The 280,913-nt window shown below is 41.0% G+C and overlaps 21 protein-coding genes across 50 annotated transcripts; 10 read left to right on the forward strand and 11 right to left on the reverse strand.

Moving 5' to 3' along the window:
- Positions 1–16,570: 16,570 nt before the first annotated feature.
- On the reverse strand, positions 16,571–21,564 carry LOC113122742 (protein FAM8A1-like). Its single transcript, XM_026294275.1, is given in 6 exon segments — positions 16,571–18,896; positions 19,007–19,146; positions 19,248–19,371; positions 19,461–19,581; positions 21,076–21,546; positions 21,549–21,564. Coding segments are annotated over 6 exon segments (1,017 nt in total). The 3' UTR covers positions 16,571–18,751.
- Positions 21,565–29,407: 7,843 nt separating this feature from the next.
- LOC113122474 (hairy/enhancer-of-split related with YRPW motif protein 1-like) lies at positions 29,408–31,721 on the forward strand. Its single transcript, XM_026293860.1, has 5 exons — positions 29,408–29,805; positions 29,972–30,044; positions 30,142–30,225; positions 30,311–30,392; positions 30,519–31,721. Exons 1-5 carry the CDS (start codon positions 29,621–29,623, stop codon positions 31,133–31,135), a joined length of 1,041 nt encoding a protein of 346 aa, XP_026149645.1. The 5' UTR covers positions 29,408–29,620; the 3' UTR covers positions 31,136–31,721.
- A 1,194-nt stretch (positions 31,722–32,915) lies between these two features.
- On the reverse strand, positions 32,916–37,455 carry stmn2a (stathmin 2a). 2 transcript variants are annotated; one of them, XM_026293691.1, is made up of 6 exons: positions 37,347–37,455; positions 37,154–37,239; positions 34,877–34,975; positions 34,547–34,719; positions 34,261–34,452; positions 32,916–34,160 (listed from the first exon to the last, which is right to left on the reverse strand). In XM_026293691.1, the coding sequence occupies exons 3-6, from the start codon at positions 34,959–34,961 to the stop codon at positions 34,101–34,103; spliced, it is 510 nt and encodes a 169-aa protein (XP_026149476.1). In that variant the 5' UTR covers positions 34,962–34,975; positions 37,154–37,239; positions 37,347–37,455; the 3' UTR covers positions 32,916–34,100. The 2 variants fall into 2 exon arrangements, with proteins under 2 accessions (XP_026149476.1, XP_026149475.1); XM_026293690.2 differs by lacking the exons at positions 37,154–37,239; positions 37,347–37,455 and adding an exon at positions 36,611–37,067.
- A 106-nt stretch (positions 37,456–37,561) lies between these two features.
- On the reverse strand, positions 37,562–40,899 carry upp1 (uridine phosphorylase 1). Of its 4 annotated transcripts, none has more exons than XM_026293686.1 (8): positions 40,763–40,899; positions 40,421–40,472; positions 39,942–40,053; positions 39,685–39,843; positions 39,421–39,535; positions 38,782–38,991; positions 38,522–38,668; positions 37,562–38,415 (listed from the first exon to the last, which is right to left on the reverse strand). In XM_026293686.1, the coding sequence occupies exons 2-8, from the start codon at positions 40,456–40,458 to the stop codon at positions 38,258–38,260; spliced, it is 939 nt and encodes a 312-aa protein (XP_026149471.1). In that variant the 5' UTR covers positions 40,459–40,472; positions 40,763–40,899; the 3' UTR covers positions 37,562–38,257. The 4 variants fall into 4 exon arrangements, with proteins under 4 accessions (XP_026149471.1, XP_026149470.1, XP_026149472.1 ...); XM_026293685.1 differs by lacking the exon at positions 40,763–40,899 and adding an exon at positions 40,562–40,755; XM_026293687.1 differs by lacking the exons at positions 39,421–39,535; positions 40,763–40,899 and adding an exon at positions 40,562–40,756 and having other exon boundaries at positions 39,777–39,843.
- A 1,545-nt stretch (positions 40,900–42,444) lies between these two features.
- On the reverse strand, positions 42,445–50,991 carry gra (granulito). 3 transcript variants are annotated; one of them, XM_026293942.1, is made up of 7 exons: positions 50,878–50,991; positions 43,971–44,053; positions 43,814–43,866; positions 43,350–43,407; positions 43,041–43,147; positions 42,893–42,951; positions 42,445–42,735 (listed from the first exon to the last, which is right to left on the reverse strand). In XM_026293942.1, exons 2-7 carry the CDS (start codon positions 44,050–44,052, stop codon positions 42,705–42,707), a joined length of 390 nt encoding a protein of 129 aa, XP_026149727.1. In that variant the 5' UTR covers position 44,053; positions 50,878–50,991; the 3' UTR covers positions 42,445–42,704. The 3 variants fall into 3 exon arrangements, with proteins under 3 accessions (XP_026149727.1, XP_026149725.1, XP_026149726.1); XM_026293940.1 differs by lacking the exon at positions 50,878–50,991 and adding an exon at positions 45,072–45,139; XM_026293941.1 differs by lacking the exon at positions 50,878–50,991 and having other exon boundaries at positions 43,971–45,056.
- Positions 45,535–50,985, reverse strand: rbm12bb (RNA binding motif protein 12Bb). Its single transcript, XM_026293939.1, has 2 exons — positions 47,945–50,985; positions 45,535–47,852 (listed from the first exon to the last, which is right to left on the reverse strand). Exons 1-2 carry the CDS (start codon positions 47,974–47,976, stop codon positions 45,941–45,943), a joined length of 1,944 nt encoding a protein of 647 aa, XP_026149724.1. The 5' UTR covers positions 47,977–50,985; the 3' UTR covers positions 45,535–45,940.
- Positions 50,992–52,154: 1,163 nt separating the features above from the next.
- setd2 (SET domain containing 2, histone lysine methyltransferase) lies at positions 52,155–70,660 on the forward strand. 3 transcript variants are annotated; one of them, XM_026293055.1, is made up of 23 exons: positions 52,155–52,555; positions 53,941–54,062; positions 55,534–55,555; positions 55,641–59,620; positions 59,745–59,876; positions 60,377–60,505; positions 60,865–60,988; positions 61,095–61,172; positions 61,265–61,362; positions 61,532–61,664; positions 61,997–62,131; positions 62,232–62,360; positions 62,496–63,380; positions 63,447–63,563; positions 63,695–63,743; positions 63,825–64,077; positions 64,212–64,920; positions 65,054–65,179; positions 65,849–65,985; positions 66,069–66,180; positions 68,007–68,081; positions 68,251–68,352; positions 68,947–70,660. In XM_026293055.1, the coding sequence occupies exons 2-23, from the start codon at positions 54,022–54,024 to the stop codon at positions 69,106–69,108; spliced, it is 7,728 nt and encodes a 2,575-aa protein (XP_026148840.1). In that variant the 5' UTR covers positions 52,155–52,555; positions 53,941–54,021; the 3' UTR covers positions 69,109–70,660. The 3 variants fall into 3 exon arrangements, with proteins under 3 accessions (XP_026148840.1, XP_026148838.1, XP_026148839.1); XM_026293054.1 differs by having other exon boundaries at positions 52,175–52,206; positions 52,274–52,555; positions 62,496–63,563; XM_026293053.1 differs by having other exon boundaries at positions 62,496–63,563.
- Positions 70,661–72,616: 1,956 nt separating this feature from the next.
- Positions 72,617–81,783, reverse strand: nradd (neurotrophin receptor associated death domain). The gene is made up of 6 exons (XM_026294065.1): positions 81,351–81,783; positions 76,906–77,038; positions 76,377–76,730; positions 75,023–75,245; positions 74,733–74,875; positions 72,617–74,007 (listed from the first exon to the last, which is right to left on the reverse strand). Exons 1-6 carry the CDS (start codon positions 81,384–81,386, stop codon positions 73,694–73,696), a joined length of 1,203 nt encoding a protein of 400 aa, XP_026149850.1. The 5' UTR covers positions 81,387–81,783; the 3' UTR covers positions 72,617–73,693.
- Positions 81,784–84,444: 2,661 nt separating this feature from the next.
- nbeal2 (neurobeachin-like 2) lies at positions 84,445–116,968 on the reverse strand. 6 transcript variants are annotated; one of them, XM_026293059.2, is made up of 55 exons: positions 116,443–116,968; positions 109,861–109,949; positions 109,483–109,647; positions 109,240–109,321; positions 108,754–108,866; positions 108,417–108,499; positions 107,644–107,729; positions 107,230–107,533; positions 106,981–107,087; positions 106,533–106,619; positions 105,518–105,601; positions 105,182–105,280; positions 104,338–104,993; positions 104,108–104,240; positions 103,663–103,782; positions 103,222–103,552; positions 102,924–103,006; positions 102,719–102,811; positions 102,280–102,451; positions 100,342–100,475; positions 99,161–99,320; positions 98,726–98,828; positions 98,447–98,597; positions 98,031–98,186; positions 97,732–97,891; positions 97,079–97,167; positions 96,240–96,956; positions 95,934–96,115; positions 95,664–95,820; positions 95,069–95,200; positions 94,387–94,710; positions 93,533–93,682; positions 93,289–93,446; positions 92,941–93,065; positions 92,728–92,845; positions 92,347–92,504; positions 92,128–92,261; positions 91,904–92,011; positions 91,712–91,807; positions 91,456–91,580; positions 91,108–91,248; positions 90,891–91,021; positions 90,654–90,763; positions 90,424–90,541; positions 90,207–90,304; positions 90,013–90,126; positions 89,807–89,893; positions 89,577–89,686; positions 88,977–89,149; positions 88,796–88,890; positions 88,555–88,671; positions 87,010–87,171; positions 86,747–86,895; positions 86,480–86,615; positions 84,445–86,275 (listed from the first exon to the last, which is right to left on the reverse strand). In XM_026293059.2, the coding sequence occupies exons 1-55, from the start codon at positions 116,515–116,517 to the stop codon at positions 86,132–86,134; spliced, it is 8,484 nt and encodes a 2,827-aa protein (XP_026148844.1). In that variant the 5' UTR covers positions 116,518–116,968; the 3' UTR covers positions 84,445–86,131. The 6 variants fall into 6 exon arrangements, with proteins under 6 accessions (XP_026148844.1, XP_026148842.1, XP_026148843.1 ...); XM_026293057.2 differs by having other exon boundaries at positions 95,934–96,118; XM_026293058.2 differs by having other exon boundaries at positions 108,754–108,869.
- Positions 116,969–117,874: 906 nt separating this feature from the next.
- ccdc12 (coiled-coil domain containing 12) lies at positions 117,875–124,984 on the forward strand. The gene is made up of 7 exons (XM_026293416.2): positions 117,875–118,028; positions 120,537–120,610; positions 123,398–123,477; positions 123,700–123,761; positions 123,833–123,867; positions 123,954–124,030; positions 124,449–124,984. The coding sequence occupies exons 1-7, from the start codon at positions 117,945–117,947 to the stop codon at positions 124,526–124,528; spliced, it is 492 nt and encodes a 163-aa protein (XP_026149201.1). The 5' UTR covers positions 117,875–117,944; the 3' UTR covers positions 124,529–124,984.
- A 731-nt stretch (positions 124,985–125,715) lies between these two features.
- On the reverse strand, positions 125,716–136,755 carry si:ch211-257p13.3 (kinesin-like protein KIFC3). 6 transcript variants are annotated; one of them, XM_026293410.2, is made up of 20 exons: positions 136,421–136,755; positions 135,723–136,100; positions 133,547–133,643; positions 133,252–133,406; positions 132,871–133,123; positions 130,834–131,006; positions 130,381–130,446; positions 130,070–130,207; positions 129,747–129,944; positions 129,421–129,594; positions 128,814–128,961; positions 128,556–128,686; positions 128,349–128,460; positions 128,092–128,273; positions 127,912–128,016; positions 127,693–127,823; positions 127,473–127,593; positions 127,248–127,377; positions 126,833–127,062; positions 125,716–126,749 (listed from the first exon to the last, which is right to left on the reverse strand). In XM_026293410.2, exons 1-20 carry the CDS (start codon positions 136,496–136,498, stop codon positions 126,624–126,626), a joined length of 3,126 nt encoding a protein of 1,041 aa, XP_026149195.1. In that variant the 5' UTR covers positions 136,499–136,755; the 3' UTR covers positions 125,716–126,623. The 6 variants fall into 6 exon arrangements, with proteins under 6 accessions (XP_026149195.1, XP_026149196.1, XP_026149194.1 ...); XM_026293411.2 differs by having other exon boundaries at positions 130,834–131,001; positions 132,866–133,123; XM_026293409.2 differs by having other exon boundaries at positions 132,808–133,123.
- A 2,961-nt stretch (positions 136,756–139,716) lies between these two features.
- cep72 (centrosomal protein 72) lies at positions 139,717–144,685 on the forward strand. Of its 3 annotated transcripts, none has more exons than XM_026293585.1 (14): positions 139,717–139,817; positions 140,028–140,155; positions 140,383–140,575; positions 140,697–140,805; positions 141,064–141,212; positions 141,326–141,384; positions 141,474–141,516; positions 141,917–142,114; positions 142,220–142,398; positions 142,525–142,618; positions 142,701–142,879; positions 142,992–143,118; positions 143,212–143,323; positions 143,415–144,685. In XM_026293585.1, exons 1-14 carry the CDS (start codon positions 139,742–139,744, stop codon positions 143,440–143,442), a joined length of 1,674 nt encoding a protein of 557 aa, XP_026149370.1. In that variant the 5' UTR covers positions 139,717–139,741; the 3' UTR covers positions 143,443–144,685. The 3 variants fall into 3 exon arrangements, with proteins under 3 accessions (XP_026149370.1, XP_026149371.1, XP_026149372.1); XM_026293586.1 differs by having other exon boundaries at positions 142,701–142,834; XM_026293587.1 differs by having other exon boundaries at positions 142,022–142,114.
- tppp (tubulin polymerization promoting protein) lies at positions 144,198–156,562 on the reverse strand. Of its 3 annotated transcripts, none has more exons than XM_026293589.2 (6): positions 156,095–156,562; positions 153,811–153,984; positions 151,117–151,197; positions 150,150–150,485; positions 146,443–146,596; positions 144,198–146,348 (listed from the first exon to the last, which is right to left on the reverse strand). In XM_026293589.2, exons 3-6 carry the CDS (start codon positions 151,128–151,130, stop codon positions 146,139–146,141), a joined length of 714 nt encoding a protein of 237 aa, XP_026149374.1. In that variant the 5' UTR covers positions 151,131–151,197; positions 153,811–153,984; positions 156,095–156,562; the 3' UTR covers positions 144,198–146,138. The 3 variants fall into 3 exon arrangements, with proteins under 3 accessions (XP_026149374.1, XP_026149373.1, XP_026149375.1); XM_026293588.2 differs by having other exon boundaries at positions 153,811–153,987; XM_026293590.2 differs by lacking the exon at positions 153,811–153,984.
- Positions 156,563–157,179: 617 nt separating this feature from the next.
- On the reverse strand, positions 157,180–162,295 carry zdhhc11 (zDHHC palmitoyltransferase 11). Of its 3 annotated transcripts, none has more exons than XM_026293809.1 (11): positions 162,159–162,295; positions 160,867–160,989; positions 160,146–160,264; positions 159,947–160,048; positions 159,718–159,842; positions 159,443–159,598; positions 159,250–159,368; positions 159,113–159,162; positions 158,959–159,022; positions 158,796–158,874; positions 157,180–158,519 (listed from the first exon to the last, which is right to left on the reverse strand). In XM_026293809.1, exons 2-11 carry the CDS (start codon positions 160,987–160,989, stop codon positions 158,401–158,403), a joined length of 1,056 nt encoding a protein of 351 aa, XP_026149594.1. In that variant the 5' UTR covers positions 162,159–162,295; the 3' UTR covers positions 157,180–158,400. The 3 variants fall into 3 exon arrangements, with proteins under 3 accessions (XP_026149594.1, XP_026149593.1, XP_026149595.1); XM_026293808.1 differs by having other exon boundaries at positions 160,144–160,322; positions 160,771–160,989; XM_026293810.1 differs by lacking the exon at positions 162,159–162,295 and having other exon boundaries at positions 160,144–160,322; positions 160,815–160,901.
- A 460-nt stretch (positions 162,296–162,755) lies between these two features.
- Positions 162,756–168,730, reverse strand: brd9 (bromodomain containing 9). Its single transcript, XM_026294079.2, has 17 exons — positions 168,564–168,730; positions 167,728–167,948; positions 167,512–167,637; positions 167,289–167,418; positions 167,111–167,168; positions 166,455–166,599; positions 166,183–166,293; positions 165,482–165,657; positions 165,211–165,343; positions 164,953–165,028; positions 164,745–164,840; positions 164,485–164,617; positions 164,261–164,372; positions 164,085–164,138; positions 163,900–164,005; positions 163,245–163,415; positions 162,756–163,020 (listed from the first exon to the last, which is right to left on the reverse strand). The coding sequence occupies exons 1-17, from the start codon at positions 168,610–168,612 to the stop codon at positions 162,920–162,922; spliced, it is 1,998 nt and encodes a 665-aa protein (XP_026149864.1). The 5' UTR covers positions 168,613–168,730; the 3' UTR covers positions 162,756–162,919.
- Positions 168,731–168,761: 31 nt separating this feature from the next.
- trip13 (thyroid hormone receptor interactor 13) lies at positions 168,762–173,866 on the forward strand. 2 transcript variants are annotated; one of them, XM_026294081.1, is made up of 14 exons: positions 168,762–168,857; positions 169,077–169,162; positions 169,901–170,060; positions 170,149–170,275; positions 170,592–170,647; positions 170,726–170,816; positions 170,911–170,983; positions 171,069–171,132; positions 171,229–171,315; positions 171,505–171,611; positions 171,785–171,938; positions 172,515–172,627; positions 172,736–172,805; positions 172,894–173,866. In XM_026294081.1, the coding sequence occupies exons 2-14, from the start codon at positions 169,089–169,091 to the stop codon at positions 172,987–172,989; spliced, it is 1,272 nt and encodes a 423-aa protein (XP_026149866.1). In that variant the 5' UTR covers positions 168,762–168,857; positions 169,077–169,088; the 3' UTR covers positions 172,990–173,866. The 2 variants fall into 2 exon arrangements, with proteins under 2 accessions (XP_026149866.1, XP_026149865.1); XM_026294080.1 differs by having other exon boundaries at positions 168,772–168,945.
- A 3,157-nt stretch (positions 173,867–177,023) lies between these two features.
- On the forward strand, positions 177,024–198,921 carry nkd2b (NKD inhibitor of WNT signaling pathway 2b). Its single transcript, XM_026292947.1, has 10 exons — positions 177,024–177,284; positions 177,378–177,404; positions 177,500–177,585; positions 194,350–194,410; positions 194,692–194,819; positions 196,805–196,900; positions 197,021–197,168; positions 197,270–197,327; positions 197,473–197,597; positions 197,764–198,921. The coding sequence occupies exons 1-10, from the start codon at positions 177,260–177,262 to the stop codon at positions 198,378–198,380; spliced, it is 1,371 nt and encodes a 456-aa protein (XP_026148732.1). The 5' UTR covers positions 177,024–177,259; the 3' UTR covers positions 198,381–198,921.
- A 12,484-nt stretch (positions 198,922–211,405) lies between these two features.
- plekhg4b (pleckstrin homology domain containing, family G (with RhoGef domain) member 4B) lies at positions 211,406–231,946 on the forward strand. The gene is made up of 24 exons (XM_033325580.1): positions 211,406–211,637; positions 215,475–215,672; positions 216,662–217,901; positions 220,461–220,661; positions 220,871–220,994; positions 221,367–221,460; positions 221,957–222,043; positions 222,192–222,308; positions 222,566–222,664; positions 222,933–223,075; positions 223,193–223,331; positions 223,425–223,547; positions 223,651–223,815; positions 223,992–224,857; positions 225,472–225,721; positions 225,988–226,077; positions 226,250–226,474; positions 226,675–226,845; positions 226,935–227,112; positions 227,250–227,366; positions 227,683–227,961; positions 228,672–228,901; positions 230,646–230,715; positions 231,610–231,946. Exons 1-23 carry the CDS (start codon positions 211,569–211,571, stop codon positions 230,688–230,690), a joined length of 5,250 nt encoding a protein of 1,749 aa, XP_033181471.1. The 5' UTR covers positions 211,406–211,568; the 3' UTR covers positions 230,691–230,715; positions 231,610–231,946.
- Positions 231,947–239,065: 7,119 nt separating this feature from the next.
- Positions 239,066–247,321, forward strand: ptdss1a (phosphatidylserine synthase 1a). The gene is made up of 13 exons (XM_026293063.2): positions 239,066–239,449; positions 239,830–239,921; positions 240,540–240,584; positions 240,677–240,801; positions 240,915–241,073; positions 241,333–241,484; positions 242,082–242,223; positions 243,246–243,358; positions 243,454–243,519; positions 243,878–243,977; positions 244,139–244,207; positions 245,005–245,071; positions 245,241–247,321. The coding sequence occupies exons 1-13, from the start codon at positions 239,268–239,270 to the stop codon at positions 245,333–245,335; spliced, it is 1,407 nt and encodes a 468-aa protein (XP_026148848.1). The 5' UTR covers positions 239,066–239,267; the 3' UTR covers positions 245,336–247,321.
- A 669-nt stretch (positions 247,322–247,990) lies between these two features.
- Positions 247,991–249,486, forward strand: LOC113122562 (E3 ubiquitin-protein ligase NHLRC1-like). Its single transcript, XM_026293988.1, has one exon. It carries the CDS (start codon positions 248,161–248,163, stop codon positions 249,379–249,381), a length of 1,221 nt encoding a protein of 406 aa, XP_026149773.1. The 5' UTR covers positions 247,991–248,160; the 3' UTR covers positions 249,382–249,486.
- A 542-nt stretch (positions 249,487–250,028) lies between these two features.
- kif13a (kinesin family member 13A) lies at positions 250,029–279,973 on the forward strand. Of its 5 annotated transcripts, none has more exons than XM_026293500.1 (40): positions 250,029–250,325; positions 250,536–250,626; positions 260,190–260,202; positions 261,899–261,959; positions 262,807–262,899; positions 263,351–263,531; positions 264,605–264,692; positions 265,240–265,374; positions 265,490–265,602; positions 265,710–265,821; positions 266,016–266,228; positions 266,350–266,460; positions 266,554–266,688; positions 267,342–267,472; positions 267,735–267,821; positions 267,900–268,075; positions 268,445–268,664; positions 268,783–268,945; positions 269,029–269,172; positions 269,247–269,396; positions 269,714–269,878; positions 269,992–270,165; positions 270,287–270,438; positions 270,524–270,656; positions 270,829–270,975; positions 271,438–271,470; positions 272,342–272,441; positions 272,540–272,666; positions 272,756–272,811; positions 272,897–273,021; positions 273,686–273,862; positions 273,950–274,042; positions 274,171–274,320; positions 274,423–274,500; positions 274,601–274,654; positions 274,812–274,890; positions 274,983–275,134; positions 276,027–276,209; positions 276,821–278,042; positions 278,364–279,973. In XM_026293500.1, exons 1-40 carry the CDS (start codon positions 250,271–250,273, stop codon positions 278,495–278,497), a joined length of 6,006 nt encoding a protein of 2,001 aa, XP_026149285.1. In that variant the 5' UTR covers positions 250,029–250,270; the 3' UTR covers positions 278,498–279,973. The 5 variants fall into 5 exon arrangements, with proteins under 5 accessions (XP_026149285.1, XP_026149287.1, XP_026149288.1 ...); XM_026293502.1 differs by having other exon boundaries at positions 276,824–278,042; XM_026293503.1 differs by lacking the exon at positions 276,027–276,209 and having other exon boundaries at positions 276,824–278,042.
- Positions 279,974–280,913: the final 940 nt, after the last annotated feature.

Raw genomic sequence — 280,913 nt, forward strand, 5'->3', positions numbered from 1 at the left:
ATACTCCATCTGCCTGGCCTCTGAGCTCCCTGTCTGCTGATTTTCAAACTTCCTTCTGACCAATCACAGCCATTATGCAAATGAGAGTCAATGCGACTTTCTCCCTCTATACCTAACCCTAACCCTAACACATACATTAACCCTCACTTGACAGGGAAGCTATTGAGCAAAAGCTCACATGACCTGGAGGCTATTGAGCCAAAATCAAAGCCTCAAAATTAAACAAAATAAATTAATAAAAAATCAAATAAGTGACATATTTAAAATATTTGAGGTGTGTCTGGTGGGGAAAGACGAGGCCTATAAGATGGGCATAGTTTGGAGTCATCAGGTCACATGACCGGGAAGCTATTGAGCAAATGCTCACATGACCTGGAGGCTATTGAGCCAAAATCAAAGCCTCAAAATTAAACAAAATAAATTAATAAAAAATCAAATAAGTGACATACTTAATATTTTTGAGGTGTGTCTGGTGGGGACAGACAAGGCCTACAAGATGGGCATAGTTTGGAGTCATCAGGTCACATGACCGGGAAGCTATTGAGCAAAATCTCGCATGACCTGGAGGCCATTGAGCCAAAATCAAAGCATCAATATTAAACAAAAATATTCATAAAAAATCAAATAAGTGACATATTTAAAATATTTGAGGTGTGTCTGGTGGGGACAGACGAGGCCTATAAGATGGGCATAGTTTGGAGTCATCAGGTCACATGACCGGGAAGCTATTGAGCAAAAGCTCACATGACCTGGAGGCTTTTGAGCAAAAATCAAAGCCTCAATATTAAACAAAAAAATTCATAAAAAATCAAATAAGTGACATACTAAAAATATTTGAGGTGTGTCTGGTGGGGAAAGACGAGGCCTATAAGATGGGCATAGTTTGGAGTCATCAGGTCACATGACCGGGAAGCTATTGAGCAAAAGCTCACATGACCTGGAGGCTTTTGAGCCAAAATCAAAGCCTCAATATTAAAAAAAAACATTCATAAAAAATCAAATAAGTGACATATTTAAAATATTAGAGGTGTGTCTGGTGGGGACAGACGAGGCCTTTAAGATGGGCATAGTTTGGAGTCATCAGGTTACATAACCTGGAAGCTATTGAGCAAATTCTCACATGACCTGGAGGCTTTCTAGTGAAAATCAAAGCCCCAAAATTAAACAAAAAAATTCATAAAAAAATCAAATAAGTGACATATTTAAAATATTCAAGGTGTGTCTGGTGGGGACAGACGAGGCCTATAAGATGGGCATAGTTTGGAGTCATCAGGTTACATAACCTGGAAGCTATTGAGCAAATTCTCACATGACCTGGAGGCTATTGAGCCAAAATCAAAGCCTCAATATTATATATAAAAAAAAAAATCCTAAAACATCAAAGAAGTGACATATTTAAAAACTACTAGAGGTGTGCCTAGTGGGGACAGGCGAAACCTATAAGCTGGGCATCGTTTGGAGTCATCAGGTCACATGACCTGGAAGCTTTTTCTAAACAAGTAAAACCATTAAAATTAGATATCATTCAATCATTAACAACCTCTACTATCCACTGGCATCATAAAAAAAAATTTTTAAAAATCTGCACCATGACTGACATTTCTCTTCCCCCAGAGGTGTATAAATACCATATAGCAACTAAAACTTCTTGTAATACTCTCTATACATGTATACGAGACAATAAGTCTTGCTTTCACTTCCTTTCCAGAGGATTATTAAATGATCAGCTTAATATGCTCAGCAATAGGCTGATCCAAATGTTAAAAATGGCTATCAGCCAACTGATTAATCAGTTGACATCTGCTTGTGAACATGCTCAAATACCTAAAAGTTCATAAAGATACTGAATGTTATTACAGTTTGAGTACAACAATAATTCAGTTTGTCTTGTCAGTGTACATCGTATGTACGACTACTTTTTAAAGTACCTGTTCATCAAGTCACTCAAGGTAAAACGTCCTGTGCTCCCCAACAATGCCTCCATTTAAATGATGCTGCTTGAACTCAACTATAGTAATACATTTTATTTATGTAACATTATTACTATTTAATCACAATTAATTTAACAATTATAGCTGCGTGTCTTACCTTACTACAGCTGGAAACAGGCGCCATCAGTGCTTTGAAGTGTCGCTTCTGACTTATTGATGCTAACCCGGCCACATTAGCCTGTCCCACTTCAGACACGATACTAATACTTGTAAAAATGTCCAACAACACGGAAACTTCAACAAACACGACACTAACCTTCTTACAAATGTCCACATCTTCTCGGCAAACAGCAAACTTCTCTTCAGAATGTCAGCATCTCTGCCACAGCGTGGAGTGTTTACAAAAACAAAACAGTCGACTTTAATTTATGAAAAACCATAGATCAATACATACTCATTTTTACTGGTACAGTTTTTTTGATAACTGCCTTTTTCAGGTGAGTTTGTTCATAATAACAAGGAATATTAAGTTATCCTTTAATGAAGAAACCGCTTCATTTATGTTTGGCTACAAATTGATGTTTGGAAGTAGCAGCTGGTGTCAGGCAGCTCTGTCGTAATGCTAGCAGCTAGCTAACAGTCTGTGTGCAAGTCAGTCCCTGGAACATGACTGCAATAACTGGAAAGGTCAGGGACGTCCGGCCAAAGTCATCAGCTCGTGACTACTGTCGCTCACTATTGACTGTCAATAGACACTCACCGCTCCCAATCTATTGCAATCAGCAATGCAAACAAAACATTTCTGAACAAGTTTTTGCTTAACTAAAGACTGAGGCTCTCAAATAAAAATTCTTTGCACCCAGAACAAGGTTGCACATGGTTGCAATGGTGTACCTTTTTTGTTTCATTTCGGTGCATTAGCACAAAATTAAAGTGCACCAAAAACATTAATACATTATATATGGTATTTCTCATGCACATTGATAGTTCTGTAAATTGCAAAAAGCAATAAAAAGTGCAGCCCACGGACGTTAATCATCTCTGACTCAGTGGCGGCTCCTGACAAATCTCTCAGGTTGCCATGATGGCTAGGGTGACCCATAGTGATGGGCAAATGATACCGAGGCTTCGGAGCTTGTATCACTCTTCCTGAAGCGGAGTGATTCGAAACGCTGTGTCGGAGCTTGTATCACAACACCAGTGTCACGTGACTGATGACCACTGTTTAGCTTCGCGCTTCATTGTTTCAAAATGTTTCAAAGCTTTTCATTGGCTCATAGTCTTTCAGTGTGTGTCACTGGCTCATGGCGTTTCAATGCATTCTGAGGCAATGACAGCTTGAGAGGTTTGACAGATGTGAGTGGTTTGGTGCCATACCAGCTATATAAGATGCATCATTCTGCTTCAGGATTTGGAGAGTGAGAGTGAGAGTATTTTGGCAAGTTTCACGGCGAGTCTCACCAATAAGCGATGTTCTAAAGTTTGGGATCATTTTGATCTCAAGAGGTCTGAACTTTTATTGCTGTCATGGGATTGAAACAGTGCCAGTGCTTCATTTGTGCTCTTTAGAGGTTGCTATTGCTTCAGTTGTCCACCAGATGTCACCGTCACTGAACTTTGAATCTTTTTTGGCACAATTGTCAGGAAAGCCTCAATGCTTCATGAGGCTTCACTTGCCCATCACTAGTGACCCATTAAATGAGTAAATGAACAGCTAGCAAACTACACATTGTCACACTGCACTGAACAATTATTTTTTTCTGATCCCTGCATATATGAATACAACCAGAGTAACCGCTAGATGGAATCAACCCAAAATTTTCTCCATCAGCTACATAATCTACAGTATTTTGTGGACAGCTACATCCTGGAGTTCATTGTCAATGTCATCAATAATAATTCAGCTCTACAATGAATGAACATACCAGTGATCATCAGCAGTGGGTTGCTATTTATTAGTTCACCCTCAGAGACATGTTTGGATGTAAAAGGAACACACACCTGTCGTTGTCCATGTGGTGTCCGTGCCGGTGCCTCCATCAGGATGAAACAGAATGCAGGGGTAGCAAAACAAAGCGTTAGCTACTTCACAGCCCGCTAGCCATGTTTTCCGCTCATACCAGCTCTGCGAAAAACCCGATTATACAGTTCCCCCCTTTATAGATAACTACTTGTTTGGGGTTTAACTTTGGTTGTGGTGGTCCTGATTCTTTAGTTACCAATTTATCCTGATTACTACAACGACTGAATGGTATTTCTCTTAACGATTTGATCGTGTTGCTCTGAGATGAGGTAATGTTAGCTATGTTGACCGTGAATCCCGCTAGCTTGCTACTCCCGCGAATTGTAACACCGGCTTACGTATGACGAAAGCACGTTAGTGCAAGCCCTTCCGGAATCCATACAAAATACATTGCAGCGTCTAAAGTTTGAAAAAATATATATATATATGATAGTCTATGAGAACTACCTGGGCGATTTTCACCCAGATAATCGGCCCAAATGGGGCGGGAGCAGCATCCACGGAACAAGCCTTGACGCTGATTGGACCATATTCAGAGACAGGCAGGATTAACTGTCTACAACAGTGACAGATAATGTTAATGTGATTAAAAATCTTAATGTATTTTTTTTTAAATCCTCTCTTTAACCCTTTGGTGGTGTGTCGCCCAATCACTCTTAGGAACAAACCGCCCATGCTCTGACTCCTCATTGCTTCAGTCAGCAGCTGTCTGACATTGACATGCTGCTGACCAACAACAAATGCACTGTGAACGGCCATTCTTTGACCACACCTTTTGATTGGTTGTGACGAGCGTGAGATGGGGGAAAATGACATGCACAGAGACAAAAAAAAATTGGTGCACCAGTGGGACCAAGGAAAAAACTTAGTCACAGTTTAATTTTTAGTCACACTCTGGAGCTCTGTATTAACAGCATTAATAGTGTGATATTACAAGTCTGTGACAATTATCCACCACTTTGTATGAAAATAATGTAAAAACCCTGCATCATGTTACATTAATATTTGGTGAGAATGCTCTTTTGGATCTGCTGCATCCCCCTAATGATGAAAGCATCGCTAACACGGTATGAAAAATAAAACAAAAATGGCTCTTACACTCCTGTTTGCACTAGTTCACTGATTACATTACATATACTAAAATATTCGTCAAGAATATTGTACATATCAAGCCTATTTTTTCATACCTTTTATTTTTAAAATTGTACTTTTATGTTAAGATTTGTACATAGAGAGCTTTGAATCAAATTCCTTATTTGTGTGCACAAACTTGGCCATAAATTTGATTCTGATCCATAGGATTCACTATCAAAGACCAACAAGATGAGATAAGGGTTTAAGAATTTCTGAAAGTACACAAAAATACTGTTTTGGGTGGGGCTTGGCCTTTTAGGTACAGGATTTGGGATGGAGATGGGTATTTCATTTGGGCTACACAGAAGGTTCCTAGGAATATTGTGCAAGTGAACACTACATAAATGAAAACTAGAGCCTTTATAACATGCTGCCAAAAAAGTATGGTCCAATAACAGGGGGTACATATATAATTAATATCATACTGTACTTAAATTGTCTGCAAAGAACATGTCCACCAACAAATCAAAATCCAAATCAATCCAATCACAAGTTTATTACTACTTGTTTTGGTGTTATTTCAATAAGGCACATTGAGAAAATCTTAAAACATCCAAATGTCAAAAAATGGTGACAGATGAATAAAATGACTTCTAAGCGGTGTTGATATCTTTTCTGCTCATGTCAGACACTCAAAGACCCTGCTTCACTGCCAATTGCTGAATACATCTGTGTATAACCAGCCAAAGACAGCAGACTCATTGGACAAGAGTACTGAAAATAAGCATTCAGTTAATGGTGAAAAATATGGCAGAAACACAACAAAAGGTCAACATCATCAAGGTCAGCTGAAACTCAAGCAGTAAGCTTTCTCAAACAAACATATTTTATGATAAATAAACCATGTGAAGTGGGCAGTAAATTTAAAAAAATGTGAATGCTTTCACTTCCTTTCCAGAGGATTATCAAATGATAATCGTGGCTATATCCCTATAACCTAATCCAATCTTACTTGTCTTTTAACAAAAAAACAAAAAAATGTCTTTGTTTTAAATAAAAGTAGTTTTTAATCATCTGTGGAGGGTCCCCCCTTTTCATGGCGCCTTAGAAAAGATTAGAATGAAAACTGGACTAACACCATTTGGGAGTTTCTTGCCACTATCTTGCCACTATCTCCTTCAGGAACTCTGGGACTATCACCAGCTGGACAACACTAAAAAGGAACAACTACAACAAGCTGGAAAGAAGCCAGAAGCTGGATACCTCAACTCCTCTGCCTCAAAGAGAGAAAAGAGCCCTCCTGGACCCTTCTCAACATAACATCATTGAACAATTCAAAATTATTTCAAACCAACAACCATTACTTACAGACCACACTAGAACCAGGACACCTACAGCGGATCACATTACAGAGTCTGTTTTATCTCCACACCAGGATCAGGACAAAACTAACAATACATCAGCAATCGCCCAGACTGACATTCCCCCACCTGCAAATTCAGGGAGGGATATAGAAGTGGGAGCAGAAATTCATCCACCACCCAAGGCACATCATACACTGGAACTAGTCACAGTAACACTGAGTGCCTCAGACAATAAATCAAATGTATCTGTTGTAACTCAGGACATAATTTCTATCTTTCCTTCAACCCCCATAGGTACGGTGGACAGCTCCGGTCGGATGGGGAAACCTGACCAAAGTAACCATATAGTGGCGGAGCCAGACAAACAGGGAGTGGAGAAAAAAATGAACGGGCCTCATAAGGTCCAATTGACCACTAAGACCCAATCTGAACCCTCCACTTCACTCTTTGAGAATAATGTAGGCCCGAGGCCTATCCGACTGGAACAATCCCCCACCCCACAAAATTCACACCAACCAGTCCTCCACCAACATTTCACCCAGCTATGTTCCACTCCGATTCCCAAAATCCCATTTAAACCCACATACCACTTGGCTAGACCACACAGGAAGTTACAAGATTGGAGAATTAAACCAAATAAACCAGTGTTAATTATTGGGGACTCAAACATCAATCGCATCCCTTTCCACTACAACCCCAATATTCAACTAGTTATCCTGGCGCCTGCTTGTACCATTTACTAAAAATATGTGAAAAAACACCACCAGCTCCATCTACAAAGGTGGTTGTTCTATCGGTGGGAATAAATAACAAGGATCAGGATGCTAAACAAACATCAATAAAACAGTTAAAGGCACTCTACACACAGGCCAGCATCACATTTCCAAACGCAGACATCTATTACCCCATAATCAATTTTTCACCACAGCTAACTGCAATACAGTTAGCCCTTCAGACCCCTTTAAATGTTTCACTCTTTGTGTCATTGCAGCCATTTGCCAAAATCAAAAAAGTTCATTTTATTTCTCATTAATGTACACTCAGCACCCCATCTTGACAGAAATAAACTGAAACGTAGAAATTTTTGCAAATTTATTAAAAAAAAAAAACTGAAATATCACATGGTCATAAGTATTCAGACCCTGTGCTCAGTATTGAGTAGAAGCACCCTTTTGAGCTAGTACAGCAATGAGTCTTCTTGGGAATGATGCAACAAGTTTTTCACACCTGGATTTGGGGATCCTCTGCCATTCTTCCTTGCAGATCCTCTCCAGTTCTGTCAGGTTGGATGGTGAACGTTGGTGGACAGCCATTTTCAGGTCTCTCCAGAGATGCTCAATTGGGTTTAGGTCAGGGCTCTGGCTGGGCCAGTCAAGAAAGGTCACAGAGTTGTTCCGAAGCCACTCCTTTGTTATTTTAGCTGTGTGCCTAGGGTCATTGTCCTGTTGAAAGGTGAACCTTCGGCCCAGTCTGAGGTCCTGAGCACTCTGGAAGAGGTTTTCTTCCAGGATATCTCTGTACTTGGCCACATTCATCTTTCCTTCAGTTGCAACCAGTTGTCCTGTCCCTGCACCTGAAAAACACCCCCACAACATGATGCTCCCACCACCATGTTTCACTGTAGGGATTGTATTGGACAGGTGACGAGCAGTGCCTGGTTTTCTCCACACATACCGCTTACAATTAACGCCAAAAAGTTCAATCTTGGTCTCATCAGACCAGAGAATCTTAATTCTCATAGTCTGGGAGTCCTTCATGTGTTTTTTGGCAAATTTTATGCGGGCTTTCATGTGTCTTGCACTGAGGAGAGGCTTCCGTCGGGCCACTCTGCCATAAAGCCCCGACTGGTGGAGGGCTGCAGTGATAGTTGACTTTGTGGAACTTTCTCCCATCTCCCTACTGCATCTCTGGAGCTCAGCCACAGTGATCTTTGGGTTCTTCTTTACCTCTCTCACCAAGGCTCTTCTCCCTCGATTGCTCAGTTTGGCTGGACGGCCAGGTCTAGGAAGAGTTCTGGTCGTCCCAAACTTTTTCCATTTGAGGATTATGGAGGCCACTGTGCTCTTAGGAACCTTGAGTGCTGCAGAAATACCTTTTGTAACCTTGGCCAGATCTGTGCCTTGCCACAATTCTGTCTCTGAGCTCCTTGGGCGATTTTCCTTCGACCTCATGATTCTCATTTGCTCTGGCACTGTGAGCTGTAAGGTCTTATATAGACAGGTGTGTGCCTTTCCTAATCAAGTCCAATCAGTTTAATTAAACACAGCTGCACTCCAATGAAGGAGCAGAACCATCTCAAAAAGGATCAGAAGAAATGGACAGCATGTGAGTTAAATATGAGTGTAACTGCAAAGGGTCTGAATACTTATGACCATGTGATAATTCAGTTTTTCTTTTTTAATAAATTTGCAAAAATTTCTACATTTATGTTTTTTTCTGTCAAGATGGGGTGCTGAGTGTACATTAATGAGAAATAATTTTTTTTTTTTTAAATAAACTTTTTTGATTTTGGCAAATGGCTGCAATGACATTAAGAGTGAAAAATTTAAAGGGGTCTGAATACTTTCCGTACCCACTGTACAACTGAATAATTTAATACTGATAAATAACACCATTGTCACCCATTTTCCTTTTCTAGTAGAAATTCCACATGATGAATTCATAACAGAAATAGATAATATCCATTGGACAGCGGATACAGCCCAGCAAATTTTCACCAGCTGGTGTAGGCAACTAAATTTATAATTTCAATTAATCCTAATCCGGTTCATTGCACTGCTATCCAAGCACATATGCACTCTGCTTCCGCCACTCACCAGAGCCACTCATCCAGGTCCACTACACTGCAGTCTCATCCCGAACAATCCAGCATTTACAACTTGTCCAAACTCCTCACACTGTCCCCAGCTCAAATACAATTACTGGAGAAAGGACTTTCATTCATTCCATGGCCTACTACGTATGACTGGGAGGAACTTCAGAGGGACTTACACAGATACCACCGACGCATTAAACTCATAGACTACTTTCAGCTACAGCAAAAACAACAGCAGCAGCCATTTACATATGCCTCCAACGGGGAACCTCTACCGGCCAAGCTGGGGGCCCAAATACACAGACATATTATTATTATTATTATTATCATTATTATTATGGACAGACAGACCACTCCTCTTATTGAACAGAAAAATAGAACTGTCAAATGTGGACTATTAAATATTAGGTCCCTTTCATCTAAATCTTTGTTAGTAAATGATTTGATAACTGATCACCAAATTGACCTACTTTATCTTACTGAAACCTGGTTACAGCAGGATGAATATTTCAGTCTGAATGAATCAACCCCCCTCAGTCATAAAAATTATCATGTTCCTCGAAGCACAGGTCAAGGTGGAGGAGTAGCTACAATCTTCCACTCAAACTTATTATTAAACTTTCATCCTCAGAACAATTTTAACTCATTTGAGAGCCTCAATCTTAGTCTCTCACATCCAAACTGGAAAACACAAAAACCAGTTCTACTTGTCATTGTGTACCGTCCACCTGTCACTTACTCAGAGTTTTTAACTGAATTCCCTGACTTTCTGTCTGATTTAGTGCTTAGATCAGATAAAGTTATTATAGTGGGAGATTTTAACATTCATGTAGATGTTGAAAATAACGGCCTCAGCATTGCATTTAATTCTATATTAGATTCAAATGGTTTCATTCAAAATGTTAATAAACCCACCCACTGTTTCAATCACACCCTTGATCTTGTTCTGACCTATGGCATCGAAATTGAACATCTAATAGTTTTTCCCCAAAATCCTGTTTTGTCAGATCATTCTTTAATAACTTTTGAATTTAAAATGATGGATCATGCAGCGTTTGGAAGAAAATTCCACTACAGCAGATGTTTATCCGACAACGCTGTTAATAAATTTAAGAAAATGATTCCATCTTTATTTACATCTATGCCAAGTATAAACATAGTGGAGGGCAGCTGCTTCAATCCCACTCCCTACCAAATTGATCATATTGTTGACAGCGCTGTAACCTCACTGCGTGAAATGCTTGATTCTGTAGCCCCTCTGAAAAAGAAGTTAGTGAATCAGAGAACCATGGTATAATTTACATATTCATACCTTAAAGCAGGCATCACGAAGGCTGGAAAGGAAGTGGCGTTCCACAAACTTAGAGGAAATTTTTCTAGCCTGGAAAAACAGTCTACTAACATATAAAAAAGCTCTCTGTAAAGCCAGAACTGCATACTATTCATCACTAATAGAGGAAAATAAGAACAGTCCCAGGTTTCTTTTCAGCACTGTAGCCAGGCTGACAAAAAGTCACAGCTCTGTTGAGCCCAGTGTTCCCTTAGCTCTCAGCAGTGATGAATTTATGAGTTTCTTTACAAATAAAATCACAACTATTAGAGATAAAATTCAGCAGATGCTTCCTATACCTGCAATAAATGAATCTTCTACTACAGTAGCTCTTGAATCATCTGTAGGACCTCAGTTATGTTTAGACTGCTTCTCTCCCATAGATCTCTCTGAATTTACATCAGTAGTTGCTTCATCGAAATCATCAACGTGTCTCTTAGACCCCATCCCGACTAGACTGCTTAAAGGCACCCTGCCATTAATGAATGAAATCTTTATTGGACTTGGTAAATTTATCTCTAGTATCAGGCTACGTACCACAGGCCTTTAAGACTGCAGTAATCAAACCTTTACTCAAAAAGCCTAGTCTTGATCCAGGAGTCTTGGCTAATTATAGACCAATATCCAACCTGCCATTTATTTCTAAAATCCTAGAAAAAGCTGTTGCTAAGCAGCTATCAGACCACTTACACAGGAATGAACTATTTGAAGATTTTCAATCAGGATTTAGAGCACATCATAGTACAGAAACAGCACTGTTGAAAGTTACCAACGATCTTTTCTTAGCCTCAGATAATGGACTTGTTTCAATACTTGTCCTCCTAGATCTTAGCGCAGCATTCGACACCATTGACCACAACATCTTATTACAGAGACTGGAGCATGTGATTGGTATCAGAGGAACAGCATTAAAGTGGTTCCAATCCTATTTATCGGACAGATTCCAGTTTGTTCATGTCCATGATGACTCTTCCACACGAACAAAAGTTAGTTATGGAGTTCCACAAGGCTCCGTGCTAGGACCGATTCTGTTCACCCTGTACATGCTTCCTTTAGGATATGTCATTAGGAAGCACTCTATTAATTACCACTGCTATGCAGATGACACTCAGTTATATCTATCTATTAAACCTGTTAATACAAACCAGTTAACCAGACTTCAAGCCTGTCTAACTGACATAAAAAATCTCAGAAATAACTTTTCTCAAATTATAGCTACTCTAGATGGCATAACCCTGGCCTCTAGCACTCTAGCACTACTGTAAAAAACCTTGGAGTTATTTTTGACCAGGACATGTCCTTTAACTCACACATAAAACAAATCTCTAGAACTGTATTCTTTCACCTGCGCAACATTTCCAAAATTAGGAACATCCTGTCTCAAAATGATGCAGAAAAACTAGTCCATGCGTTTGTTACCTCAAGGCTAGATTACTGTAACTCATTACTATCTGGATGTCCCAATATCTCCATAAAAAGCCTCCAATTAATCCAGAATGCCACAGCCAGAGTCCTGACAGGAACTAGCAAGAGAGATCATATTTCTCCTATATTGGTTTCTCTTCATTGGCTCCCTGTAAAATATAGAATAGAATTTAAAATCTTCTTCTCACATACAAATCCATTCATAATCAAGCTCCTTCATACCTTAAAGACCTCATAGTACCATATTATCCCAATAGACCACTTCGCTCTCAGAGTGCAGGTCTACTTGTGGTTCCCAGAGTTTCCAAAAGCAGAATGGGAGGCAGAGCCTTTAGTTATCAAGCTCCTCTCCTATGGAACCAGCTCCCAGCCTGGGTTCAGGAGGCAGACACTCTCTATACTTTTAAGGCTAGACTTAAAACCTTCCTCTTTGACAAAGCATATAGTTAGGGTTGGCTTCAGGCAACCCTGAACCATCCCTTAGTTATGCTGCTATAGGCCTAGACTGCCCGAGGACCATCGATGCACTGAGCTCCCCTACCCTAACCCCCCCCCCCCCCCCCCTTTCCCTTCCCCTCCCCTCTCTTCTCTCCTCCCACCTCATGTATATTTCACCATTGAATGTTACTAACCTTGTGCTCTCTCCCTCTCTCTCTGTTCTCTCTGTACCTTCTGCAGGTGTCCCTGGTCCTGGAGCTGTATATCGCTGATGTGCGGTTACTGGTCCCACCAACCTGCAGTGTCTATTTGTTGTTTATTGTTGCTGTTCTTTTCTCTCTGCTCTATCCACTCACCCCAACCGGTCGAGGCAGATGGCCGCCCAAACTGAGCCCGGTTCTGCTGGAGGTTTTTTCTTCCGTTAAAGGGAGTTTTTCCTCTCCACTGTCGCCAAGTGCTTGCTCATAAGGGAATTGTTGGGTTTTTAGTTTTAGTTTTTGTAAAGTGCCTTGAGATGATTTGTATTGTGATTTGGCGCTATACAAATAAAACTGAATTGAATTGAATTGAACAGGTTCTACGTAGGTTCCGCCCCCCAGCTGACATCCCGGATAATTTACAGAGGGCCGAGCGCAGGGCCCTTTATCAATTTACTCATAATCTGAACATTATAATAAAACCAGTGGATAAAGGCTCAACGATAGTGATAATGTATAAAGTACTTACTAGAGGCAAATAAACAACTGACCAATACGAAGCATTACAAACCCATCCTGGCCACTATTCAACCCAACACTCAAATCCAGTTAAGGCAGATCACTTCCTCCAGCTCTTCTGGAGGGACACCGAGGCGGACACCACATTATGGACACCACATTACTGCTGCCGATGCCCCGATCCGTCTGTCAATCTCGCGTTCTGTCCTTCCCTCACTCGTGAACAAGACCCCAAGATACTTAAAGTCCTCCACTTGAGGCAGGATCTCTCCCCTGGCCTGGAGATGGCAAGCCACCTTTTTCCGGTTGAGTACCATGGCCTCGGACTTGGAGGTGCTGATTCTCATCCCAGCCGCTTCACACTCGGTTGCAAACCGCCCCAGCGCACGCTGGAGATCCTGGCTCGATGGAGCCAACAGGACAACATCATCTGCAAAAAGCAGAGATGAAATCCTGTGGTCCCCGAACTGGACTCCCTCCGGCCCCTGGCTGCGCCTAGAAATTCTGTCCATAAAAGTAATGAACAGAACCGGTGACAAAGGGCAGCCCTGCTGGAGTCCAACGTGCACTGGGAACAGGTCTGACTTACTACCGGCAATGCAAACCAAGCTCCTGCTCCGTTTGTACAGAGACCGGATAGCCCTCAGCAAAGGGCCCCGGACCCCATACTCCTGGAGCACCTCCCACAGGATGTCACGAGGGACACGGTCAAATGCCTTCTCCAAGTCCACAAAACACATGTGGACTGGTTGAGCAAACTCCCATGAACCCTCGAGCACCCTTGAGAGTGTGTAGAGCTGGTCCAGTGTTCCACACCCAGGACGGAAACCGCATTGTTCCTCCTGGATCCGAGGTTCGACCACCGGCCGGATCCTCCTCTCCAGCACCCTGGCATAGACCTTCCCAGGGAGGCTGAGGAGTGTGATCCCTCTGTAGTTGGAACACACCCTCCGGTCCCCCTTCTTTAAAAGAGGAACCACCACCCCGGTTTGCCAATCCAGGGGTACTGTCCCCGAACGCCACGCGATGTTGCACAGGCGTGTCAGCCATGACAGCCCAACAACATCCAGACACTTAAGGTACTCGGGGCGGATCTCATCCACCCCCGGTGCTTTGCCACTGAGGAGCTGCCGAACTACCTCAGTGACTTCGGCTTGGGTGACGGATGGATCAGCCTCCGAATCCCTGGCCCCTGCTTCCCTTATGGAAGACGTGTTGACGGGACTGAGGAGATCCTCAAAGTATTCCTTCCACCGTCCAACAATATCCCCAGTCGAGGTCAGCAGCTCCCCACTTCCACTGTAAACAGTGTTGGTAGAGCACTGCTTCCCCCTCTTGAGGCGCCGGACGGTTTGCCAGAATTTCTTCGGGGCCGACAGATAGTCCTTCTCCATGGCCTCACCGAACTCCCCCAATACCCGAGTTTTTGCCACCGTCACCGCCTGGGCTGCAGCACGCTTGGCCCTGCGGTACCTGTCAGATGCTTTGGGAGTCCCACAAGCCAACCAAGCTCGGTAGGACTCCTTATTCAGCTTGACGGCATCCCTTACCTCCGGTGTCCACCACCGGGTTCAGGGATTGCCGCCAAGACAGGCACCCGAAACCTTACGGCAACAGCTCGTAGCCGCCGCGTCGACAATGGAGGTGGAAAACATGGTCCATTCGGACTCAATGTCCCCAGCCTCCCCCAGGATCTGGTAGAAGCTCTCTCAGAGGTGTGAGTTAAAGACCTCTCTGACAGTGGGCTCGGCCAAACATTCCCAACAGACCCTCACAGTACGTTTGGGCCTGCCAAGTCTGTCCCGCTTCCTCCTCCGCCAGCGGATCCAACTCACCAAAAGGTGGTGATCAGTTGACAGCTCTACCCCTCTCTTCACCTGAGTGTCCAAGACATACGGCCGAAGGTTAGATGACACAGATGAGCTAGATACAATTTATAAACAAAAATCCATCACAGCAAAACAAAGAGACTTTTTATATGGACCAAATGACCCACGCCCTAGACAGTTCTATCTCTTACCAAAAATTCATAAAGATCCACTTACCTGGACTCTTCCCTCTGAGGTTCCTCCTGGCAAACCCATTGTCTCAGACTGCAGTAGCACATCATATAATATCTCACAATATATAGATCATTATTTGAACCCACTTTCCACAAAACACCCCAGCTACATAAAGGACACTTACCACTTTCTGGATATCATCAGGCCCATGGCTGTTCCTAATCAAGCCTATCTGTTCACAATTGACATTGACAGTTTATACACAAATATAAACACAGAACTTGGTATTCAAGCAGTCCAATCTATTTTCCAGAAATATCCAGACCCCAACAGATCAGACCAAATGGTCATTCAACTCCTGTCTATATGCCTAAAAAACATTGATTTTTGTTTTAATGATAAATATTATCTCCAGATTCATGGAACAGCCATGGGCCAGAGATACGCACCCTCCTATGCTAACATTTATATGAATGAGTGGGAGCGAGAAGCACTGGCTAAGTGTAGATACAAGCCACTATTCTTTCTTCATTTTTTAGATAATATTTTTGGTGCCTGGACTCACAACATTGACCTCTTTCCAGAATTTATAAACACTTTGAATAATCATCATCCGGAAATTAAAGTTAAATACACCCTACATCCACACCAAGTTAACTTTTTAGACACTACAGTATTCTTTGCACCCATAGACTGTACTCTTAAAAAAAATGCAGACCAAAGTTTTTGTTTTTTTTAAAGAGACAGATACACACGCATTATTACACAAGCATAGTTACCATCCCAAGCATACTTTCAAAGGTACCATCAAACATCCAATTTCATCGCATCTCATCCATAAAATCAGATTTTCATCAGGCAACACAAATCCTCTTCCACCGTCTCAGGAAGAGACATTCTTCCAAACGTTTTCTCCGTTACGTCAAAAATACCACCTTGGCCTCCCTCGCTCCCACTCGCTCACTTGTTCCACCATCTTCACAACAGAAAGCAGCTACTCCACCAGATCCCACTTATCCAACACATACATCCATAGACCAAATACTACCTTTTATATCCACTTTTTCTCACACCATCACGAAACTACATGGCCACATTAAACATAACTTTACACGCATATAGATCCACCATCCTGCCATACAGAATCACAAGGTAATCCGTCTACAGAAAAAAATCCCAATTTACCATTCCTACTGGTCCGTTCAAAATATACCAGCCACAAACATCCAGTACAGAACCCATTTCAACACCATTATACTAACTGGAAAATCATTCACAACACCTACAACAATACAACATTTCCAGTCCTGGGATCATTTACACTTCAGAGCCAAAATATCATATATATTATTACATGCACACTTTGTAAGAAGCACTATGTGGGGCAAACAAAACACACAATTCACACTCGTCTCAAACAGCACTTATATAATATTAATGCCGGCACAATACAAAATTAATATTTAATTTTAGTTTGATATTACATTGAAATAAAATTTATCAATCAGGGAGAAGTATCACTGTGGCTGAAACATGACACTTGACAAAACGTGGAGCATTTAGTTCCGTGCAAGTATGTGACATGCTGGAAAACTCCATGAACAGGAGAATGTTCTTGAAAGTAAGCTGATTTGAGTTGCTCTTAAATTTTGTAAAAATTCACATGTAACAGATGAAGTGATTGAGTTTGTGATGATCTCACACACAGAGGCAGAGTTTAGTTTAAAATACAGCATGTAAATAATACATTGGGCTTATTCTACTCACTGCATTAACATGACATGCCACAAAAATCTCATGACCACCCAGTATAGACAAGATGGAGCCAAGCTACTGTCTTGTAATCTACCATTTTTGCTTTTTAGATTCTCACATCAGAGCAAATAATGACATCTGAGCATTGTTACAATGCTCAGTTACAAAGGTAATTTACAAAAACACACTTTCTCAAATAATTTTAATATTCACGTTATAAATAATTTTCAGTAGGTTCACAGTTTTCCAGCCACTTCTCTTTTGGCACCCTTTGTGTTGTACTGTTCATTTAAGATACCAATTTATTAATACTACAAACACAAAGTGAAACATGAGGTTAATAAAAACTAAAATCTCTTCTTTACAAAAGTATCCATACTTTTAGGTCAGAACTACATTGAGTTCCCTTTGTCAGCAAGAACAGCTTTGTGTCTTGTTCATCTATATAAGCTTTGCACACCTGAATTTAGGCAGTTTATACAGTACTTTCTAGCAGATCTTCAGTTTGAATAGGAAGCATCTCTCACAGATGTTCTCTGGGGTGTAAGCCTAGGCTCTGGATGGGACACTGAAGCCACTGCAGCATTGTCATGTTTGTATAATTCAGGTATTTATTGTGCTGAAAGGTGAACCACTGCTCCAGTGTCACTTCATATGCAATTTGGACCAGGTCTGAACTAAATATGTCCAATCAGTTCCCTTTTTATGTCAAATAATGTGCAAGACATCAGGATGAAGGGTCTGAATACTTCTGAAATTAAGAAATTTGGGTTTTTGATAAAATCATGTTTTCCATTTGCAAGTATGGGTTAAAGAGTGGAGAATGATTAATGAAATAATGCAACTTCATGCATTTAAAATGAAATCTAAGCATAGGAATACTGTAGCTGAAACAAGCTAAATTCCCTGCAAAAATGCTGTATCTTAAAAAAATCATCCTATTTGGAACAGTAAATATTTGAGACCATAAAACTGTGGATATTCTACATCAATAATTATTCATGGTATAATAAAATATAACAAATTAGTAACGTGATTTGGACAGTCCTAAAACTATCGTTATATGTGACCACAAGGCGCGTGTTAATGGGCCACGCTTAGAAGAAAATATAGAAATGAGTGGCAATGTAAAAGAAAATCCACCATAGTTTCTTTACTGCTTGGAGCTACCAGAAGAAGAGCCTCAATGCACATTTGCATGGATTCTATTAGAACACTGGTTCAAAAACAGTAAAGAAAAAACAGCTTTGTTCAGTTTTACATTTTCCTTCAAATACATTTAAAGTGGCCCTGAACCAAAATGTTCTACTGATTAGAATTATAATATGCCACCATAATCTCCTCATGACCAAGCAATATACACGAGATAGAGCCACAATGTTTCAGCAGCAATATACAACTCTTAGGACAATGTTATAATACTAAGTGATACTGAAGGTATAATCTCATGTATGCATGAATAGCAATGTAAATACATAGTGATACGAAACATTCAACTTAGAGTGGAAGAGTATTTAAAAAGAGCCAACTGTGTTAATGAAACCATCATTTTTCCTGTCTTAAATTTTCTACACAGGAACAGATTCTGAAAGCAGTATGTAGACATACACTACCAGTCATAAGTTTGGACACTTTCTTATTCAATGGTAAAGTGTGTCCAAACTTTAGACTGGTAATGTACATGCAAAAACACAATATGCACCAGAGACAAACCCAACATAAAGAGCTCACTGATAAAGATTCGTATCAAACATCTTGATGCTCCTGTGTGTTCAGATGAAAGGTTAAAAGTGGGGTGGTGTCTGAATTCTGTAGGCTTTAAAAAAAAAAAAGCCCACACAGTGTCTGCTTATTATTATTGTAGGAGCTCTTCAGCATCATCTAGCCCTGGAGCGCTTGACAACAATTGTCCCAGCTACCATATCATAAACAGTCCTATTATGCTGGAAGAACAGAAGTGTGATGAAAGCCGGGAAAAAGAAGGCAATTGAAAAGTTCTTGTTCAAGGCTCGGACAGTTGATCTGCATAGTTAAACAGAGACAGTGGTTACAACACAATATGTAAAGGGTGATTAGTTGCACTTATGAAACTGCTAAAGGCAGAAGAACAACCTTTAAAACAATCGACTTACGCAGACAGAGAGACGTTTGTTGCTGGCACAACAAGGACTCTATTGGGCTGAACCAGAACTGATGAGTCACATGTTACAACTCTGAGTCCAATAAGAAACTTCCCAGGTGTGGCTCCTCCTGCTCCCCAGATGCACACGATCTGAAGAGAGTAAAGCACAGAAGCTTAACTACTTGCCTGCTTATCAACAATTTACAGCTGACAGGGTTGAACCCATAGGTTCATCTTACCAAAGTGCTTACCTCATAAAAACACACTAATATGCGGTACACAAGTGCAACAAGCATCATTTTCTGAAGCTCCTCCATCGACGTGTCCTCATCTATTTCTTCAACAATGAAATGCATGGCAAACTTTGAAACATCCCTAAAAAGAAGTGGAAAAATATTTTTCTAACTTAAACTGTGTTTTTTTTTTTCATTTTACCACCACTAACATAAATTCAACAAACTCACTTAATTCCACTGAGGTGCATAACACTGATGATTATAGTTGCTTTGATGAAAAACAATATGAAGAAATCCACCATCTCAGCCAGTAATCTCTGAAGAGGTGAAGGAATGCTGAACTCTCGACCTGATTAAAAGTAAAGTAGAGGTTTAGGGACCTGGTGAGTGTTAAGAAAGTATTCAGAAACCCTTCTCTTTTAATTCAGTTTTGTTATGTTGCAGCCTGATACAATTAATTTGAACACACCCAGGACCATATAATGACAAATTGAAATTTAGAAAATGTCTTAATTCATTAAAAATAAAAAACTGAAATATCACATTTACAGTATTCAGACCCTTTACTCAGTACTTAGTTGAAGCACCTTTGGCAGTAATTACAGCCTCAAGTCTTTTGGGGTATGATACAACATACACACCTGGACTTGGAGATTTTCTGCCATTCTTATCTCTGGCTCAGTCAGAGTCACCATCAGGTTCTTGGTCACCTCTCTTACTAAGGCCCTTCTCCCACGATTGCTCAGTTTGGCTGGGCGATCAGCTCTTGGAATAGTCCTGGTTGTCCCAAACTTCTTCCATTTGAGTCTTATGGAGGCCACTGTGCTCCTGGGAACCTTCAGTGCAGCAGACATATTTTGTAGCCTTCTTCAGCTCTCAACAATCCTGTCTCTGAGCTCTGCAGGCAGTTCCTTTCCTTTGATCTCATGGTTTGATCTATGCTCTGATAGGCACTGCCAGCTGTGAGGCCTTCCATAGAGAGGTGTGTGTCTTTCCAAATCATGTCCAATCAATTTAATTTACTACAAGTGGACTCCAATCAAGGTGCAGAAACATCTCAGCAATGATCAAGAGAAATGGGAGACACCTCAGCCAATTTCTACATGTTGTTGTAAAGGGTCTGGAATGTTAATGTAAATGTGATGTTTCATTTTTTTCCTTTTCAATGGATTTACAACATTCCTAAAATTCTTCTTTCACTTTGTCGTTATGAGTCTAGATTGAGAAAAAATTATAGTATCAAGCTGCAACATAGCTGAAAACGTGAAGGGGTTCGGAATACTTTACTTAGGCACTGTACAACGGTGGATATTGTTTGATTATGTTTGATTTGTAAGTAGTAAAGCAGTATTAGTAATGTTTAAAACAATCAAATGTTTACTTTTGAATACTTGATAGGCAACAAACAAATTCCCCACCAGAACACCATTCCTATCAATGTGCTAAAGGCTTTGATACATACCTCAATGTTGGAAAATAAAACATACAGAAAGGGGACCTGGTTAGTTGCATTATTTATAATCCTGCAGTGGAATCTGTGTCTAGTTGCTGCACAGCAAAGAGGGAAAAATCTTGTCCCTAAGACTCTCTTCATGCATGGGAGAATTGTCATGGTGAAACATTAAAGGGTTTTCTCAAACAGGTGCCACAAAGCTGAAAGCGCACAATTATGCAGAATATAATTTTTACTGTAGCGATGACACCTCCCTTAGTTGTGCAAAGCGGTCTAATGGCACAAAGTATGACCAGTCAGCCCAACGGTACACCATCGTACGTGGACTAGGTTTTTCTATTGTAGCACTGTACATGAATACGTGGTGGATGTGACGGGTTCACGTTTTACCTGCTCTCTGTGCATTCCCATTCTCCTGCTGCTGCGCCTGGGTGGGCACTGCAGCCCCCCCAGCGGCTTCACCTGCCCGGCTGCTGGCGGAGGTTACGGAAGGTGAATAAGGCGACAACGGAACACTAAACGGACTGTTATACAAGTTCGGTGAGGTGAAATCAGGAAACGTCGTCGATGCACCACCGGCTGACTGTAAATAAGGGTAGGACATGGCTGACGCTGTCAGCCAGCTCTGCCAGCTCACATACCCAGAGTAGTACTGCCATATCCAAGCCTTAAGCTCCTCGCAGTACTCCGTAGTGGCTCGACTGTCACCGACGTCTTTCTCGTCTTCGACACTGTTGTGATTGCCGATTCGTTGGGCAACCTCATCAACTAGTGACTTAACTTTTCTAGCAAATGGTTTATTTTCCTTATCGCCTTCCATGTTTGCGTTTCCTTCGTCAGCCATATTTGATGATGGCGTAGCGTCACGTACAACGTCATTCCGTATCGTTTCATGTCGACGAAAACAAGGAAACTCCAAATGTAAAAAACATTCTGATCTAAAACGCATTATTGAGAATATTGATTAAATAAATGGTTTGTCTCCAAAAGCAACTTAATTTAACGAGAAAATGACTTTTCCCCCAGACACAGTGGCACTGCCCAATTGTTGCCATTACAAAAATCAGCCACGAGGTGGTGTGGTTTCTGCGATATAGAAACCGCAGTAAGCTTATTTATGTACGAATAAAAAATAATTCATAACTGATAAACTCATAGTACCTTTATATATTTTAATATATTTAAATGAAAAGACTTTCTCCAAAGTAGCTGTAAGGGCTCATGAGTGGTGATGATTGTCTCAAAGTGGAAAAATGTAGACAGAAATGACTGAAGATCCTCAGAGCAAATCAGATTCATATCAGATCTGTACCTGTGCAATGCCTCCTTAGTAGATTAAAATGGATTGAGTTCTTAAATCAACCCCCCAAATGCCTCCCACCATGCAGTTTTACACATTTGACCAAGTCTTTCAAACATTATTTGACTGCAAAGTTGTGCTTTGTTTGTATTTTTTTTAATTACTAAAGTATTCAAATTAAAGTAAGTAATTAGGCTTGATGGTCAAATGATGTAAATATCTGCAACAAGAAACATATTTCAAATGATGAATTAGGTTGTTACTGCTTTTAATCTACATTCTGTGCCTTAGTGCAGCAGATAATGTAGGTCTGTATAAAGAAACTCAATTATGAAATTCTGTTTTGTTATTGACACCAGGAATAAAAAGTCATTTGGGTTTGAGATGATGACATTTGTCACATTGTAAGGAGCCAAAAATAGTTTAAGAAGAAGTAGCAAAACCCTTTCTGCTCTATAAGTAAGCAATTTATAGAGCTGTTGTCAAGAAATATGGGTACAATTCTATCCTGTTTGCTCCACAATGAAATCACACATTTTGTATGTGAAGGAAATCAAGAACAAGTTTTTCTGAGTAATCACAATTTAGCCTGAATGTTTACAGTTGTTAAAGAAATATACCCATTTTTAAGTAAACTGCCTAAGAACATAGGTATAACATACAGGATGACCCTTTGGAAGAGGGGTTTATTGCAGCAAATCCGTACTTGCAAAAAGAAATGTCAGTATGAAACTGGAGAAACTGAAATCAATGTATGCTGGCTGGAAAGACTTTAATGACACTGTAATGGCTACAATATTTAACCTTGTGGTCCAAATGCATTAATTATTCATGATATTCACTGACAGACAGTAATGAGGCAGGGCTGTGTTACATAGAATGATTTTCCCCAATCCAAGATAAGCCGATTACTTGTTGTCCAGCAGGCTCAGAGCTCATCTGATGAACATGAACTCTCACTGGCAGTCGTAGAGAAGTCCTTTCCTCCCGGTTTTCATCAACACTTCAGCCTCCATTGATGGGATAACCGTGGCCATAGACAAAAGCTGTATATACTGTACAAACACAGCTCTGAGCGGCAGCACACTGACTCATTCTTCAGTGCGTGTGAGAACAGAGGGGGACCCCTTTCAGGTCCTTTGTGTTGGTGTCTGTCAACAGTGTAGTTGGAGGCAGAGCCCATTGTGGCAGCCAGTGTTTTGTGTTGACACAGGGCCTCACTCAGCTTGTTCCCAGGGTCCAACCTGAGGACTCATGAATAATGGAGAGAGGAGCCTTAGGGCCAAAGGGGAGCTCACAAATCTGATTGGGCTTGTTATAAACCTGAACTTCAGCTTTATATGTCAGCATGTAAAACCGGGGTTACAGCTGATCACATTGATGGTGCAGCAATCCTCTTGCAACCAATCATCTGGCAATTTAAATCAGCCAGGGTGGTGCTTCACCAAAAACAACATATAAAAAGGGCATAAAACACACCTGTTATCAGGTCTTTTTCTGTACCTGTAGTTCATTTAATTGCGTATCCTTCCTCTAAATTGAAACTGTATTTTTTTCTGGATAAGCTTTTGCCTGAGGTATGGGATCTGTTTTCTCTATGCAGCGACCTAATAAAGGGTGTATTTTTTTAAATAAACCCTAAGAATGAGTTAATCGTTTTCCGAAAATCACATGGTTTGTCTGTTTAAACTGGTGCGGCTAAAATTTGTAACATTTGTCATTTGAAATGTTTTTTATGTCATGAATTCCATAACATAAATACAAATCCTAAAATGAAGAAATTTATTTTAAAAGCTTGTTGCAGTTCTTAAAAAACATAAAGATATCACTTCAGATCTGGTTCCCAGCAGGTCCCAGCCATATGCTGAGAGGCTTATGTGACCTAAAAGATAGGCCTTGTTCTATTTGCCTTTTTACACAGCTTTTGCATGACGGGGAATCAGAAGCCAGGGTGAGTGCTGACTGTTTTGCATAGCCAGAATGAAGAGTGTGTGTATGTGTGTGGCAGAGGTCAGAGAGGTGCCTCTTGCTTGTGTGCTTTGAGCTTTTTCATGCTTCCTGCTTTGATCTTCTTTCTCATCTCTTCAACCCACACGCTCCCTGCGCCTAGAGGCTTCTGGTTTGCAGCACACTAACAGTGGGCTGGAGTGCAATGAGGGGAAGGAGGGGGGGACTGCCTCTCACAGAGACACTGCTTGTTCAGTCAATACAGGGAGAGATGCAGGGAGAAAAGCCAATGGGCACAGCCACCGGGTGCAGTGGGTGGAGGGCAAAGGGTTCATCAGGAGCTAAAGTGGTAGATACTGTACAATTGTATGACCTTGTTATATGCACTCTTAGATCCCCTAACAGTGGGCTGGAATTCTTGCGTGAAAAACAACTGCCACAATCCTTAGAGAATGACCTCCTGACCTCTTACAGCATGAGAAAGTGCAGTCCTCAGCTGGTAGGTATATAAAGCCTTCAAGCGGCATGAGAATCCCAGATAATTAGTCAGTTTGTGTCTCTCATGGAGCAATTATTTTGTGTGGGTTCCTTAATGATTCACTTTCCGCTAGAGCTTTATATGGACTGTATTCAGACTGTTGCCATGTAATCAATGTGACATGTAGTGATAGTTGCAGAACAGCATGACAGTCATCGTGTGAATGTGTCACAAAACACCCTTTTATCCCTGTCCTGTGTCCTTCCATAGTCATATTCCTATGACACACACACACACATCAATCCCAATTGCTGAGGCAAGACTGGGAAACACAGATGCAATGGCACAGAGCACAACCCCTAATTGAAGATTAATCGGAAGGAGGTGGGGAGCACTTATGTTTATTTAGCCATGTGGTAAGTCTTAGGCTATGAGAAGCAATTTACCCCTGGCAGATGACCACTCTTAATATATCATGACAAATCCAGGGAGTTCTGACATGCAGCTCTGGAGCCAAATAACCAACCTGTTGCTTGAATTTAACATATGTTAGCAAGGAAATAATCAGAGAACATACTTTTACTGTTTCAATGTTGAAAACATTTCATGAAATTATCTTGACATGATATCCTGATGTAAACATTTGACAAATTGAAGCATGTGAAATATTAGTAATTGGTTATTGGCAAAAAATAAATTTAAAAATAAAGATGGAACTAAGATGAGGATTCACTTGCATTCTAATGCATGTTTCTATGACTGGGAGGACTGAGAGAGAACAAGTAAAGGGGGCTATGCTAACAGGCTTTCTGCAGATCACTGGCAGTTTGTTTGCAGTGGAGAGTAATGGGGCTGGCAGGGCGGAATCAATTACTGGCCACAACAGATTTTCCCACAGGTTGGAGCTTGGGAAAGGAGTACTTTACTGCCGCGCAGACAGCTGGCACAGTAGATCCACTGGGAAAGGCGCTGGCTCACAAAAAGACAAACTTGTGACACACCATAACTTTATTCTTTTTTTGTTTCTCTGTTCTTTCAAAAATATTATTTGATATATAATCACTAATCATGTTTTACTTCAATTTGCCCAAGGCAGATAAAAAAAAACACACAAATGCAAGCTTAGGTGTTAAGTTAGAAACCTTCAAGGACATATCTGTTCATGATATTTCTCCTGGCAGTGACCTGTCATGTCTTGTACAGCAGTGCAGATAGACACCCATACTGCAGAAAGTCTACACTTTGACTTGGCTAATTGTTGTTCATACAACCAGCACCTGTGAGGTTTCTGATGCATGATGTAAACAGAGATACATTTCATTTAGACCCCCAAAACCTCTCCACCTTACCTCATACACACAAAAACACAACCCATTGATATGCAAACAATGTTTTTCCTGTGGCAACACAATGTGTGGCCTTAAAAGTAGCTTGCGCCGTGGTCTTCCTTTCTCTGTTGACATCGCATGCTGTCTCCTGTTGTGCTTAATTTGGAACCACTCTTGTGATCTGTCTTCCCTCTATTGTGGACTTGCCGAAGTTATCTGGTAATGTGTAGCGCAATGGTAAACCTTTTGGACAATATAATTGTTACAGGCCATTGTGCAGGAGTGTGCCCCATTGTAAAAAAAAAAGGATGAAAATTATTTATTCAGGAATAACTCAGGGTATTTACATCTTTTTTTCAAATCTAGGCCAGAGTTTTCCATGCTGGAGTTTGAAAGTATGGTTTGAATGTTTTCCAAGCACTGTAAATGCCCTATAATTGATACTAAGCCATGCAGTGGCACCGAGTGCTGAGATCCAAGTGTCAATATTATAATTTGATTACTTGTCATCAGAAATAAAATAATGAAAGTGTTCCTACTAAACAAAGAAATGAGGAAGTCAATTTATCCTCCTGGCTTTACCTATCCAAAATGCACATGGAGAAGTGATGCCAACAAAGGCAGGAAAGTAAAGAATGAGAAGGCGGGATTGTTACGGTCAAACAGTGGGAATGGGTCTCAGGTCTGGTCTGGTCCCTGCCCAATATAGCGCCTGGGTGCTGCCTGGAACCAGGGGGGACAGACAGGAAGCTGTGGCCCATAGGATAACATTGTTATATGGAAGCTGAGTGGGAGACATTTCCCTCAGTCAGACAAGCTATGCGGAACCACCATGGGTGGCATTTTCTCTAATTTACATATAGCTCATGTGCAGCAACATATTTTTACATGCATTTCTACTTAAATAAAACATGAACAAGGCATGATCTAACCACTCACAAAGCCCTCCTTCCTCCCCCCAACTCTTCATCCCTACACACACTACTACTTAACTTCAGCAGTTGCTGAATGACAGGTCTAAAATGTCAGAATGGTGTGCACACAGGATGCAGGCACGGCTGCAAGCATCACTGCTGCCGACAGTCCCAATGGTTGAAAGAGTAAATCAATCCTGATGGGAAGGTGGGTAGAACGGAGGCAGGGGTCAGGAGAGGGGAGGGGGGCTCCAATGGGAGTGAGCCAGCCTCTGTCAGACACACTCAGCCACTCAGCCAGCTAGCAAGAGAGAGACTGTCGACGGGTGGGAGAACACTCGCCGGGAAGCGCTCACACGGAGATTGAGTTACCACGGAATTAGATCAGGGCTGTGGGAAACAGCACCTTCTGAACACACTCTCAATCACACACATAAACACATACAGACACACCAACACATACTCCGACTGCACTCTTGCACACAAAGAGTCACCAAGGGAAACCTCAGAGAAGATTGAGGAAGGCAGCTGGGCACACGCCAGTTTCAAACAAATGCTTGCTTATACCTCTTAGCTTACTGGCACTGGTTGGAGAGTAGTTTCTTCATATAGGTGCCACATTAGGACCACGGTCAACAGCAGTTTGGCGTGCTGCTCAAGTTATTAGGTGTAAAGACAATATTGAGAAACATGGCAATCACAGACAAATGAGCTCAAACCAAACACAACAAAATAGAACAGGACATTATGCAGAGTTTGCTACTAAATTTCGCTGGAATGGAGCCTGAAAAAGTCTTGGGATGCCACAGGTGAAATGTCAAGGTTTGGGGAAGAAAAGTCATAATTATGTTTAATGGACCACTGGAATGTCAACTTTAATGTGAAGGACCTTGGCACTCAAGTGTGAGGAGAGTGTCTGCATAATGGAGATAACGTGAACCTACCTGTCTTGTACCATAATAGTTTCATAACCAATACTAGTGATTCCAAATATACTCAAGTTGAGCAGTGAAAGGCCAAGTTAAGATCAAGGCATTGTCCAGAGAAGCAGTATGCATGCCTTGGGTGTTTTCAGCACTGGATTATGCAAATGTTAAGGTCCATAAATCAACAGAGTGGGGGTACTAGGTTGTAGAGATGCATGAAATGGGTAGAGGTATAGGCATGTTTTTAGTGAAAGTGTGTTCTGACAAGGGGAGCGAGAAGAGCTGGGGGCCTGTATGTGTGTGTGCATGTGTGTCAGGGATGGTGGCTCATCCACACTCACTGCATCAACAGAATAACTGAAGCTTGCACATTGTATCTGTCACCACCAAAACCCCTCTGACATTCTGGAAAGAGCATGTTGGCCTGCAGTTGCTCTTTGGAATCAAGTGCTCATCCGCACTTGTCTAGCTCCCAGTGCACTGAGTTAACAACTGACCTGATGGACAGAGCAGAGAAACAGCTGCTCCTCCACAAGGTATTGGAATGGAAGACGCCAGGGGGGGTCACGCTCCCACTGATGGCCCTAGCAGACAACACACTCAACACAGGAATTATCCCAGCCTCGACTGCCGTTGTTTCTCGAGCCTTGCACCCCTGATAAAGAGAAAAGACATCTGTCTGACCACAGTGTTTATATTGATAGTGATACTGTCTTTTCATGTCTTATATAATGACAGTGGTGAAAGAAATGTTACAAGTATAAATCTTGCATTCAAAATTATTATTAAAGAAACAAACAGGTCTACTAAATAATAAACTTAGTGCCATAAAGTAGCCTGGTGCATGCAACTTAAAATTATACTCTAGTACTTGAGGAATGAGGATTTCATTAGAATATGCATTTTTTTGTTGAAATGACAACAACTTAAAACTAATTTAATTTATTAAAGCATAATACATTCAAAAAACAAAGCTTTTGTGCCTTGTATATAGATATATACACATATATAGGCAAACATTTCTGTATTTTGTGCTTTTTTTCCTAACACATGCTAGAAATACAAACAAAAGGGATCAGTTACACAGTGAAATATAAACACTGAAAGCTCTAACCCAGGGGTCTCTCACTCCAGTACTCAAGGGCCGCTGTCCTGCTTGTTTTCCAACTGTCCTTCTCCTACCCACTGCTGATCACCTGGATCAGGTGGGTTCAGCCAATCAGAAGCTGAAAGGGATAGTTGGAAAAGAAGCGGGGTAATGGCCCTCGGGGACTGGAGTCAGAGAGAAAGCAGCTCTAATCTGTGGATATTAGTGGTATGGGGTCAAGATTATCCTAACTTTTTTATTTATGTAGCCGATAAGGAACTTTCCATTTATGGTTGCATTTAGCTTGAGCTTCTAATAACTTTTCTCTTTCCCATTATGCAGAAGACTAAGGAGTGAGAATGAATGAGTCCCAGGCAGTTGACCTGTTTGCAGTGATTGTAGAGGAGCTGGAAAGGGGAGGAGTGGAGAGGTTTCCTAGGAGAGTCTGGCAACAGTGACTGACTAATGTTGGGCCTCACGGCTGATCAGTGCTGTTGCTGAACCACACAGCTGACAGCAGACAATGAACAACACACTCTGCTAATAGGCCGTGTGTCCTCCACAACACCGAAGAAGAAGAGGGCTCTTCTGCTACAATGGAGCCTGTTGCTTGAGAACTGGGGTCTCAGCAGGGAAAACTGGGGACCTGAGGCCAGGAGTCTACTACCCAGGAAAGGATAACACAGGAAAAAGAACCGGGCCATATAACCAGCCTTTTAATACATTATTTTAAAAATATGTATTTTAGATTAATTAAAATAATTTGAAGCATCAGTGTCAACACAAAGTCTTTAGAGCTTGTCTCTTTGATCTACCTCTGTTAATTTATTAAAGCATATGTCATTGAAATACCAGCTCGATTTTAACTGGCTCAGGCCTCGCTAAGCACCGCCCACCTCAACCCGGAGACCCCGCCCCCATCTCCGCGGTGTGAAATGATCACAGTGATGATCTGATGTTTAAAGTGTGGCACACACACTGTGCAGTCAGTACGCCCCCGAAGCTTTCTCTGGAAGGAGCCTTGAAGCCTTTTGACCACAACACACTTGGAAGCAAAATGAAGCGCAGCCACAATTACAGTTCGTCTGACAGCGACCTGGATGACAGCGTCGAGGTGAAAGACAGTGGAGACGAAAATGGGTATGTCCGCTTTTATTGTTAACTGAACTTTTTATAATCAAACGTGTGTGCTGACTGCAGCAATTTAACTTAACGTAGTGCATATTTTATTTTCTGCCTTGACATTGCTTTTAAACGCCGTGTTGTGCTTCAGTATAAACTTATTTATTGCTGTTGTAAATTTCAGGCAGCTTGATTCTCATGGCTCCATGTCACCCACCACAAGCACCCAAGTTCAAGCCAGAAAAAGGCGCAGAGGGGTAAGCAAATTTCTGCCTGCTGTCAACTTGTACACTAGAATAGACCCCACTGATTTTTTACCTACCTAACTTGCATTGTTTGTTTTTTTAAAAACAGATTATTGAGAAACGGAGGCGCGACAGAATCAATAATAGTTTGTCAGAACTGAGAAGATTGGTGCCAAGTGCCTTTGAGAAACAGGTAAACTGTTATACTTCAGTTCTTACCTTGTTGGGACACATTTGCCCATCAAAAGTGACAGTTCTGTCCTTTCTCTTTATTACAGGGATCAGCTAAATTGGAAAAAGCAGAAATATTGCAAATGACTGTGGATCATCTGAAGATGCTTCATGCCTCTGGTGGCAAAGGTAACTGAAAATTATGTTGGCTTTAGATAATCAATAGATTATATACTGATGTTGTGTTCCTCTATTTTATATATACAAAAAGGCTATGAATCATATTTTAACTTCCTGGCTCTGCTTCCCTGACAGGTTATTTTGAGGCTCATACTCTTGCGAAGGATTACCGCAGCCTGGGATTTAGGGAGTGCCTGTCAGAGACAGCTCGCTACCTAAGTATCATCGAGGGTCGGGATAGTACAGACCCCCTCCGGATACGCTTGGTGTCCCACCTCAGCAACTACGCCTCTCAGAGAGAGGTGCACACTGGACTGGAACACTTAGCCTGGGGATCTGCATACGGGACTGCCCCTGCCCATCTCCCCCACCCGCTCCTGCTACAACGCCCACAGGCCAGGACACCTGCATCCAGAAGCAACAGCAGCCCTCCCTCCTCCTCCTCCCCTTCATCTTCATCTACGTCTTCCTCCTCCTCCTCTACTGATGCATCTGGGCCATCCCGACTCAGTGCCATGCCCCTCGCAGAGTCCCTCAGAGTGCCTGCCAACAGCTCGCTGCCCCTCAGTGCGGCAGTTCCAACATCTAAGCTTTCACCACCACTGCTCTCATCCCTCTCCTCACTTTCAGCTTTCCCTCTCTCCTTCGGTGCTTTCCCTCTTGTCTCCCCAACAGCCCTCAGTGCTGTGAGCCCCTCTTCCACTCTGTCAAAGCCTTACAGGCCTTGGGGCACGGAGATTGGGGCTTTCTGAATCTGAACAAGTGGACTGAAGGCAACAGCTGAGCTGTGCCCACCACCACAGACTAGGCAGGACAATCTGCCTAGTCTGTTTATATAGCATTATAGCACAGAGGAACAAGCAAACTGATTTCATTTTAAGTATAAAGAAAAAGTGGGAAATTTTGCAAAAGAATGTCATTTTCTCACAGTATATGATTACTCTTATAAAGGCACAAAATATTTTTTATTATTGGTTGAAACTGATAACAAACTGGACACCTAACTGTCTCCAGGTAGGGGAGTGATGATGATATGGGCAAGAAACAGATTTACTGAAAGCCCAAAGAGGCAATGGTTTGTAGACCAGACACTGAAACTTTGTCAAGCACATGGATATCTGTATTTAATATGATGTAGGGTTACCTAATTTGATTTATTTCTTTTTAGTGGTATCAGAACTACATGGAAATGAATATGCACATATACAATATGTTATATGTGCTATTCTTGGAAAACTAACTACTTGAGAATTGGAAACTTACATCCTTGTACCTATTTGTAATATTTTTGTACCAATAAATTGACTTTAAAATGATTAAATGTGGATTTAAATCAAATCATTTGTTGCTGTGGCATTTGCTTCTTTAACTTTCTACTGTATTTTGTTTTCAAATAATGTATAATAGCTCTACATTAAGTCCTACATAGAAGGAGTGTAACTGGCCTCCAAATGATTAAGATCCTAACATCCTAAATGACATATAACCTGCAGGTGCATTTTTGTTACAATCCTGCAGAAGTTAATCATAAGATAATAAGGTTGTGGTTACTGACTGAAAGGCAATTCCTTTACTCTGTGGCAGGTGAGCAGCCAAATCCGAGAGCATTGTTGCCTTTATGAATACCCAGGAAATCATTAAGAGCCAAAGGAAATCCTTTACAATGTTGGCCTGACCTCACTAGTTTGGGTTGGTCTGAAACGGAGACAATAGTGTGAACAGGATGGGAACATTGGGGGAAAGCGGTTAAAAAGTAATAACAATAAACAGATAACCAATAAATCACTGCTCAACTCTGAGTTGTGCTTTCTGGTCTGGTCAATCTTAGTGAAACTTTTTTTTTTTTTTACATGTTTACAGGTTTTAATGATTTTGTTATACCTATCCATGCATGACCCTGGGCTTCTGTGAGGGGTAGCTTCTGATTTTGATTTGTTTCTTTCAGGGTTTAAGCCACAAGCTATTAATGTTAATATTGTTTTACTCTGAGAAAGAAAATTAAAGTACATTTAAAACTCAAAATACATATGTGCATCTTATCACATTTAATGTTAAGTAAATGCTAATGAATGACACATACCCCATTCCCTCTAAAGTGGGCTGTAATTAAAATTTTAAATCCCCCTCTCATGAAAGAGACAAAACGAAAATGATTCAATTTCAGATCCAAAGTGAGTGTTTTTTGCAATTAAGTTTTTTTCTGCATTTGGCATATTGCAAACTTCTGCCGTTCTTTTGGAAGGGATAAAGCACCAGCTTGATTATTTGGCCTGAAAAAAAAATCTGTCACTGCCACCTAGTGGAGCAATGTCACACTCATTGTCTCATGAGTACTACCCTGAATGAGTATGCCTGAGTAGATTTTGAACCAGATACAATTCAAAACGAATTAACATTGGACTGGAACATGAATGAAGAATCAACTAGTGGAAGACAGTGAATGTCAGGATGTGAAGATAACTGGTTCTTTTATTTGGCAGTTTACATTTTCCTTCCTCATTTTTTGCACAGGAAATTATTAGATAGTGCATGCCATGTTCACAGAATCCCAAATCTTTATTCAGCAAAGCTTTCACAGAGAAATATATGAAGAGGGAAACACAAGCAGCAGAGGATGCAAGCAAGATATCAGTGATATTGTGTATTAAAAAGAGACTAGTTCAGTGTGCTGAATATAAAGCATCCTGCATCCATTCTCTATCTAATCCCCTAAAGAGAGCAGACACTAATGATGCTTCATGGTAAATTCACAGTCACACACACTCACACAGACATACATTATGTTCTTGCTATCAATATCAAGGTGGGAGCAACAGCACATTCCACTGTCAAAGACACTATGCATGGTACCAGTATGGTGTCATAACATTCAAGAAATTAAACCCCAACTACTGTAGAGCTAACAGAGCTGATTTGGCTAAAGATGGATTCATTGAGAAATGGCTTTAGGGTAAGTGGGAATCATATTACCAATCTGCCATATTTTGTCAGATTGGGCAAAGACATTTTTAATAACAGTAAAGCACCTATCAAGTTCATTTTCAAGCTCATTTCAGAAGAAATTTATATTTTAAATTATATTGTTAAATTACAAGATCCAGTGAGAAGGTGTGTGTGAGGAAGATACAGATGTGATACGTTGATATCTTGAGGAGCCTGTAGTCTAAGTACACCAACCTTCATTCTTCACAAAGACACAGAAACATCATTGTGACGTAATCAGGAAATACAGAGGGGTTTCACAAGAAAACAGCTCAAATTTCAATGACTGAAACAATCAATGAAAAAGTGTTTGAAACTGTACACTGCAGTACAGTACAACCTTTGTATGATAGACAGACAGACAGACAGACAGACAGACAGACAGACAGACAGACAGACAGACATAGACTGACAGACAGACAGACAGGCAGATAGAAAAAACGAGGGGAAAGGATATTTACAAAATAATAGCCATATACTCATATTTTCTTTAAAATCATCAAATCCATTCAATTCTCAAGATTAGTGTTATTTATATTTGTATCCACTGATAATACTGATAGTAGTGAGTACTGGTGGTATGGTGTGTAGTCATGTAGTGCTGAGGTCCTTGAACCTCTTGGCCTTCAGGGGTTTGGTGTCTGTTCTGATGAGGGTGAGGGCAGGGAAGAGAAAAGGAGCAGGACTGGATGGAGGGACATAGACGAACCATGGAAGTCTAGACTTGTGTGGGGCTCATGCTGTCAGCTCTTCCCTCAGCTCTTTGTTCCTGCGCACCACAGCTGCATGTCTCTCCTGAAAACGCCAGAATGGCACATGAAGAGTGATTAGTCACTCAAATTAATGATGGACTTTTGTGCTTTCATTTTTGTAGGACACGACTGAAATTTCTCACCTTCTCCTGTAGACGCTCAATCAGGGCTGCCAGATGGGCTTCACGGTTCTCCTTGATCAGCTCCATCTTCATCTGGAGCTTCTCCTCAGCCATCTTGCTGAAGTTGCTGTTCTCTTCCATGGCCTTTAGCAACACATCCCTCTCATGCTCTCGCTTTTCTGCCAATGCCCTCAGCACCTGGGCCTCCTGGTGCTAAATATGCACAGCAAATATAATACACTGATATAGTGATGTTTTTTAATCAATTTTAAACACCCCAAGCCTTTTAAATAACTAAGGCACTCACCTTCCTCCGTTCTTCTGCAGCCTCCAGTTTCTTCTCAATGTCCTCCAAAGATATATCCCTCTTGGGGGGTGAAGGGAGGTTGTGAGCTACATCTGACACTGGAGATAGAGGCTTGAGAATCACCTCAAAGGCCTGGCCAGAGGCACGCTTGTTTATAGGTTTTACTTCCATGTCTGTAAATCAAAATATTACCATGATAATACCATAATGATATCCAACATTAAACACATCAATCAAATAATAATTGCTTATGCATGTATTTACGTGACAGAAAAAAACATGATGGTCAATTTATTTGAACCAAAGTGAAATGTTGGCGCTGAGCCATACCTTCAAACTCGCACATCAGCTTATTGTTGCGTGACTCTGGGTAGAAGCATGAGCAGATGAGGGAGAGGACAGACAACTCCTTCATCTTTTCTTTGTATGCTGTGGGTACATAAAAACATAGCATAGCCATATATTACTCATGAAATTAGTGAAATTAAGTTCCAGCTATAACTCCTATAACCCACTGCCAAATAACACAAACATTACACCTAAATAATAAATACTGCATACAACTGAGCTATTTCTAAATTCATACAAATTATGAAAGGAAAATAGTTTAATAGCCCAATTAGACAATCACTGTATTAATGATCTACTAAGATTTTAAAAGATACATAAATTGCCTAATAATTTGTTAGTTGAATGAATTCTTTAGGTCTCATCCAACTAAAATCAAACAAGCTTTGCCTTTACTTTATTAGCTGCTATAAGAAATTTGTGACTCATTTCATTCAAGAAATTGGAGAGCTGAACAATTATGTGTTTTACCATTTCGTTAGACAATTTATTTTTAATCTTATTTGCTAATTCTGTCAGTTGTTCCATGCTTTCTTGTAGCTGACAAAGTGCCCACCTGGCTATTCACAGAGGACTAGAGATTGTGAGTGTTGCTCATCCTTCTGCTGCAAAGGCCAGCCTGTAAAGCGGACCCTTGCTGCAGGGCTGGCCTGCCTCCCACCCTGCCATGCACCTGTCTACCCCGCTACAACTCTGCCACCAACACACACAATGATGCAGCCAGTCTGTACATCATATTATACTTTAAATTATCGAATTGTCCACTAAAGTAAAAATACCATGAATGTTGTGTGTATGTACATAGAGGCTGAAGAAATCAATGAAAAAATATCTGCTGAATGTCTGGCCTACAATAATAACTGTCTACTAGGAGGGATGACTAATTCAGTATGCATTATCTGTTAGAATAAGGTTCAGTGTGCTTATTCTTAGACCGAATTGTCAGTAATTAGTATATTTGCACAGATTCCCATATTTATTTTTAAAAAATACATCACGATAAATCTGTGAGAGATGCTGATACATCCTTGGCAAGGAAGAAATAAATAAAGATATTGAAATTAATAAAAGGAGCCATCTCAGTTAGATCAATGGATTAAAAAAAATCAAGTCCAGGTCACAGAAAGGGTTTTTAAATAACATCTTGGAGCTGTTGAGGTTTAATTGTAGCCAGGTAATATGACTGTCAGCTTCGCTGTCGGCTAAATGGTCGGCAGCCCAACATCTTGGGTGGGGTCCGTCTGCATTATGCTGCATGTTGGGGCCGCTGTAGCATGAACCGCAGGTGCAGCGTTGTAAATAAACCTGTCTAAGGCCAATCCATGTTGCCTACTGACATAATTTAAGATCAATGCAAAAAAGGAGGAAGGGAAGACATTGATATATATGATGAAAATAGTGGAGACATTTCGGTAACTTAATGACGGAGGATGCTTTGCTTGTAAGCCCTTTTTGTCATTACCACACTCCTGTGCCGAGACAATAGACCCATGGTCTTTAGAGAAATATCAAGGGCAGTGAACCAATATCAATCAAAGGTTCAGAGGATAACATTTCTATTTGGAGCCCTTATAGAAGCGCGACCACCAGCCGGTAGACTATACTGGGCCGACACAAGCTCCACACAAAAAAGGACGTATCTGTCACAAGCTCATCAATCCATGCATCCGTTGCCCCATGCATCAGTTTGAACATGACCAGTATGAACATGCTTACCGGTTGCCGTTTTAGCCATGGCCGATGTATCTCTTTGCAGAGGATGCCGTAGCTCTGTTCAGGTGAACGGTGATGCTCCTTAAGGCACTGAGTCAGCGAATAGACAGGACAGGATCGGATGGCAGACGGGAAGTGGGCGCACACGGGAGCGCGCAACAAGACCCTCCTCTACCCACGACGCGCAGAGCAGCTGGGAACCAGCGGTAACCATACAGCCTTTATCTTTAAGCTATGTTTAAGGCACCTAAAGCTGATAAATGTGCTCTACAGATCAGACCTGCGGCATGTGGTTCAGTGGATTCAAGTTTATTTTAAAAACAAAGCTCTTTGATAATCCAGTCGAACAATGCAGGCGCTACTAACAGTGGCGCCCCCAGAAAATGCTCATAGGGGTGGCCGGATGGAGCCAGTGAAAATCTTAGGGGGGCACACCAAATCGGTTGGCCTTCATATTCATTCATATTCAGTTCAGCCGGTGGCTGTGCATTGCTTGCCCCTTGACTCTTTTTCATTAAAAAGACAATATGCATCCAACGCATTTACCTCAATTTTGAGAACCCATTAGCTGTCTGAACTGTCAGCTCCAACAGTGTAGCCAGCTGCCTGTCGTGTCCATGGCAGAGACAATTCTGGCAATGGAGAAGCCAAAGGGGAAATTGCAGTTAAAATGTGTGAAGCGACTGAGTGATAACATAATGATTAAAGTTTATAAAGTGTGACTACTTTTCAAACTTACAGCTGCAGTGCTGCACTGTGAACCTATGGTTGTGTAATGAGCCAGAACATATAACAAACTGCAGACTGCATGACACTTTATTTGGAGTAAGACACTGAGAACCTTTTTTGCTGCTCCACTGAAAGAAAAACTTACAGAAGCTTAATTAAAAAAAAAACAAAAAACATGTAACATACAGTACATTCAACATAATAGTAAAATATCATTCCCTCCACAAATACACCAGTTTATTAATGTCATTTTCTTTGCACTAACAATAAAACAAAGAACATTTCAATAGATATTTTTCACAGAAGCAATATTTACTTGTTTTAGTTGGAAAAGCACAGTTGCATCAAGTGTCACAATAAGCCATGTTAGTGAGCTAGTATTCAAAACATCAATCACTGGAAGTAAGCATCGTAAATGGAATGCCATCAGTTTTTATGTTCTCAGGTACGCCTGTGCTTTCTCTGCTATTCCAAGCCAAAACATTTGCTGTTAAAAAGGCTTATAATGACAGTTAACGTGATATGGAGAAAGCTGTTGTCTTACCAGTCATCAAGTTTTATGGCTAGGGAACTTTGCATGTTATATAAAGAAAAAGGAAGCCCTAATTAAGTCACATTTGATGACCAGTGGCTGCTGCATTACATTTAAAGCTCAGTTATGTTGTGTTTAAGTTACAGTACATGAAGAAACAAACAGTACATTACAACTAATCAGTGCCAAAGCAAAAAAAAAGAAGTGTAAAATGTCAAAACTCTGGTTTTTGTGGACATATTAAACGTATGGCTCCTGATTAGCATTAAAGACTGCATAAAAAAAAATTTAAAACTCCATTATTGCATTGCACCATGTTTTCAGTGTCTCATTGGTTTCAAGAGAAGATACCTGGAATTAAAGGTGGACTTGCATACCAGTGCAATGAATTACACTTGGCTAACACCTGCTTTAGTCTTGAGTTGCCTCTTAATATAGTAGCCAACAAGTATCTGAGGACGTTGTTGGTAATTTTGAAGAACCTCATGACAGCTGCTTAGCTGATCCCCCTTCAGCCGATCCAGCAACGTCACACAAACCACAGCAGCTTTACACAGGAAATGGACATTAACTCAATGAAGTGTGAAGACAACATTTTGAGATGCTGAGAAATTCACCAGCTCTAGTATAATGCTGATATTGTGTTCTCTTACCTCGCAGACCACTCAGCTTGCACATAGCAGCAAAAACTGATGACTCCATTTCAATATTGCAGACTCCTGCTTCGCTGGCCTTCCTGAGGTAGTCCTGTTTATCCTTCTCAGTGTAGGAGCAGAAAGCACCATCCAAACGGGCTTGTCCTGGGTGACAAATAGATAAGAAAGCACAAGCATGAACAGTACAAAAGATGAGCATTAAACTTTACATGCCTGCGATTAATGCAATTAACATATCAATGCATCAAAGCTCATACCTTCATAGAAATCTAGCGTACACATGGTGTTACCAACCACAGTTTGAAACTGGTTCAGCTCTTTGCTGCATTGCAAAAGCTCTTCAGCCAGGCTTTGGTCCAGATCAGTACTTCGCACCACTGTCTTCCCCAGGATTACCTGCTCAAACTTTGGCTGGAAGGTGGCATCCACAGACTGTTTTGTTACAACAACAGTCCCTGGCTCAAGCTCTGAAAATCAAAAATGGCAAGCAGAATAAAGGATATTTTCTACTCTGACAGTACAGAAAGCTTCATTTGGTCTACATGTTAAAATAACATACTGATTCAATCGAAACTACAATATATTAAGTAAAGCAGACATCCTGATCATTTTCTACTTAGGAACATTGTGCTCCCTCTTGTGGTAAAATTGAGAAAATGCGACTTAATGGAAAATATGTACTGGCGACAGTTATGGTCATACTAATCCATTTCATAGCAAAGAAATGTAACAACATCAAGAGTAGATCAAGTTAAGCACATTTCTTTTATTTAAAGTTAATTTACTCTGGGTTGTGAGCATTATTAATGGTATGATGATAAGACAGATGTAATCATATTTAATGATCAATTTTCAGACATTTAGGTAACAAAAAAACGTTCAAACAAAATGCTTACCTATTCCACCTGATGTGCCAATACGTATTACTGTAACATCTGTGCAATTTGCATGATAGAGGAGCTTTATTAGCTCATGCAACATTATGGCAATAGATGGGATGCCCATCCCATGCTGGAAAAAAGTACATAAATGGTTGAATTTTTAGGAAGACGACAGAATTATATCTTCTTATGCCTACTTGCCTGTATTTGTACTATACCATTTGTTGACAAAAAATAAAAATAAATAAAAAAGATCATCAAATTTTGGTTCCTACGTACACTGACAGACAATACAGGGCCAACTTTGTACATGGCATAGCGGTCAGTTCCAGCACAAATATTTGGGTACTCTGATTTGGGGTCCTCCATACCAAGCTCGGCAGCAATGTACTCAATGAATGACTTCATTCTCCAGGGACTTCCCCCGACACACACAAACTGGAAGACAAAACACACAAAAACACAAATCCTTTCTAAATAATGAAGATGATGCAGGTGATATTATTTCCACAAATAAATATTATAAAGATCATTACTTTAACATCACCGAAAATAGCTCGCAGATCATGTGTTCCGGTTCCTAGACTGAAATGGTACAGGATGTCATCTTTTAGTGCATCCAGATGTGGGTTGTGCACAATAGCAGAGCTTAAAAGGTAAAAAACAAAAAAAAACAAACAAACAAACAGATATTAAATAGTCTGTTCTAACCTGAAAATCAGACTAAATGGCTATTTGTCTTATTATTTGACAAGCTGTTGATTCCAGGTGTAGGTTGGTTTTCTGTGGGTTTGTTAACTAAGGGACAGTTGTATCCTGAATGTTTAATCATTTACGTAAAAATGTGATTACAGCTCACACCAAGATTCGTCTATATTTTCAGGAAAGGAACAAAGACTTTGTAAACTGCCACACCCAGCAGTTTCCTCATTTCAAATTACACAAAGTGGTAAGATTACTTATTGCCATTAATACTTGTAAGCAAACAGGCTGTTCATATGTTAATTCTTCATACCTGCCACACGACGCGTTTCTCTTGTCCTTTGAATCCATCTTCCTGAAAAGAACTGTATCCGAACAAAATTATTCATTAGAACAGATTTCATGAATGTTACAGGTAGCCCTCTCATCGGAACCTTTTGTCTGGCAAACTGACCCACGCTAATAAACTCCAAGTCATTTTTCCACATGATCACCTCAGCAAAGTCACCGAGCATTGCACCACGCACAGGTTACGGTACTTTATCGCTCAACGGCAGAGAAATAAAGACTTTCAGCCTCATCTTTACCTTCTAAATAAGCAAACAGGACAGTCTACAACCAGAACGCCACTATACAAATAACTAATAAGTATTACCTTTGTAATGTAGTCGCTACAATACTGTTTCTCTGCTTCCTATAAATAATTTCGCTCTGCGGTCGACACGGTAACGCTAGGATCCAGCCCAGGATGACGCCACACACGTCACAAGCGTCATAGCTCACAGGAGCCTGCTGTACACCGCCTCGATCACGTACTAAGTGGCTATGCAATTACCAAATTCACTAATTTCAGAAAAGGAAAGAACAGTGTGTCATGAAAATTCCCATATTGCCAAACGCATTAAGGCAGATTCATAATACTGGCTTGATTGTAGGCCATGTAAGTTTGTTCAGTGTTCATCAAATTAACTGTACAGGTTTTTAAAGACCTTCTTAACACAGCACGGGATAGCCCACAAGATAGCAATTAATATTGTACAGCTCTTCAAAAGTAAACATAAAACCGCCACAAAGATAAATGATTGGTATAAATGACACATCCTTCAATCTAGGGGGTCCAATAGAGGAGTTGTGGGCTGGGCCCAATAATCTGTACATGCCAGATAAACAGCAGAAAAGGTCATGGATGGAGCTATAGTCTCCTGAAAGCCAAAGGCTGTAATTAATGCTATTGTCTACAATTGGCAGGAAAAGGGATAGGGGAAGAGAAAGAGAGTCAACAGAAAAGAGAAAAAAGACCATACAAAACAACTGCAGTGATGCATATACAATATAAACAATAACAATGCTTATAATATTCCTTCATGATCAAGCTCCTTCATACCTCAAAGACCTCATAGTACCATATTATCCCAATAGACCACATTGCTCTCAGAGTGCAGGTCTACTTGTGGTTCCCAGAGTTTCCAAAAGTAGAATGGGAAGCAGACCTTTAGCTATCAAGCTCCTCTCCTGTGGAACCAGCTCCCAGTCTGGGTTCAGGAGGCAGACACTCTCTGCACTTTTAAGGCTAGACTTAAAACCTTCCTCTTCATCCCTTACTTATTCTGCTATAGTCCTAGACTGCCCGAGGACCATCGGTGCACTGAGCTCCCCTCCCCTAACCCTCCCCTCCTCCCCCCTGTATATTCCTCCATTGAATGTCATTAACTTTGTGCTCTCTCCCTCTCTCTCTGTTCTCTCAGTACCTTCTGCAGGTGTCCCTGGTCCTGGAGCTGTATATTGCTGATGTGCAGTTACTGACCCCACCAACCTGCAGTGTCTATTTGTTGTTTATTGTTGCTGTTCTTTTCTCTCTCCTCTATTCACTCACCCCAACCGGTAGAGGCAGATGGCCGCCCAAACTGAGCCCAGTTCTGCTGGAGGTTTTCCTCTCCACTCGCGCCAAGTGCTGCTCGTGAGAGATTTGTAGGGTTTCTGTGTAAAGTGCCTTGAGATGATTTTATTGTGATTTGGCGCTGTACAAATACACTGAATTGAATTGAATAAATGCTCATTATTGCAGCTACACGCTTTAATCACTTGTCAGAAATAAAATAGCAACTCACAACAATGCTGAACCAAAGTCGTTTATGACAGAAGAAATTAACATGTTTAGCAAGCCATGTTAAATCACAATGCTGACATGAGCTCAGCTAACACAGGTGTTGACAATTTTATCACTGTCAACACAGATAGGGCTTCTTTAATGACCCTAAGATGATGAGTGACAATATGCATAAAATTGCAACTTTGCCCCTCAGTTTCTTGAAAAAAAAACAAACTTTACCACCACCATTAATTGGTTCTTCAGCTTTAATCATTCCCACACAATAAATATTTCACCCTAGTTAAAATATTACACAGCAGAAAAAGACCACGCTGATAATAAAGTGGCATTTAAGTGTTATGACTTCACTTCAGATGGTTATCAGTCTCGTGCAAAATATTAAACATGCAAAATGAAAATGTCACAAGTTAAATTCTACCAAAAACTCCACAAGAAAACAAACAACAGAAACACTCTGGGGTGAATGTTGAACACCTGTGTACATTACTTAATAAGGTGAGTGAAGCCTTTCTTCCACCCTAAAAACAAAAATATGACAATGATAAGACAATTAGTAATACAGACTGTGTGAAAACTATACTTTTACACCAATGTGAAATATTAATTCGCTTTTAAAATCCCTAGTTAAAGTTAGCACTATCAACCAAAGTCAATTTAGATTATAATTAAACTCACATTTCTTCTTTTCCAGGATTCCACCACTTTTCATTAAGCCTTAGATGTCCAGGATCTCTCTGTTAACATAATTTTATCCAAACAGTTGTGAATATTGAGAGTTCAGTGACATTACCACAAGAAAACTTAATACAAATACCAAACCTACCGCCTTGGTTAAAACTATGGGGTGTTCTGGCAAGAATTCCGGTTTCTTCATGGCCTCAGGACAATTTGCCAGCTCAATTAAAAAATCCCTTGTGTAAGATATTCTGCCTACAAAAAAATACATATATTAAAATGAACATTAGAAATCAAGGTTGTTAGTCTGGCGCCACCTGCCACACCACTACTGTATGTAACAGTTTGGGAAAAAGTAAAAACACTAGCTTTACAATAAAAGTCTTCAGCTTGCAAATAAGCAGAGTTGCACATATTTCAATAGTTGTAATGTGTCATTTAAAACCTGCAGTCTTACCTTTTTTTGGTTTGTGGAGGTTGACAACTTTGTAGAACTGCTCAATGCCAACACTTCTCTATTGATTACAAAATTATAAAGCTGTTTTAGAAACATGTGACAGCGTGTAAATCAAGTGCTTAGTACCCAAATTGGTTATTTGAGGTAATTGTAATTAAAAACAAAGCTGTGAGTGTGTAAACAGCATTGAAAAACTATACTGATTGGTTGGTTTCAAGTTATGAAATATGGTGATTTAATGCTTTTCAGTTCTGCATTAATGCAAACTGAATATATTTGGGTTTCGGACTGTTATTTGGACTAAATAATCAATTCAAAGACCTCACTTGGAGAAATTGTGATCTGACAAGCACTTCTACCATTTTTGACATTTTATAGATAATTAATTGAAAATCGTGGATGAGACAATGGATGTATGAAAAAATATCACTGGCTGCAACTCTAAAATTCAAATTATTTCTTACCTCTTGTTCCACTTCCTTCATCAGTGCATATGTAGCAGTATTGAACTGGGGCTCTAAATGAAGACAGAAAACTCATATTGACACTCCAATAAATATGAACACAAAAAAATTGAAGGTAACATCTTCGATCATATACCAACTGGAATAGACTGCTTACCAATGTTAACATGCAGGCAGCGACGCAGGGGTCTCGCAGGCTCCAGGTGTTTTTGGAGGATTCTTCTCCTTGATACCTCCATGCTGGTGTCAATAAGGTTTAAATGTGTTTTAGGCCTACTATAGTCTACAAGTCCTGCTCTTCATATTTATTCTGAGCAGTGCTGTGTTAATACAGGCAGACATTACAAATGTTTTGACATGATTTTTCTGTGCTTTCAAAAGTGGGTTTTGGGACCTTTAGGGGCCCTCTTGTGGACCAAGGCTGTTGGCTGCATGTCAAAAATACTTGTTTTGTTTAAAAGCCTGAGAAGTGAATACGGATTATGATTTAGATGTGGGTTTCAATTTATCTGCCCTAATTCATCAATTTACCTGAATTTCCCTTTGGGGATGAATAAAGCTCATCTTATCTTCATAGCTGTAATGCAAAAGCATTTAGACTACAAACTGGCTCGATAATAGGTTTCTTACATAATTTTATAGTAGAGTAGTCAACTTTCTCAAACTGATTTCTTTAAAAAAAATCTAAAATGCTAGAAAAAGAAACATGGACTGCACGGACTGTTTTGAGATGCCCCAGACTGGGTGTAGCTTAACAGCTAACATGTTATAAGTTACAGAAACAACTGCTTTTAACCCTATTATCTTGAGTTTAGTAGCTTAGCTGCAAGGTAACTTTGCATAAATTAATCATCTGGTAGTAGAACACGTTTCCAAACTTTTTTTCGATTCAATTGTAGAAGCAACTTTGAAATCAGGCGTTAGATTTGTGTTGTAGTTAATGTGTTTCATGGCAAATCTGCACGATAACGACGAGCGGCTATTGCTAGCTTTAGTGTTTACATTACTAACCATGATAATAACTACGTTAAAAGACCGTCTAGAAATCCCACAGCATTTCCCATTGTAACATTAACTTGACGTTAAGGCAATGAGACGATAAAGCAGAAAACAGTAATTGACACAAATACAACTTGACAACGATGCAAAAGTTTGAACTCGGTAACAGCATATCTCTAGCTTACACTGTCCTAAGGAATAACAAGGACGTTCTCATCGCTGCATTGTTTTTAGAAATTAGACATGTTTCATTTATCACCTGTAGTTCTACACAACTCCCTCAGTGTGGTTTTCTGCCTGTTCGCCTCACTGATGTGGAGCACCGATGCTAGTTAAAGTAAAACCATAACTTCCGGTTCACAACTTTCAAAATAAAATATTTAGCATATACACAGCTTAGGCAACTTGAAAAATTGAATTTAGAGCTTGCTGCATTTTAATCTAACAACTGATCTACTAATCTATAAAGGCCTGCAAACATGTTGAAACTAACTTCCGAAGTGCACGACTGGGGAACTTCCTGCACCTTACTCAGGTGTGTCCTGGCATCAGTGCTGCTCTTGGTGTCAAACTCCATCTCATCAGTGGGCCAAGAGGATGTTACACTCAAAATTCTACTCATAGACCAAATGATTAAAAAAATACTGTATACCCTAAATTAACATTTTGTCATGAGAAAAAAAAAAAACAGAAAAGGTTCATCATTAATATTAAAGCCTTGATTTATATGGTGATTAAATGGCACTTTATTTACAGAAGGTCAAAAAGCAAAATGTTTGCACTCCAAGTGACAGATCTGTGAAAAAAAAAAGTATTTTTTATAAATAAATGTAGTTTACAATCTGTACAATAATACAAACATGCAACTAGATTTATATCCAATTTTTCAGTGCTGCAAAATGAATAAAAATATTTTGAGAAAACCAAGCCTCAAAAAGACATTGTACTGCCTAATCACAATAAACAAAACTGAGTTACAAAAAAAATATAGGCAAATGCACTGTATTCTACATATTCCACATTAATCAAAAAGAGACAGAAAAGGCAATTGCTTCCCTAAATCAACTTTGTTTGAATCAGCATTGTATCCAAGCCACATCCTCGGTAACATAAAAAGTAATGTCAATTTCACACAAGTAGTAGCTGTATTTTTCTAGGACCTATTGGTCTTCCGCTCAGTTCTGCAACTGCTGTTAATGCCTCCTGACGAGACTCAAACACTACAGTCGCAGATCCTTTAGGTTTACCACTCTGGTCATACTGCAGTGAGACAGATCCAGGGATAATGCGATACCCATAGCAAAAGTCATAGATTTCTTCACTTCTGATTTGGAATGGTAAGTTGACCAATTTTACACAGGTGGAACCATCAAAATGCTGCACTGAGGAACCAAAACGGCCACTAACACCATTACCTCTTCCATGTGAAGCACAAGTGCTTACTGCAAATGGTTTGTAACAGCCTCCATGAGAATGTTCATTAGTCACTGGTATATTACTATCATGAGAAATCATAAATTCAGGGTAGTCCATGTCTGGGTGATAGGATGACCCGCTGCTCCGGCTTGAGTACCTGTCATCTCTTGGATCTTGCTCACCTGGCTCTTGCCTCATTGGTGGTTCAGTACCCAACTGCTGCATCTGAGAATGTGAAATGCATTTCAATATGACTTCAGATCCAAGAAAGCGTCGTCCATTTAGAGAGAGTGCCTCCATAGCCTCTGCCTCAGACCGGAAAAGAACCAAAGCCTTTCCAACCCCAGCACCTTTATGGTCATGCAGTAAAAACACCTTGTCCTCTGTGATATCAAACCCAAGGAAGAAGTCCATAACCTCAACTTTCCGCACATCAAACGGCAGGTTCCGTACAAACAGACAAACCTTCTCAGAGTCATAACCATCACTGGATGGCAGTTGCTCCTGAAACCGTTCAGAATCTCCAGAAGCTTGAACATCCATGCTCTGAGACTCCAGAAGGGCGATCATGTTCTCTCTTGAGATTGGGCGGACATAAACCCAGCGATTAAAAAAGGGTCTTTTTTCATTAGCTATAGCGTCACAGTAGTCACGGAGACTCTTGAACAGCACGAACGCAGATCTAGTTCTTCTCCCATCACTTCCAATTAAGTGCAAAATCTGGTCATCCTGAAGCTTTGCATACTGAAAAAGCTTTTTGATATCTTGCTTTTCCACAGCATAGGAAAGATTGTCCAACAATACACAGTACTCTTCATCAGAAAGAGCCATGGACCTCTGGGCCAAAGGTGACTGTGACCTGTGAGATTGTGGATTCCTCTGATTGCGAACAGGTGACCTCTCCCTTTCAAAGTTGTCCTCCCTGCTGACAACCGGCACTCTACGCGTAGCCCGACGCCAATCATCTACTGTTGTCGTCGAAACCTCAACATACCTTGACCCGATATACCTCCTATCTCTCTTCAGACCTTCACTTGCATCCTCTCTCGTTGCAAATTTGACAAGACCTTTCCCGTTGTTTACACCATATCTATTTTTCAATAAGATAACTTCATCAACAAGCAAACCACTGAAAAACTCACGTACTTCCTTTTCAGTCACAGAGAAAGGCAATCCTTTTAGAAACACACACAAGAAGTCATCATTATTGTTTGAAGCCCTATGGTGAGGGGGAGGGCCCGACATGCTTCCTGATCTCCTGCCTGTTTCAGGGCCCAAAGATCTTCGAGCACGTCTTGCATCTTCTTCAAATCGCCTTTTTTGATCCAAGTTGACATTTTTTGTACTTCTTTCAAGCATACTCTGCATCTCTGCTTTACTACTTAGTAGCAATGTAACAGGTGAATCCTTAATGCAACCTCCTGACCGTGTCATGGCTCTTCTTGCATCTTCATCTGAAGCAAAGATAATGAAAGCCTCCTCTCGCTCCCCACCAATTATATGCACCCCTCCATCTGGAATTTTGAGGCCAGTGAAGAACTTGCGAATATCCTCAGAACCTGCTGTGACTCTCAGTCCCTGTAAACGGATGACGACTGCCATGCTGAACCACAAACAACAGGACCTGTAGACAGAAGGGTATAAAAAGCATTATTGCCAACAGAGCTTCTCTAGCTCAGCGTCGGTTTCCTGGTATTCCAATATAGCACCACTGAACCTGAATAACAATGTGAGATAAAGGTCATCATTGACTAGGGACACCATTACCATCAATGCCCACAGCAGCCAGCTTGAAGCATTTACCCTGTGTTGAAAAACCAACTAGATAAAAGAAGTACAGTATGAACTACAGATACCAACAAAATTTCATTAAACATACTAATCAAGTTCCACAAGACTCTACACTTTACCACAACTTCTTCATTATGACATATTTTTAGAAACCACTATTGGCATAGCACTTATCACTACATCCAAAAATACAGCCCAACACTAGCTTAAAATGACAATATAGTAGAAAATCAAAATACTACTACAATCTAACAATTTGTCTGCCACAATCATTTAACTTTTTTTAACCCAGATCAATCTTTCCTGACATTTTTAAATTAACTGCACAACTGGAAAACAATTCAAAATGAACAAAATTCATAATATCATACTACACCACCTCATGACCCTGCATGACTGAGAATCTTAGTATACGACACCACATACCTAAATTACCACAGAAATTTGACAACCACTACTGCAATAATTGATTCATAAATCGGTAAATAGGCATCTTGCAAGTGAAACGTTTCAAATGCCACCAATTTATTAAAACACAGCTTATCAAAGACTGAAGACTAACAGATTGAACATGCATCACCTCTCATAATGCAACAATCCAGGCGAATCAACATTGCCATCATATTATGCTCATGACCCTTCCCTTAAAACCAACATTTACAATGCATCAAGGCATTGCACACAAGGACAAAGTAGACAATTTTATCACCTAATATTTCCACTTCACCTAACATTTCCACTTATTCAAAGAAGTAATCAATAACACCGAGGTTGAAATAAGTATTTCTCCAATTCATTTCCTGGGGTCTTTGGAATAGGGCAGCCTTGTCGATCCGTCATAAATTCATTCTTGAAATGGCGACTTGAAGGAAGGAAGTGCTTGAACAGGTACACAGCAACTATGCATCATGGACAATATTACCATTATCAAAACATAGCATCAAAAACCAATTTGTACACTGACAAGAACAAAATAAGTGAACACTTTAGGTTTGGGCATTTACTGCATTAAATTGTCATAAAATGTGATTTTTTCGTCTAAGTCAGAACTGTAGAAAACTGCAATGAACAATATACAAATAATTAGTCTTTTTTGTCTGCTGAACACATCTATTACATATTCACAACATGGTTCTTGTGTAAAGCTCAAAAAGTTTGAATGTTATATATGAATGAAAGTAGTTGAAATCCACACTGACTTCAGTGGACTTCAGGTGAGCTAACTTATAACTCAGGTTATCTGTTGATGTTATTAACCTAGGGGTTCACAGACATTTTTCAACTGTGAAGAACTTAATAAAATCAATATGAAAATAATGATACATGATGTACAATCACAGCATTTATCACTAAACAACACTGTCTTAGCAAATGCCAAAAGAATCAAAACTTTGTGTGGCTGATGTCCATCTATTTATTTTAAACGCATGTGCATCATATTTTAGTTATGGACCATACGAGTGATTCGACATACTTAGGTTAAACAACTACTATCTCCTTACACCATCTATTAGTACCAATTATCTCCCAAGGTATCTAGCCATATTTTAGCTTGGTAATATTTTGCAAAAATGTTTACACTTTCTAAACAAAACAGGTCAATCTACCACAAACAATAACGCACCACTCTGTCAAACAATAAGTCATCCACAACAAAATGATTGCAAAATGTTTCATGTATAGTATTAATAAAAAAAAAAAAAAAAAAACAGTTGTGGATTGGATATTTTTACATTTATCTTACTATCCAATACCACCAGTGTATTAACTTTTTACATTTTCCAGGTCTCTTTGCTCTGTGCCTCAGCACCATGTCCTCTTCAGGACACTTTAGTACAAATGGATTTACCTCTTTTGTCTTTTCATCAGAGTTCCTCATCATATCAAATATTTTTTACTGTTTTTAACTAGTATACAGGTGTTCCAGGACCAACAATTCAGTGGTATGAAACACTTAATTTAGCATAGATGAATGGTGCATTTATCTGCTATCGTGTCTTCCACTCTCAAGTCAGCAAAACGTTAAAACTGTCAAAAAGTTCACCAACAACAATCATGTTATTGGATTATCCTAGTGATTTCCTGAACACCAATGCTCAAATGGAATTCAGCTGAATGCTGAAGTTAATGCTGTCAACAAAGTTAACTTAAAAAACAGTACAGTCTCATGTTTCATTAAATTTGCTATGTAAATCGATGCAATATGACATTGTATAATGAAAACAGCCAGGAAGGCAGAGAAGACGTCATTTAAAATTGCAACAGCACCTGCATGAATTGTGAAATGGTTAACAGCAATGTAATTTGTACGTATTAATGAGATATTGGTCTAATTTCACAAAGCCACTGTATTCTTTAGGGTTTCTTTAATCTTTTATGAAGACAAGGCTCACTGTGTGCTTCTAGGCCTCTGAACCAAAGTCCACAAATTATGAAGCTAAAATGAAATACCAATATAGCATGATTACTGATCCATCCACGCAAATGAAGCCATTGGGCAAAGGCTAACATTTTTTAAAAGAAAACACCACAGAACAAACACATAGCTATTAATATTGTCGCCTTTGCAGACACTGGCATTGCATAGCGAACTGTAACGATAAACACAATCAGAAAACACAGTGACGATGTGATCAGTTTTTACTTTGCTAACACAGTCCGTCAGTCGAAACAAAGCTTGGCTAAACACCAAGCTAACGTTGACTAAACACCAAGCTAACGTTAGCTAACCAGCCCACTAGGCCTCTGTGAGCTAATCGTTAGCTCATTCAATGGCCCACATTAACCTGCGGCGATGAGCGTTTCCTGCTGGATAAATAACACCAAAATGCAGCTGCCTAGCCCAGGACAAAACTTACACAAGAGACAATCACTGGTTCTCGTGACAAACCAAGAATAGCGGATTAATTCAGATCAATTCGGCCTAAACTCATACGTCGCTCCGCTGTCTTCTCACAGCGCATGCCCGCCCCCTCCAAAAGAAGAAAAAAAAAAAAACAACTCTTCTTCTTTACTTCCATTGGCGAGCTGCAAACTGACATGAACGGTGCATAGCGCCACCTACTGCACTGAAGCGTGTACATTAGGTGGCAATTTCTGCAAATCTAATATGCTAATCCATTCATCCATGATCACTAGGCCTATGTCTACAGAAGGTCGTTGAGAGTCTACATTACCTGGTTAATGTAAACATTTAAAGAAAGCCATTCCTACCTGTAATTGTTTGTCCCCTATTATGAACAGTCTTCACTTCCCTATTTCTGATATTCTGCCCTAGAGTATGTCTTTTCCTATGTTGGTTAGTAAAAACTAATAAATATTCCAGAGTGTGCATCTTGGTTTTAACCTACAAAAGATAAGACTTTATTTCTTACAGATAACTTACTTCTCATCCTGACAAACTTCTGACCAATAGAGTCCATCCACCCATCCACCCGTCCATCCACCATCCATCATCTACCCATCCATCCATCCATCCATCCATCCATCCATCCATCCATCCACCATCCATCCATCCATCCATACGTCCATCCACCATCCATACATCCATGCATACACTACACTCACTTATCCTTGAGGATTCTGAGGATGTTGGAGCCCTTTCAAAATGATAGGGTCACAGATGTGGTAGGGAATGGGCCTACTGGGTACAGATCTAGAGGCCCCTGGGAGCTTTTATTAAGTGGCTGTTAACTTTCCCCTTTGGAAAATCAATCAAATGACTACAAGAGCCACAAAACAGCTTTAGTTTTTTGCATATCAATAAGAAAGACAAGCAACTGGTGCAGTTTAAAGGCAAAGGGTGAAGGTGGTCACAGCAAATAGCCTATTGATTTGATTTAGGTCTAGTTTTTGTTGACTGTTTTGATAGATAAAAACAAAACTATTCATAGTATTTGTGTATTATAACATTCACTTATAGTGCCTGAAGGGTATTATATTTTATTAACAATGATAAAACACAGAACAATGTACGTTTTAGGTTCGTCGTTTATTTTTTTAAGCAGGTGGTGAAGCTTTTAGTTTTACCTGTAAATGTTTTATTGAGTAATTCCCGGGTCGTTGTGGGTTCGGACCCGTAGTGCGCTCCGTGGTTCGCGCCAGCTGTGTTCCCACGTCATGTGATGTTGTTGAACACAGCGGCCACAGTCAGAGCGGCACTGAGGATCAGTGTGTGGCTTAAAAAGGTATTCAGTAGAAATGTTTATGCACCTTCAAGCGGATTCGGTCGTGAGGTCTTGTTGTTACTTACAGGTTGCCCAAACTGAAACACTTTCTGGGGCTTGGTTTTGGTGATCACTGGTGTTTTCGACCTCCTCCAACTCCTGGCTAACTATGTGAGCTCACGCTAGCTCGACATTACCGACGTTCAGCCAGGCTGTAGCTGCAGCGGCGGAGCCACTGAGCCGACGATCATTTCCGACAACCCCGTATGGATTTAACGTCGCTATACATCGTTGCTTGATGTTTTACAAAGGGGCGATTAGCGGGCATTTCGAAGATGTGGGATCCTTGTGACCTTAAGCACTTCCTAAAGTGAGTATTGTCTGGACCAGTGATTTTATTTGTGCTTTTTAACGTTACGTTCGTTCTGGTAAAACCACACAAGACAAAACATCATTAGCTAGCATGCTAATAAAGCCGGGTGCATAGACTCGAGTATGTGTACCCATTTATCCTAAAACGAAAACTCGTCTTGCTTACTCATAACATGATAAAATGTAACGAACGTCCCAATAATCGAGAAAACTTTAACTACTATGACTTTATACACACGGTACAGACCAAAGACCGTTGAGTAAAATGTGAGTTAGGAGACTTAGCTAACTAGCTAACTTAGCTAGTGTTAGCTGCTGATGCTAGCAGAGTTCCTCGTCTAGTCGTCATCTTTTATAGAAACAAATATGATTGTTTTCTTGTGCTGTGCAGCCAAGAATGCGTTAAACCTCATACATATCTCAATTCCAGGCACAAAAGTGTTGGCTAATCAACATTAACAACACGAATAACACAAAGCCCAACACGAGCTAGTGCTCTCTTTAAAGATGGCCCACTCTGTGTTGGTGTTAGCTTAGCTGGGTCTGATATTTTTATAAACCGGGGTCACATTCAGCATAGTTCATCCTGTCTGACCTGCCTTCTTAGTGCCTGTATGTCAGAAATGATGTGACTAGTTAGCAAATGTTGGAGAAAAGAATCAATTGATGGACTTGCTCAGCATCTCTCCACTAATTTTCTAAGTGGGTAAATGAACCTTTTAAAGGCCATGTTTTGGCTGTATCCACTCTTCCCGCACAGGCCATGCCCTAGTTACAGTGCATATTTGCTTCAAACCAGTCGCCGTGTGTTTTCACAAGATTGTCGATGTGTTCTTCACGTCACTCGTCATTCTACATCATTCCACATCGTTTATGTTCTGTTGACCATTTGCCTGCGCTTTACGTGTTTAGTGACGAAATCATGGATATATGCTTCCATATAGCCGACCACGATCGAGTTATGTACAAACCATAGTAGCATGTAAGCGTTTACTTTAGTTGGTGCACAGCAACGGCCCACTAAGCTGAGAAATTACGAGATACTGGGTATTAAGATGTGCAATGGGTTTCTCTGTTACACTGCAACCAAAGATAACAATTTCAGGAAGGGATGCCTGCAGGAGTCGTTAATATACAACGGATGGCAACATGTGACAATACTTTCTGACATAGAATACATATACACATTGCTTTGCACAAACCGGCCACATAATTAGACAGACACTGTATTTAGTATGTGATATGAAAAGTTGAATTTCTGCGTTTTTACAAGTTTAGGTGCTGATGATCTTAAAATTATAAAGGTTTCTGATAGAGTAGCTGCAAGCTGTTTTGGACCAACCAATCTCAGTTAATTGCAACCCCTTTTTTTCTTTTTGTCAGGTGTGGTGTCACTTTGGAGGGCTCATTTCTGTGATTTGGATTATTCTTGGCCAGCAGCTTCTTCAGGCCTACTAATCCTAGATGAGTTTCTCAATGGACACTCGGCTCAAGTCAGAGATCAGGTACTAGGCAGCATCAAATGCAACTCACTATATGACTTGTTTAGAGTAGTTTTATAGGAATTTGGAAATACTTATATTATGGTGGTCAAGTTGTATTTTGTTTAGCATACAGCCTGTGCAGATCCTTTTGGCTCTAATTTCCTGTAAAAATATTTTGATATGAAGGTTATCTCAAGGCCCTGTCATTATTTATATATTGAGTTATTTGACAATTAAAAATAAAGGACTCTGCTTGTCAAAAAGTCTTGGGCTTAATTGTATAATTTAAATGCAGATGATTTATTGCATTCATCAGCATTTAGTCATTTTTGAATAGTCAGTGTTTAGACAGGTTGTGTTTGTGCAGCAAAAGATATAGTGCCTGCAAAAATGTCTCATTTTGAAGGTCACAGAGAAAAAGGAAAAAAAATGAAATCCTAAAGGATTAAATGACCCAATTCTTCCATAGCACCCACATTGAGCCTACCCAAAGGAAAACACACACACACTTTAGTGGAATGAAAAGAGGAACAAAACCCCAATCATTCAGTTTTTACATGCTCTGCTGTTTTTAAATTGGCATCACCAGTTGCTAGTCTCACCAGTGAAACCAAGCTATCAGGCTATGTAATGTGAGTTGAAGATGATTTCCAATCTTGTTTAGGGGACCATTATAGATAATTTAAATATACTCTAATACTATACTTTCTTAGTTAGTTGTTTGTCTGCCTAAGGACTGCTTACTTGAGTTTAGTGTTAATAATACCTAACAATAAAATAATAGTATTTTCACAAAATTACATATAGTTAAATTCATGTTCGCCCCATCATTATCCAATCACGGTGGAATATTTCAGGGTTTTGATGAAAAACAAAATCTTTACTAAAAAACTTAAATGGACCTAACAACACTAAGAGTCAAGTCTTTTCAATCTAATGTAGCCACCTGTTCATTCCTTTTAGCTGCAATAGTTCACTTTCTGTGTAAAATATGGGAAAAAGTACACATTTAATAGTCACTGAGTTTTATACTACAGGAGTACCTTTTATTATTTGCAAAATTTAAATCCATTCTTTTCAGTCACTGTCTGTCTGTCACTGTGCCAGGTTGTGCATGTAGTCTAGACACATACTATGACACAACTGCTATATCCTGGAGCCCATCCTAAAATGGCATGTCAATCCTTTCCACATTTTCTGCAACACAGTTAAGATGATATTTAAAATGTTTTTGATATCCTGTATAATTTCTTGCATTTGGAGACAAATGCTTATGCATATATGCTTATACTTAGTATAAAATGTTTTTGTACTTCAAGAACTGATAAAACAGTTTAAAAAAAGGATATTTTTATATCCTGCAGGGTTGCCCTGGGAATTTTTTTTAATATTCCTGATCACCTTAAATTAGTATGTAGTTATACATAAACTGCACCAGTTGATTTCTGCCTTTCCTCTTTTTTTATGGTCCTGCTATTCTTATGTACCTCAGAGAGGAGGGGAGTGGTGCTTCGGTAAGTCTTTTTGTTAATGTTTAATTTTACATTTTCAAAAAACTGAAGTCACAAATTTATTTGTCTTTTTTCTTTTTTATTATAGGTGAAGGTGGAGGGTCTGTCCAAAGCAGCTCTAATCAAGAGTCTGTCTCCTAGAGTGATTCTATCTAACCATCTCTTGCCTAAAGGGAGCAAGATGAAAGTAAACCTAGAGGATCAGGGTCGTCAGAAAGTGTCCTTCAGTTTCTCACAGACCAAGAAACCACTGCAGAGCCTGTTCTTCGTCCCTACCAGCCCTGACAAGTCTGCAACTGAACCTCAGACAGTCGTGTCACAGTCAACACCAGACAAAGGCAGCCAGAGTACAGGTAAAACTGAGCAAAAGCAGACTCTCACGGTGCCAGCGTCAACAGCGGAGACACCTTCTCAAACGCCAGTCACCTCAGCTAATAAATTGAACCTGGACTTAGCAAAGATGCACTTCAAGAAGCAAATTCTCAGTGTCTCAGTGAATGAAGAGAAACCAATATCAATTATGCCAGAGGAGCAGCACTCCTCTGAATTGCAGAATTTACAGAAGTCTACAAGTAAGAGTGCAGTTGAATTCCCAACACACCAGCCTCAGAATGTTGCCAACTTCTGCTCGTCTGAGAATTCTCACGTTGTATCCTCTGAGACAAAGGTAACCCAGAACCCCAAGAAGCCAGGGGCTTCCTCAGGAAAAGATGGAGACACTTCCAGCAGTACTGAGCAGGACAATAAAATATACAAAAAGAAAGACAAGTCCCAGCATGATAGTGTTCCCCCTGGTTCAGAATCTGATGGAGATTCAGTCCAGATGTCTTCCACTTATAAGTTTGCTGATTCCAAAAGCAAAACAAACTCTGATAACAGAAGCAAAGAGGTTAAAAAGTCTTCTAGTTCTCATGTGGAGGAAAAGGAAAAAAGCTCCTCTAAAAGGTCACAGAATCATGAAAGGTCCTCTAGTTACTCCAAATCTGACCGTGAATCGAGACGCACTTCATCACGCTGCTCTCGATCAGAAAAAGATCGCAGAAGGTCCAGGTCTAGATCACGTTCAAGATCAAGAGGGTCTCGAACAAGTTCATCTCACTCAAAGTCAGAGAGATCAAGAGGTGACAGAGGATCCCGCTCTGAAAGGTCATACTATCATGATTCTGACCGACGGTCACACAGGTGTTCTCCACGTAGAGAGAGAAGACGTTCTCGTTCCCGCGTTGACAGAACTCGGGACAGTTCTGATTCTGAGGATGACCATAGGAAGACAAGGACAAGGACAAGTGACTGCACTAGATTGTCCACCCATTCAAGTGCACATAAAGAGACAAAACCATTGTCTTACTCAAAATCTGGGAAAGTTCCTAAATCTGCAAGTTCTCCTCACTTCTCTGAGTTTGATAAAAGAACACAAACGTCAAAGTCTGAAAGGACATCAAAGAGAGTATCAGACTCTGATTCACAACGCAAGTGCTCACCTGATTTGGACTCCATTTATCGTAAATCTAACACCCATCACAAGTCAGAGACCAACAGCAAATCCTCTTCTTCCAGTATGCATACACGCTCTCAAACCTATGAAAAACACCAAAAAAGCAGCTCCAGTGACTCTGAGGCAGATCACAAGGGAAAATCACAGGCCTCTGATAAAATCTCTGGTCCAGAGGAGAAGAGTCAAAACTCTTTAAAGAAATCCATTAGAGTGGACTTGATACCATTGACTCCTTCTAGAACTTCTGTGAAAACCAGTGGGCATGATAGACAATCAGAAGACATAGTTCATAGCTCCAGCAAAGCACCGTCCTTTGTAGTCACCACAGAAGTTTGCTTGCAAAGTGAAATAGAAAAATCAGATACCCATCAAGATGTTAATGAATATAGTAGTCAGGATAGTAAGGTGATTGTCTCATTTATGGAAAGGGATTTGCAAGAATCATCCAAAAGAGCAAAAGAAAGTAAATCAGGTCTTGAAGATGAGATTAAGTTTACCTCAGCTATAACCTCAAGTGAAAGCCTCAAGCATATAAAAGATAGCTCGGAAAACCTGTCCAATGTGAAAGATAGCCTTTCTTCTAATAATCAATCGCATGTGAACTTAAATGCAGCTGACTTAAATTCATGCAGTAGTGATGATAGTATAATGGGCAGCCAGGACAAGAAAGTTGCTGACTCTTCACTAGGGCCAAAATCCTTAACTGACACAGTAGACAAAACTGTCACACATGATGTCCATGAGAACACTAAAGCAGAAACTGATGAGCTGAATAAACTTTTGACAGCTGACAAGGAGCCTGGAACAAGTGTGCCGCTCAAATTGGATTCATCATGTCTTGAATCTGAAAATCAGCTCACATGTGGGAAGCAAAGTATGGATACTGTTAAAAAAAGCAGCACTACCATCAAAAGGTCTCGATGGGATATTGTTGGGCAGGACACTTTAGAGAGTGATAATCCACTGAGGACATTTAGTGTAGAGAGTAAGCCTACTGTTAAAAAAGTGATCTCAGTCAAAAAAATAGAGTTTTCTAAAGACATTAGCCAGCAAAGCTCAGAAATTAAACAAAATATTCAAGAAATTGAAACACATTCCATATCAGTGAAACAGGACGTTAACTCAGCCAGCACTTCTATGACTGATAAATGCAAAGACCAAAGTGGGCTGTCACAAGCAAGCACCAGCATTGACCACTGTGACCTAAAATTAACCGTTTCTCAAACAACAAACGCAGCCTCTGAAGATCAGATTCTACACACAAACGATACATCACAGGGTGACACTTCTGTAAAAGCGCAAAGTTGGAATGGGAATGATCATGAAGAAAAGTTAAAGGACAGTGTTCATATGAGCAAACTAAGTAAGACAGCGTCACTTAATCAGGATGCATTAGGAGAGCAGAGTGAGGCCAGTGATAGTGACAATTCAGAGTATGACTCTGATTGTGGTGAGGCTATAAAACGATTGCACTCTGTGGTGGTGGTGCCAAAGAATTCTTCCCTAACACAGGACACGGTAGCTTCCTGCAGCCCTGTTAATAATTTAGAACTGCGCAATGCTTATGTGTCACCTAATATAAATATCCATGAAATCCCAGATCAAGTTAGTTCTAATAGCAGTATGTTTTCTCAATCCCAGAGCAATATGATTGATAGCACAAGTCACTCCGAGGGTTCCAGCAGCATCAGTGCCCTGCCTTATGTGAACAGTCATATTAGTACCCATGAAAGTGCTACAGATCCTGCTCACAGCCTTGATAATTCCAGACATTGTGAGCAAGAGCACAAACAGCATGTTGTAAGCAGCAGGTGTGAACAGATGTATTCCCATTACCACCATGATGATTTCTCCAGTTCTGACAGTATCATTGGCAAGAATGAAATCAGCTTGGGTTGGGATTTTTCACAGCCAGAGCAGCCCAGTAGTACATATCAGCAGCCTGATAGTAGCCATGGGCCACAATTACCAAACACTAAAGTGACAGAAACCTCTCTCAAGGGACAGGAGCACAGGCTGAATAATGCTTCCTGGAGCCACCAGTCTCCAAACATGCAGACTAGCAGAAAACTCCACATCCAATCAGATGAAAATCAGGATCCTGCAGGTGAAATCCATCCCGACTCTCTCACTAATGACCATGACGACTACAGTGGGCATAAACTACCAAATCTTATTAAAACAGCGGTTGAATACAGTGGATCTAGCACTCCAGGGTCATCAAGCTTTGTACAAGGTCATGAAATAAGTAGTAACAGCAGGGTCTCTGCCATGCCTGAACCCCCCAGAGACGATCATTTTAGGCCCCACAGAAGCAGGGGCCCACCTAAGAAAAGGCGCCCAGAAATTGAATCAGATTCAGACAATGAAGCAGAAGCTGGGCCTGCAGGCAAAAGAGAGCGTCAAGGAGATACTGACATTTGTAAGGAACCTCTTGTCAAAGCTGCGGAGCACTGCCCATCACTTACTCTGCAGGACTTTCAGGATGCTAATAAATGGAAAGAGTTGGCCAAGGCTAAAAAGATGCCCCCTTATTTTGACCTTATTGAGGAGAACCTGTACTTGACTGAGAGGTAATGTGTTGTCTAGCCCAAATGATCAAATATCCAAATGTCTTTTTACCTTGAATAACTAAGTAATACAACATTTAAGTACTTTCAGACTTGAGCTTTAAAGGTTTTAAAATGTTATTTCCAGAAAAAAGAGCAAATCACATCGTGATATCAAGAGAATGCAATGTGAGTGTCCAGTGCTTCCTAGAGAGGAGCGTTCAAGAGGAGCATTGGCATGTGGGGAAGACTGTTTAAACCGGCTGCTGATGATCGAGTGGTAAATAGATTATTACAAAAAATATTGTACCACAATTTGAGATTCCATACCTGCTTTCTTTTAGACTGATGAAGCTACTTGGATTAGTAGTGAAACGTTTTGACCTAAGAATTAGGTCCATTTGCCATGATTCAAACTATAGGTTGTACCACAGCATTTTCCAGGGTTTCTAGGTAATGAAAACCAAGAAAAACATGAATTCCTAGAATTGAAATGCTTGAGAAATTAGTGGAAAAAAGTATAAATACCGTTAAATCTCATTTTCAACCTGATAATTTATATGTTTTGCTTTGACAACTGTAAAAAAACAAAATCAAGTTAAATAATAGTCCTGGTAAGAGCTGGGCAAGAGTGGGTACAAGTCATGTTGTTTATCATCAAAATTATGTTAATAGTTAAGTTAGTCTGTAAAAAATATTTTTTCAAATAAAAAATGTGTTGCAGCTTATCCTCACCATAAACTTGTTTTTACTTTTTTGTCTTGTACATTGTTTTTCCAGCTCATCAAGGTGCCTAAATGGACCCTACTGCTCTAACCGACGCTTCCAGATGAAACAACATGCAGACTTTGAGGTTATCCTCACACAAGACAAGGGCTGGGGACTACGGGCAGCTAAAGACTTGGCTCCGTAAGCCTTTTAAAAGTTTTTAGTACAACATTTTTAAATGTTTTTAGCATTTTACACTGAAGCAAGTATGATTTCTGAGTTCCATCCCGCTCTTTTGGATTATATTATGCCACATAATGAAAATGTTCACATTGTTTCTACTATTAAATCCTCTGTAATGTCTTGCACATACAGCAGAATTGACAAAGTTGACTATTGACTAAACAAAGTAACTGCATACCAAAATAATCAGCCAGCAAAATAGTCAGTCAACACTAGAAAAAGGACTCAAACATGTGTATTGCAGTTAATCATGGTGTCCAGTGTTACGGCAGAAAGGATAGTAGACAGTATGATTGTTTGTTTTGTTGTGCTCTCAGGAACACCTTTGTATTGGAATACTGTGGGGAGGTCTTGGACCACAAGGAGTTCAAAACAAGGGTGAAAGAATATGCTCGCAATAAAAACATCCATTACTACTTCATGTCTTTAAAAAATAACGAGGTATGTGATGCTGTTGCACATTTCAGATAATGTTAATATTTTCTGGCTTGATCCAAGTGTAATGCCTGGCAGAAATATTTGATTGTGCTGCATTGTGTCTCTCCAGATCATTGATGCAACACTCAAGGGTAATTGTTCTCGCTTTATGAACCATAGCTGCGAGCCAAACTGTGAGACCCAAAAGGTACAGTGACAAAAAGAGCACTTCATAAACACTCTTTCAGGTTGGTAGTCTCAAAACTGACATACTGATGATGATTTGTTATCCCTTTTCAGTGGACAGTCAATGGCCAACTTAGAGTTGGGTTCTTCACCACCAAAGCTGTCACTGCAGCAACTGAACTGACATTTGATTACCAGTTCCAGAGATATGGGTATACCTTGCATTTGTTTCCTCCACATTTTTATTTTATATTGTATATGTAAAAACATTTAATATATAGATATGTGTTCACATAGTTTTGGTCATAAAGACTGGTTATTTAATCTCTAATGGTTGGTTTTATGTTTGGGATTTCACCTTTGTTTTATTTTACCTTCCAGCAAAGAAGCACAAAAATGCTTCTGTGGAGCTCCCAGCTGCAGAGGCTTTCTGGGTGGGGAGAACAGAGTTAGTGTTCGGGCAGCTGGAGGGAAGATGAAGAAAGACCGCAGTCGAAAGAGTGCTCTGACCACCGTCAGTTCTTTCACCTTTGAAAGTCTTTCTAACCTCTTACACTTATACACATTATAAGATTAAAAAAATATAATAACTGTCAATTTCAGCCTGGTAATGTTTAATCAGAATGTTAATAAATATTAACGTTCTGATTTAGACAATGACATTAGATGTTAGCAATTACCAGTAACAGTAATGTTGTTACTCTTGGCTCATCTAAGTAATAGTAATTAAATCAACTTGTCTTACCATGCTGCTAGAATTATTTTATGCCATAATGATGTTAGTTGTATGTTTCTAAGGCAAATGTGTCAACTGTATTGATGATAAAACACCTTGGTCTTCCGCAGGTGGATGAAGAACTTGAGGCATTACTGGAGAATGGAGAAGGCCTGTATGATGAGAAACAGGTGGTGTCTCTCTGCAGACTAATGGTCCGAGTGGAAACCATGGAGCAGAAGCTCACCTGTCTAAAGCTCATACAAGTATGATTAGATTGAATGTTTACTATATGTACAAAATAGTTTGTCTGCATTTGTTAGTATCATTTGCAGTAGCCAATGTTTGTTGCATGTTGTTGCACAGGATACTCAAAATCCATCATGCTTGAAGCAGTTCCTGGACCATCATGGATTGTCTTTGCTCTGGATCTTCATGGTAGAGCTTTCTGAAGCTAAAGGCAACAGTGCCAACAACATCAAACAGCAGGCAGAGGTGAGGGTTTTCAGGTTAAAGTTATAAAACATCTCTAATGTGGTCTAACCCCAACAAAGTGGATTTTTTTCAAACCACAGAGTCTGCATGGTCATACACACAGTTATTTGATTATTGATAATGCTCTATTAACAGATCATGAAGACCCTGGCTGTGCTGCCTATCTCTACTAAGAACATGTTGGAGGAAAGCAGAGTCCTCACTTTCATCCAGCGATGGGCGCAGACAAAATCACTGCCTCAGCCTTCTGAGATGGATGGCTACTCCAGTGAGAACACCTCCCGTGCTCAAACACCTCTCAACACTCCTGATGGTTCTTCCACCAAATTGGGACCAGAAATAGATGGTGACACATCCAAACCTGCTGTGTACCGCCGCCTTAAGATCATCAGTGAAAACAGTCTGGACAGCGCACTCTCTGACGCTAGCAAAGCATCTGATGGAAAAGAGGAAGAGGAGGAGGATGACGATGAGGAAGAAGATGAATCGTCACGTGTGGGCCTTCCTGATGGGAAACAGTTGAAGGGAGACCAAGCTAGTGAAGCTGCAGATCCAACAAAAGAAACAAAGGAAGAATCAGTGAAAGAGGACAAGGAGCAAAAACAGGAAGAGGACGGAATGAGTTTAAGTAGTCAGCATGAACCTCAAATTGAGGACATGACAGACCGAACAGATCTGGAGAAGGAGGATGATGAGATGAAGGAGGACACAAGTAAGTGTCTGAAGGAAGAACCTGAGGAGTCAAAGGAGGCCAGTGAAGAACAGGAGAGTGGGGAGGAGCAGAATAGCCAGGCAGTGACAGAAAGTGCTGAATTGGAAGGTGATCAGCCCACTGTTGAGGTTCTTGAACCAGAGAGTCAGTCTAACCAAACAGATGCCACTGCTCCTCCACCTGAGCTGCCTTCAGAGCAGGGTGAAACCCCAGTGGAGACACAAGAGGCAGAGAAATCTTTTCCTGATGGTGAAGCACAACCTGGTGAATGTACCACTGATACACCACCAAGTTCTGATGTCCCAGAGGTCAGTATGCCCTCTGAAGTGACAGCAGTTCCTGTGGAGCCATCATTGATTGGAACTCCTTCTCAGGATGAAGAGGAAGGTGTCTCCGATGTGGAGAGCGAGAGGAGTCAGGAGCCCCAACTCGGTGCTTTGGACATAAGTGGTATGGCTGCCAGGCTTCTGGAAAGTTGGAAGGATCTGAAGGTGAGTCCAAGTAGTCAGTTTTAAAGTCAGACTAATTTCAACCATACATGAAAATGTAATGATTTATGATTGTTTGCTATTGAATAATGAAATTTTAAATAAAAGCTGTCTTATTTGTCTTTGTCTTTTAGGAAGTGTACAGAATACCAAAGAAGAGCCAAGTGGAAAAGGAAGCAAATGGTACTGTTAAGTTCACTGCTGACTTTTGGCTCAGCTTTTTTTTTTTTCTATCTGATTTTGACTAATTAGACTTTCTTTCAGATCGTAGTCGAGATCGAGAAAATGCTTTGACGCCTCGCACCACTTCCGCTAGCCGAGAACGTGACAGGGAGCGAGACAAGGAGAGAGAACGGGACAGAGATTATGACAGAGACTGGGACAGAGAAAGAGATCGTGATAGGGACCGTGATCGAGTTGCTGACAAAACTCTCCGCAGCACTGAGAGACGGAGGAGACGCTCCGTGTCTCCACCAGCCTTATGCTATGAGAGGAGCACCAGACGCACTGAGGAACGGTAAGATTTCTTACCTTGTCACTGGAGGAAGACCGGAGAGTGTCTTCCAAGCACACTGAATATCTTTATATAGCTGCATACCATTAGTAAAATTTTGGAATGTAATATTGATCATTTTCTATGAATTTTTTAAGGTTTGACCCATCAAACACCAGCAAAACACCAAGGGGAGTTGCTGGTAAGGAGCGCAACAAGCTGTCCACAGAGGAACGCAGAAAGCTGTTTGAGCAAGAGGTTGCTCAGCGAGAAGCCCAAAAACAGCAGCAGCTTCAACAGCAGCAACTTCAAACTATGGCTTATGACCCTGCTCTGGGTTATGCCTCCAGTCCTGGCTTCATCACCTACCCTCCTGGATATCCCATACAGACTTTTGTTGATCCCTCCAACCCTAATGCAGGCAAAGTACTGCTCCCTACCCCTTCAGTTGAGCCCACCCTGAGCTATGAACAAACTCCTACCCCGCGTCTTATCTCAGACCTGGGACTACCATCTCCATCTTCCACTTCCCAAGCCACTCCAGTGTCTAATCTCTCTCAGCACATCACCACCACCAACCCCCAGGCATATGCCCAGCCAACTGTAGCAACCCAAGATGCAGGTGTAGCTGTCCTCTCTGTACCAGCCCAGTCTGCCCCCCAGGTACAGGGCCAGCAGAGTTACACCACTCTCTGGGACCCCACCACTCAGCAGGCAGTGACTGTGCAGACCCAGCCAGCACAGCAGTATGCCACAGCTCCAGCACAGGCCCAGACACAGACGGCCATCTATTACCAGGGCCAGCCGTGCCAAACCATCTACAGTATCCCAACCGCCTACCCTCAGACCAGTGCTCCAGTCATACAAGTAAAGGACCTTGCCATCAGAATATTTAGCATTAAACAGAACTTATAGAGTTACAGCACTCCATTGCTTTTGTATTACTGCTAATATGGAATGGAGAACCTGTCTGATATGATTGTACTTTGTGTTTCTTAAGGCATACACTGAGCCTACAGCCAGCTACCTGCATGGCCAACCAGTGTATTCTGGCCATCAGCAGGGAGTAGTGGTGCAACAGGGAGGAACAGTCACCACCATTGTCACATCCCAAACAGTCCAACAGGTAACACATACACTTCCTTCTCCAGCTTCTAAAAAATATGGAGTAAAGAGATATCTGCTCTTTTAATCTATGACATAAAAATTTTAAATATCAGTTGTAAGTTTTTATTAATGTAATGCATTGCCCGTTTATTAGGGTAATGGGAAACAAACAGTGATTGGCAGTTGTTCTTGATAGGATATTTGATGAGGAAAGTTAGTTAGTTCTGATTCGATTGAAGATGCAATCAGGTTGATTTAAAGACGTTATTTAAAGTGAGACAGTTTTTCTATAAAGCTGAATTTGAAGTTTTAAAAGTTCTTTTTTCAGATATTTTTTACAAATCCCATCTTTTGCTGCTATATGAGGTTTAAAGGCTGCCCTGTTTCAGGTTTGCCATAAGGGGGTAGTATACATCTACTCATCTACTAGCCATGTTAATGCAAGTCCTGCCCATAAAATAGCAAAGTGCCTTCCAAGATGTGACTAAAGTTAAAATAAATAAAGGCTGCATTTGTATATTACAATGGAAACAACCCTTGTAAGATTTCAGACTACAGCTATCACATATGCAGCCTAAGTGAATCAGACTCTCTCCCTTTAAACTAAACCTCCCAAAATTATTGGTTGTTAAAAGTGAAGCTCCATGGATTAGATTATGTTTTTATAATTTATTTTGCTCCTCCCCAGGAAATGATTGTACCCAACAATGTGATAGACCTGCCTCCTCCCTCTCCCCCCAAACCCAAAACTATCGTCCTACCTCCCAATTGGAAAGTGGCTCGGGACCCTGAAGGCAAAATCTACTACTATCATATTGTCACAAGGTTGGTATAGCAGTGTCTGTGTGTATGTTGCCAGAAAACCCCTGAACGATTTCTGTGTCACATAATTTTTCACTACACATTAGGCAAACACAGTGGGACCCTCCAACCTGGGAAGGAAGTAGCGACAGCACTAGTGTGGACCATGAATCTGAGATGGACCTGGGAACACCAACCTATGATGAGAATCCCTCCAAGGTGAACTTTTAACAGTAATTGTTTTTTAGACAGCTTGTGAAACGGGTAGAATGTGTAATAGTTCAATAGTGCACAAAAGTATGCTGTTACCTAAGATAAGATATGAAAACCTTTATTTGTCCCACAATGGGGAAATTGCAGTTTTTACATCAACATCAAAACTAGGGGGCGCAAAAACACAGGATCAAAACCTACATTCTACACCTACACCCCTACACTCATTTGGCCTTGTCTGCCATCTTGGACTTCTGGAGAATTTGTCAATAAATCATTCAATGTCCAGTCAGTCACAAAAGCAACCAACATCGTTTACTGACAGAAACGTTCATGAGCCCGCCCCCAAACTGTCAAAACCACCACTCATGTTTTGTCACGCACAAAAATGTCAATGGAGCAAAGAGAGCAGTCGAGGGAAATCCTGTGCTGAGCAAGGAAAACTATTAAATGGAGTGTCAGAGAAATACATTTGAGGAGGGAAAAAAACAGTTTGAATGTGACATTACGATAAACATATGTGCAGCTCTCACATTTGCGCTCACGAGTGGAGATATTTGTTCTTGTGAACTGTTAAAAGGTGCAGGTATGTAGTTTTCACCCTGTTTTTGCACCCCCTAGTTTTGATGTTAATGTAACGCCATAGAAAAGAAGCAACAACTATGTTCCTTCATTTAATAGTGTGGAAGAATCAGCTTCACTTTTTTGTTTGGTTCCCAGAAGGTTTGTGCTTGGATGCAAAACATGATTATAGTGTTTGTTTCTTGAGGTAATTGAAGATGTTGCACTAGTGATTATTTTCAGCTGTGTCTCAAGGGGAGACAAAAAAAACCCTCAGCACAACATCACACTGAGCAAGTGTTACAAGCTCCCAGATCACTCCTTGCTTCAGCAGAAGCTACATGGGGACAAAGATTTGAAAAGAATCCACTCCCTCAACCCCCCACGCCCAGCTGTCTGTCCCTTAGCTTCAAGGCCTTATGGGGAAGGATGGCTGAGCTCATCTCCTCTTCCTTAGCCTCGTTTGTTTTCTCTCTTTTTTATTTTTTTTTAGGGTAATGGAAAGCATCTGGAGGAGTAAGCATTCATTTAATTGTGGTTTCTTGTATTATATTCTAACAATCTAAGAGTCCCTTTTGTCGCTTTTAAAAACTTGTAACAGTTTTTAAACAATAGCATCAAACCTGAGGGGTATAGCCATGTTTTTCATATGGTGGTTCCTGCCAAAAACAGCTCTAAAGTCATGGACCAATTCCCAGCATGTGTTTAGTCAGTGATAGTGTGTGTGTGTGTGTGTGTGTGTGTGTGTGTGAGGGTGTGTGTGTGTGTGTGTGTGTGTGTGTGTGTGTGTGTGTGTGTGTGTGTAAATGTTTGCTCTAGATCCTCACTACTTTGTTGTGTGTGTAGCTAGTCAGTTGTCGCATACTCGCCTTTGTTGGTGAAGGCTGAGGCCAAAGAGGCAGCATCCTGGCAGGATATCCCTACTTCGTGTCAAGTAGCTGGTGAACAGGTGCTGTTTGATGCCTCACTGACCTTGATAGCTACTGCTCTGCAGCCAGCTGCAGTGTTTGACTGAGCTAGTGCAAAGATCATTGTAATTGCAGAAAATGACTTTAGCTGGATGGCTGGATTATGCCTTTATAACATTGTAATTCTGGTTTCTATTATAGCTAAGAAAGAGTCTTGCCAAAGTGAAAGCTGAATTGGACCAAATTAGATTTTGTGAGAAGCTACCCCTGCAAAGCCATGGGTTTATTGTGAAACTAATTTTTTTTTGTTGTTGTTTTTCGTAGTATTTAATCATATCATTCATCTCTTCCATTATTTTGCAGTTCTCCACAAAGACAGCTGAGGCAGACACTTCCAGTGAACTGGCTAAAAAGAGCAAAGAGACATTTCGTAAAGAGGTGAGCCAGATTCTCTGCAAATCATATTATTAAACTCTGAATGTTTATATTTTTTAAACATTTTCACCATTACTCACATTATAACTCGCCTACTGAATATCTTCTGTCCATCCATGGAACTTTAATTTTTACAAATTCTTCTCTTTACATGTCTTTTTGTGTGTTTCAGATGTCCCAGTTCATCGTGCAATGTTTAAATCCCTATCGGAAGCCAGACTGCAAATTTGGACGCATCAGCAACACAGAAGACTTCAAACACCTGGCTAGAAAAGTAAGATTAAATTATTGTGTTTCCATTAATTTCCACAGAAACTTTCAACCTTTCCTTGGCCTTGACATGGGCAGACCACAGTAAAACTACTGGTGGGCTTTTAACTTAAAAGGAAATTTTGCAGTTTCCCTCAAACCAGAACTAAATAGTTGAGCTCCTATGATTTTTTTTTTTTCTCTCCCTCTGTTATTGTATTCTGTCTCTGGAAAAGACTAAGAACACATGGTACATGTAAACTTTTATCTCACTCGCTTTTGTTTGATTCAGTCCTTTCTAAAAGCTCATCTCAGCCAGAATTTCTTTAAAGTGTTTTTTTTTCTGCGGTTCCTGGTGGGTTCATGGATTGTGTATTTGGGGAGCGGTCTGTACATAGTGCCACTCAGACATACCAGGACTATGAGACATGAAGACAATAAACAGCGCTTCACTCATTTAGAGATTGCATTTTCTTGTCTCAAATAATGAAAGACAAAGGCACCAAAAGAGAATTAAGCATCCAACCACTTGACCACAACATTGTAATTATATCATTTACTGTCATCTAGTGACAAGAAATATGTGTAACACTTTCCTCATCTCCCCTCAATCTTCTAGCTAACTCATGGAGTTATGAATAAGGAGTTGAAAGCTTGCAAGAATCCTGAGGACCTTGAGTGCAATGAGAATGTGAAACACAAGACCAAGGAGTACATCAAGAAGTACATGCAGAGATTTGGCTCTGTGTACAGGCCCAAGGAGGACACAGAGGTGTACTAGCCTCAGAGGCCATCTATGTTACACTTGCTCTGCGCTAACACAGGAGAAGCACAGATTTTGCCTTTCCATCTATTCCTCGTGTATGAATTGGCCTGAACCTTGAAGTAGCTTCTTACCTGTATTTATGACAAAGAATTGCACTGCTGTCGAAGAAGCTCTTCAGACCCCGAGGATCACAGAGGAGCTCTAGTCTAGAGACTGTCGGAGACTCGAGTGCCGCTGAACAACCTGAGACTCCAAATGCAGTGTTCTCAAAGCATAACACTGAGGGGTGCTACATAGACTGATGTTCTCACTAACTGTTTGATTTTTAGTATTTTTTTTTCGTTTGTGGCTCTTAAATGTTCCTGAGAATATCACCTCAATTCCACTTTTTAAACTCTTCTAGCCCTGAATGAGGATTACTCGTCAGAATCAACTTTGATATTTATCAAATTTAGTTTGTTACCTTCCACTGTTTAAAATGGATCAATGACAGAACAGTCCTTTTTTTGTCCTTCCAGTTTACTTTTTTCTTGTGCACGCTTCAACCCCCTGCCGATGACTCTGTATCTGGTGCTGCTTTTAACTGGGCTGTGGAGGTCCAAACTTCCACTCAAACCCTGCCTTCTTAACCACAAGACTTTGGAGCCTCCATTGTTTTATGAATGCATGGTGTTGGCTGAGATCAGAGTGGTATGGAATTCATGGAAATTCCTACATTTTTAAAGCCCTCGCCAGGATGAGCTTTTACTTTCAATACTCTTAGGGATCAGCTAGTAACTAGCAGGTTGGCAGAGGGGTAAGACATTTCCCACATCTTTTATAAATTTATGTATAATAACGGGTTCAGGGTTTGAATGCTATGGTTTGATGTGCTGTTTAGCTGTGTGTCAAATTTTCCCTGTTTCCTGTCCAACTTACCCACCAACTAGTTCTGCCCTGTTTCCTCTTGTCACAGGAATGATGGTGAAATGGAAGGTTGTAGCATTGAGGTTTTAACATTTTCTGAACATCTCTTGTGTTTTCGTTTTTAGGTTGTCCTTGCTCCACAAAATAACACATTAATTTCCCAAGGTTGTCAAATCAGTTTAATTAGCATTAGGTCACAGATTTGTTGCAGCCTATTAAGTTGCATTAAACAATGTTTCAACATATGTACATTGCTTTATATGTGAATATACTGAATAATAGTTTGGGGAAGGTTTAAATAAGCAGACACTTTGTAAAAGGACTATCATTTCCTAATTGAAAGTGTAAATAAGGTGTAAAATTACCAAAGCTGTATGCAGGAGACTAGCTGTCAGGGAGCAAACAGTGAGCCCACCCATCCCGCCCATCCTCACCAGTTCAGTCCTCCTGATGCAGTTACCACATCAGTCTGTCAAACTTAGTACCCCACTGACTCACAGTGGGAGAGATTATCACGTTCTTTTGCTTTTTCTTTTTTAATTATTATTTTTCTATGTACAAAGTAAGTTTCACCCCCCTCTACTGTAAGTATTGTGTAAGCACATTGTCATACCGAGTGTACAAACATTTTAAAAGATAATAAAATTTTTTTGTAAAATTATATGTTTCCTTGCCATGAGGTTGAGCTGGGTCCATGTGGGTGTCGGTTAAATTGACTCAAACAGATCTAAGCAAATGTGACTGCCCTCTGTTACATGATTAACTGCTGAGTGCACACCCAATCCCATTTTAGATTAGCTAATTCCTCTAATAAGTGGTGCATGAATGCAACTGGAGCACATGCATGTAGTGTTGAGCCAGATGTTTGGCCCCTATATAGGGAATTCAAGTCATCAACTGCCTTCATTAGAGACGTTCAGTGCTCTCTAAATATGGAGATCTATGATGAGCAGAGCGAGGCTCTGCCTCTGCTTCCCCTTTTTCCTCTGTCCCTACCCCCTTTCTAGTATATGCACATTCCGCAGCCCAGTGCCTGTGTGCTCCAGACCGCAGTTAAGCAGTCCCGTCTGGAGTGTGTGACGGCATGCAACACTGCCCTAGGCCATGCAAGATGCCTGCTACCACTTAAAACTGAAGGCAAAGAGATCATTAACAGATTTGAGCTCAGAGCAGAGTGGGAGAAGGAATCAGATTGTAGCTCAGAAGCCGAGGAACCTTTCTTCTGGAATATTTTGGTTTAAGCTATTATTTTCATTTCACCCTCAAATTATTAAAAACCTATTAACTTACCTCCCTCTGGGTTTGAGATAGGAAATGTTCTTATACACCAAATCTCTTGATAAGGTAAAATATAGTCCAAATATCTGCCAACATGCACAATTTCCACACCGCAATCCAAGGAGTGGTTTTTATACTGGGCTGAAATGACAGAAATGTCAATACAATTTGTACTCTGTTTCAGCAATAGCTAACTAATTTTCATGACTCCCCAATAAAAAGTTACTTTTCATTTAGTGAAAACAACAGTTTATTGTTGTATTACCTACACCCAAATTAAATAAACAATGCCCTATTTTTGTAGTAAGCTGGTAATTTTAGGGTCTATGAGAGGGCAGGATCCTGAAATAGAAGTGTTTATTAAACTGTGGAGGCCTGTTTTTGAGTCTTTTGTGTGAATTGTACAATGTCAGATTAATTTAAAGTGCCAGTTTATGCCATTAATTTCAATTGTTTATCCATTAATTTTACTTAAAGGTATTTAAATTGTGAAATCAATTAATTTTATTATGTTTAGCCTTTTCAGTTGTTTATTCATTACCTTTAGGTATTTTAATCCATTTACATATATGCCTTTTACTGATTGCAAACTTTATTTCTTTTTAATCATTTATCCATTATTTTTTAGCTACCTAGTTCACCATCCATAAAGCATTACTTTTAGCTTTTTTTAGATGCTAGCTGGTTTAGCTAGTTCACATTTATTAGTTCACGCTAAACATTTCAACAATTTATTACATTTTATTATAATTTATCCATTATTCTTTTCTTATTATTTTAGCTATTATATCTATATATATTGCTTTCCATTTCAAGCATTCAGCAATACCTTTAGCTGTTTCAAGTTTCAAACTAGACTTCACCGTGAATATTTCTAATGAATGATGCTATACTTATTGTGCAGCCCTGGATTCCTTCTGATATAATGAAAGATGAAAAGTTTATCAAAGTTATTTATTAAATGAACAAAACTTACAAAAACACATTGAGGCATAGGTAATATATATACACACACAACCATACATGGCTAGTATTTAAACAATGGTGACAATGATTGTGAAATAAATACAAAAGCAAGTTAGACATGCACTGATGTTACCAGTGTTTTTTTTTCTCATGTGAAAAATCAGATTGATAAATATGCAGCTGTGTTTTTTTTCCAGCTGCAAAGAGAATTGATTATTTCTATTTTTCAGTTTTCTTCATAACTGACCTTGCTTTAAGCCATGACATATCAAAACAAATCAATATTTTAGATATTTAAAATCATAGGTGATTATTAGAAAGAGCTCAGAAATATGTTTTTATATTCCACAGAATGCTTCATTTTCACATTTTCTGTTGTGATTTGAAACTTTACTGGTGAATAATATATCCTCAGTGTAAATAAATACCAAAGCTACTTAGTGGCTGCAGCAGAAAAAATTGAAAAAACAAAACAAACAACAAAAAAACAAAGCAAGACAAAACCTGTAAAAATAGCCTAGAGAGTATTTCCTATCTACACTTTAGTATTAAGTGTTATTATAAACCAAACAGCAACTGCAAAAATATGAGTGGGTAAAAAGATGTTACCCTTTATTTCCATTTTGTCGTGTTAAGCTTTGATTGGTTTTCTTGGAGTTTTCTTCTTTCTTTAAATGTGCACAGAAATGATCCCAAACAGGGAAAGTCACATATTACTGGAACTCAGTGTTGCTGAAAAAAAAAAACACCTTCCTTTGACAAAAATCAACTGTAATACCAAAGTGATTGCCAAATTACACCAAAACAAGACTAGACTATAATAATCTAAGCCATCAGTATTTGTTTACAATACTACACGGAGGATATATTTTTTAGGATGGGGCAAAGTATAAATTGGTCAAAGTAATATGTAAACAATGGTTTTAAAATAATCACACTCATGTAGCACATGTAAACATGTTATTCTCTTTCCTGCCACTAACCCAAGTTTGGTGCATGCTAATGCCTTTAATGTGATCTGTGTTGCTGTCTGTGTAGGTCTAGATGAAACATCTGACCATGCTTCTGCAGCATCCGTTGAGCAGGCCAATAAGGATTAACGAAAACTGAAATTTGTCATTCCCTCAGTGGTGACACTGAGAGGTTGTGACACGCTGTATATTCAGTCTGTACATTTTCCTGGCAACTGCTGCTTTGCTTTGTAGCAATAACAGACACATCACATTCATGTAGTTGCATCCATGTAAAACCAAATAATGACATAAACTGGGGTAACATGTCATAAGAAAATTTTCAGTCGTCTTAGTAAAAATATGAATTATAAGTGTCCCACAAAGCGATAAGAACCGTGGCAGCAGTGACAGGTGTTGTGATCATAATGCTCCTTTGTTATGTCGATCAAAGTTTTTCACTTGAGTCTGTGCGTGTCATATGTGAGGCCCCGAAATTGTCAGACCACAGAAACACCCTGTGTGGGACAGTTAAGGACTGTTACCACGTCAGGCCTCTCGATGCGGGCCAGTGCAGAACACAACAGTCCCAGAGTGGAGCCTTCTTTCTGGCCCCAGTTAGAGAGAAGTGTGTGAGCAGGGGCCTCTCCGTGCCCAAACAGGTCCAGCTGTTCAGGCTCATAGCCCAGTGCTGCACCAAGCTGCCTCCACCCCCGACACCCTCCCTCTTGCAGGAGTTGCTCTACCTCTTCCTGCCTGTGGGGAGGTAGGTTGATGTACAGACGATTGTCTTGCTTACTGTCCCTCTTAGTACCTGGAAACATGAGCAAAATTAGCTAATTGATTATCACCCAAAGTCTGACTTGACAAGAGCTTAATCATAGTCATCAATAATAATAATAATAATAATAACTTTCTTAGTTAGCTCATCACATTTAATGAAATACCAAATTCAGCATTTTCTTCTTATTCTCCTTTGGGCTGCTCCCTTCAGGGGTCACCACAGCCAATCATCTGCCTCCATTTAACCCTATCCTCTGTATCCTCCTCACCCACACCAACTATCCTCATGTCCTCCTTCACTACATCCAAGAACATCCTCTTTGGTCTTCCTCTAGGCCTCCTTCCTGGCAGCTCTAACCTCAGCATCCTTTTACCAACGTATTCACTGTCCCTCCTCTGAACATGTCCAAACCATCTCAATCTGGCTTCTTCTCCAAAACATCTAACATGAGCTGTCCCTCTGATGTCCTCATTCCTGATCCTAGCCATACCAAATTCAGCATTCTATGGAGGTAAAATATGAAAGCTTAGCTTCCATGTTTGTTAGCAAGATGTCTTTTTTTCTACTGCTTTAAGAAAAAGTGGAGGACAATGTATCATAATATTCAATTTCTTTTTTCTAGTTAAATCTAATCAACCCTAAAAAACAAATGTGTTTGCATTTCAGCACACTAAGTTAATAGAGGTCTAGAGATTTTAAGTAATGTTGTTAAAAGTATCTTTCGAAGCCTCAGAAAGCCTGTATTTAGTACACACCTTTGCTGGGTTGGTTGTCCTGTAGGCTGTGGGAATCTAGAAAAACACCACTGTCACTTTGGAGCTTTTCTCCCTCTGGAGATGTTCCCAACTCAGCGGCACGAGCCTTAGAAAGAGCCTTTTTCTGTTTACATGATCTCCAACTGAGAAGAACACAGGAAAACAATGTAAGTTAAACTAGCCCCAGGGAGGTATTTTTGTCTCCCAGAAATAATAATAATAATAATAATAATAATAATAATTACAACATTCATTTAAGGACTACAACCCATCCCCCATGGACAACTCACCATTTATAAGCCACATAAAGAAGCAGACCCAGCACCACAGCAGCCAGGACGGACACATAGGCCAGAATGTTGTTACTACCATCCTCATCCTGTGGGGTAAATTTGGGTGTTCCAGGGACAGGGCTGACCTCCCTTTCATCTATCACCTCCATGCCTGGAAAGCGAGGAGCATCTCGTGCTCCGTCGGTCTCCGCAGGACGAGACAGAATGTGCAGCGTCTTATCTATTTAGATTACGAAAGGGAGTTGTGTCAGGGACAGTATCGTTGAGCCTGCACATCAGAAACACATTTGGCCTGCATAAATTGGGTCCAGAAATAATTCCACAGAAGTCGGTATGCCTGATGTAATGATAGCCTCAGTCATCCTGGGCCCCTGGAGTTTTGAAACCTTTCATTGCCCCTGTCTCCAGCCTTGTCTTCCCTCCTGCGGTCTGCCAATTTTGGGATCAAACACGACAAGGTACTGTGCTGACCTCTTTGAGGTCAAAGAGTCATGACATATGGACTCAGAATGCGTACAGATGTCCTCACTCCCGGAGAGCGAGTGTAGCCATTTGGGAGCAAGGAGACTAGTTGTCAGGGTCAGCAACCTCCTTTGGCCTTCAAGTCCTTGGGGGCAGTTAACCTAAAGACCTGTCAAGCTCATATCAATTGGACTACAGCACTTAAGTTGGCTCTTTTTTCACCACTCATGTTTCTAGGCTTGGAGTGTTACAGTCTTCAAATGAGGTGTGGATGCAGATGTTGACCACATGTCCTTGTAATCTGACAGACCTTCCCACTCTCAGCCCCCCACCCCTAATCCTCTTCACCTCATTTTCATTATCTTTTTATCTTTTACTATTACTACTTTCCCTGTGTTAGATCTTCAAAGGTTACGGCTGCCACTAGTCTATATTTTCTATTGTCAGTAATTCTATTGTTAGCAAATCCTATTAAAAGATCACGATTAAAAATGTGTTAGTCTGTCCTTCAATACTTTCTGGCTTTCCTAAACACTGAACGGAATTCTAAATCTTTAAAAGGTCTTCACACATATATAACTTCTTTTTCTGAAAAGAACTTTCATAAAACTGAAAGTAAAACACTAGTTTTAAAGTGGAATCTATTTGTTGGTGACAGCTGCTGGACAACGTATGTAGGATTAATTAAAAATTGCCTACAGTGGCAATGGTCATCAAAATTAAGAAGGATGTCACCCAGAACAAATTTTTATGTTTTTGACTGAAAATCAGGGACAAAGCCATATCTAAGTCTCTGGCAGTACACAGAATGTCCATTAGTATTTATTGGTTTTCATTGGATTTGTGGACAATATCACCAAGACTGTCCCCAGACTTATTCACAACTCACCCATGCAGAGTGTGTCAGAGTTGGGCATACAGGCTCGGATCTCCACTCCACTGTCAGAGCACTGGGTGCAGGTCTGGCAGGGTTTGGTACTACCGTTCTCCTCAGAAAAAGTTCCCGGGCCACAGGGCTGACACATCGTGTCTTGCTGAGGGCCACACTCCTGGACAGCACCCTCACCACGGGAGCATTTGGAACATGGTGCACACAGACCATAGGAGCTCAAAAGGAAGAAGCCGTTGTCACATTCACATTGTGTGTCTTGCTTTGCAGAGCAAGAAGCCACCTTGGGGACACTTAAAGGGCATTTGGAGCAGGGAAGGCAAGGGCCAAGGCCTTCAGATGGAGAAAATGTTTCTAGGAAACAGATCACAAAATCAATGTTATTCTAAATAAACTATATATTTTTTAAAAAAATCATCTGCAATGATGAGATGTTGATGTTGTCTCTTGGATAGATGACACAGATAATATTGAGGCAGGTAAAACATGGTCCATATTGGTGCAGTAACATTAGACTATAATTGCTTACCCTGTGGGCATGGTGTGCACTTGGTATCCTCTTTCCCACACTTTACCTCCACTCCAAAACCAGCAGGACAGAGACTGCAACACTGCCCTGATTCAGTAAATTGGTTACTGGCACAGGAATCTCCAAGAGCAACCTACAGTAAATAAATGACAGGATTGTTTTACATTGTTGGTTTTTTTGGAAAGAACAAAAACACCATTTTATGTTTTGGTGCCATTTCTGATCTACCCTGTTTACACAGCAGCTGATTCATATTTCACTTTTTGTTACCAAAAAAGTCAGGAAGAGAAGTTTTTCTTTGTCCAGAGTTTTCTGCCTTATGTCTCACATGGGAAGGAAATAGCACACATCCCACTGGTGTGCAAATAAATGAAAATGTGAACTGAAAATGTCCTTTTTTTAATCTTTCAGTCTGCCTAAGTTTTCAGCCTTTAAGTGCTCAGTGTCCTTATCTGCAAGTGGGTAATGGCGAGCCCAGCTTGAGTTATGACATGAAGGATAGATCAGACATTCCTAACGGTTTGTGCAGCAGGGTTGGTGCCTGACAGACGTGGCTGGCTTTAATCAAATGGCTTTAGACCAGTACAAGAACAAGGCACTATGGGGAGAATGAAAACACTAACAAAAGGTGTAAGAAATAAGTGAAAAAAGAGCTTCCACCCTCCCACTCACACCAAATCAGTATGAATGACAATGTGTATCTGTGAGTGTGGATACAGACTATTCATGTTTATTTCTTGACATCAGAAAAGGAGGGGGGAGGGATATAAAGGAGACAGTTCCCGCCCCAGGCGAGGGTGTCAGTTAACCAAGGCTGCACAGCATGCGTGTATGTGTTTGGGTGAAAGGGGGCCTTTGAAGTCACCAAGCCCCACAGGTGTGTCTATGAAGGTCAGTATTTCACTAACTCCCCTTCTCTAGGCTCTGAACAATGGCATCTTAAACATGCACACATTAAGGCAGATTGGCCTGCTCTGCCTGGGGCCTGACAAGAGCAAACAGATGTCTAACAACTAACCTCCTGCAAAACGGGAAAAGTAACAGCTAAACAACCCAATGATGTCTCTCTTTGTCTCTGAAATCTGCCAAGAAACACAGGCGACATGTGTAAACCTGCAGAGTCTCCAACAAAAAAGCACCCCAGAAACACATGCAAACACACACACACACACATACACATACACACACACACACACACAGTGCGCACCAACAGTGCCATGCTCCCAGCGCAAAACACTGTAATGGTCCATGTTGATAAAGGGCTCGCCTCCTTCCAAACACAACACCCATTTTTACTGCAGCATCCAAAGGGGGGCCTGATGATATCTGAACACCAGTTACAGAATCCAGATCAGAGATATTAGTGTGTCGGGGTGGTAGGATCCAGCAGGCAGGAACCACCAGGATGTTTGAAGCTGGCAGACTCTGAGCAGACCTGGACCATAATATCTTAAAGCAGAAGGTCGTCTCGTGACAGCTGGAGCTCCTCTGCTAACACCAGCTAACTTTTTACCTCATACCATGCTTTGATAAATATTTGGTGACAGCAGGTCTGTTTTATTTTTTTCCCTCCAGGTTGTATTTCTACAGGAGTGAGTCAGGGCTGGTGAGGCTCTGTAAGCCTGCCTGGAGGGATAACTCAGCTCAGAGCAGGAACTGCCAAAAAGCTTGGCACTTCACCCACTGGTGCCCAGCGTACAATGAAATATTTAGTCCAAACCCCACCGGAGACGACAGGGAACAGTGATCTACTCAGTAGAGGAATGACTAAGTCATTATCTACTGTATACATTGAAACAGTACTATATATGGTAGCCACTTCATGTTTATTCGTGTGATAGATAATTTAATATCCAGCTACTACACAATACAATTAATACTGTGAATTAAATAAGAAGCTTCTACAATTTGACAAGTTCAAGCTAAATCATTAGAAACAGTGAGACATAACCCTTTGTTTTTAGGAACCTGTCAAAAACGTGTTTAAAACTAAAAATATTCAAGCATCATTTATTATCTTCAGATTTTTTTTCTGCCTTTCTTGTAAAATAGCAAATTCGACAATAATTATATTTTAGTATTAGAAACACTACTGTGACTAAAGAGCTTACTTGTTCGATTAACCATTACAGAAACATTACATAAAAACATTTTGGTACTCACCAGTACTGTTGGTGTAGAGCACAAACCTTACTTTGAGTGGTGGTCTAATAACTTTGTTAAGGACTCTTATTGCAATTTTAAGACGTGTTCAAAAATATATTTATGTGTCCACAGATTTGAAAGAGCAGTGGGTGTAAAAGAAAGAGCTGACTTAGCTTTAGTGTTTCAATTTTGGGATACCAGAGGTCAAATTTAATATTCTTGATTTTGATTTCATTTCATTTTAGGGGCAACTAAATGAATATATTTTACCACTTTATGTAATTCTGATTTTATCTAAGTAGTAAATAGATTTACTTACATTTGCTATAATATAATTTTTCTTTGTATTTTTCTTTAACAAATTCGTCCTGGGGGCAGAAGGTCTGGAGGAAAGGGTGGTGGGGGGCTACAGTTGTTTTTTCCATTTAGGTAAGAAGCAGCAATCTGAAAGGATTCCCCAGTGAGAACAGACGGACCACCGAGGAGCAATGGTTTCAGTGGGGCTCTCAACTCCACGGCTGCCAGGGTCACTCAGTCATCACAGATCACACACAAATGTTCACACACACTTCATTTCAGCCTTCTTAGTGCCTGACGCCCTTTCTGTGCCAATTTGAAGTGATACCACCAGCGTCTGGACTGGAGCTTCTTCACTTAATCTAATCTGTGAAAATAAACACACAAATAAATGCTTTCTCCCTGTTGAAGGGACACTGGCTCATACGCCGTCACAGTGTGGCAACAGACATAAGTCTTTCATCACAGACAGCCAGTATTACAGAAAGTTGCTTAACTGCACATCCCATCTTCACTGATTACTGTTACTGGTATTCAGGGAGCACAAGGGACAAATTAAAGGACATGTTCTTCTGTTTTGCAGACATAAAGCTCACCCAACACTGCAATCCTAAGCCACATAAGACAGCACCAAGTAACTCCTTGAACTCTTAAGCTACTGTATTTTAAATCTCACCAAAGAGTTGAGGGGTGGTTCAAATTTCTAAATGTCTTTAAAATCTGCCCCCAAATAAATCTGCTTAACTACTCTATGGAAATTCACGTCTGTGGTAACAATCTAAACTACCTCCCTCCCCACACGCACACACATATGCCACAAACTGGGAGAAAATTATGATAATTGCTTTGCTCCGGATATCCAGACCCCCACAATACTGAAACCTAGGCCACATTTTCACCTGGGACAGCCATAAGCAACAAGGCATCATATACTGTATAGTAATTTCAGCCTTAAAAGCTGAGCTACCTTTAGAAAATCATAAAAAGTGGCCTCACATACTATACAAAATACTGCACAAAACAACTCACTACGTAATGAGATTATTATTTGACAGCACAAACTCGGCTTCTCAGTAAGCTAAATACTTATCTGATTGTTGTTCGCATAACAGTCCTGGTTATATTATACCATTATAACAGGAGAGATAGGCATCTTGTTAATAGCTGGAGTTTAACTTTGATCTAACCAAACTGCTTTCACTCTGAAGAGCATGCCCAGACAGGAAAACAAGCCCCATGGGTTTTTGATGTAGATGAGTGTCAAATTATTTTCTGCAACTGTGGAGGCAGGGCCTTTCTCTTCACACTGATCCTGGTTTAATAATACTTAATCAAATACCACTGAAACTATAATTTGTCTGTAAAATACATAATTTATTGCAATGTCTGTCAATAATCTTGTTAAAATGTGCACTCCTGTGTTTTAATGTCTGTTTCTCCAGGGTGTATGGCTCATTCTAACTGATGCTGCACATGGGAATGAAAATGTGTCATTCGAGAGGAAAATTAAAAAGCTGTCTCCCTAGTTCACGTTGCATAGATGGGACAAAGACCCTGCACATAATTCTAGGATGTTTTGTGCCTATGGAGGAGTGCAACAGCCTGCTTACAACAGCCTGAGTAGATGCACAAGTCTCACTACCAAGCCAAAAACAATTTCACCTTTGTTTGGTCTTTAGAGACGGTAAAGAAAGGCCAAACTGAGATTTAATCAAACTTGGCCTCTCACTGTTTCCTGTTTTGTGCCAAATACAGAAAGACAACACATATATTTTTTAACAAGGCCCATGTCACCCAGCCCTAATATATATGGCTCTGTGGTGTACAAGAGATTTTCTTTGGGAAAGTGCAAAATTAACTGGAAGTGGCTGAAGTTTACAAAGCCTGATATTATGATGTTATGGCGAAAGTAGAACAAAAGAAATATGCAGTTTTCTAAAGGCTTTCGAGTTATTGGAATATGTGTCATTGTGTTAATAAAGCAGGAATTAACTATTGCTTACTTTTAACAGAAGCACGTAGGTGACCAACAGCCTCATGTCTTCAATCCTCCTTGACTTCGAGCGACAAATTGGTGCGTCTGAGGATCTTTGACAGAACTTTTTAAAAGTACAGTCCTAAAAAAATTCACAAAAAACGTTTCTTTAAAACTACAAATTCTCTAAATCTGGCCAGAACCATCAACTTCTCATGAAACGTAATGGTTGCGCCGACAGGAGCGACCGGTCATAGTCCAGCAATTGTCTGTTTTTTTTTTTTTTTTTTTCATAAGAAAGCGGGTTTGAATTCAGGCTGTATAATCCATAGATTGGGCCAGTAATGGCGCAGGAGACGCACTTGCTTGTTTCATCGCGTTTCCTGCTGAAGGTGCGAAAGTTAACACAAAGTTTCTTCTGTTTCACCTTCCAGGATGCGCGCGCTGCCTCCTCTCCTGCAGCTTCGCAACAGATGAAGAAGGAAAAGCTCCTACAAGCTCTTCTGCGCCTTTTCTCCTCCCCTCAGCTTTAACAGGGGCTCCGTGATTGGCTGCATCTCTGCGACCCTGTATTGGGATCAGCAGTATACTGAAGAACTAAGAACTACAACCATCTACATTATTATAATCTGTTAATAATGTAATTCTTTAGTCAAATGATGAATACAGCCTCACTACTGGGCCCAACTAATAAATGTTGCACATTTTCTTGACTCCACCACATTTATTTGTAAGCTACAGTAACCAACTATTGAACATGGGACCCTTACATACAAAACACATTATAAACTTACACGTTGCACTGTCACAAATGGAAATATCCCAAAGTTGCCTATATATAATAGTCAATAATTCATATTTTAGGGCACAGTAATGTGGCATATTTACTGGCACTAATTCAAGGTAACTGACAAATTTGCTGTAACTTTTACTTAATTCTTACTGTAATTCTGTTTGTAAATGAATAATTATAAACAATACATTTTACTCCACTATATGTATTTTAAAGCAGATTTTAAGTAAGTAAAATTTAATAAAATATTGTTTTTAAGCCCCCCCTTTATGTGATACAGAGTAAATATTCTATTTTAAAAACTGTAAATAGGGTGTTCTCCCTTTACTGTTAGCACATTAAATCTATTTATTTTTTATCTTGTTAATACTTTTCAGTGCAGTATTTCTACACTGTGGTATTTCTGCCTTTACATAATTAAGGGACCCGAGTACTTATTTCACTGCTGGATCCTGGGATGTGTTGTGGAAATTTTGAGAAACTTCGATATTCTATTGAGAACCTGAAATGAACTAAGACTCAAATGTCTTTCAGGTGTTTTATCGTCTTTGCATAGAGATCACTGTCATGACAGAGTGCTAAACCAGTCTGCCGTAGAGTGACAGAGAAACAAAGGTCACCATGAGTTGAATGTCATGTTGGAAGACTAAATAGTTCACATGTAAGGGACTGGGCAAACTTTGTATTTAAGTTTCTACTTTATTAAATTTACCCAGAAACAAAAATAATAAATATGTCAAAGCTTTTTCTGATGTATTCTAAACTACTGTGTATTCTCACTACATTTATTATTGTGACTACAGAAGGATGCTTGCATATATCTGTGATCAACTGCTATCACAAACAAAAGAGAGCATGTGAATCAAACCAGATGCTTTTAGAAGAAGTGCATGTTTGATCTCAGCAATTCAAAAGATTAGAAAATCAACACAGGGCACTGTAAATTACATACCTTATAAATTCCAGTGAATGCATCACAGGGGGGCCTGGAAACTTCAGAGGAAAACAAATGGGGAGCTCTCTCAGACACAATACTACTTGCACTTCAAAGCCTGCAGAGGGACAAGGGGAGACAGAAAGGATTCCCCTGCTCTGATAAAACTTTGAGCTATATTCAAGTCACATACAAATCTTTTTGTCTCATTCATACTCACAGACAGGCAGAAAGCATTTTTAATTTGGATTATGTCAGTTTATGCTGCTCTAGAAAAATATGCATGCTGTAGGTATCATCACTCTGCAAAAATAACTATTTTAGTATTTTAAAATAGTTTATATCAATGCATATCAAAAACCAAGAACTATAGATTTTTGAGATGCACTGGGGCAAACATCAAAGAAATTATCAAATAACCACAAATAAACAAGTTTATTACAAATCAGCCAAATAAACAGTTTCCATTGCCCACTGAATAGGCATGGACTCTTCATCTTAGAGCTGAGTTCCTCTGTGGTGACTGGTTGGAAAAGATAAGACAGCTATAAAAAAAAAAAAAAACAGGACTATGATGTCCACAGGCCAAGGAGAAATGGTGCGGAGAGGGTGGAGGATTGGGGTCGTTTACGCAAGTCTGTTTAAGGGTTGTTGCAGTTCTTGGCAGGAACAATTTAAACAACTCTAAAATTGCAGCATTTAATGACATCCTACCCCTCAGTCTGCCCTCAGGTCTGGAGAGGTCAGAGGAAGATACTGTCAGTAACTGAGAGTGAGGTGTCAACCCCTCCCACTATTGTGAATGGGACCACATCACAGTAACTGCATCCCTCTTCATCTCCTCCTACTCTACTTCCCTCCCTTCCATGGTTTGTATTTGACTGGGGTCTACAGGTCGGTTTTATCACCCATACCAGCCCTTCACCCCAAAGAATTGTACCTCTGGAGGTGTTTATGGGCAGGCTGACAGGATGTTCAACCCGCCAGGAGATCAAAGTCTTCACTTCAAGTAAATGTGCTGTTTCTCACTGTGACCTTTTCAACTCTAATAGGGTTAACATCACAGACACATGCAAGGCTGGGATTACAGTACAGGGGCTGGATGGAGCTACGTTGTGGCAGCAGATCAGTTTCCTTCCTGCTGTGGTTCACACACAAGAATAAGAGCTCATTTTTCAGTAATAGGCAGTCCTCCTCAGGATATGTACTGTGGGACAAGAGCAAAGAGATTTCCTGAATATAAGTGTTCAGTAACTAGTAATGGCCATATTAGGGCAATTCCCAGAAAGAACAATGCAACTTCAGAAACAAACAGGTGGAGTGGAGTGGAAAAAGACCAACAGATACACACGCTATCAATTTCCATTAGGGTTTGTTAAAAGGAGCAGAGGCTACTTGATTTTAAAAAAGTGTATTTTCAACATCTACAACAACACAAATGCTAAATAATAGTGGGTAATGAAAAATGGATCAAGTCCAAACGCATGGCAGTGTTAGCCCTAGAGACAGTTTTTGAAAGGATCACTTTGAATCTAATTCAGGATATTTGAACAACATATATCAAATTATATTATATACAGCAGACGGTGAGTATAAAGACCCAATTCAGCCCTCCACAAATTTAATCAAAGGTTCTGAGTGTTACTGCATAGTTAAATGAAATATTACATTTATAACAAACAAAGCAGTGTTAAACAAACTTACATCTGAATGCACTATAGGAATCTGGATTATTCAATTTGAACAGCTGCATTTGCAAACAATCCTTAATATTCAGTTTCACACAATTAGAAGACAGTATTTCATCTAATAGATGAATTGATCAGTACATTTGAAACATAATTTCTTTTCTCCTTGATTGCACTTCAGTTTATTTTGAACATCACTTACCAAGACTATACACTTTGTATGTGTGCATCATATTATGGGTATTTTATTCTCCCAAATAGCTTCCTTTGTCTGTCTCCCGTCATGACACTGCATAACAACTACTTTGTTCCAACCACAGTAAAAGAAGCTGGCAGGAAGTGAATTCCTCTGAAGCTCACTCACAGACTTTCTGCTCACATGTTTTGAGAGTCATTGTTACTTCAGACCTTTCAGCTCTTCAGACACGATACTAGTACAGGCATGTGCATCCAGCCAAACATTCACTGAATTCATTAACATCTTTTCTGCTTGTGAGTCATAGTTGAGTAGAAGGTGTGTTTAAATTCAATCAACATGGATAAAAAGCTAACATATAGTGATTTACATAGAAATAGATGATTGGAATTCAGTGTTTTATATGGCTCAAGACACAACCTAAAAAGGCACTTTCAGATGAAATAAAACTGGGATATATTCATGTAATGAACAAGACCGTTACGGATGCATTTGTAAAGGCATTTACTGCACTTTGTGTAAGGCAACACAAGGCTTACCGCTTGAGTTTCATTGCATCTAAGCTCCACAATCATGACAAAAACAGTGAATATATTTCACATACTTAACCATTAAAGCAGGTGTTGCTTTAATTGTAACAGCTTTACAAGTCATACGTGGTGGGACTGTGGTACACTTCTGGTGCAATGATCAGTAAGTCCTGATGTCGACTGCTAAAAATCACAACATAGCACTAGTTCACTTGTGGTTCACTATAGTGATTCATTACCCACTTTCTTTCTTTATGACATCAACCCTCTTGTGGTATTCAAAAGTATTGCAGAATGAACATTTCAAGCAACATCTACTGTAGTTTTTCAAGTTTTCAGGAGTTTCAAGGTGCCATTGCCAAACAATGACTTTGTGACATTCAACATCACAGGGACACCAGCTGTGCCTCTGACGTAAAAATATGGAGCCTGGGGACTTCACAGCATTACTCCTCTTTGTGTCTAAGGCCGAATGTGCATCAGGCTGAGTCATCCCTCTGGAATATGACTCAGTGCATATATACAGTCCAACAATAGTCCACAACCTTAAACACCAAACTTCTGCATTCGCAAAACAAGGCCGATCTTTGGAATGCTGCTAAATAAAACAGTAGATAGTACTATAAAAGTGCTCAGTGTATAGTGGCTGAGTAGAAATAGTTTGCCAGTTAGTAAAATAAGTTGGGCCTTGTTGAGTCTGGTGAGGATTTGCCAGCCTTCTCAGTGGGATTGTATTCGGTTTCACCTGATGACACCTGAGAGATGCGACGCGTGGAGCCCCACAGGCGACGAGAGAATTGTCCTGAGCGAACCTGAGACAAGGAGGGAAAACATGGTAATCTTCACTTCAGGGCTAAAACTGAGATGTTAGGCTAAAGACACAAAATTATCATCTCAAAAAACTGGTTTTCAAGTACTACTTAGCATATGACTGCCACCCCTTCATGCATTCACACATACAAACATACACCACCCATCTCCTGCATCTCTCAGTGACTGTATGTCCTTGTTCTCACCTCCTCTGGCTTCCCTGCTCCCACCACAATTAACTTTCCATCCTCTAGCCCCACTAGGATGTGGCTGCACTCTTTGGTGACAGACACACTCCTCACAGGAACCTTCAAGGCCAAGGGTGTTACAAGACTTTCGAGGCTGTCAAACAAATAGTTAGAGTTGAGGTTGTTACTTCTTTTTTGCCTTTGGGTTTAGGCTTAATATTTCGATTAACTGCTGTGACCTGGAATCATTGCAAAAAAACTGAAACTATGTTCTCATTTTTTCACCTGTATAAATCTCGAATGTGGAGGCTGCCCTGCATGGTGCCCAGGATAACGTATTCAGACACCAGCTGCAGAGCAGTCACCTGCTCCTCCATGCTGAAGGAGGACAGCAGACAGCCATTTACTGAGTAAACATGAACGGAGTACTTGCCCTGTAGGAATAAGCAGAAGTTGGATATTATGGCATAAGTGGGCTGAGAAGCTTGTTGGAGTGCATGTCTTACATATGTGCTTGCATATGCATTGTACTGTATCTATTCAATTACCTTCCTGTTAGAACGTTCCTCCAGTGAGGTCTGTACCACGATGTGGCCTTCCATGCCCACCTGGAGTGCGGAGATTTGGGAGGACAAACAACTATCGCATGGAGGCCGCAGCGTTCGCAGGAACTGTCCTCGTCGAATAGTATGAACAATCACAGTCCCGTCCTGTCACAGAGAAAAAGAGGGTCAGCGAAGATAAAGGGCACATACACTGTGTTTTACGTGATCTAAATTGAGAATTAAAGGTTTACTTTTGTGTATTTAAGTTTTCTAGATTAATAAGCTTTCCTAAACCACTCAGGAAGTAAGTGAAGCTTTTGTAACCTGTCATCCTACTCAGTGATCAAATTAAAGCCCAGCTCCCCATATCTGTTTCTTCATACTAATCAATTTAGTCTTTGGGGGTTGTTTCCTATATCTGGTACAGAAACAAAAAAAAAAATCAAAGTAGAATTTTTCTAGCATCTTGTGGTTATTTAGGTTGAACAGTATTTTTGAACAACTGTGCAAACCCACAGCAAATGGTCTTATACTTGTATAGCGCTTTTCTTCTTCGCTCACACACTCATACACCAGTGGAACAGCCATGGGGGGCAACTTAGGGTTCAGTGTCTTGCCCAGGAACATTTCGACCTGTGGGTTTATGCTCTGGTTTATGGTCAACCTGCTGTACCTGCTGAGCTACAGCCACCCCAGAAACATTATGTACAAACACATATCTCGGGCAATATAACAAACTATAGAAAATTAAAACGCCATTTTTGCCTCTTTTTTTTTTAAATTTCAAGTGAAGACTAACAATTGTCTAATGGATTACTACTGCAGCAACACATCATCAGTAGGGTAAAACTAACCTGTCTCACGACAAGGAGGTAACCTGTGTGGCCATCAGCACTGAACTGGACATGGCTGTCTCAGGGTCAAAGGTCAGAGATGTTACACTCTATGAACAGTTGCTGCACACAAAACACTCACAACAGTTTGCATATTAACTAATGGTATATGTATTACTTTGACACTACGTATAGAAGTGCCAGGTTAATATGCAAACTGAATGTTTTGTGTCCAGCAACTGCTCATACAGTGTAACATCTCTGACCTTTGACCCTGGGAGAGCCATGTCCAGTTCAGTGCTGATGGCCACACAGGTTACCTCCTTGTCATGTCCACAGAGAATCTGCACTGGCCGAGAAGACAAGCCACTGGAGAAGCCACCCTGAAGGACAAAATGGCATTTTTGCCATTTTTTTTTTTAATTTCAAGTGAAGACTAACAATTGTCTAATGGCTTACTATTGCAACAACACATCATCATTAGAGTAAAAGGTAAAAGTAACCTGTCTCACAATGGTCTAAGCCCAGTTTCCCACTAATAGGAAACGTGAGCTGGGCTAGGTTAGGTTGACGCACTACATAAAACAACTTCTGGCTTAACAGTATTCTGTTTGGTATATGTATTACTTTGACACTACGTGTAGAAGTGCCAAGTTAATATGCAAACTGAATGTTTTGTGTCCAGCAACTGTTCATACAGTGTAACATCTCTGACCTTTGACCCTGAGAGAGCCATGTCCAATTCAGTGCTGATGGCCACACAGGTTACCTCCTTGTCATGTCCACAGAGAATCTGCACTGGTCGAGGAGACAAGCCGCTGGAGAAGCCACCCTGAAGGACAAATATGAGATTCCATAAGTAAAGTTATGCCTTTAAGAGCAGTTTTCAATTATTCACATGTACAAGCATGTGAACATGAGCCGAGATGAAGACAGGGTGATCTGAAGAGTTTTACCTGCTGCAGAACCTGCCACACTATACAGGATGTGTCCCTTGAACCAGAGATGAGGTAGATGCCACAGAGATCCAGAGCCAAGCAAGTAACAACATCTGTGTGACACACAAAAATACAATTAAATATGCAAAATTTAATCTAAGATTTTATCTAGGTTAAATGGACAACAGTAACAGCTCACCAATGTGCCGGCAGATCCTGCCCACCAGCTTGCCCTTGCCCAGTTGGGTGACACGGAGACTACAGTCCCAGTGTCCTCCGCTGAACAGCAGACGCCCGTCGTTGGACACCACCAGCACCTGAGCGCTAATCTCCACGCCAGGAGAGAAAGGCCCACTCAAGAAACGCTGTGTTCTGCACCACAAAGCAGAGTCAAAGCAGGTTAGAAACAAGAAGTAAACTGTGGCCTAAATGTGGAGGAGATTTTTAATCAGCACATTAAACTGCTACAACATCTGTAAATTACAACCTGTGTGAAACCCAGGGTTCAAATGCTTCTTATTCTGCTTTATTCTCTATTTATCTGATCCATATGCAAGATCAGTTTAAAGTTATATCCATGCAAGGCTTTCTAGATAAAATACCAGAAAAGTAATTCAAAAAAGTATTGAGCAACCATTTACATTTCTGTGGATGCTTTTCCGGGCAGTAATTCAAGCTGTCCAAAGTCAGGTTCATATTTACCAGCATGAACATCAAATACCTACATCATCATATTTTTTCATGCTATCCACTATGTTATATTTTAATATTTAATTGTATAGTCTTTTAGGGCACTCACTTGGGATTAGACATAGTGGGGTCCTTAGTGAAGGTGAAGTAGTTGGCAATGTTTTTGTCGTATGGCAGCCAGCTGTGTGTCCCTATCAAAGCATTTGAGCTCACAGTCACCTGAAGAGAGAAAGTGGCATAATATTAAATTGATAAACCTCAACTGTTTAAAATGAATGCCTTATCTTATTCCTGACTATTCTTAAGTTTTAAAATTGGGCCATGTAAATGAGTCCATACCAGTATGTCTGAGCCCTGCATGATGAAGGAGTGATTCTGGTTCTTTGGCACCACCGCCTGGACCAGAGGAAGGCCGTCACACACCACCTGAGACACACACAAACGTGCACACAAATAAAACATATATACAAACCAACACCGCATTTGTTGTTTATTTAGAGAAATAATGAGATCATAACAGTCCTTAAAGGAATTTTAGGGCCCACCTCCACAAATGGCCGAAGTTTTGTGAGGTGCTCAAAGATATTCGGGGGCACAATGTCTAGGCGGGCCTGCCGCCTGGCTGCGTTCTCAGCTGACATACGAGGAGGATGAGGGTCCTGGGTTTAAACAGAATGTCATGTCATTTATGTTGAAATAACTTTTGTAATGTAGCTGTGAACTAGACTGTGATCCATACCTTAAGGAGCTGACAGGGTGTCTGTCCAAAGTTGCTGATGATACCTTCAAGGGCCTTACGTTCATTCTCATTGGCAATTGCATCTAGATCTACTGCACCTGCAGGGAGGCAACAGAACAAGAACACAGAATAACACCTAAAGAACTGCACAGTTTAGTAAAATTTGTACATTTCCTTTTCTTTCATTCATACAAAATAATGATCAGTCTTAGCTCACCCTCATAAGTGCAGTAGTAGAAGACATTGAGAGCATTCACTGCCTCTTCACCTCTCTGCTTGTAACCAAAGATTAGGTCAATCCACTCATGGAGGTGACTGGACACATGTTCACATTCCTAGGGTCAAACATAAAGCTGAAGTCATCTTGAATAGTTTTCTTCTTATCCTAGAAGACAAATGTCTGACTGACAGCCAGTGAAAGTTTTAAGACTATGACTGCAAACTCACCAGGGCTTTCCTGTGTTTCCTTATAAAGTCTTCTCTTGATGTGGCCCAGCGAGGCAGTAGAACCTCTGTCACTGGTTCCTGAGATATCTGCAGACGTCCCAGATCAAAGCCTATGGCAAACATGAAGCACACATGCATTTAAGTTCTTTACATCAACCATATATTACCTACACATCTAAAGGCAAAGTTAATTAGAATCATTTGTTTTTCTTTGACCACAGGTGCAGTACTCCTCACCATTCATGTTCTCCAGGAATTCTGGGAAGTAGAAGAACTCTGGGATGAGTTCTTTGACATCAGCAGGACTCTCCATGCGAGCCTGCCAGGCTGCTGCCACCGAGTGGAACTGTCTGTCTGCACAATCAAACCTAAAGAATAACAAGAGATGCATTAGGCCAGAAAACTTCCCAAAATCTTACAAAATATCACTCATGCTGACTAGCAGCATTCCCACCTGCCACTCTGCAGCTGGATATGCAGGGTGGTGAATGGCTCCATGCGAATCATGTAGTGCATGACTCCTGCTGCATTAGAGTAGTGTGTGCCATAGTGGAATTTGTCAATGGTGCCTGTGGGGTCCTCAAAGCTGTCATACCTAAAGAGGAAAAATTCTAATTGATCAAAAACACCAACCTAATGGCTGACATTGACATTTTCAATCTTTCTTCCTTCTATACAGTGTGTGTGTTAGATGATCTCTCACAGTTTATTGCCTTGAATATTTTCAGAATTATTCAATGTAAAAATAAACATCTGACTTCACACCTGCAATCCATTACAAGATCCAACCAAAATCACTTACTTTTCTCTGACATTCTGTGCATGCCGCGGGTTGACCACGCCTATGGGTTTGGACAAGTCCCTGAAAACTGATGGGTCCTCCAGATCCAGAACGGGAGAAGTGTAGTCACTCAGGACCCAGGGGAACTCAAGAAAAAAAACAAAAAAAAAACAAAACAATGATGCCTCCTCACAGTGTAAGAGCAGAATCTTTTGCAATTATGGGATCATAAATACAGAGGTCATAGACACTGTCAATAAAGATGCAGTGTACCTACCACAGGATACTGTGACAGGTCATTGTAAGTGCGTCCAGCAATGGTGTTCAGTTGCATCAAATACTCAAAATTGGAGATTTCTCTGCATACCCATTTCTGTTCAACACATCAACATCAGATTGGTCAAATGCAATAAGCCCAATTCAGATCCTAATAATGCAGCTTGAAAAATAAAAACAAATAAATAAACACCTGTGTAAGCCCAGATGCCTTCAGCAGCTCTTGGGGGGAGCGTGAGCCAAAGTAAAACAGGTTTGGAGGCCGCAGCCCCAGGATCCTTGAATATACTTTGTTTCGTACCTGGAAGAGAAAACATAATGTCTTTATTTCCACATTACCACATTGTTTAACATATGCCTAAATATTATTTTACTCAAGTTAAAGAGCAGAAAGACTTAAGTTTGACTGAGAATCACCTTCTTCCTGAAGTTGATGAAGTAGTGAGCCTGGTCTATGAAGAACAGCTCCAGTGCAGATCGTCGCAGGTTGTAGCGCCTCAAATGAACTTCTCTGAGCTGAGACAGAGGTCTCTTGAAATCAAACCCAATTCCTGAAGGAACATTTATTATTCACTTTTCATAGAGCCCTTTGAACTTAAGGCCAGATGTGATGTTTGTAATAGCATAATTTCTTACCTTCCTCTGTCTCTTCTTTCTCACTGCTGCCATCATAGAAATACAGATGATGTGTGGTAACCTCCAGGCGACCAGGAACAACTGCCACAATGGTGATGAGCTCACAATCTTCAGAGAGAACTAGTTTTTCTTTCTGGCTCTCGTCTTCACCCTCCACCCTGAAACCATAAGAAAATAGTAAAGCTTCATATTTTATGTGCTGCATTCGCAAATACAAGGATTTTCACACTCTGGGGTTCTGTTCAAGGAGTTTTCATTATTTTAAGCCTTTTGTGAAATAAAATGTTTTAAAACTGGTAGACCTGGCCCATGCCACTGACATTTTTCTTTGCCCATGGAAACTGCTGTAGAGAATGGATGTCATGTGAATGGGAGACTCACTTGTTATCCACAAAGACAAGGTCCTCTTCTCCTAACTGATCATCCTCCATGTCGCTCACTTTTGCTTCCTTTGCAACAGCCAGTGGGATGGGTTCAGAGCTACGCGGGCTGTCAGCTCCTGAAAATCCCCCCAAAACCAAAACATCATCAGTGCACAAATTTCCTTAAATTATTTTTTATTATTTATTAGTATTTTTCCACCCTGTGACATACCCATGTTGTCCCTCAGGGCACTGGGCTCAATGTGAGGATCATAGTTGAAGTTGGGCACAAGTTTGAGACGCATCTTTGAATAGGTCTCTGCACTGGACAATTTCCATTTAACTTCTGGTTGAACTCTGCCAAAAACAGGGCAAAGCAAAAATTAAATGAAGCACATATTGGGCAGGAAAGGACAGTGCAAGGACAGCAGAGTATAAGGAAATGTTTGCACTTTTTCTTTGGTACCCCTTGGAAAAAATGAAGGTCACTGGCAGTTTCCTCTCAGATTAATTTATCGTAATTTTTGACCAGAGAGAACTGAAAAAATATATTAGTTGAGGGAGTCAGAGGTTCTCATACTTGTTGGCCCACGCTCCTCTATCACTGGTCAAAAGCCTACGAAGTGCCCTCCAATGCTTCCACACCACTCCCTGCTGGCTGGAGGTCTGCTTCTGCCAACTGAGGTACCTGTTGTTCTCACTTCTGACTCGCTTTACGTAGGGGTCCACGATCACCTCCTGTTTTGATGCAAACAGTCAGAAAGATCAAATTGGTATTCAGCAAAAGCTACTGTGTCACAATGCAACCTGAAAGTTCTCATAACCTGAAACTTTGATTTGCTGTCAGATCTGTCTTTGTCCCGTCTAAAGGCCGTACTCATCAGGTCATCGAAGCACGAGTTCCAGAAATTCGACATGATATCGTGGCTCCTCCCAAATGTATCCAGCTCATATTGCTCCATGGTGGGCTGAACCTAGAGGTTGAATTTGAGAAAAGAGGACATTCAGTCACATATAACTACAAAAACATCACAGATGACACAAGAGTAACATCTGTTGTGGTCTATGATGTAGTGAATGTTTCTGTGTTATGACATTTTTATCTGCTGTTTTTCTTTCCTCTTCTCACCACCTCATGCTAACAATATAAATTTGACCAAAAATACAAATAGCTATAAACATTACACACAGTATATGCCTGGGCCGTGTTTTAAAACTGCCAAAGGTATTGCAGGATCCATATACAGAAGTAATCTAAACAAAACAGATTTATGAACTTGCACTGTCACACAGGGCGATGGTAAATCTACACTCAGCTAGTGGTGACTGTGTCTGTTTGGCATCAGCTCATAAAATATTTCAGTTTCATGCATAAACTGATCTCTATGTTACATTGAAGGTCAGCTAGAAAACACTTGGGAGTTAACGGTGCTATTTCTTTCTAAACTTGTGATAGGATTTTTAAAACTTTGCATTAGATATCAAAGGAGGAAAGATTGCAACAATCCAGGGTGTACCCTAATGTGAAAAAGAACAGAGCCAGCAGTATCTGAGGGTAGATGATTATTTATACCTGCTCTGTAATACCACTGACTGGAGAGAAGAGGCTCTCTACACTCCCTAAAAAGATAAATGACATCTATTTTTAAAAGCACAAATCAAAGGTCAAACCACAGACCTGTTGCTGGTAAAACCCTTGCCACTCCACTGTGTGACTGTAAACCTTCAGGTCCTGGGCGAATGTGGTGCTGCCGTTGGTAATGGGGAGGTTGGGTAGGAGTTTCTGGAGGGTGATGGGGTCAGCATGCTGGTCCAGAAGTGTACGCACAATAGGCACCAACTGGGAGAAAGTCTCTGGGTGTCCACAGTTGGTGTCATCCATTACACCCCCTGGCCACAAGGGGGTGCCCAGCTGCCCCAGCAGAAAGCACACCTCCTCCCAGCTGAGACACAGCACAGTCTGGAGAAGGCTGTGAAGCTTCACACAGGCCATCACAGACACCTGAAGAGGGGTATGAAAAAAATACCTACAAATGAGTGTCTGCATGCACATCAGGTAAAGAATACAGTGAACAAAAAAAACAAACAAACTGGAGATTAACAAAACCAGCAGTATGAGATCGAAGGCCTTATGGTTACTTCATTTTTGAAGTGCAGCAGCAGTCATAACTCTGAGAGGAGATGCCCTTTCATATTGAACACTCCCTATAAGGAATGACTGCAATGTTTTTTTTTTCTTTATAGAAACCCAAACAAGGTTTGGTATTTTTAAATCAGCTGTGTGAAATACATGTGTAGTGAGAAATATTTTATATTTATGGTTGATGTCCTGGATAAGACAAGTCGTGGGTGTAGCTGACCTGTGAGTGTTGCTGCTTGATGTATCCAGTAATGATACGCAGGCCGATCTGGGCCATTTCCTTCAGTTCTGCATTCCCGGGGCTATGCCAGGCCTTCAACCTGTCCAGCAGGTTCACCACCCCCTCGAAGATCTGCAATACAATAATGGCTGTCAACAAGGGACTCAGCAACAAAGGCTAGACCTGTTACCACGCCTTGTAGCATCTTCAACAGCCAAACTGACATCCAGTAAATCATATACAGCTTAACGTGTATTTAAAAGGTAATTCAGATGCTACCTACACCCACATGCTTCTCCACCCTGCAGTAACACAAGACAGAAAATTTCCTCTGATGTTAAATATAGAAAGAGTTTACATCGCACCCAGCTGTCCCTGTTTTGTTTTTACACCGATGTCACAAATATTAATTTGTAGGTACATATATATCTCAGGTTACCAGGTGGAGACATGTGTTTGTGCTAAGATAGGCTAGCCAGTTTCTGTAGTTTCAACATGAAAAGTGAAATAAAATAATTAACCTTTGCATAATTGATTTGAGGTGATCACCAGAATTTGTATATATAGCATGTTTAAGATGCCCTTCGTAATATACCTTTTCACTCCAGAGTGTGTGATTGTCTGTACCCTCAGCAAAAAGGAAGTCTTGCAGCAGCCTGAGGAGTCGAACCAGACTGGGAATGAAAGGCAGAGATGCTCCTTGGGCATCCCTCAGGTCTGACAAGGACGACTCCAGCATCATCTCCAATAAACTGGCACACAGTTTGACTTTGAATACATCGTACCAGCATGACATGATAATATCTCTGGATATGTAAACAGGTGTCCTCTGAGGGGACGTCAATTTGAAATCACCTTCACTAACCTACGTTTGATGTCATCAGGAGGACGCACCAGTTGGCAAGAGGAGCCCAGCTTGGTGAGAACAGAAAAGACCTGCCCTCTCTCTCTCCAGATCACATCCTCAGTCCCCTCTGCCCCACTGCCAGTCCACAGCACAGAGAAGACAATGTTGGTGAGGAGGTTGCATAGCTCCTCCTCTGGGGTCTGCTGTAACATAAATAAGATAACAAAATAACAAAAAAAAAAGCTAAAACAATGCAAATATTAAAAAGGGAAAAATATCTGACTACCAGACTAAGGAAGGGCTAACTTATAAAAGCAGCCATACCTGTGGGTTTGATGTATTGGAGATTGTGTCTCCAGTAGGAGGGTCTGTCCCATAGCTGGTATCATCCAGCACGTTGGACAGACTGGAGCTCTTCCTGGGTCGGAGCGGTGGAAATGGTTTGCATTGCTCTAGAGGAGATGGTGTGTTAGGCAGACTACCTGCAGGAGTGTGTGTGCCACTCTCTCCCATGACTCCTAGCTCCAAATCTAAGGGTGAGGTACCAAAAGGTGAGAGAGGCTGGTAATCTTCTCTCCCCTCTTCATCAGGGCGAGATGAGGTGATATCAACCGCATTGGAGATGGAGGATGAGTGGCTCCCTTGGTCAACTGAATCAAAAGACTTGAAATGAAGGGAGCCAGTGAAGTTTTTTAGCTGAGCGCCACCACCACAGGGAGGCGACTGGGATAAATCAGAAAATCCCTCAGAGAAGTCCCGCTGTCCAACTCCATCCTCCTCCTCTTCCTCCTCCATGTCCTGAGAGGTGCGGTAGCTCAGGAAGATGTCGGTGCGGGTATCCTCTATGACCAAAGCCTGATCCCTGTGCAATGGCGGCCGGGAGTTTGGTTCCAGGGAACTGTTGTTGCTGCTGTCTGCAATGCTGGCAGTGTTGGATTCATAGGACTCTTTCACATAGAGTTTGGTGAGGACATCCTGCCAGCCAGGCTGCTTAGCGAGCTGCTTCACATAATCCTCATTTGAGTAGATCAGATGAAAGAGCTGAGACAAAACAGACGGAGACCTTTTCATTATTCTGATGATAAATATACTTAGAATTAAACATTATACTCAGAAGTTGACCATGGCAGTATTAGCAGAGCTTGAATTAATAAATGACTGACCTTGCGACAGACGTCCAAGCGGACAGTGAGCTGAGCTCGGTGGGACAGACAGACTACGGCCAGGAGGTCTCTGAAGTTGGGGATAGCATCTGTGGGGAAGCAGCAATTTGTTTTTTCACTGTTTCTTATTGGTTTCAAATGTAACATTAAGTTATTATGGAATATGCACCAGTCAGAGTTTAAGCTAATGCTTGACTTAATATGTCTGCAGTTTCTTATTGCTAAACAGCTTCCTCTAAAAAAACTTATTGGTACTAAGACTAAGGGTCTTAGGGTATTTTTAATACATTTTGTTAGTTATGCAGCTGATGAGGAAAGAACTGCTCCATTGAAACCCAGTTAAATACTAATCCGTTAATTATTTATTATTAGAAACACATGATTTCACTCGAGCTTAGGATTATCTGGATATGATTCATTGTTAAGTGTAACATTTGAACATTGTTTTTACATTTTACACTGTTATTTCCAGGAGATGTGCTTGATAATTATTATGAAATTAATAGCAAATGAAAACACAGGCAGATGAGTTTTAGTGAATTTAAATTAATTTATAACTAAGGATGTTTTTCAGGTGCTTTAACATATATTTAGGCCTCTCTGTCACCTTTCAAGCTCACTAAGCCAAAGGAAAGGGATTGTTTCATCATTACCTGTAGCCAGGACCTGCTCGTACAGACAGCGCACCATGGTCATAGTGATAGGAATGTCATCAAGGAAACACACCAGACCAAAGTAGCCAAAATCCTTAAGCTTAATGCGCTGCTTGTTGCGCTCAGACACTCGCTCACTCTTAAGGATTTTGTATAAAACCTGAAAAACCACCATGAAATTGTGACTTTGCTTCTGTTTTGATATTATATCACATGGGTTGTATTACATTTGCAATACAATGCAAATATATGTCATGTATTAGGTCAAACTATGAAACAGTCTAGTCATTTTTTTTCACCTTGAACACCCTCTCTTTGGCTTCGTCTCCGAAACTTGGATTGAGCAGGAGACAGTACAGCTGCTCCGCGCCCCACTCCAGTAGTACAGCTTGTACCTGCTCACGGGGAAGGCTGCTCTTCAAGAGCTCATACAACATGTCCAAAGCCCTCACTACCTGATTGGGAGAAGAATGAATCATGAGGGCAGAAAGTGAAGGAGGAGGAGGAGGCTGGTGAAGTATAAAGAAATATGGTTTAGGGAGGACAAAGTTCTGAGTGGTCAGAAGTACAGAGATGCCAAAACATTTTTAAAAATACAGATGTGTGTGTGATCAAGGAGAGTTTGGTTGTGGTTGGAAGTGGAATGTCATGGTAAGAAGGTCAAATGATAACAAAATTAAACTCCCTAAAAAACACAGATAAAACAAGGTGTTACCTGCTGTTCCTCTCCTACAGTAAGAATGTAGGCCAGGACACTGTGAAGCTCTTCTTGTGTAGGAGATTTGAGAAAGTCTTTTAACAAGGCGAACAGAGAGACCTGAATGTGTCGCTTCTCATCAGACAGAGGGCTGCCATCTTTCTCCACACTATGACCAAAAATATAGTAGAAATAAATGAGTGACTATATAAAATAGTCAAGAACAGGTATAGAGGACCATAAGTACTTCAGTCAAACTCTTGAATTAGCCTGGTATTTTCTGTCAAACCTGTATACCTGTAGTATGTCCGAATGGTATCCAGAATATACTGGACCCCATACTTCCGCTTCATGCGCTGCTTTCCTTTGTTTATCACAGTTGTCAGGTACTGCAAATGGGCTTTGGAAGAAAAAGAACACGTCTGTCAAGTCCCTTCAGGCTGACATTTAGAAATGTCAAACCAATATGCAAAGTTGCACTGAAGGAGTGCATTCATTTTCAAAACAGGGTACTGAAGTGCAGCTTCAGGCAGATTCACTTTTAATCCTTGCCATGACTTGAACTTGAAACAGTGATGTATTCTATCTTTGCTCTACAGTGCTTTTAGTCTCATCTTGCTCCTTTCAGTCTTGGTGTGCATATACATATAAAAGGGATACAAACAGCTTCAGCAGACATGAAAAGGTTCACAGGTGCATTACACGACAACAAGAGAGCTGCTTGTGCCTTACCCACACAAACAGCAAAATGGCTTTTAGTCCAGATGCGGAAATCAAAGAGCAGGTGCTGATAGAGTTGCTGTAGGAGTGGGGTGTTTCCCTCTTTGAAAACCTGCTCCAGCAGCAGTTGACACGCCATTAAAACATTCATGTCCATCATGCTGCCTGGAACCTGCAGGAGAACAAACCAAGTGGAGGGCTGTTAAGGTGTGTTTGTGCTTGACTATGTTTCCATTTATTTGGATTTATCTGTCTTTAACGGTTTGTGTAGCATCTATTTGTAGTGAGACTTGGAAGAAAGGTTGTGCTCTTTTCAGTGCATATATATAAGTATTTGCAGCTGTACTGTACATCTCGTGGAGCTATTACTCCATTAGTCTATCAAGCGCTTTACAAAAACGTATTTCATTCATTTTAAAAATAAAAGCTAAAAACCCTTCCCAACTTGCATAATGTGGAATGTTTTGGATTATTAGTCAGACAAAATAGACCATTTGAGAACCTTGCCTTGAACTCAGGGAATCTGGAACACCTACTTTTACTTTTCACCTATGTTTTGTATCGTTTGATTTTACTATTCACTTACTGTTACTATTTTCTAATGTTTTATAGATAAAATCATGCTGTTTATACTTTATGTGGGTGTCTGTCTTTGCTATATGTTGTAATAATGACATGTGGTTATCAGGTTTTGTAGTGGCAGTTTCCTGACAGGATGCTCCACCTTAATGCCATGTATTTCAACATATCCTGCCAGACAACCACCAAGTCTTTGCTGCATCAGTGCAACACCTGATAATAATGAAGGATTCAAACATAAGTAGCAAAAAGACAACAAGATGAATACATCATACAATAAGAACTGAGAACAGGAGTGTTAGCAGTGCATACTGTAACTCCCTGTCTATTACATATGTCATTCTTGGTTTTGTTATAATCTAAATATAATTTTCATATATTTTAACACACTGAAACACCAGATATGCTTGGTTTTCATTTAGAGAACAATCTGGCAAAATCTCTGCCCAAAATCCCCCAAACAAATATGTGTTACGGTTATTATAAAAGGACCACCGCTGTTTCCACACCATACCCTAACCATTACACAGCAATTACACCACAATAATACAAAGGATTTGTATTATTCATTTGTTCACATAATTTGTTTACATCTGCTGGAGCAGAGCACTTACTTTGCTGAGCATGGCTCCTATGATGCTCGGCCCATGGCAGTGCAGCAGGCTCTCCTGATTGACAGGGTGATTACAAATCAGGTTTTTCACCATCAGCAGGAAAGCTGCAATGCTGTTTCTTTCTAGTCTGCCCTCTGAAAAAAAGGCAAAGCAGCTTTTAAGATTTCCTGTGTTACCCACAATCACATTTATGCATTACAAGGCACTTCATTTGCATTATCATATCTCTGGATTTGTCATAAGTCAGGGTCGGTGTCTCACGTCTGTTAGGATTGTTTTGATTATGTCAGAATTTACACAGACTGTGGTGACTGAACTGCAATTCTTCAAGCATGTTATGACAATGTCCCTGCTGGTTCTGGTCATTAAATTGTAAAATCAATACTGATTTCACATATTTACCATGTTTGTCTGTTGTATATTGTAGTATGTATCTGTTGACTGACTTCCTGTTTGTTTCTGCATCATGCACTGCTCATAGACTGACTCACTGCTATTCAAAACAGCTTCGGTGTGCAGTGGACTGAAAGGTATACTTAACGTACTGTATACTGTACATTAAATATACCTTTCAGTCTATAGGACTACACTATATAAAATTACTACGGTGGCTGACAAGGGCAAACACACCACAACGGCCAAAACACACGCAAGAGAGAAACGCTGCAATGGAAGTGCGCCAGGCCTGTAGGGGGACCCCGAACTAAGGGATGCTATGAACAAAGTCTGGCTAAGTTTTACAGAGGCGACATAAAATAGGTAGGTTTTCAGTTTATTTCTTTTTAAACAGTTGGTCGTCACATTTTACAACATAAAAAAGTACAGTATTGTAAAAGGTGACGGCCAAGTGTTTAAAATGTAATAAATGGAAAACGTACCTTCAGATTTCCCACCCTGCACTGCAAAAACAACCCCCCCCATGTCTCTCAAGTTATATGACACTTTTGATCAAGTAAACAAATGTAGTAAAACATTTTCTGCACATATTAGCAGATATTACCGCATATTAGCACATATTAGCAGATATTAGCGCATATTAGCACATATTAGCAGATATTAGCGCATATTAATGCATATTAGCGCATATTAATGCATATTAGCAGATATTACAGCATATTAGCACAAATTAGAAGATATTACCGCATATTAGCACATATTAGCAGATATTAGCGCATATTAATGCATATTAGCGCATATTAGCACATATTAGCAGATATTAGCGCATATTAATGCATATTAGCAGATATTATCGCATATTAGCATATATTAGCAGATATTACTGCATATTAGCACATATTAGCAGATATTAGCGCATATTAGCACATATGAGCAGATATTAGCGCATATTAATGCATATTAGCACATATTAGCGCATATTAGCAGATATTAGCACATATTAACGCATATTAGCGCATATGAGAACAATCATCAAAACTAAAGCTGTGTCTCATTGCGCAGCCTCCCGAAATGAGACGTGGCTTATATCACTACATGTGTCTCTCTGGCCTCTGTAAAACTTAGCCAAACTTTGTTCATAGCATCCCTCAGTTCGTGTCCCCCTACAGGCCTGGCGCACTTCTCTTGCATGTGTTTCGGCCATTGAGGCGCGTTTGCCTTTGTCGGCCACTGTAGATTACATCCGAACAAAGGCACTAGGAGACAACAGTAACTGCCAAAAATCCAGAAGAATTACAATTAAATAGTTATCAGCAACACCTTCCTCTAGAAGTAATGTCCCAGTCAATCTGGATAATCGATTGAACACAGAGTCACCCATGTCCATAGGGACTGTACCTTCCATCTAAATCACATCCACTTCTACCACACTTAAAAATTATTAGAAGTATTTATCAAAACGATTTCGATATTACTGGGGATAAGTAAATATGAAAGCAACTGACCCTTTCATCAAGACATCAACAACTCACATGAACTGACCTCCAGACTTGTTTAGTGGCAGCACCATCGCAGCAGGCCCTCTGGAGTAGGTGAGCTCTGGTCCCACCAGGCCTGAGATCTCCTGACCACCATAATAAGCCTGCTCAGCATCATACACCTGCTCGAGCAGCGGTAGTAAAACACCTATACCTCCCACCACATTTACAACGTCCTGCAAAAGAAAAAAAAAAAAAGTACCCATATAGAGAAGCTCTATTTTCATCAGGACAGGAATTATCAACGGAGACTAAAATGGAAGCAACACAGTAGTAGAAAAGAGAAAACCATAATAATGACAAAAGAAAAACAATTGTAAAAAATAAAAAGATTTAAATATAATTAGTAGTATTATACTGCATTTACAGCACAATATAAAGATTTCATTGTAATTAACTGTATTAATTAGAATAATATATTTTCAAAATATTTCCCATCTAACCTTTATGTCCCAGTGCACTACCCTGTGGCCTGTCAGCCTGCCATCATATTGGTGACTGGGCGACAGGTCGAGACATATCTGGTTCTTAAAAGCCTGAAAAAAACATGAAAATATATGTAAAGAAGATTATTTTACTGATATTGTTTAGAATTTGCATAACAATAGCAAGGTAATAAAACCATCTTCCTGCGTTTTAGTGGGTCACCTGTGGAGTGTAGTAGAGCAAAAGCTTGCTGTTGAGATCAGATACCTCTCCATCTACTTTGAATAAGGACACATGATTGGGGCCTGTGATGGACAGCAGAAAGCAATGTAGGTCAAAAAATATGCAAATATTATCTGGTGTACGTGATAAAAAAGTACTCCTGTTTTCTTTTAACTGTTTGGGCACTTTAATTTTCTCTGATACTATTGTTTTCATGTATTTAATTGACTCCAATGAAAATGCTCGAGGTGCATTTATGTGTACAATATTATCTACATTACAGCAGAGTGTGACCTACCTGCAGCAAAAAGATCTCTTGCATGACTTTGCTGAAGAGCCTCATGGCAGATAAAAGCAGTGCCAAGGAGACCATCCAGAGATGTGGGTGTTCCCCACTCTGTGTCCTGCAGTCCGGCTGGGATGGTGTGAACAGCTAAGTCGCTTATAGATCCCCAGCGACCTGCTGCAAAGGATGCTGGGAAGGACTGGGAACGGATAAGGGATGGGGTATGGACAGGAAAGGCAAACTCAGGAGACGGCCTGGAGGATGAGGTGGTGAGTAGGTTGGGGGAAGTGGTCGTGGTAGTGGTCCGATGGCCGGCAGAGCCAATGCAGCATGACGTAAAGGGCTTCAGGATCAGGTTCAAGTGAGGAAGAAACAGAATAAGTTAGATTGACAGAGAGGAGCTACTCAGTAAAAATATATATTGATAATACATAAGATTCAAGTTTCAGTTACCTCACTGAGGGATGGAAAACGAAGCTGGGCAGTTTTACACTGCTCTCCATCGATGTAGATAGTGATGAGGTTCTGACCAAATGGACGACGGCCTGGTATGTGGACTATAGCCACTGAATGCTGCAATGTGGATGACATTAAGTAGGACAACAGTGTGTCAACACTCAAATAAGCTAATTTCATGTGTGAAGTTTGGTGCTGACAATAGATGTCTTTATGTATTAGTCTTACAGTCAAAGTTCACAGCTTTAATTCAACTATAGACGTCTGTAGCTACAGTACTTGTCAGGGGGCAGACTGCTAAATTTTTACAGTAAATGTTCCAGTGCTCAGACAACGCCGTTTGAAAGAGTGTTCGGTTTTATCCTTAATCAAATCTATTTTTATTTTAAACAAACTAAATGTTGGCCAAAATACTGACTGCACTAAACGTGTCCATACTCACCCAGCGTGAGTCAGCTAGAGGGTGCTCTGGCAAAGCGACAGCCATGTAGTCTTTCTTAGTGCAAACAGCCACCACCAGCACACCCTCCATGGTAAAGAAGGCTTCCATCCCAGTTCCACTAGCTGTGAAGAAACTTTAAAGAAAGAAAAGTGCTTTTCTGTAAAAAAATGAACTATAGCCATAAATAAAAATTGCAATTCAACTTAATTCTCACAGATGTGTAAATTTACCTGTAGAGTTGCTTTCTGCGTGGCCCCTTTCCCATATCATGCTGAGCTCCTGTGCCAGAGTTGTTAGGAGATTTATGGCTGCTGGAAAACTCTGGGTTATAGGATGGGAACTCCATGTTGAGACTGAGCCAAGCGTGAAAGGCAAAACCACTGCCTGGCCAGCGTTGGACTGTGGGCACCATAATACCTGCCATTGGGGGCGAAAGATCAAAGTACTCCAAGGCACTGTCCTGGCCTTCTCTGGCTGCCATAGCCGAGAGCACTTGGATGATGCGAGTACAATAGGGGTGTGCCTTCCCCACTGCTGGACCACTGTCCTGATCCAATCTCAGCAGTCTGAGGAGGCTCTTCAGCTCCTCTGGTCTTAGACATAGGGAGCCCAGGTGCTGCAGCAGGCCCAGCAGGGTGTCTGCACACTGCCTGTCCAGATTCTGGGGCTGGGAGAGCACCTGCAGCAGAGCCCCAACCATACCAGCCTCCACAGCCACGGTGCGACACGACAAGGAACCACGACAGACGGTGGCCAGCCACTGGGCTACCAGCAGCTGGAGGTCTCTCTGTCCCGCCAAGTCAGGTAACCACTGCAGCAGCAGCAGCAAGGGCTGGTCGTTACTAATGCCAAGATGATGAGCATGGGCATGCTCACCTTCCACTGCCTAGAGACAGAGAGGGACCAACACAGAGAAGGCAGGAGTCACATTATGTAGGCATAGTCATATGACATGACAACTCCAGGTTAACTAGCCCTAACACAATTTAAATGAGAACAAAGCCATCAGTAAGCACAAATTGGCTTGAACCGTTTTTGTGCTCAGTGGGGATGCTGAGGAAATGTGCATTTCACCATGTTCATCAGCTCCTGCAGCAGCCTTTTGGTGGGTCGACCTTGACACTTCAACACATCGAACAGCTGGGAATAGCCAATCCTCTCCTTGAAAACCTCCTGAGGGGAAATGAGACAGAAATAGGCTGGAGAAAGCTGCTCCACAGGGGATAACTAGCTGGCACTCTTCCATAGTTTGACAGGGAACACAATGAGATTTTTCCAGATTAATGGAAAACAGCTTTCCTCATTAGGCACACTGTAGGCACTGCAGTATTATATGCTTGATAATACATGTATGGAAGAATGAAAGCTATAGAGTATGTTTTGACCATAGAAGGTCACAAGAAGCCTTACCTTTGCAGAAGGCGAGTTACTCATTATAGCTGTGAGGACTCCTAGTGCATGAACTGTAATACTGTCTGATCCTTTCTCCAAAACCTGCAACAAAATAATGAGTTATAGCTGACTGTGGCACTGCAGAGTGAAAAATGTGCATTATCGTGAGTCAAGACCAAAGCCCTAAAGCCCTTGGTGCACATGACCAAAAGAAAACAGGGCAATTTTGAACAAATCTTTCACCCAGAGAAATAAGGAATTTTGTTACGATTATCTGTAAAGTGCCTAAGGAAGCTCAGTACGTTTCTTTTATTGGAATAGACTGGGTCAAAGTAAGTGAACAGCTGTACCACACACCAAACAATCGCTTCTTTGTTAATTACAGATATGTTCCAGCATGCATAAACCAAAGCCAACCAACAAAAAGGCTGAGGCAATCTCCAGCTATTGCTGAAAATTAAGCAACGTCAAACCCCAGGACATGAGCCAGGTCTTTCACACAAGCGTGACCAGTCACATGACAGAGCAGTCAAAATATGAGAAAAAGAAGCAAATTTATGCACTGGAAAACAACCATTTCATGCACCATGAAAGACACAGCATGCTCTTCTTGCCCAGTGTTGTCAACAGGGAAATCAGCCTCTAATTATGATACTGATATAAATAAACACTAACACACAACTAAAAGATTACTCCTCCAGCTGATAATTTCTGCATTTTAACTTGGGACCTAACATGAATAAAGCTAACAGCAACTTGTACTTCAAGTAGAACATGCAGTAGCTCAAAAAAACAAGTAAAGGCAAGATAAGCTGTTTGTATTCCAGTGGTAATGATAGTACATTTAAAAAAGGGAATCCAGACGACAGTTATCATGTATCGCCTTGCTACCTGCTTTATTTACAATTGAGTGTAAACCAGACTTCCTGCCTAAAGCTTCCTGTTTAAATAGCTCAGAGCAGTTAACGAGTGTAGAGAAGGCTGAGTTTCCTGCTGACAGACCAAAATCAGCACCAAGTGGGAGGGAAAGTACCTGGTCCACTTCGACCTCTGTGAGTAAATGTGTAGTGGGGTCACATACAACCTCAAGCTCCGTCCTACGCCTGTTGCTCTGAAAGAGCTACAGGACATACACACACACACACACACACACATACACACACAGACCCACAACACAAAACAACAGACATTTAGACAAAAAGTCATCTGTGAGATTTTATAGACAGGTTTGATCCTGGTCTCACTACAGAGGACTACATGTGTTGTAAGCATGTGAGCATCAGCAAGAATTTTTTTGGATCTTTTACACTGACCCATCAGAAAGACTGTGAGATTAGATGTGGCATTCAGACAAATAAAGGAGAAAACAGACATGACATAAATTTTTAAAAAAGTGGAAGACTGACTGATAGATGGACAGATACAGAGAGCTGACAGAGTAGACAAACAAATTTTAGAGGGACAAGGATCAGGGATCTGACCTTGCTGTTCTGGATGAGCCTGAGTATATGTTCAAAGCAGTTGTTGTTGAGAAAGACAGCCTGCAGGACTGGTCTGTCAGAGCACTGCAGGATCTCAGGAACAGCAGCTACAATTAACAAGATCGATAGTGACTCATCTTATTTATCAAACGCTTAAGGAATCGATTATTTGGCCCTCATGCTGATTGACAGACACAAAAAATAAATACATTTTACTCTGGACCTTAGATGCATTGCACATGCTCTTACTTAGCATTTGGCTCTGGAGTGAGATGAGATTGTCTTCCCAGGTCTGCTTGTGTTGCTGCTCACTGCTAAGTGGACGGTTCCAGTTGAGGAGCTGAAAGTAGCTCTCCAGTATTGTCCTGATCTCTACTTGCCGCTCTGCAGTACTGCTCGAATGCAGGAGGTGGATCATTGCTGTCAGGCACTGCAAGGTGAGCCGGGGGAGCCCCGTGTCCTTGGGCGGTGGGGAGGTCCAGCAGCACCACGCACGCAAAACAGAGAACAGGTCCTCAACAGATTGAGGGGTGATGGAGAGAAGGCCATTTTTCTGAAAAAATATAGACGTGACTCCCATGTAATCAGTTTTAATTTGCACTTGTAGTGTTTTCTTAATCTGTGGTACAATCACTGATGAACTCGGCAGTTGGGGAAGCAGACCTTTCCTCCGCTGATGACAGCCCCTTGCAAATGAACCAATCTGAGTGTAAGGAGCTCTGGGATCTGCTCACTTTCCTGTAGACTTTCTGTGAACATATAGTAGTCAAGTCAAGACACAACATTATGCAAGGCCATATTGACCACAATATAGAAAACATCTCAACGGTGCTGTCAAAATATTATGTATACATTTATTGTGTATCGCTTCTCTAGATTCCCTTTTGGTAATGCATACTGAGGTGGACTCCAGACCACCTGCCACTATGAAGAGAATATTACAGAAATATATATAGTATAATAATACAGGACAGTGCCTTGGATAATATAATATTACAGAAAATTACTAACAAAAAAAAAAAGATGCTAACAATAGCTCAGCAAAATTACCTCAATTATCATTCAGGATAACTTTAAATTGAAAAGTCTGAGCCTTACTGATTGGATTTCTATTGCACAGTTAGGTCTTAACATTTCCAAAGCATAGTATTATCATCCGTGGACATATTGAAACTTGCCTAGACTAATCAAATTGCTTCTATAATTAGAAACGCTTGAGTTCTGCTGATTGAAGACTGATACAGAACCAAAATCTAACATACAGACTGTAGGGGCTTATTCTTCACTATAACACAAAGAGTATAAAAAACAGCACAACTTTTTAAGTCAAAGATGGCAGATCTAAGCTGTATTTGGGCAGTGACTGGTTGATCCTTGTGGTATGTGAGTTCTGACAGGGTTCAGACTGGTAGAGAAGAAGAAATGGAGTGTCTCACCATGGAATAGTGCTGGCAACTCCTCTGGCAAGGCCAGAGGAGAGAACTTATACTTGTTCCTCTCAAGCAGGCTCACATCCTCCCTGCAACACACAAAGCCTGGAGTCACTACACTCCTACTCACATCATGCCTAGACAGTGTGTGACTGCTACTAATACTGTCGACAGCAATGAGAACTGACATCAAGCTTAAGGACAACAAGATGAGGTGTTACACATCACAAAAGGTTGAGCAATTTGTTAAAAGCACATTACAAGTCTTTTGGCCTTCATGTGACTAAATTCCACCTCCTACACAGCCGCAGGCAATCTCCAGGATAAAATAACACATACTCACCCCGCAAGGCGTCTCCTCCATGTCTGATAAGGGTCAAACAGACTTTCACATAGCACGAGTCCATACTGCACAACCAACTGTAGAGACAACAGCTCCCCTGCTCCCTTTTTTAGCTGCTCAAAATACACGTTTGGACACACATTTTTGTGTAATACATCTTTTGCAAATAGACACTTGCTTTTAAAACCCTTTTAACATACAGCAAAAAAGCATAACACATTCCAGTGACAGCTACACACCCACTTCTCTTTTCATTGTAAACTGGTTCTGTTACTTCTCTGTGAGGATGTCACATTTTATTAACAGCATCAATTCTGTTAAGGTTCTCTAGCTCTCTACTGTATAACACATTTCTGTCAAGCCTGGACAAAATGGAAGTAAATAGTTTTCGAATGCATGATTTACTGAACTTCCTATAAAGCCAAGTCCCATCATAAATCACTGAAATCTGGGTCCTGTTTTAAACTCCATTTATCATGTATTTACCTGGTTCAAACAGAAATTCAAGAGCTTGATAGTTTCAAACACAAAACCCGGGGTTTTCTCTGGGTCAATGTTCTCCATATTTCTAGAATTAGAGAAAAATCATGGAAATGAGTGTTACGTGACTACTGAAACTGAAAAAAATGTAGTACAGTACTAATATGATGTTTGCTGTATATTACAATACAATAAAATGCAATTTTAGGACAACAGTAGTTAGAGCAACAGTGCAGGTTGGGTCCTCACCTGCACACAATGATGAAGAACTTGATGAGTAACAGAGGGTGTGGGATGCTGCTGTTGTGATTGGTGGCACCGGAGAGGTGTAGCGCACTGTGCCATAGCTGGGTGCTGAGAAATACCAGGACCTCCCTGGGGAGCAAGGGCACCTCGGAGGTGCACTCCTCAAGCCTGGGAAATTGGAGAGGAGGGTGTGTGATGCAAGAGAGGGGAGAGGGAGGCAGTGGCAAAGTAACATAGGCTGCTGCAATAGGGGCTGTGTTTACACATAACATAAACACTTCAAAATAATGTCCACAGAGAAAGCCATTCTGCTTTGAGGAATATAAACTGATGGATGCTTCTGGATATGTAGTTTACGTACAAATGACAGAAATTACTCACCTCCGAGGCTCCAGTGACTCCACATCAATGAGCCTTTCAAAGGATGCCACAAATGCCTCCAGCCACTGCTGCAGGTAGCCCACATCTTTCTGCAGAGAAAAGAAGATGTGGGGCAAAGAAAGTTGCTTTCACACCTCCAGGCACATGAACAGTGTTTGTAAATAAAACAGACGGTGGAAAATGTGTATGGTTACTCAAGCTATATCTGTGGAATATGCTTATGTTGGTTGTTCTTACTTCTTGTACTGCTATCTAAAAAGGTCTAAAAAAAAGGAGGATTTAACAGTGACATCTAAAAAAAACATGGCATCGGCTAAATCTTATGACCTGTTTTTGTAACAGGATGTTGCAAAGAGATGCAAACGCATGAACCAATTCTTTCCTTTTTCAGAACAGAGAGGTTAAAACAAATAAAATCAACACTTTCATTTCTTTTAAGTCAATATCAGTCCTAATGTTTGACAGACAACAAACTCAATACACAGCAGCATCCATGGAATAACAACCTTCCATCGTAAGCACATTGTCCTTCTGCATTACAATATTGTTTAAGATAGCTCCATTTGTATGAAGATGATTGTATATAACAGTTGTTATCACAGCTTTAATCAAGGTCTGCAGTGCAACATATCCTGCCATTCTTCCCTCCATGCATCAGTCTCTCAACCTCATATCTTAGTAAATAAGACACAGTTCACCAGACAAACAAGTCAACAAAATCAATTTTTTTGTCTTTGAAAACAACAATTTCCACATACGTCTATACAATAACTCAGACAAGGAGAGCCACCGGGGTGTTAGAAAAGCAAGTTTCCTGCTGTATGATGTGATGGAACAACCTGAATATTTTGACTGGCGGAGCGTGCACATAAACACTGCAGATTTTTGAGGTACTAGCTTCTGCAGAGTAGATAGTTTGAGGAATTAGTTGTTTCAGACTGACTGATTCAGTGTACACTAATAACATACAGAAAAAAGCACATGGTGTAACAGTCTCACGGGTACTTTCCCTAAAGCCACATGCAAATAGCTCAAAAATGAGCACTGTATGGTGTGTGGATTAAAAGCTGCATCAGGACAAAAATGACAGTGCTCTAACATACATAATGCCACCTGCATGTGTTGCAAGCGTCACAGGTCTTCTACCAAATCTATTATTGAAATGGAAGTGGAAAACCAATGTGCAACTATGTCTTTCATAATGTTTCATTAATTTTAAATGTACATTACCAACTGGCAGTGACTTTTAAGCCAGTCCATCTCTCATTGTATGCAGCTGAGCAGGGTGCCAGGTTCTTGCGAACCCAGTCTCAGATGAGCCTTCAGTGTAGTCCACAGTCAGCAGCTGCACATCACTAATAACACCAGCAAATGCGTCTGTCTTGCTCGCTTCTAGTAAGCAACATCAAGTAAACAATCAGGAAATGACATGTCATTTCAACCGACGTTTATTTCCTTCATACTCCTCGTCAGACCCCTTCCTCTTTTGGTTCTACTGCTCACTGTGAGCACATACAGTGTGAAAGCAGGCTTTCCACAGCAACAATAAAATGCCGGGAGTGGATTTGGGCTTTCAGAATTTTACACAACAAAATTACTCAAGGAGAAACATTAAATTAAGCTTTCACTATCAGAATATCACTGACTGAATTGAGTAAGTGTTGTTGAAGCAATGAACATCATGATACAAGGAACACTGCATTTCCAGATAGAAAAACCTTCACTCATGTGCATTCTAGTTACTAAAACAAAATTGCATTAGCAAATTGTTGAAAAAGTTATATTAAAATGACATTAAACACACAGACCCTGTATATCAAGATGTGTGCCTGTATTCTGTGGAACAACCTATTGTTTTGTGGCAACAACATGTCAACAATAAGGAATTTTAGACTTGAGCAGAAAAGGCAAGGACACAAAAACATATGCAGCGGCATTTAACTTTCCAATAAAATATACAGCAGCGGAATGACTCCATCCTCCCTAACATCACTGAGGACATAGTAGTAGTCATTCACAATGTGTATTGATATGTTGTCAGTTCTTTTTCTTTCTGCTCGAATTCACAGTGACACACAGTAAGAGGGGTCACTTAAGTTTTGTGGTTAGGAAATGTACTGGTTTACAATTCTGCAGGCTATGGCAACAGAATAAATTTTCAAATGGAGCACAAGTGTAAGCAGCGAGTAAACTTTGTTTTCTAGTGTTATGTGAAAGGGAGTAACAGTTTTTCTGTTCTCTGTGAAGCATAGTGGGTTGTTTAGACAGCCTAAGACTGGGCAGAACTGCAACAAGTGGATTTTTAGGATGTAATGAAATAAGAGATCACAGATAAGAAGTGATACTAACTACTACTAACTCTTTATAAAACCAAAGGAAATATAAGTTTTGTTTTTTTAATAGCAAAATTGTTACAGAAACCAGGTATAGGCCAGTGTTATGTTGCTATTCATCCCTTACAAAATTATAATTGATCAACACCTCTCATGAAATCCACACCTGTCTATCAACTTGTTTCCAAAAGCACTGACCCGAGCAGCTAGCTTTATGACTAGTTTGATATATGTTTGCAGAAATAGAAAAATTAAAGACACTATTAGAACAGATGTCTCAAACCATCCATGAGGTACCAGCCCTTATAAACAGTGACATTTATCTCTGTTCTCTCTGCACATGGCCAAGCATCTGTGCCCCTCTTTGCTGATTGACATTCTGCTTCGCTCCAGCTTCCTGCACAAGTGAAAGCAAAGAGCACTTTTCTTTTTTCCCTTCTGTTGGTAAACAGGGGGATATCGTGGCACATGAGGGAATTCAACCCCAGGCCTCACAGGACAGTCATAGTGAGCGGGTTGTTTTGTTGTTATTGTATCGCTACGGTACGCTCATGCATGCATCGCAGCAGGATCAGTATCTGAAAATGTAGTAGGGCTACTGAAGAAATATGACTTGTTCTCTCCTCATAGCAAGTACAGGAGGTGGTTTTGCAGCTGTGCCAGGTTGTCGCTGTGGTCCATCTTTGCAACTACAAGCTTTAATTAGTCCCTACGACAGCATCTCAAGCTACTGATCTCAGGATAATTACAGACTAATTCTCTGCCAGCCTGTCATCTTATTGTTTCCACACTGATATTTGGTGGCTAGAACTGACACTTTTTTGTTTTTCACTTCCAGTGGGCAACATGACATGTAGAAGGTCCGTATCTTGCTGTGTCTGCTGCCTATCTCTAGGCAGACACAGACATGCGCTTTCTCACTGCATCAGTGTGTTTACATCTGACTTACTTCTGTCAAGGGGCTGCCAGAATGTTTGACTGCTGCTAAAGATTTTCACTATTGATTCAGCTTTTACTCATTTATAGTTCCAGTAATTACTTCTTTGGTCTGTGTGGACAGTTTCCTTGTGGCCCAAGTCTATGTCTGATTGATAATCCAAAACCCTGAGAAGTAGGAACTGTGAATTTTTACTAAACATGTTTGCTGAAAACTGACTTATCCATCATAACTGCTGAATTCATCAGCCAAAGGTTTCAGCTTTGTATGACAGTAAATTGATAGCAATTTTATGTTTTTTGGACAAAACAGGCAGCAATGACCTATTAAATCCTTCCTCAATGTAATTAGTGAAGAAAATGACCATTAGATGCAACCCTAAAACTAAGAAGTAAGGAAATATATCCCACAAACTGATTAGTATTGCTTAGCGGTTGTTGTATTATTAAAACATGGGGAAATGTTCACATAAAAAAATACAAAAAATACCTTATTTGTTGTTTTCAGACATGATCTAACAAGTTATGTTCCTTCCGCAGTGATTAGATCAGACGCTTCTGTGAATGTCCATACCCGTCAGGTATGAGCATTTGGCCATCAAAACATGCTAAAAAAATTAGCTATGGAGGTTTACTTCACTACATCACAGTGTAAGTAAGGCTGGTTTTACCTCCAACAGAAAGATATGAGCAAGTTCTGTTAACTGAGTTGATGTGCTCTGACTATGGCTTGATTTAACATGTTTTCAACACGTGAAAACATGCAAAACCAACCAAGAAGCATCTTGTGAAAAAATGTATGTTTACAATGTCAATGCAGTTAATATGTAACGATATCTATGGCAATATTGGTATGTTAACAGACAATTTTTTCTTTTGTTTGGTTGTTTGTAATAAAATGGCTTGTTTTGGGTCAGTGTTAGTAAATATACTTCAATGTCACAATGTCTTTTAAAAAGTCTTGCAAAGGGTGTGTGATTTTCTTGCACAATTGGAGGAAGCAGAGCTCCTGTATCACCAACAAGACTGAGCAGGTTTTGTTTTTTTATTGCAAATACAGAACAGCAGCTGAGATATGTACTAAAAATGCTAGAATCAATTGTTAGGATGCATTATAGCTTTGGTAAATACCATAAGCTCTGATAATCTTAGTTTATTTAAGAAAACCGATGCTATCTGCATTTCTCTCGATCATAGAGGCTCACAAATGCAGAATTATTTCAACAGTCTAAGACAAATATATGAATGTCATGGAAAAATTGTTAAGTTAAGCTAAGTTCAGATTAGACCGGCTCTTGGATGTATTCATTGTGACTCAAAAAGAGAGGGCCATCACCACTATCTTACAGATTTGTTTACCTCTTAAACAGAGTTCAGGTCCAGTTTGACTGATTTGCAAGAGTCAAAACTTTACTTGATATATGTGCAAATCAGAAAACAAGGTGTGTGTGTTAGAGGTTGGATGTGTCCACTGTCTGTACTAACTTGACTAACAGACAGACAGCAAAGACGTGCATGTTGATGTCTGTAGAAAGGTCAAGTAATTGTTGTAATTGTTCTTTCTGAATTGTTGTAATTGTTCTCTGAAGTGGATCTGCTGCCTTTCTGCAGGCCATTGTGTTTCTTTGAATCACATAAGCTGGTGACGTTTAATGCTAGGCTCAATCAAATTCCTTTCATCTGCCATCCTTCGTCAAGATTTGGCAATAGGGGCAAGTTACTTTCACACATGCAATATCTACATCCAAGAAAAGTCGGGAATGTGTGTCATTTCATGGTGAGAAATTTGGAAAGAGAGAGAGAGAGACAGAGAAACAGACAGACAGAGACAGACAGACAGAGACAGACAGAGACAGACAGAGACAGACAGAGACAGACAGAGACAGACAGAGACAGACAGAGACAGACAGAGAGAGTCTATTTTAAACATTGTTCTTTTAGCCTTAAGGGCACCTGGACAGTAGTGACAGAGGGCCGAGAGGCAGCTTAATGAGGAACTGGTCTTGCATATAGAATATAGAGATGCTAGACAGCTGTCACAGTCAGATTCAGGGCACAAACACACACACATGTGCACATGTGCACATATACACACATACACACACACACACACACCAATGACTCTTTGGCACTTGATGATTTGTGACAGCACCTACCACTTTTGTTTGATACATAACCACAAAATCTGTGTACATGCGGAAGCAGACCAGACCAAAGAAGAAGTAACATGGATTAGGAACACACTTGCCCTGGGATCTGCCCAAAGTGATTACAATTGCCACTTTGATAGTAAATGCTGCAGTGGATAATACACATCTTGTTCACTTTTTCCACCACTGCGATGGGATTCACTTTAGTTTAAATTAAAATAAAATTCAATCAGATATGCAGTGAAAAATTAGCCTTATTTTCCTTTTTAAAAGAACAGCTCTTTAGGATCTGCGATGTCTCGTCTAGTTTTTTCTGTCCTGAGGCATAGAAGCAGATTGCAAACACATTAAATAGTAACACTGAATTTATTCACAGCCTAACTGTCTTCCTCACTCACAAAGAGGCATGGCGTGGAAGTGTGTGCAATAACCTCCAACTATTAATCTGTTTCATCCTAATTACCAAGATATCACAATTTAATGAACCAATGAAATGAGCTGTCACACCCACAAGGGGCAACATATGAGACCAAAGTACCACACAAAACATTATGACACTCAATTTAGGATAGTGCCAGATTTGGTTGGGTTTTACATCAGTGAGAAAGGTAAGAGTATTTCCTATTTAATATCCCTATTTTAGAGTGATAGGTATTGTGCTGCTGGAATTATTGAGATAATAATGGTAAGTGCGAACATGGTCCTTTCCTGACCAATAACAGGATCCGTAGCATTTCAGTGACTTCATTTTACAGTCTTTTCAGAGGAAGAGAGACAAGGAAGACCAAGAAGAGGAAGTAGTCTCTGTATCACCTGCATCACAGGTACAGGATCGAGCACACATCATTAAGTAGGTTAATTTGCTTCAAATGCCCTCATTAATTTATGCATTTAAGAGACTGGGTGGCTCAGTGACAGTCATATGATATGACATGGTGTCTTTCTCTAATCTGCACAGAGCAAGCCTCCACTACAGGTAAACAAACAGCTACTGTACAAACAGACAAAACAGGCCACTTCCTCATACAAGCGTTTACAACAAACGACACTACACGGCTGCAGTTAGCTATAGATCACACAGACTGTGATCGTGTGTTTTAAACTTTAGACTAAGGACCTGTTGCAACAGGTGTCACCGTCAGGTCTTCCGCACTTGCACTCACCTTTGTGTAATACAACATCCACAGCTCATACAGCCTTTCCTTCGATGCCATTCCACCGCCCTTATGGTTGCTCATCGTCTCCCTATGTTTAAAAAATAATTTAAGTGCAGAACCTGGTGAAAACCAGGGCTGTTTGAACTTGTTTCATAAAGGCAGGAGGACGCGGTGCGCTCCTGTCAACCATTCCTGCAAATTCAGCCACAATAATCCACGCAAAAGTGTTTTTCCGTCTCGACGCGCAAAGTTATCAGAGCGGCGTGAAGCAGCAAAACATAACGGTGTGAAACGTGACCACGGTGCGATCACTGGCGGAATGGTAAAGCCAGGAACAAAAATGCGTGGAAATGCATGGCTAGAGGAACACCCATGTCCGCATTTAGAGCGAGCTTGTCGCGGTGTGTTTCCTATTGGAGAGAGTTCCCACGGAAGCGACAGATGCCGCCGCTGAAGAGCAAAAATTATTGCGCTGCCTTCACGGATTCAGTCAGTACATGTGAACAGTCCTGTGTGATGTGTGATGAGCACTGTCTAACGCTATTAGGAAGGCAAGAGATATAGTGAGGAGTTGGCCGTAGATTATGCTCACAGGTGGGTTCAAATTCTTAAAGACACACACACAAATACACAGATGCCACCTACAGGACTCCTACTGAGGGAAGAAAGAAGGAAGTCTGGTCGCATCCATTAACAAAGATCTAGACCTATATGCCTTTACAATAAAGCACAGCCAGGAAGAAAAAATACATAAATGATGAATTTTTAAGGAATAATATGTCAGTGGGACAGTCAGACTCTATTTGCTGGTAGGTTGTAATAAATTATCACTAAATGTAGTGTTTGCTAATATAATGACTAAATTAATAAAGTTTTGTACATCATGTTATTATAGTCTCAATGAAAATTGTTATATTATAGAGCAGATGAAGACTGTAAACAGATCCAAAATATCATATGTAAAATAACTACATGAATAAAATAACTGCATAACTTCTGCATTCAAAGTTTTACTACAATAGAAATGTACAAATATAAGCAGGCTACTTGTTGGAGTTAAGCAGTTTATTTATATTTATATAAAAGTAATTATACCACAATTTTAACAGTTATTAATGTTTCAACTATGGCAGGCGCTGGATCAGTGAAATGGAGGTTCTTACTGAAAAGTTTGTGTCAGTGACGTATGTAATTTGAATTAATGCCAAAATTAAAATAAAACTAAATAAATCCAAATTTGGACACTTCTCTGCAATAGCCTTTCTCCCTTTTGATAATTCTTTCAACCACAATGTCTACATTTGAATAAAAAAAACATTAAAGATCATTTTTACTTTTAAATTATAATGGTTCATATACGATCAAAGAAAATGTATGATTTTGAAGCCAGTTGTGACACGAAACATTACGACAGGCCACTGCGATCGATGTGGTCGGCGGTCGTTTTTACAGCCTGAGTGAGGATCGTTAATGGATGTCAGAGATTTGAGAGGCGTGTAGAAATAAGTATGGAGCAAAATGTTGGCTCACTTCAGGAGCAGGCCCTGAAGAGAAAGGAGAGACTAAAAGCACTGAGAGATAAACAGCTTCATGTAAGTTTCTTGTCTGATAATGTGTGCTTTTTGAGAAATATGGCACACGTTAGACAGGTACTAAACTTAGCCGACTTAGCTTGTAGCTAACGCTAGGTTAGCTAGCATGTTCGTGAAACGTCGACAGTAACATCAGTTTTTAACTTTGACCGCTTGTTTTGCGACAGAATACAGACATATATATTTAATTCACATTTAGTTAAGTGTTTGTTCCAGTGCGTCTGTGTAATGTTTATATAGTTTTCCTAGGCGGCTAATTTTGATGCTAACTAACTGTTTTTTTCAAAGACAGTAACAGTAAATAAGTAAAATCAGTGATGTATCGAACATGAAGTATTAGATCTTGTTAAGGTTAAGTATTGTTACCTTAGTTGGTTGTATTTTAAATCCCCCAATCAAACCAGACAATCTTATCTACAGATTGTTTGGAGAGGTCTGTGCTGTTTTTTCCTTATATTGAAGACATTTGGTTAATGTGTGCTTTTTAACAGGGCCTCGGTATCTTGCTGACAGACAAAGGCCCTCAGGGATCACCAATTTAAAAACTGTTCATGTTTCAGTATTGAATGGAGATGCAAAGTTTTTTTTGAGTACCAAGGATAAAGTTGTTTCTGTCAGTGACAAATGACCTTCACCATGGTCAACATTTTTCTTTACAGAGTTTTACTTTCATCAAGTCACTAAATTGTTGATGAGAGAGGTATAGATAAAGTTTAATTAGCCTGGCCAGCCAGACCCAGTCCTTTCTTAGCCCTGAGTTTTAAGGGGGTCTCTTCCTCCGGCCTTAAAAGAGCCTGGCCAATCACAGCCGTTTATCTGCAATGGGGCGGCCTTCACGCGCCAATCGTCCAACCAGATTTAAATAAACTTTGCACATGCGCACTGACTTGTTCTTAAAGTTGCTCAAAGCCAGTCCCAAGTCCGCAAATCTTTCTACAACTGGCTTTTGCTGTTTATTCCGTGGAGCTGGTGATAACACCATGTTTTTACAACAATCAGTCACTAGCGTCTCTGCTCTGTTGGATTAACGCTAGGTTTGTTTGTTTCTTTGTTGACACCATAGACATATAAAATACATACATGTGTTTTATATGTCTATGGTTGATACTGGTGTCATTGTCTTCTTGTTTGTGTCATATCCTTCGTTTCTCTGGTCTCGATCTCAACCAATGAGATTCCAGACCAATTCTTCGTATAGAAAAGGGAAAGAGTTTGACTGGCTAGGCTAAGGTTTTATAGGGTAGTTAGGTTTTGCACATAAGCCACCAATGGGCAGAGTTGTGCTGTGATGTAAAATAGGCAATCCTGTTTTTTAAAAAAAAAAAAGAAAGAAAGAAATATGAGAGTATGTCTGGTTAATAAAAGGTGCAGATGGAAAAAAAAAAAAAGTCAGCCAAACCACAGCAATACAACATATTGTTATTATCAGTTATTACAATATCAAGTTGTCAAGCCGTTGGCCCACATATTTGCTGCAGAGTAGGTACTTGCACCAGTTCCTCAGCAGGGCTGCTTCTGTCTGAAACGTAACACAGTTATTCTCTACTGTTGCAGTCTTTCAGTGCTAGATATCAGTTCTTGTAACAGGAAACCCTGTTCAGTGGGCAAGCTGCTTTTTTGGCAGTTAGTTTCATGGAGTCAGTGTTGAACAGGAGAATACTGGCTTGGCTAGCGATGTTTGATAAATGGCTGTTGACATTCCTGAAGCCTTGAGTTGTTTCCCTTTGTACTGCATTTCAAGATTTAGTCAGTCCCCTAAATTGTTATAGCAGCTGGACAGGAAGCCTCTTCAGGACAATGTGAGACAGGAGGGGATCTTTTGTTAAACCTTGAGTTTGAATGTCTGCATGCCTGTTTCGTTGTTTATTTCCCATGTTGTTTACATGTATATAGTTTAATGTAGGGCACAATACAAAATACCGTGCTTGTTTTTTTGTTTTGTTTTTTTTAACGTTAGTACTGCTAGGCCTGCAAAAACTACTGACCTTTTTTATTTTTTATTTATTTGTATTTCTGAACTTAGATCTAAAATGGCATCTCTATAATATCACAAAATGATTTACCTGAAAATGTAAATTGAAAATTTGACTTCCAAATGTTTGGCCAACACACAGAAGATTAATTTTTTTTATTATTTTATTTCACTATGCAAATGTTAACCTAGTGTGTTTTTACTGTGCCAGGTCTAAACTGGACTAGTGCACATCGTCACATTGTCAAACTTGTTTTGCCATCACCTTGTTTGCTTTGTCTCCACCCCTTCACCTACACTACACTTCATGTTACTGTTTATGGGGAAAAAAACTTTATGAACAAAATACCAAAAACAGAATGCAGGCTGTTTTTCTTTTATTTTTAATGCTTTCTTATTATTTAATATAAATTATTACAGAATTATTATTTTGTGCTAATTGCAGGAAGTTTGTTGTTGAAATGGTACTGTTTCTACTGTGATAATAGTGTACGGTAAACACTGGTTATTTTTATGGTTGTGTGATATTCTAACAGGGACGAGAGCAAGAAGATGGAGAGCCTGAGAAGAAAAAAGCTTCATTAGAGGAGATTACGGAAGAGAGGCACAGGTTGGTTCATTACACCACTTTTTTATATCTCTCTCTCTCTCTCTCTCTCTCTCTCTCTCTCTCTCTCTCTCTCTCTCTCTCTCTCTCTCTCTCTCATATATATATATATATATATATATATCTTCTTCAACCATTGCTCACGTTTGCTCCACCCTCTAGCTGAGGCTTTTTAAACTGCAGAAACGGATATGGAAGCACACTATCAGAGCATTTATCTACACTTTATCTGAACACTATTTTGTTGTAACATGGTGCATGTCTTGAAATGGAGTGTTTACACTGGGTTGGTTCATGGTCTCATACTGTTAGCTGCTCAGATATCCTGCAAGCTCACTCAACTCTGTGTGCAAGTCAGTAGGATGGAGCAGCCATCTTTCCTGTCCTACAGGACCTTTTTTCCATTGTTTATATTTAATGACTGCATGCACTGAGGGAGTGCCGCTATATTTCCTCCAGTCCAATAGGACAGATCTCTCTCATAAGAATGAAAATTGCAGCAGAATTTACAAGCCTAATTTAGGCATTTGTCACCAAAGACAGAAAATTTGTATCAATGTACTGAGTTTTATTTTTTCTAAGTCAAGACACATCAGGTGTCAGCGAAATGTATCTGACAGTTTGTATTAAAATTTCATGGGAGATCAAATTGCCAAACCAAGGCAACCAGGTTGTCTTTAGGTTTTTTTAAAAAATTATTTTTAAATTAAGGTGAAGATAAATTGATCTTGTGCAGAAAAGATTTTCTTCTCTGTGTGATCTGCATTCCTCCAAACCTATTCCACAAAAGGCACCAACTGCACCATGCAGCTTTTCTTGTTACACTGGGGTAGGTGTGGTAGGGCTGCTGTTTTTTAAAGGTACATGAACAGACAAATAGGTTTCATATTCCTGGAAATAGAAAATACAATAAAATAATGTTCAAAAACCTCTGAAATATTACATTAGTACTTACGATCTCTGTGGTTTGTGTATGTAATACTCTGATACTACATATTTAAACACAGCTATGCCTCCTCCTCACTCTAAACATTTTGAGAGCTCAGAAATTAATCACCGACTTCTTTGATTCCACAGTGTACTTAAAGTTGAAATGTGTAAACACACTCTAAAGGTTTGGAAATATCAAACTAAAAGACAACGCAGAAAAGAAGTAGTAGTGTCAAACTTTACAGGCTGAAAACCTAGAGTTAGTTTATCCAGTTTTTTGTCTTTTGAGATTACAATGTTGTTCATGATCTGTTCCCTGCTCTTTAATTTGTAACAAAATACCTTGACATTTACTTACCAAGACTGTGTAAAATTTCAGTTTGGATGTTAATGCTACCTAAAAGATCATTCCAGATCATCTTGGTGACCTTGTGGCCTTTTGTTTTGCACCTCTAACAAGCTGAAATTTTGTTTGGCAATCACTGCTGCTAGGTCGTTAAAAAGTTCTGTCATATTCATGGTGCTTATATAATTTCTCTGGATATATATTTATGGTTTCTAAAGGATGAAACATTTTGGTTTTTGTTATGCACTAGCTTTAGTGCTGTGTAAGTATATTTTGGGGCTTTTATTATGCCACCTAACAGAGAGTTGATTGTAGAGAGCAGACACAATAAGCGGAGATGGATCAGGAGGATGGCATACAGCGAAAGTCTCTGGCTGAACTGTCTGTCCCTCTGAAATGTACACTGATCTGAAGATGGAGCTTAGGCTTAGATCTGTTTTTTATAATAGTAACAATGCTTTAGTTCAATTCATACTTTTATTGCTTAGAACCTGTTAATTCTCTTTAGATCATAGCAAAAACATGCATTTATGTAGCCTGTGGGCAGTAAACACTAAATTGAATATATATTCAGGGGCAACATATGTGGTGTGTAAATTCAGTATATGGTGCAATGGATATAACAACACATTCAGAGATTAAGTGGGCAGACAGGGAGATGTGTGAAATACGAGCGAACCTCAGTCGACCACAGGCAGAACATGACTAGCATTCCTGCCCAAACCCATACAAGGAATCAGCCTGTCCACTGGCAGCAGGGGTGTGATGAATGCATGAGTGTACCCTCTTGAGCTTTGTCAGAAATCCATGTTAAGCACAGAACAGCTGATAACTCTCTTGGTCCGGGCTTGTTCAGACAGTAGTTTACCTCTGCTTCTGGATTTTCTGTATAATCTGTGGAGATATGGGCTAAAGTCTGCCAAGAATTCCACTTTGTAGAAACGTGATGAAAGACCTAGTACTTCAGCATTGAGAAGCACATTCCTCAGCTATTTGCTACTCTCCTCAAGTCTGTGGCCAGGAGCAGGTGGAACATGTTAATCAGACGTGTTCATAGGAATAAAGAGGGACATTATACCCAACCTCCTCTAGACATGAAATGTGCAGCTGTGCAGGATTTGCAGATGGTCTTTTATGCTCCATAATCGTTGGTGGCATATATTTGCCTACACTGCCATCTCCTGGAGTGTCACAAGACTGTGTGAAATGTGATGAGAGAAGAAGAACTTTATTAATCTCCAAGGGGAAATTCAATTGTTACAGCAGTTATTCTAATTTAAAGTTATTAAATATTATTTAAATTCTGAATTAATAGTAATTGATAAAGTAATTATTTATTTGTGCGTGGGTGTGTGTGTGTGAGAGAGTGCGTGTGTGTGTGCGCGTGTGCGCGTTATTGTTTATATTGTGGAATTATAGTCTTATGGCTGTGGACACAAAAGACTTCCTGAGAGCTGATACTATATCATTTAGTGCTCATAAAAATAGAATTTACTCTGTATTTCTGTCTTCAGAGAGCTGAAGCTGAGGAATTACACTCCAGAGGATGAAGAGCTGAAGGAGAGGCAGGTTCCCAAAGCCAAACCAGCATCAGGTGAGAACAACTCAATCATAAACAAGTTTTGAAGCACATTCTCATACTCAGTTGGTTTATGCATTACAGTGCTTTGTTGGTGAAGTGCTGTTAATTTCACAATTTATTTACATAGGCTCTAGTAAGGGCATATGGGAAGGTATTTGACAGTATTCTGAGTATTTCACAGACTTCTGCTGTCATCACACATCATTTAGAACTCACTGTTGTATTTGTTTGCAGTGGAAGATAAAGTAAAAGAGCAGTTAGAAGCAGCTAATCCAGAGCCCATCATTGAGGAAGTGGTGAGTAATCTTTGGTGTTAAAGTGATTTCATTTGTTGTTGTTGCTGTATTTGACTATTTTCTTTTCTCAGGATTTGGCCAACCTCGCCCCAAGAAAACCAGATTGGTAAAACCTTTCTTCAAAAACTTTCAAACCTACTGGCATAATCACAGATATTTATTACTGATGTTTTCATTGTGATTCTCATTTAGGGATTTAAAGCGTGATGTGGCAAAGAAACTGGAGAAACTGGAGAGGAGAACACAGAGAGCCATTGCTGAGCTCATACGTTAGTATTTCTTATTTTTTCTTTTTGTCCTTTATCACTAGATTTTCGTGATGCAGCAAAGCCAGCTGTGACTGAGCTAGGCCTGGATTATTAGGCTAATTGCTTTGTGGTTTCCAGACTCTGCAGAGGCTGTAAGCTGTCTGATAACATCAGGGTTGCAATTCCTCTACTGATGTATGATCCACTTTTTAAAAATAGGCATGAGCTTTCAGGAGAACACACAACAAGTTTAACTGTAATAGGGTTTCCTTTGGTGTGATATTGATTACTTGTTGCTTTAATTTACATGTATTAAGAATTTAGGCAACCATGTTTTTGCTAATGCATATGCTCATAATAATCCAGTTAAGATTCACGATTGAAGAATGAGGCAAATGAACAAATCAGATTGACTGAGAGTGTTTGTGTGTGTGTCCAGGGGATCGTCTGCGAGGCAGTGAGGAGGAGCTGGCAGGGGTGGTCGGAGCAGTAGGGGTGGAGGAGGTGGACTCAGACTGAATTTAAGGTGTGACAGCAAAAAGACAAAAAGGAAGAAGACCACAGCAAATGAGGGGAACAGCACAGGTGCAGCCTGTTTTTACATGAACTGCACTGTCACATCTGTGGTGTGCTCAAAAAAAGATCAGCAGGGAGTGAAGTACTTCACATCTTCACGTTCCCTTTCTGAGTCCTGGCTTGTATTACTGTATTATTACATAAGCGTATGTAGTAGTACATTCTGTATTCTGTAGTTCGTTGAGATGCATTGTTGATATATTCAATATTTTTTTAAATAGTAAATTGTGCATTTTTCAAATAGTTATTTCCATGTTTTTTGCCTTTATTTAAAAATAGAAATGGGCCATAAAGTCCTGTTGTGATAGGTCATTTTATGTTGCAGTATATCTAAATGTGAAAATTAATTGAAAAACTTGAAATGAGAGTAAAAAGATGGGAATATTGTAGCAAATGACATACATAACAAATCAGAGTACTTTATCATTGTTAAACAAAAGTAAATATCTTTAGAAAAACATTTGCTTTCTTATATTGGGCAGTTTTAACTTTTACCATTAGATTGCAGAGGCAAACAGGAAACACTAAGACCTGCGACACAGGTGGGCAGCCAGACCCAAACCGCCAACATTGTGCCAGCAAATTGTGCTGTTGCACATGGAGAATCCACCATAACTTTATCAGGGTATTAAAATAAAATACTTCCATGAAACATTCCTGCACATTTAATAGGTAAATTGTGAAAAATGGCCTAATACATCCAGAGATATTCACGAGATGTATAACAGACTGTAGAAATTTGTAGTGGAAGTAACAAACATCCTCACCCCAATTTGAACCAGGTACTCTGAAATTACATGGCATCCTGAATTATTTCTGAATCATTATATCATTGAGATAAGACGTAACACAAAAGGGTTTTTAATTACATATTTATTCAGGAAGGTCTGAAAATTCCCCTAACCATCATTAACTGAACTCTATGGTAGTTACTGCAACATCAATGTTTTGCTACACTTGAATCAAGTCAGTTTTGATCCAAGGGGTGATGAAACAATAAGCAGATCATGATAAGCTGTTTTTGGTATGACATTTACTAGCAATATCTATTGCAAGCACCTAAATACCTGTTCTGAAACTCCATTCCCAGTAAAGTGCATCTTCTGTCCACATAGGCCCAAACTGTCTCCTCAATCGGGCGGATACTGCACAGTTCATTATATTAGCACTCCAACACAAGGCCACCTGTTCCCTGCAAAACCTGTCTCCTCAAAAGGCAAGTTATCAAGGCTTTTACAAAACTAAGCGTTCAATCACTGCTCCTGGAAATTCACAAAAACTACACAAATACAGCATGTGGGTTACAGTCAAATGTCTTTGAAATGATTAGTTGCCCTTTCTTTAGTACAGGGGTCTCCAATCCTGTTCCTCGAGGGCCACTGTCCTGCTTGTTTTCCAACTGTCCCTGCCCTGCCCACTACTGATTACCTGGATCAGGTGTGTTCAGCCAATCAGAAGCTGACAGGGCAGGGATAGTTGGAAAACAAGCTGGTAGTGGACCTCGAGGACTGGAGTCAGAGACCCCTGCTTTACTAGGAAACAGATTCTCCTACACACTACAGATTCTTCTACAACTTTAAAATATACACCACCAGAGATGACACTCACACAGTTATTGCAGGATGTTAAATACAGCAAAAAAACATTGTGGCACTGGATGCTTATCGAACCTGTTTGAACACAATCCTGCACTAAACACTGATGATATGGTCTATTCTGGGTTTTGGTATTTAATAGAAACAGAACTGAGATAATGCAGTTCAAGGAAGCATCAAATCTCATGTAATATGGGAGTCTTTTGGCATTCAGTTGAATCCTGCATGCACTTAAGCTAATTGATACCAATTTTCAGAAGCTGAAAATGGTGGGGAGGAGGTCAATATGCCCAACACCTAACCTCAATCACAGACTGGCATTCAGGTGCCATTCAGACCTCCCCAAATGTAGCCCTTGAGCAGGATTGCTGTTGATCTTGTTGAAACTGTAGTAAGAGTGGCTCGTAGGGTGGCTTTCATGGCTCTCTGGTGAGTCAAGGCTGTCAGTCACACTGTACCCCACCAGATTCAATTTTCCTGGCTGCAGGACCCAGTTCTACCTTGCACACCCGCTGAGCAAACTTCAGTGAGCACAGCGTCTCTCCCAGATTACTCTCCAGAGCAGACACCTTTAGCACAGGTTGGAAAAAAACCCAGAATAAGGATTTAATATCGAAGGTTGCAAATGTAGAAATTTGGAATGATATATTACCTGTACCACCATGACAGTCTTGCTGCCTTTGCCCAGTGAGTCTTGCAATAAGTACGTAAGGCGGGAGTTCCTGAAAGGGATGTGAGTGTGTCGAGCCCTCAGGGCCTGAATTACGTCCCCTAGCGCCAACAGAGAGCGGTTTATGTTCTGAGCCTCCTTCAGCCTTTCTCCCTCTGCACCAGACTTCCATACCCTCTCTGAGCCAGCCAGGTCCACCAGGTTCAGCTTGCCTAAGAAAAAGTAAATTCAGAGTAAGTTAATCGCTGGAACCAGCTTTTTTTATTTTTCCATGCTGTTTTCTTCTCAGTCAACTGGGCTATGTTTTAATACAACAAAAGGATTTGACAAAGAATGCTAAGTGTGAGTTAAATGTTCAGCAGGAACTTCTAATGTGCATTTGAAATGCTTGACTGACCAGTGGTTTTGGACCCAGTGGCGAGGTCAGTGCCCTGAACAGTGACACAGAGTAAAGCATGGGAGCGGGAGCTGTGCTGGTTCATCTGAGTGCCGAAAGTGATCCTGTTCCTTCGGGCTGTAGCTAATATCTGGTCAAACAAGAATTATTACCATCAGTGGTGTAATTGCTTCAGTAATTCAATAAACCAGATAGTTCAAAATATGGTTTGCAAACATCTGTCACCTTCTTAATGTGCTGAAAGCTTTTAACTTCGATGACCCTAAGACCCGGCACATGTAGCTGTCCTGTTCCATCCGGGTTGATCTTTATATCCAGTTTCTCTCCGTCCTTACTCATCAGGTCTCTGTGGAAAACAGGACAGACAATAAAACAACAAACATTATTTAGCCCTCATTTATGATAACGCAGACTAAATGCCCATTTAGAGAAAAATCTGGCTTACCTTAACACCTCGTTGTAGATCTCCACAGAGCTGACTGTGATTGTGTAAGACCACATGTCCTTCCTCTCCTCAATCACACTGAACAGTTGTTTCAGAGCTCTCTGGTTGATGCCTGGGTTTTCCATATTGCCCTGGAAGTCAAATGAACACCAAATACCTATACTTATAAGAATCACTCCCTGGTAGAATGCTGTAATGCTGTAAATCTAGAGATTATACCTCCATGGTGTAGGTTTTTCCAGAGCCAGTCTGTCCATAGGCAAATATGCAGACATGGTAGCCATCAATGCAGGACGTCACAAGAGGCTCAATCTCCTGGAAGACCTGGAGAAAACAAAGAAAGGGTTAAAGTTCATTCTCATCACACAGTTTCCTTGATAGAAAGTTTATTTTTACTACCTCTTCCTGTGTGGCCTGAGGGTGAAAGACCTTGTCCAGTTCAAAAACACGAGTCTTTCCTTTGTTCAGCACAGCGAGAGAGGACTCGTTGTTGGGGTCTGTTGTCACTACCACAGACTGGCCCTCCTCCTGCTGGTCCTCCTTCAGCACAGGCTTGACACGACACAGCACACGGATGTTACCTGAAAACAGAGAGCCCATTTAATGACATAGATTGTATTTTCTACAGTGAGCTTTCTTTCTTTATCTCTGCATACCTTTAAGCTCTACCAGCTGCTCGTGGTACTTCCTGCGAAGTGCAACCTCCTTCCTGTATTTCTCCAGAAGATCTTTGTTGGCTTCAGACATCTCACTGATAGCTGCTGAAATCTGCCAGAGACATAAAACAATAAAAAAATCTTTACGGATTTATCTTTCCTCTTAATACAGAATACTATGTCATGAAGTCATGTCTGAGTATGGACCTGTTTTTTTGCTTCATTTATAGCTGCTCCATAAAACTCTGAGAAGTTTTGAACCTGGCTCTTCAGACTGGCGTAGTCCGTCTTCATGGAGCGTAAAGTCGATGGGAGTGCCGTCAGACGCTTCTGCAAGGCTGTGAAGAAAAAGCTCATGTATACTCATGCTCAAATAGTTTTATGTTAATAGTTTGTCTTAAATTGTCTTATGTGCAGAAACAAATATCTATTTTTCAGGGGGTTCAATAATTCAGTGTAACTCACTGAAGAACTGGTCCTGCAAGTTCAGAAAGTGTTCGGCAGAGCAGTTGGCAGCAGCCATCACAGCCTCCTCTTTCCTCTCCTCCAGGTGGCCAATCTCTTTCAATAGCTCCTCTTTTAGTTTACTGATTTCCTGCTCATATGCTGCAATCTGTAAAAGGTTCAGCACAGCAATTTTGTCAGCTCAACTGGTTGAGTCTGTGGAGGTCCAGCTCTTTCTGCCATTGATATGTTCTCCAAGAAGGTTGAGGTTTTTTTACCCCTCTGGACTATGTCTTATGGCTCAATGGCATCAAGAGGACCACCTGAGATTTGCTGCCAGTTTCCCTGTTTTTAGCAGGCTGCAGCCAACAGTAATCATTTGTGTAATAATGGTTTTTTAGAAGCATTATGGAGCATTATTGCCAAAAGCCCAGATGATGGTTTACTTTGAGATTAATGTAAAGCTCTTGCTGCCTGGAAATCATCAGTTTCTATTTTTACAGCATATTAAAATCACTTGAATCTACCTGTGTGGGTGTTGTATTCCTGTCTACTAGGGAGCAGATATAGCAGGTAAGAGTTTAAACCAAACTAGTTAAATATGAATTTGATTGCTTCTGTTCGTTACCTTGTGCTGCAGATTACAGCTGTATTCATCGGATTTCCTGATTTGTTCCTCCAGCTGTTTGCACCGCTCAGTCTGATTGGACAGCTTGTCAGACAGCAGCTCATTCCTCTGTCTGACTTTAGTCAGCTGCTTTAATGTAAAAGGTGATTCTACTTCTACTGTCTGGGTGACATACTGGGAAGTTTAAAGACAGTGTTAATAATGGGATTCTTTTCTAAAACATTAAGTAAAAAATGTTCAAGCACTCACCGTGAATCTAATTTTGTCACTTTCAGATTTATCTAAATATTCAGACGAATTTAAAAACACTTTCAGACTTGAATTACCTTCACCACTGGCTCCTTGCCTCTCTCTCTGTCCAGTTCCAGCTGCAGCTCTCTCACTCTGTCCTCTCGTTTACTTAGCTCCTCTCTTCTCCTCCACTCGCTCTGTTCACTTTGTCGCTCCAGTTGTGACAGCTGCACAGCACGTTGCTGGAGGGAGATCTCCAGCTGCTGCACTCTGCTGCGGAGGTTCTCATTCTCCTAGGACAGCGTAAAACACAAAGTCAGTTACGTAAGTGTTTATGTTTGCAGCTACTGCTAGGTACTACTGCTCTGCTGCCTTGTTAGCGCATCAGTGAGATCTGTGTTTCACTCGTGTGTCTCACTTGGACAAGCATAGTACTGGACTGGGAGGGGATGGCAGATAGCTGCTGCAGGAGGCCCTGGGTAATGCTCAGGCTTTGTTTCAGACTCTCATTCTCTGCTGACAGGCAAAGCACCCTCTTCTCTGAGTCTGTGGCCCCCTGAGGAAAAATAACATGGGGTTGAGTTCCAGCATAACAAATCAAAACTAAGCTATAGCTATAAATATATACTGTTAGATTAAGTGCTTTGTCCTTGTACATTTATGATTATGGTGACATGGAATGTGACAAAAACATGATGAATAATTAAATCAGTAGTTCGCAGGACTTACAGTGGCTGTTCTCAGTCTTGACAGCTCCTCCTCACGTTCTTCTATGCAACTCTTGAGCTCATCAATCTGTGAAAGAAATTAGTTATAAGTTTACTAAAACAGGTCTGATTTGAGAAATACCCATGCTTGCTTCTAGTTCCTTTTGTAGCACAATGTAAATTTATACAATTCTGCAACTTTTATTCAACCTTTACTTAACCATGAGGTTTCTTGAGACACAATTAACTCTTTTGGAAAGGTACATTACAGAGTCACAAAAAAAATTTATTCACATATATGCACAATAACACAGGCATACTAAATTTCTGAACACATATACGGTCATAGTGTGTGTCCGTAACGGGAAATGATGACACCTTCTCTTACCTTATACATATGGACATCAAATAAAACATAGTATAAATATGAATTAAAGTAACTGATTTGGGATTAAACAAATACTCAGCTACCTACTTGCTGCTGAAAGGCCTGTATGCGAGAGTGTCTGTCTCTTTCCTTTTGCTCCAGCTGGGAGTGCAGCAGGTGCAGTTCACCTCTCAGTTTAGTTCTTTCACCCTGCAGGCTGTAAAGAGACTCCACCAGTCTGTGAACCCCAGCTTTTGTCACTGTGTCACTGCTGGACTCACCTGGAGGACATGAATAGACACTGTCATCAGCATCTTCCTCATCATCACCAGCCTAAATCCTGGCTGCATCAAAAGCAGCAAAACAAAGATTACTGTCCTCTTTGGATTCATGTTGACATTAGGCACACAGAAAAAGTTTCAGACAATATCCTTTAAACTTCCACAGACCTGTTTTGTCTATGTAGGCCTTTCAGTTAAAAACCAAAGTACTTTGTGTGTGTGTAATATTAATGAACATTAAGTATGCACTAAAAACTCTTGCACACACGTCCTAACCCGTGCATTGCAGTTAATATTATCTTTGCTGTGTTTCCACTCTCAAGTCTCCAGGGCAGTTTTAAGGACCTATAGGAGCATCACATGTACCCTGGATTAAATTGAGAACAAATATTCATAACTTGACTCTTATGGAAAGGGATATGAACCCCAGAAGCATGGCCAACATTTTAATCACTTTCCTCCTCTTCAATGATTAATCAGTTTCCATCACTTTTGATTTTCTAAGCAGTGCTTTATGTTAAGTTTATCAAAATGCAACGTCACCCTTGCTGTGTCACAATGGTGCAGGGAGAGGTGCTCAGGAAGAAGAAACATGCAGGAGAGGCTACATCTATATGCATCAGGTGCTGACAGAAATGTGTTTACAATAAATGTGAAAATCTGAGTTGTTATTGTCTGCACAGGCATTGAGGTAGCTTTGTACATTTTGAAACGGCAGCTTTAAATGATGCAAGAAAACTTTTGACCTTTATCTAAACAGTGTGATATATTTAACACGCTGCACTCTTCCATTTTGACCTGCACTTTGCACTGCAGTCAACAAACAAAGCCAGCAACCTTGTAATACTGGGACAGAGACCCCAGGCTATTTTTAGTCTAGCACGAGTACACGTGGTGTCTAGCATGTGCCAGATTTTGCAAGTGCATTTACAGGGTCTAAAACAGCACTGACAGCCATGTTTTATTCATGACAGAGAGCCATAGAGTCATTATCCACGTACCAAAGACACTCGCCACATACTCATGTCTCTGTCCTGTTGTCATGCAAACCAGTCTGATTATCACATACAATGACATATTTGTCTGAAACTCTGAAGTCATGAATCTGATCAATCTGCCACTTCTCAGTCACGCACTCATTAAACAGCTGTCTGGTCAAATTTGAGATATGGCAGATGGCAAAATTGAAAGCTGTGTGGTCAGCTGCGTCTGTATAGTGTTGGTCTGGCCTCTGTGACTTCGTTAATGCCAACTTAACTTACACCAACACACATATATCTAATCAACCTGCTTCTGCTGGTGACTGTACTGTTCTATAAAAAGATGAAGAACATCCCTGCTGTTGGAAAAAAAATCTAATCTTGGGTGGGCAATGGAAATTAACAATGTAGGAACCACATCACAGGCCACAGAAATGAACTATATAAAACACTCTTAAAACCTGATAACTCACTCCCCCCATTTCTCCCTCTCTTTTCTTCTCAAATCCTGGTCACATTTCACACAGTAAAGGAAAATTATTGGCTTCTATTTGCAAGTGAGATAATGAAACATTCTCATCTATATCACATATCCTAGTGGATGTACATTGCAATGAGCATGTGAGTAGCATTTAATTTGTCTTCTTCCATCCATCAGATAATCTCATCTAATCTGAGACTCAAAAATCTACCTTTGTCCCTTGTGTAATTTCCTGCTCCTCTTTTCACACCAACCAATCTGTGTTGTTATTATCACAGCCGTGTAACCTCTATTTCTGTTTTTCGTCCTCACACCCACCATCTTGAAATGTAAACCTAACCTCCTTGCGCCTTCGTCTCTCTCTTCCCCATCCCCTTCAAGTCTTGCCCTCGTTCTCCCTCACCCTTGCTCAATGGGCTGGGGGTCTGCTCCTGGCTTACGGCCTCCTCCAGGTTGCTGATGATGCTGTTCTTGTCCCTGAGGCGCTGACGGTAGGAGGCTCGCAGTGCCTTCATCTGGCGGCGGTGCTGGACGCGGTGCCTCTTCAGCTGGACCCTGTACTGGTCAGCCTGCTGCTGTAGTTGCTGGAAGTGGGAGTACTGCTCCAGAAAGCTCAGCAAATGGGACATCACTGCCACCAGGGGAGACTCTGCCAGCTGGTCAAGATAAATAACAGACCACACAAAGTTTAATAAGTTTACAGAACATCTGTTTAGGGAACTGTGACTTTACGTTTCTGCATCACCTGAACAGCTCAGTTTCAAGATGACACAAGTTTCTTTACCTTTCCTGTTGTTTCCAGCTGAACTTGTGAGGCCCTTCTCTTCTCAGTATCTTGTTTGAAGGACAAAAAGGCACCTAGAGGAGTGCATGCTGGGATGTCAGGGTCATCTTCATCTTCATCACTCAGAGACATTTCATCACTGTCACTGCTACTGCCTGGGTGATAATAAATCAAATAAACAGAGTTCAGGAATGCATGCTTTATTAATCCATTAGTATAAAAGATCTTTTATCATAAATGTTGGACATTTTTTCTATATTGCACAACATGTTGTATTAGCTGTTTGTGTACTCACTTGAGTCATTAGAATGAGCACAAGCCTTTCTTTCCATTTTGGGGGTGTGGCCATCTCTCTTCTGGCTCTCTGTTTCCATGGAAACAGGTCCTGGCTCCTGAGCACAGCATCATATATGGGGGTCAGACGGTAATACATGCACAAAACATTTCTACAATCCATACATAGACATGCTCAGAATTGCATGCAATAAAACACCAATCTGTACATCCTTTACACTATATTTTTACACTATATATTTTTTACTGTCAGGTGGAACAAAAGGTGATGCATGCATGTCCCTTGAAACGAACGTTTTCTTAGGAGAGGACCCCAAGGCTGGACATACATTTGAAGAAGCTCCACACTCCCCCTTCAAGGATTCCTCCTCTTCCTTCTTAAAGACAGTGTAGAAGATATAGACTAAAAGAGAGTAGAAGGCGTACATCTCCACGCTGTTCAAGTGTCCCTGTAAATTACATAATTGTCACGTCTCCCCAGAAGAAAAGCAGAATAATTGTTTAACCTGATATACAACTAACACTTTAAATGATAAAGTTTTAATAATGGTGAAACTGGTCTCAATACACCAAGATTTCCCCAGAGGCTGAAGATTTTAGAAGATCATTTCGGTCATCTCATTCCATCATGCTAAATGCTTTCTTCTTTACCTTATCACATATTTTCTTCTCTTAGGTGATGATAATCCAACAATGCAGTAATTTGTAATCCCCCTTCACACTGTATCCATGTTGTCAATAACAAATCTTCTCATACAACCCTTTTCCTCAAGGCTGCAACAGCATCCCAGCGCTGTGTGCAGCTCCCGTCTGGTTGTCTCTCCTCCCCCTTTCTCCTCCTCCTCCACCTCCTCCTCTCCAGTTTGCTCCATCTACAGGCTGTATGTGCTGTGAGCATGCTCACTGCAGTTTCCTGGTCTGCTGCAGTGGTGAAAAGAGGTCGACTGAGGCAGAGGTGGGGTCGGGGGGTTTGATGCTGATATCAACAGCCAGAGACAGAGGTCGATGGAATGTGCCAGGTTCCAGGTGCTCATACAGATCAGAAACCACTGCATAATGGATTTTGAAAATACTGAAATGTTTGCAAGTACTATAAGTTGAACAGCTGAACATGAGCCAAGACATCTTTGAAGTGCAATGCAAAGTTACATAACTGCAATTACAAACATTCACAAAACATATCCAAGGTATGTTAACTTAATCTTGCTTTAATTCATATTTACAGTTTTGTTAACAAAAACAAGTCAATAAAACAATAAATAAAAGACTTGTGACATTTTTAAAACATTTCTACAAAGCCATAAAAGTCCTGAACGTAAGGATAGATCAATCCAACAAAAAACACAGATAGCACAAATAAAATTATGGCACTCAAATGTCACTTAAACGATCAATTATGTTGACTAGTGTCCTGACAAAGGCACTGTCCCACAGAACACAGGCACTACTCATACATACACTGCAGCAAAACCGCTGAGGCAGCTACTCACAGCTCTGAAATCCTGAGAGAGAATCTGCAGCATCAACTACAAATATCTGTAAACATTATCAACTAACACTGAGGACAATAATGTAGTGCCATATTGTACACAGTAGTAGTGGCCAGTTAAATAGATGTGGTCAAACTAAAGAAAAAGTGCATAGATGAGAATCAAATGGGCGTGACCAGGTAAAAACAGGACCGAGAACTTAGACCACTGCAGATATTAACAGTGATACTGCTGAGGCTACAAAACAAATAGGACCCAGACTCTAAGGCAGCTAAAACTGTTCTGTGGGAAATGTGTGCAGGATGTCAATGTCCTAATTACAGAGTAAATACAGCCTGCAAGAAATCCACTGATATGAACAAATCATACATTCAAAAAAACCTAGTCAAATTAGATGACATAGTATATGTCTACCAGGCAATAGATGTAAAATCACATGTAAAAGCTTGTAATGCTTTACATACTATTATCACTGCAGTTAGTAGTATCTGACAGTTCATAAGGTTACACAGATCCTATCTACAGTATTCACAAAGATCTGCACTGACCAGTCACATCCAACAGAAATTTGCTGAGGGCCTGTGTTGAGGCCCAACAGCCTATGGACATTAACCCTTTCAAAAGCCACTTCATCAATCCATCAGAGGCAGCTGGAGAGATGAGTGGAGCAAAAGCGTTTGTCCCAACCTGCGTAGTGACAAGCAGTGGTAGATTGAGGGCCACGCCACCCAGGGCCCCTAAAGGATTACCAGCAAACAGACAAACCATCAGGCAACAGGACAGGGAGGATAGGCCCAGGCAGCGAGTCAGGACTACGAGTGTGTCTGCTGAGAGCCAGTCACACAGTCCCAGCAGCAAGCAGGAGCCACACAGGAGGATTTGTGCTGTGTTGTGGTCTTGGCTAAGCCACAGAAAGTCAAAGGAGACCAGCACTGGAGCCAGAACCTGACCAGCCCACTCTGCATCTCTCTGGAGGGAGATTAGGTATGAGCTGGACAGATGAAAGAAACAAAGTGCTGCAGAGAGTCCAAGCACAAAGAGGCCGACTGAAGGAGCCCTGTGGTCCTGAATAGACAGGTGAATACAGAGACAGCAGCAAAGTTACAAAGTGATACATTTTATATGCATTTATTGACAAAATAACTCAGAAAAATGATCAGAAACTAGTTTGATAATTACTCATTTCCGTTATTAAGCAGAAAAAAATAGAAAATATTTCCTCAGATTGCAGCCTTTCAGATGAGCAAGACATTTTAAGGTGTCACAGGGACTCTGAGAAGTTGTGAGGGACGTTTTTAGCTGTTTTCATAAACACTGACGATTAATATATAAAAAAAAAACAGGCAAACGAACTGTTTATGATTCCACAACTGACTCATACGCACCTTAAATAGTTGATAAGAGAAGTATAACGCTGTGGTAGACAACACGATGTTGGAGCAGGGTGTTGCACAGGACGCCATTGGTCTGTGACTCCTGTGAACATCCACAAACTGACGACGCAGAAAAAATTAGCTTCACCTTAATGTGTCTGAAGTCACCTGACACCACTAAGCCACCACATTCATGAGCACTGGCTGGTTTTTACTGAAGTCAGCGCTCCGCTAAACACCGCGGACAAACTTTACACAGGAACGCCATCAGGTTTGTTTTGACACGTGACAAGTCAGGACTTAGTGCGCAGCCTCCAAGCGATGCGTTCATGACGTCTCGTAAACTCTGTGTCGGAGTGTCCACTCTAGTCCCTGTCCCCTCAGTCACTATATAGTCCCTACACCATACAGTCCACTATATAGAGCAGCACAATATAGTCATTATAGTGCAGCACCAGATAGCTCAATTAGCTCACGGTTTCGGACACTCACCTACTACTTTTTTTTCTGTCGCCGTTTATTACGTAGCACGGGCCGCCGACGCATGTAGATGTCACTTCCTGTTTCAAACTCAAATAATTTTCATTAATTTAATAATTTAGTGATGAAAATTCATTTATCTCATCCAGAATGTTTTCTTAAAAGGTGTGACTTAATATCAATCATGTCAAAGTCACTTTCGGGTGACTCCGCCATTTTTTTCATTCACGCAATGCATGATGGTCTATTCTGCCGGTCACTACTTTTTACAATTCATTGTGGGAAATTATGAGGGAACTACTTTTCAGTTACTAGCGATTCGGACACCTCTATAACATGGCGTACGCACTTTATAGGACCGTGACTGTACCAGCCGAACTAACATCACAGCAGTGACTGTTGAAGGGGCGGACATAGCCAGACCGCTTCCGGGTTTGAGTATCCGCTGGCTCCCATTGAAGTCATTACTGTTGCCACAGTAACCACTGTGACTTTGTCGTCACTTTGGTGACGTCACATTGCATAGGTCCACCCTCTACGGTGGCCGAGAAGGGCAAACGCGCTGCAAAACAAAAACGCTGCAAAAGAGAAACGCTGCAAAACAGAAACGCTGCAAAAGAGAAACGCTGCAAAAGAGAAACGCTGCAAAACAGAAACGCTGCAAAACAGAAACGCTGCAAAACAGAAACGCTGCAAAACAGAAACGCTGCAAAACAAAAACGCTGCAAAACAGAAACGCTGCAAAACAGAAACGCTGCAAAACAGAAACGCTGCAAAAGAGAAACGCTGCAAAACAGAAACGCTGCAAAAGAGAGAACACAACGGAAGTGCGCCAGGCCGATAGGGGGACCCCGAACTGAGGGGTGCAATGAACAAAGAACTTTTACAGAGGCGAGAGAGACAGATGTAGTGACATAAGTCACGTCTCATTTTGGAGGCTGCGTAATGACGCAGGTTATAGTGTTGAATTGCAAAAGAATTGAATGAGCGACCTCTGATGATTGTTCTCATGTGCTAATATGTGCTAACAATGTTCTGTTACATTTGTTTACTTGATCAAAATGTCATACAACGTCGGGAGACGAGGCGGGGGGGGTGTTGCAGGGTGGGAGATCTGAAGGTGCTGTAATGACTATAGGTTGTTGTCTTGTTCAGGGTGTTCTTTGGGGAGTCGGTAGGGTGAGCTAGAGGGAGATGGGTCAGGGAGGAGGGAAGAAGTGTGTGTGGAGGGAAGAGAGGGAGGGTGAGAGAGAGCTGTTCGGTGAGGGGAGTTAGCGTTACTGATGGGCGATACCACAGAATTTGGTATCGATCCGATACCAAGTAACTACAGGGTCAGTATTGACGATACCGATACCTTCTGCACCTTAAAGGAAAATCATTATTGCACAGTGTTGATTAATATCTTTATTGCAATGGCAACATGAATAATGCTCATGAACATAAATACTTGTTTAAATGCTAATAATAAAATGATAATAAATAAATAGCATTTCCCTTCGTAGTGGGTGAAAAATAGCACCACACAATGCTTCTTTTTCTATCTCTCTTCATGCTGCCGTGCCTGTCAGCACTGAGACGGAGGAGGTCCCTCCACGCTGCAGAGTGGAGAGAGTAATACTTCCTTCTGCAGTGCATGACTGGCTCTGGAAAGCTCTGACATCTGATTGGCTGCCATAATCATGTGATACGGAAGACCATTTAAAATACGCTTGGGCTGGTTTTCACACATCCAAAACTTTCAGAAGTGAAAACTAATTGCACGTTTTTTATTAGGAGTGGTATCGAGCGATACTTAAGACAGTATCGACTCCAAAGTATGGAAGTATCGATTCCAGAGAGTCGATATTCCCATCCCTACTTAGCGTGGCTACGGCTGAAACAGTAGCCTGTTACCTGTTACCTGTTCTGACTAAAAACTTAATAAAGCAAAGTGACAAAAGAACGTCTGCTGGCTGTGAATTTAGCGGGCATTAGAGTACGTTTTACATTTATTATTTTTTAAACACTTGGCCGTCATGTTTTACAGTATTATAAAAGTACAATGTTGTAAAAGATGACGGCCAAGTGTTAAGTAACAAATGGAAAACGCACCTTCAGATCTCCCAACCCCCCCACGTTGTATGACATTTTGATCAAGTAAACAAATGTAACAGAACATTGTTAGCACATATTAGCACATGAGAACAATCATCAGAGGTCGCTCATTCAATTCTTTTGCAATTCAACACTATAACCTGCGTCATTACGCAACCTCCAAAATGAGACGTGACTTATGTCACTACATGTGTCTCTCTCGCCTCTGTAAAAGTTCTTTGTTCATTGCACCCCTCAGTTCGGGGTCCCCCTATCGGCCTGGCGCACTTCCGTTGTGTTCTCTTTTGCAGCGTTTCTGTTTTGCAGCGTTTCTCTTTTGCAGCGTTTCTGTTTTGCAGCGTTTCTCTTTTGCAGCGTTTCTCTTTTGCAGCGTTTCTCTTTTGCAGCGCGTTTGCCCTTGTCGGCCACCGTACCACCCCCTACACATCACACTGTATAGGTCCACCCCTATATGCCGTCGATGCGAAATAATTAACATAAGTTCTGATTTGTACAAATGTCTTATAAATAACTTATATTTTACACTTTCCTACTATTTAGATTTTTTGTATTATTTTTATTATTACAGCAGGCATAATTAACGCCATAACAGTTAAAGGTGATGTTAAAAACCTGATATATCAGAAGCATATAGATGTTTTTGCCTGTTCGAAACGGTAAATATATGCTTTGGTTGTAATCTTCAAAAAAATGGACTGGACAAAGAAGACTTCGTTTTATCCGATAGTACCTGAAGGCAGCAAAAGTTCGAAAAGTATGGCGGCGGAGTGTTTGACAACAATAACGGAGCAATGGATACGGGACCGATTACAATTGAAGCATCACCGTCTCGGTAACATTGCCTCATTCCAATAGGAAGGTCATATAGTAATAATCATCAGTACACCTCAAGTAGTGACACTTACCTTTCTTATATAAAACAGCTGCAGGTACTTTCCCAAGCCTTAGAATCGGCAGCTAAGCTAATCACAGCTAACGCAGCTACTAGCAATAACTGGCACCTGAGGCACATGGTGCAAATCATTTCTACCTTTTGAAACAGGTGATGTCCGCTCACTCAGCCTCCCCGGGACGCATGAGGAGAAGATCAGGCATCTAGGAAACGCTCTGAATAACTTTGTTCGCCTGAAGTCTCTGGACCTCTCCTGCAATGCTCTTATCTCAGTTCAGGTTTGAAAACTACATCATGTGTAATTAGTGTAAATGTGTTTGTATTTGTTACAGACACTTCAACTTATATAAAAATGTTAAACAATTCCCCAGTATAAGGTGAGGTTTTCCTCCTCTTTTCCCATTAAGTGGATTTTAATTTTGGATAAATCATTTAACGTTACTTTTATACTGTCTGTCAATATCATTGCCTGACCGCTGATTACACTGTATTTGTGTCTTTGCAGGGCGTGCAACACTTGAAAGTCCTGGAGAGACTGATCTTGTACTATAACTGCATACCTTCACTTGAAGAGGTGAAAGTGTTGTTTGAGCTGCAGGCTTTGAGAGAGCTGGACCTCAGGCTAAACCCTCTGAACAAAAGAGACCCAAACTACCGCTCTTATCTGGTGCATGCCATACCGAGCCTACGGAAGCTAGGTACGATGTAGCCAAGTCTCCCAGATTTAGCTTTTTAGATACATTTCTGATAGGAATTGGTGTCCTTCATTGCTTTCTAGACAGTTTCTGATAGGAATTGGTGTCCTTCATTGCTTTCTAGACAGTTGTCCAGTCAGAGACACTGAGCGCAAAGCTGCCATAATGCAATTGTCCTCTGATCTTCAACCTCAGCAAAAGAGCTCCCCACTGAATCAGGCTGAGGATCGAAGGTACACTGAAAGCATCAAATGCTTACATAATTTAAAAGGACAGGGAACCATGAGAATGTTTTAAACTTTTTACATATCACTTGATAAATGCCCATTACTTTAAATTGTCCTTGTAGTAATCGTAAGATCAAATCAAGAGACAGAATTCTGTGTTTAAATTTGATGGAAGTAACCACGTGAGGAGCTATGTATAACTTTAGTGGTGTTAATTATTTTCTGCTTACATATTGTATTTTTGCTTTTGCTTGTGGTTCCTAGAGGCAGTCAGCCAAGGCTCGCTTTAGTTAATTGTTTAACCAAGAGGCTCTCTCTGCTGACTGACACTGATGATATTGTGTTGAACTTTGCTGCTATAAATCATGGAGAAAGTGAAACAACCTCTGACTTTGTTCACAAGAAGGCAGAAGGTGAGCTGTCAAGGATCAAAAGCAATCAAAATCTCTGTTCTAAACCAACCAGCTAGATTTGTCTTGTTTTCTTGTCTCGTCTTGTCATTATTTTAAATTATATTCTGTATTAGAGTCCAAAGAGGAAGAATCAAAAGATTTTACAGAACAGAGAAGTTCTACTCCAAAAGAGGTGATTTTGTTTAAGTGTAGGTTAAAGTATATCATCAGTAGTACATTTACATGTATATAATAAATACTATATGTACTTTTTTTTTTTAGAAAAGTGCTAAATCCATCCTCAGGTATCCATTCAAGAAGTATGGTAAGTTTACAGAGTATTATTTCAGTTTCTCGAGCAGTGAATCTTTTAATGATGAAGTGGGGTGATTTGGGTTCATCTTGGTGAAAGGAGACTTTATGGCACAGTGGTAAGTTTCTCTAGCTTTTATGTGGTGCATAGAAATAAGTATCCACATCTAGATCTGTACATCAGATTTTTGTGATTCATAATGTTGATTAGATGATTAAAATAGGTAATGAAAGCTGAGTAAAAACAGGATTATTTTTTGTTGAAATAGTTAAATGCCACCTGGTTGCAACTTAATTATAAAACTAAAAAAATTTTCCCAATTGTTGACAGTTTTTACATCCACCACTAGGTGGAGAAATAAGCTAAGTCTTAATCAGTTAATTAAGATTTTATTTTATTTGCAATTTTCCAGATAAGGAGTCCAAAGTTTCACACATGAAAGAATCACCTGATGATGAAAACTCTACGTCATTAAAAGTGACTGAAAGACCAAAGGTGTCCTTTGGCCCCTTTGTAGAGAAACACAGAACTGTGCCTGGGCAAGAAAAGCAAAAGGACTTCCCCAAACAAACCAGACATGTAGCCAAAGGACATTTTACTCTAAATCCTGGTAAGAATTGAGTGCCTGTACTGAATAAGTTGCCATGTCAAAAGCTATACACATGCATATTTACCAAATTTTGATTTGAATTTGTGTTTTTTAATAATTTCCCAGATCCAAGTTGCCGCCATAGTTCTTCGTTTATTAATATCCAGCCTCCTAGTCCACGTCGTCCTGGTTTGAATCTGTCTGACCCTTCTAACCCCATCCTACACCCTCCAAGACTGACCTACTCTAGCTTCCACAAGACAGAAAGGGGCTCCACTCTGCCACAGCAAGCAGAAAAGAAAAAGGTGGACATTTTATAGTCATCTTATTCATGTACACACTGAATCATGAGTCTTTCCTTGTGTCTACTGAAAATCCTATTTCATGTTTGTCTTCTCATCTAAATTTGTATTTCTGATTTCGGCTTCTAGGGTAGGTACAGAAAACCCCTGGAGATGCTTCTCAACCTTGTGGACAAACACTGGACCGGAGAGAGATCACTGCATCATAACAACAACTTCCTGTGTGAGTTTGGGGAATATGGTATCTGATTGCCAAGGGTCTGAGGTAATGAATATCTTCTCATCATTTCTATTTTTGGCTGTAGCTCAGGCAGTCCAGATCCTCTCTATGATGGAAAGTGATATTTCCAGCCGGGAGGCTGAGGTCAGGACCTTAAGACGGGAAGTTGATGCACTGAACCTTCATACAGCTGCACGAGAGGAAGAGCACAGAACTAAAGTCCGTAACCTCAATGCTCAGCTGGAGGAGACTCACAGTGCGGTCGTGGGTGGATTCAGCACTAGACAAAAATATGATGGGGATGCTTAGGGGGTTTCATTATGGAGGCCTGATAGATTTGGTGATCACAATGTATTTATTGTTTTCTCTAACACAGGGCAAACTAAATGAGCAGCTGAGGATTGTCTTGGAGGAGAATGTTGCTCTACAGAAACAGCTCATCAGGTTAGAACGACAATACCTCAAGTCTATGATGAAAAGTTCACCTAATTCTCAGATTAAAGGTGGGTGTAAATAGCAGCAGGAGATGCATATGAGTGAACATTGTGCTGTTTTCTTTACAAATGTGGTGATGCTTTGTGCTTGCACATTCTTAGAGGCTCAGACAGAAGTAGAAGAGCTGAGGAAAGAGATTGAGGGACTGAGGGAGAAAGTGCAGGAGGCTGAGAGAGTCAATGAGTTGTCAAATATGCTGCAAGAAAGCCACAGGTAAAAAGATGTCCCATCTGAGCAATGGCAATCATATCTAAATCAGCCCTGTTTTACTGGTTATTTGAATGTGTCTGTGTACGTACTGCAGGTCCCTGGTGGCTACCAAGGAGTGTTAGCTAGCTGAGCTGAAGGCAAGTGGGGAAGATTAAAGAAGAATTTGAATGAGGTGCATGCCCGGATGGGAATATAAATGACTGTGCTGAGTCTCATATTACCAATGCAAGACTGTTTTAATTCATTTTTAATTTATTTCACTCATCACTGATTTCTTGTGTACATCTTTTGAAAAACGTAGTGTTTATGTTTAAAATATGTATAAGCTGTGTTTCTTCAATGTAAAAGGTAATGGGAAACGGCAATTTATTCAAACAAGGTTGTAAGTGAGATGTTTTTTTTTTAGGTCAGTTGTGTCTCCATCTGTTTTGCACGGTACAGTGGAATGAATGCATCTAGATTCCAGCTGCACTTTATTCATATCCTTGCCTCACGGCTGGAGAGCTACACACACACCACACCACTTTCCTCTCACAAACACTATTGCAAGACCTGGCAGACCAGTTTAGGATGTGAATTCTACACAAACTTAATGTAGCTTTTATTTTTATGTGACTGTGTCACAGATCACTGCTTAGTGCTGCCAGGGGAGGGTGGGGTGACTTTTAGCCTTCCTGCAAAAAGCATAAGCATATCCATTCATCAACTAGTTATAGCCACTTCTCCTGGAGTGTTATGGGGTAATCTACAGCCTATCCCAGCTGACACAGAGCAGGAGGTAGGATACACCCTTTAACAAGTCACCAGTCTACCACAGGGCTGCCATTAGAATATACCATTAGAGTATTACAGTGAGACTGACACACCTCAGCAGAGGTTCTGGGTATGTTTCTTTATTTTCAATAACGCCATACAAATCATGAGTACACATTAAAAGATCTAAAGAACAACAACAAAAAACACACTGCATGCACTGGGGCACATAGTACCGGTACATTAAAAGTTATTTAAAAAATAAGACAATATTGTTCCTCCACATTAAAGGTGCACATTATTTGGCATTAAGCACAGAAAGAGATCAAGCTACTGCAGTAGACAAAAACACATCAATAGCTGCTAGTTTTGACCTTGATGCATGATCCTTCAGCAGAGGATACAGGTAGTGTAGACAAACACTCATGTTGGAAAAAATATTCCACAGAAGTATGTTATTGGTTTGCATTTCTCCCTTTATGTCATACAGTAAAACTCTGCTTTTATTTGCAGTTTCACGTGTGCCTTGGTTACAGTACCCCCAGGTGAATGGTACTCTGTATCTTTATCAATAGACAAACACATGAGCATTAAAGGATAGCTGACTTTGTACATGTACAAGTTGACATATATTGATTTCAAGCAATACAAGGTTTTATCATGATCCCACAATTTCATCACTTAATGTTTTGTTAGCAATAAAATAGTAGTCCAGTAGTCTCTTCTGATAGCAGGCATAGCAGTTCAGATACGACAAACTCCTATATATGCTGTATGCTTCTCAATCAAATGCAATATACTGTACATAACATGCACAAAGTACAGCAATGCAAAAAACATGGAACCAGTGTTATAAATTAAGTGATGTGGCTATAACTTTTTAGAATATACACAATCTTACCACAAATATATTAGAATTACTGTATAGAAATCTGATTAGCAAATAATTAAATGGTAAAAATACAATCTAGTACAACTCAGCTGTCAATGTGGTTAGAGCTTCCTTCTTCAGCTGAATTCACCAGTTCAGTGATCACAATGCATATTAGCAAAATGGTTTCTGTGTAGAGCGGGGGTCTCTAACTCCAGTCCTCGAGGGCCACTGTCCTGCTTCTTGGCTGAACATACCTGATCCAGGTAATCAGCAGTGGGTAGGGCATGGACAGTTGGGAAACAAACAGAACAGTGGTCCTCGAGGACTGGAGTCAGAGACTCCTGGTGTAGCGAGATATAACAGGGCCTGAATAAAGACAGTATAAGAAACAAAGGCCAAATTCATTTTTGTGTTGCACGCAGGCCCATTTAAAAGATTTGCATGGTAGGAAATTTGTTATTGCATTTTACATATAGACAAAAGAAGATATGGCAGAGGTAAAAATGTTTCTTCTGACAGCCAACTTAAATGTGTTTTTTTTATGTTATCAAATGTTTCTTGGATCACGCTGAAAGCAAATTATTCAAATGCAAGTGTAAGATCATGAAATTAAAAAGTCTAAAGACAACAGCTGACAAGGGGGGATGGCAAGACAAACAATTAACACTGAAGATGGAATTAATTAAATTTTCAAAAAAGATTTACATTGACAATTTCTATGTCCAAAATAAGTGCCCAGTATCATCAGAACACTGTGGAATGCCATGTTTTAGCTAAATATGAGAAAACAAACATTTTCATTAAAAAGCGCAACACTGTTAATAATATACTTGTTCCACTTTTCTTTTCTTGGTATGTTGTTCATTGTGTTCAATAAGTATCATAAGGCCCTATCATAACAAAAAAGCTTCAGTATTCATGGCATGGAAGTTTCTGTCGTTTGTACTCTTCAGTGTTTGGCAGTAACTGTCTATCAGACAGGAATGTACCAGCTGGTGATGACTTTGTAAAAATAGATGTAAACAGTTTTCCAGTTCTCACACTTCACAAAGAGAGGAACTTAACAAAATCTCTCTTTCACACACACACCAAATAGAGGGGTGGGAAAATATATGAAATCCTATTCTTTTGTGCCTTCTTTTTGATAGAAAATTATCCTGGTATTTTGATCAAATGTTTATTTCTTCATCCTCACATGGGTTTGCCCACAGTAGGTTTATTGACTTTTTTTTCATATGTCCCTCGATGTTTGTATCCTGAGACATATCCCGAGGTGTCAACTATGTCTACTCGTCCCGCCTTACCCTTCCCACGACCGGTGTCGTCAAAACGCTCCTTGTGTGAACCTGTGAACTTGGTGGTGTCAGTAAGGCGGCTCACTGTCGGGGAAGCCACAGCTCTCTGTGAGGAAGTATGAGCGGTTGAATTTATGTGACTCCTGGTGACATGGACGTGATGTGATTTGCAATTAAATCACTGATGTTCACAAACTTACCGTAACTCCTGCGATAATAGGTGCCTTCCCCTCGATCAGTTTGAAGACCTCGGCCTCAGCCTCCTCTCCAGTTTTGTCTTTATATTTCTTCCTGGCCAGCTCCCCAAGAGCAGCCTTGAACTCATCAAATGTGATGGTGCGACAGGATTTCTTCCTGAAATGCAGATGGTAAAGGAGTATGGGATAACATGTCACAGTATAATACATAAACCCCAAAAAGATCTATCTACTCAAATGTGCCTCAGTGGATAAAACTATATTTAATTCTGCTTTATCAGATTTTCTTTTCTGCAGCCACTTGGTAAAGTTTGAAATCTTTAAGTGAGAGCGAACAGTTTTGTATACACAGCAACGTGTGATCGCTTTAACAGGACAGATGTAGACACAACATGGAGACAGTATCCTATTGAAAAAAACCTTCACTGTTTGGATCTCGTCTCCCAGTGCGTCTCAGTGCTGAACTGTCATCTGAGGAACTCCACAGACTTTTCACACACGGCTGTAGGCTGTATATGTGGCTGTCTACTCAAATCATGTATCATATTGTGTTATGCCGTATAGTTTGGCTGCATTTCTCAGGACCCAGAGCCCTGATCTTTTTCAGTTTAGCTGAACATTTACACCTGCTAAATGCAAGTGAGTACAAAAGGTCAAATTGTAACCACTCATTACTATACCACAGATGATCATTAATCATTCTCCATCTGAGAGTACTCCAGTTGTTTAACTGGCCATCTGCCTGTTTCACTTTTAACTTCCATGTTAAAAGTGCATAGTAACACAAACACAAACAGCCATTGCTGTGGTGATAAACCAACTAAACAACATCCTATAAAGCCTGCAGTTTCCCTGGGCAACCTCCTGTCATAGCAACAAGCTACAGTAAACAGGGATGTTTGGGTGTATTAATAATTTGACTCAACCAGTGACTGGTTTTGTTAACACATGAGAGCTTGATTTCTCTGCGCCTGTTCCAGGCTGTCTATTGTCAGAGGGGAAACTGGGCTTCCAGCTGGCACTTCTGTCTAAAGAAGATATGTGTGTTCCCTGCAGATCTCTATACTGAGCTTTGAAATTCTCCAAGATATGAAAATGCTTGACCTGTGTAAATAAACAGTGAATCAGAATCAGAATCAGAGAATGAGAGGATGAAAAAGGACAAAAGGCAACTCTACTTTAATTAGGGTGACTTCAGTAGCTGCCCTTCTGTTTATTTACATAGTTCCAACATCTGCAGGGCATGATCCATATGGCTCTGATGTAGCAGTTTGCTTAACTCTATTTGAAATGCTGCTGTATGATAGTGTTGAGTTATGAGGAGACAACTAAAGCCTGCAAAATGAAGCAACTATCACATCACAGTAGTAATTAATTACTATTAGTCCAAACTCAGTTTCTACCTCATCAATAGATGATGTTGTAGTATTTTGAGTCTAAGGAGAGAGACAGCACAGCTGAGAATAAATGTGGTGCAGCAGACTTCAATAACCTCAATAAACAAGGAGTCATTCAACCAGGCTGTGCTTATTAAGATATTTCATTATTTGGTGCAAGTAAAGAGCTTTGGGTTAGGGTTACATTTCTGTAACAGCAGCCCTGAGTGGCTCAGTCATGCCTGGAGTCAGAAACAACATGAAAATGAACCCCTCCCCCTGTTTGTGCCTCTTTTTATACTGTGGCTGCCTCTGAAGTGTACACACACCACACACTTTGCTCAGACTCAACTGTACTGTACTGTGTGGGCCACTTAAAATGCATAGTGGACTATTTAGAGCCATTATTACAAAATGAAGAGTTCAGATGACCAAATATATAACCCACTGCACAGATCCACCACTAAAATAATGTGTGAAAAGACAAGGAACCTGTTTTTTTCCCTGAATCTCTAAAGTTGTTTCACCATATTTAAATATTGTTCAACAATAGAGTGGGATGTAAACAAGCTTAAATTAAGCTCTCAGCTTTAAGTTCCCTTTCTTGTCATGCCAAGAAAAATATTCACAACATTAAACATGAACACTCATTGCCATGCCAACCGTTTTAGGCGTGCGAATGTTTTAGACTGCATATTCCATTCTGCATTATTAAATCCCACAACCAGACGCTGTTATTAAATATATTAGAACATGGCTGTGATGGACTGGTGACCTGTCCAGGGTGGACCCCTGCCTTTCACCCAAAGAGAGCTGGGATAGGCTCCAGCAGATCCCTGGGACCCTGGTTAGGACTAAGGGGGTCTAGATGATGGATGGATGGATGGATGGATGGATGGATGGATGGATGGATGGATTAGAGCATGGGTTTCTCAATGTGTAGTAGCACACTGTGGATTGCTTTTTGTGAGACACAAGATGCTCTTTAATTGAAAAAGGTGTACAAGCACCTTTTGGAAGACGTAGAAAATAAGTCTCTAGCATCTCAAACACATGCAGTGCCTTCAATAACTAAACTAATAACTAAGTATTAAATCCTCTCACAGCATTACTGTGTATCTCCTTTAAAGCTTTTTTTTTCTTACTTTGTCTGTTCAGAAAACTTGGTATTTTAGTTTTTTTTAATTATATTTTTAGGACTCTTGAACCAGAAAAATAAGAGTATGAAACATTTTAAATTCTTGCATATATTAATGTGTGCACAAAATGACTGAGATTGAACTATGGTTATATTTCGGCAGAAGATGGAAAATCTAATAAATCAGTATGAGATTCCAAAGCAGACCTTTTTCATGGCCTTTATCCTGCAGCAAGACATGATGATGAGTGATGAGTGGCTTCCAGCCATACTTCTCTTTTCTGGAGCTGTCTACCAGAATAATCTTTATTCACATCATTCAATCAGATAAAAAAAAAATTCAAAGCTGCTTTGTGTATGAATGCAGATCTCCAAAATAAACACGTGCAAACCCACATTGTAAAAGCCCTGTACTTTCTTCTTACACAGCTTTACTCTGCGCTATTTAGGAAACAACTGTATGAACTTCACTGTATGTCAGCAATGCAATACCAGTACTATAACTGAATGTGGTGTGGAAGATGTCATCACACATCTGTCGATATGTTATCAGCCTAAATAGTTTGCAGGAGAGTATACTTTGTAAATATAAGCACAGCTGTAAAGATGAAAACTGAAACGATCAAATAATATTGAGGTCATAGCTTATTAAAGAGTCTACTTCACTTGGATCAGGCAGTAGAGGATGAATCAGAGCAGCCTGAGGAGATACTGAATGAGCCATCCTGGCCTTTTATTGGTCAGCTTCACCCAAGCCAACTTAAAAGAAGGAAAAAGTGCAGGTTCTAAAATATGGTCTGAAAACATTTAATGCAATAACGGCAACATATGTACCGTTACTTTTCTGCTAATATTACAGTGGCTTTACTGACTGACACTTTGCATTGACTTAGATTTACTGACTTTAATGAAAAATTAAGAGGCAGATTTAACTTCTCACACTACGGCCTTTTGGGCTTGCTGACCTATGTGACTCAGCTATAGTCATCTCTGCCGCTGCAACAGTAATGTACCAGGCATGTCACTACAGGATTGTAGCGTTTCAACAGCTGTGAGTGTTACAACATCTTAGCCGGCTCTGGTGATAGCAGATTATAAAGAGCTGTTAAAACAGACTTTTAGAAAATGAAAGGTATATTATTAAACAGTTGAATGTAATGCAGTGTAGTGAACAATACATTTGGTGTCTTCCTTACTTGACTTTGCTGAAGACAATGTCCACGTCAGTAAGGGTGATGTTCTTGCCATCAATCACACTGCAGTCCTTACAGAGTTTAGACCAGTTCTTGCCATGCATCTCCTTGCCGGTAGCGCGAGTGTCACCATGGATGGCGAAACGTCGGAATGCCTCTTCCAAAGCGGTCAGCTCCACTGGCGTGGATGACCCCACACCTCCTTCACTGGTCCCATTGGACTCAGATGAAAGCCTTTTGGACAGCCGGTCTTTAGATTGTTCACTGTGCGGCCGTAAAGGGACCGAGCTGATATTAGGATGCTTGGCTGTCTGGACTTTAAAGTCATCGACATTGTCTCTGAGAGGAAAAAAAATACAGTATCATCCGAACAGCCATGTGGTGTAAGAGTTGAGGTAATATAAGCTAATAGAAAATGTACTAATAAACTAAAGCTATTCTTTCAAACCACAAAACTCAAATATTCTGGACTCAAGATCTATAAAATCATTCACTGGGGCATAAAAAAATATTGGCTATATATCAAATAAGATAAATAATTATTTTTAAGATTTACATTAAAAGCTAACCAAGTGGACATTTAACCACAGTTTGTACAACAGGAAGGAAGAAGTAGGTTTTTGGCAGAAATACATCTGAACTAACCCTGTTCGACTAGACCTGCAAGACCTTCTGCAGAAAGGTAAACAGTATGTCATGTCTTAAGGTCAAGAAACAGCTTGCTAATTTATCTCTGATTGTACTTCTGTGTTACAGGCAACATTAGTCTGTCCTTGTACGTTTCTGTGCTTATACTGCCTGTGAATGGGCAAATGTCTTATGTGTTCTGGCACAGAGCTGAATGATATAAATAGATCTCTGGAATTCAGAAGCACACAAATCGAGAACCAAGCCAGCAGACGGGTATATGAACTAACACACAAAATGTGAAGTGATTGCTTATATACTATAGATGGCACCTTAAACTTACTTCTGGTCTGCCATGCTTGTGCAGGAATTTGGGTCCTTCTGTGCAGTGCTTGGAGTAGCTGACTTTTGTTTTCTCTTTGTGCTGTGGAAAAAATGAGCATGAAGGTGAGTGATGTGAGAGGATGTACCTGTACATACATGAATGCTAGAAAGAGGCAGAAAAAAAAGGAAAGTAGTTAACAGAGCATCACTTCAAATAGTACCATATTCCAATATGCCTTTTCTCTTTAATCATGCTCCAATAATTAACTATGACTGTAAAATCTGGCATGACTCCCACAGAAACATTTAAGAAAAACTTTCAGAAACTTTCACAACTTAAGAAGCAACAGGATCAACATCCTCTCAATTATAATTAACACCAAAATGCAAAGACTAGATTTGCTTGCTGTTTAACAACTTCTCTCTTGGTTTGAGTGGTTTCATCGACTATACAGGGATTCCTCTCTAAAGACTTCATCATCTTGCATCTGCATGTAACAAAGGAGCAGCATTCATTTTCTTACTCAACTTCACTTGAACCCTATCTGAAAGCCTTTTCTTTAGTTTTGTAAGAAACAAGAAAATTTAATTACTGTCTTACAAAAGAGCATAAAACACCTTCTGGTATATAAAAAGCATGATTCTCTGCTCACCTTTCAGATGTTCCCATACTCATCTCAGCATCGTTAAAGGATGTGTTTTGCCATGGCTAAGTACGCCCCAAAACAGTCTCTAAAGCTACCTGCCAAAACTGTACTCACCACCGTTAAGTAGCCATAAACAAGATGCAAGTCGGAGTGAGATGCTGTACCCTGTGGGCTGCACCATACAACTGGAAAGGTTTCAAGCAGGACCCTCAAGTCACCAATAAAATTCTCTCACTCACCCCGAATGGCACCATGTAAAGCAAAAGGTTTTGTTTCAATGACCCTGTGCCCAGTACTCACGAACGTGACCTTGTTAAGTACAGTTGACACTTAAATGGGTACAAACGTCCCAAGATTGACACTGCATAACGCCATTATAGTCAAGATGTCAAGAAAAAAAAGAAGAGATTATTACTCTGTATGAATAATGGCATTCAGAGCTACAGACACTGGGAACCCATTGTCAAATGCAAGTGGCTTCTCTGTGTGACCCATGCCCATTTCTTCACACATACGCACGTGGTGACATCGCAGAGTACCACTGTTGATGGCAGGGGTTTCTGCAGTCATATGTCATTGAGGACTCAGGCCAAGACAATCAAGATGGAGATACTGAGGCTGCTAGAGCCATAAATTAATTTTTTTCAAGTATATTCACCTATGAAGGGATATTACTTTCTAATAGAGAGTCCAGATCCATTCAGCGATGAAATGCCCTCATAACTTTCTGCACAAATTCAAAGTATTACACGTACAAAATTATTTTGAGCCTAAAACATTTAAAATGTATGTAATAAACACACAAAGATCAATTTGCCAAATCAGTTGAATGATATATATCCATCCAAAATTGAGCAAATAACTCAATTTGAGCTAAAAAGTTCCTGAGATAAAAATTTTAAGGTCTTAGCGTGAATTTGTAAGAGTACCGTCATATTTATACAAGATTTCTGTAATGTAAGTTACTTAAGCTGAATAGTAATTAACCAAAACACGCAATACCTGGAATTTTTCTGAAATTCAATTGATTTGTTAGATCACTGCTTGCTAAGAAAGTGTGACACCAATTTGTTTTGTTATCACATCACTCCTTGTAGCTCATCATAAACATTTTTTATTAAGTAGTTCAAACTATAAATTTGAAGATGATTTACTTATTTAGTGTCAACAGAATCATACAGTAATACAAAGAAAGTCTTGATAGGGTAGTTATGCATTAAAAATTGTTTTCTGTATTTCCAATTTGATGTTGAGCTCAGTTTTATACAGTAGCTTCCTGTAATGCTCACTTTATGGCGCCATCATGATTGACTTTACTTTCAGTGGGTATCCACATCCTTTCAGTCACGTAACGGCGCTCTGTGTTTTTCTTTGTGCTGTGGTGACAGCTGCAAGATCGTGAGAAACAAAGGAATCTTTTCTCTTCCAATTTATAGAAACTACTCTCAAGTGTCCTCAGTACAACAGCCTCCTCAAACCACGATGTTCTGTTCATAAGAGAGGTCATCAACACTGCACTAATGTGGCGTTCAGTGGCTGGAAATAGGACACCTACTGAATAGAATGTTCTGACTGAAGTTTTTATTATTATATACAATATAATAAGAAGAGGAGCCCATTCAGTATTTGCCTAACCGCACATAACAAATAGGTGAAACCTGGTCAAATTTAACTACCGATTTGTATGTAATTCAAAGCGATGTATGGTTTGGTTACAGCTATCAATTTAGAATGGTTTATCCTGCACCTCTGTTCTGCCCCACTTTGCCACATATAAAAGCGAGAAGCTCTTTGGTTAAGAGCAGATCTCCAGAGACAAATCTGTGACTGGATGACAGCATGCTTACATACGCTGGCCTTCTGGCAATACACTGCACAGATGAGTGCTTTGACAATAAATTGACCCATTTTGAACTGCGTTTATTCATAGCCACAATACGCCGCCATGGATGGAACATTCTATTCATTCTTAAAGGAGGAGATCATCCAATAGACATGTGGACTGAAACACCAAAAAACAAAATGTTATGTTATGCTGTTTGTTTGGCAGATGGTGTTTAACTCACAAAATGATGACACTGCTGTCAGAGTGGTGTGGTTGTACATGTCTGTGATGGTCTAAGAGGCCAGAGAGAAGCTCATGTTTAGCAGCAGTCTACTCCTTCATCATGACATCATGGTGAGTGGGCATGCAGAGATCCCATCTGCCTTCGATCCAGATCAGTATTATTTCCAAGCAGCTGCTGTGGAATGTGACATGTCAGTCAATCACAAACAGAGAAACCATCACCACTACAGTGACCCCCCTGCTCAGGCCTGATATGCTGTACACCTAACATATAGCACACCATGTCTGCCACCTTACTGCCATCCAATCCAAAGGAAAGAACAACAATGAACAGATCCTACTAACAAGTATTTACCTGAAGTAAATTATTCCTTTGTCCCTTAAACCTGTGTTGCCATGCAGAAACAAATTAAACATTCTTAAACCAACTATTACTACGTTTACCGATTAAAGATTACAAACAAATCCGTGAGCCACATCATTGCACTGGGTACAAGTGTCTTCATTACCAAGATTATGGCTTATTTTAATTAATCCCACTAATATATAATATAATAATATGATATTCAATTGGAGGCTTTCCCCATATTTCCATCTGCATTTCTACTGTAAACTATATAGCAATGGGATATACATTCTCATTGTCCCCAGGTGTATATTACTCCTCAGCAGAGACTAGTTCCCCATTTGCTCAAGTTTTTTAAAAACTACAATGCCCAGCTGTTTTAGGAAGGTGCTTAGCCTTTTTTAAAAATGAAAATCTACATCTGTGACCCATTTCTAAGCCTTATATGTTTAGTAGTGATGAATGAGCTTGGCACTGATGGCCACAGGGAGAAAGCTGGAACGCACTGAGAGAGATGGACAAATACAATGTGTTAGGTTTGGTCTTTTCCGTTCAATCATGAAAAGATAAAACAATGTCAGTCTGTTCCTTTAATATGGTCCCAACACTGTTACACCACCCAGCACACCATTAAATAGAAACTCTTAGCTATTTCCCAGTTCGAAGGCCCACTCTCCCCAAACACACAAGGCAAGAGGTCATGACATCAGTATGCTGCAGCCCTCGTCTCCCTCAGCCCTATAACTGCTCTCTGAGTCAAAGACCTTGTTTGAAACAAGTTGCAGCAGTTATTGTTGGCAACAGCAGTATGCCAAATAGCAGCATAAGGTAAAGAAAGCCTGTGTCCTTATTCAAGAACACTTTCATGAGGAATACATGATGCCAGAGACAGACGTGTGGAGAAAAATGCTATTACACCTCAACACTTTATGTTGCCCAAAAGAATGCCTTTAATTTTGTAAACCTGACCTGAACTTGGTTCAGCACAAATAAGTAGGATAATTTCCACTTCGAGGTTGATTATTTATGACAGAACCCAAAGGCTCTTGGAGCTGTACAATGAAACTCTGGACAGAGAAATCTGGGACAAACCCAGTGACTGTGTCTTCTTCTCATGCGTACCTAATTCACCCCATCAGGCGACACATAACCATTCAGTGGAAGAAAATAACCATATTAGCATCATTATGGTAGAGGTGGACACTGCTCACAAAATAATGCATTAATTAATCGTTTCTCCTACTTTAACCAGTGATACGACAGATTCTAACAGTGTGTGTTTATTATTAAGCAGTAAACACCTGCTGAGTACATACATACAGAACCAGAACATACTGTTCTCTATTCATGACTCATTACTCTCTCTTTTCCTTAAGAGCTCAATTCACTCAGCATCATGAGGCTAATAAATGAGCATAAATCTTCATTTTGTCGTGTATAATTATGTAACACCCTTCATGTAACCAACAGCTTGGCACAAAGGCTGCAGCCACAGGCCAAACGCTTTGTCAATCATTCCCTGCAGCCAATAATTTTGCTTATTGCAGAAACCTTCAGTCTGGCTCCCTGAGCCCACGCTTGCAAGATAAACACAGGAGAAAGGCTCGTGTTTGCGTCCGTGGCTGCTGTCTGAGCGAAACACGTTACATAAACTCACAAATGTCAGATTCACACACAGAGTCCACGTGATCCGTTTGTTATGGTCAGCCCTGGTGCAGGACTGCCAAACCAGAACAACCTTTTCCATGTTGCTCAGGTAGAGGCGCAAACCCTCAGAGCCGAGAGGGACCAGCGGTCTATTAAAGGGGCATAAAGAGACCAGCCGAATCTGTGGAGGCTGCTGTAGCTGCAATCACCGAATTCTTCCTTGTGCACAAAGTGAAAACATGCGAGGTCCACCATGAACAGTCACGACGTGAGCTTCATTTTTACTCACCTGCTGATGTTAATCCTCCACGTCCTTTGCCGATTTCACCAAACCATAGCTGCGCGTCCTTCCTCCCGCTGCCTGAGCTCCGGTCTGCCCGGTGGTTCGGTCCCTCCGAGATGCTGAAGAGAAACCAGCCCGCTGATTGGCTGCCGGTTGTTGTTGTTGAGACGGTGCCACAGCGCTCACAAACAGGCGTCTTCGAGAGGCGCAGATGGACGATGTAAACAAACCAAGGGTGCGGATGCTTCTTCTTGTGGAAGCTCATTAATAAGAAAATAAACAGGCAATGTAGGCGGGGGGCATCAGATGAGCTGTCACACACAGCAGCAATCAAACCAGGCACATCCTGACCCTGTCTCTGGTCCAAGCACTAGTCCTCTAGGTGGACTGGTGGACTGTGGGCCAGAGCAATTGTCTTTGAAGACTACACTATTATGTCCTTATAAAGGATGCAAATCTGGTCAAGACTGCTCTCTGAACCACACTCTTCTGATGTCCAGTGCACTAATGTGTTACACAACCAGTACTTGTCTAATGGCTTTTCATGGATGGACATTATGTAACCCCACAGGCTTGCTGATGGTCCTACTGGTCCTCCATGTTCTCAGCTATACGCTTCAGAGCCCGGGGCCAGTCACGGTAAAAACACGCAGGGTTAGGGGCAAAAGAAAGGGCTGAGAATAGTGACAGAGTTGATCATGATGAGAGCAGCCTGGACACAGTAGAATCACACTGCACAAAAGTAGAACTTGTCCACATCAACTTATGACACGTTTCTGAATCTTTCCAAAATAGGTGTTCCTCACACAATTTTTCTTTCAGAAATAAAACAAAGTAGGCTGTGAAAAGGGCCTATAATACAGTGTCCCCTGTCAGCCTTTACAATATTAAGACTCTGAAAACTTTAAATTCAATAAGAATATTTGTGGAACATTTAAAGCATTTTAAGAACAAGTTCAATTTTCAAGAACAAGAAAAAAGTATACGTGGGTGATAGCCTGATTAAAATGAGATGACAGCCGTTCCCTCATACGGGTCTCCCAGTCCCTACTGCCCTCTAGTGGTAAAAAATGTGACAGCAATACAAACAGTTTGAATTGGCAGCAACAATCCCTATTTTTATTTTTAAAAATATCTATTACATGAATATATATACAATAACAGCTATGTTGGGATATGAAGTCCCTTATGGATCATACAAAGAGGCCTGCCTGAATTAAAGCAACAATCTGAGGCATGTGTGACAGGAAACACAAATACAACTATTTGCCAGTGAATAGTCTGAAAACAAATGTCACAGAACAGAATTTTGAAAAAAAGAGATATTTCCTATCTCAGTAATAAACTACAACAGTTTAGTTTTCTCTGTTGTGTCACCAATAACCAGGTCACTATCCATCTTGATCAGTAGTTCTAAGTATGAAAGCCTCCAAACGCTGTCAAATAAAAGTGCTGTAGAGATTAATCCTGTTTCATTTAAGAATAGAGAAGCTCCATTCACAAGCTGGGAAATTACTCTATCAACCCCTAGGATGTAAGTCAGGATGAGACATCTTCCTTCAGATCTATCCTACGTAGTCCAGTTTGTGTATTCCTGACCTTTTGAACCTAATCTCCTGCCTAATGACAAACCTGCCCTCTCAGTTGGCCATGTATCCCTCTGCTGTCAAATTTATAGTTTTAGCCAGGCTGTCAAAGCTGTAGATTCAGATTAGCTTTCCATACTGCCACTGTGTGGTCAAACCTCAATATAACTATAATGGAAAAAGTGCTGTCCTGTTTTCAAGCTTCTACCTACTCTTCTACTTTATCTTAGACAACATATATACTGTATAAAGTAGCACATACACATCTCTCTTTGGTCATCAGATGATATGATAAGATGCTCAAATGTTACTGCCCAGCAGATTCTGAACAGGAAGCTCAAGAATCATGTTTAGGCTTTGCAGGAAAATGCCAAAATACATTTATATATCTAATTGACTCAGGCCACTGGAACAGAGATAAAATTAGAAGTGGGCCTGGACTTTGACTCTATACAATAAGATAGTGCTTAATAAAATAATATAACCACTGTCATTAAAACACACAATGCAGATGAAAAGAAACAAAAAGTAAATACGAGTCCACATTTAACTCAGCACTATATACAAAATGTCATGTTCCAAAATGAGTGTTATCCAGTTTAAGATGTCTTTTGTCCATATCAACAATAGGCCCATTGACTTGTTGCTCAGGTTCTTGAAGCATGTTTTCGTTATAAATAGTTCCTGAATGCAGCATATACTGACGGATGCAGACACCAGTTACTTTTACTGGACTGGAGTCATAACTGAACTGCCCAGTGGGTCCTGCACCCCAGGAACAGACTTCACACCAGCACTCTGAGCCGCTTCATCAGTGTCAGCCTTCCAGCTCATAGACATTTCCCCTTTCAGATACAGAAACCAAGCACAGATGAGAAATCTTTACAAAGTGCAGAGGTTACACAAGCAAAAACACAGTCTGACAATCCTGTGATCAACAATTTAAAACACAAACTGTAATTGTTGTTCTCACTGTCAGAAAGGTGTTGACATTTCCAAAGCTGAAGTTGTATTGTATGTATTTGCATTAAGTTATAAGGCATTTCTAGTATTTTACTCGTTTAAATAGGATGGACAGAGAACAAAGTGTACATTTATGATAAATGCAACAAAAGACATACTTGCTGTGTTCTCAGTGGGATTTTCTGTATCGTAATGAAAATTATTCTCCTTTTCTTCTGATTTTTTAAAGTTTTCCACCTAGACCAAAAACAAGTTTTCAATACCACCCACAGTGCAAGGAAAATCATTTGAAGCAAATATACAGTAAATAGGCATGCCTACCTCTGTACATATCGACCCTGAAAGCTGGCAGCCGAGTGGGCCTTTATTGCCAAGTGTGCATGTACTGCAGAAAATCAGAGTGACATTTAGCATCCTTCTCCGCACAGCTAGTTTCAAAAGTCGTATAACAAGATCCATAAGGAATTTATTTCACCTTGAACTCTTTGATAATGCTGGTTCACAATCAAAGGAGGTCTCTGGGTTCTGTACAAAAAAAAAAAAAAAAAAAGTTGTCCCCACATAATGGAATAAACTTGTGACTGACAATGTGAAGAAAAGGACAACTCTTACCCCTTGGCCCTCGTTAGGAGTTTTGGCATAATTAGAATTGCCTTCTTCAGTTTCTTGATTTCTTGCTTCTCTTTGGCGCTTCCTCTTTACATAGTCATATGTACCCATGCCTTTATAAACTGTACACACAAACAGCAGCAGTAGAAGAAAACTGAGAACAGAACAAAAATCAGTTTCCAAGAATGGGACTTACACAGGTAAAGGTGAAAACCCAGCAGATGACAGAGCAGCAGCAGGCAGGTGATACTCAGCATGACTGTTATGAAGGCTATTATTAGGAGACCAGCTGAGCTAGTTTTTATCGGTGCTAATGGTAAAAACACCAGCCAAGTTCCATTTCCCAACATACCTACAAAAACAAGGAACAAACAGAGTTTTTATAAAAAATGTGAATAACAAAATATTGATAGAGCTCTTCAGATGTCTTCTCTTCACTCAGAAAAAGAGCTCAACATTGTGTTGACTCACTCTCAAACTGTGGGGCTGTTCGGAGGCTGTTTGGGTCCAGGTAATGCTGAATAATGATGAACAAGATGATAGCAACAAGCAGGAAAACACCTGAAGTAGCAGAGGATAGTGCTACGAAGAAGCACCTAAAGGCAGCACACAAAATCTGATGTTAACTTATACACAGTGACATGTCACACTACATCAGTCATGAAGCCAGAAATACAAATCATCCAAAACTACTTCTTACCAGTAGTTCCTACCACCCACACAGGTGTTCAGCCATTTGCAATGGTGATCAAAGTCTTTCACACACTTGTTGCAAACACCACAGTGTTTTACTCTGGGGCCACTACATGGAGGTGGATGAAGATGGACACCATTAAACACAGTGCTTTCGTTGTTCTAAAATTATCTTTCTGCAATCTTAAAAAGTTAAATACATACACCTTGACATCACATAAATAACAATGTAGATCCTGGATAACATGTGGTTGCTTTGTCCGGTCAAAAAGTGGCACTGGACTTGAATAGTTCTTTTTGGCTCTGACATTGGCATCTGCTGGGTCTATAGTAACAGCGGCAATATGAGTGAAAAAATGTACAATAAAAGATATGCCCATCAGCTGTGCACAACAAGAGTCAAAGAAAATAGTTATGCTATTAGGAAAATATTTCAATATGTGAAAAAATAACATGGAGAACAGTAAATATGGACAAGAAACTGTTGCACACAAGTAGAGCTTTGTGTGAGAAATAAAGCTGGGTCTAAAGAAATCAACTGTTTTTATGGGTTAAAACAAGTAGTGCACTGACATCATACAGCATTCAACATTTGACAAAAACACCACTGATTATGTCTTAAGGGCCTTATAGAGACCACAGAAACAGAGACAGTCACATCTGGTGTGCCTGGAGCCCATACAGACCATCAACACAACAAATTCCTTGTCTTATAACCAGCATCCAGAGTGGAGACTAACGTTTGCTCCATATTCCTCACTAAGACTCACTGTTACACACTTAAAATTCAAATACAATGACAGAAACGTTTCAGCTGTGCGTTGAGGATACAGCGTAGACCACAAGGTTCCATGGCTGAGGCAGAAGAGGGATACAGATGCCAAAGCTGACTATGGCGAGGTAGCTGTACACCAACCAGCCGATCACCTGGAAGGCTTGAGGGGGCCACGTCCATCCGTTCATCCTGGGAGGTCTGGAGGGAACCAGCTCATTTCTGCTGCTGCCATACATGGGAGACGTGCGCCTCAGCCTTTGACTGAAGCAGTTCATCTACAGTGCAGGGAAAGAATAGTCAGTCAAGAGGCTTCACACATTCATTCAAACGTCGCTATACACAACTCCAGTCCCAGCAGTGTGTGGCCACATTTGCTCAGGAAATGAGTTAGGAAAATAAGTTGAGCGGACAGTTGAGTTGATAATGACTGTTCACCCTCTACAGATCTACACTCAAGCTGCCTTTTAAGCTCAGTGAATCTCACATGGGCAACTCATACAACACTGTCAGTCTACCCTCATTTATAGAAAAATGGAGTGGCTAGAATAGCAGAAACACCTCTCAGCAGTTCAGTACAGCCCCCAAAATAGCAAAATAACATTATGAGGTAGGATTTATTGAAACCTCTTCATATTTTTTAGATGGATGTGCCCTATAAACTGGCAACTGAGTAGATACAATGATAAAGGAAGCAGAGTTTGGCTTCCAGAAGTCAGAAAGCACAATTTAATTCTTAATCCTCCTTCCTGTGTTTTGATAAATCATGAGACATCTGACGAGGGAACAATCACGTGATGTGAATGAGGCTGAGGTTCTCACCTGAGGTGAAGCATAGAGGACAAGCATGTGTCTGCTGATTCTTTGTGGAGTGTACAGGTTTATTTAAAAAAATCTGATACTAGTTCATGTCATGTGCCACTAGTTCACTGCAGAGATCTCATGTATTATCGGCTGGATTGATAATACAGGGTAAGGCTGAAAAACACAGCTGAAAGTCAGTTTAACAGATACGATTTTTTAAATACCACTTTGAAAAAAGCAAATATCCAACACTTTGAAACTAAAAGGTCTGAAAAGAATATATGTTTCACAATAATCCATAATTCATATTTAATTAAGAACAAGCAGTGTATGTTAGCCTAACGGGGCAAATACCAAACACTTTTTAATTAATGTTATTAGAATTAAAGTTAATACAACCCGACAAGCAGCTGGCCGATTCAATAGTTAGTTATGGATCAGTAAAAAGTTGTAAATAAAAACATTAATACACTTTGCTCATCACTTGAACTTTAACGGGAATTTAACGGTACTTTGGCTGTTTGTTTACAATTAACGTCTCTAGCTAACGTTAACACGCTGCCTGCTAATACATAACCAATAATTAATAAATTAATATAATCGATAACAACCTACAGGTCACAGTAATGCATGAGTGACTTACTGCTCCGGTGAAAGACAGCGACCACAAAGTTAAACAAACGGACAGACGTCTACCGAACCGCCCGGTGTCCCGGGGCTCCCGTCGCCGGACTCAGCAGGACGGAGCCGAGCCATGGAAACGGTCATGCCGCGCATGCGTACTGCGACCCTAATCAGCGTTTCACTTCACTGACTCAACAAAACACGCACGTTGCTTTTCGTTGCGTGTTCCTGTTTTAAGCCCCGGAGAATATGAGATCCGCATAAAGCGCCGACGGTGTGTTCCCATGAGAATCAGAGGAAACTACAAACACAGAGACGCACATTTTCTGCTTTCAAGGTCAAGCTTCATCCTAAATTGTGTTCTAGCTTCTGCAATTTATATGTACGCATACAGCTATAATTTCACTGCCCTGCTGTTTTCTACCACAGCCACAGCTTACTGTAGCAAACACTGCTCAACCAGTGCAGTGAACCTTCTCTGCAGCTGGTCGCACTTACACCATTCACAGCAAAAGCACTAAATCTGGATGAATATTACTGGTAGACAGTTCCTACTTTCACAGCTTCTCCCAAAGTACCTAATTATTGAACCACACACATTTATAAACAGGTGCAAGCATTTATTTTTCAAACTTTACACTCTTACAAAAAACAACAACCAAAAAAACATACAGCTACACTACAAACAATCTGTACAATCATATTCAGTCAGTGTTTAAACAGTCTAATAGTGAGTACCCAGCGCTGTCAACAGCAGGATGACAAAACAGTAGCGTGTGGTCAGCTGTTGCCCGTGCTCTCTGGCTCTGGAGACTGCAGAAACTCGTAGGGATCGTGAACCATTTCCGACTGATCACCGACACCCAGGTGTGATGGGCTCCCTGTGGATAAAAAAACATGGTTTTATGTTGCTACTGTTACATGGAAAGCAATGAAAATGTTGCAGAAGACCAAGAACATTTTCGAGTCAAGCAACATATAATAAAGCTCTTTTAGCATAATGATGACAATAATATGATGTTTAATAAAAGAAAAATTGTAAAGTATGGCTGATTATTAGCAGAGCTCCTTTCTGAGCACCTATTGTTTTGTCTTGCTCCTGTACCTAGGTGGTGTTGGTCCCTCTCTGAAGCATTAGAGAGGGAGGACAGGTTGGACGAGGGTCTGGAACCAACTCTGTCGACCTGAGCTTCCTGGAACTCCTGCAGGAGTTTGTCTGCATCATCAAAATGCTGCTGACCCTCCTCATTCATTGGCTCTTTTTTCACGGTTTTACCTGATGAAAAAAAAAAAGAGGAGAGGTGGGATTGTTGTAGGGAATCACATGAATGAAGAAAACTAAGGGAAAAAAATTCAATTACAGTAAGATTCTTGCTGGCAGGTAAACATGAAAGGAGGAACAGAAATAACTGATGCTATACAGGTAAGAGATGCGTAAAGACAGTCACAATGGTGTACTACAACAGCATCATGGGAACTAATTGTAATATACTTGTGTTTTGGGCTGTTCTGTTTATTTTAGCTTTAGGAGAGTTAGCGCGCTGAAAGGTTTTGATGGGATTAAGGTGTCCTTTATTGCTGCAACTGCAAATGTTTAACTGACCTCTGGCTTACTGTGACTATTAGCATTATTGCATTAGTATAATCAGAGATGTTTACATGGACTTTATCTTGCTTATTTTACCAGTTTAATGATGTTCTAACTGGATTAGTGGTGCATATGTAAACATAGCTTCTTAGTGTTAACAAAAGACAATCACCTAAAGAGTTAAGCATGGACATTTCCAGAGACATATCTGGATAGTTCTTCATTGATATGAAGTCCAAGACCGAGCCGCTCTCTCCCAAGCCTGTGCTATCTGGCATCTAGAAGACAATGCACTATGTGAGTCAAATGTGCACATTATTTAAAGTGCAGTATCATCGTTTGTAAGCTACAACATACCTGCATGTCACAAAGGCTGGATTTGGTTTCATCGGGTTTCAGCATATTTCTTTTCTGAAATATTAAATAACCATAATTTATCCATACCAGGATGTATGGTCAAGGAAAATTGACACCAGAGTAGCTCAAACTTATTTAAATACTGTGTGTACATTCCTTAAGTCCAAGTCAAATACCTGTCGGATCTGATTGACAGCTTTACTGTGATCACCTGCGGTCATCTTGTCTAGAAGTCCATCAACCCAGTGCTTGGTGACACTTCCACAGCCCTTGACAAACTCCTGTATACTTAGAGTGATTGAAAGAAAAATAAACATTACAAACTGAAAATCAAGACAAAAGAGATTTTTCTGAAAGAAAAAACAAACAAAAAAAAAACAATAACAAAACAGTGCTATACCTCAAAGCACACTGCACCCCTGTGTCATCTCCATAGGCTGAATAGAGCATGTCCACCTCGTCAGGCAGCAGGTCTGGAAAGACTGAGTTCTTCTGAAGGCTCTGAATATTGTAGGCACTGCTCAGGAAGGTCACTATACAGAGAAAGACAAAAACAGATTCAATTACTAACCATTATTATGGCAATATTTTTGCTATGAAACAAACACCCACTAAATAACTGATATGAATTAAACCAAGAAAGTGCACTTAATGACATACCTTTGTGTCTCCTATCATCTTTAAAGCCCAGTGTAGTTAATCCAGGTAGAAGCTTATTTGACAGAGAGGTCAGGTCCACTTTATGGGTCTCCTCCTCTAATAATAATAATAATAATAATAATAATTTAAAAAATGGCTTCTAATACAAATGTTAATTATTAGTTAATTATTAATGAGGTAGTGCTGGTTCAGTAACAACATAGCAGACCTTCAGCATCCGGATCAGCCTGATTTACAACAGTGTACAGAAGAGAACTATCTGACTCTTTATGCAGGTACCCCATCTAAAAACACAGAAAACATATTTTCAAGTCAAATTTACACGCTTGCTTGCCTGTTTCAATAACTCCAAAATGTATTACTCTTTGTCATATCGGAGTGTAGAAGCCTTACTACCACCTTGATATAACTGGTACACAACTATGTATGAAAGAAAAATGTATAAACAATAAGTAAGGTGAGAAACCTTGGAGTTTGGCATATATCGGTTGATTCGGTCCCGGGCTTCATCTGCAGAATGTTCAACCAACGCCAGAACATGCTCCTCTGCTGTGCTGTCCGTCAAGCTACAAGCATTTCCCTCTGGTTCGTACAGGTAACTGGAAAAAAGAAAGTGTTACCAGATACTGTGCCATATCACAAAGCATCAAATGTAATCCCTGCTGGCCTTTTGTTAAATGTATAGAAAAATCACATTTAACAGAGATGCTGCAAATATGGAATATCTAATGACTTACTTCATGTCTTTGACTGGTTGTTTCCGGGATTTCTTAGCTGATTCCACTGGGATGGGGATTATCTCTGGAGGAGGTATATCAGCTGTCAGGTCTTCATCTCCCAAAATGGCTGCCTGCTGGGTGAAATCCATGTCTTGCATGAAAGACATGCTGCGCTTTAGGGCCAAAAGCCGCTCCTGTATACAGAGCAGAATAGAAACAAGGAACATAAGAAGCAACACTTCTTGATTTGAAAACTTAAATTGAGAAACTGGATACATATGGCTCAGAAAGGAAATGAAATATAACTGACAGTATAAAGCTGCTGCAACTTTCTATTGTCCCTTATATTGCACATCCTTTCTCACGCATGTATACAGTCAAATAAGAAAATAGGCAAGTAAGGCATTAGGTGATGCTCTTTGGACATGGCCAAGAGACAATGATATTAATTATTGACTTGGATTTGGGGGTTACTATATCCAAATAAATTTCATTTGTATATTGTTATGTAGGGTTCATGTTGCTCAACTGTTTTAATTAGGAATTTCTACAGTGCTTTGAATATATTCCATAATTCACAGCATATGGCACATCTGTAAATGATTTTCCCGGTAACACAGGCAAGGTAACACAAGCAATAATGCTTAAGATGGGTCACAGCATTGCATGCATTAGAGTTTAACAATGTGTTTTTTCTTTAGGTCATATGATTTAATTACCTTGCTCATCATCTTGAAACCTGTATGGAGCAATTTCTTGGCAGCCTTATAGTAGACAGTTTCTGGTCGGTTGTACACCATTGCATTGTCACACATCAGTTTAAAGTCTGCCTAAAAGCCAAAAAGAGTTTAAACAGGTATGAGGGCAAGTGTTGTTTACATAAACTGTTTTCATCAACTTGGTGATACTCTGAATGTATTTGATAGGAAATACGCATTTGGCATTAGAGCTCTCAATTTGAAGATGAGAATGTTTTGAGAACTACCATCACCTTGAATTCTGTAACTGTGTTGTATTCATTGTTTCTAATCTTGTCTTTCATGGTACTGAAGTCCATGGGATGTTTGATGATCATTGAGTAACCAGGAGCAATTGCATCTGTTACTGGAAATGCAAAGAATCCATGGGGATCTTTTCTGAAAAGACAGGTCATTTCTATCAGTTTTACTGAGTACAGCACTAGCCAAGATACATTATTATCAGGTCAACTTCATGAGTGCAAATGGATATTGCTTGTGCTGTGTTCTGATGAAACAGATCACATCCTAATATGGCATATTCATACTTCACATTTCAAAATATATCAGAAAGGTTTCCAGCTACAACTGGACTCATCAAAAGAATAGTGTATAATAAAAGCTCATATCAATGCTCCACTCACAATAATACACATTCAAATATACTAACGATGGAAAACCTTCAGCCTTTATGTTGTATGCAAATGTGGCAATTCAACCTGAGAGTGGTGTAAAAAAGAAAAGCTCATTGTCCAAAATGGAAAGGTTTTATCTTTTGGGGAATGTAAGTTGGATTTAGAAGGGAGTTTTAGGCCTAATCTACTTAAAACTCTTTAGGGGAAACACCGTAGAACTATAAGGTCAAATATTACAAGTGGAGGCAGCAAATAACTGAATCAGCATTCCTCACCTCTGCAACTGCCTCAAAAAGTGTTCCAAGAGTTGTTGACGAGGAGTGGACTCATTTTCTGCATTGGGCAAACATAAAAAACAGACACACTAACTAAGGCATTCAAAACTGTATAACAAAAATGCAATGCAATTCTCATGTTCCAAAGGAACCTGGTGTTGTACTCATAGCCAGGTACCTTGTTGTGTCCTGCATGCTCTTACTGGTCTGTCTCCTTGCTGCTCTACTTCCACCTTCACACTGGGGTGAAACTCCTCCACTTCAGGCTCTATCTCAAACCTATCTTTTTTCTTTTTCTTCTCTTCGGGCTGGTAAGATACAGATATGATATGAGTGACTTGCCAAAATAACCATTCAGATATTATTGGTCATTTTCTCTGGTTTAAGTTATGTTTCCTTACCTCTAAGGCAATAGTTATACTTTTTGTCAGAGTGAATGGTTCAACAGGGCCACCAGCACTGGTGGCAGTCGCAGCTGTTGCCTCTGATTCATTCTGCTCTCGCTCTCTCTTCTTCCTCTTTTCCTCCTATAAGATACGAGGAAAGGATGGAAACCAGTTCTTACCTTGTAGCAGCAACCAATGCATTAATCAGATGGACGAATTCTCAGAACTAACCTTCCTCCGTCTCCTCTCCTCATCGTCCACATACTTATCTTTGTCCTTTTCAGACTTTTTCTTCTTCTTTTTCTTTTTCTCTTTGTGGCGTTCTCGCTCATGATCCGATCTGTCATCGTAGTAGCTGGAGTCATGGCCTGAACCAGAAAGTTCAGTCACCTCACTTCCTCCCACTTTGAGCACAAGCTTCAGGGGCTTCTCGAGAGACTTGTCCTCATAATCTACAAACAAAACAAACAAGATAAAGGCAAAGAATATAAAAATATGTGAAAGGGGATGATGTTGGCAGCAATACAGTAAGAATACTGTCATTTCTGACTGACATTACTTTAGATGCTAAATAGGTTATGTATTGTAAAAACAGTAACCTTAATAATATTAAGCTGCAGGTGCTCTCTAGAAGATATTTTACTGTATTCTACTATGTTTTTTTTTTCATACTGTGTTATGCTTTGACGTTAACTTCTGATATAGCCTATAGATCAAATAAATCACTGAAAATAAAAAAAAGACAGTTATCAAACTAACTGACTTACTTATAACTTACTAACATTAGTACAGCCAAAAAGATAACACAATGTATGTTATTAAGATATAACAAACTGATTAACTCGGGATTTTAATAGTACATTATGCCAATAAGCAGCTGAACGGTAGATTCGAATAGCGAGCAATTTATTTTTTTTATATTAGCGTAAATTCTAACTATAAAAACAATGTTCAATTTACCGTATTCGCCAGCTGAACTAGCCAGCTTGGCTAGGATCGCTAACATAAAGCTAGCTGGAACAAAAGCGCAACGATTACCCCACAATATAAAATATAAACTCGGGTACCATCAACTGTTCTCCACTCCGGCTTATGTTTCTTGTGCTTCTTCCCCATGTTTGCGTATTAATATCCAAAGTGCCGTGTTTATCCCAGTTATATTGCCGCTAGCGCTACCCGGTTTTAGCAGATAGCAACAAGAAGGCTAGTTAGCGAAAGCCGGATGTGATATCCCCAAACAAATGATATATTTCCGGTGTGAGAAATGCGCGCTGAATTTGACTGACAGTCGGCTTTCCGATAGCAGAGAAGACTGTCGGGAGTTTATTGAGTGTTAAACTTACGAATCTGAATGTGTTAAGGTATGTGTACAGTTTTATCGAAGGAGCAAATCATTAGCGTGCACTCGCTCTTTGGGAGATGTTAGCTAATGCGTCCATGGACGTTAAGGTTAGCGAGCTACGTCAACGTTAGCTGATTCACAGTGTCGCCAGTTTATTGCTGCTTAGACAACGAAATGAGTCAGTTCAATATCAGCCATGGACATCATGGGAAAAACTAATGCTTCTGTAAATGTTCAGAGTTTTACAGGAATGGACGGGAACAGGTCGGAGCTGGTAACCCAGAACCAAAACATCCATGTGGAAGTCCATGTTAAATCTCACAGGTAAGTTAGCTCAGTAGTTTCAACATGTCAGCACTGGGGGAGCTAGTATTTACTTAAGTAAAAGTACTGATGCCGCAATGTAAAGGATTCAACTACCAACAAAAGTCCTAGGTTTACACTTTTAAGTAACAGGACACAGAAAAAATAATCAGAATATCAGAATAATGGAAAGTATAATGAGAATAAGTACTGCCCAGTTCCTTACAGTACCAACTGTGAAATGATAAACGGGGCGTCATATTAGAAAAAGCAAAGCTCTTATACACGGAGTCAAATACCTTTTCTTTTGTTGTGAAGTAGGAAGGTTTCATCTCTTTGTTCTTTAGGTTAGAGAGGAAACGTCTCTTTGACTAACAGTCAAACCACAGAGCCTGTCACCCATGTGCACCTGCATTTTAAAAGATTACAACCTTCATGAATAAGATGCACTAATATGCTATATACTGTATGTAGCTTTTGGGTCATTGCACCGTTTAATAAGTCAATGAAAGTCATTTCTCTTCCATTCATTGACATATCTCAGGGAAGGCATCACTTTTTTATAAGAAATGCATGTTCAAAAATAGAAATCTGTATTGGTAATGGTATGGTATCAGCCAAAACAGGTGGGCAAATATTCAGTAATTATTGCTGAATACAAATTACTTATATATTATTTTGTTGCATTTTTAAGATTTATGAGAAAACATAATTGAAGTTGTATTTAACACTGTCTCTTTCTTTTTTTATACATTTCAGCACAGCTAAACTGTCTGATGTGAGAATGCATGTACTGGCTCTACTGAATCGCCATAGTGTCGTCTTTGGAAACTACAGGTGGACAGAGTTTGATGAAGAGTTCCTCAGAAAACATGTGGAATCTGTTGCTGTAGTTGATTTAGAGGAAATTGTCACACAGGTCTGTAATTGTGGATTCCTTTGTTAATACAGACGTAATCTTGCAGCTGTTGTATTCCTTTAAAATGAGCTCTTTCTTCCCTTTTCAGCCCCTTGATTTGAAGAGCTGTTCCATCTCTGTTCACATCTTTGCTCTGAATGAGGATGGACCCAGCACACTCAGTTTGGAGGATGATGAGGAGCTTTCAGCAGCCAATCACTGGTTGCTGCCTGCAGGTGGCATACATTATTTATTATAATGGATCCTTTCTAACCTTTTAAAACAATTGTTTTAGAATTTCCCTGTAATCCTACACAGGATAAGTATTTTGTAAAGATATACAAGAACTCTGTTAAGCATTAATGGACAGTGATAAACTAGTCATATTTTCTTTGTGTTAAGGTTTTTTTAAGTGCGTCTGTTAGCATGGTAAACATGCTGTTTGTACGTTTGTTATATTTTCAGCACAGCAGTCTTGTGCTGCTTGAAACGCCTCTTTTCCCTCTTTAAAAGTACATCATATCTGAATATTACCCTACATTTTTTTCATAGCTGAATTCAATGGAATTTGGGAAAGCCTGGTATATGAGAGTGGAGTCAAAACCCAGGTAAAAATATAATAGAAGCTGAGAGATGACAGAAACGATTTTGTACCTTTTTCATACTACTAAACTTAATTCTTTCAGCTCCTGGATTATGTCACAACAACTATTCACTTCTCTGACAAAAATGTCGATAGCAACCTGATTTCGTGGAACCGTGTTGTGCTGCTTCACGGTACAGTAAATAACTACTAACGGGAACTTCCTGATTGTGGTCCTGAAAGGGGTGATTTGTGCAAAATAACTGCTTGATCGCTTTGTGTTTTCAGGACCTCCAGGCACAGGGAAAACATCACTGTGCAAAGCTCTTGCCCAGAAGCTGTCAATCAGACTGTCGAGTCGGTAAGGCAGTTCTCATTTTAGTGAAACCACTTAGACCTAAATGCACCTGCTCTTTCAATTTCACCATTTGCTTCTCTCCCTGCAGCTATTCTTATGGACAATTTGTCGAGATAAATAGCCACAGCTTGTTCTCAAAGTGGTTCTCAGAGGTACAGTAAATCTGGGCTCCTTTTTGTATTAAGTTCAATTGGAGGCTCTTCTAGATTAAACCAGTTTTGGTAGCTAATTATGCTTCTTTATTACAGAGTGGCAAGCTGGTCACTAAGATGTTTCAGAAGATTCAGCAACTGATTGATGACAAAAATGCGCTTGTGTTTGTTCTGATTGATGAGGTAAGAATGTTGGGAAACTGGCTTGGTCCGAGACCCTAAAATGTGTTCTTTTTCTATGCATTTGCCTTTATATTTACTCGAATACCACAGAAAACTTTCCTTTTTACTTGTTATACCTTAGTTTTTGCATGTTCAGGAGTGGTTCTGCTGTGACTGAGGCTACTTCTTTTCTGAATCTGTTGTAATTAGGTGGAGAGTCTGACAGCAGCTAGAAATTCCTGTCAGGTGGGAACGGAGCCTTCTGATGCCATTAGAGTGGTAAACTCTGTCCTCACTCAGCTGGACCAGATCAAACGGTCAGAAATGAATATTATTAATCTCTCTGCTGGAGCCCATGTGTCTAGAAGCTTTAGCTTAGAATTCATGGAACCTTTGATTAGTATTTTTGCTGGATAATCTAGCATCAGACTTTTACTTCATCCTGTTTGCACAAGTATCTTGTATGTTGACATTTGGACTCATGTTCCAGACATTCAAATGTTGTGATCCTGACTACGTCAAATGTAACAGAGAAGATTGATTTGGCGTTTGTGGACAGAGCTGACATCAAGCAGTACATTGGCCCCCCATCTGAGAAGGGCATCTACAACATTTACCTCTCCTGCTTGGAGGAGCTGATGAAGGTGAACAAACAGTCTAGTAACCATTTGTTACATGCAAGTGCACATCATCTCTAATGCGACACACATCTGCTGTAAGAAGTCTTTAAATTTTAGGTTTCATGTTGTTTTTAAGAATAACACTTGGGTACCAATAGGTTTCATAATTCTACAAATCTACCAGAAATTGTTTTTGTAAGAGTTTTGTAGAAATATTAGTATCTTGATACAAGATTGCAGAAATAAGGTGTAAAGCAGGATATGAGCTAATCAAAGTGTTGGTGGGTTGGCACCATCGGTGACCTACTGTCATTTTGTACTTTATTGTGATGCAAATGTATTGAAAAAACAAACTTGACCACCTTAGCACTTGTTTGTTGTTTGGATTCTATGAACTTACTGACTACCCAAGAGTTATATATGTTTTTCATCATATGTGTTTAATATATAAATTATATACATCACCACATGTTTAGCCTGACTTACAGGAGGCTTCAAAAGATAATCACAAGCATCAGCAATACAGAAGCAACACTTCTAGTTCAATAGGGGGAGGAGATAAAATGGAATTTCTATTTGTCTGCTTCATGATGTGTGCAGTGCCAGATCATCTACCCACGGCAGCAACTGTTTACCATGTTTGAGCTTGAGACGATGGGGTTTGCTGAGAGTGAGGTGTCTGAACACAGTCTGAACCTGAGACATATTGCTTTGTGAGTACAGCCCGTAATGCAATAGCGCCCAAATCACAGTTTTTGTGCTTTACTCATAACATTTGAGAAATGAAACAGCCAGAGGCTAATGCTTTGTTTTTCTTATAGAAAAAGCAAAGGTTTGAGTGGAAGAGCACTCAGGAAGTTACCATTCCTAGCTCATGCAATGTTTGTGAAGGTAAGCGTTTGATTTTATTTTGCAGAGTATAGGTTAAATAAAAGGTTGTTTTTTGTTTTTTGCTTTTTTTAACACAGTTTGTCTGCAGGCACCAACAGTGACTCTTGAGAGGTTTCTAGAGGCTCTGGACCAAGCAGTGGATAAACAGAGGGAGGAAAAATCTAACCTGTTAAACGGTGTCTGAACTTCTGAAAGTGCCCAAAGGCTGACGCATGATTGTTCATCAGGTTTCAATACCACATTTTGTTTGTTTGTCATTTAGAAAGCTACAACCCTTACATCCTTTTATAAAGTTTAATCTGGCAGCACAACATCAAATACATTGGGAATTAACAGCGTTTAAAAAAAGCTATATATAACATCTTTATTCAGGTAATGTTTTTGGTGCTATTACCTTAAAAGACCAAATGTATATTGGTTTCAAAAGAGATAGTTTGGTTTAAGATGCTCTGAATTTCTTTGTGCTATTAACGGTTTACTCTGTTTGATATTTTATGTAACATGCAGCTTTAACCTCAAGTGTCAGCTTTTTTTGGGTTCCTATGTTAAAGGGATAGTGCAGATTTTATTTGCCATCACTTACTTTCTTGTAGGGACGTTGGTGCGAGAACAGCAGCTCAGTCGGTGGATAGATTTGTTAGCGATATCCCAGTGAGATAGCAGCTTGTTAGACAAGCAGTTTCACAATGAGCCTAAAGCTTCAGAAACACAGAGAGCATAATGCAATTTATTGTGGAAGCTTAATGTGTCTGGCTGATGTGTTGTGGTTTAAATTCGTACTGTTAAGCTGCTTGTAGAGAAGTCTCTATGCATCTGTAGACTAAGCTCTTGTCCATGCAGCACGCCACCTTGTCTTAGCAATTGTGAACTGACCCTTCAACGTGCTATTTTTGTGTTCATCCATTTTTTTAAAAAGGGGGAAATTTCTCTTAGTCCATTAGTTTAAAGAAACTCTTACTTTTTCATTGACAGTTGTATATTCATGCTAAGAACAATTTCTCCTTAAACTGTTTATTACAACTTTATTTTGTATAAATCATTGTAATAAACAGTGCTATTTATGCCTTTGTGTGTTGCTGAAATGCTTTTGCCTTGACCTGCCACTTGATGGCGCACACATGCTGTCACATGGAGAGACTGATTTCATATAATGCATTTTAAATGATACATGACAATCACAATAAATTCAGTAAGTGAAAATGCTCACAACAGTGAAACAAGGTTGTGTTTGATCTGGAGCCTGTCTTATGTAAGTAACATCTCAGTAAAACCAGAAACCCTGTCAAACAGAAAATGTATATTTACAAATCAGAAACTAAAAACCTAAAGTGCAGTTATGCAGCTAATGCTGATCTTTCTATGAGCCAGGTCCTTGTATAGGAATTTAAAATGATGCATTGTCATAATGTTTGTGTTTGTTGCTGCTGCCAATTTGACCTAGAAGTAAAACTGGTGAGAGATGATCCGGTTTTGAAGTACAACTCATACACAGTTTACATAAACGGATGAGTGACTTCAGTGTTCGTATGAACATGTTTTGCATTCTGTGAATGTGCTGCTGCTTTGCATGTCAGCTGCCAGGTTCAGACAATGTGCCCTTTGTTTGTTGTTGGGCAACAGCTTTTTCACTCCGCTTCAAAGGTGGATTCTGTAGGCTGTTCCTGAATGTAAATGGAAAGCAAACACTGAGTTCATCTTTGTTCACACGCTTCATACATACACAGTCACATCACTGTCAGTTTTACAATGACTTTTATTGGGTGTTTCGTTGAGCCCGTATCACAAGAAATTTTAGTGGAGTAAATTTAACTGGCAACACTTCATCACTGAGGTCAAACAAGAGACCAGTACTCTTTCTGTTTTCTTAAATATTGGGTTTCATTAAAAAAAACCAACTTGGATTGAATGGATTTCTCCTTGCACATAAAGCCCTCATTTCAATGAAGAAACAACTGTTGGTGTGATCTATCACTTTATATTCTTCACCTAATTGTCTAATGCCCACACTTTTCATTTGTAAATTAAAAGTTTTTGTGTGAGATGAATCAGATGAGGAAATGCCTTTTTTTCTGTATAATCAGTGATCACAAAGTGGAGACAGAAAAAAAGGCAACTAGAGAAAAGAAAAGTTGTAGGAATGGGCATGGTAAATAAAACCATAATTACTCTGTCTGGAGGCCTTTTTCTTTTGACTGTAGTTGGTCCAAAATCAGGCAGCTGTTAAAAGGCAATCGAGATGAAGAAGGAAGAGAAGTCAAAAGCCTCATTGTTACAGGGTTTTATCACCATTTCAAGCTGTTTGAAATGTCAGAAAACTCCAAAGAAAACAAACAGTCTGATGTTTATCCTCTCAGCTGTTGTTCAGGTACATGGCTGAAAGCAATGGAATATCACTGAACGTGCCAATGGTGATTCACATAGGAGATTAACTTACACACATGCAGTACTTATAGACATATTAAGAGGAAATTGAACAAAGCTGCTCATAAAACCATGGAAACTATTTCTTTCCACAGATTAAATGTAAGTTTTAAAGAGGTTATTGGTTTTAAATGTAATCATGCATAACCTGACACGAGTTTAGAAACATTTTGCTGTTTTGCCAGTATAATGATCCACGTTCTCCACGCAAACACATAATGAGAGTCCATAAAACTTAAGCTGTCGGGGCTCAATTCTTCATCTACATGACAGCCTTTGATGATAAATCAGGACTTTCATCCAAGTGAATATTATCCTTAAAAGACAACTTCAGCTTTATTTCTGTTCCCAAACTAAACTATCCTGTCAGAAGCAGTTGTTTCTGGTAGAGGTCTGAGATTTCAGTGTGTCTGTCATCCATTTACACCAGACGTTAGAAGGAGTAGATGAGAGAAAAATAAAAACTTGTAAAAAGGCAGAAGAGTGGGAGCCAGGCTGTATAAAGAAATGGTGGTAATTAGGCAAGGCAAGTAGGATCAAAGAAAGCTGCCATCAATGAGCTACGCAAATGTTGGCACATTCTGACAACCACAGACGTGATGTGAGAGGCCTGTGTCTGTAAGGTGTCAAATGGCAGACAACTGACAGGAAGAGCCGCATAGCTGCACTCTACCTTCATCGAGGTATGGTACAGTACCAACCTCAAAGAAAATAGGATGATCTACCAGTCACTGTTTGGGTAATAAAGGATAAAGATAACAAGGTGTAGTGCATGGGCTGTAATTTCTTATGTGGCAGCAGCATTTTGGAGTGTGAGGAAATGAGTGAGCGAATAATAACGACTTATGCCTTGATAACATGCAGAGGATCAAAATCTCTTCTCCTTTTTGAGTGGAATATTTACAAAACACTAACATCAGATCCATGTTTTCATACAGAGCAAACGGTTGGCTTACTAAATGAACATTCATAACTTCAGACATGTGTCCCGTGCCAAAGAAAGCGATCTATAAAACTGCAGAAGGACTTTTGATGTGTGCTGGGTCAGACTACAGCACGTCCTTCCTAGTAGTTACATAATGGGCATTATTGTTTCACAGGCAGTGAGTGGTCAGCATAGAGCAATCACTTCTTTATCAAAATGTAATTTCAGTTGACACAGTGCAGCATAAATGATTCCTCTCATAATTTATTAATCATACTGATGGAGAGAAACTTGACTTAGAAATAAAATGACGGAAATCAGGTAATACCGTAATAAAATATTTTCATTTACAAAAAAACATGAATGGAGCTGTACAGACACTTACACCAACAGAGGACGTGGTTTTACCCTCAACTATACAAAACCTGCCAAACCAGCCTGCAGTGCGTCAAGCTCAACAAACTCAGACCGGAAAGTAAATGAATGTGCTTTTCAAAATAGTATCAAAGAAGTAAAGATATATTTTGCTCAGTGATTTAATTATATTTTTAAACAAATGTATTAAATTTCATACAGCTGAAAGGAGCCAAAATGAACATGTTTGTCAACAAAAATGTTCTAATTGCAAATATGAAGATGTTCCGTCATAAAATGGTAGTCGGTGCTAAACCTTCACCGCAGGTTAATGTGCCAGTTGCTTCCCTGTGTTTCTAATTTAAGCTGTATATTTATGTAGAGCTATTTCATTTGGAAGCACTCATTTATTCCAATATTTTGAACACGTCTCCGCTCAATTCAAGCTTTCATCAACGAGGTGTTTTATTTTTAAAAGGCTCAACCGGAAGTTCCCCAGGTGTTTCGGCAGGTCTTACACTTGGTCCTCGGTCTCTGCTGCGGTCGCACCGCTTCCACATTCAGTTGGACCGCGGAGAAACACGGAGACACGTTTTGCAGCTTCGCCCCGTTTCTGCTCAGATGCATCAATGAAGCGTCAACCGAACCGAACCGAACCTTTGGGTGAAGCTGGAGGCTGCACAACAAACACGATGTGAACATGTTGAGTCGGTGACTGTTTCATCCTTGTCGGATTTTGTCGGAAGGGTTTAAAATGGGCAAACTACAGTCAAAACACGGTAAGAGAGAGAAAGCATCGACTGGTCGCATTTAAAGTGTTTCCTTTTGCAAAAACAAAAACTACTGTCTGTTTTGTTTCCGATGACCCAAAGCCTGTAAGCGCAGAGAAAACCCTGAAGGTGAGGAAAGATCATTTCGAACAGTTTATAAACGCCAATAGTAATAATAATGATCCGTTACTGATCGATGTGTCTGCTGCTCTCTGGTGTCCCAGGGGACAGTTTTGTGGTGAACGCCTTCCTCCGGAGAGGGATGGAGGAATGTGAGCGGTACAACGATCACAAGCTGAAGAACATGCAGGTATCAGGCTCGTTTTCTCTGATGATGAGCCCAACAATAAAATCAGCTTCTTTTTAACTTGTGTTTTGATGAAGACTAAACCAGTTCAGTGATTAGTCTCTGGTTCTGGTTTATTTTAGCAAATATGTTTTTTTTTTCGTCCCATTCTGGGTCAATGATAAAGCAGCTGTAAAACCAGAATCAAAGCATTTCCTCCTCTTGTGTTGTAAAGTGTGTGTATCATACATGTTCAGCAGCTTTACATGGGCAGACCTGGTGTGTGTGTGATGAATCTGTAAACACTAAAGTTGTCTGTCATTCCCTTTTCCTGAAAGATGAGCTGAGGAATGAGCTGTGCTCACATGCATGTGTGAAGACACGCCGGTGTCTTTGCAGAGTTGTAGGTTGTTGTTGTTCCTGTGATGTCTCAGCGGTTATTCCCCCGCCAGCATCACTGGATGGTTATGACAGCCATGAGTCCCACATGTAACGCGGCTCACGCACACACACACACAGGCGGATGGAAAGGCAGTCATTTCTCAGACTGAGGGATATAAAGTTTGCTCTTGTGGCTGCTGGCATCGTGACTCAGGGCTGTGTCTTTTTCCTCAATGCCGCCCATTCGAGTGCGGCTCCCAGTGGGCAGCCTTCTGCGGCGTAACATTACATCACGTCAATTAGCTTGTCATTTTGAGGGGCACGAGAGTCCTGAGCTCACAGACAGAATCTGCGAGAGGTACTGACAATCTGAGAGGTGGGTGGTTGTAATAGTGGAAGAGTTATGGATTATATCAGGGCCATAAACCTCCCACCCATGGCAAATTAAAAGAGAACTTTGGAGGAGCCTGACTTCACACTCCTCCATAGGGAAACCACCCAAGGCAGAAGCCTGACACTTATTAGTGGGTGGGCACCACCCTCATTTCTATCAAAGTCATGCCTTTGATTTATTTTGCGTCATTAGCTGCATTAGAGGCTTGTTCACAGACCAGAACTTGATAACTGTCAACGTTCAACTAACCAGCTCCATCATTTTTATGTTTTCTTTGTAACAAGGCTACACTTGATTGTGCAGAACAAAATGCAGTCTCAACTGTTATTGTATTTACTGGTCTGGTATTTTTGGCTTTTTCTGTGTGAGAAAGTAATTTAATGTCATTGTGTTTCATTTCTGTTCTTATTTCCGCCATATCAGTATTTTACTAACGTCAACTTTAGGAAAATGTAATGGCCACAGTTTTTGGATACCAAGGGATTAATCACTAATGAAAACATTGGTTTTCTGCATTCCTAATGCAATAATGCCACAAAAACCAGTATCATAAATGGAATTAAGACATCATGGTGCTGCTGTGGTTAGCACTGTCGCCTCACAGCAAAAAGGTTCCGGGTTTGAATCCTGTTAGACCCTGGGGCCTTTCTGTGTGGGCTTTGCCTGCTCTCCTTGTGTCTGCGTGGGTTTTCTCCAGGTACTCCGGTTTCCTCCCACAGTCCAGAAACATGCATTTTGGGGTTTGACTAATTGGTGATGCTGAATTGCCTGTAGGTGGGAATGTGAGTAAGGATAAGCAGTAGATAATGGATCAATGGATGGATGAATGGAATTGTTACTATAACAATGTGTTGTACTGTTGTTCTGCAGATACAATATGTGACTGACTGCTCATATACTTTAACAGTTCTGTTGTGTTAATGTAAAGATAGATGATCCCAGACAGTATCTATCTCTGCTATAAACCAGAACCACTTCCTTGTTTGATCCCACATGCTGTTTATTAATTATTTGCTAGGATTGGATTGCATTGTCACCTTCTCAGATATAAATACTGGCCGATGGGCTTCACACAGTGAGGAAACAAGTCAAACAGAGAACAGCAGAGATGATTTTGAGATTTGAACTTTTTAGCTCAATCTGAGTCAGGTTTTCTTCTCCTGAACATTTCAGCGTATTGCTCTCATCGGATAGTAGTTTCCCCACTTGGCTGATGTGCTGCAGTTAAAATTACTTATGATTTCATAAAGGAGGAGATTGGGCAAACACAGTGTTTGGCTCTGACCATCCCCCTCCTCATTGTCAAACGGGGGAGTAGGATTCCTGAGCTGCCTGGCTGAGACTTCAAAGTCTAGAGCTGGGAGTTATAAAAGGGCTCTGATATCAGCAGAGCCTCCGAACCCTCGCCACTCCATCCCCCTGCCCTTTCCTGGGGGATGGGCTGGGTGACGGAGTGGTCCCGAGGGGAGGGGGGGGGCAAGCACACCACAAATCTCTTCAATAAAGCATTGCCATTTCTATCTAAGAAATTGTGAATGCTTTGCCATGGTTTAGCAATAAGTAAAAAAGATCAAAGGATGCAAAAGCTTGTTTAAATATTGATATTGCTTCAAACAGTGATTCAAGATTGCAGCTGGCAGGTTGTCTTCAGTCTGTAATTCTATAGCCTCCTTAAAGTGGGGATGAGTGGACAAAGAGAGCATGATTCAGCAGGATGACTTGGCTCATCTGCAGGGTTCTGCAGGTGTTTGAGCCCTAACTGCTGAAGCACCTGGTGTAATGGAGAAATATCACAGCTGAGATCTCTGGCAGTCCAGGGTTTAGTTGCCACCCAGCCCCACAATCAGCTGGGATTTATTGATTATGTAAGATGCAGAAAATTCTGAACACTGTGGTTATTAGCGGAAGAGTTTTGTGAAGGTTCACCATGTTGCACCTCTGGAAACATCAACACACACACACACACACACACACACACATCCAAGGTGCCTTATTTTGGAGCTTCAAATGGACAGGCTTGGATGCCCAAATAATGACAGGCTAATTAAGCTTTTCCCAAAAGACTTGATCTGTGAAGGAGTGTGTCAACATTTTAAACTCCACAACAAAGATCTTTATTCTTCCATGTGAAAAGGTTAATAATTTCACACTTGAAGAAAAAAGACTTGGGATTCAGTTGGATGAGACGATGTGCCAAAAACTCCAAGACACAAATTTATTTTGACTTATGAAGAATTACATAGTACTCACCACTAAATAATAAATTATGTCTAAGAGCAGAGTTCCCAAGCACCTCACTAAACTAATTGTAAGCTGATGTTTTTTTAACATTCATTTGGAATCTGTGAATAAGACTTTCCCCTTCTATAAAAAAAAAATTCATTTGGCAATCCTTCTCAAAATGGATGTTTTGTTTGGACAATTTGCTGCTGGGCATTTGGGTATATCTTCTAGTCACCATGTTAATTTTGAGTTAGCAGTATTTGATTTGGATCTGAGGCTGGGATATCGGTGTAATCGTGAAGCCTAAGTGACATTTTGTCAGTGCACAGAGCTGCACATTTACAACTGAGGTCATTTCTTTGTAGTTTTGAGTTGTTTTTGCAGCCTCTGAAATCTTCCAGTACCTCGAGATTTCTTTTAAGAAATATTCTCATCTGCAGCATCTCATGGTTTTTCATTTCCGCCTCTCTCACAATTACAAATGACAAATCCCTGTTGCAGAAATACCAGGGAGCGAGACATGGTGGAGAGGAGAGAAAAAGGTGTGCTCATATATGTACTGTTTTTGAAGGGACTTGAAGGCATTTGGAGAGTTTTTTTTCCAGCTTTCTTTTTTTTTTGAAATTGGCTTCACAAGAAGGCTAGCTGTGAGCCTTCATCTCTGAATGAAAAGCATGTGGCTGGCATCCAGAACAGCGGGGTCTTTCAGCACAGCCCCAGCAGACATCTGTTCCTGGTTTGTACAGCCAAATCCTGGAGAGGGGAGAGGGGCTGTGTGGTGGGAGGGTGGCTGGGGAAGAGGAAAAGAGGAGAGGAGGTGGGGTTGGTTTAAGGGTGTTTTTTTTTCTTGGGGGAGATATTTTCGGGGTTTTAAAGGTAGTAGGGGAAGGGGCATAATGGAGAGCCTCATCCGCTTTGTCCACCACATTGTTTGGGCAGGATATGACCACTGACCTCACGTTACTTTCTATAATAGCTTGTAATAGTTGCTAAACATGCACATCACACTGTTCTATTGGAAATATTTTTTTTCAGTATGGTGTTTGCCATTTTCCAAAAGAAACATTCACTTCTCTGTCAGGGAAAACATCATCACCTGGTTGCTCTCAACACTCATCAGGCTTGTTTTAACCATTCTTTCGTGTTGGGGTGTTTAAGTGTGTATCACCACATGGTGAGTCAGAGGTTGAATCCCTCTCTCACTTTCTGTCTGGATGTTTGTGTGAGAATGAGTGAGTGAGAGGCAAAGAGTGGTTAGAGTGGCCTGTGCCTAATGGAGAAAGACATTAGAACAGTACAGGCAGATTAAGTGTTTATTTTTCTGAGGAGATTTATGCTGCCTGAAGTACTTTGAAGCAGTGCGTTCACTTTCACCTAATTCCTCTAGGAACTGTAGTCATGAAGAGAGCACGGCCTCTGTTTGTCCATCAGCAGGAATCAAAGAACCATCACACAACAGTTCACAAGCGTTTGGCACAATCCAGGGAGAAATGAATAATAATGGACAAAAATGAGCCATGGTCCACACACTTGATTTTTTTTATCACAGGGACTCTCTACAAGACAGACCCTCAAGGTTTGACAAATGCTTGAGACATGTCAAGACACATGTTAGTTTGATGTATGTTGTGGTTTAATGGTGCATTTTATTAAACACAAATGCAATTATATTCATGTTACAACATGACATTGTCATACAGAGCACATGAGGTCTTGGATGTTTCCCCATGTTGTCTGTTGGTAACCTAAACATTGTCTGTGTAAGGAGTGGTTCAACATTTTGGAAAATATGCTGGTATGCTTGGCCGAGAGGTGGATGAGAAGGTTGATACCCCTGTCCTGTCTGTACATTCAGCAAAAATAACAAAACATAAATTAACAAGCACCTCTAGGGCTGTATTCAGACTGACAGTAGTCCTGCTGAAAAAAAAAAACCTGCTCTATCATCTGTTTGAATAAATCTGGATAGAAGGTGCAGCAGGGTTGCCAACGTAGGAGTCCATCCATCATCTAGACCCCCTTATTCCTAACCAGCATCCCAGGGATCAGCTGGAGCCTATCCCAGCTCTCTTTGGGTGAAAGGCAGGGGTCCACCCTGGACAGGTCCCCAGTCCATCACAGGGCCACATAGAGACAAACAACCTCACACACTCACACTCACTCCTATGGGCAATTTAGAGTCACCAATCAACCTGACATACATGTTTTTGGACTGTGGGAGGAAACCAGAGGACCTGGAGAAAACCCACACAAGCACAGGGAGAACATGCAGACTCCACACAGAAAGGCCCCTGATGGGTTTCAAACCAGGAACTTTCTTGCCGTAAGGCAGCAGTGCTAACCACTAATCCACCGTGCTGGAGTCTCTGGTGAAAAAAGCAGGCTTGTCTGGTCCAGCACAGGAGAAGCAGCTCCTCAGGACCACAGTCGGCTGTGCACCTCCATTTAAAGGAAACTGGACACTCATTTGATGACAGTGATGTTCATATTGTGGACAGAGAAGATAGGTGGTTTGAGAGAGGGGTCAGGGAAGCTATACATGTCCAAGTGGAAAAAGCCTCCCTTAACAGGGGTGGAGGGCTCAGACATAACCTGTCTTCAATCTACCAGGCTGCTCTTTCATCTTTCCCATGAAATTAAGGAATACATCAAATGTTTCCCAGGGAGGACACACTCTGCAGCCAGTTGGCGGATCAGAGGGGTCATGTGAGTCCACCATTAGATCCTAACGACCCTCACCTGAGCTCACTTCTATTGTTCACCTAATCAGCCTATGGGACTAGGGGTGGAGTGAAACCACCCTGAAGCTTTCTCTCAGACTCGGATGAGTAGTAAAACGTTTTGACCCAAAAACTAGAAGTCCAATTGCCATGACTCTAGATAACCCCAGACAGGACTCGCTGTTTCCCTCTATTTCCAGTGTTTGTGCTCAGCTAACCGTCTCACTTAATGCTGAGAATAATATACATTTAGATAGAAAAAATGGGAGTTGCCCCACTTCATCAGTAGAAGGATTTCATATGTGCAGACAATAGGAATGAAGCTCTGCTGCCTTTAGACATATCTCAACCCATCATCACTGCCTTGAAGTCACTTATTTCCTGTCACTGCCTTTCATCTATGATCTGTGAAGCGTTACAAGGCTTGATTGCAGTAAGTCATCACGCATGCTTGAATATCAAAACTTCCTGAATGAAGCCTAACCCGGGTTTTTAGTGGCACTGCATGACCTAGACTGGCATGGTCTCTGGTGACAGCAGGGAGACCTCAGTTCCCCTGCATAGTTCATGTATTGGTGGCTGTTTGGGGCAGCCCCACCGAGGGTTAACAGTGGTCAATGTCTTTGCTCTCGTTCTCTGCCAGAGGAAAGAAAATACCTGAATCTGAAGCCCAGTGCTTAGCGCTGACATTTTTGGCATAGGCTGCTGGATTCAAGTTTGTGTTTGATCTTGTGCTTCTCTCAGCCAAGTAAAACACCGGGAGACTCAAAGGTTATTACATTTTAGTGTGTAAGGTATGTTTCCACATAAACTCCTGCTCCCCCTTAGAAAGCTTTAGCTCTTTTCCAAGTGGACTTCATTTTGCAAGCCTTAAACCCGGCAGGGGAATACTACATTTTTTTCATTTATGGTTTTGTTGGTGTTATTATATGTTGTCATTGCAGCCCATGTTAATTGATCAATGCGATAAGATCAGGGCGGACACGGGATACTCCAGACTCCATGTATAACAGAAACATTATCAGAAGAGACATTGCAGATCTATTCTTGTTTAAAATTATGTCCTTTTGAATATATGTATATAGAAAGGGAGACCACGGTTTTGCTTGTTTGCATAAAGGGGGGGAGGGGATTCACCACAAAGGCCAGATGCTTACTTGACATATATAAACACAAGAGAAACTAAATAGCAGCATGCAGCACAATGCACACATCCCTCTGTTTTGGTTGTCGCTTGAAGAAAAATCATATACATACAGACCATCAGAGCCGAAACCAAAATAAAGACTAGTGTTTATGGAAAATACAGTTGGACATTTGTGGGTGTAGTTAGTCAGTATGTGTTTTCGAAGTATTCATTCAAGTTATGATGCAATATAAACTTAGTTTTACGTAGGTTGTTCAGGTTGATTCTCTGCATTGTTCTGTCTGTATAAAACGCTGTTAGAGTCACCCCTGAATGCTTCGAAACCTCATCCTTGTTCCACATTCCTGAACCTGATGCCCTGCTAGGTTTGAGACTGGAGAGTGAAACACCACAAACCCAGGTTTCCTGTATACTAAAATAAAGCCTAGTGAAGGGCACCCAGAGCCGCTGGCATTGCTACTCATTGTTGTGGACGTCTGCTGTTTTTCAGTCTTATTTACATATAGATCAAGCTGTGTAACGGGTTGTTGTGTTCAGTGTTATATACTCTAGATGGAGCACTAATGTGATTTTGAGTGTTTATTCCATACAAGGAGCCGATACCTTGCTGATTTGGTGTTCAAAGTGAGCTGTAACAATGTGCTATTTATTCTGAACTGTGTTCATAGGTGAGCAGACTTCGCACAGTATCCATCTTCCTGACATCCAGTTTTATATACAGAATGCTATAGTATGACATTTATCAAATTCACCCAAACCTGGACCCCTGAGGAGTTCGGCATCTTTCTCTCTGCACTGAGCTGAGCCTCCCCCTCTTTGGGACCCCAGTCCTGCACATGTGTAGCTATCACTATTACTCAGCTCATAAAACACCACAGTCCCATCTGAAAGTGCTTAGTTGTTGAAACACACGAGCAGCTTCAAAGCTTGGATCCAGGCTCTGCAGACAGCACAGGCCTGGCCCTCCTTCTCCACATCACATTCCTCTCCAATGGGGAATGGCTGCAAATTTGCTTTTGTTACACAAACCTGTTCCCGTCATCAAAACCCTCAATGGGTCTCGTTTGAAAGGAAGTGGTTTATTTTTGTCACTGGGTGGTACATTTTTTAAAATTTCTTTTGGGAAAGAATGGTGTCAGGATGATTTTTGTTATGTGTTCAGAAAAAATAGGAACTCAGTGGTTCTCACATTGGTGTATTTATATAACCAAGCACCTTTTGTTCTCTTTCTGTATGTGACAGGAAGGGAGGAAGAGGATGAAACAGCACTGAAAGAGCCACTGTTCTCATTTCCTCTGAAGACAACTTTCTTTTCTTCTCCCATCCATTTCTTTCCTGAGCATATCCACTTCAAAAGCTGACCTGGCCCTGCGTGCCATGTAACATGTTTACCTAAAGGCTCATGTCAAATAAACAGCAGTTCTCCTTGAGACGCCTGCCCCCCTCAGCAAGAACCTTTCAGAGACACCATCTGCTCGTATGACATTCTTCACAAAGACAACACACGCTTCTAAATCTGGATTTTATTTCATCATATCGCTGCTGAGTGACGTGTGTAGTATGTAGTTCCACAAAAATCACTTCTCTTTGTACCAAAATGAGTTACAGAGTAGGAAAGACAGAAAAATACTACAGTATAGTAGCTCTGCAAAGTCTTTCACTATAACCAGCACTTACTTCTTTGTGTTGATAGGGGCCAACTGATCCTATCAGTTGAAGAATGCCAGTGTATCAGAATATCTGAACTTTTACCGCCAGTGTCATGTGCTCAGCTTTGAGAACTGCTCTATCCTGGTAGCACCTGATTATCTCATAGCTTTTAAGTTGTTATTGCGCATCACCACCCTCTGCTTTTTGAAGCTGTAAGTCTGCCTTCAAGAACTTTTAAGTGACACACTTAGTGCTTTTAAGTGGACTGTGTCCAGACTTGCTGTGTGATACAGGGCCAGACTCCCATAAGGCTTGTAGTTTTATAACGAAGATAAGAGTAGCCTTCACGAGCAGATACACTAAGCTAACTCAGCTCATGGTTAAGCGCAGGCTCTTTCATTGCCTCAGAGCCCTGGTTTCCAGTAATTATGACCATGAAATCAGCAGCTCTCTGGCCACTTTGCCGCAAAACCTGACCTGGAGAAGTAGGTGGAGCAGAGCTGAGTTGCCCTCTGCACCATAGCCTTTTGATCTCTGCTTGTGCCATGGATGAATTACGTTCCAGAATTTCACACTGGGGAACTGTGTTTCAAACACACACTGCTAGTCTGTCGGGTCACTAAAGTGCACACATGGCAGCTTCAGTCCAAAAGGAAGAAGCACAGATGTTTCAGTCTCGCTGACTGAATCTGTACTAGGCATATTTCTGTGATGTGTCACAAAAGAAAATTGTGATTCATGGTTTACAGCATGAGGCTTCAAAATTCTTAACTTGTAGGTAGGATTTTTAAAGTAATTCATCATGGGCACATCCTGTCATGCTTTATTTTTTCAACCAGTAATTTTCTTTGTGAATAATTCAACAGAAATATTAATGAGCTTTGCATGATTTTAGTGCATCACTAATTTCTTTTTTCTACATCTAATCTCTTCAACTTCAGCTTTAAACCTTGTTCTTCTTTTCATGGGAAATTTCATCTCATATGCTGAAGCGTTGCAGCCCTTTGGCACGGGTCCATTTTACATATCCCACTTTCCATCACGATGTCTGAAGTTGTGGAGTGGCCCTTGCTTCCCGCGCTCAGCAGTAGTATATTGTTAGGAATCCTCAGGAAAACACTTGGTGTTGACCGTGGGATGACCCCCTGTCCAGTTCCAGGCCTGTGAGGAACTTCACAGCTTGGAATTAAGCCTGTTCTTGCAGTGTCAATAATTCCCGTGGGACTGGCAGTCCCTGACAGTGGAATCAGACCACTAGACAGAGTTACATGACAGCACAGTGAGAGACAGAAGATAAAACACCTGCAGCCACTTCTGTGTCTCTAACTTATAAATATGCAGTAGCTCCTTTTTTCTGAGTCAAATCTAAGATTTCTGTCAGAAACTGTGCAGTTGTCTGCAAAGCCAAGACATTTTTTCACCCACATGATGTTGGCAGGATGGCCCCGGGCCTTAAATATTTCATACTAAGGAGGAACAGTACCAATTATGCAAACAAGTGGTGTCTCCTAGGACCTGAGGTTTGGCAGATGTCATAGAGAATAGTTAGGCTATACAGCATGAGTTATTAGAGGCTCTGCCTGTCTACCTTAGTTATTTGTTGCATCCTACTACACTGAACTCTGTTTTTTATCTGTCTCGGACAGCGAGGCTGATTGCCCCTGAGGGCTGAATAGTACAGTACAACAGACAGACATCCGTCTCTGTTGCCTCCCAATTGTATGTGTTGAGAGTTCACGCTACATTACAGGCCAATTGGTTATGGCTTTATAAGCTCTGTTTATCGTAGCCAGTCATATGGATCTGCACTTCTCTGTGTGAGCTACCTACAGGGAGCCATAACTAGTGGACTGTAGAGCTTTGGTTTTAACCCTGAACCTGTTCTTATCCTACTGGGAGACATGTTCAGGAAACCAGCAGGCAGCCACCAATCCACAGGCATTTAACAGCAGGAGTGCATCAGATTTAAGTGAGCAGTCAAAAGGTTGGTGAGAATTCGACAGCATTATAGTTGTGTCCCCCAGTGATAGGTGTCCGTCTGGGTGTACCAGTGTACAGGTAAAGCCCAAACTCAAATACACTAAACCAAACAAGAAATTTCAGTTTAATTAAAAATATAGATCCATGGCCAAAGATGAAACATGTTAAAATATTGTTACAGTATCTAAATAACATCCTGCGTAACCCATCATGTTTTGAAGTTGGTGCTGATCGATATATAAAAGAGCACTGGGGACCACTTTACATGTAAAGCGTGGGCAGGTTGCTGTTCCTCCTCAATGTCACGCAGCTGTCCTTCCCAACATGGTTTGTTTACATTTCTCAGTCACCCTCAGGAGCACTACAACGCCTGTAGCTCCATGAACCTCCAACCGCAGAGCCTCGCCCCTATGAACTGCCAGGCCTGGTTTTCAACGCAGTGACTCAAATCCCTTGCAGCTTAACAAAATGAGAAGTGAAAACAGTAGTGTTGGTGGTTATCTCACAGGTGAGAACAATTATAACTGACATCTCAATACAAGACAGACAGCTGGAAACCTGACACTGACTACAGTACACAAAAAGCACCTTTACAGGTGGGAGTGTTTGTGTTGAAATTGTTTTCACCCAGCACAAACGGACAAGGAGGAGGGGTGCTTGCGAAGACTTGATTTCTGCTAAACCACATGGGGTCATTGCAGCTGATCACTTTCAGAACTGCTCAGCTGGACACTTGTGGAGAGTACATAACTGTGTGAGAGGTGGACTTGCTTTGGACCATAATGGGATTGGCACTGCAGCTACCTCACCCACAACCTGGCATTCTGAGACCCACCGTGTTGATTAAAGGGCCTGTGGAATGTGGAACAAATCCTCTCAGCTTTATCGGCCTGGGCGCTCTCCCCACTGGCTGGGCTCAAGAGCCAGGGGTGTGCGCCGGAGCTTACAGAATTTCATGTAGAGGCCAGAAACACAGGAACATCCTGTTTGAGTCTAACCGCATGTCCCACATTAGCTTTGATATGCCGTCAGGGTGTGTGTGTGTGTGTGTGTGTGTGCTCTGAAATTATGTTCGTGTGTAGTTTTGGTGTGCATCTTTTTGTTTTTCATCTTGTGCTGCTGTTTATTTTAGGACCGACATGACTATATAAATATTTGGTTAGTTATCTGCCACTAAATATATTTTACATAAATTGGTGTATGTCATGCAGGCACGATTAATAATTTATTTTTCATTATAATCAATTTAGCATTTTTTAACATTGAATGTACCTGCAATAACATTTCTGAAATAAAACTGTGAGGATTTACTGTTTTTTTTTGTTTGTTTTATGTCACTGTGACTTTAATGATCTTGGGATTTGGACTGTTGCTCTGATTACTGTTTGATTGATTACTGTTTGATTGATTACTGTTTGATTGATTTCACAATATAAAATTTGACTTGACTTATATCATTTGAAGCCAAAACATTAAATTCTCAAATTTTAACCTAAATTCCCTGTGTCACTTGTGAGGTGCTGTACCTTTGTGTATATCATTATATGTTAAGTGCATTAAACTCCTGACATTAGTCTTTAAGAATTAAAGAAATATGGTCTCTGAAGTACTGTCATAATATGTGAGGTACATTATGGTTTAGGATTTAGGTTTTTGTGTTTCAGATCTAGTGAACCATGACAGCACCTTTGTGTTTTGCTCTTGGCAGTAATTGATTAAATACGTTAACCGTGGTTTGATTGGTTATGCCTAATCAGTTTGCCTAACTTAAAGATTCATAAGTGTGACTCCAGTCACTGGTATGAGGTTTAGCCCCTACAGTAGCAGCCTGTGTGACAGCTGAGCAGAGGGCACTCCGTTACATCAGACTCCTATCAAAGCCCACTAATGAAGCCAAGATGATTACAGCACCGGTGGCAGATGTAGGGTGGTCAGCCAGTGATGCTAATCTTTGTTTATGCCATCCAGCAGGTCAAAATCAAAGTGAGAGATCGGTGTTAGCATGGGGAGTGGAGTCTCTCCTGATTGAAAGGGAGCGGGTGACTCTCAGCACTGCTGCTGTTACATAGGCAGGCAAGCACGCTCGTTTCCCCCACAGCTGTTGTTATACTAGGACCGAAGAGGCTTCGCCCCGTTGATTCATGTCCTGCCAACAGAGAAGTTTTGCCTCTTGTTTGACCTCAGTGAGAGCCCCCCTACCCTGAAAGGGCCATATCTGGGTCATCATGGGTGCCAGGATGTCATTCTGCTCTGATCTCATTTCCATTCATGTATCATGACATATTATGACACACTGATACATTAAATAAAGTATAATAATTAGTGGACAAAAGCTGCTTTTAGCTGTCTAGTAATGATCCAAACCCAAACTGAGGGTCATTGGCTCTGCCTTGATAAAAGCACATGGTCATAAACTAAATAATATTTGTATTTATGTATTACAACTTGTTTATGTTGTGGTCACAATGAACATTATTAGGCAGGCTATCTCAAATTAAGGAGTACATCCAGTACTGTTTGTTCCAATGTTTCTGCCACGCTACTCCCTCAGGCCAATCTACTGTGTTGACTTTGAACACCATAATTACCATGACTTAGACTGAAAGCCGAGGCCTGATGAACTAAAATGAGAGGGGGTTTCTACTCCGAGACCAACAACTGTCTTGCAAGAGAAGAGAAAGACGTTGTGCAACCAGCCTTCTTTCCTTAGCTCCTCATATTTTCAGCCCCAGCCCTCTCCCCTCTCTCCACCCCTCTTCTCCCTCTATTTTACTATGCCTCTCCTCAGTATAACTGCTCACATCTGGTTTTGAGTCAAAGCCAGGTTGGTTTCTTGGAATGGTGGGCTTTTATTTCTCAATGGCCCCACTACCTCTCTAGTTTCATTCGTTAAAGAGTTTGCAGTTTGTTTATGAACTGGTGTTCCTTTCTTCATATTCATACTTTTCAGTGCTCATGTTCATCAGTGGGGGACCCCACAAATATCCCCAGTAATGGCCTGCTGGAGTGGGAATGCCGGTTGGCTGGAGGTAATCGAGGCTTTTCTGTGGCATCCTGTCAAGTGTCAGTTCTAGGTGATTTTGTATTTCTAGAGACTCTACATCTCGCAAAGCTCCCAGTGTTGGGTGCTTAGTATTTCTCTCTAACATGCATCAAATTATGGAAATAATTGAGATCGTTGGCCTGGTTTGGATATGGAACCACACAGTGCAGTGCAAAGAAGCCTAATTTTTGAAAAGAGACACACAGACATAAATGTACAGTAATAGCTGGGTTACAGTGTTATATGAAATCTGAAGTATTTCAGAGAACCACATAGTTTCAAAATTATATGGTGAAGCTTCCAGACAGTGTCCTGTTTTTTTTTTTTTTTCAGCATATGTTTGTACTTGGATATGCGTCCACACAACTGATCAAGTTGCCATATTTCATACCCTGAGGCCAGAGGAACCGTGTAAACTTCATGTTAGCGGTCCCTGTTCTTGAAGATGTGATTTTTAAAATCGGTTGTGCATCATATGGTTTAAAGAATGGACTAAAAGAAGTGTGTATACTTATATTTAGGGGCTGAGCTAGATGGGGGGGAATGTGAGAACAAAGATGTGCAGTGTTTTCCAGTGGGAGGATGGGAGGATGGGTGGTAGGCAGGCAAAGAGAGAGAGACTGCTGGGGGATGTCTGATGTCACCTGGTAGGGAGCTATGAAAGCTTCCCCTGGTTACCCTATCCCACATAAAAGTCTGGCAGTAGACTGAGGCTTTAGGGAAGCTTGGCAGAACTGCTGCATTAAACAGGAACACACACCTCACACACCTCTCTGTCTGCCTCTTCTGTCAAGGCGTCTGGGAGGGAGGACCGGTTTACATGGAACACTGCATATTTCCAATGCTTGTTTTTTAAGACAACAGTAGATCTAATACGATAGCATCTCTTTGTCATTCCTGTCAGTCCTGTCTGTCCCTCACATGAGGTTGTTCATGTCTTCCCCATGGGTTTCAGGTGTGTGCCACTGGTCGGAAACAAGGAACACTTTGGTCCAAAATGCTAACAGATTTGCATAACCTTCAGATTGGTTTGTGATCTGATAGTGAAAGAATGAGAGCTGCTAAGATGCCAGAAAGCAGTTAATTACACATGTGGCGGGCAGATTTGAGCCCGACACTGTGGGCGATGTGGATGGAGATGCCATGTGTTTAGACGTTAAACTGCAGACTGCGGTCAGGCCCAGCCTGCTCTCTCATTAGCTTTCCCAATGGATATAATGAGCATGGAGGTGGGGGAAAGCCATGTGTTCAACACGAGCCCTGCTGATTCCCTCCTTGTGCACTCAGCAAGCCGTCTCCTAATATCTGAATCTTAATTAGAGACAGAGTTCATTTTTGGCAGTTGGTGGATTGATTTGTTTCATTATACGTAACACTCTGCATCCTGTCTTTCATTTAGAGGTGTTTATACACTGCTCTGCACCCTCATGGGAACGAGGATGACAAGAATCAATGGTTGTCTTTGATGTTCCTCTGAAGTACAGCACAGTGTGTCTGTGTGAACTCCCTCTTCCTCACATACTGCCCTTCATTAAGGGACTGTGGTACAAAGGGGAGATAAAAGCATCCAGCACAGAAACAACATTTTGGCTGCAGAAACCGCAAAAGATGGAAACTGTAAGTGTTTTTGCACAGCGATGCACATACAGTACATGCTTCTCATGCCTAGTGTGTGTATTTGCTGGTTGTTTGGGGCCCTGGGAGCTGTACCAGTTGGTTCCACCGCTCCCACTGAGCTCACAGGCGCTGGAGTAAGCAATAGATGGACCCTATATGTTTTTAAACAAAAAAACTCTTCTTCTTCTCCTCTTATCTGCATCTCTCTTCTCCTATCTTTGTTCCTCTTATCTTTCCTTCCCTTCTTTTCCTCCTGTTTCCTCTTCTCCCGCCTTTCTTCTTTATGCCTCCCATTTACTTCCTATCTCTCTCCTGTTTCCCTCACCTCCTCTCCCCCAGTGCTCGACTCCCATTCTTTTGCAGTTTTCAGTGTCTCCAGTGGCCAATTTGCAGTGGGTGTCCGAGCCTTGACCCTAAGACTATATCCCCCACCCGCCTTTTGAACAGTGAAGGTCAGGGCCAGATTACAGGCTGAGGTATCATCCTCTGAAGTGAGGAATAATCACGGGCTATGAGATTGTTATATAGAACCACAGGCCCTGGCGCAGTCATTACTCTGAGAAAGAGGGGAAGGGAGAGGGGGGCTCGTTCACCTAAACACATGCAGATGTTGAAACTCTCGCTTGAGCCTCGGCTCTGTCGAATGTACGTGAAGTTCATTTGTTTTCAAGCATCTATCTGTTTTTTATTTGTCTCATTTCACTGGGCCTCCTTGATTCAATCTGTTGAGATTTTATATCAAAGTGTGTGTGGAGCAGCTTAGTGGACTGAGAATGACGTAAATAAGATGAATCATTTGTTGTTTAAATACTTGTGGTTTAGGGCTCGTGCTGCACTTAATTTTCATTGTTTCCACAATCCAGTTGTAATTAAAGAATGTGTGTGTTTGTGTGTGTTTGTGCACGCACATTCATCCCTGTTGCCTTTGCTTCATTGTGCCTTTGAATTAGCACATGTGTGGGATGGTTATGCATATACATTGTGGTTCTGTTTTATGCAGGATATAGATTATTCACATATGACAGAGGAGCTTTTTTCCCCTTCCACCCCTTTGTCCAGCATTTGTTTTATGGCTATGGAGCCGTGTATTTAATCAGTCCCATCCTATCTGCATGGAAATTTCCATCTGGCAATTATTCTCCATTCAAAATAAATACAGGCATGTTGCTGAGAGCTCACTGTGAGGTTTGTTTTACATAAACCTCTCAGAGTTAGGTTTTCAATGAGAAATGCAGCAAAACCTTTTTTCCTAAACTCTGGGCCCTTACATTAAACACTTCTCAGTGGGTTCCATGTCAAACAGGATGAGAATACACAGGTTGACTAAGAGAGCTCAGATGAGAAAGTGCATTATAGCCTTTTTGATGGATGTGAGGGGTCCGTTTGAAGGGCTTGCAGGAATCTTGAAAGCTTGGCTGTGGCCACGCTCGTTGTGTCCCAGACAGCGAAACACAATAAGCATGCAGATGTTCAAAGTGTTTAGCTGCTCTGGAGCCTCCAGGCCTCTCCCTCTCATCTGAGTAGGAAATGCTTTAGCTGGAGCTGTTTGTTTTCTCTGTGTCTGTGGTCTGAACTGTAGATTCACTTACATCTCTGACACCCCCCTTCACCTTCATTTCTTTCCTTGTCCCAGGAGTTTCCAAGTAGTGAGCAGAAGGAAGGACAATACACAGATCAACACTGTCCCCTAGAGGGTAGGTGGAGAAGCATGTGTTTTCTCTCACTAATAGACTTTGTGCAAAAACAATCTCTGAGCAGCAGCAGATAACATATGTACCATGGTATGATGGATTAAAGACAGCATGTATTATTCCATAAATGCATGAAAATTGATTCAACTTATTGTTTTTATTTTTTGAGAACTTTTTGATTTTATAGCTACTGAACGACACAGTTGCCTGTTTTCTGGATGAGATATCAGTGTTTTGTTCCTAACCTTTTTGTGCCTAACTGGGATTTCCTTTTGTGTTGACAGTGGTTCTTCCTCCAGAGAAGGCTGAGGGCTGTGAAAGCTACCTGCAGCACCTGTATGTTGAGGACGGAGAGAGAGACACACTTCGAGATGCCTCCAAAGCCCCAGGGAAGAAACGCATTAGTTTGGATGTAAGCGGTTATTTGAGCTGGCAGCACTGTGGTTATTCAGACACATTACTTTCAGCTCCTTACAGCTCAGATGAATTAAGACATTAATTATTAACAGGAGCATGAGCGCTTTTCTACAGTATCCTGTTATGACTATGATATATTGAGTCCCTCAACACTGGAGCAGACACAAGCAACGTGCAATAAGATTTAATGAATCAGTGCATGCAATAGTGAACTGGTGTTACCTAACGTGGTGGGATTGTTTTTAGTGTTTTTCTAAGTCAGTTGTCAAGAACCAACAGAATGGAATGTTGGAATTGTTTTTGGTTTTCGTTAGTGAAACATTGGTTAGACAGTCAATGCATGACATATTGGGATAACTCTGTCTTAGCTGCTGCTGTGGGCCTTCACCCTGTGCACAGGACATCAGATGTATGTTAACACTGCTCCAGACCATATTCTGATTTAATTTAGATACCAATAAATAGAATAAATAGATTGTAATGTTTAGACCTTCATATCTCAAAGAACTGAAGATTTGCCTTTTGGTGCTGGTTATGTGAAATGAGGAGATATTATAGAACCATAAAAAGCTGCTTATGTCCCTGAGGTCTCCTCCTTTGTAACTGCACACTGCCTCTCTCACTATGTCAGCTCTCCACCATGCCTGCTGCACAACCTATATTCCAGATGTTTATTTTCTCAATTATGGCCATGTTACTAGATACTTCTGAATCAAACTTACTGCCAAAATGTAGCTGAGAGTAGTGGTTGCTGTCCTTTTCCTGAAAGAAAGTAGAAAGACAAGGTCATAGTGGTAGAGCCCACCATCCCAGCTCGTTTCTCTTTGTTGCTCCCAGACAAAGTAAAAGTATCTGAATGGATTTTGTTTAAAAAAATGGTCTGTTTCCACATTGAAATCAAGATTCAAGCTGGCCTCCTGCTCTGCTCTGCCGCTCTCAGGATGTATGAACTCGGTGTGTGAAACCCAAAATGTGATTTTTATACTACTCTTTGACAGACGGACCTCAGTTGCTGCTGTTGTTTGTTTGGCCTTGTAAGACAGACTTTAAAGTTACCTGCAGATAATACTCATGTAAGGCTTATTTTGATTTCAGCCAACGGGGATGGTGTCATGAATTTATCTTAACAGCAGATTCTCCCTCATTCCCTCTTAGAAAATGTTAATGGATCACACAGTGCAACTGACAACAGCAGTCACAAGTCAGTCTGATGTACTCTGCTGCCCCCTGTTGTTATAAGCAGGGGAGATTGTAGGATCAGGCCTTTAGAGGGGCTCAGCCCCCAAAGAGAATGAGGCATTTATACAGCGCCCTGTGGTTTCTCTCAGGGGTCTCTCTGATCTGTCACTGTCTTCTCTCCGTCTTTGTGCTGTCGACCAAATAGTAAACTTAACATCCAGTCACAGAATCTGTGATGTAATGAGCAATATGAATTGATCCACATCTATTTCTAACATTGTTCTGGTATAATGTTAGGTTGATATGAGCAATGCAGTTAGGTAGTGTCATTTTGACCTCACCTGAACCTGCAGTGCTTTATAATACAACACACTGTTGCTATTTCATAGCACTTACAATAAAATCAAAAAGTGCACCAGTTGTTTGACAATGTTGTTTGACAGTATTCACACCATGGAGCTGTGACACACAATGTCTAGGTCACAGAAATAACGAGCCAATGATCACAGTCACTTACTTGAGGTTTTAATCTTCACCATGAAATCCACCACCACCTTCTTCTTCTACATTACTTTTATGTGTGTGCCCGAACACAAAACAAGTTCACAGAATCTGGCATTAGTTAATAATAGGCCTAATGATTAATAATTATTCATTATTATTATATTTAGGGGTGCTGAGATGAAATTTAGGTGTGCTTAGGGCTAAAATTGCTCCTGGTTGTAAGTGTTGCTGTAGTGTTTGCTCCAGTTGTTTATGTGTGTGATGCTGTAGATTTTATGGACACGGTTGTATCTACAGGACTTGGAGTGTGATGTGTCTGTGGAGGATGACAACCGTCAGGAGTGGATCTTCACACTTTATGACTTTGACAACAGTGGAAAAGTTACGAAGGAGGTGTGTTTGTATATGAGCTGTAACTTTTCTGACTGTCATGTTTCTTGGCATAAGCAATTTTTCTTTGTGCTGAAGCCTTTACACAACTATATTACAAACTTTATTTTCCTATCATCATAGGACATGTCCAGTCTAATGCACACCATCTATGATGTGGTGGATGCCTCTGTGAATCACTCCTGCCATAATAAAAACAAAACCCTGCGTGTCAAACTGACTGTCACTCCAGAGCCAAGGTGCCACAGAAGAGGAACAGGAACAGGGACAGGTAACCCCTTAAAGATTTGTAGGTTAGGGCACCAGTTCACTTTAGTCTGTGTTGCAGACAAGCTCTGTTTTTTTTTAAGGGCTTGTACTTTCTCTCTTCAGATCGCTGTCATCAGGACGAGGGGCGTTCAGCTGACAAGCGACTGTCCTCATACATCAGGTCCATACACATCAAGTATTATAACTTTGCATAGACGCTTGTCTTTGTGCCTTGTATTCGATTTTGCAGATTACATGTGTAAACTATTGTAAGTGTTCCCAATAGTCTCACTTGGCCACTCATGCTTTTACTTATTACTAAGCAGCAGAGGGCAGAGCAATGATGTGTCAGCCACTGAGGGCCAGCATTACTGTGTGGATGAGAATACAGAGCGGAGAAATCACTACCTGGACTTGGCTGGTATAGAGAACTACACTTCCAGATTTGAAGGTACATTTTTATTCTTTTTGTTGTTGTAAACTTGATCGTACAACATTTTTATATTACAAAGGCAAACTGAAAGTTTAGTGATGTGTAAGAGAAAAAGCAGTCATTTTAAGTGCTGTAAATTTTAATTAGGCAAACAACCGAACTGTTGTCTCTGTCTTTCTTTTAGGAACCAACCCTGCCTTCCCTTCCCAGGAACCGCATGGTCAGATCTCCCAGAGCCAGGGCCGCTCTCGTTCCCAGGAACCAGAAAGCCAAGTCATTTATCAGCGCCGCTCACAGGTCATCAGCGACAGCTACAACCCCACAGAGTCTCGGAGCAAGGGTGCGCAGTTCCTCAAATCACCCAAAGGAAACTACAAGGGAGGTGGAGGGAATAATGGGGGCAGCGGGGGTGGAAAATCTGCCAAATGTCATGGCTACCACCCCCCTCTGCAAACTATGGTGCACAGCGGCAGCACAGTGGGTCACGGGGGTCAAGATGTGTACCACATGCCGCACCAGGCCCAACCTTCTGTCCATCATCAGCATCCTTTGCAATACAGTCACAGCAAACGCCTGAGAGCCAAAACCCGAGAGTCCCCATCCAAAACTCCGCTGTCTCCTCAGCCCCATCCCCAACAACAACCCCCTCTGCCCTCTGTACTGCCAAGCCTGGAGAGAGAGCAGGTCTCTGGCCCACCTGGAAGCCCAGGGTTTGTGGTTCCTGTGGTCCAACGACATGAGCACCACCATCACCATGAACACCACCACCACCACCACTACCACCATTACCACCAGACATGACGACCTTCAGTGTGCAGTGACTGAAATTGTGCAGGACCAACCACAAACAACACACCAGTCAGACGGACTCATTGTCACCTTGCAGTGAGAGCTGTCTCTGTCCGGGATCTTTTTATTCTCCTCTTGCAAGCTAAACAGATATATCCTAGGATTAGATGTGTTGAATTGTATTGTGTGATGGCAGATGATATTGGACCGAAGGGGCGTATTTCTCAAATTAGTGTGTAATAACAAAAGGTGTGTGGTGCAGTTTTGAAGTTTTTGTAGATTTCCTGCTGGGACTGCTGTGATTATTACCTGTTTTCAGTGAGGGTACAGATAGTAAAGAGGAACAGATTAAGGGACTTTTGACATAACATACTTTCCCTCCCTGCTGTTGGTTGAAGTCTCAGTAAGCTATATATCAGATTAGGTTTGTTCTGTGTTTAAGACCTTTCCAAAACAAGGATCTCAGGTGTAAAGGTGCTGCTGCTCTCAAGCTTTTCACAGAGGCTTCTCGTTCTGGGAGGCCTAATGTGGACTGAGGGGTTTCCTGTTTGGGAGGGGGTGGGGGGTATAAAATCACCACTGCCAGTTTTAATGCAAAAATAATTTGCTATGTAAAAATATATATATATATATATATATATAAACACATTTTACTGTATAATTATTATTCTGTATATGCATATGTCATCATGGGTATAATTATGCATATATGTATTTTGTCTTTTATATATTTTAATAAAACATTATATAGTTCATTTATATTATTGTTTATTTGTTCTCATAATACACTTGGGTACAGTGTGTTACTCGGATGGCTTAGCTGTGGTTTAATGGTAGATAATGGGCAACTATCAATGTGTTGTCAGTGATTCATGGTTTGAATTAATTTGACCCAGAGGTAAATGAATCTATCTCTTCACCTAATTTATCTGCTAGAATGTGTTAGATATCAAGTGTATTACTGTCTATTAGTAATACACAACCAAATTTAGTTATGTGATTGTTTGGCCACAAAGGTGACCCAGTGTTTTACGTCTCTTTCTGCTGCACTTCCCCCTGACAATAAAACAGCTCCATCATGACGCAGGCCCAGGTGAAAAGGCCCAGGTACATGACTGTGGTTAATTTCCCTAAAGGGTTCGTACTGTACACCCCTAACGTCCTCCCTAATGGCTCTGTATGCCAAGCAGAGGTAGTGACTAAGCACTGAGCCATGTGTCTATGCTGCAAACTGAATATTTAAGACTAGACTTTGACATAGGGCCTCACTATAAAGCAATAATGTTTTCACACTTGTCATTAGAGGAAACACATAAACATTAACATGTAGTTCTGCCCCATTAATGTCATTATTTATACCCGTGTGTTCCTTAAACAGGCCACACAAACCACCAGTCTGACACTGCACAATCCAATTCAGCCACCAGGAGGCAACAAATGGCCATCGATGGGCCGTCGGCAGACCACGAGGAAAGTACTGAATTTGATAATGCTGTGACCAGCTAATTCAACAAACCTCAGTTTGAGAGTTTACAGACTGTTATTGTCTGGGATGATACTGATATAGTGTGGAATCTGTGGAGCTGCTTCATAGGCAAGAAACCAGTTGGGAAACGTGGTTGATAAATGTGTTTTCACAAATGTTCTTGAGAAACTATGGGACTCAGCAGGGTCACAGCCCAGTCTTAGACCTGTTGACAGAGAGCATACGTGCCCAGCCTATACTTACACTGTACAAATAAAGGTAATGACACTCTGTCTGATCCACACATAAACACAGAGCTGAGTTGCTCCATCACCAAGCTACAAAAACCTGCTGATTGGCTTAAATTGACAGGCTGGTTTTTTGATGGAACAGCTGAATCTGGGTATTAACTGACAAAACATTTAGTGATTGTTCTGGAAAATGTGATCATATAACATATCATGTGTAATCTTCACCAGAGGATAGATGTCCAGAGGTTTAGACTCCTAAACACTTTAAGGGTTGGCTGAAACATTGACTCCCTGAATGCTGAGGTCAAGGATGAATTTGAAAACCACTTCTTTGTTTAGTTAAACCAGGCCATGAGCTGTAACATACATTAGCACTGGAGGTCAAGTTGAGCCTGTTTCATGTCACCATGTCTGCAGACCTACCTGGAATTTAGGTAAAACGCCACTACAGCAAAAAAAGCAATAATTCTCAGATGTGTGGTATTTGGGTTTTGAACAGCCAATTTATTAAACTCATTATAATGAAAACTGTTGGTTTAATCGTTTCTTTGTGTGGCTTTTGTTAATTGCCAGCTCAGCTCTGAGAAAGCAGCATTCCCCTCTCCGGTCGTCAGGGACTTAAGGGAAGGACTGAATCCGAGCCCCGACCGAGACGAACAATGGCAGCTATGAAAGGCGAGGGGAGGGGTCGCCTAATGCAAAGAGCCACTTTGTGCGCGTCGGAGAACCAAACACCAACAACTGCAACTTTCAGCCTGAGGTACTGTGAACCTTAAAGCAGCTGATCGTATAATGACACTTTATTCGACAACATTTGCTCATTGTTGCTTCATTGATTCAGCAACAAGCGGGAAACTTTGCTGGTGACAGAGGCCGGAGACAGTTGGCGGAGAGGACGCGGTTTCTGGACACAAGACGCTGCTGCGTCAGCGCAGTGCGCCCGATGCACCTGCTGAAGGACAAAACGCACCAGTGGGAAAGGTATGGAGTCCAAGTACAAGTGCACAATATGCTTCCTAAACTCTCCCATCCAGGTTGTCGACGTAGTAAATCTCTGTTTTCTTTCTACTTTTCCGTGTGCGGACGTTTCTGGGGAAGGTTTTTTCAGGGGAGCTCCAGTAAACTCTTCCAGTGAACCACCTCTCTCCCTGCTCGGCTTATTTAGAGCTGCTAAGCCTGTCTCGGGAAAACGTGATTATCCTCAGCCCATCGATACGCAGGCTTTCTTTCAAGACATGCATGTGAAAGGCTCTGCGGCATAATAGAGCAGTGGGAGCCTGTCTGCTTGTATTGGGCCGTATGGGAATTCTCACTTGTCCATGTGAGTGAAACAGGCCACAATAAATACCGAGGTTTCTGCAGTTTTCCCTGTGGACATAAAAACGGTGAAATATTTGGTAAAAATATACGAAGCAGTCCCAGGTCAGATCTGAGCCCCACGTTTCCCATCATTTCTACCAGCAGAGAGAAATGCTACTGTAAAATAGCAGCATGTCCCACCACAGCAACATCAAAGCAGACTCACCATGAGGCCTTTACCAGAACAATTGCTCCATTCTCTCTTGCCCCCCCAGCCCCGACCACCCCCACAACCCCCAATTCCCAATTTCCACTTGATTAAGCCCTAAACTGGGCAGAGTTGAATCTGGAGGGAAAAGGGGGTTCAGTGATTCCGACGCTCTGAAGTCTGACAAAATAGGAGGAATGTTCTCTATTATCAGGCTGTTGAACCAAAATGTTTTCAACAAACTGTGATTTCAATTCCTCACACATGAAAAGCAGGAATGAAACCTTGGTATTTCTGCTAGAAAACTAAACAAATGATCAACTTACTGCTTTTTGCATCTTCTGATTTTTTTTTTATGACGTGACATTAAATGATGTGATTATTGATTATAAGTTGTTTACTGAATAATGATAGCATCCTCATATCTGCATAATTGGCTGCACTGTACACCAGAACCAGTCATTGATCAACCCTATAGATCCTGCACATGTAACCATAATTAAATCCGTTTATTCAGAAGTGGATACTAGTTTTTAGGCACCAATGTAGTTTTTTGACAGCTATTTGCAATTCAGGGAAAAGTTCCTCTTTCGGTCCTTTTTTATTGCACAAACCCTTTGGTGCTACTACGAGTGCACTTCTCTCCAAAATCGAAACGCTGCAGTTTAAAGAGTTGAAATAATGCGCCCTTGTCTTCTCACTGTTTGTAAGCCGTTATCTCGATTGGTGAGAGTAAGCAGAAGCAGTTCACTGTACACATTCTCTGCCTGGTGTTGAGGTTGCTGGGCAATGTGAGTGTCTGGATGCTCAGATGGCTTTTTCTTCCTCAGGCTTCTCTCCATCTCTTTCTGCCCCCCCCTCCGCTCAGCCTGTCTCTCCTCTTTTGCATACTAATAGATGGAGCAAAGGCTGATTACAAATCAGGGCTGTCAAACAGATTATTAATAACCTGCACTCTAAGCTCTGTTCATGTGAACTCATTCTACCATTGTTGTAGTTTTTATAGTTGTCACTAACTGACCATGAAATACAGCAGCTCGGTCTCCAGTTATGGTCTGGTTAGTTTATAGTTTCTGTTGAAAGGCATAAAAGGTTTTCATTTATCGTTGTGTTGACCACTAGAGGAGGGCAGTGTGCAGCTTCTGTTGAGGAGCAGTTATGACCCAGTGTGAGATCTGCTTAGTTTTTGCTGTTTTCGCTCTGACAAAACAGAAGTGGAACATGTTTGGGAGATGCAGGCACTTTGCCCCAGATTGAAAAACCACTTAACTTCAGGAGTTTATCTCCATTGCATCTTTAAACAGGAAGGAACCATTACTTTGACAAAAGGTCACAAACAGAACGAGTGTTTAGTTTATATAGAAACTGCTGCTCTGAATTGCAAAAGGAGACACATACACCGTCGGCTGGCAAAATACCACAACGGTGTACTGAACATGGAAATTTTCAGTTTTTTTGTAAATTGTTTTTTTGAATTATTTTATTGTAAAATGAGGAGTAACGCAGCTGGTCTGGAACATGCCCCCTGTTCGTATTTCTATTCATATTTCCATGTAAATCTGCACTTTAAAGTTTTAAATATTAAAGTTATAGTACTCTCTGCATTCTTTTAAGTTTTAGTTCAAACCTCAGGAAGGATTTTCCTTTCAGCCGTAAATTCATGTTTTTATCATGAAGTTATGCTCATGTATGTGACAACCTCTACATTGATACGTCTACCTAAAAGTGGATAATTAAAAGAAGTGGAAAAAAATAGCTGCATTTACTCAAATACTTTGCTCTTTTCATTTTACGTAACGTTATAATTAACTACAGTACATTTAACTTTTTACTCTCTTAAATTTGACAGTTAACTAATTTACAAAAAATACTTAAAATACAAAAATATGATTCAACTTTATTTCAATTGTATTTTCTTTGAAAAAGTGAAAAGGTTTGGTTGAAACTCCTCATTCAGTTGTTTAAAGCTACCTACCTCTGTGGAGTTAAACTTAAAACTAGTTAAATACAGCACAGTTTTAAATACTGTTTTAGTACAGTTTTAAATACTGACACAGTTTTAAGAAAATATTTTTACAGCTTAATTATATAATAAAAAGGTTCTTTGTGATTATTGTGGGTTTGCAGATTAAATTGCTCAAAACAGTAAAACAGAAAATTGGATCTACTTCAACAACAGAAGTTAAAGGCTTAAACACAGCACTAATAAATAAAGACTAATATGAATAATAATCCTGCATTTATACTGTTGTCAACATGTAACACGGCACCATTACCTATTTTTTGCTGAATATACAGAACCCTTACCTAAATAGGATTTTGAATTCACTTGATTTACTATCATTATTATTATTAATATTATTTTGAGGTACTTTTAGATTTCATACTTACCTTCTGCTGCTAATACTCCTACCACCACTGAACAAAACATACAAACATATTTAAATATTAATATATTTAGTATAGAGAGTAGAGAAACTCAGCATTTTTTGTCTGAGGAACTCCTCAATGACATTCCTCTGCGATCCCTCTTCCTGACAGATGCTATCCTCGAGAGACGGGTATAATTAGAGCTATGGAAACAGGAAACACCTCGCCCTCCCTATCGTTCTCTTCCCCTTTTCTCTACCTTCTTCTTCTTCTCGCTCTCTGTCTCCCTCTCTCTCTATCTCTCTCCACTTTGTGCATTTATTTGTACAAACTATCAGGTGCAGAGACACTGAGTATGGTCTGTAATGAGTCTCGTGATAGTTATCGCTATATCTTACGTCCTTAGGTTTACTGGAATGAGGACGTGGCTCATTCCTTGTATTTTTTTTTCTGCCTGAAAGCCATTAACAAGCTGAACGTTCAGTTTGGATAGTTCCACTGCTGCCCTGCATCTGTCTGCCTGTTTGTAATGAAAAGTCAGATATTTAGTACTTTACTGAAAAAAATCCCAGTGGGCTACTAAAGTTATTCCCTAAATGTTATTCCTCTGTACAGTTTGACTAACTGCCAAAAAACAAACACTGTTGATATGAGACAAGGAAATACCAAGTCTCACATTTCAGAAGAAACCCCTGATATGTGGTACTGTGACCTAATAAAGGGCTAATTGGCTAATTGACATTTTTCTTTTTGTGAGAGACGTGTTGATGCTCATTCTACAGTCCTCATTATGTCAGACGGGCCCTGATATTGCATATTATTTCACGCTGTCTGAACTTTAATCCTCCCAGACTGTTCGGCTTGACTTGCATCACAGTGCTTTGGCTTTGAGTACCAGTGAGTCATTTGTGGTGACTGTTTACACGCCCTTGGTAGTTTCGTCCAGTGTGAGGGATGTGGGAAAGGGGCCTCTAATTTCTGCTTCTTCCTCAAAAGATTAAAGACCCTGCAGAGACCAGGTGTACATTTCAGACCAAAGATTAGCCACCCATCATGCTTCCCTTCATCTTAGACCACATAAATGACTTGCACATGCACAATACTGTGCGTCTGTGAAGGTGTACCGATTGTGTTTTTGCCCAGAAGCTTCTGTTGACTCTTTATTGAAAGAAGTGCACCAGCATTTCCCAAAGCAGTCTCCCCTTCAACTCGGGCACACAGAGTTCAAGTGAGAGAAAAGTCTGCATTTTCAATTGATTAAAAGGGGTGGCTCCCACCTTCCCACCTTCCTCTAGTGGAATGCACACCTGGAGGTGTTTGCTGAGTGGCTCAAGTAGTCCATATAACAATGCAGGCTGACGTGGTGCCATCAGAAGTACTTGGGGCAGTTTGCACTCAAACAGGCTTTGCAGTATCTTTACAGATCAGCAGGTCTGTTGTGACATCTTTGATCTTTAATTTGTAGGACTGACAGAAGAACAGAGAGGTCAGGGAATTTTAAGTTGACTGTTCCTTTACATTAGCAGAAAAGGGGATGAAGTTATGGGACCAGTTGTAAAAATGAGTGCAGCAATAATTCAAAAGTGTTGCGTACATTGACTAAGCAGTGCCCTGGACATTATGGAACAAAAAGCACAGGCATGGTGCAGCTTTCTGGGCTTTGCTACTATGACAGGCCAGTTCAGCTGCACTGCTCTTGGTTCCCATTATAATGTACACACAGGAGGGAGATGAGTGTAGATAAAACAACTTGGTTACGCCCCACCGAGGAATTGGGATGCCCAGGGGGTTGGGAAACCTTCTGCCTGGCTGGTCTTAATATTGTGATTCTTCTCAGTCAACAAAGCATTGTGTTTGATAGAACATGTCAGGTTCCTCCAGGACCTGGGGGCTGGTCCTCACGTTTGGTTAGACAGCTGTCAGCCCCTCGGAGCACAGAGGGCCAGCAGCTACTCATGTGTTGTTGAAAACCTCAGAGCACCAAAGCAGAGTGAGGTAAGTGCTGATTTTCAAAACAATTGAGCAGCTTTAGATGACTTTATTTTGATTCAGTGCTGGGCTGTTGAGTTAAGTTGGGTTTGTTGGTCTTTGAGATTCAGTCACCGCCATCAGCTGTCTGGTCTGAGGCATGGTTGTGTCTTTGGAGACTGAACTAAATCACATGTTTTTAAGTTGACCTGAAGCCAAAGTTAAGGATGGCAGCTGTTGTTGAGGATTTACAGTATTGAAACTATATATATTTAAAATGTTTCTGTTAAACTAGGAATAGACTGCTGTTGTCTGGTTTAATAACGTCTGACATGACCAGATAAACTATTAATAGAAATGTTGCAGTGCAGAAATTCTTATACAATTCTTAAGGCAAAATACAGCCTTCTGATTGGACTGGAGTAGTATGTATTGTCTTATTACAGAAAAATAGCTAAAGTGACAGAAAAAAGCTAATAGATTCTTTTGAATCTATTAGCTTTAGCCAAAAAACTCTTTATGTGACATAGTAAGTGACTCTATAGCTTGTAGTCAATGTAAATTCTTGTTGAAAACTATTTATGGTGCATGGTTACACAGGCAAGTCTGTGCAGGAACAGGAAAATCTAACATCAGTGTGTTTAATGTAGGATTGTTTGTGGTATTCGGCCTTTCAGCAACACATAGATTTGATTTACTTAGAGGGGGAAAGCAATTCTACAGGTTTGATTATTGGGATAACTTAATTTTATTATCTCTACTCTTTTTATATACTTAAGTGTATTTACTGTACATTTACAGTAGATGTACAATTGGTCAGACTGAGTGTGTCCTTTAGCTCCTTGAAGACTTGAACTGTGGAAGCTGCTGCTGTAACTCGACCTGTCCTCCTCCAGCCACCTGTGCTCGCGTGCCCAGAGAAAACACTGGCTTTTGTGTTGGAGTGAGACGCCCTCACAGCAGGGGGCTGTGGTCCATTAGGGGGCTATGACAGGTGGAATACACTTCTTGTGTTTTCCCTGCAGTAAACAGCATGAATATGGTTGGGCTGTTGATGGAACAGCTGCACTACACTGCCATGGAAGAGGAGGAGGGTAAACCCTGTTCCTAAGACATCAGATAAAGCAACTACACTGGAAATGAGATTTTAAGATGCATTTGTTTTTAAACACGTCTAGTTTAAAAGGGCACTTTTGCATGGCAGTGAGAGATGAGGGGTTGGGTTGATAGAGCATGTTTGTTTTTTGTGCATTTGTGTAGTAACGAGTCTGAAATGTGCAACAGCATCACTGAGTCTGAGACCAGGAATGGTTCAGTCCTAGTTACCCCACTGACTGTTTTTACCCGCCTAATGGGACTGGTTAGAAGGGGCAGAAGGGGCAGTAGCTGTGAGAGCCTGAATGATGATGTGATGTCAGTTCTCAAGACTGTGTGAGGTGGACAGGAAGAGTGATGACTTGTTCACTCTGTCCTCAGCTTAACTACTATACAGCCTGAAATCGACCTGTAAGTATAGAGTTTCTTACGTTTATTCACACACTTTCTTTTATTTTGAATTATTTGTGCACGCAGTTCATCTGTGTGATGTCCAGAATATATTATATTTGTTTGTTTATATATTTGTTATATTTGTACACATTATATTTATTAGTATATTTGTTTTAGAAGTGTCAGATATGGGAATTGTTATTTTTGTATTAAACACTGAGTACAAATGTCAAATGTGATGGTTTCCGGTTATCAAAAGTGAGAATTTGCTGCTTTTCTTAGTTATACATTCAATTATACTAACTTTTATATTTGGTTGGATATGTCACTTTGGCAATTTTCATTGTTTTTGATCAAATCAAACGGGAAAGACTGTAGTCCTACTTGGTAAGCAGTCACACCACAACCTTATTTTGTTTGTTTAAAATGTGTTAGCAGGTTCATGTATTTTTAAGCAACTCTACCAAGCTGTGATCCCTGACCAGCTATTGGCCGTGTAAAATATTATGCTAAGGTTTGAGATGAAGAACATGTTGACGTTTAAAGTTTTCCTCACAGCTGTTCTTGGGTGGCCTGTGTGGTACTGTGAGGTTGGTACAAAGTGATGTTGGACCAAGGTGTCACATTCCACAGTATGGTGTGTGTGTTTGTGTGTGTGTCAGTGTGTGTGTACTTGTATGGTGACACATTGTAAAGACCAGTTTCAGTTTATACCATGAGAGTCGGGATATCTCGGTAAAGTGAATTAAGCCCTGGTTTTGGGGTTAAGATTAAAATTTAGGTTAAGGTTGTGATTGTGTGTGTGTGTGTGTGTGTGTTGTGTGTGTTGGTTCTTCACCAGTCACCACCCACTTCTTTACAACAGAGCCTACGTTTGAGCTAATTTTGCTTAAATTTAAGATAAAGTTAATCCTTCAATTCATACCTCTGTGTTTGTTTGAATGTGTGTGTGTTTGTGTGCGTCTACATGAGTGTGTGCATATAACTCACTGCAAAAATCTTCCAATAGTAATAAAAACAACAGTTTTGTCAATCACCCCTTTAAGTCTGTCTTATGTATGTTTATCTGTGCAGTTACGGTAAGATATGATGATGAAACTGGAGCTCTCATGTCATCTGACTAATTTGTTCCCTTGATAGGTTTATCAGATCGCGTACCACCCCTGGGACTGCCGTATCTGCTTTTTCAGATCACATAAATATTGTTTACCAGTAGAAGCATGCGTAAACGAGTCTATTTTAGACCTTACAGTCGGCAATGGAAAAACAACAGGAAAAGTTAAATTCTTAAACAGAGCTGCATGTACAGAACTTTCTGATTTGGATCAAAACGTACCGTACATAGAAATACATCACTACTGTGGAATAAATCACCCTCAATATAAAATATGGCTACAAGTCTTGGTTCCAGGACATAATGTTGTTTACTGTTTATCCCAGCATGGAGGGCATGCTCCTGACTTAAATCACCAGGAATATGAAAACACAGAGACCTGAAGAGCAACACGTCTACGTTCCCAGATGGGACATACAGTATAAACTTTCTGAGTGGGGCACTTTGAATTTTATACCTCTTTATGTAAGAAAATACAGAAACATGGCCTTAATCTAATGCCTCGCAGTTTACATGTCTTGGAGCTTCCCAGTAAACTCAAATTCATGAAGGACATAAGCAGCATGTGAGATGATGTTTAAAGTGTCTGTGTTTGTCTCTGTACATATGTAACTCAGAGTGAACAGTATGTGGTGGCAAATGGAGAAATAATTAAAAGGAGAAATATTATTTGACATAAACGTGTCATGTGTTGATCACACAGTGAATGTTGTCGTAGTATCTGCATTGCTACAGATAAAATATGACACAGATGTCCTTCCTTTTAATTTTACATTTGTATTACCAACAAATACATAGGTATACCCACCGACAGTCAATATGCATAGTAGTTTTATCATAAGAATACTGGAAGAGCTGACTACTACTATAATTTCTAAAAGAAATTAAACCACTATAGCAAATCTACAGTGCCAGTTGTTTTGTTTTGTTTTGTTTTAAGAATAATTGATTAACTTTCTACTGATCGATACTGATACTAAATTAAGTGTATCTAGTTGTGCTTTCTTTTAATGTGGTATTTTATATGGAAAACTAAACGTTTTTTGATAAGGCATGGATTATAAAATTCAGTAAGATTTTGGAGTGCTATTTAATCTGATTGCTCTGTTGTTATTCTATTGAATCTGACTGCCCTGTTGAACAGGAGGTTACGATGCTGGACATGGACTGTAACGTTCCCAGTGTGAGAGCTTTGCAGGGCTTTTGTTGCTTGCCATTTCCCCTTATTTCCTGTCATCTCTCTGCTGTCAACTGGGGAATAAAAACATAAAATGCCCCAAAAATACTTAAAAAAACATTTACTTCAAATCTGAAACACATAACTAGTCTCCATGTGGTTAACATGGCTGCAGCCTCACTTCCTTGGCCAAAATTACATAGGACCGACTGAAATGTTATTCAGTGGGCACTTGCTTGGTTGGCTGATGTGCCTGCATCTTGGACGTGTGCCGACACTTGGATCTCTGTTGATTTGAACTTGACCTGGTTTGTTGCTTATGTGCAGTAATTTCAGTCCAATTAGAAAAGTAAGAATTAAAAAGAAGGAAAAGGAGAAAAAGGGGCTACTGTAAGTTACATGAAAGGAGCAATGCTGCCCTCACTAACCAACCCAGTGGAAAAAGCTGGGGTAGCAGAAATTATAGGGTCAGCCATGTTAGAAAGAGAAGAGTGTATATTTGCATACCGTGTATGCAAGATATGTGTGGGTCTGTTTATACAGCAGATTATACAGCAGATATAGACATAAGTCTAAAAATAGGTGCGTTGTATATATAACAATGCATGCAATTAGTGATTTATACTGTCACTTCCCAGAAGTGAACTGCATCAGTGTGCATTTCCCTGAATACTTGTGACAACATTAATGTAACTACGATGTGTTTGTGTGAGCCCATGTGTGCTGTGTAGCTGCAGCCACTGACTGTGTGTCATACTGTCTCTGTTGGGTCATTGTGATTTCTGGCTCTAATGGCATTTAACAAAAATCTAATGCCTTTCCCTAAACATAAACAAGCCCAGTTGTCTGTCGTCGATGTTCTCTCTGTAGTCAAAGCCGGCCTTAATATAATCTTCACATTTTCACACAAAGCACGCATTCTCTCTCAGAAAATGTTTTCCAATCAAGGATTTCCTGTGTTTAGGAAGAGATGGGAAGGAACTACTGTTTGCCGCTAAGAAAGTGTCACTATGCTGCATTCCAGCAGTGAAACATGCTCAGCTCTCCTGTGTTTGTGTGCTTTGACTAACTTAACAAAAGATACAACTGACTTTAACGCATCTTATTAAAGTTTTTATAAAGATGAAAAATTTAAGTCTGTATTTAAAATGTCTTGTCTGTTCTATGCCTTGAGTGTGTCCCACATATTTTACATCAGTGGCTTTTAAGAGACAATTGAAGGACTGGGTATGCTGCTGCTATATTGTTAGTGTAGTGAGTGACCTGAACCACCAATCCTGTGCTGATGTCTTCCTTTCTTTTTCCTTTTGAAAAGCAGCAGAATAAGCTAAAACTCTAGACCATTTGTAGTGTCAGGACAAAGAGAGACCATTGTGGCAGTAGTGGAGGTAGAGGTGCAAGGGGTCAGAGGGGGCAGAGAGGAGTTAGTCAGAGCCCAACCCCTGCAGGACGGAGTGTTAGGGCTTGTGGGGTTGGGGGTGTGCAGGTCCGGTAGTGCTTTTCTTTTCTTTCTTTTTTTTGGGGAATGATGTGGCTGAAGCTGCAGCGACACGCATTTATCCAGCTGGAAGAGACTTCTGTAAGAGCAGCAGGGCGGGGGAGGTAATGTTGGAGCGAGGGAGGGTGAGTGACGGGGGAAGCCAGCGCACTGCCTCTCTCACGCTCTGACAGGAGTTTAGTCTGCTCCAGCTGCCGACACCACAGCAGGCAGAGCGACTCCGAGAGGGGAGAGGAATCGCACTGGAACTGCTGAAATCACAGCAATGACTTCCAGCACTGACAGAGTGGATTATACACCGGACTCTAGTGCTTAGAATTACTTATTTATTTGCTGAAGTTTGGGAATTTGGTGATGTCTAAATGCTGTCTCTGAGCAAAATGCACTCCAGAGCAAAGTCCCGGAGTTGTGACAACTACCTGAGTATTAAGGTATGAGCTTGAAATACACTGTGAATTTCTCAATTATTGTTTTACTGGGACATTTAGGGGAATTGCTGTCTTGTGCTTCTTTCTAATCTGCTTAAACTCGTGGTCTGATTTAGAACCTTCTGCTTCTTGTTCTGGGAACCTTCAGCGACTGTGTTATGTGTTTTATTGTGCACATAGTGGGGATGGATGTTTTTAATACCTCACCTTGTAGATAGCAGATATTTTGACTTTGTGCTCTGGAGTCAAAACAGGTGCTGGTTTAATTCCTGAAGTTAGTGAAGAAAACAAGTTTAGGTTCTCTCAGATAAGTGAGTTTCCTTTATCATCCTCCCACTTGTTATGGTATGCACCCATTCTATATTTACCCTGCAGACGTATTAGCGGCCTTTGTTAGTCTCCTTTGTCTCTGCTGTCACTGCTCATCACTGCTCTGATTGGTTCAAGGACCTCCATTCACTTTTTTATTCTTATTGTTGGGGTTCCCTTTATGCAAACGCCCTAATCAAATACCTTAATGTGTTGTACTAAGTGTGTTGTGTGCAGTGCATCTGTCTGTACGGTGTAAGGTCTATCAGTGTTGCTGAGGAACAATATCCTGTCAGTGTTGTTTACATCCTGTTGGACAAAGTCAGTGGTTGCCTCCTAACTGCATAAATCAAATCTTTCTCATAAATAACGTGGGGGTTAAATTTTTCCACCACTACTCACTGCATTAGGCTGCGACATGCTTCCTCTGGTCCTCCTCAAAAAACACATTGCTGCAACTGTCAGTTAGCTTCTACCTTTTATTTGTTGTTTTTTAATGCCTTGTCTTTAAAACATATATTTACCATAAACTTTACTTTACTCACCTCCAGACTTCTGTTGTTGTTGATTTCTTGTTGTCACCTAACAGACCTAACCGTGTTTGTCTGCTGAGACAACATTTACTGAAGTCTTTTTTTGGATTACCATAATATAAAATAGGATAGTCCCCTTTTGATGAGTGTATCTGTATCTGTGCTTTTTATGTGTGTGTGATGCTTGTAAAAGCAAAGGTCATGCCAAAGTTTTGAAAACTGCACTGATAGCTCCCAGATTAGTTCAGTTTAATGGAGCATTGTTTGAATTTAAAAAGAGATCTTTGTCTGGCGTAATTAAATATCGTTCTTTACTTGGTTATTGCTGCTTGATGTAACGAAAATAGTTGCTCTTACATTTATTGAATAGTATTAGTACATAGCGCAGCTTGTGTGACTTCATATCCCAGGCCCTCTCCTCCTCTCATAAGATAAGATTTCTATTGGCACATATCAAAAGCTGAATCAAACTGCAGGTCTTGCTAGACCCTTTTGTTGGCGTCCTGGCACCTGGAAGCGGGGCAGGTCTGAGCAACATGTGGCCTTTGTCAGCTTGCTGCCTTTGAGGCTGTTAACAGGTTGGTTATTGAGCAGCCTGTATGGGGGCTCCAGGGCTCTCCTGTTACACTCCCCTGGTGGCTTCATGGTCCACTGGAGGCCTGGTAGGCAGCGCCTTTTGTGTCCCTGACCCACTAAATGTGTCAGTGACCACCTCGCATTCACTCTCTGTGTCTGTGTCCCACTCACTTCTTCTCTGTTATGCACCCCTTGTCTATTTCGTACCACCCCTCTGTTTTTTGTTTATTTTTCCACTTTGCTTTCTTGCACATGCTGTAGAGGTTGCTGTACTTTTCACATGACCAGCTAATGTAGGATCTGACCATATTCAGTGTCTTTTATAACTGGTACCTACCCTGTGGAAGGTTTAACTGTAATCAGTCCTCTCAGTTCTCCTGTTTGGTTGAGAGAAAGGACCCCATCCCTTAGCCTCCTTACTCGCCCTGTGCAGCTATCAACAGCTGGTTTACTGACAGCACAGACAAAAGTGTCCCACCTGGAGCTCGAAGCTATTAATTACCACCTCACACAGGCAGACGCTTACAAAGACCTGGCATTGGAAAAGGTGGGACTTCCCAACCTGCTCCTGTCCTGGCTGAGGGTTTAGACATACACAACCATACACAGTGCATTCCTGCACGGCTCAGAGCGGAGGCAAAGCTCAGGTCTGGTGGACAGGCTCGGTCACTGCTGGTCGTGCAGATATGTCACCCACTAGACAGGTGAACCTTTGAAAAGTTGAAGTGCTCCCTGAACATTTGAAACAAGCTATTGTTTTTGTTATTGTATTGTATGTGCTAATTGTGTTATGCACATACTATGTGTATCTGCCACTACTATGTTCAGTGCAGTTTTGTGTTCATATTGCAGCTTTACATAGACAGCCACTCCTGTGCAACAGGTTGAATAGCAATTGATTTATCATTTTTAGCAATTGTTCTTCAAAACATTACCACTAGTTTTTGCCTTGGGAACCCTAAAGAGAAATTTACTAAAGCTGTTTTAACTCTGTAGTGAGGGCTTTCCTCCCATTGTTAACTTTCCTCCTGTAAAACACCATGTTATTCTTCTCCTCCCGGGTGAACAGTGACGGGAGGCCAGAGACATTTTTGTCTCACTAAAAGCAGGCTGACTGCTAATGGAGGTGGGCGTTTTGTTTCAGGGCACCAACACTGTACAGAGCTCACCACTTAGAGAGGCACAGTGCACAATGAGCGCCTTGTAGTATAGTGGTGGCATGTGTACCAATGTGCTGAACTGTACTCGCACTCTTCTAATTGATGGTGCTGAGCTGCTTAGATCAGCAGGACAGATCTTAGAAAGGATGAAACATGGGCGGTCTGACAGGCTAAATTCACCAAGTGACCAAAAGTGGTTTTTTTAACCCACTTTTATTGTCATGTAAATTAAGCAAAGACATTCAAGTGAATGTTAGCTGCAAGGAACTGCATCCTAAACAAGCCACGTTCTTCAACAGTGATACACAGTCGTCATAGTGTGGGGACTTTCCCTGGCGTTGCTATCTATTTGTGTGGTTATCATTGGAGGCAGACGTCTCTGTTCCACTGTTGTGTTCCATTTGGGAAGGACAGATAGTGGCGGGATGTTTGGCTTTGGCTCTCACTGCTGGGAGGAAGGTCACAGCCTGATCCCTACAAGAAAACTACCAGATCAGGTCAAGCTCATCCAGGTTTGCCACAATCCCACATGTCCTGTCTCGTTCCCTCACAACTTGTAACTGACGATGTCGGACATGTCCTCTGGTCTGTTGGGGACACGGGTCATGTAGGGGTCAGATAACAGTCAGTGAGGACATGGTTATTATTATCGGGTATTACTGCTTCATGCTGATGAGATCTGGAGTCCAGTCTGGACTTTCCATTTTGGCTGTTTGTGTCCACCGACAGTGACGACACTCCTACCAGGTGTTTCCCCTCTCTCTGATGGAAAAACCATCATGGGTGACATTTCCTGTCATGTTGTAATTTCCTAACTGTCTTTGCTAAGTGGAGTCATTCTCTGCAAATAATGTGCATATGAAACTGTATATTTTTCTAGCTGAATTAATGTTCAGTAAACAGGTGCTTTGTAATGTTGTCATAGCAGTTATTCAGTATTTTGACGTTGTAACCTAACCCACGTCTCCACACACATCTGACAACCTTCAGATCTGAGGAAGAAAAATCCTTGTTGGTCTTGCACACCACACCGTTTCTGAAATGGGTTGACACACATATATAGATTAGAATTTATTATATTTAGTTGTAGTGCTTGTTTTAGTGCAACATCTCAGTGTCATGTTCTAATGTTCTGTTATTTGCTGAGAAAAATGGCCTTTCATGTAACCTTGAGCATTGTTTTCAACACGACATATTACTGTGGCACAGCTTTACCTGACTGAACTTCTCCATGTTAAACTGTCCCGTTGTTTTGCCCTCAGGACGCTGAGTCTTTGGACAACTGTATCCAGAGCACCTTGTCGGCACTGTACCGCCCCTTCACTGCCACCGCTGCCACGGTCCTGTGGCAGCTTTTCAGCGTGGTGGAGCGGCAGTACCGTGGAGACGGCCTCCGCTGCCTCATTGACTTCTTGCTTCCAGCCAAGAGGATCCTGCAGATCATCCAACAAGAAACTTGTGTGAGTAGTTAGTTATTGATCTGACATCCAGACTGCTTACAGACTGCTTCTGAATTCCTCTTGAGGTATAACACAGTCAGTGAGGCACCTTGCACCAATCAAAATTGTGTCTTGCAGGATTGTTGAGATATTTTAAATAATTTTGGCTGTTCTTTGTCTGAAAAAGTGGAACAGTTAAATACAGGATGTGGGAAAATACCATAAAAAGCATCAGCAGCACATGGTTTACAATGTCAGGCCATGTTTACTCTTGTACTTTCAAGACACTTCACACATGGAATAATGCACATCTTGAAAGGTAAGTGCCCGGAGTGATAAGACAAAATGTTTATAACAAAAGGCTGTGACAACAGTCCTGCTGTCTGTAAATATCTTTGCGGAGTGGGAAGGCACTGGAACAGAGTTGATTATTGTTCTGAAAACAAGCTGAAAAGCCATCGTCCTCTGAATAGAGAAACTGTGCTGCTTGAGAGGCTACCATGAACTCTTGGGTCCATAGTGAAACTCAATATTCTCTCTCAAAAGCTTCGACTGCTTGGGGATGGGGCTCTATGGCCAAAGCACTGAAACGTTATTCTTCTGTATTCATCTTTCTGGGGATTACAGTGTGACTACAGCCACAGAGCAATAGTTTCACCTAAGCCTAGCCGCTGAGAACAACCTGCTGTGCATGAGAGTCTTTGTGTTGCAGGCAATATGAGAGGCTTCAGTGGAAGATCATAACCTCAGTCTTTGTCTTGACATTTATAAGAAATGAAAAAATGCCAACCCTTGAGCAGTGCGCTTTTGCTCCCTCTCTTTTTATGGTGTTAGAAGATTTGTGTTGCTGCTATGAAGCCAGGCCTGATCAGACATCTCTCCATTAAAGTTAAACATGTGTTTGCTTTTCAGATGTCATACCACAGCTGAGCCGTGACACACAAATGATAATGATGTTTTATGGGAGTGAGTGACTGACTTGTCTGTTTGTTTATTTTTTTTTTTTTCAGGTGAGGTTCAGAGGATTGCTATTCTATCATGAGGGGTGGCCCCTTTGTATCCATGAGAAAGTCATCCTGCAGCTTGCTCCCCTACACAAAGTGCGACTAAAGCAAGGGGACTTTTACCTACAGATCGTCCCTTTAGGCCGCAAGAACGCCAAGCTAGTGATAAAATGTTTGACAGCCAGTGGGCAGGCGATTGCAGAAATCCCCATTGCAGAGAGCATGTATGTCAGCATCTTCACAGCTGAGTTCTTGCAGAATGTAACACGGGACCGAAACCTGCACCCATTACAAAACTGTCTGCTTACCACGGGTACGGCCGTGTACAGGACGTCGTGGAAGAACGTGATCAACCCACTGTTTGTCAGCAGCACGTCGGACGCCATCATGCAAGCACGTTGCAGCAGAGGTGGCTTCCGTGGCCATCTCAGCACCTGCAGCACCAGTGGATCCACAGGGACCCTAGACAGCCACCGCAGCTCCAGGGAGTCACTCCACTCTCAGGGAGCTGACTCCATCTTCTCTGAGCCCACCTCACCAAGCAGAGACCACATGGATCCCAGCAGTGAGAGCCCAAGCGTCAGTGCAGTGCACACTGCTGCACCTACCATTAAGGTCGATAGATCCACTGACGAACATGGGATAGGACAAGGGGATGAGGACAGTGGTAGTAGAGAAAGAGTTCCAGGGTCCAAGATGCTCTCTTTTAGTACAGACCTCAGTAATCCAGGTCCTCGACGGCGCCACCCTAAAGACTCCGGGGCCTTTGAGAGCAGAAGACTTTTCAGGAAATCTTACATGGAGGCCCTGCAAAATCCCATGAGCCTTGGGTCCAGCTCTGAGTCCATTCTGGAGGACAGCCCCGAGCACAGTGCTGGCCTAAGAGAGAGAACGATGTCACCAGGCAGCAGCCCTGACACACAGACCTCCTCCAGAGAACATTTATCTCGGAGGTTAGGAAGCCGGGGCTGGCTCAGTAGTGATGAGTCTAGGCCCAGCACACCTTTACTTTACTTACAGAGGGGGTTACGGAGTGCAGAAAGACGTGCAGAACGGCGGTCAAAGTCACTGGAAAGGACGAATAAGGGAGGCCAGATTAAAGGCCACCGGGAACGATCCTCCTCAGGAGGCTCAGGTAGCATTTCACCCAAAAAGCTAATGAATGGATATGCTCTTCGTTTTGGGAAGCTGGATATAGAGGCATCTTTTCCTGGTTCTGAGAGGAGGAACAGCAAAGAGGAGTCAGGTATGTGATGCTGTGGTAATGTGCAAAAATCACACTTAAGCTACTGTAGCTCATAATTCAAAATAGTCCGAATGTTGGCTTTAGTAGAACAGACCTTAGTACGTTTACTCAATCAGCTAAAAAATCAGATACGCTTTAAATTAATCCTGTTATATTACATATGTATTAATCAACCTTTAGAGTAATTTTACCAAGTTTACCAAATTAAAAATCTCATCACATGCTGCATTTACTTGAAGGAAATGTTTTGAAAACATTAAACTAACAATGAATTCATAATAATAGCAAGTATTGTCTGTATAGCCAAAGCCTGATAATTCTTTCATAGATTTATGGCGTGATATTTTCCTTTGTCACAGTAACCTTGAGCGCTATGATTTACTTTGAGTTAACCCCCCCATGACTTGCCAAAGCAAAATGTGCATTAATATAGTCCCCTGTAAATGCACTGTATTCACCAGTTTGAGTAAAATTTGCTAAAAATTAGTGTCCAGCTGTTTTCAAAAATTACAGAGCCCTTAAAAAACTAAACTACATATTTCTGACTTGTATTTAAAGATTTAAGTTGTCAGTAGAAGCAGTTGTTCTGAATGCATCACTAAGATCTTTAAACAAAGATTTTATGGTGTAATATGCTCCTTTTAGAAATTTAAATTTCTTCAGTATTGAAAGTTTTGGCTCTCTCCAGAATAGTTTGAATCATTAGTCCACTGCTCATCATTTATCACTTATCAAATAATACAACCTGAGGGTGTGAAAACCAAGTTTCACTCTGAATAGCTAGATAATAGCGGTTTCTTGCCAGTGTGTGTAATCATAGCCTGCAGCAGGACTGGTTACAACAGTTCATCAAGTGGTTGGCGTTGGAGTCTGAATGGAGACGGCTCATAACTCTGAAGCCTTAACACTGTCACTGGTGACAGATTTCTTTTCACAGCCCACACTGTGTGTTCTTTGGCACATTCAGGGGACAGGTATGGCCCTACCCTGGAAACCGAACTTTAGTCACAACTGTGTGTTTTCTTTAGCACTGTCAGTCTGTTTTGTTTTGCATCGGTTCAGACTGGGTAGCTCAGGAAAGCGACAATGTGAAAGTACCATCTAGGGAATCATGCTGTTTTTGGAAAACGCAGCTTCTTCCGTGAATTGAAATTTGAGGTGAAAAGTGAGTTTATTTAAATCTGTGAATCCTAACGTTGGACGGCATCAGAACATACCTACTGAAAGGCCAGTTGTCCTGACTTTTTTTTTTTTTTTTTTTTAATGATAATACATCATTTATTTATTTATTGCATTTTTTAAAAGACAATACTACACCACCGGTTAGCATAAATAGAGTATCTACAACAACACTGTTGCTGAGAATACCTAAGAGGGGATTGTATTTCAGCTACTGCAAAGCAGGTTTCCCACAACGACATTTCAAAGGCAACAAAAGATCCTGTAAACCCTGTAAACCAAACCACAGGGACCCCAGCACACCACAATGAGATGACCCTACAGTGTCATTGGGGCTGGGGGTAGCACTGATCCCAAATGGGCTGCCTCATTTGCAAAAGTTTCCATTGTGAACCAATCAGCCCCTGTGGATTCACAAAAAAACCCTTCAAATCGTTCCTGTGTCTTTGGAAGGTCCATTCACTCCAGAAACACGAGACCCAACTTGCACTGACTCATATCAAACTGAAAGCTCCAGAAGGGTTGAATGACTCATGATGTGATCTGGCACACTGTAATTATCAGTACACATCCTCCACGTCTGTGATTAGTAAGTCACTGATTTAAAATGCATCCAGCAAAGTAAACAGACTTTCCTACAGGACAATACACAGGAGGCTTTACTCTAAAATACCAGTGTGGCCACACGGTCGCACAGGAAATGCACTGTTTGAAAACAATACAGGTTGAGCTGGGGCGTTTACTGTCACAGAACAGAGCAGGACAATGCAAAAGCCCCCAAACTGTTTAAAAAAGACAAGACACAATAGGTGTCCATCAGACACAGATCCTCAGTCACAGATCTATCAGCAGTTGGCTGAACAAAAGGCCTATCCAGGCTTTATGTTAAGTTTCAGACCAGCTCTTAAACTGTGACAAGGATGGGAGAAGTATTTTTAATAATGTTTTTTTATATATTTTAAACAAATTATAATAGCATTTATAGCAGTATATAACAGTAGAGTTGCATGCATTTATTTTCTATTCTCTATGTAAAGATTTTCAAGCTTGCTCACGGTCCAGTCTATAAACTGTGGTACCAACTGGGGTGTCAGAGCATAATTCCTGTCGAATTGAGGTGTGGAGAGGTGAAAAGGAGGAGATGAGGATATGAGGGTGTAACACTCTGACTAAACACCTGGTCTCCATCATGACTCAGAACTGGAGCACACCAATCTCACTCTAAGAAGCACCAGTTTCATTTTGTTCAGTAAAATAGCAGTGAGATGAAAGGAAACTTCTAGTTTTCATTGATTGGGCTGTTTTTGTACAGTTGCTGTTCAGTCAGTATCACAGACGATCCATCACATTTGTGCTCACGTTGAACAATTACCTACATAGGGCAGCGGGATGACATCAGCAGTGAGAGCAGGCGGCGTCGGCACAGCGTGGAAGAGTCACAGAGCCCGAAAGCTGCCAATGGCATCGCCGTTAGGCTCACCTCAGTGTCCAGCTCATACTTTGAGAGTGCCTCGGCCCTCCCCAGACTGGTGTCAGAGGTCGATCAAGAGCTGCTCACGTCCGGTGCAGTCATTTTACCAGGTAGGAGACCAGTGATTCTGCCTTCATTTTGAGCCATTTGTTTGCATCCTCTATATCTACCTTGCTATTTCCAGGGTTGGAACATAGCAGCAGAAGAGACGGTGCTAATTATCCTCCAATTAGTTTAAGTCTTATATGTGAATTTAATACTTTTTAGTTTGTACTGTGGTGCGTTTGTAAGTGTTAAGCGCTGGTCTTTTCTCTTCTAGGAAACAGAGATCGCAGTGGGAGGGCAGTGCTGCAGGTGTGCACGAGAGCTCAGGTGTGGGCAGGTGAGAGTTGCACGGTCAGTGACCTCACCTGTTTACTGGGCTACTACTACTCCATATTGCGGTAAGTCTCACACACTTAGCTGTTATTTGGTCTGTGTAACGTCAGTAACTTTCACACCTGTGCTTTAGCCCCAAGGTGAATATAACTACTGTCTACTGTTCCTTAAGTGCTGAGGTTCTTTAAAGCTTTAAACTAAGGAACATTCAGCAATTCCATATTATGGACTGATGTCAGTTGGGTTCAAATGTAATTGGAAATGTTAGATTTAAAACTGTCTATAAACCCAACTTTAAAACATCATAAAAATCATACAGCTCTATTCAGCTCCTTCATTTCTCAGACAATAATAATTTCTGAGCTGCCAAAATCTGGTATAGCATGCAGTCGAGGTTTGATCAGGACTGCAATCTAACTTCAGTGCTTTGGTTTCAGGAAAGAAAGGCGTGATCAAGGTCTCACTGTTGTAATAGACAGCAGGAGGCAGCAGCCTGTTCCAGCTCTTCTGTCATCTCTGTCTGAATTGCAGGTGAGCCCACAGTGGAAAATCTGTAATTACCCTCCAACACACCCAGAGAGTTTTCAGGACCTACTGAAGCTTTGTTGTTTTCTGAGCTGTAATGCTGTGTCTCTCTCAGAGTCATTACACTACAGCATTCCTTACACATTTGCTATTGTTCTCCTCTCACTCTGTGACACACTTTGTTTTTTTAACAAAATGACCCACCTTAAAATTGTAGTGACTGCACTGCCAAGACATTTTTCTGTAAAAGACTGGCCTCAGGGCGCTTGTGAAGAAGCCTGTGCTTACTTGTCTGTTTTTAACCACTCACTGGGAGTGGGTAGGCTTCAGCCAGAAGACATATCATCATGTTACGGTGATGAGTTGCTCACCGATGTAAGGACGAGAGTAAACCACAATACAAGCATTTAAACTTACTTTAAATACACGTCACGTTGTTTAGCTGTTCCTGTAATAACTACATTAGTGTGTGTGTGTGTGTGTGTGTGTGTGTATTTTTCAGGCTTTAGTACCAAATGCACTTTACTCAGTTCTGTTCCTGGTGGACAAGGACTCAGCAGCCAAACCTGAGAGAGAAATGAATGTGCAGGTAAATACAGATGGATCATCAGATGGATATGTTACTGAATGCTAAACCTAAGTCCTTTTGATGAAGGATTTGCAGAAGTTCAGATTCAATAAGCCTACTTGAAACTGACTGAAGGTGTTTATGTTTGTATGTCTGTTTCTTGCCACAGACTGAGACGCTGTCATCTCTGAAGGCCTTACTGAAGCACATCGACCAATCCCAGCTCACACGTGACCTGGACGGTACCTTCCATTATGACCACAACCACTGGATCCACTTCAGACAGGTGGGTATGTTGGAGGCGGATGGACTGCAGCCAGCAATATGAATATACTACATTTGTAAACTTACTGGAGGCCTTGGCAGGGGTGGGAAACATTTCGAAAAATTGCCTTTTCAGTTTATGCAGAAAAAGATATACAAGGTGCTGTGTTGCTAAAGTTTTGTTACAAGAAACCACTTCTCCAGACGATTTGAAACATGAACAGTTGATAAATGGAAATCTTTCGTCTGTTTTATGTTGTTCTCCTTATTCTCTTACAGAAAATTGAACCGTTTGCCAGCAGTTGTAGTGCAGCCATCACCTCTCTTCAAGAGTCTATCAGCACCCTGAGTAACAGCGGCGACCTGAAGACCTCTAAGGTCAGACTCAACCCCTGCAGGCGGTCTGGTCTTTTGATTTATATGTCTCCAGTGACACAGTAGTTTTGTGCTGGCTTCTGTCTGTTAGCTGCAGCAAAGAGTTTAGGAGTTTGTTCTTTGGTTAATCTCTGATCATTGTGCCGTTGAGGTCTATAATCTCAATAGGATTTTGTTTAAAGCAGATATTGATTTTTCGTTTTTGTTTAAATCCACCTTGAAAATATATAAATATGTTTCATTTATTTGCCTCTACCTTTGTTTGGTTCAGGAGGTGTCAGAGGTGCTGGAGCAGCAGAGGCATCTCATGAAGTCTGTACTAGAGGACACTCGTCTAAACAAACTGCGTCTAGAGGGAGGAACCATCCTGGCCCGCATCAGGAAGGAAGATGCCTGTGACAATGAAAACTACAGGTACTGCAGGAAGAGTGCTGGGGCTTTTAACCAATGGTCACAATGAGCAGCGAGTATAATAATCTGAATAAAAACACTTTTGATAACCTTTTAGGCCTGTTTTCTTCATTTGTTTAGGGATGCTGTGGACCTGTTGAATGCACTGTACAACCAAGTAGATGAAGAGGTTCATAAGCTTGTGATCCTGTCCAACAAGACTCAGAAAGAGCTAGAGAGCCTGCTGGAGGTACGCAGGTTTGAGGAGCAAACACAGCAGGTAATCTCTTTATGTCTCTATAGACTCTACTATAGATCTGCTCTCACTACTGAACTGGGGACTAATTCCCTCAACAATCCTCTTTCTTCTCAGATCAAACTGTGGTTCAGTGTAGAGGGAGAGAAGCACCTCACACCCCTGGAATCGCTAACTCTGTCTGGTGCCATTATTAAGGAGATGAAAGAAAGCCTGGACCAGTTTCTGGAGGAGTCAGTGGTAAATAGCACCACTATATGTTTTCAGAACAATTTTGTGAACATATTGCTTGTAGATCAGCTTTGAAGACAATGTTTCAGATCACTTCCCTTTTTCCTCACAGCACCAACAGAGACATGGCCTTCAGCTAGTGAAAGAGTCTCCAGAGGCCCTTCCAGCGTCTCCTCTGCTCGACTTTAAGCAGCATCTTGGCTCCGTCTTAAGCAGAGTGGAGCAGAGGAAGGCCCAGTTAGAAATCCTGACCAATCTTTATGAGTTCTATGACTCAGTAAGTATTTAAAAGTAATACTGATATCCTGTCAAACATGATCTTACTTTTTACTTGTACATTTATGCTTATCCCCAAAATTTGATTGATTGTATTAATTGGAGATAGTTATATTGAAGCATAGTGAATATCTGACAGTGTTGTAAATCACCTAAACCACTCTTTCAAATCTGTAGGCAAACCAGTGGATGGACCACTGTCAAGATTATTTCCATCAGCAGAGTCTGGACAATACAGATGTCAGACTTTCCCCATCTGTAGTGCAAATCCTGCAGGGTTACTACACAGAGGCAGCAAAATTCTCCATGGACAACTATAGCACCCTCAACGACATGGTGCTCTCACTGGAGAGTCCTCAGCAGCTGCAGCAGTGGAACACGGTGTGGTGCAGATGTCAGCAGACCAAACAGCAACTGGAAGAGTCTTTGGCCAGAGCCATGACAGCAGCAACAAACCCAACAGCTGGCGATACAGCGGTGTCTCTAAACACTGTGGAAAGTCCGGTTGCCACAGCAGAACAGCAAAGAGCTAATGCTTGTGTGCTTTTACCTGGAGCGATTACACCTTTGACTTTTGAGGACATTAAGTCTCATCCTGCTGGGCCTGTCTCCAAAAGCCCCTCCAGTTCGGTCTCAATGCACTTCACTTTCCCCCCCGAGTGTGACAGCAAACTGAGGCACAGTCCATCCATCTTTGACGACACAGACAGCGACTGCACCATTGACTCGACCATCTCCTGCCATTCCGAGCCCGTCTACACCGGAGCGGCCCGCCTCCGCAAGCAGCCAATGAAGAAGATCATGAAGAAGACCATGAGCTATGAGCTGACCCAGAGAGAGGGTGGTCACTCGGATGTCAGCCACATTCACGGCTACACGGGTGTGTACATCAAAGGTTTGGAGGTGGCTAATAACGTGTCTGCGGAGAAGAAGCTGCAGAGGCCCGATGTGGCGAGTCCTGCGTTAGGACGCAGCCGCAGCATGTCCACACCCTCCAGGATCCACAACAGATGCACTAATGGTGATGGCAAGAAACAGAGCAAGTAAGGTTGAAAAACATAAACTGGCATATTACATCATGTATATGAAGTATTCTTTTAAAGAAACAAACACAACACACTGTGAAATATTTGACCAAATTAAAAGTACAGCCATCGTAGGAGCACCTTGGTGGCTGAATGGTTACGGTGCACGCACACAAGTGCAGCTTCTCTGGTTTGATTCCAGCTGGAGACATTTGCTGCATGTCAAACCTCTCACTCTGATGCTTGTCTGCTTCTTCACTAGCAAATGTAAAATGACAATGACCAAAAAGTGACCAAAAATAATTCTGACAAATGTGATTTGGGTACAATTTTAAAGTCCTTTGCCTTCAGTTATTTGCCCACCCACATTCAAACTCATAGTTAGCCATACATTTTAAAAACAGTGATAATGTAAACTGTAAAAATGGGCCAATGACATTTGCCCAAGATGAAACTGCTTGTTGTGACAGTCAAAATCCAAAAATGTCAAATTTGTAATCAATTAAAATGAGGACATCAAGAAATTCATATTCGAGACACTGGACTGAGCAGGTGCTTTTTACTAATCCAACATGCTCTAAATATCATTGTGCGTTTTATTCTTACACCGTGTTGTATCTTTCTGTTCGCAGTAAAGTGCAACACATCATGGATGAGATGATCTCCACAGAGAGGGAATATGTTCGCTCTCTCAGCTACATCATCGAGCACTATTTCCCTGAGATGGAGCGCTTGGACTTGCCGCAAGACCTGCGGGGGAAGCGCAGCATCATTTTTGGGAATGTGGAGAAACTTTGGGACTTCCACAGTCAGTACTTCCTGAAGGAGCTGGAGTCATGCGCCCACTCCCCACTTTCCATCAGTAGCTGTTTTCTCAGACATGTGAGTTCATTCGGCCGTTCAGAGAGCCCTGAAGGTGCATATTCAAAGGTTAATGACGGCACTTTTCTGAAAAAACAAAAGCAGCGTAACAGAATGTTTGCAGCCATATATCTAGGTCACCTGTCAGCAACATGAGTATGGTGGAGCCCGTTTATTTACATTTACAGCCTCTTAGAATCTGAATCACACTATTTGGGAAAGCAAACTGAAATGTCAGCGTATGTTTTTACTGTGGTCAGTGCTGTAACTTGTTAATGTGCGTGCAGGAGGATCAGTTTGGGATGTACGCGCTTTACAGCAAGAATAAGCCCCAGTCCGACGCGCTTCTCAGCAGCCACGGGAATGAGTTCTTTAAGGTGCGTCTGAAAACTGTACCAGAGCGTATGAGACACTGACAGGACAGTCAACTGTATACTGACGATTTTAACACAGTTAATGGATATGTGTAACATCAGTATAAAGAAAGTACATAATAAAAATAAAAGTACAGGAATGCCAATAAATTTCCACAACTCTCCGTCTCTCCAGAATAAGCAGCTGGAGCTTGGGGACAAAATGGACCTGGCATCCTACTTGCTAAAGCCCATTCAGAGGATGAGTAAATATGCACTGTTACTCAAAGACCTGATCAAGGAGTGCAGTCAGTCCCAGGAGCAGGAGCTGAGTGACCTCCGCACTGCAGAGGAGATGGTCAAGTTTCAGCTTCGCCACGGCAACGACCTGCTGGCAATGGATGCAATCCGGGACTGTGATGTAAGTCGTAAACCACGAGCACAAATGTCAACAAATAAGCCAAATACTACTACGACAAGACAGTCTGGTGACAAAAGCCATTAAAACTATTTTTGAATTGGAGGTCATATTGTTATGCGTACACTATGGTGAGGCCTGAATCCTTCCAGGAACTGTATTGTTCTCTCTGACGCATGTGAGTGGCCATGTTTCCTCTCCAGGTGAACCTAAAAGAACAGGGTCAACTCCGCTGTCAGGATGAGTTCATAGTCTGGTGTGGGCGGAGGAAATATCTCCGCCATGTTTTCTTGTTTGAAGATCTCATCCTCTTTAGCAAGACCAAGAAGATAGAAGGAGGATATGATATTTACATCTATAAACAGTCTTTCAAAGTAAGAACTTATTGTTTGAAGATGATTTGGCAGTTTTCATACTATAATGTAATGTAAATTTAATGGTTTTCCAAATTTGTTGTGCTTAGACAGCAGAGATAGGCATGACTGAAAATGTTGGGGACAGCGGCTTGCGTTTTGAGATCTGGTTCCGTCGGAGGAAGTCACAGGATACGTTTATACTTCAAGCCAGTTCTGCAGAGGTCAAGGCTGTGTGGACAGCCATCATTGGCAAGATCCTGTGGAGGCAGGCGCTGAGAAACAGAGGTGTGTTTCTGTTTTTCTGTGTCGATTTTATAGTTTGATACAAACTTCCATGTAAAGTTTAAATATTTACATCCCTTTTGCCTGGGAAGCACACATTTGTTTTGTCATTAACGATGCTCATGTTTATTGGCTTCCAGAGTTGCGCATGCAGGAGATGGTATCGATGGGGATCGGCAGCAAACCTTTCATGGACATCAAGCCTAGTGATGCAGCGATCAGTGACAGAGCCATTGACTATATCATGAAGGGGTCAGGTGAGCTGTTCTTCAGTACGTGTTTGTTCCATTGCTGCCTTTTTCTCTGATCTCACAGTTGAGGAGTAGGATTTATAGGTGTTTATGATCATGTGAGGGTAAACACCCCAGATGTCATCTAAGCCATAATGAATTTTAAGTATCATTACAACTACACAAAACTATTTTCCCTTACCTTTCTTTCATGGTTTACCAGAGATGCTGTAAAAATGAATCGCGCCTTAATTATCACCATTAACAACCGCAGGAATGTTCCTACATGCTTGTCCACCCTCCCATGATCTCCGAGCTCAGAGTTGTTTCTCTCTGCCAGCAGAGTCTAGGACGAGAGCTTCTATCGCGGTGCCTTCATTCGAACACTCCACTTCTTTCAAGAGACCTCACTCTACCATCTCGAACAGCAGCACCTCCTCCTCCAGCAGTCAGTCGTCCTCCTCCCTGCTGGGCTCACTCAATCTCCACCTCTACACCTCACCCTCCCACCCACACACACATCCCTTCCCAGCGGCCAGTGTTCCCAGTTTTGCCCAGTGGCCCTACGACTGCATAGAGGAAGACGAGCTGGAGCAGGACAGTGGGAGCCAGCCCTCCATGAGTGAGTGACTACTTTTGCTACGATCAACCTCTGTTAATTTTGATCATATCAAAACTGGTGAAAAAACAGGGTTTAAGAAATACGTTCAGCATACACGCTGTTATTTGGCTGCCATATGCTTTCTCCTTTATCTCTGCATTTTATATTACAAAGTCTCATAGCAAATGAAATACAAATACTAATAGCATTATGACATTTTAAGGTGTTTGTTATTTTACAGCACGGAATCAAAGAACATTTGACGTTGACTGGCAACTTAACATTTTTAAAAAGAAAAAAATCCTTTAATATAAAAAATAAAACAGATTTCTTCAAAATAATCTGATTTTATTAAGTACAAGATAAAAACTACTTGTTTGCATAAACATTCATCCCTCCACATCATTATTTACTGTTTGTTAGATAGTGGTTCACTACACAGTGAAGACATAAGTGAAGCAAAGATAAACTGTATGAAAACAGACAACCTAATAAAAAACAAGAAATATTAAAAAGATAAAGACACAAACATATGTAATCAAATATATAAAAATCTGTGTGCAGCATTCTGACAGTAGTGCAGTGTGTTATGTTTTCTACTATCACTAGGAGTCGCCAAAGACATATCTGTTCTCACGCTGACTGAACATGTTTTGCCTTGATAGCGAATGAATGGATTTCTTCCTTCAGGTGCAGAGTATTAACTTATGTTTCTTGCTGTGGTCTGACAGTCACAGAGAGCTCAGAGACACTGTCCCAGTGCACGTCCAGGGACAGTGTAACGGGGATCAGCACCCTCACTCTACCCGGTCGCTCCAGCATCATCCTGGACTCCTTCGACAACAACAGTGAGGCGTCCTCCTTCCTCTGCCCCTCCACGCCCCCCTCCTCGGTAGGGTCTCCTTCCATGTTCCAGAAAGATGAAGACCTCCAAGCACAAGGCACCAAGTTCATCACAGCAGTGAGTGTTTCCATAGCTTCCTTTTGACCCTATACTCAAAGGACCTGATGTAGTACTACCACAGTATGTTGACTTCACATTGCATCACGAGGCTGCATTATATATATATATATAATATTATTATTATTATTATTATTATACTGTACAATAGATGCATTATAGCTGTGGTGTGTGTGTGTCTCTCACTGTGGGCTGTGTTTTTAGCCTAACGATTTGAATATGTAACCACAGAACATGTGACATGAACAGGTAACAGATATTTATATCCAATTTTTGAAAATTTTTAAGTTTTAAAACCATATTTTAAGTACAGACCTAAAATAAATAAATAAATAAATAATAAATAAAAATAATAAAAGTTTCAGATAAATTGTCCTGTTCAGACTGGGTGAGAAAGAGCAGATCTGAACAGTTTTTTCAAATCTCATTTTTAAATGTTTGAATCATATTTTTCTGTTTTAAAACCAGTTTTTTTTAATCATTCAAAAGTTTAGACATTCAAATCCTAGTTTCATTGTTACAGCTTGTGATTCTAATTATTATCATTATTAAGCAATAAAAGCATAACTAAAGTTATGCTTGTACCGTCACTTCTTCACTACTCCAGTGATATTTTTCTGATCTAGTACTTTATTAAAGCAACTGCTTTTTTTCTGATTCTGAAAGTCTCCTCAGCTCAGTGGCATGGACTATTAATGCCAAAATGTAATTCACTCATTTTTCATTTTTTAGGACAGTCCAGCTAAAACAAATGCAGTTTATTGCAACACCCCTGTGATAAATTCTGCTTCAGGAAGATAATGTTCTGCATTTTACAGCAGGTCTTTCTATATTTGTCTGTACCAGTGACGACAAGCCAACTAACAGAAACACTTCTCAGTATAACACAGTATAGTTCAACAGCAGAATAGCTAAGCCTCCAAAAGTTAAATCAAAAACTGTCTCAAGCAGCTTGAACAAAAACTAAACTTTATCACCTTGAAGAGAGGATTTAATGAAAGAATACATTAGTTTTACCTAGATCAACCAAATAAGCTGAAACTGAATAGACACTCAAGTACTCAAGTCAAGTGAATTCAAGGTTGGGACATTTTGTACGTTTTGCACAAAGGTGGGTATTTTAAATATTTATATTCATCAGAGTTGTTTATTCTGTTTGGATGAATTTGCATGAATGCCCCAGAAGCAGAACATGAAATGCTATGTTACTTTTTCAAGTTGCGAAGAAGGCATGTTGATTGGGAAACATATAAATAGTTCACTATGTTTAGTTTCTAAATATAGTGTTTGTATCTGCCTTCATACAAATACACAGAAAATAGAGTTCAGAAGAAAGACTGTAAAAAAATGTAAGTGCATTCATATTTATTGATTCATTGATTAGTTTTCTGAATCAACACATACATGATTTCAAAGGATTATTAGCTTATAATTCTAATTTGACTCCATTTATTCATGTTACAAATTCAGTTTGCCTAAAGATGGGCAGATTACAGTAGATAGATAGCAGGTTCTACCCTATAGTGTGAGCACCTCTTGATTAAGCCTTAGTCCTGTCAATACTGTTGTAGCTTTACTAACCATTACTGTATATACCTGGAATCTGGAAAGAAAATCGAATGCGTCATGTAGAGAAAAGTGTCATCTGCAAAAGCCTTTAGACTAAGGAGCTGAAGGCAAGTGGTGGAGACGAGCTGCAGCTTTAGTTTCTCTCACTACCTTTTTGCTATTTTGTTTTTACCAGAGCAAGACCACTCATATAGCAGTAGGCCTCTCTACTGTTGTCTGACCCAGAGTTGAGGGGTTTTACCTCAGTAAGTAACTGGTGTCACAAAAGTGGACATCTGTGTTGCTTCCTTTACAAATATTAACAACCGTGAGGTTGACCTGAATACTAATATGTGTGAAAATGTGCTTTGGTTCCTGTGTTTTGTGATGCATGGCATTGTCTCCAGATGGGCTTAGAGGGCTCTTGTCCAGTGGGTGGTTTATTTTGTAAGCCTCTGCCTCTTTTTTATTTCCACTGGGTTTTCCCCTTCTGTCATTTTTCTCTGTGTACCCGTTTTACATGAAGGTCAAGCTTATGTAAAAAAATATCACATGCATGCATGCATGCTGTGTTGCAACCTTTGTTTTGTAGTTTTGATATGCATTTATTGTTAAAAAGGTTTTTGTTGATTTCTTTGTTTTGTGTTTTAACAAACTAGTTAAACATTTATTTTTTTATAATGTTCAAATTCAGATTTTATTACATCTAGTAGGGAAAAAGGATCATTACAGTGTTAAAAACAAAAGGATCCTTTACATGTTTTCTGTTTATTTGTAAAATAATGTCCCTGTCTATTTCAGTGTTACTTCTGTAGAAACATTTTCTACTCATTTTTAAGCTCCAATCAACAGTAAAATGTATTTTCAGTCAGTATAAGTTGTTAGAAAGTTTTTATGCTTGATCCGTGCAGCATTGTTTTCACACTTCAAGGAAAAACATTTGTTTGTGTTGCTAAAGTAAAGCATCTAAAGAATAAGCTTTACTTATTTATTTTAAATAGCTTTATCACTGATGCCCAGTTATTACTGAAAGTTTTAGGAACTCCAGATTGCATGTTAACTCAAGTTAAATAATTATAAAAATTTCTTGTTATATTGTTTTACAATATCTTGAAAATATGCTTTTTCTAAATCTCCTGTCTTGTTTTTTTTCTTCATAGCTGTGACGTCCTCAAACTTGAATCCTACTTGATGCTACAACAGTTTGCAAACCAGGAGAAGAAAGTAGAGTCCAGCTTTGCAGCACTAAGACTTTACTTCATGACTGATTAAATTGGAAACTGACACATAATATACACTGTCATTATGGTACGTCAGTGGTCTGTATATTTGTTTTAATGAACTAGGTATGAAAGTGTTTATATTGTAGATGACTTTTTTATCATGTTTCACAAAACTAAAAAGAAAAGCAGGCAGATCAATACAATCTTGTATTGTCATATTTCTTTTGTCATAATGTCATAAATGTGTACAGATAATTAAAGCGTTTAAATGTGACGTTGCTTTCATTTCTTTTCCATAGTTACATTTAACATGAAATCATATCCAGCACTGGCTGCGAACAAAAAGCCAAACCCTAATGTGCACATCTTCAGTAATTCAATAAAGTGAAGTGCAGCTGAAAAACAGTAGCAGATATTTCCACAGATAATGAAAAAACAAGTGTGAACACACCCTGAGATCCTCACAGACAGACAGATCTGCACTATGAGATCCACGGTTGCCGTTATATGAAGAGATGCAGAGGTTGAGAAGTATGAAGAGTGGTTTTGCCTTCACATGAGAAAAGCTGACATTTGTTTACCACAAGTTGTGTGTTCTCAGTCCGAGTCAAACATCAGACGTAGACCACAGCCCGGGCTGTTCAGCAGGGGTTTCAGCTCCAATACAGGCAATCAAGACGGAACTGAAAGCCATACATTAGGTTCAAAAAACCCTATTTCTTTACTTTTAAGCACAGATCTATATGCACCTGGTCCTATATGTATAAACAGTTAATTTAAAGTTATACAGCTCTTCTCAGATAATGTCAACAGCTAAGTCACAGTGACAGGGCAGATTTCTCTTTAGAGAACCAGAAGCAAAGAATTGCAGAGAGAGAAACCTCAAGCCCAAGTACACAAAGTTCCATCACCTCCATCTGTTCAAAACACAGAGATCATCAAGTAAATATTAGTAAATCCAACTGAATATCTATTACTAAACAAGCTCATCTGTGAAGTAGTAGTAGTTTTATCACGGTCTTACCTTCAAATGCTCTGCATTTTCTAGCTTCCAGGAAGCCAGATCCACACTTATCAGGCAAGCCCCAACCGTAGCTACACCAATGCAGCCATAGTTAACCCCAAGTGACACCTGAAACAAAAATCATAAAATAATCTTTAACTAACAAACACATTTATCAGCAGTAATGTCTTTTTTATGGTTGCTATTGAGTTGTACTCACATGAAGTAATTTTGGATATTTGGACAACAGGTTGGAAATGATTCCAGCAATCATGAACTGCAGAAAAGAGGAATATAGGTCACCACAAGGATGTGCTGAATTTGCTTGTATCTGTTTTAATCTGATGGTGATTTATAATTTATTTCTAGCGTGAGCAGAGACTTACAAGTACTCCGGTCAGTAGGGAAACTCTGAACAAAGTGAAAAGAGACTCTTTCATATCCTGAGTTACAGCAAAAAGAATTCCCACAGCAACACTCAGGAGACCGCTCACAATCTGCAGAGACTGACAGGGACGGAGACAAAAAATAAACACTATACTTCCATGCTAGAAAGTGACGCTTTGATTTTGTAAATAATTGTGAAAAATCTTGTTAAATTCTCTTATTTTGAACAGCAAATAATTCACCTCTGCTTTATTTACACAAAATAAAATGAACTGCAGTCACTCATTCTGCAAACAGGAAATGCTTCATTGAAAGTTTTATTTTGGTAATCCTGATAAAATGCTCCGAGCTAGCTCATATTCCAGTATCTTAGCTCTTCTTGTGTTAATGTATTTGATTTAGAAAAGCATCAGCTCTTAGTCGAAATGGACTTAACTCTGGAAAAAGTTATTTTGATGTATGATTCTTTAGTGTGTTTAGTAATAATCCCTTAAGTAAATAAATAAATCAAAGAAATTATATATGAATATAAGTTCATATTTGTAATCTTTTTATCTAAATTTCCTGCTCCCAAAATCATATCTAATTACAAAGAGCACAATAGATGGCCAGCTTTTATTTAGTGAAGTAAAAAATTAAAAAAGACACAGTATCTGTAACTGTGAAAACTGCACATATAGTCAGAGTGTGAAAAGAAAAGGTGATGTGAAACTTCAGCCTTTACACTTATCAAGCACAATACCACAAAACCAGGCATTTCCTGTTGCTGCTGCCCAGATCAGCGCAAGAAGTGTAAGGCATTTTGGCCATTTCTCTTTAATACATGTGTAACCTGTGCAACCTGCATAAACATGAATTTACATAAACCATATAGTCACAAGGAAGAATGACGAATAGACCAGGATCAGCAGTTTATCTATGACACAATACACACACACAAACTATAATGCAGTACATAGTAGTAATATAAGAAAAAAAAATCAAATTTCCGTAGTTCCGTCTCTCTGTGACTCAATGCTGGTGCAACTTACAGACTACGCAGCAAGCACTTCACAGCTCTGCACCTCAGATTAAAGGCTCTTCCTGAAAATGTGTGATTACATGTTACTGACCAAGGCCTTTCTGTGTAGAGCTTGCATGTTGTCCTTATGTCTGCGTGGGTTTTTTCTGCATACTTTCATACAGTCCAAAGACATGCAGGTTTTTGGTGTGGGTGTCTCTGTGTGTCAGGCCTGACAATTCGTCTAGGGTGAACACCACCTCTCGTACAAGTCGGCAAAGCTATGAGCTAAATTGAGTTCATATGTCTGACCTCAATCAACATTATGGCCTTCACATTGGTATTGCTTTTAAATCATGGTTATATTAGATGACATCTTACAGGTTTTCATGTTGTTGTATTAGCTCTTTTAGTACACTTACCCCCAACACAGCAGGTTGTTTCTGCATCAGGTTATGCAGCGGCCCTTTATTATCTGGCAGGAGCTCGGAAGCTTGGTAGTACTGACTCACTGGCGGCTGGTCCCTGTTGGGTCTGCGTTGTTCTTCATCAAGTCTGTCCATGTGTATGTCCATGTCAACATCAGCACAGGCCATGGTGCTTCTCTGATGTGGGAGGATGATCACAGAGTATAGTGATATAAACAAATCTTTAATCTGTATTGTGAATTATTGATCCTTTGGCCTGAACTTAGGTCAAACAATCCAATAGCCTTAGAAAGTGATGGGAAAAAAGAATCCCTTGTAGACCGTACTATAATACCATAAATAATTATGTTATTAACTTTAAAAAGATGTTGTAATTGTTGCTGAGCATGACAGCTAGAGAGAGTCAATGCAATAAATTTAAAAGAAAACAGGGATTGAAAATAGCATGTCTCCTTATTGATAAAGATAGATGAGCCATTTCAATATTTGTAGGTATTTAAATATACAGTTTAATTCAAATTCTTATATTATACTAAGAATTTTATATACCAAGCTTATGATAGCATGCATGTGCAAAACCTTAGCATATTCATATACAGACTTTGAGATGCTTGTAAGTTCATATTCTGTAGTGCAAATATATACAAAAAAGCTGTTTTCAATGCAATTAGAATAAAAGTAGAATGGGCTTCTTACCACAATTGACTTGCGCAGTATGTATTCACGCGTTGTATCTGTCCTAAGTGCTCTGCTCTTAAGACATGATTTTCACTTTCCTGTGAATAAGATGAGGTCACCTCATGCATTAACTTCCTCACCCTGTCAGTAGTCTCTACAATAATTTGTTCAACTCCGTCTCACGTTGTGTGTCAAATTATTTTTATTCCAGAAAACGGATTTCTCCATTTCTCTTTATATTCATCGATATAAATATATGAAAATGGTTGGTTTTAACATTTTTAAATGTTTGTTAAATTAGGCTGAATGAGTGTGTGTCTGTGTGTGTGTGTTGGGAGGTGGGGGTGGGGGGGCAGAAAGAACTTGAACAGCAAAGACAGTTGGTGTGCCAGATCATTTCCTTGTCAAGCTCTTTTCACAAAAACAGGTCAACATTCAGGTCTCAATACATTTGAGAGAAGAATAAAAGGTAAGTTCCAAACATCCTTCACAACACGTCACCGGTGATCTATAAAGTGACTTTACCACTTCTGCTTTTACCTAGTTCACAGGAGAATGAAGAAGACATTTATCTGCAATGACTCGATGATCATTACTATTCCCATTGGGAGTCTCAAAGATGCTGGGGATGGTCAACTGATGCCAGAGAAATTCCACTGTGTGTTCAGGGATTTCTACAAGGTCTTTGTTTTGAAGGGAAAACCTAAACCTCTTGGAGTAAGTTGGATTTTTTCATATGCTAGTATCAATGTCTAGTACAATGCAGACTGTATTGTTTTATTATATATTTTTGCATACAAAGATTATGTATTGTATGTTTCTCTTTTTTATAAGGCAGCCCAAATCATTGCTGGTGTGTTTCTTTGCGCTCTTGGGCTGGTGAAGACAGATACCATCAGTTACATGCTACCCAGTATTCTGGTAAATACATTTTCAAATTATCACTAAAAACTATTATTCTTTGAAGAATATTGATGAATAATAAAAAAAAATCCATTACAATCAACACTTTTGTTATGTTTGTTTACAGTTTTCTGTGATGATTGAACTGTATTTTCATACTCTGCCTTTCGGCTGCAGAACATCTTCCCTCTTTCTGTCATTTCTCAGTGCATTGAAATAAATACATTTCTGTAGAAATTTAAATAACTGATATACTGTATTTGTTATTATCTTAGTTTATGGTCTCTGGTATGCTGTCCTATGCTTCAGGACAGTCTCCAAACATGTGTGTGGTAAGCAATCTAATTTAAAATAATGACTACTGTTTGCAAGTCAAAATCTTACTTAGTATATGTGGACTACATATTTATTATAGACTTTTGATAACTGTTCTTATTCATTTACTTATTTGTTGTTTTTTTAATATCAATTGGATTCCAATAATTTGAATTAAGATTTAGAAAAGGTGTTGTCTTTCATTTCAAATATGAAACATGGTGAAAGGTCATAGATCATGATCAAGAAAGATCATAACAAACCTGAGAGCCTTTAAAAAGAATAATTCAGAGTGAATATAATAACATGAGAAATAATAAAGACAGAAATCACAAACCCTGATTTATAAAAATTACAGAGCCTCTTTTCAAGGACACAAAGCATTATTATTGTCTGTGTGGCTGTAGGCTGAATATAATGTGTTTTTCCAGGCAAAGCTGTCATTCTCTATGAATATTATCAGCTTCTTCTGGTCAATTGGGGCATTTTCTCTCTGCTTAATGCTCCTACCATCAACCTCAGCGAATGATCAGGTAAAGAAATACACTATTATCTTTGTTGCATGATCAAATGGTTTCTGAAATACTAAACTAAATGTTTTCCATAGCTGTCACGAGGAATCAGTGGATTGGTAATGTTTCTGCTGATTGTTGAAAACTTAATAGCCCTATTCTTGATCTACTGGCTGAGTAAAGCTGTGTGCAGACAACACTTCAACACTTTGGTATGTTATTTTCTCTCGTCTCTTTAATATACTGTTAGATGAATCAACTGTTGTGCAAACAATAACATTCATTCTTTTTATGCAGCCCATCATCCTGCTGAAACAGAGAGACTGAGTTTAAAGTGCTGCTCAACTAACAAAGACCAGCCACCTATTTAGTTATTTGTGGCACTTCTCATATTGTACCTAATGTTCAAAACAGCCTATCAATGTGATATATGCCTCAACATACAACAAATTTTATTTTTGTTTTATTGTCAGAAATAACTGAAAAACAGGCAAAATATGTGATTGCATTTGAAAATAACATGCTCAAATATTAATGACCTATTATTTTACTGTAAATATTGCTTGTACTTTTAGAGAAATAGTCCTATCCCTTATACACTTTATTGCATTCAGTAGCTGCTAAAATGTTGAGGAATTTAGAAGCTTGTTGATGTTTTTTCTTTTTTTTTAAAACTTGTTTTCTTGATTTATCTTAAAATTTTTGTCATACACTGGGTTTGTGGATTAGTGCTCTGATTGCAACGACATAATTTTATCCTTGGATTCTATTAAAAACCTGGCCCCTGTTACAACAATTATATTCACCTTAACAAGAGAAAAAAATTACTGTTACTTATTTTATGCCTGTTATTGTGTGCATTGTGAATTACTTTGCAACATTGCTTTGGACATATAAATAAAGTTTTGTTTTGTTTTGTTTATGATTCGTTTGTGTTATTCAGCAAAAAGGCACTCCTCTGCTATAGATTATGTAAAATTATAAAATATTACATTGACCTTTTTAACACCAGCAATGATGGCTAAGCAGGGAAGCTAAAACAAAATAGATTTTGTTAAAATACATTTACTACAGTCTAGGAATTAAATCTTTGTTGTACACTGTAAGACAAAATGTAGGTACCGATAACTGGGCGATATAACTCCTCCAAAACACCTCGCTCACAGCAGAGTCAGATGAAATAAAGTATGGTGCAGCTACTGGACGAGGACTTGTGGAGTGGGTTTTATTCTGATGGACTTAGATTGAGGCCCACGTCTGTGTGTGTGTGCATTCTCACAAGGGGGAAGAAAATTAGTAAAAAAAGGGAGCAGTGGCTCTAACATGTCCAATAAGGACATTTTGGAAAGAATATGACACTTTTGCATTGTGTCCTTTTCTTAGAAAATAAATACATGTGGGGACATTTTATGCAACAGCGAGGATCTTTCTGCTCGTCTTTCCTAAACTACCACAAATAACACTGGGTGAAATTTGTTTGCTGTTTTTTATGAACAATGACAGGGACTCAGGCAGCACGATGGTTTAGTGGTAAGCACTGCTGCCTCACAGCAAGAAGGTTCCAGGTTTGAAACCCATCAGGGGCCTTTCTGTGTGGAGTCTGCATGTTCTCCCTGTGCTTGTGTGGGTTTTCTCCAGGTACTCTGGTTTCCTCCCACAGTCCAAAAACATGTATGTCAGGTTGATTGGTGACTCTAAATTGCCCATAGGAGTGAGTGTGAGTGTGTGAGGTTGTTTGTCTCTATGTGGCCCTGTGATGGACTGGGGACCTGTCCAGGGTGGACCCCTGCCTTTCACCCAAAGAGAGCTGGGATAGGCTCCAGCTGATCCCTGGGACCCTAAAAGAGGACTAGGCAGGTATAGATAACGGACGGATGGATGGACAGGGACTCAGTATCTTGTGATGCCATTAATGGCCACAAGAGGGAGACGAACTCGAAAAGTTACATAAATGTAGAGTTCAGTGATTCGGCGATTCCACGTTTAAGTTCCCCAAACCTTTGCTGGATGTGGTGTGCATCTCTTCGTTAACAGGTCAGAGCTGTATATTTACAGTTATTCGTGCAGATCCAGATGATTTGGTCTAAAGTCCTTGCATGGAGGTCAGGCTGAAAACAATCACAACTCCACGTGATAAGGGGAAAACACATGAACTTCCGCTTTGGGCCACGCCCACTGAACGTGCGAACCAATCAGAATCAAAGTGAGCACTTTCGCTAAGACCGTATTTCCCTGTTTTAACTTTCTGCTCCGTCGAATAAACTGTCCACCGTGTAATCTGCGCTGCTCTCTGGCTATGTGACGTTACTGGACGTGTCTATTTGAGCTGCTTGCGGCGGTAGCGGCCTGTTTTCTCGGGAGAAGCTGCTATGGCGTCAGTGTACAGCGGCTCCCACACCCTGAGTAAGGACGACGTGAACTACAGGATGCATTTCCGGATGATAAACGAGCAGCAGGTCGAAGATATCACCATAGAGTTTTTCTACAGGCCGCACACGATAACGCTGCTGACCTGCACGCTGCTCAGTTTGATGTATTTCGCGTTTACACGGTGGGTGTTTGGCTGCTAAGGCTAGCTCTGTTAGCATTGAGCTAACGGTGATGCTCTGGCATGTTAGCCTCTAGCTAACGTTACTAACCTTTGGCTTTTCGCATTTAAAGTAACTTCCCAGCAGCGTCTGTCTGAATTCTGCTGATGTTAATCATTCAGACAGGTCAACAGAAGATCTGTTATGAGGGCAGTCCGGTCCTAAACGGTGTTTCCTGTGGTGGCTAGCATTAGCATTAGCTACCGCGATGCAGCCAGCAGGGAAACCTGTTCGAAACCACAGCTGCTGTTTGATATTTGTAGAAATGTGAGGCACAGCCACAGCACTGCCCATGAAGGGGCATAAACCATAGCAATAAATGCTGAGTGCTTTGTTTTCGCAGAGATGATGGGAATCCTGACAGTAACATCTGGGTGGGGCTCATCCTAGTGATCTCCTTCTTCCTCGTCATCAGTGTTTTGGCCTTTCCCAATGGTAAGAACGAAATGATGTTCAGTTTTCCAGGGTGTCCATAAAGTCTCTTAATTAAATTATTGCAAAAGCAAATGAACAGACAAATATGTGGAAATTATTAGGAAGGATCAGTGATGTCCCGTATCTTTGTTCGATACACGATGTCAAGCAAAGATACATTAAAACCTTTGATAACCACTGAGTACACAGAACAGATATGATTAAGATAAGTCATCAATTGCCTTTGTAATATATTTTTTAAATTGTACAGAGACTTTATGGACACCCTGTATATTTAGTCATGTGTGCATTGAATAGCACCTTCCTAATGTTGTAGCACATTAAATAATGATCGCTTTGGTAAAGACCCCGAACAAGAAAACCCTCAATGTTTGGCTCATTATGGGCAAAACAAAAGGAGCCCAGATGGTATCAGCTCCAATTGAATCCTGGCATCTTTGTGATGTTATTGGTATCACTATTGCCAGCACAGTTCTGACTGCAGAGATGTTAACTCTGTAAAAGTGTCCAAAGCTCTGAACAATTATAGTTTGAAGGTCAGCATAGCTCATACAATACTAGGAAATGGATGTTTTACTTGTGTTTAACTTATCTTTGCCAAAATGTTTCTTGCTGTAGGTCCTTTCACCAGACCACATCCAGCAATATGGCGAATAGTTTTTGGTGAGTATTTACTAAAAGTCTCCAAAGGAAAAAGCTACTTTTGTCTCTGCCTTTGATTTCCCTTCTTAATGTGGTGTCCTTCTGTTTCCAAGGTCTGAGTGTCCTCTACTTTTTGTTCCTGGTTTTTATCATTTTCCTCAACTGGCAGCAAGTAAAGCAGTTAATGTTTTGGCTGGACCCAAACCTGCGCTATGCCAAGAGAGAAGCAGACATAATGGTGAGTTTAGGGTTAAACAGGAAATAGTTTGCAGATTGAATTCCAAAGCACACCAGTTGTGCTCTCTAGCAGAGGATTATTAGTCACTGTAATATTTGTGGTGCTCTCTGCAGGAATACGCTGTAAACTGCCATGTCATCACCTGGGAGAGAATCCTGAGTCATTTTGACATTTTTGCATTCAGCCATTTTTGGGGCTGGGGAATGAAGGCCCTTCTCATTCGAAGCTATGGCCTGTGCTGGACCATTAGTATTACCTGGGAGCTTACAGAGGTATATAGGAACACACCTAAATGCTGTCATCACACACTTGGCATCCAGTGGCATGACCTTTTCTGTCTTTCTGACTTCTATCTCTTTACGTTTTCTCATTATAATGGGGAAGTGTTAATGCTGCTATGCTGGTATTTTAAGTTGTTCATCCAGTGGGAATTGATGGATTTTGGGCATTCTCAAAATTTAACATAACATTTATTAACTATTTTAATAAAAAAAGAAAACTTGGAATCATTGCGGTCTCCTGTTCTCATAGCTATTCTTCATGCATCTGCTGCCTAACTTTGCTGAGTGCTGGTGGGACCAGGTGATTCTGGATATTCTGTTGTGTAATGGAGGGGGCATCTGGCTTGGCATGACTGTGTGCCGCTTTTTGGAGATGAGGACCTACCACTGGGCCAGTATTAAGTACGATCTTGCAGTTTTGTTACAATAGTGTCCAGATTTTATGCACTTTTGTGTTGATTTGTGGGAACAGTACCAAGAGAAACAACCAGTTTTGCTCAGTTTCCTTTTCTTATTTATTTAAAGGTTGTGGAAAAGGAACTGGGGTTTTTGGTATGAGCCCAGTGCATGAAAAACATCTGATCAGCCTAGATTCACTAACAGTACCTATTTACTGTTAATATTTTATGTAATTTCAAAACATTTTTATTATAAGCACTTTATTTTTATTTGGCTGAACGATTTGTATTAAATATATATATTTTAGTGGTAACTTTCAGCATGCTATAAAAGTGTAGGTTCTTTGTAATGTTTATGAAAATTATGAGATGTAGTCAAAATAAAGAAAAACTATGTATGAGCTCAGTTGAGTGAACAGACTAATAGATTTAATTTGCTTTCACGTGTAACGTAATGAAGAAAATTGTTCAGGCATTTCAAATCCACAGATTGTGGTTTTAAAGGAATAAACATGAATGATTAATGAAGTAGCATTCATTTCATCATAATACTTGTAAATCTGTCTATAGGTCAAATCCTATTCCTGTGCTTCCCATCCAGGGCCATCCACACCACCACAGGGAAGATCAAACGAGCTGTGTTACAGTTCACCCCTGCAAGCTGGACCTACGTGCGCTGGCTTGACCCAAAGTCCTCCCTGCAGCGAGTGATGGGCGTCTATCTCTTCATGATCATCTGGCAGGTGGGAAATCGCCTCTCGCCATCCCATGGTGACAAAGTGCTAACAAGTCGGGGATCATCCACTGTGCTAGTCTTGACTAATCTAATTGGCTCCTCTGTTGTTAAACCCTAAAACCCATCCTTCATGGAACCATATAATGCATGAGTGTCCACACGTTAACAGCTGATTGCAGAAAAGTGAAAGGCAGACTTGGGTGCAATTTCTGTTCATAGGAAAACTACTGAAGGAGAACCTGAGACAACTCCACTGGAAAGTAATTTATGGCTGCTAGAATTTCTATAGACTGATGTCTAGAACAGTGGAAGCTGGTTTTTCTCTCATTTTCCTGCAGTGATGAAACAATATTATCATCATCTATCTCCTGTTCAGGCAGTTCCCATCTCACTATATATAAATAGTAATTACCTGTTCCTCGAGGGCCACTGACCTGCTTGTTTTCCAACTGTCCCTGCCCTACCCACTGCTGATTACCTGGATCAGGTGTGTTCAGCCAATCAGAAACTGCATGGATAGTTGGCAAACAAGCTGGGGACTGGGGTTGGAGACCCCTGCTGTAGGAATTGTAACCCTTTTTATACATAATCCCACAAATTACGATGGCGCAGCAGTATATGTTGGATAACAACTACCACAACACCAAGGCTTGGAGCCAATCAGTGCGTTAGTGGCCAAGTCTGTCATGTGACCTAAATCAAACTTTGCTTTTTTTTCTCATTTTCCAAACACATCTGTCAAAAAGTCAAGCCTGAAACAAGCCAAGCAGCAGCAGGGAAGATGATGCTGCTATCTGTGGGTGCTGGACGTCAGCGAGTCATTAGTTAATAATTAACTGCAAAGGATTTGGATATAATTATTAGTTGTTTTTGTTCCTGGGTCTGTGTATAAAGGGCCACTAAACTTTATATTCACATCCGATGATGTTGGGATGAGATGCTATCCTGCTAATTACAAACTATGTCTGAAATGTTTACCTGTCTTTAACCATGATGATCTTTGTCTTCTGCCTTCTTCTTTGTTCACAGCTAACAGAGTTGAACACATTTTTCCTCAAGCACATTTTTGTCTTTCCTGCAAGCCACGCTCTTAGTTGGTGTCGAATCCTGTTTATTGGTATCATCACAGCACCAACAGTGAGGTAACAACCAAACAATTTTATTTGCAGGCAAATGATCCCTAGAAACATTTTAAACATTTGCTTTCACTAACGTTTGCCTTGTGTCTTTGCTTCAGGCAGTATTATGCATACCTTACAGACACACAGTGCAAGAGGGTCGGCACCCAGTGCTGGGTGTTTGGGTAAGTGAAGCCGGTTGCCCTGAATGAAGTTTTCCTTTCGTTTTTGGTTTAAATAAGAGCTTCGCAATCAGTTGTACTTCATTGTATGTTTATGTGTGAACTGTAGCTGTGGTGAGGGCAGCAGACAGTCACAGACAGGAAGGATAGTTAGAGGTGATGTTAACTGGTTTACAGGGGCACTGACCTACATCAGGAGTGGTGTTGTTCACAAAAGTAGTACATAGTACAGTGCTACTCCTACGTCAAGTAAGCATATGTGGATATTTGTTTAAAGCTTTTTGTTCCAATAAAATTGACAGTTTTCTGCTGTATCACATTCAGCTGGATAAGGGAGTTTTTTTCTCTCCCTCATTCACAGGGCAATTGCCTTTCTAGAGGCCTTGGCATGTATTAAGTTTGGACAGGACCTATTCTCAAAAACACAGATCCTCTATGTGATCCTCTGGCTGCTGTGCTTGGTAAGATCTGAAAAGGCTCATCATGCTGTGCAATTGAATGCTATTTTTTGTCTTAATTGAGGTAAACTCCATCTTTCACCACCGAACACTATCAGTGCTTACAGTGCTGTTATTATCATGAGTTTTTCATTAGTATAATTTTATGTTTGATCCGTTGTTAGGCCTTCATCACATTCCTATGCCTGTATGTGATGGTGTGGTATGCTGAAAATTATGGTCCAAGAGAAAAGGTATGTTTATTTCCTCAGCTTTATTTAATGTTCTTGTTTAATCTGTCATATATTTTAATACAAGAAGTAATTATCATAACATCTTTGAAACTGTTAAAGTAACTGGTTAGTAAATGTGTTTGCCTAAAACCCTAAGGCAGTGCAAGTGTGCACACCTATATAAGTTTAAAAATAAAAGAAATATACTCCGGTCCAGCTTCAGGGGAGATTGATGTCGGTTCAGTCTGTAAAAATGATTTTTTCCCCTAGTGGGCAAATAGTAATGATCAAACCAGCAGCCTTTAAATACCCTTTTCATACAGTGTGAGAAGTGCAGTTAATGTGACTGTCAGCTAATAGACAGCAGCAGCTTGAACTGTATTTCTAATAATGACAAGGAAAATACAATGGATGCGGTTGGTTGTGAGAATGATGGGCAGTTGTCTCTCACGCATGTAATAGTCATAATTTAGGGCTTTGATGGCAACATGTATTTTACAGTTCATCACTGATGATTCTTGTAAGACCATTTGTTTTCCCTCTCCCATGCTGCTAAATATTGCACAAACATAGTGGCTTTCTATAAAGGCCCTGTCACGTCTGAATACAGCCATAATAATATTTTACATAATGGACCACTACGGTCTTTCTAAATGGCAAAAAGCAAATATACTAAAAAATAGGTCAAGCCAGCAATGTTACATATTCCATATCTAGTTGACTTTATTTCACCTCAGTGATTATTAACTTGTTTGCTGGGATCAGTAAGGTGTGGTGGGTTATTTTATGTGTGTGTCATGTCTCTGACCTCTTCACAGAGCCTTTCAGAGTGTGAGGACAGTAATTACACAGAATATGCTGACCATATATTTGAAGGATTTAAAGGTACAGTGACTTTAATTCATCACATTAAAAGACGCATAAAGTATACATCAGTTTTCAACTGTTATACTGTGAAGGACTGGCCACTGGAATAGTGTTTTACTCATTTTATAATGCAAATTTGAATTAAATCGTTTTATAAACTCATTTGCATGTATTTGTCATGTTTCAGGAGAGATGGAGGTGGATGGCGAGAGCCCTACAATCAGAGAGAGGAAGAAGTGTTCAGAAAAGACCAAATCCATCAACGGCCTGGACAGCCAGTAGGAACTGAGGAGTTGGAACCAGAGACTGGTGGGTGACTCCTGAACTCACTCGAAGGAACCAGGAGGAATCACAGGTTGAACCCGGGACAAAGATTTGGCCCCTTCCTCCTCAAATTGATGTCTAGAAAGGGAGTGGCATCAGGAGAGACTAAGTGGATGAACAGGTCCATGCAGTGTTTTTAGGAGAGATTGCAGAGGGGTGTGCTCTATAGAGATGCACAGTAAATTAGTCGTAAGAGCTCCTAAACCACTGATCACAGGTGTGTGTGTGTTTGTTTCTTTGTGTGTGTGTGTGTTTGTGTGTGTTTGTTTCTTTGTGCGTGCGTGTGTGTGTGTGTGAGAGGAAGAGTAGGCAAAACAGCTGATTTTAGATGTGCATGTTCATTGTAGCTGATAAACTATAATTTACAAACACTTATCCTATAATACAGTATATCACTGGTGGTTAATGTACAGTGGCTCTAGAAAGCATTCAGACCCCTTCTCTGTTTTACTCTTTGTGTTATAAATTAAATTTAAAATGGATATAATTTCCATTTTTACTCCTAAATTTACACCTTTCATTAAGAACTTTGTAGAAGCCTCTTTGGCAGCAGTTGCTGCTTTGAGTCTTCTTGAGTAAACTTTGCCAACCTGGATTGAGCCAAGTTATCCAACTCTGATTTGAAGATCATTTCAGTCTTCAACAGATTGAATGGAAAGTGCCCATGAGCCTCCACATACAAGACTCCACAGATCTTCTGTTTCAGCCTGGGCTTTTGGACAGAGAGAGATTTGTACAGAAGCCAGTGTTTGAGTCATGCTGAAATGTGAACCGTCACTGTAGTCTCCAGTGGCAAACATTCTGGAGCAGGTTTTTGTCAAGGACCCCTCTGTATTTAGCCACGTTCATAGTTACCTCAATTCTGACCAGTCTCCCTGTCCCTGCCGCTGAGAAGCACCACGATACTGCTGTGTGTGCAAACGCTCGTGGGGTCTGAAGACTTTCCAAAGCCACTGTATTACTGACTGGTTCCACCAGCTTTGACTCCAGTATGTTGGTTCAATGCATTTCAATGTTAAAAGCCATGATGTATTCATCACATTAATTGGAGCCTCCATGTTTGTATAGTACAGGAAGGCTAAAGTGTTTATTATTTCCCATTATTCTCTATTTACATCGGAGATGTTTATAACTTGAATGTGCACAGGACTTCAATGCAAGAAAGCTTTAGCTTGATAGGACCATCGACTGACGTTTGTGTTTCACCTGGAACCGAGCAAAGCGCAGTTTAAGCACTTTTCATGTTTTCTTCGAAATACTGTACAATTTGTGATGTTGGAGTATTTTGTGAATCAATGTGACCTTGAGTAATTTTTTTTTTACTCTCCCTGTCCACCTGTTGCTGCTATCATTTTTTAAATGTGTTGATAATGGAGGGCAGTTGTACAGATTCCTGCACGTGTTGTCAGGCTCATCTGGTCAGTGTGCGGGTGGCATTGTTTTACTGTCAACCTTCTGGTTATTGCATATATTGCATTTGCATGGCTGTGTCAAATCAAATCAAGTGTTTTAGTGGGAATCTTGAATAGTCTATAGTCTTTGCATTACACCACACACCAGGATGCCAGTATTGTTTTATGTTTTTATGTCTCATTGCAACATTTTCATTTATTCTTTGTGCCTGTATGCATGTACCTTTTTATTCTTAACACTTATTTGTATTAAGACTAAATTTGGTCTATGTGAATATTTGATTCTTCTGCCCTTCAGGGCTTCGTGGAAGGTTTAACTTCATTTGCTCTGCCTGCACAGATATATCCTTCAAAATCTTCGACAATCCATACGTTGACCTCTAGAGTAAACCGACCTGCCGTTCTACACTAGACACTGTATATGGTACATTTTTCACATCTAGATGCAATTTGCCAAAAACAACTTGCTGAGAATAACTTGTGCTGTTATTTTTCACTGTGAAACAAATCGTATTAAAAGGTTTTACATTTCCTCTTAAACTCCTTCAGTTATTGGAAGAATCTCACCTTTATTTGTTTTTTATCATAGAGCAGTAGCACAGCTTTTGTACTTATCACATTCATGTCAATGGGAAGCTGTTAGTATACTTAATAGGAAATCATGAATGACCTTGTCTGACCCCTGAACAACACTGTATTGCAGCAACAGAGTGCTGGGTTGGCTGACTCAAGCACTGCCTATCTCAGATTTCACTCAGTCTGCACACCAGGAGACTCAGACTGAAATAGCTTTCCTGTGCTGACCTATAACTTGATATGTTTAAAGGTACAGTTGATGTTCCCTTGGAAAAGACAGCCATGAATATGATATAACCCTAAACATGAACAGTATCAGCAGAGGTATAACTGGTCATTTTTACCACCCTTGTAAGGCAGTGAGTCTTTGTGCACACCTGCCCGGGACCACTTCCTCAGGATCCTGGCTTTGAATCCTTCCATTTAATATAGAAAAAGAACATGGAGTACACAATGCATAGTTTATTAATCTATTTATTAATTTAGCTACCCTGAAAGTGCCATAAGTCTGCTTTGTTCAAAAACACAACAGGGGTTATAATCACTGCTCCAACTTGTATCTTAACGGATCTACAACAGAGGGCAGCAGAGAGCCTCAGTGATGTGCAAAGTATCACGTGATGATCTGGGCCTAAAGCACAGGACATTAGTGTGTACTCAGAAATGTTGCAGTGCTCTGCTTTCGTCTCCCTCTCATCATTCTCCTCTCTCAAATCACCTGTATTTCTTTTTTTGGTTTCTTGGACGTCCTGCAGCGGTCACTGACGGCTTAAACAACATCTGGCTATTCCAGTCATGGCTATGAGTCCTGGTTCACTGAGGGATGGCGGCCTGAGGCCTGAGGGAATCCTGAGAGAGATCCAGATCAACTTGCTAGAATGTAAAGTCTGCTTTGAGAAGTTCAACACTCAGCAGAGGGAGCGCAGGCCACAGAACCTTTCCTGTGGCCATGTACTCTGTCTGGAATGCATCACGGCTCTGTCCCACCCTCTCCTGAGGAAGCTGGAGTGCCCTTTCTGTCGACAGCTGTGCGGCGTTGACAGCACCTCCCACTGCCAGGTTCTTAGTGACCTGCAGGAGATGCTGTTTCCCCCGGATTCTGTATCTTCTGCTTTTTCCTACAGGCCAAAAGAAGGCGTTAACCTGGCCGCAGGTCTGACATCCACATCTCTGCACCTCTGCACAGCTTTTGGTGGCTGGGGTACTCTTATCAATCCCAGTGGGATAGCAGTTTTTGCATCTTCAGGGGCAGTAGTGGTGGTGCATGATGGAGAGAAGAGAGTTGTGCTGTTCAGTCCACAGGGCAGGAAGCTGCACAGTTTTGGGAGAAAGGAACAAGCAAGTGGGGAGATCTGTTACCCAGTGGATGTGGCAGTGACTCCCTGTGGTTACGTGGTGGTGACTGATGCAGGGGATAAAGCTGTGAAGGTGTTCACCTCCAGGGGTAGCCACGTGCTGACGGTCCAGGATTCCTTCCAGATGCCCTGGGGCGTGGACACGGACAGCCGTGGGCACATTCTGGTCTCGGACGTCCAGGATGGCACACTGTCCCAGGTAAAAGTGAACTATGCTCATGGTGTCATTATGGCACATCATACAGCTGTTTCTGACCTCCAGCACCCAAAAGCAGTGGCCTGCTGTCAAGCATCTGGCAACACAGCAGTGATGGAGCATTTAAGTAATGATAGACACACACCAGGGAGGCACCAGCACACAAGGCTGAAAGTGTTCACAAAAGACTTCCAGCTCCTTTATCAGACAGACAGTTTCACCCTGACCCTGCAGTGCACAGTGAGGCTGAACATGTCAAGGGTGGTGTTTGGCAGAGATGGAGATGTGATTGTGATCGACTCCAATCAGGGGATAATTTGGAGTTTGGGGAAACTCCAGAATGACCCAAAGCCAACTCCACTTGTGGGAGACCACCTTATCCGCCCAGTTGGACTGGTGTCACTGAGGAACATGCTCATCATTCTGGACAGTGGAGACCATGCAGTGAAGATGTATTCTGCTTAATCTGTCATGGTATGAACAGGCTTGGAGAACCGTATGTGAAATGTAATATAATATTTCATTTGGCATAAATGAACCGAAAATGAAAATAAAATATGGGTAATTTTATAGGTGACTGCTTTGTATCGGTGGTGCAGGCCTGTCAGGTTTTTGTCAGGGTGCTATTGTCCCTACCTTTGGATAAAAGGATTGATACATACATATTAGCTTCCCAACCTGAGGGTCAAGGTCTCCCAAAGGTGCTGCCCAAGAAAAGTTTGATAAAAGAGAAGGAAAACCAGTAGATTTCTTACGTATTATTACGGTTATTGTTAGTTTTCCTCTCTTCTCCACACATACAAAGATTGTTTGCTATTTTTTAAATGAACTCAAGTTATGTTTGATTCTCCTGAAGAGAGAGTTTACTGCAAAGCAAATTTTTTACCGACTATTTACAGTTTTGTGTGAGACGAGATGATTCATTTAGAAAAGGGGGAGTCTCCCATAATATACATAATAAAAGTGTTTAAGGCAATTATTAATACGTCTTACATGACACCCCTTAAAGTTTCTTTTTAATGAGCTTCCACATCGTCTCGCCATGATGCTCGTCCTCGGTCAGTTTGTCATAATGCCTCACATTTCTCGTCCCTCCCTCTCGCTCCCCATAAGCGGCGCGGTGCGTAAATCCGTTCCCCTCTGGCACAGTGAAGATGGCGGTGGGGATGCTGTCTGGCGCTGGAGCAGACTGCTGCATTTGCACAAACCCGATGGATATAAAAGAACAAATATGAACATATTCGTGGCCCTTCTCCTCGAGCTCTGGACTCTTGTGGAGCTGTGTAACTAGAGGCCGAAACCCGGACTCAGACTATTCGGTGAAAGCTCGGCGCGCAGTGAAAACTGGACGAAAATGTCGGATACGAAGGTAAAAGTTGCAGTGAGAGTCCGGCCCATGAACCGCAGGGGTAAGTGACGCTGGTTTCTGTTTGCAGGCTCGCGTTTGTCGGGTCCATGCTACGTTATCAGAAAGTTTGATTCCTTCGCCATTGCTGCTTTGGGCTCGAGTTAGTCCTGAGCCAGAAGCCAGACTCGAGTGCGAACAGCGCAAAGTTGCAAGGAATTTTCTTTTCACGCCCCCGCATTGTGCTTTACTTTCCCAACAAATGTCTCTGCAGAAACTGAACTGAACACAAAATGTGTCGTGGACATGGAGGACAACCAAACGGTCCTGCACCCACCGCCCTCAAACGCAAAGGGAGAGAACAGGTAAACAAAGCCAACACTTCAGTGTGAGAGATGCCTCTGCCTTAGTGCGGAGAGGGTCAATGCATCAACGTGAAACATCTCGGGGCCTCTGGGCAGTTTGCAAATATCTGTAGGGGAAAGAGGAGAGGACTGCACATCCTCTGTAATAATCTTATCCCGCTGTGGTTGTAATACAACAATAACAGTTTTAAATGTACCCCCATCCTGGACCACAAGTCCAGCTCACATGTCTGAAAATACATCACATTAGACAGCGCCCACATTATCCTCACACTCATTAATGGAATAACAGGAAAACGCTGCTGCTGAGGACATGGCATCTCCACCCGCCTGCTTGCAACATGATATTATCTTATGTAATTTGTGTGAACTTTCCAAAACTAACCAGCGTAATAGTTTCAGCCTCATATTTTACACGTGTGGTTTAGGTGCCAGTGGAGGTGGATGGCCGTATTCGACACCCAGACACCAAGAGTAATGCTGCGCCTCAGGGTGTCAGAGCTAATTTAAGTTATGGAAAGTTGTGTTAGACCACACCTCCTGTTTTTAAAATGGCAGGTTGCTGTGCACTTTATTGTGACCAGAGCAGAGAAAAGCTGGTACAGAAGGAGACTGAACCATCCTCGAGTGTTTCTCTGGCTGACACGCTTTCAGATTATAGTGGCTGAATGTCTGGAGTCACACAGCAGGCAGGGTAATGACAGCTGCACGCCTGTGAAGTCCTTCAGATGTTACGGCCGTTTGCAGAGATGTAGCTGAAAACTTGGTTTTCTGCATTTTTGCAGTTGGAACATTTGGGCTGCTCTGCAGTTTGTGTCACAGATGATGAGACAGCAAATAGATGAGAAAGGAGGCTCATTGAAAAAAAATCCAAGGCTGTTTCTTTCCTTTGATTTGTCGCCCAAATAATATCTTTCCAATTATATCAACTATTGCAAAGCACATCTAGAGATTACAGTCAAAGTTCTGCGCTGAAAGTCAGTTTAGGCAAATGTGTCGTATGTGCACTATTTTCTCTGCTGTTCCATGTAAACCAGCAGTCAGCATTAATGCTAATGAGCAGCAGCTTGAGTCCACCTATTAACCTGAATTTAAGGTAATTATCAGAACAGAAATCGCCACAGTGTCATTGTTCCAGGCAATTAACCAAATAATGCTCAAGGCGTAAGTGGAGTCTGTGGATCAGGCTGCATGACAGCAGAAGGAAAAAGCTGCTGTGGCGGAGAGGTCAGAGCAATGAGTAACTGCATAGAGATTCAGTGTGACTACAGCTGCACTATTATCTCAGTGAGGCAATTTGTTTGGATCGTTACCTGTTGTTGAGGCAGACAAAGACACATTTCACATTTTAATGGGAGTTTCCATATCTATGAAGATGCCATCACTTGTGCAGCGATTCCTTTCATGGGCTCACACGCTGATAAAAAATGTTTTCCTCCTATTCTGAGTCCACTCTAACTGGGTTTGTCTAGAGTCACTTTTTATTCTGTCAAACATATTTTCAAAATTTAAGCAACTGAATCAACTGAAATTGGTTGTGCATTGTGTAACTATACAGGGACAATGACTCTGGACTTGCTATGTCACATTTCTGTTCTCTATTATAGTTCATGCACTATAGTGTAATTACTGTTGAGATTTCAGTGCTGGTGCTCTGTGTGTTTTAGGTCTCTGTGTTTAGGCTGCCATTGTTGTCTGAAGCCATATAATTTTCCTCTCATGCTGCTTGTAGAGCTGAAGGAGATTCCCTGTTCACTAAGACTTTGTTTTCACTAAGACACCTGTTCCTGTGTGTTGGAAATGTGTCAGATTTAGTGGGTATTAGTATGTCAAATATGGCTGCAGGGCCAAGATCATGAGAACTTCTCTCTCATGGGAAAGCTCAGGCCCAGTCTCAGGAAGGAAACGTTGCTAATAGATATTTTTATGTAGACGCATCTGGAATAAACTGAACTCTTAACATTTCTGTGAAACATTTCTGTGAAATCCATGTTTTCACAGTAAGAAACAGGTCTTGTGCATTTTAAATCAGTGAAACTCTTTTTGCCCCAGTAGATTTGGTCATTACCTAAATAAAATACTAACGCTGGCCTCCGTCTGCTGAAATCCCAAAAGTCCCCAGTGTCTATTGGGATTAACTTGGAGCCAAGCCCACAAAACAGTTAGAAACTCTGAAGTCTGCGTTTTGATCAGGATTTGCACAGACCATAATGTGGCTGGAAGACATGTATGTAATGTAATCTCAGTGGGGGATAACGAACATGGATTGTGACTTCAGGGTGACAGCTTAAGTTTCCTGAGGTTTGTCTTTCTTCTGCCTGTTAAGGTGGCGTGAATGGCATATCTGAAATAGGAATCTGGGAAAGTAGTTTTGTTTTCACGCGCCAGACACAATGACGGTGGGGGCGGATGGGCAGACAAATACCTGAGGCCGCTGTCTTCTCAGAGGTTGAGTGGTGGAGCATCAGGACAATGGGGCCATATTTCATCTATCATGCCCCAGCATGTCTGACTGTCAGAGCCGTTGAGCCTGAGAGAACTGTCTTTATCTAGCGCCTCCTTTTCTCTGTTTCGCTCTTGATGCACAGAGATGATGCAAAACTCACCACAACTCGATCGTCATGCTGTCTGATTTGTGTTAGAGCAAGGTGCTGTCCTTTCTTTTCCTGTCACTGTAGCTAAGTGTTCTTTAACTGGAGATGTGCCCTTATAGGTGTGAAACTATGGCTTTTGTCTTTCCATACTCAGGCTGCTGAGGCTCCACAGTCCCACGTTTCAGGATGATCATCACATGTCTCTATCTGATAATAGCAGAAACCAAGCTTGTAATTTCCGCTGTTCTCCTTATCACTAATGCTTACAAGAACTCAATTGGGTTAATCTCCACTTGACTGTGTTATCTTGGGTGTTGTAATGTGACTGTATCTTGAATTATCTCGGTTTTTAAATATGTTCAAATAGCAGAGCAGTTTGATCCAAAGGAAATCCAAAGTAAAGAGCTGAGATATTTAGTAGTGCTGTGTAATCGTTTAACATTTTGAGGATTAGGGTAGTTCACTTTCTAGCTGACAGTTGTATTAGAAGGTTTGTAGTGCACAGGTACCTGTTCAGTAAGTTGGCTTGGTGTGGTACAGAGACAGGAAACAGGGGGAATAACAAAACTCATCGACCACCATGTCAGAGGCTCACCAGCTGTCACATTTATCTCTATTGTTTATTCTACATGAAAGTGCAAATGTAAAGCTGTCAGTTTGCCATTTTTAAGGTGATTGTTGCAATAACCTTCTGGAGGCTTCACTGGTTAGAAGACGTTTGGCACATAACCCCTGTAAAACAATACTCTTTCTGTATGAACAAACAAAATGTGATGTGTTTATTATTATTACGCTTTAGTTGAGTCTTGGTACCTCTGGACAGAGCCAGGCTAACTGTTTCCCAGTGTTTCCAGGCTCTACCTTCGTATTCACCGTGCAGTTATGAAAGTGATATGAATCTTATCTACATCTGTGCATGAATGTGAATGAATGTCGACCTACTCCTTTAATTTTGGCTGTATCCTTGGTTGCAGTCTGTGCTGCCAGAGACCAACCCAGTGTGGTCAGAGTGTTTTGTTAAACCCTTTACAGTCAGCCTCTAATGTTTGTTATAATACAGAGATGTTAATGACTTTCTATGGTTAAATGAAGGTGTCGTCCATGGTGTTGAAGTTTTGGAAGTTGGTCACATTTTTCCGTGTCACTATACTTTCCAAAACAAGCCTTTAGTAAATGGCAATGCTACTTAGTCCAGTGTGTGCTCTCAGTAATGCTCTTTGTGTTTTCATTTTGTTTGTGTGACAATAATCAAGTGGTTGTGCTCAGAGGTGGTTGGCCTGAATACAGCCGGTCAGCCCAGCACGTCTGTGTGAGACTTAAATTGGACGTGCTGTTTGGAGAAAGTGTTGTGTGTCTCTGATAAAAGAATTGTATTCCCTCAAGAACTGTTTCCTGTTTGTTTAAAGGGTGGGACATTGTTTACATCTTGATCAGGAATTGAGAAAAGATGGCGTCCTCCCTCTTTGTACAAGGCTGTGCATCATTAAATTCAGATGTGGCCTCTTATTGTTTGAGCAGCGTATGTGAAAATCCACCAATTCAGGCATTTCTGCCATTTCCACAACTCTGGTTCTTCTTCTCACGGGATTCTCTCAGATGAGGCTTTTTTGACGTTTTGAAGGTGGCTTGTTGTGTTTACATGAATTGGTACATTTGTGGACTCACTGTCAGTCCCGTTTATGGGAAGTAGAGCTGGGCCACATTAACAGAAGCCTAACAGCCAAGTGTGTTTCTGTAACATGCACATGGCTCATCGATTGTGTGATTACTGTAAATTACATGTGACATATTTCATAATTCCTCAGTTAGACGTTTGTGATATGGTTAGAAACTCATTGCTGTCTTTTGTCTTCGTCTGTCGTCCTCAGCAGCCACATGGCAGTGACATCCAGCGAGCAGACAGGGTCAGAGGAGGTGTGTCCTGGTAGTAAATGTGTCACTTCACGTCCCGTGGGGAGTAAGCTTTGCCATGTTGAACAAACTGATGAACTTCACTCTTTCGAGCCTGTTTGTTTCCTTTGGAACTACCCAGATTTAAGGCTTTAGCTCACATGTGGTTAGTGTCCCCTCTGTGTGTTTTAGCAAAGTGGCCCACGACCCAGCATGTCATAGTGGTGTCAGAAACGCCAGAGAGGATGAAATTTGATTGTTATGGAAGCTTTGAGAGCTCACACAGAAGTTGGTATGAGCATCATGTGCGCTGGTGATGGCAGTGCTGCTCATTATGGCTGTTTGTGAGATCCTGTGTTTGGCTTTCACACTGGAACTTTGACTCATGATGCTGGTAGGTCGTCTCGCCTCCATGTTTGCTGCCATTGCTAAGCAGCAGCTGTTGCCAAGACACAGAAACGTTTTGGAGTTATGTTGATGACCTAATAAGTGATGTCCCGAAGCCAAATATTTGCTTAGAAACTAAATTTAGCCTTAAAAACAACGATCTGTGGACACATTAGTTTTAGACTTTCAGAAATTAGCCATGACTGTTGCAGTGGTGGAATCTGAAAGTACACTTTCAGATTTAGGTGATTGGACTTTACATGGATCTTTGTTATGCTACTTCTGCTCCAGTACAGGTCAGAGTAAATAATGTTTTATTATTTTTTAGATTAAACATGCACAGATATAGGGATTCCTCCTCTCACCTTCCTACATGGTTCCATTTAAATATCAGTTCAAACTATCCAATGTTTCACAAGGGAACAGCTGAAAGTTAGAAAAAATGAAAATAGTTGTATCAGAGCTTTCCCTCTATTTATATCCTGATCCATTGTTTCACATAACTTTGGGAAGACCTGACCTGCAGGTTCGCAGGTCATGGACTAAAATGCTTCTGCATAGAAAATTTAGAAAATTAGCTTCATCGTGGCCAATTTCAGCAACCTGACTACTTTTAATATTTGATCAAGATGTGGCTGGTTATACGTCTATACTGTTGGATTTTAAATGCATAACATGTAATATATGGAATTGGTTACAAAAGTCAGTGCTGTCGCAGTAGCTCGAGTCCTGCAGGTCTGTTTTTAGCATCACCAGCTTCCTGAAAATGCTTCTGAATATCCTGTATGCAAACGTCTGACTTGTCGTGTTTACTTTTGGATCACTCATGCTAATAAAAGCGACTGTCTCACTACTCCTACATTAGGCTGCATGCTTCCTTGGAATCATCCTAAGTGTAATAGGTCAGACAAGATACCACACCCCGTTTTCCTGTAAGTTTGCTTGGCATTTGTTAGTCAATGCAGCAGGGTGACCCCTGACCTCTGCTTTGAGTGGGTGGGGACCAGCATGTTCTGTTTGGAACATGACCGGCTGTTATGTTAGCTTGTAGCCTGTGAGAGAACCGTGCACAGTAACACAACACTCAGACACACACACGCACAGCTCTGAATGTTGTGTTTGGCTGTGGAGCATTTTAAGCTGTAATCGTCTGAAATATGTTGATTCCCAAACAGGAGAAAGAGTCATGAAGTATGTGTGGTCACATGGGGGTTAAAGGGTGGGTGGGCGAAGCTTTTGCAGCACGTTCAGTTATAGCAATAGATCAAGAAGAGGGAAAAAAAAGAAATTCTAAAATACAGGGAGGGAAGTGAGAGCAAAAATATGTTTGAAAGTGTCTGTGAGCACAGGACAACCGAATGTCATAAATTTAAAGTTCAGAGGGGAGTGAACTGTATGTATGTGCTTTATTTATTCTAATTATATAACCAGAAACTCTCTCAGAGCCATCTAAATCACACTGATGAATCTGAAAATATTTCCTCTATGCAATGGAAACATGTCTAGATTTATGATTCATGATTTTGAAACTTTCTTAGTGATCAGTTCAGAATGTAACACAATTTACATAATTTCTAATATCAATCTTGAAGGATTATTTAGAAATGTCAGATAAACTGAGACATGCAAAGTTAATTACAAAAAATATTTTTTAAGTGAGGGGCAGTTTGGTGGATTAGTGGTTAGCACTGTTGCCTCACATCAAGAAGGTTCCTGGTCTGAAACCCATCAGGGGCCTTTCTGTGTGGAGTCTGCATGTTCTCCCTGTGCTTGTGTGGGTTTTCTCCAGGTACTCTGGTTTCCTCCCACAGTCCAAAAACATGTATGTCAGGTTGATTGGTGACTCTAAATTGCCCATAGGAGTGAGTGTGAGTGTGTGAGGTTGTTTGTCTCTATGTGGCCCTGTGATGGACTGGGGACCTGTCCAGGGTGGACCCCTGCCTTTCACCCAGAGAGAGCTGGGATAGGCTCCAGCTGATCCCTGGGACCCTGGTTAGGACTAAGGGGGTACAGATGATGGATGGATGGATTTTTTAAGTGTAGATAGATGCATCAGTGGGTGGGTGTTGCACTTCATTAATCTGGCTTTCACTGGGCTAGGAGAGAATAATTTTCAGTGGCATAATAACCCAGTGGCCTTAATCCTGCCCCATAACCAGAGGGGGGACTCCTGCGCTGCTCTCCCTCTTTATACCTTCCCTTTGGGCACCAGAACATCTATGGATCTGAACTGGAGGTGACAGGAAGATGCTGTGAGTTCATGAGCGAGCTGACTGTCTGTGTCCCTCAGTAGTAAATTTCAGCCTCTGAGGAGGTGATTCTTACTACATGTGATTAAGTAATTAGGATCAAAACGCAGCACAAGAGTAGTACAGAGGGGGAGAGTCGTAGTAGTGCAAGAGGCCAGTTTCTATCTTTGGGCTCAGTTCAAATCATTCATGGGTTCCATGGCATCAGGTAGCTGGAGGCATGAGAGCCTGTCCGTGTCCTTGATGACACACATATTAAGTCACATACAACCAGCTCTCAGTTTAGATTTCAGCATTGCCCTGCAGGAGCTGCAGTGTCTGCCTGGGGAAGAATTTGATATTTTCTGGCACTTCTGTGCCATGCATGTGTGTCACACATTTGTACAACCACAACACTGCCTCATCCCTCAAGCAGTGACTTGAGATGCTTGGTGAATATTAAGCAAATGGCCTGTGAGCTTCACGCTTGAGTCAGCTTTGGAGCGGCACTCTACTGCATTTGTGACCGTGCTGACAGCAGTTGTTTCTTACCATTAGAGAAAGTGGTAAATAAATGCATTGTAATTATGGCTTAATTAAACCCATGTATCCAAATGATCACTCATATTGTCACACTGACAGTACAGTTCATTACGTTGAACATAGTTATGGCAGTGATAGAAGATCCTGAAAGTGCAGTAACATGGTTTGGTTTTTCAGATATGCAAGATTTAAGGTACTTTAACTACCGGTACTTGAGGGGAACACAACTTAACTTTGTGATAGGAGGAGGATGAAGAGAAAGAGCTTGTAACGCTGAAGTTAATTTTAACAGTATACTCACTTTTTAGAAGGAAATGTGTTTCTTATAAGACTTTGCTTGGAAATCATATTTCTGTGAAATCATAAATATAGCCAGTTTGAAACAGTTCCCCCCATTGTCTTCTCAGCATTCCCAGCATACCGGATTTGGTTGCATATACAGCACATACAGTAGACGACAGAGTCACCAAACTGCTGCAGTGACCTTTGCCTGCTGCAGATGTGGAGTCTGCATGACTGTTTTCTCCACTGTTGGATGTGTGTGTTTCTGTCGCCACGTTTCCAGTCTTGTGACTGTTGTGTCCTTTTATTCTCCACATGAATACGACTGTACTCGTAACTCTCCTACATACGTTTGCTTTCTTTCTGGTTAGAATTAGATTATTAACTTTGAAAATGTGAACGTATTGGAAGCTGATCTGCAGTCCTCCTAGTCTGTCAATAGGAAATCTTAGATCTGTGGCCCCTGATGCCTGATCCATATCTCGTAGCTTGTCATGGACGTCCCCTCTCTGCTCTGCAGTATGAAGGGACAGAACAGAGGACAGGGCCTTGCTGCCTTCTTTGCATGGATAGGTCAGAGTCTCAGTGGTTGTCAGAGGCCCAGACTCAGATTCTGGGTATGAACCCAAACGCGGCCCTCTTCCTTTTACGCCTTTGCCCGCTCAGTCTCTTTCTGTCCTTCACTCTAATAACACTGAGCACAGTTAATGGCTCCTAGATGGAAATATCACAGTTATTTCATGTGAAGCACTTTTTAGGGATCCAAGAAGGTGCAGGGGACTGTAGTATGGTATTGTCATGGAGCTTTCCAACAGCAGCCTGCAGTGTATTAGTTACTGTGCGAAGGTGCTGCCCACCTTTGTCTCTGTGCCAGGAGATGCCTGCAGGAGGGATCTGCTGACTGTTGAAGGACAAGACTGTGGCAGATATAGTAGCACCAGGGTGGTGGATATGTTGAACTGTGTCATATGGCAAACATGCATGTGGAAAATAGTCCAAGTTGCTTCAGTGATTATTATAGTGGCTATAACATTTGCATGGAGACGTTAGATTTTAAATTGATGTTTCAGTGTTACTGTTTGGGGAATTCCCTCTGCAGTTAGGAGGATAATCCTACATAACTACAGACCATAAATACTATCCTTTTATCCCCAGTTCCGGCAGCTGGTAATGCTGAGTGCAGCTTCCCCAACCTGGCCTCTCTTTTAAGTCCACAGGCTAAGAGCTATTTACTCAACAGAGTCAGTGGGACATTGAATCCTAAATCTCTTCCCTTCCTCACGCTCCACTGGCCCAATTATGAACCCAATCACAGCAGCATGTTAATGTACCACCAGAAAATGTCACTGTGTGGAAGTTTGAGTTAGTGAAAACAATAAGGGACATTAAGAATTTTTAAAGCAGCCTGAAGTTTAATAAAAAATCTAGATGTTTTGGTTTCAAATGCACAATTTCAGTTTTATCATCATAAACAATAGGAAGTTTCTTATTGTGAGAATTGCAGCTGCATTTTATTGAATGTGAAGATGTTCTGACTGTTAAACTGCATCAACTCTAACCATGTTCCTCCTCTCTCTGTCTTTTTTCTGCATCACCTGTGGGTTTCTTCTGTTTATGGCGGATTGTCCTCATCCAACAGGAAACAACCTAAGGTATGGACGTTTTATCTGTCTCTGCGGTTACGGAATACCTGGCCATCGCCAAATGAGCCGTGTCAGCAGAAAGAGTCAGAAGGTGTTTTCAGTGCAAGCAGCCATAGTAACGTCCCACTGTCTGCGTCGGCATCGCACGCACTGAAATAGTCCAGTGTCATCCTGTACAGGCTGATCTAGTATTTTGGCGTTGTTTCTACAGACTTGATTGAAAGTGTTTTAGTAGTTGGGTCGGTCAGCAGGAGCCGGATAGATGTCCGTGTGAATGTGTCAGCGTACTAAGATCTCGTGAACACCCACAAAGGCTCCACAATGAGAGAGGGATGAGCGCGGACACTGGGGCAGTGTGTGTGCGCATTCAAAGCTGCATTGTTGGAATGCACCCCCACCCCCCTTCCTTGACAACAGCCTGGTGACTAGTTCTGAGATGTTTTACACATCAGGGACAGGGTTTGTGTTCAGAACACCGTGGTGGGTTAGCATGGGCCATAGGCGTGCATGATCTCTGGGGCCCATGAACCTGAGTTACCCTGTAATACCCTTTGCCTGGACAAACACGTGGCCGTCTGCTTAGTTATAGTGGCACTCAAATTAGTCTTGATGAATTCTACAGGGTAAACGGTGCCTGTAGTCCATGTTTGATCAGGCTTCATCCTAGTAACGACAAAAGAGCTTTATTTTTACGGCTGGATAATAGTATTGGCCAATCAAGAACAATTTGCTGCGCATTCACACCCTCAGGCTAAACAAAGATCGACCAGAGGAAAAGGAAGCCCTAGTTCCCAACCCAACCCTAATTGAGAATGATAGCACTTTTGTTTGTTTGAATGGCACCAACTCACTTGTCTCAAGTCACAAGAGGAGGTCTTGCTTTCAAAGCATTCATTGATCTCAGTGCTTCCCATGCTGACTGTGCAACCAGTGGCCCCCTGGCTAATAGTCCTTTTTATGATTAGATGAGAGTTCAATTATTTTGGGGCATTTGTGTTGGGGAAGGTAGAGCTGCAGCAGTGCACTGAAAGCCAGGACTAGTAGCATGTGCAGCAGTGTTTGCCTGCTGTATTTGAACAAGTGGCCACCAGATCCATAATATGAGAAATGTACAGTAGCCACCTAAAGCAGAAATTTAAGGTGGCACAGTAAATGTGTTGCTGTGTCTGAGAGGAGCTGGGGCCACTGCTCTTTCCCAGAGAGCACCCATTCAGTGCATTATCCACCCATATCTCAAGCAGGTGTCTGGGGACACAGGGTCTCTCTGCTGCTGAACTCTGTGTTGTGAGATCTAGCTCTGAGGGCTGGAAGCCAGTCCTCGACATCGAGAGCAGCTATGGCTCCGTTTCCATGGAGATGAGGGTCACTGGGTGCTGGAATTTCTTCTGGGGAGCACTGACCCTGATTTATGAATTCATTTAACTCCAGCCACTATGACAAAACACGAAGCAGCTAACAGTGGATTAGTGCAGACAGTCATGGCGCGGTCTTAATGAGCTTTAGCTCGAACAATACTCAGACTTCATCTTACATGTTCAGACAAGCTCAGTCCTGCTGATTTACCACAGACCGACGTGGCACAACACAATGAGCCTGCTTTTGTACATCAGAAGCCGACGTGAGACCACTCTTAGTGTTGCACCGTGCATGCTTGGACAGGTGTGAGAAAAGAGTGTTTATGCTCCCTGTGCTGTCTCCTCTGCAGGTGTTCGCTTTTGACCACTGTTTCTGGTCCATGGATGAATCCAACATTCCAAAATATGCAGGTGAGTCATAAACAGTGAAACCGAGCCCTCACTCGTCGACAAAGAACTCAAAGTTGTGTCCCATGTAAATATCTTCTGAGCTTTGTCCAGCAAAGTGCAGGGAAACTTGTGCTTGGTGGAAAAGTGTTTTTGCATCATGCAAAGCAAAGCATGGTGTGAGCCTATACAGTAATTTGCATTTTGAGTGAATATATTCAACTATATAAACAAGGCAATTACCTTTGTACTGTCTCTAAACAATAAAACCTTTATCATCATATACACTATTGGAACCTTCAATTTGTGTCACGCATCAAATATTTGTTTGTATATTGCAGGTTGTTCTCATTTCCTTCTGCAATAATCTGTCGTTCTTACACTTCACTGGTAAATTCAGTTTGTTCAGCTGCCCTTTATTTCTCTAATGAGTCCTGCAGAGAAAAGGTTACAGCTACTGTTTGTTACCATCTTAAAAAGTTCTGACTTCCAGTCCAAGTTACATACCAGTAATCATTGTTGATACTTTGCTTTCCATATTGCTCACATTGTGTGATGCTTTGTGCTGAAATGACGAGGCAGTGTTCACTGAAGGGCCCAGGCCAAGACTTTTTTTAGCTCATTAAACAGCTGTCCCATTCAGCAGGACAACGGCAGAGAGCGACACAGAGATTTCTCTGCACAGCTCTGCATTTTCCACATAACCAGACAGGAATCTGCTCCTTGTTTGGTCGCCCGCTTTGATACACTTCTCTTTGTTGCTTTGACCAAACTAATGTAGGGAAGACAACCAGATAGTAGTAGATCACAGTATGTGAATGGTTTATGTGTTTACCATAATCTCCATGGTGACTGGGACTTTGTTCAAAAGGTCAAGAGGTGGTGTTCAAGTGCCTTGGAGAGGGAATACTTGAAAATGCATTCCAGGGATATAATGCCTGCATATTTGCCTACGGACAAACAGGTATTTGAGAATTCACAGTCTACACCGAGTCATTATTTTGTATGCAGTATCCATTGTACATAATGAATAGCCTCCATGTCTAAGTGAATTTACAGGCCGAGTTGTCTCCAGATGTGTCCTTAAAAAGTTTAAAGAACAGGATATACAAGATTTGTATATCTGGTCAATCACTTGAATCATATCCTTCCCGACCTTGGATCAAATGATGTTTTTATCCCACTTCCTGTCTTACACTAGATCCACCTATTTTGAAGTTTAAAGAGAAGAGCAGCTTGACAGTCAGGCCTGCCAGATAAAGAAAAAATAGTTTTGTGTGTGCTACAAGAAGCACGGGTCGTGATGGGAAATATGGAGACACATAGTATTTTTCCACATTACTGACAACACACCGGGTGCTGAATTGCCTGATATAAGGGAAGCAGTCATGTGTGACTCTGATATGTCCATCCAGGTTCAGGCAAGTCCTTTTCCATGATGGGAAATGTGGAGCAGCCAGGTCTAATCCCTCGACTCTGCTGCTCGCTGTTTGAGAGGGTCCACAGAGAGGCTAACGAGGCTCACACTTTTAAGGTTGAGGTGTCCTACATGGAGATCTACAATGAGAAGGTCCGTGACCTGTTGGATCCCAAAGGGTGAGTCTGATGTGTGGTCTTGTGTTTTTTTTCCTCAGAATAAGAACATGCGACGTGTATCATATGAAAGTAATGAGCTGATGCTTTGGATTGCTTTGGTAATGACCCAGGGCGACAGACACAGCTGATTGCACAAACTGTGGTGTATTTTCCTCGTAGTCGTGATTTACGGCGACTCCAGCACAGGCTGTGTCGTCTCTGTCAGCGCCCACATGGTGCTGCTTTGCATCTCTGTTTGTAGCTCTGTTGTGTCTAGTACCCTGAATGGTGAACGGCAGAATGATGTGAGTAGGAAGCTCAACCCAGTCATTTCCTGCAGAACAGCGGTCAGCATCGTCATCTGACACTGCTGCATTCTTTGCCTTCATGGCCTGATGCGGGTTGGCAGACAGACTGCAGGGAAGGGCGAGCTGTGAAAGAGTGTGTTTCAGGGACATCTGTTAGCGAAGCTGGGAGCAGGAGAGCGGTGAGAGATGCCTGTGAGCCGAGCCCCAGAGAGGGACTACAGTGCAGTGCTCTGTGTGCTGCAGATGTCTGATGATGCAGCCAGACCCATTTTGATTGCAACTTCCTCTTGCTTATAAAACAAGCCTCCCACTCTCCCTGTTGGGACGTTGATCTCCCTGTTTATCTGTGATTTTTAGGCTTAAATTGGCTGTGATTGATTTTGCATAGGTCCAGATAGGGTCTCTGTCACAGTCCTTCTGTAGGTTGGTAGCTGGGCAGGGTCTCTCTCTGGTGGTTGGTAAATGATTAGAGTGAATGTTGGGAATCTGGGTTCTGGTAAACCTCAGTTGTTAGGTAGCCATGGAGAGCGATTCGACAGACAGCCAGGTGAACATGCGCTCCAGTTGACCCAAAAGCATCATTTAGGTTTTCATATATTCTGATAGATACTTTTCAGCTTCTTCAATTGCATGAAAATGGCTTCAGAGACAGATGACTCTCAAATCAAATGCAGATTATAAACATTTCTTCATGCTTTACATGTTTCTAATTAAAAACAATTATTATTTTACCTTTTTTTCAGCTCCTTCTATTCCTCACTGTGTTGTCTTCTTTATGTTTGTAAGGAGCCGTCAATCCCTGAAAGTCCGAGAACACAAAGTCCTGGGTCCATATGTGGATGGTCTGTCTCAGCTGGCCGTGACCAGCTTTGAGGTGTGTCTGAATTCAGCCTGTGTCACTTACTGATGAGCCTCACATTTCACATACAGCGTGCACTGACATGATTTATGGCCTTCTGAAGAAATGCCTTTGTATCATACTTAGTTGTCAAGTCACTGATTTACATTTGGTAAAACCATTTAGCTTAAAATTCTGCCAAGTGCTGAGACTCTAATGACACGTATTCTGATGTGGGATGTAGTCATGGGGTTTTCTGTACATACGCCAAACCTTGGCAGGGCTTTCCTTCATTAAGTTTAAACATCTCCACCCTGTTCCTCTGTGCTCTGCTCTGACTGATATTAGCCCAGTGGATTCCCTGCAGCCTCAGCCTACTGTCTGCTGTGACCCAGCTGAACCACATGGCCTACAGCCATATCTGAACGCCACCTCGCTTTCCTCTAATCATAACGATCCCTTTTCCTTAATCCGGTTTATTTCAATGCCTTAATTCAGTGAAATGTGTTTATTGTCTTTTTCCTGACTTCACTACGACACACAAAGCTGACTAATGGTGGTGACCTCACTCTCTGTCTTTTAGGACATCGAGGTGTTAATGTCAGAGGGGAACAAATCTCGCACAGTTGCAGCCACCAACATGAATGAGGAGAGCAGCCGTTCACACGCCGTCTTCAGCATCATTGTCACACAAACACTTTATGACCTGCAGTCCGGGGTCAGTTTTTCTTACATTCTGCTAAATTGAATTAAAGTAATGACCTAATTTGTATTTATCAAATAAATGTATTTGTCTTTTTATTGGTCTGACTGATTATGCCGTTCGTAAACAGAATTCAGGGGAGAAAGTCAGCAAGATGAGTCTGGTTGATCTGGCGGGAAGTGAGCGAGTCTCCAAGACTGGAGCCGCTGGAGAGAGACTCAAAGAGGGCAGCAATATTAACAAGTGCGTGTATTTCAAATGTGAAAGGCTTTTAAAAGTCAGCAAGTTAATCATTTGACAGATTGACACCGACAGGGCTTAACTTGATTTGTGTGTGTGTGTGGTTTTAGATCTCTCACCACATTAGGCTGTGTGATTTCTGCTCTGGCTGATCAATCTGCAGGAAAGGGCAAGGCCAAGTTTGTGCCTTACAGAGACTCGGTCCTCACCTGGCTCCTTAAGGTACCTTGGTCATATCTTTATGACTGCATTCTGTTTTGTTTGGAATAATAACATTTGGTTGCTGTGGGTGAGCTGTTATGTGACTGAAAGATGATCTGAATTGACCAGTTTGCTGCAGATTTAATTTTGGCTGTGGCAATATTTGCACCCAGCAAGCAACTATACACACTTACGTTACATTTTCTTGTTTACAGGACAACCTTGGTGGAAACAGCAAGACAGCCATGATAGCCACAGTGAGTCCAGCGGCTGATAACTACGAGGAGACCCTGTCCACGCTACGCTATGCAGACAGAGCCAAGAGAATTGTCAACCATGCCGTGGTGAACGAAGATCCCAACGCTCGGATCATCAGAGAGCTCAGGGAAGAGGTGGAGAAGCTCAGAGTTCAACTCTCTCAGGCTGAGGTGAGAGGAGGAACTGGGTGGACTGAAGAGTCTCTCAAAGTCTGAATGAATTCATGCCAGATTTGTCATCAGTCACCTTATGGTCCAGCTTGCACTGATGCTCATTGTTTTTCTCCATTAGTCCATGAAGGCTCCTGAGCTGAAGGAGAAGCTGCAGGAGTCGGAGAAACTCATTCAGGAGATGACCGTCACCTGGGAGGAGAAACTAAGAAAAACAGAGGAGATTGCCACTGTATGCACATCTGTCATAAAAAGACTCCAAAATCCCACTTTTATTTCAGCATATGTACATGTACAGTATCACTGCTGATATCTCTGCTTGCAGGAGCGTCAGAAGCAGTTGGAGAGTATGGGCATTTCTTTGGAAACATCTGGGATTAAAGTGGGAGAAGACAAGTGTTACCTCGTCAATCTGAACGCCGACCCTGCCCTGAATGAGCTACTGGTCTACTACCTGAAGGTAGTTTTTCAACCCAGCAACGGCATTTTTATGATGCCACTGCCAAATGAAAAGGAAATTTTGTAGTATTCTTGCAGATATGTGAAACAGATGTTTATTTTTGTGATCCAGGCAAGATTTAAAATAAATATCCAGCTTTGCTTGGCCACTCATTCTGGTCTTTTTAGTGATTCAGAAGTAGATCACTAGATCGGTATTTGCACTGGGAACATCCAGCGTATGCTGACATTAGGTGTATGAATGCAGGTTTTAATTTGCTGAGGCCTGGGGTCTAACAAACAAACCTGTATGAGCAGATGCTTGTTAAAAAATCAGCCTGTGCTGTGTGCAGAACAACAGGCCTTTGTCTGGGTTACGCAGGCCAGCCTGGCATATCAGTGTGGAATGACTATGAGAATGTGAAATGGGTAAGTTTGCCGCAGGCTAGGATGTCCTCTAGAAACCTGAATGTTTGTTTAACAACGCCCACTCTGCAAAGAGAGAGTCACGGGTTTTTACACTTAGGTCTGTTTTTGCTTTGGTTTTGCACTTGAATTTCTAGAGTTTTATCTGCTCATGTTGAAATTGTTTCAGTAAACAGTTTGTAGCATTTAGGGTCTGATTACTTTCAGAAGTGTCGTTACAGCCTTTATGTTTCTTCCACCTGTGTGTAGGAGCACACGCGTGTGGGTGCGGACACGTCCCAGGACATCCAGCTCTTTGGGATCGGGATCCAGTCGGAGCACTGCGTCCTGGAGCTCTGCCCAGATGGTGATGTCACCCTGATGCCAATAGGGAATGCCAGGTAAAATGCCAAACACCTACTTCTCCCTCTACCTCAGAGTAAATCTGTCTTTTGTCTCGCCTCTTCATGGTTGACTGGACCTCACCCTTTCACATGACCTCACTCTGCAGGAATCTGTGATCTGAGGTCCTCGCTTTGATATGAGCATTTCCTGCCTCCCACTACAAAGGGGCTGACCTGTTCCAATCAGTTTTTCCAGTTTAATAATTTAATACTATCTGACATCATTATTAAGAGACTTTAATTTCTCTCTGTTATACAGGACCTGTGTGAACGGAACAATGGTTGATTCCTTGGTGCACCTCTGGCATGGAGACCGGATTTTATGGGGCAACAACCACTTTTTCAGGTAAAGGTGTATTTGATCAAGCGTTTGCTCAGGCTTGAAGTTTAACAGTCACTGATTAGAAGCCCTGTTGTGTCGAAGGATCAATCTACCTAAGAGAAAGCGACGGGACCGTTTGAAGGAGCTGGAGAGAGCTTCGCCCAGAGACAGCTTTGTGGAGGCAGATGTAGAGACCGCCAGCGAGGCCTCTTCTGAGCAGGACTACAGCTATGAGTTTGCCCAGATGGAGGTCATGATGAAGACTCTGGGGAATAATGGTACAGTTAGAATAAAATGCTTTCTGCAATCTCCATGATCCTTTAGCATCCTTTAGCATTTCAGATACTTCAGAGAGAACTCATGATATCATTGGAAATGAGCAACATATTTGAAAAGCTTAAAAATATACCTGTATTATGTGACATGCACATATTCATTATGAAGTGTTCATTTTCCATCTGTCATGGACTTTTATTTTGAAAGTGCTATATAACAATTTAAGGCATTTGTTGATAAAGGGATTTAATTGTTTTATAATTATGATACAGGCTTCAACAGTGAAGTTGTCCTTTTTTATTATGATGAAAGTCATGAACTTTCACTGTGTTTTGAATTGTAAAATGTGTTTTTCTGTCACGTGTGTGTAGACCCAATGCAGAACGTGGTCCAGGTGCTGGAGAAGCAATACCTGGAGGAGAAGAGGATGGCTCTGGAGGAGCAAAAGGTGATGTATGAACGAGAGCTCGAGTCGCTACGGCAACAGTTATCTCCAGATAAAACGCCACAACACCATCGCAGCAACAGTGACCGCCTTACGTTCCCGACGCACACGCCACACAGCAAGCTGCGACTGTGGACAGAGGAGCGGTTAGTGGAGTGCACGCACACACACGTACAATTCAACAGGACATGCTGAAAGTATTAAAGATGACAGTTCTTCATCTTCACGAGTCAATGACCTCTGTGTTGTGTGTGTGTGAGACAGGGATGAGCTTTTTCGTCAGAGCCTCTCTCGACTCAGGGAGCAGGTAGTGAAAGCTAACACCTTGGTGCGAGAGGCCAACTTTTTGGCAGAGGAGATGAACAAACTGACTGACTATCAGGTCACACTTCAGATTCCTGCAGCCAACCTCAGTGCCAACCGCAAGGTCAGACTTCTGAACCCTGAGCAGTCAGAGTTACATAAATGTAAAAATCTTTTGAGATATGTTTTGATCTTGTGTTTATATAGCGTGGAGCAATAGTGAGTGAGCCAGCCATCCAGGTACGAAGGAAAGGAAAGGGAACCCAGGTGTGGACCATTGAGAAGCTGGAGAACAAACTAGTGGACATGAGAGACCACTACAGGGACTGGAAAGAAGGCACACAAGAGATGGTAAGAAACATAGAACCACTAATAGTAAATCACAAAAGCTAATTGGATCCTCAAGTCTGCTCTGCTTTTTTCAGTATAACAAAGCAACCAGTAAGCACTGTGATCCATTTTATGAGGCACAAGAGAACCACAACCTGATAGGAGTGGCCAACATTTTTCTGGAGTGCCTTTTCCAGGATGTCAAACTGCAATACGCAGTCCCGATCATCAGCCAACAAGGAGAGGTAAGGAGAGGCACACCAACATAAGCAGATCAATACAGAGATTGATTATTACGCAGCTTCCCAGTATTCTTGATACAGCAAGTTATTACAAAAAGATCGTGGGCAAATGTGTGAAAAATAACATGCTACTTGAAACAGATCAGGAATAGGTGTTGTTTTCATATGCAGTTAAGATAAGGATGATAAGATAATCCTGTTATTAATCCTGAAGGGAAATTGAAGATGTGTGTGTATGTAATCTATTTGCATGTGTCAGACATTTAGGATAATCTTTTTGGAACTGAGTGATAACACCCCTGTTCCGCTTGTCTCTACAGGTAGCGGGCCGGTTGCACGTTGAGCTGATGCGAGTTAGTGGAGCAGTACCAGAGCGCCTGTCCGGAGGAGATGACTCATCAGAAAACTCCAGTGAGAGCAGCTGCTATGAGGTCATGGACACCAACGGGGAGATCGTCCACATGGCCAAGAGGCTCACCTGCAGGGTAAAAGACACTTTTCAGGGGAATCTAAGCAGAAGAGGCATTTTTTAAAAAAGCGGTTCTGAAATTTGTCAGCGTACATATAATAAAGAACTTTATTCTTTCTGTTTGGGCAGGTGCGGATCAGGGAGGCTACAGGTCTGCCGCTCAACCTGTCCAACTTTGTCTTCTGTCAGTACACCTTCTGGGAGCACGGTGAGCCCACTGTGGCTCCCCCCATGGTCAGCCCAGACAGACCTTCCCCTCGAAGCCCAGATGCTCAGTTCACTGTACAGTTTAATCACTGCAAGGTAAAAGGAAACATGAGCTGCTGGCCGTTTCAGCTTGAGCTTGTTAATACCTTAATACAATAAAACCTTCCGTTACTTTAATTTTCAAATCAGCTCCATGATGACTCTCTTGTTTGTGCAGGACTATGTTGTGCATGTGACCGACGAGTTTCTGGAGTTTATATCAGATGGTGCATTGGCCATAGAAGTGTGGGGTCACCGCTGTGCTGGGAATGGACGTTCGCTTTGGGAATTAGATGCACTGGAGGCCAAGACCCAGACGCTTCGAGACAGGTCTGTGTTTCACGCAGATGTTTGCACAACCAGACACGCACAGACATTTCACACTTTACTGGTTTTGACTGTTGCGTGTTTTAAGGTGGAGTGAAGTTTCTCGCAGGATCGAGCTGTGGATCTCAATCCAGGAGCTGAATGAGCAGGGAGAGTACTCATCTGTGGAGCTGCTTCCTGGAAAAGACATCAGCACAGGAGGAGTCTTCCAACTCCGACAGGTCAGAGAAACCCCTTTTTTTAAAGCTTCCCTTTAGGACACCCTGGCTGCTCCACATCAGTCGCTCATTTGAGAGGATTTTAACTAATTATGTGATCACGAACAGCTTTGTACATGAATAATTGTGAGTGCAGTCCTGGAAGCAGCCCTCTGATAGTAATTTTTCCGAGCAGGGTCACTCGAGGAGGCTGCATGTGTCTGTGAAGCCGGTCCAAAACTCGGGCACTCTGCCTCTGCTGGTGGAGGCTGTGCTGTCCATCTCTATTGGCTGTGTGTCAGCTCGCTCCACCAAATTACAGAGGCCTCTCGACAGCTACCAGGTCTGTGGAGACATACACACACATGCCACTTAGACTATGACCTTATTTTGTTAACAAAAATAGAATAATGTTTTGTGTGTGATTTATTCATTAAAACAAAACAGTGTGTGGGACCAGTATTCTTGTTTCATGCTAGGGACATACAATATTATGCAGATTCAGCTGCAGTATGTTTCGTCTGTCTCTGGGTTCCTGCCATGACTGGTTCATCTAAAGGAGGCCAAGGGCTGTATGAACTCATTCGTGCGCTGTTAGTTTTGTTAACAAGCACTGATATCTTTATTATTCCATCACCATCTTAATTCTAATTATCAGAGTTATCATTATTTGCGGGTGTATAAATTGTTCTTTCACATTGCTGCGGTTCGTAAAAAATGAGATCAGCAGTGAACGGTTTGCTCTGTGCACGTCAGAGCCTTTTCCGGTTCCCTACGTTTGACTGAGTGTGTTCTCTCCTGCCAGAGAGAGGCAGAAGACGATATGGATAGTTATCAGGTACCCTCTTATTCTCCTCCTGCTGCTCCCACTGTAGTTCCCTCTGCAGCATGAAGGAAACCAACTGATGTTTTGACTAGGCCTGTTGCTGAAGGCATGTGAGGCAGGAGGCGGAAGGCTGCGCCCCTACAGACTAAAGAAGCGCTTTATTAAAAAGCAACTACACATGTGGATGACTGCTGATGCTGTACCCGTCACATCAACCATTCTCTGACAGCCACCCATGCTAAATACAGTTTCACCCACAGCAGTCTGTCTGCCACGGATCTTACCCTGCTCTCTCTTGCCTTTCCCCCTCAGGTCGCACACACTAATGCTATTGTTTGCTTGTCACTACTCAAGAGCTAAAGGAATAATACACCTCACTTGTTCGCACGGGCGTTGCATGGCTGCATGGTTTACAGTAATTTGCATGGTGGAAATGTGCTGACATCACAAGCTTAACAGCTTTGAGGTCTGTTGGTTACATGGGATGTTGCAGAGGGGGATCTGCTCTCTGTGATCCAGGTAGGACTCCTGGATGATATGTATGTGTGTGTGCGTGGTAATGCATGTATGTGGATGTACATGAGCTGTGAAGGAGGCCAAAGGGACGTTCTATGTGTGGGCTTTGAACATGTTACAGTGGTGTTAACATAAAAGGCATACACTAGCTGAAGCCTTTGATTCATAACACATTCGATGTAGGGATTTTTATCGGGGTTACCTTCACTTGGCTTTTTATGGATATACCAGAACTGGGTGAAGTCATGGTACTTCTTAAGAGGAGTTAGGCCTGTGCACCCTCACCTTCCCCTGGTAACACTTAACTGAGTTCTGGACCAGGTCCTCTCCCCATCTGGCATTGATTCTGGTCTCCATCTGGCTACAGGAGGAAGATCTTAATTGTGTGCGAGAGCGCTGGTCAGAGGCTCTGGTCAAACGTCGGGAATACCTCGATGAACAAATCAAGAAAATAATCAACAAACACGGTAATCTTAAGCCTCATATTACAAGATCCATTCACTCTATGTCAGTATTTTTGTCAACTGGTATGTTTAAAACTCTCTTCTTCGCTGTTCGTGTCCAGAAAAGTCAGAAGAGGACATTGAGCGTGAAGCTCGGCTGGTGGAACAGTGGGTCGGCTTGACTGAAGAGAGAAATGCAGTGCTGGTACCTGCTCCTGGCAGTGGCATCCCTGGGGCTCCTGCAGACTGGTGAGAAAAACATAAAAACACTCTAGCACATATCAGATGTCACTTCAATTGCGTTTTTCGCCCTTAAGCTCGTATTCAACTGGTTGTAGGACCCCACCTGCAGGAATGGAAGCACACATCCCGGTACTGTTCCTGGATTTGAATGGTGACGCAGACATTTATATCTCAACAAGCATTTCACTGATTTTTTTCGCAAGCTTCATTTCTAAAAGTGTCTGTTATGTCTCCAGCGGATAATCTGACAGTAAATGAGCAGCTGACTGGCCCACATGCTGCAGGTGTTAACTCCATCCTGCCAAAGGAACATGGAAGTCAGTTCTTCTATTTACCCATCATCAGGCACAGTGATGAGGAGGTGAGTAGTGGGTTTGATTTTACTGCCCTCCTGTGGCCAAACGAAAAACTTAGATAAACACACAAAGAAATGTTCTTCTGGCTTAGCATACGTCTCTAAGAAAGACGTGTGTGAAACTGTGTGGGTACCGTGGCGGTGTTAGTTAAAGAGAACAACTGTAGTTTCAGAAGTCTGTATTTTGTGATGTAACCACATCCTCTCTGAGAAAACACTGTATATAAACTTTTCTACAGCTTTTTCAACTGTTTCTTGTTTGTAGTGTTTTTGTGACAATATACAAAGTTGATTTGTTTTCAACTGTTTTACAAAAGCTCAAAGCTGAATAAGCTGCATTATGATGATTTCACTGCTTTGATTGCTGGTAAAAAGGTCTTTTTATGAGATAATCACACACAGACAGGAGCACTTCAGGATTTTTTTCCTATAATTATGTTCATCATAGAAACGTTACACATAACATCATGTACACAAGGAAGCATTTTAATTTCTCCTTCTGTGATGTTGAGGAGCAGCACTAACCAGCTCACTGCCTTAGTCATCAGCTACACATCCGAATCTAGGCCACTGTCCATGTGCATCCATGTGCGTGTGTGCAGTTACAGCCTGATCGCTGCAGATGTCTGTGAAGCTACAGCAATAAAACACGACTCTCCTAATTCACCAGGTGTCAGCAGTGTGCTCCTGGGACTCATCTATCCACGACTCTGTGCACCTCAACCGGGTCACGTCTCCAAATGAACGCATCTACCTGATCATCAAAGCCACCGTGCAGCTCAGCCACCCAGCCTCCATGGAGCTGGTCCTCCGAAAGAGAATCGCTGTCAACATCTACAACAAACAGGTTAATACTAAACAAACTGAACTAGTCTCATAGCATCATCAAAACGTCTTTTTATGTGATTAACAGTTTTTTTTTTGTTTCTTACAGAGTTTCACTCAGAGTCTCAAGCGAAGAATGTCCTTAAAGAACACGCTTTACTCCTGTGGTGTGACGTACGAGATCGTGTCCAACATACCAAAGGTACAGCCCTGACTCTGCTGAAATAGATCAGAGTGATTCCACCACTTCATCTAATGGAGGCTGCTTTCCCAGTGTGTTGTAAATTGGTGGTTAACACACTTTCTAAATTTCTTCTCTTTCCCTTCCAGGCCTCAGAAGAGCCAGAGGAGAGGGAGACCTTGGCCCTTATGGCTGCTCGTGACAGCGAGGAGACTAAGGACGGTGAGACCTACATAGAGAAATATACACGGGGAGTACTGGAAGTGGAGAACATCCTCAGTCTGGAGCGGCTACGACAGGTTAGGGTTAAACAGTAGAAATGACCATTTAATGCAAAAATATTTAAGTATTTAAGTCCATAGGGCGACATGCTCAAAGACACGTCTTGTTTTCTTCTGCAGGCTGTGACGGTGAAGGAAGTGCTCGCTGCTAAAGGGAGACACTTAAGAAGAAGTATCAGCACACCAAATGTACAGCATGTAATGAACATACCAGTCACTGAACTACTCACTGAACCACATGGAAATAATTGTTTAGATTATTATGACACTGACTACATGTTTTTCTTATGGTCTCCAGTCATCATCATGTAGCAAAACAGACCTGACTGGTTGTGAGGATGACGACTGTAGGGTAAGTCAGATGCACATCAGTTAGACTACAGACGAGTTTTCCTCTTGAGCTACATGGTGACATGATTATCAGAGCCTTGGCAAAGCCTGTAGCTTCTCTAGGAGCTAAATCGTTCACAAATCATGCTGGCAAATATAACCTGTATGTTACTGTGTAGGACCACTGTGATCATGTGGACAACAAACCCCAGGATGGCTCCCTTTGCAGCACACTCATCAAAACCAAGGAGAACCAAGGTAATCGAGACAAACAGAAAATGTGCAACAACTGACGTTAGTTCTTATGTTTCCACATTATAACTGGGTTAAAACTGCATTTTCCCCAACAGGTGTGGTTCCAGACAGCCCTACTTTTTTCAACTCCAGCCCCTTCAAAGTTCTCTCCCCTCAGCCATCGAAGTTCCTCAAGTCTCTGCTGCCTGTCAAGGAGGAGAACAAGGCGAAGAAAGCCCTGGAGACCCGGCCACTGCTGGGACAAGAGGTAAAGAGGAAGCAGTTCAGTTATCTCCCACTCAAATAGGAAGGATTTATGTTTTTGCCACATTCCCACATTTCTTTGTTTTACATGTTATCATCACTTATCATATCAAATCACATTTCCACAGCATGGCAAATGTTGCACTAACTGTCCAAAGTTGGCCCATGATGGTTATGAAAGTGGCTTTGCTGTTGTGTGTTTGAATGAAACACAAGCAAAATGGGCCCATCCACTGTCTTTATGTAACTGTACTGAGAAGGAGCACAGCTCACGGGAACGCGATTTCAGCCACAACACAACTACACAAAGATGCACCACAAACAGAATCACGTGTGATTTTGTTGGTGATAATTGTATGTTCAACCATTATGGCTGTTCCAGCCTTTTAAACTAACGTTGCATATTTGTTGTGATCTTTTGCTTGAGGTTGACTAAAAGAGGTGCAGGTACTTTACAAATCATCCATGTCAGGGATGTTGTGTTTTTGGAGGGAGAGGTCTTTACCCAGCAGCAAAAACAGTTCAGCAGGGTCAGAGCACCTGGTGTGGTTGTGATGGTACAGTAGTAGCTGCAACCTGGACAGAACTTGTTGTGTATGACATTAACCAGCAACAGATAAGAGCCTCAGTAATGGGAAAGTTAAAAGAGGCTCTAGTAGCCGGTGTATATCTAGTAGTCACAGTGAGTGTTAGCCCAGTAAATAGTAGTTACCTGCATGCACCAGTTTAAAACACCTCTAGCACTTTTCTTTGGTCAACTATTAAACTGCATGGCACTAACTGTGTAAATGGCTTGCTCCGCTCCATGCATGCCGTGTGTTGGGGGTGTGTGTGTGTGTGTGTGTGTGTGTGTGTGTGTGTGTGTGTGTGTGTGTGAACTGTGTGCTGTTGTTCAGACCCATCTGCAGAGCATGCGCTCACTTGTGGACAGCCCTGCACTGCTCCCCCCTCCCTGCCCCTGGCGCCGACCCAGGGCAGGCAGCGAGGGCCACTGCAAGCCTTCCACCTCCACCTCCACCTCCACCTCCACCTCCACTCCCACCAGCAGACAGCTCAGCCACACACTGACACACACTCCTGTAAGTGTTACTCACACCAGCACACACTGCTCTGAGGCTTACTGTAAGAGTGACACAACTGTAAGTGGCATAAGGTTCACTCTCCCACATATTCAGGATTACACATGTACTCCTTTTCAGCCAGTCGCTGTGCTGCTGCCATTGACTCCTCTGCAAATTAAACTAAATGTTTGCCTCCAACAAAGAAGAGTCACTTCAAAATAGATTCATATTTATTTTTCAAATTAAATTCAGACAAAACCAGGTTTAAGTTGCCTTTACAGTACTACAGCTACTGTCTACGCAGTGGAAAGGTTGTTCCCATTGTCAGTGTTTAAAAGGCCTTAACATTGTGCCCTGTGGTACCAAGTGTGTTTATGTGAACTGTTACACCCTCATGCAAATTTATTGAAACATCACAGAAATTTATAATGAGCATAGTGAAGCATTTGTCACATTGCAAATTCATGCACCATGTTCATGTTCCATTATCATTATTTGACATCATCTGTTCGTTATTTGTCCTCGGTTATGTCTATATAGGTGTTTATATAGTTTGCTGGTCTCCACAGGCTCTAGCTGACATGTCTGGTGTGATGTGTCTTTTGTCCTGCTCCCATTGTTTTGATTAGCAGGACTCAGAGGATGATGAGACTGATGTGGATGTGACTCTGAATCTAGACCGGGGCCCTCAAGACCACAGCAGCTTCCAGCCTTACATCCCAGAGGATTTTGCAAACTTTGAGATCTACAATGCCATTCTGGAGAGCCAGGAAGGGTTTCTGTCCTCTGACTTGAAGGGAAGTCAGTGTAGGACTGAGAGCAGGGAGAGAGAAGCATCCCGGAGTCCCACAACCAGCAGCTGCACTAGCGGCTACTTTTCACACAGCGCCTCCAATGCCACACTGTCCGACATGCCTTTCAGTGCCAGCGAGAGCTCTGACCACCTCAGAGAAGACCCCCTTGGCTGTGCTGCTGGAAGAGGGTGCATCCAAACCAAAAGTGTTTCTGCACGGAGTGACACCCAACAGCCTGCTGTCTCAGCATGTGGGGTCCAGGACCTGCTCAACCACCCTCAGACCTCCTCGCCTGTCAGTATTCCTAATTGCACCGACAAGCGGCAAACGTTCCCGTTGCCTCACAACTGTGTTCTCAGTGCGAGCCAAGAATTCACTGACTTTAAAGGGGCAGATGACAGTATTGAAGAGAGTGATTTAGCACAATTTACAGAGGGATGGGATCAGAAAGGTGTGGAGCTCTCTGCAAACCAGCAGAGGAAACCAGATAACGTTGAAACATGTGACAGTGGCAGTCAACACACCTCTGACATCTCTGCTGTTATCCATACATGCAAACCACAAAATGCTTCAGCTGTTATAGGTCAGTGCCCTAATAATGAAGACTGTGTTAGCGTACCTGTGTCCTGTCCTGACACAACTGTAGTATGCACTTCAGGCAGGGCCCCGGTATCAGCAGCTGACAAGGTGCCATCTCCAGCTCAAGTAATTCCCTCTGCATCAGTCCCACATCCAGCGTCACTATCCCCAATCACCCTGTTGTCCACAGCGCCACCTTCTACCCCCACCCTGCGAGCAGGGGGAGAACCTCCGATCCAGGAGCCAGCACAGGGAGATCTGCCCCACGGGAGTCCCTGTCCCAGCCCTAACCCTAGCAGTGCAGAGCCCTCAGGGGACTCCAGCGGAGATGAGAGCACCCCTGCCGCTCAGCTTCCTGACTGGATGGCCCCTGGGGAACAGGTGTGGGTGGGGAAGAGGAGAGGAACGGTCTACTATGTCGGAGGGGTAGAGTTTGCTAAGGGGATCTGGATTGGTGTCAAGTTGGACATGGCAGTGGGTGAGTGACTTTATATATTTGATTTAGTCGTTTGTCCATCAGAGAACACTGACAAACATATTTTGGGGAGACATAACGGCCCGTTTGACTATGACTTTAAAATCATCTCAGCTGATACTGGGTCTATACTACTGAATAATGAATGTAGGAGATTTATACAAAAAAAGGATTTTGTCATCATGGTGATGTGATCAACAGACTGACTCATTCATTAGTAAATCAGCACTTAAGTGTCATCGTTTGGACAAAAGGTTTAAATCTAATATCGTACGAAGCTCAGAAACCCAGACCATCCTTAAGTTGTGCTTTCCCCCATTATAGGTAAGCACAACGGGACTGTCCAGGGCCGGGTGTACTTCCGCTGTCCCCCAGGCCACGGTGTGTTTGTGAAGCCATCCCGTCTCACCAGGGGGCCGTCCCCCGTGGACACAGAACCCCAGACCCTGATTAGATAGGACCCAAAGAAGAATCCACCTTCTGGGGGACATCAGGGACCTGAGGGTGGTCCACAGATCCAGTACCTATGGGTGAAGCCCTGTCTAATGTCAGTATGGCCCCTCACCTTCCTTCTCCTTTACCAAGCCACTGACCTGATGTATTCTGTAGAGGCGGCTGCTTTCTTGAAGCATATCTGGCCTGTGCATTTAATGAAGGTATATTCTAATTACTGTTCACTGAAAATTCACTATGCACATATGCACAGTTTTCTACACAGTAATATTTTTGATAGAGAACTTCATTTTTAACTGGGAGTCCATATGGAAAACTTACCCACATACATTTTCTTACGTTGGTTTCTGAACATCATATATAGTATTTTTATAAGACAATGCATCCTCCCCTGAGGTCCATATGGAGTAATAGTGTGATATAAAGATGAAGAATGTACTACTGTTAATAAACATTGATATTAATATGATATATCAGGGGTAACCAAAGAACTACGGTTCCATATCTGCTGTTATGAGTAATGTGTTATTTTTCGAAGGTATATATGTGGAGGTATTCACTATGTATCTGTGTCCAAGTAAAGCTTAGTGCCATATCTCCTGGAGTAATGCCACGTACCCTAAACAGGACAAATCTGCAAAACCTGAGTTGCTTTTAGTGTTTGACTGCAATGATCACATTAAATTATCTTATTGAAGTACTGTAACACTGTGGAGGAAATAATCCCCATTCAGCATGAGACTGTTGCTGTTTGAACGCTTGCACTGGAAAGGATTCTTGGAGAGTTCACTGACTTATTGGACTGATGAAATGCTTTGTGTCATCATTTACATCTGGAGAAGGAAACACCTTGGCTTTGCCTGGATGTACTGATGCCTTACTGCCCCGTTTCCATAAAAAAGCCACATGAACCCCAGACCGCTCAGTTCACTGAGTTACAAACAGTAACTAAATGTATGGACCTGAAACCTGTGTATGTATCATGATGCCTGCAGGCACTTAAAGTGTCATCCAGCCTCTCTGACTGAGTCAATGCCTTTATAACTGTTCATCCATCTGAACTTCATATGTTAACTGTCTGATGTATGAAACATGTCAAAGGGTACACAGTAATGCAGGTTTTTCCACATGGAGGACTAGACGAATGGCTGTATCAGGTTAGAGAAAATGGTGCAAAAGTAGTTTAGTTACAGAGCAAAGTTGCCCTATAAACATATTTTTATGGACGTGGTGAACTGTGGAACTGACTAAAAATGGGTATATATATATTCAAGCTGTTATTTCAAGTAAATGAAAGAAGCCCAAGACCTTACTTTACTTTAAAGAAAAGAACAAAGCTGCTCTCCCTTATAAGGAGTTGTAAATACAAATGTATTTGGACATAGAATTGACACTATTCTAATGTACAGAATTGTATTTATAATGTATCTCAGACTGTTTTAATTGGTACAAATGTTCTAGAATAGAACATTTACAATCAATATTTGTGTTGACTCTTCATTTAGTGAAACAGATCCTGGATTGTATATGAAAGTATAGGACAATGAAAAATATGTTTCTTTTCATCAGAGTTTCATCATGTTGTCGCTGATAAAAGTATTTCCAGTTTCATTTTTTAAATCTTCATCAAATAATATGCCCTTTCAAATGCAGTTTGTTTTAAAATCCACTTTACTCATATTATTTTTCTTGTAGGGGTTGTATTGTTGATTTCCCTCTTGTGTCATTTTACTAATGTGACACAACAATGGCTGTGCTCCAGTTTCCTAAAACAGGAGAAACCCTGATGGGACATCAATGTGTCCATAAGTGTAAAGACAGTGGGAACAAACCTGCAGTGCATGTTTTTGTCACTAAAATTGATCACATGCTCATTTGTTCCCAGAATGCAAATGTGCAGGTAAAAACTGTTTTGATAGATTTAATTCTACAAAGGAAACATGCAGGGATGTGCATGGGATGATGAAATGCCTTATCTGAGCATTGTACACAAAAGACACATGCTGTTTGTGTGGCAGAGTGTTTCTTTTACTAAATCTCAAATGAGACATCGACAGTGATTTTTGCTCCACTATTTATTGTAGGGTACAGGCATCTGTCACCAGCGGACTAATGGTTCTCTGAACGTGTCCTGTCTTTGGCTGATGTACAGCACAAACATGTAAATGTGTGGTTCCTCAAGCCTGTAGCCCTGGATGCATGACATGTGCCACTAACCCGAAGCTGTTTTGTTGCTTCAAATCATGACTGTTAGTTGGAAGATGCCAACATTTGAGGTAATTTAAATTAACTCAAAACTGGTGTAAAACTGGTGCCTTGTTACAGAGAAGAATATTCCTGTCACCAATGGATGGACACAGCTTCAACAGCAGCAACATACAAGTTGTTGAAAGTTAGAGTCGTTTTTATTAAGTTAGTGCA

Source organism: Mastacembelus armatus, chromosome 16 (genome assembly GCF_900324485.2).
Source record: "Mastacembelus armatus chromosome 16, fMasArm1.2, whole genome shotgun sequence".
In the NCBI taxonomy this organism is placed as follows: Eukaryota; Metazoa; Chordata; class Actinopteri; order Synbranchiformes; family Mastacembelidae; genus Mastacembelus; species Mastacembelus armatus.

What these genes read in the sequence shown, in the direction of transcription:
- ptdss1a (XM_026293063.2), top strand. Translation starts at nt 239,268, where the DNA reads ATGGCGTCAGTGTACAGCGGCTCCCACACCCTGAGTAAGGACGACGTG. An exon ending in AGAGAGAAGCAGACATAATG is followed by an intron (nt 240,802 to 240,914) that starts GTGAGTTTAGGG and finishes TGCTCTCTGCAG; the next exon opens with GAATACGCTGTAAACTGCCA. An exon ending in ATCACAGCACCAACAGTGAG is followed by an intron (nt 243,359 to 243,453) that starts GTAACAACCAAA and finishes TCTTTGCTTCAG; the next exon opens with GCAGTATTATGCATACCTTA.
- plekhg4b (XM_033325580.1), top strand. Translation starts at nt 211,569, where the DNA reads ATGCTGTCTCTGAGCAAAATGCACTCCAGAGCAAAGTCCCGGAGTTGT. An exon ending in CATCTCTGTCTGAATTGCAG is followed by an intron (nt 221,461 to 221,956) that starts GTGAGCCCACAG and finishes TGTATTTTTCAG; the next exon opens with GCTTTAGTACCAAATGCACT. An exon ending in TGGGAGCCAGCCCTCCATGA is followed by an intron (nt 227,962 to 228,671) that starts GTGAGTGACTAC and finishes GTGGTCTGACAG; the next exon opens with TCACAGAGAGCTCAGAGACA.
- LOC113122474 (XM_026293860.1), top strand. Translation starts at nt 29,621, where the DNA reads ATGTTTAAAGTGTGGCACACACACTGTGCAGTCAGTACGCCCCCGAAG. An exon ending in CCAGAAAAAGGCGCAGAGGG is followed by an intron (nt 30,045 to 30,141) that starts GTAAGCAAATTT and finishes TTTTAAAAACAG; the next exon opens with ATTATTGAGAAACGGAGGCG. An exon ending in CAAGTGCCTTTGAGAAACAG is followed by an intron (nt 30,226 to 30,310) that starts GTAAACTGTTAT and finishes TCTTTATTACAG; the next exon opens with GGATCAGCTAAATTGGAAAA.
- stmn2a (XM_026293690.2), bottom strand. An exon ending in CTGCAGAAGAACGGAGGAAG is followed by an intron (nt 34,453 to 34,546) that starts GTGAGTGCCTTA and finishes GTGCATATTTAG; the next exon opens with CACCAGGAGGCCCAGGTGCT. An exon ending in TTGAGCGTCTACAGGAGAAG is followed by an intron (nt 34,161 to 34,260) that starts GTGAGAAATTTC and finishes TGGCGTTTTCAG; the next exon opens with GAGAGACATGCAGCTGTGGT.
- rbm12bb (XM_026293939.1), bottom strand. Translation starts at nt 47,976, where the DNA reads ATGATGACCTTTATCTCACATTGTTATTCAGG. An exon ending in ATCTCACATTGTTATTCAGG is followed by an intron (nt 47,853 to 47,944) that starts TTCAGTGGTGCT and finishes TTCTGTCTACAG; the next exon opens with GTCCTGTTGTTTGTGGTTCA.
- zdhhc11 (XM_026293808.1), bottom strand. Translation starts at nt 160,989, where the DNA reads ATGAACTGCTTCAGTCAAAGGCTGAGGCGCACGTCTCCCATGTATGGC. An exon ending in CAGGGTCGATATGTACAGAG is followed by an intron (nt 158,875 to 158,958) that starts GTAGGCATGCCT and finishes TTTTTGGTCTAG; the next exon opens with GTGGAAAACTTTAAAAAATC. An exon ending in TCCCACTGAGAACACAGCAA is followed by an intron (nt 158,520 to 158,795) that starts GTATGTCTTTTG and finishes TGTATCTGAAAG; the next exon opens with GGGAAATGTCTATGAGCTGG.
- LOC113122562 (XM_026293988.1), top strand. Translation starts at nt 248,161, where the DNA reads ATGGCTATGAGTCCTGGTTCACTGAGGGATGGCGGCCTGAGGCCTGAG.
- nkd2b (XM_026292947.1), top strand. Translation starts at nt 177,260, where the DNA reads ATGGGCAAACTACAGTCAAAACACG. An exon ending in GCGCAGAGAAAACCCTGAAG is followed by an intron (nt 177,405 to 177,499) that starts GTGAGGAAAGAT and finishes CTGGTGTCCCAG; the next exon opens with GGGACAGTTTTGTGGTGAAC. An exon ending in TCAACACTGTCCCCTAGAGG is followed by an intron (nt 194,411 to 194,691) that starts GTAGGTGGAGAA and finishes TTGTGTTGACAG; the next exon opens with TGGTTCTTCCTCCAGAGAAG.
- brd9 (XM_026294079.2), bottom strand. Translation starts at nt 168,612, where the DNA reads ATGGGGAAGAAGCACAAGAAACATAAGCCGGAGTGGAGAACAGTTGAT. An exon ending in GGCTGATCCGGATGCTGAAG is followed by an intron (nt 164,841 to 164,952) that starts GTCTGCTATGTT and finishes TATTATTATTAG; the next exon opens with AGGAGGAGACCCATAAAGTG. An exon ending in GGGGTGCAGTGTGCTTTGAG is followed by an intron (nt 164,373 to 164,484) that starts GTATAGCACTGT and finishes AATCACTCTAAG; the next exon opens with TATACAGGAGTTTGTCAAGG.
- tppp (XM_026293590.2), bottom strand. An exon ending in ATTGTCTTCAGCAAAGTCAA is followed by an intron (nt 146,597 to 150,149) that starts GTAAGGAAGACA and finishes TCTGCATTTCAG; the next exon opens with GAAGAAATCCTGTCGCACCA. An exon ending in CTATTATCGCAGGAGTTACG is followed by an intron (nt 146,349 to 146,442) that starts GTAAGTTTGTGA and finishes ACTTCCTCACAG; the next exon opens with AGAGCTGTGGCTTCCCCGAC.
- nbeal2 (XM_026293056.2), bottom strand. Translation starts at nt 116,517, where the DNA reads ATGAGCAACCATAAGGGCGGTGGAATGGCATCGAAGGAAAGGCTGTAT. An exon ending in CCAAAGAGAGGGTGTTCAAG is followed by an intron (nt 97,892 to 98,030) that starts GTGAAAAAAAAT and finishes GTGGTTTTTCAG; the next exon opens with GTTTTATACAAAATCCTTAA. An exon ending in CGAGCAGGTCCTGGCTACAG is followed by an intron (nt 97,168 to 97,731) that starts GTAATGATGAAA and finishes GCTTCCCCACAG; the next exon opens with ATGCTATCCCCAACTTCAGA.
- upp1 (XM_026293685.1), bottom strand. Translation starts at nt 40,622, where the DNA reads ATGCTCGGTGACTTTGCTGAGGTGATCATGTGGAAAAATGACTTGGAG. An exon ending in GCCCTGTATTGTCTGTCAGT is followed by an intron (nt 39,536 to 39,684) that starts GTACGTAGGAAC and finishes ACTTTTTTCCAG; the next exon opens with CATGGGATGGGCATCCCATC. An exon ending in TGGCACATCAGGTGGAATAG is followed by an intron (nt 38,992 to 39,420) that starts GTAAGCATTTTG and finishes TTTGATTTTCAG; the next exon opens with AGCTTGAGCCAGGGACTGTT.
- setd2 (XM_026293053.1), top strand. Translation starts at nt 54,022, where the DNA reads ATGAGTTTCTCAATGGACACTCGGCTCAAGTCAGAGATCAG. An exon ending in AGGAGGGGAGTGGTGCTTCG is followed by an intron (nt 55,556 to 55,640) that starts GTAAGTCTTTTT and finishes TTTTTATTATAG; the next exon opens with GTGAAGGTGGAGGGTCTGTC. An exon ending in AAAGTTGGAAGGATCTGAAG is followed by an intron (nt 63,564 to 63,694) that starts GTGAGTCCAAGT and finishes TTTGTCTTTTAG; the next exon opens with GAAGTGTACAGAATACCAAA.
- kif13a (XM_026293500.1), top strand. Translation starts at nt 250,271, where the DNA reads ATGTCGGATACGAAGGTAAAAGTTGCAGTGAGAGTCCGGCCCATGAAC. An exon ending in GACCTGTTGGATCCCAAAGG is followed by an intron (nt 263,532 to 264,604) that starts GTGAGTCTGATG and finishes TATGTTTGTAAG; the next exon opens with GAGCCGTCAATCCCTGAAAG. An exon ending in GAGGGCAGCAATATTAACAA is followed by an intron (nt 265,603 to 265,709) that starts GTGCGTGTATTT and finishes GTGTGGTTTTAG; the next exon opens with ATCTCTCACCACATTAGGCT.
- gra (XM_026293942.1), bottom strand. Translation starts at nt 44,052, where the DNA reads ATGGAGGTATCAAGGAGAAGAATCCTCCAAAAACACCTGGAGCCTGCG. An exon ending in TGAAGGAAGTGGAACAAGAG is followed by an intron (nt 43,408 to 43,813) that starts GTAAGAAATAAT and finishes TGTAATCAATAG; the next exon opens with AGAAGTGTTGGCATTGAGCA. An exon ending in AATCCTGGAAAAGAAGAAAT is followed by an intron (nt 42,736 to 42,892) that starts GTGAGTTTAATT and finishes TTTTGTTTTTAG; the next exon opens with GGTGGAAGAAAGGCTTCACT.
- cep72 (XM_026293585.1), top strand. Translation starts at nt 139,742, where the DNA reads ATGGCGGCGGAGTGTTTGACAACAATAACGGAGCAATGGATACGGGAC. An exon ending in ATGCTCTTATCTCAGTTCAG is followed by an intron (nt 140,156 to 140,382) that starts GTTTGAAAACTA and finishes GTGTCTTTGCAG; the next exon opens with GGCGTGCAACACTTGAAAGT. An exon ending in ACCGAGCCTACGGAAGCTAG is followed by an intron (nt 140,576 to 140,696) that starts GTACGATGTAGC and finishes ATTGCTTTCTAG; the next exon opens with ACAGTTGTCCAGTCAGAGAC.
- nradd (XM_026294065.1), bottom strand. Translation starts at nt 81,386, where the DNA reads ATGAGGCTGTTGGTCACCTACGTGCTTCTGTTAAAA. An exon ending in CTTTATGTGGCTTATAAATG is followed by an intron (nt 74,876 to 75,022) that starts GTGAGTTGTCCA and finishes TGTTCTTCTCAG; the next exon opens with TTGGAGATCATGTAAACAGA. An exon ending in GGACAACCAACCCAGCAAAG is followed by an intron (nt 74,008 to 74,732) that starts GTGTGTACTAAA and finishes TCATGTTTCCAG; the next exon opens with GTACTAAGAGGGACAGTAAG.
- si:ch211-257p13.3 (XM_026293409.2), bottom strand. Translation starts at nt 136,498, where the DNA reads ATGGCGTCCTGTGCAACACCCTGCTCCAACATCGTGTTGTCTACCACA. An exon ending in TGCTCATTCTAATGACTCAA is followed by an intron (nt 133,407 to 133,546) that starts GTGAGTACACAA and finishes ATTATCACCCAG; the next exon opens with GCAGTAGCAGTGACAGTGAT. An exon ending in GCAGCTGGTAGAGCTTAAAG is followed by an intron (nt 128,274 to 128,348) that starts GTATGCAGAGAT and finishes CTCTGTTTTCAG; the next exon opens with GTAACATCCGTGTGCTGTGT.
- ccdc12 (XM_026293416.2), top strand. Translation starts at nt 117,945, where the DNA reads ATGGAGCAAAATGTTGGCTCACTTCAGGAGCAGGCCCTGAAGAGAAAG. An exon ending in GCCCCAAGAAAACCAGATTG is followed by an intron (nt 123,868 to 123,953) that starts GTAAAACCTTTC and finishes ATTCTCATTTAG; the next exon opens with GGATTTAAAGCGTGATGTGG. An exon ending in AGCCATTGCTGAGCTCATAC is followed by an intron (nt 124,031 to 124,448) that starts GTTAGTATTTCT and finishes GTGTGTGTCCAG; the next exon opens with GGGATCGTCTGCGAGGCAGT.
- trip13 (XM_026294080.1), top strand. Translation starts at nt 168,916, where the DNA reads ATGTTAGCTAATGCGTCCATGGACGTTAAG. An exon ending in TCTCAAAGTGGTTCTCAGAG is followed by an intron (nt 171,133 to 171,228) that starts GTACAGTAAATC and finishes TCTTTATTACAG; the next exon opens with AGTGGCAAGCTGGTCACTAA. An exon ending in CAGCTGGACCAGATCAAACG is followed by an intron (nt 171,612 to 171,784) that starts GTCAGAAATGAA and finishes CTCATGTTCCAG; the next exon opens with ACATTCAAATGTTGTGATCC.